This window comes from Diabrotica undecimpunctata, chromosome 3, assembly GCF_040954645.1.
Source record: "Diabrotica undecimpunctata isolate CICGRU chromosome 3, icDiaUnde3, whole genome shotgun sequence".
NCBI classification, from domain to species: Eukaryota; Metazoa; Arthropoda; class Insecta; order Coleoptera; family Chrysomelidae; genus Diabrotica; species Diabrotica undecimpunctata.
Genome location: NC_092805.1, coordinates 124,748,503 through 124,960,107, shown reverse-complemented (window position 1 = coordinate 124,960,107; position 211,605 = coordinate 124,748,503). Strand labels below are relative to the sequence as shown.

General features: G+C 31.8%; 2 protein-coding genes and 1 long non-coding RNA gene across 5 annotated transcripts; 1 reads left to right on the top strand and 2 right to left on the bottom strand.

Moving 5' to 3' along the window:
* Positions 1–7,165: 7,165 nt before the first annotated feature.
* Positions 7,166–89,350, bottom strand: LOC140437363 (nose resistant to fluoxetine protein 6-like). Of its 2 annotated transcripts, XM_072526850.1 has the most exons (14): positions 89,067–89,348; positions 74,714–74,895; positions 64,123–64,337; positions 57,149–57,225; positions 38,163–38,356; positions 30,140–30,306; positions 24,043–24,211; positions 22,736–22,932; positions 18,198–18,327; positions 15,030–15,216; positions 14,831–14,973; positions 12,309–12,429; positions 7,531–7,713; positions 7,166–7,447 (listed from the first exon to the last, which is right to left on the bottom strand). In XM_072526850.1, exons 1-13 carry the CDS (start codon positions 89,263–89,265, stop codon positions 7,532–7,534), a joined length of 2,163 nt encoding a protein of 720 aa, XP_072382951.1. In that variant the 5' UTR covers positions 89,266–89,348; the 3' UTR covers positions 7,166–7,447; position 7,531. The 2 variants fall into 2 exon arrangements, with proteins under 2 accessions (XP_072382951.1, XP_072382952.1); XM_072526851.1 differs by lacking the exon at positions 7,531–7,713 and having other exon boundaries at positions 89,067–89,350.
* LOC140437364 (uncharacterized) lies at positions 59,582–113,452 on the top strand. Its single transcript, XR_011950368.1, has 3 exons — positions 59,582–59,738; positions 62,252–62,411; positions 113,032–113,452. It is a non-coding gene; the product is annotated as an uncharacterized lncRNA (long non-coding RNA).
* Cc2d2a (Coiled-coil and C2 domain containing 2A) lies at positions 106,457–211,308 on the bottom strand. Of its 2 annotated transcripts, XM_072526847.1 has the most exons (16): positions 211,284–211,308; positions 201,616–201,785; positions 191,033–191,360; positions 186,153–186,262; positions 175,025–175,147; positions 172,605–173,343; positions 158,275–159,005; positions 148,306–148,662; positions 143,264–143,584; positions 137,453–137,615; positions 137,152–137,325; positions 132,683–132,961; positions 126,309–126,575; positions 113,864–114,022; positions 110,358–110,549; positions 106,457–106,715 (listed from the first exon to the last, which is right to left on the bottom strand). In XM_072526847.1, exons 1-16 carry the CDS (start codon positions 211,296–211,298, stop codon positions 106,527–106,529), a joined length of 4,317 nt encoding a protein of 1,438 aa, XP_072382948.1. In that variant the 5' UTR covers positions 211,299–211,308; the 3' UTR covers positions 106,457–106,526. The 2 variants fall into 2 exon arrangements, with proteins under 2 accessions (XP_072382948.1, XP_072382950.1); XM_072526849.1 differs by lacking the exon at positions 143,264–143,584.
* Between the last annotated feature and the right edge of the window lie 297 nt (positions 211,309–211,605).

The window sequence follows — 211,605 nt, the reverse complement described above, 5'->3', positions numbered from 1 at the left end:
GACTTAAATGATTCCGGCAGTACAAAGATATTTATCAGTTCCGTGCATATCGGTTTTAAGGTTCCTTGAGAATTTTTAAGAACACAAACATTTACTAAAGCATGTAAAATTAATTTAAAAACTAAAAGGCGCACTTGACGTCTGACAACAAGTTTCAGTTAAAAAAATATACGGAAATAAAATGAAAATTTAAGCAAACGTAAAAGCTATTAAGTAGACAGAATATTGCGGGTAGTACAGGCTGAATTTCTTTTATAATGGAAAATTAACGCTTTCTTTTGTAATGAAATATTTTGCCTACCACTTGGGGTATTGCTATAAGGGGTTAAAAATTGGGACAGAAGTTACTGGGGGTGAAGATAGGGCAAGCAAAATAAACGATACTTATACAAACGGCACTCAGTGTTTATTTGGAGACCTGGTGTCGTGGATAAGTTAAATGGCAAGAGGTTGGATTGGGGCAACTACAAAACTTGAAACAAAGGGGTGCTTACATGAATCTCCTGGAACAAATGAACAAACAAAACAACAAGAAAGACCTCTAGCTATTTAAAGGACGCCGCTTCGAGCTGCCAAATTATAACGAATACAACAACTAGTTGTAACTATTGAAATAATTATTAGAAATACAAAATATATCTTTAAAAAAAAACACAAAAAAGGGGTTACAGAGTTAGTTAAGAGAAATAAATAAAACGGTTTAGGAAAAAATTAAACATTTATTGTTGTCTCATCACAAACAGTTACAAAAATAGACAATAAAAAAATACTACATTCATAGTCACAAAAGTAAATACAAAAATAACAAAGAAAAACACTTACTATTGTTACTGGGCTATAAACTGTGGCAGAAATAGATTATTGCAAATAAAAATTTATCTTTACAAACTCCCATGAAAGCAATTATTTAGAAAAATGTTTATTTTTTATTTTTCCTTTAAAATTTGACTACAAAAGTCACCAGGATTGCACTTAGGTTTTACACAAAAATGCTGGGGGTGGAAACTAGACTTCACTGGAATTTCTGGGGGTAGACTGGGCTAAAACTCTCTGCCACACAAACAAAAACTGCATATCACACTGCGAATTATTAAGGTTGGAAGTTGGGGCACTGAAACACAAACTTTGGAAACTTTTCTCCTTAAAAAGCTAGAACAGGTAGAACTGAACACAATGGCAAAATGTGGTTATCTTTTAAAATCTCACTTAGATTGCAACTACACATTGAACTGCTACTATTAGCTGCCACGACATACTAGATTTCCATAAAAAGGGACGAAGAATGAGAAAACATTACAAATTCGACGTGAAATTTTTTTAACTTTAACTATTAACTTCACAATGCTACACATTATCGTATAAAAAATAGGACGAAGGACGAAGATATTACAAATTTGAAGAAAACTTTTGACCAACACTGTAAGCAACTGCAACCGACAGCCGCCTTAGCGAGAGTGAGTTAATTCTTAAAAATCATTCACTTCTCAACTTAGTATAAACCAAACATATAAACGAGAATATTTCTGTCTATTTGAAACACGCAAAATATCTAAAAAGCGACTTCGATCAAAAGAATAAAAAGGAAATACACATCTGTTTTACATAAACAAACTTTTAAAAACGTGTTTATATTACTTGGCGACGCAAAAGGGATCGAAATATTATCTCGGTTTTTGTTTACACATACTGATAGGAAATGAAATAAATTTAAAATATTCTTTGGTATTCTAATATGTACATATACGAGGGGATTTTAATATACATCAAGGAATTTTAAAATGCTACACTTTTGGATGGAATTCCATGTAAAATATGGTATGCCAAACAAAATTGCAATTGTAAAACTATCTTTGGAGCACATAACACCGATTTAATTCCACAGGTTTTACAAAAAAACTTGATTTTTGTTAGTTATGATTATTTCGGGAACAAACTACACATTTTCTTTGTATTCTTTGTTTGACAATTTGGCTGCTCAAAGCTTTTTATAGATACTTGAGACGATTTTTATTTTGTTATTAGGTATTGGAGTGTCTTTTGTATAAAATCATTTGCGTCTCTTTATCGTCTGGCAATGCATTTTTTATTAGCTGTAATTGTTATTTCGGTGTAAAAGATTCATGCGAGAGCAAATTTATTTTTCTAAAGTATTCATAGGCTAAGAAAAAATTAGTTTCTATAATACCAACCACTGAGTTGTACATTCGGTGTTTCCAATTCTGTGTGTTCCTATGTTAAACGTGACTTTCTTGTGGATATCAATAGGGAACGCCATCAAAATATTCTTCGACTAATTTAATCTTGGATATTTCTTTTATAGACGGAATTTCATTTTTATTATTAACGCGTTTTTTCTTGGCAGGTTCGCCGTTAGTTGTGGTATCACAGCTTTCAATAAAAGTATGGATTTTTTATCCCTCCACTCTACACGAACTAAGTTTACATTATCAACTGTTACGTGGCATAAAAAGTTCCCAACATATTTTCAGGGAATTGTTTACCAGATATTGCTTGGTAGCTATTTTTTATAAAACCCAAAAATACAGACCTCGTTTATGTAGTTCGACTGTCGTTTTCACTGAAGCAAACCAATAATCCCCAACGATTTTATGGCCATTTATTTTTAGCCAATGTTATTTGTTTATCTGCTGTTTATCTACAATTATTGTGTAGGTTGAGCTACCGTTTTGTTTGATGCCATTCAGATCGTCAAATTAAATAACTGTAATATAAAATTTTTCCTTTTGTGTACTGTTTTGTTTTAAATTGTATTTATTCGAGTTTATTGGTTTTGGTTTTATAATTAATTTTTCATTGTTGATGTAAAGTTGATTTTTGTAAGTGTGAGAAAGTGGTTGTTCTTACTGTGTAATATGAGTGGAAAGCGGAAGAAAGTAATTGTATCTTTGGAAACAAAAGTAAGTGAAATTAAAAGGTTGGACAAGGGTGGATTAATAAAGAAGGTTGCTTCGGAATAAAGTGTTATAGAAGTAACTGTTAGAGATTGGAAGCGCAAACGGAATGAAATCGAACAGTGGGTCAACCGAAGTGTGAGTGGTGGGAGTAAATTGACGCGGAAGACCATGTAGAAAAGAGACCATGAACAAACTTCTGAGGCGTTGTTTGTGTGTTTTTTACAAATAAGATGATTGGGTATAATACAAGTGGTATAATACTCCAAGCAAAAGCTATTGAATTACACAAGAAGTTCATGGATGTAGAAGAAAACTTTTGTGCTAGTGAGGAATGGATTGACTCGTGGAAGAATAAATATGGTATCCGACAATTGAATATTTATAGCGAAAAACTTTCTGCTCACTCAACTGAAATTGGAACATTTTATTTAAAATTACAAGACATTATTCTTAAACATAAACTGACTTCAGACCAAATATTTAACTGTGATGAGACAGGCCTTCACTTTACATTGCTTCATTCGAAAACACCAGTTGCTAATAATGAGTTATAATCCACCAGGTTAAAAGAAAATCAAAGAAAGAGTCACAATTATGATCTGCAAAAATGCTTCTGGTTCATTTAAATTAAGACCTCTTTTAATAAAATGATCCAAGGGCATTTAAAAATATCCAAGTGAATTGCTTACTTACAACCTATAAAAATCAACGCAATGCATGGATGGGCTGTAACATTTTTAAGAACTGATTTTTAATGACTTTGTACGAGTCATTGATGCCAATCTAAAAGACAAAAATCTACCTCCAAAAGCTTTGTTGTGATTGGACAACTCACTATCTTACCGAATTGATTAATAGTGACATAACATGTAATCATTTTACCTAATGTGACGTCTCTCATCCAACCCCTAGAGCAAGACGTTATAGAAGCAAGGAAGAGGAAATATCAGCTGAGACCTCTTCAGGTACTGCTACATATTGTGGATGAAAAGCTGGCTGTAATTAACGTATTGAAGAAAATCATGGTTAAAGATGTATGTTATGAAAATGCATCTGCATAGGACAATGTAAAAGTGTCCACTATTCAAAAATCATGAAAACAATTATTTCAGACAGAAAACAAAACACTAAACCTTTAAAAAGAAACTGATGACTCTAAAATTGATACTATAGCCAACCTGGGCAGTGAATCACCAATTGAACAACCAATCGGAAAACTAGGTTGGTTGAAACCAAATAGAACTAGCAAATGACGCAATTGCCCATCTAGTTCTAAACATCCACCATGAAGAAGAAAAAGATACAGATGAGATAACTCAAAAGATTTCTCATTCCGATGGGTTGAAGGCGCTTAAAGCAGCTCTCGCAAACATCGAGCAGCAAGAAGAATCGACGCTAGTAGACGTCCTTCATTTTCAACGTTGGCGCAACATCGGCGCCTCTAAAAGAGGAATGAAGCAAATATTTTTATCTTTAATATACAGTTTTAAGGCATTAAAATAACCACAGTTATCGTTATTTATGTGTTTCTCTATCAGTACAACCAATCTCGGTGTTAACCGAGTTTTTTCCGTATCCGAGGTAGTCACGGTCCAAATTACCTCGGATAATCGCGAGTCTACTGTATTTAATTTTGGTTTATATTTGTTGTTATTATACTGATCTATTCTTTTTCATTCTACTAATTCCAAGTTATATTGTGAGCATGTGGATATTTAGGTCTTTAAAACACGCGTGATTTTTCGAGTACGATGGCGCAGCCGGACTGTTCCAAGTAGAGCAAGTGTTTTTTTTTTATTGGTACACTTTGAAATAATGTATTATTACAACATAAAATTGAAATAAGAGCTAATAATGTAAAATGGTTGAATTTGTGATGTACATCGGTATACCTTTTGGCATTATGGAAATGAGAAGAGAGATAGTTTTGTTTTAAATTTTTCATTTTAATTCTTTGAGCTCGCTTCCTGAACGAGGATGAAGTTAAAGATGGCGCCCATTTAACTTTAATTTTAAAGATAATGCAAACAGCCTCTATATGATTTTTGAAAGATCTGCACCCAAACTCTACAAACACGAGCAGAAGGGCAAAATAAGACACTTTGTACTGAAGAAAGGCCTTCTGGACGTTCTATTATTAATTAAATATTACATTACTTGCTTGTAGTTTAATAGTAGTTTAGTATTTATAGCACCTATGGTTGTGTCAGCCTATATTGCCGAATAATGTGTTTAGCATCTACTACCTTTGCAAACGATGCCGTAAAACAAGAAATAACCAGTGTACTAGAACAAAAAATACATCATCTATAGAACAGAAAGTGAGGTTACATGAACAACACAAATGGCCAAATATGGAAAAGCACTTAGCGTCGATGTGATTAAAGTCTAAGTATATATGATAAAATGGATTTAAAGCACTGTGTGTTTCTTAAACAGAATTTATGACACTGAGATATTTTCAGCTGATTGGTTTAAGTCGACATTTGTCACAATACCAAAGAAACATCGTGCCAAGACATGCAGTGTTTATCGGACAATACGTCTTTTCTTTGCCGATGATCAAAGAATGAGTTTAGCATAAGATCAAGACGGCGTCATCTACGTGATAAAGCAGATAAAAAGAGAATTTGGAAGCTGGGGTTTGTAAACTAATTTTGACAAAACTCAATACATCGTTATCGGAAACACAGCATAAAACCAGGAGATGAAGAACAACTGAATAATAAAAGAATGGAAAACAGAATAAATTTGTAGATTAACACTAATGGACAAAGTAAGAAATAAACGAACTGGAGAACTAATGAATGCGATGGAGACACTAAATGACTAAATAAAAAATTCTGGTATGTGCAACTGCGGTAAATAAATAGTTTACACCTTCATTTTTAAATTGTAATACTGTAAAATTACAGTGTCGTACGGATTTACTATATATCAAAATGCATGTTAAAAATTTCGCATGTATTGAAAAATAAAATAAAAACTATTAAACGCGTACAAAATGTCTAGAATGCATTTGAATGTCGCGAAAAAAATAAGAGCAATTGCCAAACTGTTCTATCAGAGACACTTCCTCTTAGCACTAGCAATCCCATTAGAGTCCCACGTTGCCATATTATAAATTCCTTTTATAACAAAAAACATCATAGTTTTTAAATATTAAAGATGTAATTTAAAGTCAATCTTACTACATTTAAATTGATTTACCGACATATATTTAAAAGCTATTAAACATGTAAATCCACATAGCACTGATGATGGAATAGTTATTCCGAAAACGTTCTGTGATGTAGCCCAATAGGATTTTTTATTAATATACCTTTTATAAAGCAATTTCTTTACATTAAAATTTTTATTTTAAAATATATTGGATATTTTTTGGACCAGACAACTCAAGCGGTAGAATGTCTGACTATCACGCAGAAAGCCAGCGATTGACCCACAGCGATAGTGATAACATCTAGATATTTATAAAATATGTACAGGCCTTGGGTCGACTTAACCTGAATAAAATACACAGAATACCTTTGGTAAAACCAGGGGTAATATTAGGCGGTTGATGCCTAGCACTGTCGCTGTTACTTTTTTTGTATAAAGTAGTGCGAAGAGTAGCAGACTACCCTGCTAAACTACATTAATTTTACATATTCCCAATTGTCAACAGACGCACGTGAAAGCCAAACAGGGTCATACTAAGGTGTATCATATGATTTTTAAAATTATTTACTTTTGAAACTATTAGTGTGAGAATTTTTTGAAATTTAATCATTAAATCACACTTAACTGTAACTATAACATATAACACACAATATATTAACTTAAACACCAACACACTAAAATTTGAATTTAAAGAGACTGGTAAGTTTGGATCTGTAACATGAGAATCCGTCTGGCTTAAGGCAATAAATTATATTTAATAGCATCTTGACGAATGAGAGGGCGAATATCAACACGTGCGTGTGTTTACAGATGGGAATTTGCTAAACGAATGTACTTTATACTCCCAAAGCTGCGGAAGCGGTATAAAGGGAGAAAATATTATTACTAATTTTTTTTGTCGATATAGCGATATTTCGATAGAAGTATTTCAAGCTTGTCTGTAAAAGGTTTTTTTTAGTTCTGTCCACACTACTCCAGCATTAATTTTTTATTTTTAATATAATTCCAACTTCTAATATTTTTTGCAGTTCCTGATAGTGTTTTATTTTAAATTATAAAGATTAAATAAAAGAATAAATTGACGAACAAATATCTATTTAAACTTTAATACTGACAAAATATCACGTTAACTTAACAAATTAGGCACATACATAAATATTAACAATTGCTTAAATAATAACATATTTGTAATTATTTTATTACATTCTTTAGTAAATAAACTATAAACTAATATATGCTGATAAAGGAAAATGTGAAACATCATTTGAGTATTCTATAAAAAGACGATGGTCCTAGCTTCCCTTTGAATTAGGATTTTATAAACTACATATATGTTTTTTCTGTGACATTGGAAGTATAAAATATTGTACCTACAAAAAAAAAGAAATAAGATTAAAAGGTGAAAATAACGAAGTTGTAGCAAAATTTATATTTTTCGGAACAAATAACCTACATTAACTTTGTCCTTGATATAACCGTACTTCTTCTTGGCATGTTACAGGCTTTGTTTCTGAACACATTTTTGGTATAGTTATAATTCTGGAGTCCTCCGTATAATAATTTTCTCTATATAGTGGTAATCCTTTCTTTGTTTTATCGGATACAGCTTGGTTATTCAACTTGTTAGATTTCGAACCTTGGAAATAATTTGGAAGTTTAGTTTCTTATCTTAAGATACTTTTTTTGTAAATTTAAAATATGAGACATGCGGAAGGTGACATATTACAAGGGATTTGCAAATACGAGAAAAGGTAAAACACAAAATATTATTATACTCAAATGGGAATAAAATTATAACACACTACCCCTCTTATTCTGTAATATTTGAAATAGTTGTGATTGGATTCCAAATTTTTTTTAATATATTTAATATTAGTTAAACTATAAGCTACTTAGAATTTAATAGGAAATAGATCTATAATAAAAACACTAAAGCTATATATTTTGTGGAACCAAGTTAGTTATTTTTAGAAATGAAGCAATACATTTTTTAACAAAAACTAGAGAGAAATTAGAAATTCGGGGAGACTTCAGAGATTTGATCGAACAAGCTGAATTTTGCCGATAATATCAATTTTGCGACTAAAAATAACATGCAAAAAAGTTTGAAACTTCTATCCCCGAGCTTTCTCCTAAAATCCCCCTCATAGGTAGGTGCAACGAGGAGCATCAATCGATTTACCGAGAATTTTTACGTCTTTAACAAAAATATTTTAAACAAAAAATGCATCTGAGATAATTTTGAACAAGAATGATTATGAGCGCTTTTTGTGTAGAATGAACCGTTCTCTCATTGAAGTGACCGAATTTGTATATCTTTTCATCAGTGTCCCATCGACAAAAATTTAAATGTATTTTAAAGGTGAGGAGTGAAGATAATATATATGTAGTTTTTATATTTTGCCACAACTGAAGTCAGTTTCTATAAACCTGTTATAATACAAGATCCCACTACAAAATCACTACGTTGCTAACGTAGTTAATTAAATTCACATTTTTCCATGTATTTAAAATTAGGAGACTACATTGATAATAGGTTGCTAATCAAAAAATGAAAAGAAAATTTTTATTTCAATTAGTAATAATTAATTTCTATTTATTTTTACTTTATTTTTTATACGTCGCGTTTTTAACAGCTAGCAACCGTAATTTGCGGCCATTTTTTTCAGGCAACTTTGTATAATTATATTAAGAAAAACCTTTGCTTTAATATGATATAAAAATATATAATAAATGAACGAAATTACATTTTTGTTGAAAAATTAATACACTTCATCTAATTTACAAACCGTTGCACGTCATCCGCGTCATAGTCCGTGAGGTTACATGATACCAACACGAAATATTTAGGCGGTAGGTGTGTTCTTTTTTAGAATCACTTTGATGAGTACACTGGCATTACAGCCACTATACATATTTTATTATATACGCGTAGAAATAATATTTAAAAATTTCTATTAATTTTAACTTAAAGAAATACACAATAATATGTTTCATGTAATTTGTATAAATGCATTATAAAGAGTTTTTATGAAGAACATTTGTTCGAAACACACTCTAACTGTAATCGAACGAAGGTGATGTTTTGGCATAAATTGGTAACACTTATTTGACAGTTGCCTTGTCGACTAGAAATTAATAAGTAATGAAAAAAGTGTTGTTTTTGTTTAAGTATTCCATTTTACATCTTTATACGAAGCATACAAGCTGCTCAAATTGTTTTTAACAGGATTATTTTTTAACTTCTGTTTTGTTTCTATTTATTTATATTAAATATTAATTTGTTTTGTTGCATAATCCACTTTTGCAATAATTGTGACCTATTTGATTAAAAATGGATTCAGGATTTTTTTATACTTTGACAACTATGTCAGCTTCGATATCTGTCAATAATAATGACGTGCAACGGTATTTAAATTAGATGAACTGTATATTGATTGAATTTAAAATTATTTGCGGTTACTGTTTAAATGACAAACTATTATTAATGTATTCTCCTAATTTTAAATTTCTGTAAACATGTGAGTTTGATTACTGTACTCTCCATCTTTAAAACTCATTTTAATGTCGAATTTTTCCCATCGAGCTGATACAAATTTTATTTAAAAAATTGAGTTCACGCGGGTAATTGACATTCAAAATCGCCATTCGCTTTAAGCGGTATTTCTGAGAGAACTGTTTTTTCTATAGAAGTGCTAATAAACATTTTTGTTCAAAATTATCTCAGCTACATTTCTGGTTTGAAACAGTTCTTCATGACGTACTAATTCTTGGTAAATAGATGTTTTCAGTTCCACGTTCCATACAAGGAGGTTTTGAAGGGAAGCCCGGGGATAAACTTTTTTGCGTCTTTATTGTAGTCCCAAAATTGACATTCTCAGCAAAATTAAGCTTGTTCGTATGATTTTTAGTGGTTTAGTGGCATTTTTGTCTCTGACGACTGGAGTACAAAAAAGTTAAAGAATGAAAATTGATATATAAAATTGCGATTATGAAAAATACGATAAGATCATAACAATCCCCTAAGAAGTAGGCTAGAAACATAATAATTATTTCTAATATCTACTACAATATGATATAAAAATTAAAGTCGATGATCCGTTGACAGAGGCAATCTGAATACATAGATGAGTCAGACAAGGGTTCATACTTTCCGCATTGTTATTTAAAATATAAAAATACGAGAAATAATGATGAAATAAAGCAAAGAACATCAGTAGAAACAGACGTACTAACATACATAGAACAAAAAAAACTAAAGTGGTATGGACATGTAAGAAGAAAATTGTGACAGCAGATGGATAAAAAAATAACCGAGTGGAGTCCCATAGGAAGGAGGAAAAGAGGAGGACGACTCCGAAAATCCTGGAGGAACGAAGTGAGTAAGAGAGGTCTAAACGATGGAGATATATATATATATATATATATATATATATATATATATATATATATTAAAATATACATACTTCGAATATATTTTCCCACAAGGGCTAAATATACTGACGGTGCAGTAGTTTTTGCAGACAGTTTTCAGAATTAACAAACAATATTCTAATACACATCAGATATCAGTAAAGAGTATAAATTGAATCTAAATACAAAAAAGAAAAAAATGTTTGGTAATCAGAAAACGCAATATGCTAAATTCACAGTTTTTGTTTAATCATCAGCCAATTTACAGAAATAATAGCCGCATATACTGCGGTACTAATATAGGTAACCAATGGGACCACTTCATCGATATTAATCAACACATGATCAGCATTCATAAAGCTGAAATCTATCTTTAGAAGTCATAATCTACCACTTGGAACCAAAGTTTCCATACTTAGATGTTATGTCTTATCTATCTTATTGTACAAAGTAGGGGCTTCGACACTTCTAAATATTCTTTAAAAATGCTCGAAGCCTTCGCGATGTGATATAACAGGAGGACCATTTTAAAAATTTCATGGGTGGATCGGGCGAATAATGTTGAGGTTGTATGAAGAATGGAAAGGAAATTCCAGATTATTCGAATACTTAGTGTGTATTATGAGAAATGGATTTTACAACTTGTTCCTTAGGACAACTCTATGGAAAAAGCGGACCAACGAAAATAAAAATTTGTTGCCTTCAAAACATGAGAAAATGATTAACACACCCACAACTAAACAAGTACGAATAGCTGCCAGCAAATTAAGAATAGTCATCTTGACTGCCAATATCCGGAAAGAATAAGTAACACAAGAATAAGTAAGTTTATTATCTGTCATATAGATTTGACAATGTTTTGAAACAGAACTTGAGGTTTTTTATTGCACTTGCGTTTTGGTTTGAGTTCATTATTTTATTGATTTGCTAAGCCTGTGCTATATTTGAGCAGTTATCTTCTGTACTTTTGTTGTGATTCTGTTCTTGTCCTGTTCCTACAGTTCTTTATCAAACTTTTCTGTATGTTCTTCTTGTGAATATCAACTCCATGCCAAAATTTTAAATTTTTAATTGAAGGAATGTATTTCTTATTATTTTTATTTTTAATTGTACGAATTAACGAAGGCTATTAGTGGGATAATCACTTTGTGTACTGTGTATGTTGTGTGTGCTTGTATGATAGAACAAATGGTTTGTTATTTAGTAGTTTTCTTTATTGTCCTAATCACTACAAAGACTTGTTATAAAATCTAAATACGGGCAACATCTCGGACGGTACCGATTCGTCAAACGTGAAAATTTTTATTAATAGAATTTTTATAGAATTGACTTGTATGCTCGGTTAGATTTTAAACCACGAGAAACTGAGATTTTACTTTGTAAGATGACCAAACAATTAAAAATTTAGAGTAGACACTTTAGAATCTCTAGAAAATTATAATATCTGACGTTCAAAACCATGCAAATCAAAATTTTATGTTCTATTAAGTAATTAACCAATAACAAAACGTGATTAAATCAAAATTTAATGAAAATATTACAATCTAAATATTTTTTTTATCATTTCAGAAACAAAATCAAAATAATTGATTTAAAATTAAAAATAAAAGTTACAAAACAATGTAATGAACAGAAATATTTGAAACAAAAAATATAACCATTAGAGATGGAGACAAATACTGTTAAGTGAGTACGATAAATGAAAGGATAAACGAGTCATAACAATATTATTTTAAATGATACCTATATAATTCAACAAATGTAATTGTGTATGTTTAGAATGACATGTAGATGTTAGTAAGGTAGAAAGAAACTTACCTATTTTCTTCAGTTTGGAAATTATTATTTTTTCTAAAACAATCATGGGACTTTCAAAAACGAGTACCCATATGATGGATAGTCCAAACATTAACATAAATATTCCCCAAAACCAGTAAGCCTAAAATAAGTTAATATTAATTCATTAATCTGAGTGTCATTTGTTTTATAAAGTATTATTTAGTATTATATAGTTAGAATTATACTATATATTTTTTAATTTCAGAGATTATTTGCTAGAACTCAAACTATAACTATTGTCATCTTAAAATCCAATAAACCACTAAACAAAGCAGACTCTTATCGTCCTGTGCAAGGTGTAATATGCAAGCTTTTAAAAAATTATAAATGAACGTTTATTGTCATGTGTTGAAGAAAATAACCATCTAATTAATGAACAATCTGGATTTCGCCTCTTAAGATCGTCTACCGACGAAGTTTACTTGCTTTTATTAAAATTTTTCTCATAAATAGAAATTCTAAAATAAAAGTAAACGGTCTTCTATCTAATGTGAGATACCCAAAAAACGCACACCAATATACGTACGTCGGTAATCAGCCCGACGGTTTTTCTTATAGCTATTAATAATCAACGAATAAACCCATTCAAGCAAGAATGTACTTGGATGATCTTATGATATTTACAGCATGGTCTAAAAAGAGTGGTGTTCAATTTACTTCATCTGAAACTCAAGATTAGCCCAAGGAGGATTGCCCCAGTCTGTCCCAAGGATTCTGGGGGGACAAAAAGCCGACTACACGAAAACCCAAAAAATCCCATAATTTTTACGTTATTACATACACCGCCAGAAGTCTACTGTCCGAAGAGAGATTAACAGAAATGGAAACTGAAATGAATAAAATTAAATATGATGTCATAGGTATCAGCGAAGTTAGAAACAGAGGTGAAACTTTAAAAACACTGAAATCAGGGCATATATTCTATCAGACTGGCCCTGAAACTACATCAGTTGGAGGCATCGGTTTCTTTGTTCACAAAAATATGCGAACAAGATAATAAATATCCAAAGTATATCATCTAGAGTGACATATCTTATGCCGAATTTGAATAGTAGGTATCAACTCAAAATTATCCAAGTATACGCTCCAACAACAGACCATACAGACGAAGAAATGGAAATACTTTCTGACGATATATCTACTGCATTTAGTGATTGTCGTACTCAATTTACAATTTTATGTGGCGATTTTAACGCAAAAATAGGTGTAGAAACTAGCTAGAAACGTCCTTGGGAAAATTCGGTTCTCCAGAAAGAAATGACCTAGGAGAAACGCTACTAGGATTTCTACTTTAGAATAACTTATTAAACATAAACAGCTTCTTTTAGAAAAAAAAATGCACAGAAGATGAACCCAGGAAAGTGCAAACGGTAGAACATGGAACGAAATCGACTACATCATAAGTAACAACAAACAAATAATTAAAGATGTAACAGTACTCAACAAGTTCACCACAAGCAGTGACCATAGAATGATACAAGCAAAAGTCCAAATCAACACAAAAGGAGAAAGAAACAATGATTAGAAATAAATCTCATGGTATCTGAACATGGTACCCCTATTAGATATCAACCAATATCAGGCATATATCAATAATAAGCTACTACTGAATGAAACCTCCGAGAAGGATCTTAACGACTTGAATAATTGCATCATAGACGCTTTACAAGAAAGTCACCGAGTGCACTGTCCTAAAAGAAAATCAGGTAGTAAAATAAGTTCATATACTGAAACGCTGCTAGATCATGAAAGAAGATCATGAATCAAGGTTCCGAACTAATGCCAGAAATAAAGATAGATGAGATTCGACAAGCGTTAAGAAAAATGAAAAATAACAAAGCCCCAGGAGAGGATGGAATTATAATAGACGCTATCGTAAATGGAGGAGATATGCTATTAAATCAATTATGGAAATTGTTTAATCTATGTTTGCAGCAAAGAGAGGTGCCCAAAGAATATAACAATGCTATAACCATCCTTTTACATAAAAAAGGAGGTAGAGCGGACCTAGAGAATTGTAGATCTATTAGCCTGTTGAACCACATATAAAAGCTCTTCACTAGGTTAGTGACATCAAGATTGGAAAAAATAATTAGATTTCTTCCAAACGAGAGAGCAAGCAGGATTCAGATGAAATTATGGTACCAATGGTCACCTCCATACAGTAAACACGCTCATTAAAAATCTATAGAATACAACAAACCTCTTGTCCTCACTTTCATAGATTTTTATAAAGCGTTCAACATGATCGAAATAGACAGCCTTATAGAAGTAATAACTGATAGCAGGATTGACCATAGGTATAGTAAATTTATTTACATTTACAAAAATACCACTATGACTGTTAAGATACATGATACAACCCGAACAATACAAATAAAACGTGGGATAAGGCAAGGAGATACATTTTCACCGGATTATTCACTACTGATTATAGGTACTACATAAATATTTAAATCAAATTTAATTAAACTGCCAAGAAAAAATTTAAGTTTACTTACCAAATTAAAGATTGTCATATACAGAGGCCTCTTCTGTGAGAACATTATCATATACAGACAGGTAACGTGCAATAAATACATGCTATAGATAAACTTATTTAAAAACTGGAATACTCCATGTGATAATGCTGTATTTATAAATCCTAAAACATATTATAATATATAACATTTATATATATAAATATATTATTTTACAAACCTCCATGGTTAGTAGCGCATGCCCATATTATCCATCCTACTGCTAACGCAAAAGACGGTCGGACTAATGCAATATAAAAAGCATTTTCTAATCTGTGATATTCTGGACCTCTTAAAGTACTATGGCCTCCGAGTACGCAAAGAAGCATCACAGTCAAACTTAAAAACCACATAGGTATTACGATGTGCTAAAACAAATACAAGTTCTAAATAACAATATTTTTTGTTAATTTTATTATTTTAAAATATATTTTAAAGCTAGTACCAACCAAATAACTTATTGTAATACTACTAGATAGATATAGTATGTGCATGTAGGATGTCATCATCATCATCACCCAGCCTTCTGCGTCCAAATTTGAACATAGACCCCCCAGTTTCTTTCAGTTCTGTCGGTCTTGAGTTTCCTGCAGCCAATTTCCAGCGATTCTTTTGACGTTGTCTGACCATCGTGTAGGTGGCCTACCTCTGCTTCTTCTGTCAGCTCATGGTTTATATACTGCAATTTTTTGGGTCCACCGCCCGTCAGTCATTCTGACCACATGGCCCGCCCAGTTCCACTTTAGCAAGCTATACGCTCTATGACATCAGTGATGCCTGCCCTTTTTCTTATTTCTGTATTACTAACTCTGTCTTTGAGAGTCAGTCCAAGTAGCGAGCATTCCATTCGTCTTTAGGCTACTTTGAATTTTGTTCTTAGTTGTCGAACGTCTTCTTTTTCAAATAATTTGGCATGTTGCTCTTAAAGATGTCTGATCGAGTTCCATATACGGCCCATGCTAAAGTAATTCCTCATTTGCAGTTTAATAATTTGGTTGTTTGGATTTTATGACTCAAGTATTTATATCTATGAACTAATCCTATTTCGTTGCAGTTGACTTTCGAATTTTCGCTTGGTTCCAGATTTGTCATATATTCTGTCTTTCCAATATTTATGTTTAAACCAACTTCATTACAGGCGGCATATAACACTGTAAGCATAGTTCCAATCTCTTTTAAGTTATTTGTTATCATTTTATATTCCTTTCTCAACATTTATCTGGTGTGAATCATTTTGGACTGGCAATACATACATTTAATTCGAATTATACGATTGTTCTACACGTGTTTCGAGTTATTCAACTCCTCATCAGGAACACTTGTGGAAGTTCAAACTGAAATGGAGTCTAGTATTTGGCCAGTATAGTAATCAATAACTGTCTAAGTAAGCTAGCAGCGGCATCTATACGCCTAGCTATAACCTAACCATAACGCTAATTTGAAGAAAGACAGCTGGACCAACAGCAAAGGTAAGAGGGAAAGATGCTGAAAGTTGAAACTAGAAAAGTGGTAAGACTGTATGAGTTAGAATGCGTAGGGAAGGGGAAGTGCCCGTCTGGAAGTAATGCCGTACTAGGAGCGTACTGCGGGTCTTCTACATGCTACTTGTAACGCGACGGGGAGCTTCCTTGCTGATGAATGGAGTGTGGATGTGGATGACACTTACAGCGGCTATTCCGCTTTTGGATCGCTGGACGACAGAGGAGGGTCTGGTTAAGCAGGTAGGCGTTCGGCATAGACTCGGCGACGAGAGGGCATTTAAAAGTACCTTGGAAACTATAGCTGGGAGTACGAGGAACGAATCCTGCACTAAGGTCAGTCAGGCGGCGACCTAGACTGAGATGTCTTTTGAAGATTGCAGACCCCCCCCCCTCTCTATAAAAACAAAAAATAACACAACGCTAGGAATAACCTTTTATTCCGACAGACATATACAGGTCATTCTTGTAAATACTATCGATTTTACTCTTTACGTAGAGAAAAGAAAATAAAAGTAAACGATAGCGTTTTATTTCAATTTAAATTTCACCATTTCAACTCGAAGCATATGTAAAATAATGGTAGGATTTAAATTAAAATGAAATGCAGTCTTTTGCTTTCATTTTAATGTCTTTTCTCTACAAAAAGAATAAAACAGATAGTATTTTCAAGGATAAACTGTAGATATCGGTCAAATACTAGATTGCATTTTATTTCAATTTGAACTTCCTTAAATCTTCTTTATAAGAAGTTGATTAACTCGAAACACGAGTAGAACAATGGTGGAATTCGAATTTGGAGGCATTGGTGCCAGCAGAAAAGCGCAACTGCAATGGTCTTTCCTTCTTTATTACACTAAAAAGACGTTCGGATTTCTCTCTCGTGTAAGTTTACTTGTTCCGATTTTTAAACTTTCTTTTTTTTTCTTCAAGTGCCCTCTCCACTACGGAGTTTGGCAATTATCATTGCTATTCGTATCTTTGAAGCTGTTGCTCTAAATAATTGGTTAGATGTGCACTGAAACTAGTCTCTTAAATTGCGTAGTCAAGATATACGTCGTCTCCCCACGCTTCGTTTGCCCTGAATCTTTCCTTGGATAATTAACTGGAGCAATCGGTACTTTTTCTCTCTCATCACATGACCAAGATATTCCAACTTTCTTCTCTTGATGGTGATCAACAGCTCCCGTTCTTTGTTCATTCTTCGAAGAACTACACTATTTGTTACTTTGTCTGTCCAAGGTATTTTCAAAATTCTTCTGTATATCCACATTTCGAAGGCCTCTAGTTTATCGGTATTGCTCTTGTTTAAAGTCCAAGTCTCTACTCCGTACAGCAGTATCGAGGAGATGTAGCATCTTTAAACTTTAAAAACTGGCAATAGCATTTCATGAATTGTTCATTGCAGGCAATACTATATCATCGCGTTTGGTATTAAATAATCTTTATTTTGATATATATTTTGATTAGCAAACAGATCGGTGCAGTCACCTATATGTGCTTAACTGTTTACACTTGCTTGCCCGGTAGCCATGAACGTAAATACGTAGGCCATACCTCATAGATCTATTTTATATGTTTTAATTTTAGTTTCAATAAAATTTGATTGGTAAAAAAATAGGTGAAACTTGCTAAAACAAATTATTAAAATTATTTTAATTAAAGATAGCTATGAACATATTTTGATAGGCAGTACATGCTAAATTTGCTAAAAAATTGTTTCATTCGGTAAATAGATGAGTGAAGGCCAACCTACATTCGGATCTTAGACTTTTGGTATTGATTAATTATGTTATTGAATTATAAATAATAATGAATATATACAGTCAGATAAATATAAAGTTACATAAAACTTAATCAAAAACAATTACCTTAGATATACGACTGTCCCTAAATGTTTTCCTAGTTAACATGTAACCCAAGATGGTCCCAATGAACCATGGTGCAGCCCTTGTTTCAGTCTTTAGATAATATTCATTCATGTAGACATTGAATGGTGTTCTAAAATAGTATTAGTTTCATTAAAAAAAATCATTTTTTTTATAATTTACTTAAAATAAATATCAAGCAAATTTTATATAGTTTAATTACTGGTAAAATAAATAGTTGTTTAAGTTAAAGCTTAATTTAATTCAGTCTAGAAAAAACTAATAATTTGATGAGATCAAGAATATACAAAAGAGATAACGATAATAATAGTCCAATAAAATATAATATAATAAGGACGAAAATTTAAAACCAAACAGGTACCCGAGGGATAAACTAATCGAATGACGAATGACGAGTCGAATTTTTTTTTATAAATTGAGATTAACATTAAAAATAAAAGACGATCAAAGAATAAGAAATAAAGCACAATGGGAAAACACGAAAACCATTATATACCTAGCAACAGGAAAAGAAATTATAAATTAAATAAATTATAAAACCAAAAAACCATGTTGGTATAAAAATTGATGATAAATCAAATAAAAGACAAGAAGAAAACTCGTTGGAGGTGGCTAACTACAGGAGACTAAGAAGGCAGCAGAGAATACAAAATGCAAACTTATTAAACACAAAAACAATTAAAGAGCAGGAAAAACCGATTTTGGCAAAAAAGATGAAAAGGTGCAAATATCTTAATAAGAAATTCAAAAGTGCGGGAAATATAGAAAACGTGTTAGACATGGCTGGCAAATAAAATAATGAAAAACTAAATAAATGCATTGGAAACGATGTTTAAGAGAAGCTGGAGATTACTACTAATAAACAAAGTGGAAAATGAACGATTTAGAGAACTAACGAATGTGAAGAAAACACCAAATTGAGATATGTGAAGAATGGACTAGATAATAATACTACTAAGAACTTGGAAGTGAAAACCAAACAGAATAAAGCAAAGGGAACATCCTAGATTACAGTGACACGAATTCACTGCAGACGATATTATGACAAGAAGAAATATCGATTGGGAATGAATGAATGGCGAAAAAAAATATATTACAGATATTTGAAGTTTCAAAATGAAAGGGGGACATAATTAATAAAAGTACATAGCTGGCTACTGTCAGTAAGCTTCAATTTTTTATGGACAAAAGCCGAAGTTCAAAATTTTTTTTTTTGCCTGTTTTTATTAACTTTGGATCCAAAAATGTATTAAAATTTGTGTTCATATTGTGTGGCATGAAGAAAGGCTTAATTACAATTTTTATAAATTAAAATCAATAAATAATTTATCGGAATAATTACGAAAATCCTCTTTTCGGAGCTATTTTATATATGGTAACTTTTATAATATGGTAAATAAAGAAAACAGGAAAAACAGGGGAAAAATAAGGAGAAATAACAAATACCAAAATATTCTGCAGCAAAACTTTAGTATGGAAATTATAGATAGAGAGCAATGCTGGAAACCTGTACCAAAAAGTTGACTTAATGTACGTAGGCGGTCCGATAAGTACTTAGCCTTACCGCCCGACGTCGCCACAATCTCCAAAGAGATCTACTATCGTGTAACACATCCTGTTAGACGGCAACTGTCAAAATTCCAGCTGAATCGAAATTGTAGTGTTATTTTGACCGCCTGTGAAAGCAGGCGTGTCCGCAGATTTTAGACGAATTTAAAAAGAGCTAAATCGGTCAGTGATTCAATTCTTGTTTTTAGAAGGGAAATTGAGCAGCAAAATCAAATAGCGCTAGAATGCTGTGTACGGTGACTCTTCTTGTTCTATGGCAACCGTCAAAAATTGGTATAACGAGTTTTAACCAGGTTGCATGTTTTTGATGAGTCACGCGAATGTGCCCCCAAAAAGGCTACCACATAGTTGAGATAGTAGGCATCTCAAAAGACTGCATATGCCATATTCTGTATGAAATTTTGGCCATAAGTATTGGTAAATGTATATATATATATATATATATATATATATATATATATATATATAACTATTTACGCGTAATCCGAAAGAGTTTCTACGTCGTTTCGAAAACGTCGACGAAACATGAATCCACTGGTATACACCAGAGACCACGGAACAGGTGAAAAGGTGATGACCACCATTTTCTGTGATTCACAAGGGGTGATCTACATCAACTACCTGGAGAAGAGCAAAACGGTCACAGGGCCCTATTACGCTAAATTATTAGACTGATTTGACGCCGAATTTCAGAAAAAAAGACACCATTTGGCGAAGAAAAAAGTGCTCTTCCACCATGGCAACGCACCGGATTATACCTCCACCATTGGTATGGCGAAATTAGTCGAATTGAGCTAAGAACTGTTGTCAAAGTCACCATATTCTCCAGATTTGATCCCATGCGACTTTTTTTTTGTTTTCAAGAAATTAAAGTCGAATGACGAGGTCATCGTCGCCACGAAAAGCCTACTTTGCAGATCCCCCAGAAAATGTATTTTTCGGACGGGTTAAAAAAGTTGGAGCATCGCTGGGTTAAGTGTATCGAGCAAAAAGGAGACTGTTGAGAAATAAATGTCCACTTTACAAAATTTTAGGTTTTCTTTTGTAGGCTAAGTACTTATCGGACCGCCCTAGTATAAGAAGCAGAATGAACAGATATGCTCAAAATTTGTTATCTTAAAACATGCTTTGATCTAAAGGGTATAAAAATTAGCACTGTTTGTCGACTTTTCATAAGCATGTGACACAATGCACTTAAATCAACAGTTTACTTAGGTAACTGGCAAATTAAGGAATACTTAGCAAGATGGTTAACCTCATTAGAATGAATTAAAAAGCAAAATAAATGAGGATAAAATAAAAATTAGGTAGTATGCACTTAACGATCTAGCAAAAAACATAATACAGTATACTCCCTTTATAACGAACACGGTTATTACGAGGTTTGGCTTATAACGAGGTACATTAGATGTCCCGTGAAATTTCTATTGAACTATAACCCTTTATAGCGAGGTAAATTTGCTTATAACGAGAGAAAATAAGATTGCAAAACGTGTTTTTTACGTTTTGGCCCGGCCGTAGCTATAAATAAATACCCTTTTTAACTGCGGGCCGCCCGCAATAAACTTCTTACAATTTATGATTCTTAGTCGGAAATGTAAAATTTATGATTCACAAGTGTCATTGTATTGGGTTGACCATTCACACCTAATAATATGGGTCCTAATAGACAAGATGTGGAAAGTGTTTTAAAGGTTGTCAGAAACTTTATCCAAGGACAAAACGCAAATGAAGAAGCATAAAACTGTTTCACAACTTTAGAAAATATGATAGATAGAATACTGGACAATTTAAAGCGGTCAAAAATGACAAAATAACTTTATACGCTTTATACATATTTACAGAATACAGATTTTTTGTTTTAACATATATCATTGACAGTAAAAGTAAACAACTCTTTTTTGTTTTAATGCATTTCATTGATAATAAAACTAAACAACTTTGTTTTAAAAACGCCATTCAAACAATATTTATGAGCATCTTATATTGCTCCTAATGGCTTCACTATAGAAAGTTAATGTTTTAGAAAACTACATATTCATATGTATGCACAATATTATTGTTGTTGGATATAACGAGATCCGCTTATAACGAGGTAATTAGTCTGCCATTTCAGTTCTCGTTATAGAGGGAGTCTACTGTACAAGTTAGATAGATACCCATACTCAAAACCGTGGCGGAAATCTCGATTATTGACCATACTGAAAATCTGTACCCAGTCTGGCTTTATTTAAGAATAAAAAGTTTACTGTTTAATAAAGGAAAAGATGGCCAATTATTGCATTATAAAAAGCTTATACAAATAAAAAGAGATAAAAAGAATCTTGGTTTTATAAACCAATTGCGGTCTTCTGGAAAATAATTATTCATTACACAATTTTCGTGAGTTTCTTCAGTGTATTCAAAAATAAACCTTTTTTATATAAACAATAATAAAATATATTTCTTTCAATACTGAGTTGAATAAAAGACAGAATTAGGCAACCCATTCTACGTCTAGAATAAATATATGTTTTCTAACTCGAAGGAGAAAATGTGGTATATATCTATTGATTTTAAAGTGTAGAATCGGTTCAATGTAAGAGCATTCCATTCGCATAAATATGCACCAACATGTTTGGGTCAGTATGAAATGTTTGCTATTTAATATCACCATTAAAAGTAGCAAATTCATAAAAGGTTCTCAGAATACTTGCTCAGAATGTTGCTAAAATTTTGTAAAGCAGAAGAAAAATTGTCAAAAACAATGCGATACAGCTATTCTATATGGTCACTTTTCAATAAGCAATTTATGTTTTATTCGTTTTTAGCAATAGCGTTCCACATTTGTCAATGTTTACCACAGTAGGAGACGAAAAACCATGCGCCATAAGCCCAGAAATCATATATTGTTACTGTAAAAGTTTAAGAAACGATGAGTAAAATTGTTTAAGTTATTATAAGATACGTACTTTGAATAATAGTTTGTTTGCAGTCCAGATAATTCATCCTCGAAGGCCCTAAAGAAACCAATAGCTATGGAAGATAGAGTACCAAAGACTAAGAAAGCTAAACCAGTTTTTGTATATTTTCGGAGCATCCAAAATATTAAAGGTGACAAAATATATAATTGCATGTCTACGTCCAGGTACCATGTATGTCCAGCGCACTAAAATAAAAAATAATATTGTTATTAGTCAAAATTCTCTAATTGTGATCCTAGTTTAACAATAATTTTTGCTGAATAACATCATTTGTAAGCAAAGTTCTCGAACTGGTTATCCGTATTTTTCTAGAATCTCGTATTAAAGTGCTGATTCGGCATTCGTACCATCGATGGAATTCTAGAACGCATTAATGTTCGTGTATAGAAACTGCTCGGCTCTTTTGAATAAACAGTAATTAGATAAGTGTGTTTGTAAGCGATACCCATATTATTGTAAGTGAAAATTCTTAGTGTATTTATAATTGTTAATGAGATGTTTGTTGTTTAGTGAGTTTTTTATAGTAAGTTAAAAAAATTTAGTTAAATAAAGTGTACTTCACTTAATTCCTGCAAAGAAAAACGTAACAATTGGTGCCAGATAAAGTGGGATTAAGTGAAAGAAGTCGAGATTGTCGAGAATTTATATGGTAACAACAAAAAACGAGACCAAGATGAAGAAAATTGGACATATGATTGCTGCAATAAAACAAGGTCGTCTAGAAGAAAAAGTGGTTAACGAAAAACGGCAAAAGGAAAAAGGAAAACGTCAACAAGAAGCTGAAGAAAACTGTCGTCAGGAAAATAGAGTTGCCCATGAATCTTTTATCAAAAAGAGAGGCCTCAAAAGTGAGTAAAGAAGAGATAAAAATAGAAATCGAAGAGATAAAAGAAGACATGATTAAAAAAGTTGAAGTAACAAGAAGTCTAGTAAAGAAGAGACATGACGATATAACGAGACCGTTTAAAAATATTCGCCCAGATATTGAAAAGACCAAGAAATTGACAGTTGAAGGGAAAGCAGAAGTGATTTGTTCCACTGTCAACGGAGTTATTAGGCCTTCTACATTTTGAGACTTCCTGGCCAGAGTAAAGAAGACAATTGTAACCCGCTGCTAAAAAAAAATGGACATATGAACAGAAAGCAACAGCTCTCATATTTGAACTTCGATGTAAGGTTGTCAAAATCCTCCAAAACATCCCTATATTCACACAACTATATTATGATCCAGATTTAATCTTATAGGTACTTTTAATGTAGTTAATTTAATAAAGATTAATCGATATCTTACTTACCATTTGATCAGCATTGACCTCATTTTGAATATACAGAAGAGATGTCCACCAATATTGCGTACAAAATCCTTGAAAAAAGTGAACAAAATTGGGCCACTTAGGTCCTGATCCCATGTACTTTAGAAGAGTGGCTGACACTAGAACTACACCTGCCAATGCAGGAGTTAACCTAAAAATTGTAATTTTATATAGGTTAACTTAGGTTAACATTCTAAATATATTGGATATAATAAAAAACAAAAAAAATGATAAAAAGTGCCACGAAAACAAAAAATCTGACATAGAGATAAAGTTAAAAGAAGCGATTAAGTTAATTTTATGATGTTTGGTTCTTAACTATACGTACAGCTCGTTTTAAATGTAATGGCGAGCAGTTCTAGGAAATATGTTATCGCATAGACAATAAAAACAGCTATACAATGGCGTTGAAATAATAAACAATTTTAGAAGAGTTTCTTATATTTAACACAGTAAAATATTGTATTACTCTCTTAAACAATAAATGAAATTTGCCTTTTCAAAAATTATGTTTTTTATGAAACCCTAAATATACATGCAAAAAACTAATAATTATTATTTTTCATAATTTATAACAACTGGATTTGAAACCAGTTTGTAATTGTAATGTTTTTCAGTTTCATAAATGGATGTGCAAATAGACGTATTCAAAATAATTTTATATCATGGAGACAGTTAAGTGTAGTATGAATAAACATATCAGACTGACAACCGAATACAAAGGGATAGTTTAGAAAGTGTTTAACTATATAAAAATACTCTTTTCGTAAAATAAGCGAAGAAATAATAAACAAGTGTGGATAAAGCTATTGGAGTATCTATACGTGCAGTAGAAAGCAATCTGCTTAACAGAAAACAACTTGAATAGACTTGAACGACTACGACAAACAGTTTATTTGAAACACAATTTACCATTTTCATGAGAGTGAGAGTTATTTCATTAAAGCTTTTGCAGAAAAGGCTTAAAGAGGCGTACGAGTAGACTAGAATTGTTAGTTCTCTCTATAAAAAAGTAATTATATGGACGAAACAAGAACATAATCGACTTTTTTATTTGGACATTAAATACTATAGAAGTAAAGGTAAACCAATTTTGTATGGTGATGAAACATATGAACTACGCCCCACAGCTGGTCAGATTGTAGTGGTAAAGGATTGTCTAAAAGCATTTAAAAAGGAAGTAGCTTCGTAGAAATTTAATCAAGGTAGTTCAAAAACCTTATAAAAACAGCACGAGATAAATAAAGATAGGCCAAGAGATATTCAAAGGGTTTGTGGTAGACAAAGGACTTAAACAAAAATGGTGTCTGTCCCCGACTGTGTTTACAATCTACTTAAAACAAGATCTGAATACGTGGAAAAGGAAATACATATAGTGGCATGGGAATTTCTCTAAATGACACCACATTATAACTCTTTGTGTGTAAACACACTAAATTGGTTTGGCTCAGGACTACAAAGATGTAGCATGTATGACACGCAAACTTTTGAGAAATATCAGAAATGGAGCTATCACAAGTAAATATCACAAAACAGAATACATGTATATAGGAGAAAACAACAAAATCTAATTTTGAAAGAACAACACCTTTCGACTAAATCACTGCAAAACGAATAAATAAATACCTAGGCATCCAAATAACCAATGACGGAAATTTGGATAAAGAAATTAAACACAGAAATAGCCAGGGAAGAGAAGTCATTCAGCAATTAAACAGCATACTGTGGAATGAAATGATTTTGAAAGAAAGTAAACAGAATCTACTCAATAGCATTGTCAAAAGCATTGTTACATTTGGAAGCGAAATATGGCCACTGAAGGAGAAACCATTAAAGAGTTTGGAAGCCATTTTATTATTGCTTCTTTTCGACGGAAAAGATTTGTTTTCACGTTCAGAGCTTCTGTTAGTCGCTCTGATGAGTCCTGTTGGTATGAAATTGGTTTAAGTGAATATACGGAGGCACTATATGTAAAATCAAATCTTAACTGTCTTTCTTTTATTTCGTTATACTCTTTACGTTTTAATTATTGCTTAGATGAGGAAATATGTTGTGGAATGCAGCGTTTAGATTCTCCATATCTCTCTTTACATCTTTTAGCATCGTCTGTTTTACCTTGAAATTCTTAGCTATATATGGCATATTCATTTATTTCAGACCCTATGTGGTCAATGAATTTCTCCATCAGCAAATGTCCATCAAAAATAAACATTTTTTCTCGTTATTTATTTATTTATCGTATGGCAATTACAACACATTTAGAACAAATACACAAACACTAGTAATATAGGTATTTGACAAACTTTAAATAGTTACAAACAAACATCAAGTGTATTTATATAATCAATTAACTCTTGCAAACAGGAAGTCTTCAGGGCTACCATTGTAGGATCTTGAGGGACACTCTTCAATAATGTGGTCGATGGTTTGGTTCTCCCCACAGTCACATTGAGGGGACGGGTTTTTTCCCCATTTATGTAGCATGTATGCACATCTGCCATGTCTAGTTCGGATCCTATTTAAACTGGACCATGTTTTGCGTGGAAGATCAAAACCTGGTGACTTGTGGGTAATGCAGGGCATGTTATTTTGCCATTCGTTCCATTCTTGGGACCATGCATTCGTGATGTATCATTCTTGCCGTTTTCATTGGTAGTTTTCTAGAACGGAGACGGGTATTTCGTGCATCCTCGGTATCTTGGTGGAGTGGCAGGTTTATATTGTTCATGATCTTTTTGTATTCACGTGTAAGTGCGTCGACTCGTCGTAAATGTGGAGGTGAGATGTGACTTAATAATGAAAGCCATTGGGTGGGAGTTGATTTAATTGTGCCAGTTATCATCCTCTTAGTGCTGTGCAGCTGATTGTCGATCTTTTTTACGTGTGGACTGTGTAGCCAGACTGCAGTACAATATTCAGCGGTTGAGAAAACAAGGGCTAACACAGTAGAGCGGAGAGTGGAAACCGATGCTCCCCAGGTGGTACCGCAGAGCTTCTGTATATTGTTATTTCTTGTACTCAACTTTTGGGCAGTTTTTGTTAAATGCTCTTTAAATGATAGCGTTCTGTCTAGTGTTACGCCCAGGTACTTAGGTGTTTTATTGTGGGTAAGTGTGGTATTTTCAAACCGTATGTTGAGTTCATTTCCAGCAAGTTTATTGTTCAGGTGAAAGCAACTAACTTCTGTTTTGGATGCATTTGGTTGAAGTCGCCACTTGCGAAAATATTTGCCCAATATATATAAGTCTGCCGTCAGAACTTCTTCAGACGTTTCTATTATTCTGCATCGTGTAGTGACAGCACAGTCATCGGCGTATCCGAACTTTCTTGGCTGTGTTTCCGGCATATCTGCTAGGTATAAGCTAAATAGTAGTGAAGAGAGCATTGACCCCTGTGGTAGGCCATTCTTAAGTTTCTTTGATGGGCTGATATCTGCGCCCATCACTACTTGAAATATTCGGTCGTTGAGCATGCTATCTATTAGGCGTGATATTGGTTTACAGGGAATTGCACAGAGAATTTTGTATATAAGGCCCTCTCTCCATACTGTATCGTAAGCTGCCGAGAGATCAATAAATGCCGCTGAAGTTTTAAGTCTTCTTTGGAATTTCGCTTTGATGTAGGTGGTGAGTGACATTACCTGGTCTGCACAGCTTCGTTCTGGTCTAAAACCCGCTTGTTCGACTGGGATCACCTGGAACAGTTCTGTACTGATTCTATTATAAATAAGCCTCTCTAATAGTTAGTAGATAGCAGAGAGAAGCGTAATTGGTCTGTAGTTTTTAGGTTGTCGGTGGGTTTGCTTGGCTCTAGTATGGCTATTATCTTAGAGCGCTTTAGTTCTTATGGAATATTTCCAGTTTCCATGATGTCTGTGGAAAATCGAGCCAGCCACACTTTTGCCATACTTTTACCATACTTGCCACAATTTATTAGGATTTCAGGGTGAATATTATCAAATCCTGGTGCTTTTGCTGGCTTAACGTCTTTAAGAGCCTTTGATATGTCTTCGCTGGTGAAGGGGAGGGAATGCTCTGTTTCTGTGGCTACATATTTTAAAGATTTAAGTTCTCTCTTTACGAAGATGGTGTGTGGTTTATCCTTTGGTGCCCTGGATGTTTTTACTATGTGATGCTACGGCATCTGGCTTTACGGCTGCCTCTCGGCGTTTCGTACGGACCCCACTTTCTAATTTTTCGTTTAATAAACGGAAAGAGTTTCATCGAATCAAAAATATTCTGCCTGTCCTGTTCAAAAGTACTGTCTAGTAGACTAGCTGTTTCTGTGTTTGTAAAACTTAGGAATGTCACTTGCTCATCAATCTCACTTCCACTACCTCTAACAATATCACTATCATCAGCGGAATCTATGTAATCTATGTATGTAATCTATCTATGTAATCATTAGAAGAATACCCGTTTTCTAAGTAATAAAGTAATTATGTTTCGGTCAGAGGCTTTCTTGACAATTTCCCCCTTTTAGGCTTAGTCGGACCAGCAACACAGTAATCCATATTCACATTACACGTTACAGCACTGTCGCAAAAAAATCGCGGAACCAACAAAATTATATGGGAAATCAAAATCTTAAGTACGTGACATAATAATCAACAGTTCAACTGCGGAGCCGGCTGAAATAATTTACTTAAAAGATAGTGTTGCCGGTCACGCCTAGTGGCGTGATCGGCAGGTGGTATATGGTTGTCAATCACGCCTAGGGGCGTGATTGGCAATGAAAGTGTACAACATCAAACAAGATCATATTCAATACAAATTTAACAAGTTATTACTACTAAGTGGACATACGCTCACCTTAAAACGATTACCATATCATTAAGTCTTAAACCCTACAGAAATTGTTTGGGCACAAATAAAAAATTTAATCGAAAAACAAAACGGTTAGGCAAAAAACGTTACGTTAGGAGCTGCAAAAGTGTTGATGAAACAGAAATTTGCCAAATGAACTATAGATCTGTAGGAAAGATTGTGAATATGTTATCAAAGGCGAAAATAAGTACTTGGGTAATAAACGTCGCCTAGAAGTCATTACTGTAGAGTTAAAGGTTGGTATAAATGATTCGTGTAGATGAAAGTGAGTCTGATTTTAAAAGCAAATAACATAATATAACATAAATATTATGTTTGTATTAGATTAAGCAACAATCGATAGTAACGAAAATTACATTTTTAACTACTGTTGACGTTTTAATGTTGAGTGGAGAAATCGTTTTTAAAAAAGATTATTAAAAATTGTATGAAAAGTATAACCAACCAGTTAATATGATATAATGTACCTACAAAGATTTTCCTTATAGCTTAACAGACAGATTATTTAATTTAAGCTTTTATAAATATAAATCACTTTATCATTCTTTATTGGTTCTGCATTTTTAGTATGCTTTAGTTACTTTATGACATATTTTTTCGATTCTGCTATTTGTTGTTCTACTGTAACATGTATTATCTTATTACTAGTTAATATTTTCTTTCTGAATCCTAGAGCTTATAAAAATACTCTTTCTGTATTTTTAGTATTTCCTGATAGCTATACCGTTTTCCTTACGGGCTTTTGTTTTTGAAATGAACTATGAAGTTCGTGTTGGCTTTTTTTAGAAAATATCTTAGTCTTCCTCTTGCCTCTCATGTTCCTGTTATATTGTTTACACTGTCAACGTTTTTCTCTTTTTACTACTCTTTTATCTTTAACTGTTATTATAATATCCTTCTTTATTTTTTGAACAACTGATAGATTTTTTTTCGTAGTTGTGTATTTTTGAGGAAAAACTTTATTATATGTTACAGTACAAAAAGTAGCGTTCATTCTTCTTAAAATTTATAATATTGATTAAATAAAGTTTGCAGGATGTGTACCGAGTTTATATAGACGAGAAAATAATAAAGAATAATATTTCTACCCAAAAAGTATATAAATGCTAATAAGGCAAACAAAGTATATATTCTCAGTAATTTATGGAGGATTGCAATAAGGAATAATATGCAAATGTTCTTTATCCGGGTGAAAGAAGCAACGGTAAAGGTCATAGTACAAGAACTTTATGTTTTCTGCGTAAAACGTTTACCTCATGTATCTGTGAAAATAATGTCTCGCTACACTGGAGACGTTTATTTCCCTCGACTTTTCTTTCTTGAAAAATACGTAAGTAACTAAAGTGCCTCCTACAATTAGGAACGTATCACAGGCTAAACTTCCATTTAGGAAAACCATGCTGATGAGCGAATTGGTAAGCTGAAAAAGATAAGAAAATAAAATATACTTTTATATTAACGGTTTAAATAATATTTTGTAATTTGCACAAAAGTTATGTAAAATATTTTTTTATACAAATATTATAATATAATATGGTAGGTATAAACCTTATACTTTAATTTTCGAATGTTTTCTAAATTTCTAAACTGCTTACAACTACTATCCCATGACTTTATAAGGAAGCAGACAATTAAAAAATTGGATTGTAAATAAAAAATATTGGTTCTATCAATCCAAATAAAATCAAAGGATATTAATGTTATCTATTTAGACAATGATATCTGTATATTTTCTCATGAGTCGCTTCGTTGATGCTCTTTTTGACAAAACATTGATAGCTGGTGTAGGTAACGTTTCTATAATATTTCTATAACGTAGTTTGCCAGAAACACGTTTGGCAATAATACCCAAGAACTATTTGTTAAAATTGTTATACAGATTAGTAAAATACATGGTATAAATAGAGTTACTATATTTTCTGTTTTTTAAGATCAGTTATTTCTAATTTTTACCTTTTATTTGATAATTGTACTATAGAGGGTATTTTATTATTATTGCAAATATTTTAACTATAGATTCCTTGACATAAAATATTGAAGTTTCACCCAAATCACTTAAAAAAAATGTGACACCTTACTAAAGTTTTATATAAAAATTTAAAAAATATTTCTACCCTGTACCTACTTTAAAACAATTTAACATATCCTTGTCATACTTGGCAGCAAATGTAGGTACTGTACATTTTACTCAATTATTTTAAATAAACATTTCTAGCTACTAGCAGAGGCGTACAACAGGGGAAAGTGAATGTTTGACCCCTTCCAAATTCTACGCCACTGGCGGAATTATTATTTGAGTACAATTTTTAGATTATTCAATTCAAGTCAATATTTTTCAAGATATCTGAAGTTAATGAAGTTATGTTAGTGTTTTTGTGTCATAGGATTGCTTTTATTACGCAAATGAAATTTTAATCGCTGACAAAAAACATTGTGGATAATAAATAAAAAAATCAAAATCGTAATTTAATTTAAAAAAATATTTTTATTGGTTAGGCTGAACGTGGAGGAGTATTTAACTGGAGAAACAGCCACAGTTGGGATATTGAAAATGTCTATCTATTTCGAGAGTCACATTTTTAAAATGAATTTAAGATTAACACGGCGCGGTATATTTGCAGATAAGTGTTAAGGTCTTTATGAATTACCAGCAAATTTGAATTGTAACTCGTATTTACAGTTTATACAATCTACACTTTTCGACGATTCAGAAGATTTGTCACTTAATCAAAGAAGAGGTATGTGGTTCATGCAGGATGGAGCTCCGCCTCATGGTTATTTAATAGCACGGAACAATTTCGATAAGCAATTTTCTCATCATTGGATTGGCAAAGGTAGTGAAGTTCCATGGCCGCCTAGAACACCCGATGTAATTAATCCCTTACGCCCGGTTCCACCAACGTGATCTAAGTAAAATCTTACCTAAGTTTTGCTTAGTCAAAAAAATTTCTTAGTTGTAGTTTGCGTTCCACCATACAAGTTTTTACTTAACTTAACCAAGAAAAAACTTAAGTTTTCGGAAATACCAACTTTGCAAAATTGTCCGAAATTATTAAATTGTTGACTCTTTATTAATACAGAAACATCAAAAAAAGAAGAAAAAGAAGAACGTTTGTGTCATTTTTGATACTGTCTTTAATTCACTTTGGTGAAATTTATAACAAAAAATATAAAAAATCCTATCAACACAGAACCTACTTTTATATTATAGATCACTATACTAAGATATACTATACTATAGATTAAATAAGAATATAAAAATTAAAAATCAAATTAGACCGAAAAAATGCGAGATAACCTAACATTGACGATCAACAGAAGAAATTTAACCTCACTTATGTGTCAATATATGACAGAAGATGAATTTCAATGCATGCTCCAAGTTAAACGGACTTAAGTGAAAATTATTTCTTAAGATCAAATTTTAACTTAAATCGCGTTGGTGGAACTGGGCTTTAGAATTTTTATTTTTGGGGGTACATGATATATTACTGGTCTACTAAGAAGAATTAAATAATCGTTAACTAATATGACAGCATTAAAGTTAGAAGATCGTTTAACGAAATAATTCAAGTTAAGTTTTTTGCAGTACTTCACGTTGAACATTTGTTATAAAAGGTTTAGGTAAAATATGTTTTTTGATATTTTCATGGTAATAAAATTGTTCTTTCATTTAGAATAAATAAGATAGTTCTTTTTTAACCGTAATTTGTTATTAAATATTAAGTGCACCTATTCATTTCAAGAAATTTCAGTAAATAACATTATGTTTTGTTGTTTAGCGATTTAAATTTTCATTTTCACATTAAATGCAACCGACATAATTAATACATTAATCAAAATAACTGTGCCCTATCAGTTCATTTAACTTCAAATATCTGGAAAAATAATAAATTTATAGTTTTAAAGTACAGGGTACAAATATTTTTTAAATTTTTAAATAACACAACCCGTAACTCTGTAAGGAGCTATATTTTATTTAAGTTAGTTGGATTAAATCTGAATATTTTAAGCTCAGAAATTACTAGTTAAAATATTTCCAATTATTAGTTAAACACCCTGTATAATAAGTATTTTTAATTTTATATTTACATATAATACAATACCTTCTTTTTAATGTTTAATATTATCATTTTTTTAACTAAAAATGATAATAGGCAATAATAAAATAATTCCAGAGCATCAATTTGGTTCCCGTTATAAGCAGGGGATTATAGTTTAAGAGCATAGACTTGCTGCAAGGCAAATACCTAAAGGCTTAAACGTCAAAACTATATTATTCTACTGCTTTCCTTGACATATCTCAGACATTAGATAAGATTTGCCACATAGCACTACAAATAAAACTAAAGAAGCTCCTACTCTATCCTTATTTACAAAGTAAATGCTTCTTTATAAAACAAAGAATCGAGATGTATCCTACATGTTCAGGCGTTCCGCAGGGCAGCGTTCTTGGCCCAATATTATAATCCTTGTACACAGAGGACGTTTCAACAACAAAAATAATCTGTAGCAACGTATGCTATTTTGGCATCTCACATAGATACATCATCAACCTCAAGAAACCTTCAATCAAACCTAAATAGCATTCAGCAATGGTTAAAAATATGACTCAATATATCTAATACAACTTAATTTACGCTACGTGGAAACATTTTCTCTTGTATTTATTGACATTTGTCAATTTCCTCCATCCAAAGATGCTAAATATCTCGGCATGCATTTAGGTGAAGTGCATTTGAGGGTCCTAGTAACAAAGTCGGCAATCTCCATCATTTTGACTTTTGAGTAAAACGCAAAACAATTATACGGCTGTATTTAAGGTGATATCGAAACAAATATAGTCTAATATATAAGACAATGGCAAATGACAGCAAATGGTGAAGAAGTTTTACCTAAATTATTAACAGTTTTTTTTTTAAATTGAAAAAACAGATGGAGAATGCCGGTTTTAATACTAAGAGGTGTATATTGCCGGTTTTGATACTAAAATTCGGCAAGAACATAATAAAAGTAACATAATAAGTATTTATGTTACCTTGGAGAGTTTTACAGGTAATTTTATTTATGATAGCTCATAAAAATAAAACAGCTTTGTTTTCAGAATAATGTAATTTAAGAAACAAAATATTATATAAATATTATACTAAAATAGAAGGAAGTTCTTCAAAGAACTCACAAGTTGCTTCCTCCATTTTTTCAGTATTTGAAACTGTATCAGCACTTCCTTCCTGAACTGCTAGCTGCTCTAGTTGATTATTATTAAAGATAATATCTTCAAAAAATTTGAGTTCTTCCATGGTTCTCCAAGTATTTCCAAAGTGCTTGGTGAGAAGTTTATCAACATCTTTAAGCTTAAGTGAATTTACTTTTTGCAGACCACTTTCTATAATAACGGGGTCAATCATATAGATCGTACAACCTTTCTTTAAAACACTTTTAAATGTTTGCAAATCAGTTCTGTAATTAATTTCTCCTCTAATGGTAATATTTCCAGTTTTGCATTTTCTTAGGAAAAAGCGCTTTGTATTTTTAAAAGAAAAATGCCATGTACCAGTGGGTCTAAAAACACTTGAGATTGTTTCTTTCCAATTAAACACTTTGCAATTTTGCCCTAAGTGAGTAAGTGTAGCTATTTTTGAAAATAATTCCAAATACGTTTTTGGGTGCGATATAACTTCCAGTTTTTTAATATCTTTCTCAATATTACCAAAGACTCTATCAGCTGGCAAGAAAGAATGGCCTACCACCGGAAAAATTACCTCGATGTTTTGTACATGTGTTGGTGCTCTTGATGAAAGCCATTTGCAACACATTCCAATTAGCGTAGTGTTCTTATTTTGGCCACTGCAGCCATCTGCCATTAGTCTAATGGTGGTTACTTCAGAGTGAAAGTCAATTTTGTTCAGCCTGTCAAAAACGGCGGAAGAAATTTCGTTGGAACCTTTTCCAAATTCGTCCTCTGTCCAATAATACGAAAATACATTTTTTTCAGTAAGCTTTGATTGAGAGGTTCCCTGGACTATGGTAAAATTATATAAATACAGTTGCCTAGAGTAGTAGGCACTTTGGTCGGGGACCTTAGGAAGTACAAGGTTTTTTTGACAATCAAAAGATAGTGTTATCAAATCATCTCGTGACTCTTTAAGCAACTCAAAAAATGCATTAGCCCTTAGCTTATGAATTTTTCTTTCAACAATCAATTTTTTCTTGTCTTCTTCATCCATAGATCTTTTAATTTTTTCTGCAAACTCAATGCATAGGGAACACATATCCGTACGGGGAGTAGTAAAGCTAAGGTTGTACTTAGTATTAAAAATAATTCTAAAGTATGATGGTTTTACTCTCTCCTCTGGAGAACACTGATTAATATACATTTGGAACATCTTTTGTATTGACAAATCAGAAGAAAGGTAGCGCATACGTGTGGAAGAACGACAATAATGCGATTCAATACTTTTAAAAGTATTAATAAATTTTTGAACTGATTCTTGTTTTCCTTTAAAATTTGAAGTTTTTCTGTCAACGCCTCTTTTTTCCTTTGGTGCTTCTCCTGTTTTTAAAAATGATTTCATAATGTAGGTGAGGCGATGTTTCGTAATATTTAGTATGTTTAAAAAAGCTTTCTGGCACACTGGAATATTTTGCTTTATTACACTATTCCGTACAAAGCATTTCACAGACGTTGTTTTTGCTTCATGTCTAGAGTTTTTTGGACGGTGACGTTTAGGTAGTTAAACTGTACAAAATTTTAGAATAAAGGAATCTTGACTAAGCTTTTCCTTAACTGCGTAAAACGCATCATGAAAACACTTGATATCTCTCATTGTTAGAGAAGAACATTGATAGGTCTTCGTTTTGTGGCCGCAAGTAGAAAATTGTGGTAACTGTGATGAAGAGTACCTGAAAAGATAACATATTTCAAAAAACTAATTATAATACTGACCTTATAAAATTAACAGTAGCTTGAACAAATCATTTGTTTTTTTTTATTAGTTTTTTATAATATGTAAAATAGTTTTAATAATAAAATAAATCAAAAAATTATATGAATAAAATCTGAATACGGATGACATGTGCTCTTAAACCTAACCTTTCGAGTAAAAACTACAACTAAATTTTAAAGAACGTACCTCATTTTTTTCCGCACATTTTGCTGCCATGTGGACGGATTGCGAATTCGTTTGCGAGCTTTGTTGTTTTCAACAGGAGTTGTAATAGTTTCCATTTTAAAAAAGTAACAAAATAAAAAACAAACAGCTTGGCACCTTGGTTAAAAAGAAACTACGAGAAATTATAACGACAGCGACTCCAGACGACTCCTAGTGGTATATCACATGGTCACTACGAGGATTCCCATTGGTCAAACAGGACATTGCCGACTTTGATTCTAAACCGTTCATGGAGATTGCCGTGTTTGATTCTTAGGCTAAATTTATATGCTATTTTATAGGCGGATAATGCCGTTTTTGATTCTTATTCTCTTTATTTATGTATAGTGTTTTAAAATACGAACAATTTGGTGTAACTAACTCAATTTTGGTAAAAAGTGGAGATTGCTGACTTTGATACTAGGACCCTCATTTAGACTAATAAAATCTAAATTTAAGATTAGTTTTAAGGAGATAACTCATTGGATTAGCTCTCTACATATCAAAATATTCAACAAAACAAATTATTATTGGCATGTGAGCAGATTGCTGTACTCAATCTAATTAAATAAAAAAATATATTTCGGTAAAAACTGGCGCCACCTCCCTACCTACATCGCATCATACATGCCACTCTTTAAAGATTAAAAGTGTGGTTGATAGAAAATAAATCACTTTTTCTTTACAATACATTCTCTCACTTGATAGCCTTCGTAGACTTTTGCAAAGCATTTGATACGCGAATATATACAATAATGCAACCACGACCATAAGACTGCACAAAAGTACAAAATGTATAAAAGTCAAAAGGGGAACCAGACAAAAAGACACGTAACATATCTCCGAAACTCTTTACGGCAGTTCTGGAACATAAGAAATCTGTATTAACAATCTGTGAAAAAAAGAAATAAATGTCAACGGCGAAATGCTCCCCCACCAACGATTTGCGGACGACATTGTTCTCATAACGTATAACTTAAGAGATTTTAACTATGCTTACTAAGTTATATGCCGCCTTTAATGATGTTGGTTGGAACATAACTTTTGGAAAGCCACAATACATTACAAAAAATCTAGTACCAAGCGAAAATCCAAAACTCGTCTTCAACGAAATAGAATGAGTTCATAAATATAAATACCTAGGTTATAAAATTCAAATTGCTTGGGACAACAATACTGCTGAACTGTAAAGAAAAATCTCTTAAGCATGGGCAGCATATGGAGCTCCGAGGTAGACCACCTACACGATAGACAGACGACGTCAAAAGAATAGCTGGGAATTGGCTGCAGGAAGCTCAAGATCAATAGAACTTGAAGATATTACGCAGGCCTATGTTTAACTTTGGATGCAGAGGGCTGGATGATAAAGTCACAAATGCCTGTAAAAGACTTGCAAATAAAATAAGTTTGCTGATATTTCTTTATTCGTATAATGCATATTGTTTTCTATAGGTTATTTTTTTTTAACCTATTTAAAATTTCCACTACTTAACGTGGTACTTGGCACAGAAAAGTTAGAAAACATGCTCAGATATTGAATATTAGCATAAGAACTGTACATTCTCAAATTCGAAATCTTGATTAAAAGAAAGTTGATGCTCAGTGAATCCACCACTGCTGACTGACAAACAGAGCAAGTGGAATTTTCGTTTGGACTCATTATTTTAACATTTGATGAGCTATGGTAAAAATCTTCCAGAGAAGAAAAGTAATCTTAAATATACTTTTGATAATAAAGATAATCGATATTCAGACATCTCATAACACACTTACGCGTCAGCATCAAGAATAACTGTCATAGAATGCTCTTTAGTGGTGTTATATTAATGCAATATCATGTGGCCCATACAGTTCAAGATCTGCTCGATTGAAAAAAGTAGAAAGTGTTAAGCCATCTGCTTTACAGTTCTGATTTATCATTGTGTGATTATGATATATTTTGTATACTAAAAACGTCACTCCAATTGGTCGGATTATTTCGGGCGCCGAGAAAGCCTTTGATATCACGGAACGATTCTTCAAATAACTAAAATAATTTTGTCAGTACAATATTCACAGAATATACTTGTTTACAATAAATATTTAATCAAATGTACCTAATAATTTAATAAATTACGAAACTTACGTTTACAACATCTTTGGAATTAAATACTGGTCCTGTTGTATATACAGAATAAGTATGGAGCATTACGATCCAAATCATACTAATCACTCTAATACCATCTAAGCAACTTAGAGGAGATACACGTTTTGGAACTTGAAAAAGTTTTTTTCCATTTGTGTAGACGGAAAATGCTGTAGAAGCCGATTGTTGATAATCTAAAATAAAAATTAAATATATTGTTCTGAAGCTATTTTCTTGTGGCATTTTAAAGTATTATACTATTTTAATGAGAATAAGCCACAATTGAAGATTAAAATAAGTTTATTGACGTTTCAATTTCCATTTCGGAAATCGTCCTCAAAAGACAAACATTAATAAATTAACATATTCCAAGTTGGCGAAATACATTGGATGAGAGTAACGTTCAAACGTGGCAATTGGAAGGACTTTGGAAAGGTATATGTCAAGGAATATAGTATTTAAGATGCTGGAAAATGATGATGAAGATTATTTTAAAGCCTAACATAAATAAGATTGTATACGTCGCACTATAAGAATATGAGCTTTTATGTAATATTACGCCTATATGTCGTATATTTGCTGACATAAACTAAACTATTAGACAATTTTTCTTTTAATTTGTTTTTGTAAGTGCATAATATGATGAAAACTTGAGAAATATTTAAAGATTACAATTTATGCAAACCCAAAAAACTTGGGTTTGCATAAATATTTATTTTAACATTAGGCGCCCTTGAGAATTACTAAAAATGACTACAGAATGCCATTTAAAGGTTATTGGCTCGATCTACTAGTACACCATTAAAAATATTTCCATTAAAATACTACAGAATCCGGTTCGCTATTCATCAGTTCTTCACTATCGTAAACAACTTCTGATAATTCACTATCTAGGAATTGCAAATCACACACTTACCTAGTTTTAATATGCGAATATGATATTATAAATTTATATGCGTATTAATTTAAAGTCTTTTGTAGAGCAATGAACTGGTCAAGTACGTTTGAGAATTAAATTGACTATAGATTTAAATTTTAAATTTTTTATTTTGTTTGAAAACATTTCTTCTAGTAGGTATCTATTCAGACAAATCTTCGAAAAAAGTTTCTTTCTATAAAAGAATTCTCATCTTTGCAGTAACTTTAATATTATCGAACAATATTTTAGACCAAATTACCTGCGCAGCCAAAATGTCCCCTATACACAATTATCCAAATATAACGAAAAAGCTTTACACAATGTCAAAAGGCAAAATTAAGCAATTAATGAAAGAATTAAAACAGTCTATATACACAAGTAGAAAAAAGTAAGGGCGGGACAGGACAGAGTTCCCATGAATAATTTGCGATATGCCGATGATAAAGCTCTCATAACAGACAACATAGAATAGTTACAAGAAATAGTAAATATTATTAATACAGTGGGAGAGGAATATGATCAGCAGACAATCTTATATGTAAACACAGTTAAAAATAAACTACTAACTTATACATAGACAGAATTAAAAAAATTAAATATTCCGGAGTTATCTTAAACAGTAAAACGAATGCGACGAAGCAGTGAAGATACGAGTAGCAATAACTAGATATATTTTCCACCAAATTCAAAAACTACCTCTGTCAGTGCGAGACTGCTTTAGGTCTCCGTATTCTCATCCTAAAATGCTACATAAGGCCAATAATATTATACGGTTGCGAGACGTGGTCACGTAAGTAAACGCTGAACCTTTTTGAAGCGTTCGAAATCTGATGTCTCAGAAGGTTGAAGATCAGCAAGAACGCCTACACGCTGCATAACGTATGGCATCTGAAGAAGAAGAAGAATATACACAAAGACGTACTACTTTATTTATACAGAATAATAATTTTAAACGATCCCAAATCTTCTTAACTTTTTACCTACGCCTTTACAACTAAATCAGTTATTGCAGCATTCGATATACTTAATGATAAGAAAAAGACTTTCACCACAAACTTGTAGTATATTTGCAAGAAAGCAATAGCACTTAAATTTTGTCAAGAAAACTCCAATCGAGGAAACAATGTTTTCATAATTTCCGACTCCCTTAGCTCCTGAAGTTAGAGTTTAAAACAATTATACTTACGTCATAAAATTAAAAAAGACTAACCATAATATCTAAAAAAGAAAGATATAAAAATAAATATGCTATGGATATAGAACCAGTACAAAGATTCCAGTATTTTGGTTGCTGGATAACAAACGACCTTGACCACGAGGTCGAAATACGTGCAATTTGTAAAAACGTTTATTTATTCCATATTGCTATACGGAGTGGAAACATAGACTCTTGGAATTACAAGTATGAGGCGTATAGAAGCATTTGAGATATGGGTTTTCCGAAGGATGCTGAAGATCTCTTGGACAGAGCACGTAACCAAAAACGAGTTATATGCTAATAAGAATGGGTACTGAGAGAGGATACAGAAAAACATATTTACACAGAAGAAAAATACAACTTCCCAGAGAAAGTGAAAGGAACAAGAGGTCCAGGAAGAAGAAAATGCTCCTGGTTGAAGAATGTAAGGGACTGGATAGGCATAGACATACATTCGGTACTAAGAACAGCTCAAGATAGAGAACAATTTGCTGTAGTTATATCCAACCTTCAGTAATGGAGAAGGCACCTTAAGAAGAAGATGGATATCATCACCTAGAGGAATAGAAGAATATAAAGATGCGAACATATTAGCTTTAAGAGCCTCACCAGATGAGTACATTTCGTATGTGCAACAAAGTACCCAAGAATTGTGACAAAAAAACCAGTATAAATATACTTAATTTGTGGCAAATATACTGGGAATGTTCAAAAAATACCGAAAACAGTCAGAAAAATCCAACCATCGATTTTAACCCAACTTCAGCTACAACATACCAGATATCAAGAAGTCATAATCAACGGCATAGGTATATTCCACAGAATTATAATCCATAGTTACCACATGTTATTAGAATAGCACCCTAGATGTCCCATCTATAACACAATAATAATATGTAAGCACTAAGAGCCTAGTAGGCCCATGGCTTAATGTATTAATCATTTCCATTTCATTTTATCGGTTACTTTTCTTTTCCAGTTAGTTACGTAAACACTTCTCATAATTACCTTCTTTAATTTCTTTGCTCGTTGCAAGTAACGAAGCACTTGAAACTTCGCTCTTCTAAACCCCATGAACCTCCTACATCACCATAACGACCCTTGTCGATTTTGGCCAGTCACTCATAACTAGTGGTAGTTCATGAGTTTTCACTTAATTAAGACTTCCTTTAAATAGTAATAAACTGCCTTCATATATTTACTTGGTCTGCCGTGGGTGCGTATATTTGAATAATGTTGGTTTTTGCTGTAAATAAATCTATTATAAAATGAGAATCATGATTTGTGATTTGTTTATTTCAAATTATTTCTTCGCCATGCTTATGTTGATCTTCTGTATTTCCGGAGTAATATATTTGATGTTTTTTTATTCGACACTTTGCGGACTCAGGCCATCGTAATTTTATTCATGCTCATTATATCGATATTTAGTCTCTCCATTTTCATGATTGGAGTTATGGATTTTGCCTGCTTCGTACATGGTCTTGACATTCCAGGTCACAGATTTTCTGGTCGTGTCTCTTATTTTTACTTAAAGGTTTTACTTAATAACGACCTGGGAAGCCTTATGGTTTTGTTCTGTTATTCCTCCCCTGTCGGATCTTTCATTCTGATGTAGGACCTTGCACTTCGATCTGCATGATTAGATATCCACATGTATCTTTAATGTTTTGGTTTCTCCTTGCCTTCTACATCCTTATGAACCTTTGATTCATTCGCCTTTGGAGTAATTTCTCACCTTCGGGACAAAAGAGTTCCCTGATGTTAACAACAAGAGAGCATTGCTTATACCTTCACTCACTACGCATGGCTTGGTTATCTGACCGACTATAACTATACCAAAACTGGAAAAATTTTCCTAAATAGCTTTAAGATCAAGTGGATATTGAGTATAGTAAATCAACTTCTTCATATTATGGTAGGTTACAAGTATTAGATTAAGAGCAGAATTTGTTTGACCTTTCCGAAATTAGCCCTTAAGTGAAACCATCAACTTAGAAAGCCAGTGATAATAGGTAAAATGGAATTGTGCAAAAGTATGAGGTAAAAGAGTAAGATCACACTTTTGGCAAAGAAAATACAACACAATTAAGCAATAAATATAAAGGAATGACATAATATTTACAACACAGACATAATTATGCAAAAAATTTTAAATAATTTATTAAATTCAGAATAAAATATTATCACTAGAATATTTTGTATTGGCATTTTAAAAGATTATATGGATCAATGAACTATTCAAGTACATTTAAGAATTCTGAATATTCAAATTACTACACGAGTATTATGATAATTTTGTTTTCAGGAAGTAGTAGAAAATTAATCAAATGATATTTGAATAAATATTTAAAATATCATTAGAAAATAACTTATAAAATAAATTTAATCTATTTTTTAACATCGCTAAAAAAGTGGGTAGTAATAAACATTTGCTAAAAATCTAAAAAATTACTAAATATCCCAAAAGATTTTTAAGGCAATATCTGAAGATAAACTAGAGAACGTATAAAGAACGATAAGATTATTTTTATTTTTACGAGAGCTATTATTTATTTATAAATGCTGATATAGTAAACAAAATTTGGCCAGAAAAAGGTATCCTTGGCCAGTTTTTACTGATAAATCTTGTGGCAGTTAATCAAGTTTTAAAATGTTTTGGCTTTGCTAATGGTAAGTATTAGCAGTAGAAATAGACAATCGCGCAACAGTCAGAACTAACTGTCTGGGCCTCTGAGTCATCTGAAGTTGGGTTGGAGTTTTCAATATCATGAAAAAATGTCTGATAATATAAGTTAGAACTTATATTATCTTATATTATCTTATTATTAGTAAACTAAGATACTTAGAGAACGGTACCTTAGTTATTCTTTGTTTTATATATAGTCATTTTTATGCAGCGGTCAAAAATATACTGATGCATTATACTAAAATTTGATATGTATGCCTTAAAAAAGGTTAAAATTTCTAGCTAACCTTTTTTTTGAGATCGCACAGCTCTGCGAAGGAGTTTACTTGTGAGATCACTAGATATAGTATCAGAGTAAGGGGGGTGGGGGTGGGTATTTACACCGAGTGTCCTCTTGGTACCTGACATTTTTTTATGTTTACTAGTGCATAGATTCAAATTTTCAAGGGTACCAGGCTCAAAACACAGAAGATAATTGGTTATTAACAATTTAACTGTTAAACTGATTGTATCTCATAAAATATGAGAAATATTTAATTTTACCTAAAATAAAATTGTATCTTTTGAAAAATAAACGAACTGGCGTTTGACAAACTTTGATCCGATTTTTAGAACCAGAATTATAACAAATTTCGTGAAAAGTAATTACGAAATAGGCATTCGATGGGGGTTTTCCAAGTATAAATCAGCTTTCATACGTGCAATTATATGTCGAGATCCCCTCATTTTTAATTTAATTATTATAGTTTTAAAAAGTAATACCAATAAACATTAAAAATTCCACTAAAAAGTTGCGAATAAATTTGTTTTTATGTAGAGAGATTTAAACAAAATTAAGCTATACACTTTGAAAATATAGTACAGTCACTGAAGGTGGTCACTCCGATTTCGTTGAACCTCCATCGATTTTCATGAAACTTAGTGAGGAGTTAGAGGATACCTTAAGAAACAAAAGTGACATGGTGTCAACTTACGCTTTTACCCTGGAGGTGGATGCCACCTCTGCTCGGGGGTGGAAATTATTTTAATAAAAATAACGTTTAAAAAATAAAGTTATTAAAATAAATTAATACTTTTTGAGTTATTGAAGATCAAAGATTTTTGATCAAAAGCGGTTTTTCATAAATAACTCAAAAACTATAAGTTTTTATAAAAAAGTTACCATTACCAAAATTGAAGCTAATAATAAATTGAATAAATTCCTTACTTAAAAAACCTTTTAATATTAATTTAAAGTGAGTTATAGGTAATTAAATGTGTTTTTTTTTCTCGGCGAGTACTCAAATCTGAATATTCAAGCTTAAATAATAGGAAAACAATGCTTTTATAAAATATAGTTCTTAAACAATTTTCAAAGTACACAGATATACCTATAAAATGAGCTTTAAAAGAAGTTGATAGCATCAAAATTAAGCAAGTTATGATAAAAATAAGAGGACCCTTTCGATTTTTTTTTGGAAAAAGTGAAAAATAGAACATATGCCATTTCCACAAAAATTAAAATTTATAGTAATCCCTATAATAATTTCTTTATTTTAGCATAAGTAATGACCTCAAAAATTTTGACCGGTTTAGAATGCATATTTTGAAAAAAAAAGTGATTTAAAAAATCATAATTTTTCAAATTTTCATAAATTTCATTTTCTTTTGAGAATAACTCCATATACAGTCAATATACTTAAAAAATTATAGGGAACAAAATTTGAGGTTTTTTTAACAAAGGTTTTTCTTTTTTTTATATTGTTGTAGGATAAAAAATAACTGAGATAAAAACGTTTAAAACTTAAAGTTTACTGCGAGAATTTGATTTCTGTTTTGGCAGAAAATTGTAATGTCACTTTATCAATAAATTTGATAATGACAAGTTAAAAAAATTGCACACTCACAATTGCCATACAACTGTGCTTTTATTGTAAATAAAATTTTAATAAATTAACACACATTTCTAAAATATATCTCTTGAATAAATATAAATAACTTTTAATAATTTAAATATTAGAAAACATCACTTTCATTTAACAAACAAACACCTAATACCTTATTCCTATTTCATTTGTTAACATCTCTCCCCTCAAGAAACTTCCCCGCTAATTATCAAACAGTTACAATAAGAACCGAAGATCACCCATCATCAGCAATACAGGATAGTTTAAACTATGTTTCCCGATACATTAACTAATAATTCTTGTATCGGCATGTAAGTAGTATTTAGTTTTTTACTAATTGATTACAAATCAATATATTACCTCTTACCAATTTTTGGGATTTTACTTTGTCTGCTTAATCAATTTTATTCATATGAATAAACACAGATATGTAATATTGGCATAATTACTGTAATTTTTTATCTTTATCTTTATAAGACAGCACCCTAATATGGGCTTTTTATAATTTCAGCATTTAATTTACTTTGTACCGTTTGACCTGAAGATGATTTGCAAAGTGTAGAAAGTGAAACCGGTCGTTTTGGTAGTGAAATTAAATTAATTGTAAGTGTTATTTTATTTCTTTCACCTATTTGAAATGGACTCACACAAGCAAGACATTCATGATTTGAACTTTTGTTTAATTTGACCGGGCCGGTTTTCCATAAGGATACTTGCGGGGTCCTTTGTGGTTTATTATATTATCTGTTAGATATAGAAGCACTTTCTCTTATTAGTTTGATTAGAACAATTCGCGATAAAAACAGCCTAACACTTTTAATTTTAAAATTATCTTGAAATGCTTGAGCTATTAATTTTCTAATCTTATCATTTGTTGTTGTGTAATATTTTTGTGTTATATTAAGATAAGAACTTAAATAATTTGCACTTTGTGTACACTTTTAATTTTTTTAAAATGTGGCGCGATTAATTGCGCCTTCTTAAATTTTATCTTAAGTTTAATGCATTGACCTATAAAAATAAAAAATAAAAAATAACCTTTACACGTAAGTTGCAAGGTCTACTTGCAAAATTTTTAGTAATCTAAATTGCGATGAATTTAAAATAAATTGATTTCGTAATATTTTGATTCCTTACATAACTACTATTTTTTATATACGGCTTTTATTAGTAAATATTTTTCTTATTAGATGCCGCCTATAATGAAGGGTATGATAACTGCTGCAAATTTATCCTTATCCTGTGTTTTTCTTAATAAGGTTTGGAGGTCTAAGCCTATCTAATCGTTAATGTTATGCAGCTAGGTTGTTTGTCGTCTACCAGGACCACACTTTCTTATATTTTTTCTCAGATTATTAGTTATGTCTCTCGTGTCTAAATATATATGTCCAAGACAAGATTTTTTGGTTTTTTAATAATTTCTAAATGTTTAAGATCTTTATTTATACGTCTTAAAATTTTTCCAGGTCGTAACAGCTAATTTTCAGCATCCAAGCTTCCATGCTATGTAGCAGCATTCTGTGTATATAGCATTTTATGATGCGATATAGTAGAGTTAGATCAAGATCTCGCTCGGTGAAAATTTTTTTTCATTTTTAGAAATGCGTTTCTTTTCTTCTGTATTTGACTTCTTGTTTTGAGCATAAGTTGTAAAGTTGAGTAAAAAAAATTGGACACAGGAACTGCCACCACTCTATGTTGGACTAAAGCAGACGATATAGTTCTGGCCATATAATCATTGGAGATTTTTGGTTTACTTCAGTAAAAACGGCAGTTAACCTATATAAACGAGGTTTGTATTTTTTGGGTAATGTAAAAACAGCTGGCAAGCAATATCCATCAAAGACAATGAAGGCACAATGCCCTAAAAATGTCGTGAGCACTGTTTATGCTACCGCAACAATTAATAATGTAAATTTAGTGTAGGATGAAGAAATAAAAAAAATCATAATTTTATTGGGAGCTGTGGTACCACAACTGAAGGCGAACCTGCCAAATAAACGCATTCCTAATAAAGTAAAAAGTACCACGATTAAATTGGTCGAAGAGTATTTTAATGACGCTCTAGCTACTGTCACCCACAACCCTACACAACATCCATAACAGTCAGATTTAGCATTGAAAGAAGTTTGGAACACACATAATTGGAAACACCCAATGTACTCCTTACTGCTTGGGTATTACAGAAACCAATTCTTTTTTAGTCTAGAAATACTTAGTCTCGCATAATTATTTTTCAGAAAGAGTAAATGGCACATCCAAAAGAAAGCGTTAAGTTTTTATTATAAAAGAAGTTCAGTCAGCACTATCCGCAATAATTTGTTTACTAAATAAATTTTATGTTAGTTCAAATGTTTATTTTACTCCCGTATATTTTTTTACTAAAACAATTTGTCGAACGTCCAGTGTACCTTTTTTTTAATAGATTTTACATGATTTTTTAGTTACTTTTTCTTAAAAAACCTCAAAGATTACCTAAAAACGGATATGAACGCAACTGCTAATGTTTTTGCACCGCCGAAATCTTTTAAGTCCTATTGAAAGGACAGATCATATAAAAATCGTTGAGTTCTTCTGACAGAACATAACCCATGAGAGGCTTCTGGCAGAACAAACCACTGGACGTTATATTTATCACTAAATAAAAATAAACCAAAAACAGTCTTAGGTAAATATAAAAACAATATAAATAATCCAAATTTCAGTATTCACAGAACTAATAAATTTTTCATATAAGTTAAGATCAATATTTTGCTGATTTATTTATTTATATGATAAAAATAACTTTATCACATGTTCAAGGATTTCAATTTGTTCTATTCCGCAACAAATATTTAAGTGTTATGTATAAATGCAATAATATACCGGATAGATTCATTCGTTCAGGGTTACATTTCGTAATATTTTTCTTCCTAATTTTGTGATGTTTAATAAAAGTATTATTAACTAAATTCTGAATTTTAATTGAAATTATTTAAAAAATACATTTTTTATTTTATAAAATGTAGCTACACTTTAGTTTTTATATATATTGAAGAATAAAAGTTTGTAAGATTCATTAAGTATTATTTTTCTGATTACTATTCTGAGGAAACAATAAATTCTCTACTTAAATCGTTGTGGTGTTTTAATCCCTATATTAATACGCAGACCTAGTTTGTATAAATGTAATGATTTATATGATATGAATAGTTTTTCGATAATTTTATTGCTATGTGACTATTTTATTTTATTGTTATTTATTTTATTTAATTAATAAACGCATTATTACTTTTCCATTCCACGTTGGGATACTTACATTATAATTTATTGCATTTATAATATGTGTAAAATACTGATTTAATTTTAACACACGTTTGTGTGTTATTAATGCATACATTAGTCCTTGCGGTGCATCTATTGCATTAATGGAGCGTAAAGAACCCCCGGTGCAATATTCAAAAGTTTTTCTTTTTTTTAATAGGTACGTTTACAAATTTTGACGATTCGGTTTTAAAATAGATTTACCCCTCAAAAACAAAATGTTCACATTCGATTTTCAACAAAAATGTGATGTTTCCAGTCTTGAACTTCTCATGTCATGTTTAGTTGTTAATAAAAAATTATTTTTACAAAACAACAATAAAAAATTATGATCTTTATTTTACCGTACGGAGTTTTTAATTCGCATGTATTTACAACATTGTAACAATGACCTATTCTCTCAGCGGTTCTGCCGTGGACATGACCTAGAGTTAAAGCAAAATTTCTGGTACTTACACAATAATTTCGCAATACATTCAAAACAAGAAAGTTTGTATCCCTAAATCTAGGCTACAGTGCAAATTAATTAAGTAATAAATTGGTAAGAAAATAATGTTTATGCAAATTTTTAATTCAGAAAAGGATTTCGGGTGTGAAGGCCAGTTTGTTTGTTGATCAATATTATTTTTATAAACAACTAACTTTCTCGAAGAAATCTATATACCTTTAAATTACACAGTGTGTCCCAAAATTAACGAATAAAATTCATAATTTTATTTTTGATACAGTTTGTAAAAACACAAAGACAGGTCGATTTTTATTTTTAAATAATATCTTTTATGATCAATGGGTTGTATATGTGAGTTCATTTCAACTTAATTAAAAAAAATAAAATAAAAGGAAAGAAATAAAGAATAGACTTACAATCCATTTATTCTATCTTAAATGACAGGTTTCACATACTACAATTTGCTATGCATCGTCAGGTCTCCGGAAAGGTAACTACATAATGTCGATACAAGGAATGTATTTATATATACGTGAGACCATATTAAAAGCTCAGTTAAAGTTGGCTGGTGTCTGTTGCCAACGCTTTAATTTAAAAATATATTTGTTGTTGGTGTACTACAATAAAATTATTATAATAAAGACCAACTAACTTCAAAAAGATATTTGAACCATTTGTTGTCTGAATGAAATATTCTGTTTTTTTTTTAATAATATTTTGGAAGGCAAAATTCCTGTTGCAAAGTTTTGTCTCGCAAAATATTTTTGTTTAAATTTAAGTCAATAACAACAGACACCAGTCAAAGATATTTTCCAAAAATGATTATGCCTTTAAATTAGAGATAAAAAAATATAAATTTGACACAAATTGGACGTCAAATGTTTGTTAGAGCTAGCAGGACGGCCAAGAACGACGAACAACGTTATGAATTATGACATTTTAGTCATAATATTATGCTGAGTAATTTTGAAAATATTTATGCTTTGGTTTGTTTTTTTGTGGAATGATGTGCGGAATTATTTAAAGAAGTATTTTCAAGTTATAATGACTGAGATATTAGCTGATTAATGGTAGATAGTTTTTTAAATATTGTAACATTTTTTTATAGTTAATATATTAAATTATTTCCAATCCCTTTACCTCTATTGCTGATACGCCCAGGGTCGTATTCGCAAATAGGTTGTTAAATTTTATTGGAAACTACCGGAAATATTACAGAAGAATCTACCTACTTATTTAAAGACGCCGATTTGGTTAATCCTTAGTTAATCTCTTTCCGGTTTCGCGTCTGTTCCTTTAGATAGATTTGTTAAATATCGTCGAAAGTACGTCTATAGTTATTTTTCTGTAAAAACCTAATTCCGAAGATTTTATTTTCGTCACGTTCCAAGTTACTAGTACCGTATTTACCTCAAACTTCTCGATAGCCGTTAGAACTTTACCTTCTTGGAAATGAATACTGTCCTATCGTTTTTGAGTGAGAGATATCACACCTTTCTTGGGTAATTTCGTAAATTTTTAGAGAAGGAAGAGGACTTCTAGTTGGGCGATCTTTGAGGAAAGACGCTCGTTACCTTACCGTCTCTGTGCATTTTCTTTCAAAGTGTGTGTACACTTTTGTGTACATATATTTGAGTTCTTTTAATCTAACATCATTTTAGATTAAATATTGGTATAAAGTACCTTTTAATTTAAATAACTTCAGTGATTGATACAAGTATAGTATATAACTTCAGTGCAGTGTAGCAGTCATCGAGAATTACTGTGTTATCATAATCATAGTATCTTTAATTATCTGGGCGAATAATATGGTATGGTTATGGTATCACATTATCTTTAATTATCTGGGCGAATCTCCGTTCATCCATGTCTTCATCTGTAAAAAGTAGTTAAAAGTAACTACTGATTTTTGCATTCAATTTAAAGAACATTCAATATTTTCTTACGAACTTTCCATGAGCTACTAAGGAATTCTAATAAATAATAATTACGAACATTTTATCATTCGTTAATCATTAAACAACAGTGCGAACAGATAATTAACTTAACCAGTGCGGGTTGGTTAAATTTTTATTTCCGTAATCTTGTCGTATTTTTTGAATTTAACTTTAATTAACTTTGTGTTATTTGTTATTCATTTTTTTATTTACTATACCCAGTATCTCGAGATATGCCCATTAAACAGCAAAGAGAAACTTTCTTTAATCAACTTTAGTTGAATATTTTTATATAGCATCAGACTCTCTTCGCTGATAATTTAATTTGTGTATGATTTTATTATATTGTATTTGTAAAGGTATTTATCAATCATAATACTGTTTATTTTTTATATCTATACCACCATTTAATAATTAATGGTGTATTTTTACTACTTGAGTGTACATTCAGCCGCCTACATCATTGTGTTGTTCAATATATTGTTTTTGTTTTATGTACGAATTTTATTTGTCGATTCCTAACAAGTTTCCTGATAACATAATAACTCTGAATATTTGCTTATTATATTAAATTATTATTATTCCTTCGACCAGAAGAAAGATCAGGCTGATTAAGTTTTGTAGGTAAGTAGGTGGACGGAGTCCACCTAATATATTTATTATTTGTTTATATAGTGTGTTGACCAAATTTATTTAATAATTAACTGTTGGTATCTTTCCTTGGATTTGGTCTCAGAACCAACATCCTTTTCCTTATCTTTTTTCTTTTCTAAGGTTTCTTAATTTTCTCCTTAAACCCCAAAAAAATTAAGTGGCGCCCTATTCCTATCTTATCTTATCTTTGGTAATTTTACCCATCTATCTTTTTGTCTATTTCGGTATCTTTTCTAATACGTGCGTCAAGTCTTTTCCTGGCGAGAAGCAGGACTTGTCACAGTCTAAATCTCATCACGAAAGGATTTGACTAATAGGTGGTCCACAGCAAACACGACGTGACCGAATCGCTAATAGAGTGAGTGCGATTTTAGCAAAACTTTAGCATTCTAGTTTGCCTGTATCTGGATGAACCAGTTCACAGAAAAATCTCAAAAACCTCAGAAAATATACCTCTCCCTCCTATCTGGCTAGTTCAACCACCACCCTTGGAGAAAATACAAATAGAAGATCCTTTGGCCTTCATTGCCAAATCTTTAGTCTACGACACTGCTCAGATCGCCAATGCATGGTCAACTCGACCTGGTATTATCTATTAGTTGTATCTATACCTATATTTAAAGTACAACTAAGAAAAGGTTATCCCTTCTTTTATCTATTTCCACTAAATCTACATCTCCAATATACAAAGTAAAGGTGTAATTGTACCGTACCCAGGCCTGCATGGCAGTTGTGTGTCTAATTTAACCAGTCGAATGGGGAAACCAGACCGCACTCCATTTCATTTTAGGCTTTATACCTATACAGGAAGACTGCAGGTATAAACAAATTCGTTCTTCCGTAAAAAGAATAAAGCCAACACATCTGGTAATAAAAATACTGAGTACTTCATATGGACTTCTTTGAATGATACCAAGAGGTTTGGGGTTTCTCGGCCAAAAATATTTGAGGCAGATGGGATAGAAAATGGGAAAACGAGAAATTGTCACTTTTAAGGTCAAATTACCTCATAGACCTCCAAATAAGGCTCTAGGAAATGTTAAAATCCTACATAATATTAAGCAAACTGTGTTGGATATACTCTCAAGGGAAAATTAACAACAAATCTGCTGCCTCTTCTAAAGCGGCACCGCAAAAGATGCTTTTACTGTGATAAAGATAAAGACGGTAGTCATTCCTGAAGAATACCTAGATACACATATTTCTGTCTGAGAATGATGTTGGGGCAATAAAAGATGTACCCAATAAACTTATTAACGGCACTCCACGCTCACCTCATTACAAAGGTTACCGACTCGTGGGTAGGTACTGTGGGTTGATAGGTGCTGACGAAGAGTCCTTAAAGACTACAAAGGACTTTTTGAAGAAAAAGAGGAAGTGGAAGGTAGTTAAGGCTAAAGAACTCCTAAAATTCATGCGCGTGCAGATGTACCTCAGAGGCTGAAATTGAGGATCTGAAGATGCCATTGACATAAATTGGAAAACAAAATCCTGAACTCAGGACCAATTGTTGAGCAATTCTGGGCTTCAAACCAACAGCTGAAGGAGGACTGCATGTGAGTCTCTGAGAAATTTAAGATAATACAGATTAAAGAATGGACACGGTGTTTATCCAAGTACCATGGATAAGTGAAGGTAAGATACAGAGACTAAATTTTAAGAGATAGTAACTAATTTTGGGAGTACCAGACACTAAAAAAAGAAGTTGTATATTTTATAAGTCTGACCTTAACCTGGTACTAGTTATGGAGCTTTGTAGAGGAAACATAACAGCTGTCAGCATTAAACTGAACTGGAATGGATTGGTTATAGAGATAATAGTTAAATCTCTTTACCTTCCTATTAATTCTAAAGTACATTTTCAAAGGATTAACTTAAAGAACCTTCTAGAATATACTAAAAATCAACGCACAGAACTTCAGGATATCAAGAGCAGAATCAGTGATTGACTTAAGCCTACGTTCTATGGGGATTGGAGACAGGATATCTAATGTATACGTTGGATGAGTTATCCTTATCGGATTCTGCATACATATGCTTTGACTGAGATACACTTAGTCAAACTGGAACCAGGGTTGTACAGAGACCCTAAGGTGATCGATTTCAGAATCCGTTACAAGTATTCTTAAAACAATAGCACTGAATTATTTTAAAAGGCCAAAGAATAACGTTAAGGTTGAGCTGACATTAGACTAGTTGCAAGATACAATAGTTGTTCCATTTGAGGAAAACTGCATGTTAAAAGAAACTCGGCCGCCGAGGTAAGGAATCTGGTGGAAAAAGGAGCTGTATGATTGTAGAAGAGCAACAAGACGGCTTTTTAATTGGGCAAAGAAAAAGAAGAAATAGATTTAGGTACCTAAAATGAATATTATAGAGCAATGACGAAATATATGAAGATGTCTAGTAATTTGAATGTGGGGTGGATAAAATAAAAGAAATTATTTTGCAAGACAAATCCGATAGAATGCTTATAAGGTCAGATGTACGGCACTAAATAGAAGACATATAACCAGAAAGAATCAACGAAAGCATGTGACACAAACAATAATGCTTATATTAGTGATCGTCTGTCAATAATGCCCAAATGAGAGAGCCTAGGTTAGAAGTTAGAAATAGTTACAGAAAAGGGGATATTGAAGTGATAACTATTTCATACAAATAATCGTTTACAGTTCTTAGAAGGAACTTCTGAAACGAGTAGGTGAGATATGGTTGGTCAAGATATGTCCGTAAAAGAGAGTACATATTATTTTTCTTCCGCATTATATCAGCAACTATATCGTTATTAACATATGAATTAAGTTAATTTAAAAAAAAATAAGCAGATTTCATCAACTCGATAAACTGATATCCTTTCAAGTGTAAGATCTGCTATCGTATATTTACGTCAACGATTAAATCGAAAAATACTTGGGAGCAACGAACCTTGTAGATTGTATTTTCAAAATCTGACTATCTCTTGCTCTATATAAGTAATTATCCAAAAATTGTTAACTAGGTATTATTGGGCAGGGTCAAGACATAATTTAGATAATAATAATTGAAATTGAGAGCTTATCAAACTATGTCAAGAGTATATTTTTAAAAACAGTTGTACCTATGCCGATATAGCTTGAGAAATATTTCTATGATGTAAAGATTTAGTCTCAATTTTGGTAGATGTTGCGTATTTGAAACGAGGTTAAGGTTTTTTTTTATTTAGATTGTAAGCTTTATCACTCTTTCCAAAATGACTACAAAAAACTGGACCAAAGATGGAAGATACAATTTTGAATGAATATAAGTATACGATTTTAGATAATTAAAATAGAAAGGTTATATTAAAAATGTTTACATTTTTATTTAAAGTTATCTCTTCTACATTTCTTATAAATTAACCTTAAATTCAGTAGTAAAATTTAAGAAATGCATATTGAATATTTTCTTGTTTTCTTGTTTAAAACAAGAAAATTGGAATATCTCGGACATATTACACGTGGAGAGAAATACACTTTGCATCTTGCACCATGCATCCAAGAAAAGAGAAGCATAGGGAGGCGTAGAATGTCATGGCTGCGCAATCTAAGAGAGTGGTACGGATGTACATCAAATGAACTTTTCAGAGCAGCCGTCTCAAAAGTCCGAATAGCTATGACTCTGATTGCCGACCTCCGCCGCGGAGATAGCACTTGAAGAAGAAGATATTGAATATTACACAATTAAAATTTTATTACAAAATATTGATTAAAAATAATTGCATGTGGATTTAATTTAAGCGTTTCTATAATGTTAGGATTTGTGAGATGGCCTTTAGATGGTTCAGATTACCAATGTGATTAGTTTAATAAAATATTACAAAACTAAAGTCCTAAAGAATGATTTAAAAAGGTTTTTAAAACTTCTTTCATAGAAGTTAAGACCTTTCGGCATTTCTTATTCTCTCCATAGCTTTTTTTATATTCACAATCAATAGCTTTTCTATTCGTCATCAGATGTAAGTCTCCGTTAGGTGAGTCGATTCATTTTTGTTCTTTGCTTTTAGCAATCTATTCGTGACCAGCTATTCTCTTGATGTCATCAGTCCATCTGGTTTGAGTTCTGCCTCTACTTTTCTTTTTGCTCTTGGTCGCCATTTAACGGTTTGCTTTATCCAACGTCTGTCTTTCGTTCCCCCTATGTGCCCTACTAGTTCCATTTTACATAGCAATATTTTCGATTATAACTGTTCCTTGTCTTCTCGCCTTCTTCATTGGATTTGCGATCGCTCAGCTTAATTTTAAGCATTCTTGGTTCCATAGCTCTCTGACTCACTTGAAGTTTGTGGACTAAGTTGTTGTTAAAAGCCCATGTTTCAGTTCCACATGTCAGAACCGGTAATAGGTACTAGTCCAAAGTTTTTGGTAAGTTTTTTAATACATTTTATTAAATAACTAGCTGTACGAAGCGCGCGTTGCTACGCCTCCAACTAAAATAAATTTAAAGGAAAGTTATTACAAAAATATTCTATTCATTTAATTGATTTTGTCCATTTCGAAAAATTTCTTCTTCTTCTTCTTCTTCGTGCGACTACGATTACTCCTGTTTGTCTGCCTCTTATTCTGTTTCAGTTGTTGTTGACATTATCTTTCCACCTTTTTGAAGGCCTTCCAACGGGTCTTCTTCTATACGGCTTGTTGATTTTACAGATGATTGCTAATCTCTCTGGTCCCATTCTGTTTACATGTTCGTTCCAGTTTTTTTTTCTTGTTTTTACCCACCTGTTAACATTTTGAATTTTATATTGTTTGCGAATATTTCTGTTGGTTTGTCTATCTCTTAATGATATGCCCGCTATTGATCTTAATACTTCCATTTCGATATTGTTGATTTGTTGTTTCGTCTTTCTTGTATCGGTCCTTGTCTCCGCTGATGAGATAATTTGATCAATTTGGTCTGGCGTAATTTTGTTGACTGAAAAATTTCTGATGAGATAATTTGATCAATTTGGTCTGGGGTAATTTTGTTGACTAACCAAAAACAAAATATGTGCATGTTGCAATCCTCTTTTCTGTCATTCAATAGAATACATCCAGCAGCGTGTCTCTTTAAAAATGTTATTCTTGATAATAAAATCCATCAATCCATTCCTGTCATAAAGCTATCCCATTGAATTTAATTCGATTAAATTATTTATCTAAATTAATTTAACTCACAGTGAACTCCATAAAACTATTAAACTATTCAAAAAACGCTGTTAAATATAACAATACGCACAATTTCGTCTGTTCATTGTGAGTAGGACATGAATTTCACAATTAACATAAATTCTTATGTTACCCACAACTCGAAACGTCGTCATTCGATCGCTGTTTTCGATTCAATTCAAATCAGTGTGAACTGTTACAGCAATACATGAAATTCTTTGGAATGATAGTGGCGCTATCTGTCGAAAATTGGTCGTACCAACTTAGAACCCTTTGTGGGCTCATGCATGACAACTTCACTAAAGATCATCATATGATCAAATGCATAGTTTACGATTTTCCAAAGGAAATACCGACAAACATTCATTTTTATAAACAAAGATTTCGTTATTTATTTACTGATATTGATAATTATCCCTTAATGACTTTTTCATGTCAAAGTAAAACAAGTGTAACATCGCAATTTAAGTTTAAATTTTAAATGAGAATCAATACTGAACCACATAGCGAATGTGAAAAAATAAATGTACCAAGGCGGCATTTTGGGAACTTTTCCAGTTTTTGAACTACAAAATATTAGTTCGCACCGAAAATTTTAGTACATCCTGTACATCATATTGTACAATAAACTCCACAGAATACCATATGTACAGCAGACTCAACAATTTAATATAAATAGTCAATAGGTTACGAAAAGATACAAAAAAGATCTAAGAAATACAAAGAAGAATCTTCGTGTTTTCTCTACTGCACATAAATTTTATTGTACTAGTATTGACGTACTTACCTTTATATATATTTTGACAATATATATCGTAAATTGTGGATATAATAACGATCACGATTAGAACACCCAAAATTGATCTGAAATAAAGATAGATATATAGATAGAGATAGATAGATACATAGTTAGGTATAGGACATCATTAGGAATGAACTTGATATAGTATTTTTCATATAAAAATGCGTGCACGTCATTCAAGATTTACGACGTCAGAACCTCACAGCGTTGCCAAAACATCAGAATAGTTAGTAAGTGAGGAATTTTTAAAATGTCAACTATTTGTCAAACTATAATATTAACAGTAAATACACTTAGTTTTAAGATTACTGCAACACACTAAAATACATAAGAAAACATTTTAATCAAAAATATACATTCTAAATTTTAAAGTTACCACTTTTAGAGCATTAATAGTAAAAATGTCCTGCCATTATTTCTTGTTCAAAATAATCTATCTTATATGAAAGCCTATCAGCTTTTATATTATTAATAATAGCAACCGTTTTTGGTTATTTAATCAATATAATTCTAAAATTCCCAATATAATGATGATTACATTTTTCTTATTATTACACCATGTTGACGCCTATCAAAGATCGAGCAGTTTCGTATGGGTTTCGTATTATTAGCTGTGTTAGGAAAATTTAAACTCTAAGGTTGACGTTCTGGAAATTTTAAATATAAGTGACGTCACTTTATATAAATTGCGACGTGCACGCATTTTTATATGAAAAATACTATAGAGTATTTAGTTATGAGTTTTCTTTCAATATTACCATGTTTTTTAAAAGCAGTATACATTTTTTAAAAGCTTTATTATATTTCATAGGAAAGTGTAGGAACGCATATATAAAAACAAAATTAAATCATTTTAACAACAATAGGAAAGTGTTGTATTCGTCCGGTATTTGATGGAAATTCATTTTTATATCAATAAAACACTGAAAACTTTTGTTTCCAACACCTAAATGAAATTTATTTTAAATTAATAACACTACAACTGTTTCGGCAGAGTGCCTTCCTAAAATCATCGATTTTTGGGATGTGTTTACACTTCATAGTCTTTAACTGAATAGGTTGAGGGGGGAGAACTGTTTGTCTTAAGTTGGCCATTCAAAATTATGTCTGTGTTTTTTAATTTGTTAATTTCTATAGATTGTAATAAAGATAGCTTTATTTTGGATGTGAAAAATTTAAAATTTGTCATTAAAAGAATGATTGTGGTCTAGTGATGTGCGTACGTAGAATCTGCTTCTTTTATTATTGAAAGCCCTTTTATGTTCTTCTATACGTTTGTGAAGAGTCCTATCAGTTTTACCGATGTAAGTTTTTGGGCAGTCGCTACATTTAAGTTTGTATACACCACTATGTAAATGTTTCTTCTTATGACTCTTGTTGCTATTAATATATTTGCCTAAGTTGTTGTTTGTTCTAAAAGCTGGTGTTATTCCTTTCTTTTTTATATGTTTGGCCATTTTTTTTGATAGATTGCATGTTTATGTAATCCAGCAGAAGGTACTGAGTTTTTTCTCTAGTAGTAGAAATACTAATTTCAGGGCTTTCTTGTGTAGTTTTTGATTTAAAATTTTATTGATTATGGTATAAGATGCCAGATAGTGACATAAAATATTAATACATGGAACTGACGCAATTGATACTCTTTTACTTCCTATTGGTCAGTTAAGCGAAGAAGCTTTAGAAGCAAGACATAAGGAGTGCCGTTATTATCGACAACATAACACGCGCAAGATCGGAAGAAAAGAAAATATAGAAGACCTTCTTCATGCGTTATTATTATCTTCAGATATGGTTATTTCACATTTAAGACCATTGCCGAAAAGAAAAGTAAATCATCTATCTGAAGAAGTTTTGTGTTTACTTCGTGCACCAGAAATTAGCACTCAAAGGACTTGTTGAGTTCGGTATGATATCTTTTTTAAGGCAATTTATTAAGAACAAGTAACGGTCACAAATTGTTAAGATAACATCACGAAAATAGTTAATAATAATGTTGTTCAATTATACAGGGTGTTTCATAATTATTGTTATATTTAGCCGGCCGCAATAAGGATAATACATATATTACAATAAAAAGGAACTTTTTTCTTTCTTTATTTTTCTTAGGAACTTGTTTTCAATAATCACTTAAAACAAGTCTCAGAATTCTAACAAAAATAAATAAAATACAATTATTAAAAAACCCAAAGTAATAGCGAATTATAAACAAATTTAAAATAGTTTACTAAGCTTGCATATCTCCAGGGTCCAAAAAAAAAATAATAAAATTATTAATAAAAATTTACATTATTCAAAAACGTCATTGTCACTTTTGAGGCTACTACAGCATGACGTATCCGAATCTTTTTCTTTTACTTTTACTTGAATGCCGTAATAAAAGGGTGTTTCAAAAATTTATTGCGTGGGGTATGACGAAAATTGTCCCAAATTGTTTTGGTCGGTCAAGCTTGTTTAATCTGTTAACTATTTTAATTCTAAAATACCGAAACTAACTAGTGTCGCTACTTGGATTAAACCTTACAAAGAACTGTCTATAAATATGGAAAAAGTTTATTGTTCAGTTTCTGGCAAAATTGTAAGTACTAAATATTTAATACTTTACCATATTTGATACCAATACCTATTTATGTATATTTTATTATACAATAAATATTCTCACTATTGTTAAATCTAAGTGACTGCCATGCAATAATTGTGACTTACTTGAATTGATTTTATTATATTGATGTCTTTACTTTAAAATTATAAAGAAATCTGTTTTATCTGTAGTTATTTATATTAATTTTAAATAGATCAACATGTCATAACTGAGTTACATCTAACCAAAAAAGACAAAACTAAATCTGGAGAAACTTATCAAGCGTAGTCTTTTTGATCAAGCTCGAATGACGGAACCAAGATACTTTTAAACAAAAATGTGGCGTGCATTATTCTCTTATACTGCTTTCAAGATTATCCAATGAAAACTTAAATTATTTTTGAAAAAATTTAATAATAAATTAAATATTATAAGTGAAAGGACTCTAGAGAAACCATGTCAATTCAGTGTACTCGTCAGTAATAGATAATATAAAAACTACTATTAGTGACAATTACTTGAAACCACTGACTCGTCAGGCAGATATAGGTATTCTTATATTCTTATATTCTTCTTAATATTCTCTGCCTTTTATTTGTTAATGACGTATAATTTGGTTTTCGCAAACGTCTTGGAACGCGTGAAGCTCTTTTTTCACTTAATATACTGATACAAACATGCCTGGACATCAATCAAGATATGTACGCATGTTTTATTGACTATAATAAAGCATTCGATAAAGTACGACATAAACAATTAATGAATGTCCTGAAATCAAAGAAGATTAACTACAACGACCATAAGATCATATCAAATTCATACTATAAATAGCAACAGCTGTCAGAAGAAATTGAAATTAGACGACGAGTGAGAAAGGGATGCGTATTGTCGCCCATTCTTTTTAATGCCTACTCCGAACAGATCCTGAAAAACGCTCTTGAGGGTAATACAGATGTAATAAAAGTGAATGGAGTTCCCATTAACAACATTAGATATGCGGACGACACTGTGATCTTAGCCGAAAATATTGAAGATCTTCAGATATTGGTGACCAGAATAGCGGAGTATGGAAGAGAGTACGGTCTAACAATGAACCTCAAGAAGACGAAATTTATGAGAATATCGACAACTCAAAGAAATAACGAGAATCTTCTAATAAACGGTACCAACGTCGAACAAGTGGACAAATACGCATATCTGGGAACAATGATTAACTCCACAAATGATTACATTCAGGAGATCAAAATCAGAATAAAAAAGGCTAGAGCAAATTTCAACAAAATGAGAAGATTGCTATGTACAAGGGATTTAAAATTGTAACTAAGAGTTAGGTTGGCAAGGTGCTATATTTTTTCGACTTTGTTTTATGGAATGGAATCTTGGACCTAAAATGCGACATCAATAAAAAAAACTGGAATCATTCGAGCTGTGGGTGTATAGAAGAATTCTAAAAATATCGTGGACAGAACACGTCACAAACAAAGAGGTTCTGAGAAGGATGAATAAAGAAATAGAAATTTTAAATACAATCAAAAAAGAAATAAATACAAGAAAATTGGAATATCTCGGACATATTACACGTGGAAAGAAATACAAATTGCTCCAACTGAATATGCAGGGAAAGATCCAAGGAAAGAGAAACATAGAGAGGCGTAGAATGTCATGGCTGCGCAACCTGAGAGAGTGGTACCGATGTACATCAAATGAACTTTTCAGAGCAGCCGTCTTAACAGCCCGAATGGTTATGATGATTGCCGACCTCCGCCGCGGAGAAGGCACTTGAAGAAGAAGATTCTCTGCCTTTAATTTAGTGTTTTAGGACATTTCTCACTAAGTTTGTTTTGTTTACATCATGGGTATTACGCCTAAGCGTGAAAAATTATCACGTTAAGTGAACACACATGTCACAAAAAAAAATCGCAAAAACCTGTGGGGTAATCAAGATTATAAAGCGTAAACAAGAAACGGGATCAATGGATGTAAAAAGGTTAGGAAAATGCTGAAGAAAGAGAAAAACAACTCCAGCAGATGAAAGATTTTTACTTCGAAAGCAGAAAGATCTAGCAGCATCAAGTGTAGTGATTTATGACTCAACTGTTTGAAAAATACTTTGGAAGAATGGTAGAAGTGCAATACGTCCCCAGAAAAAACAGCTTCTAACTGAACAAATGAACAAACAAAAGCACACTGGCCATTGTAGGCTAAAAAATATTCTAATTGGACTGTGACGACTGGAGAAAAGTACTCTTTACAGATTAAACTCAGTTTATAGTTTAAATGCAGTGGTCAAAGTCTGACAATGAAAACTTTATACTATCTTATATTGATCAAACCGTAAAACATCCAGTCAAAAAATGTGTAGGGAATGTTTTTCATACATGGAAGTTTGGATCTATGGTACCAATCAAAGGCATGATGAACAGCCAAAAATACAAATCCATGTTAAAACAGCGTTTTGACACAGAACTCCAAAAATTTTAGCTCCTAAAAACTAAAAATTTATGTTTTAGATTGATCCGGTAATTCACCAGACCTGAATGACCAAGCGGTCATTCAGTTTTGGTTTCGAGATTAGATATCTGGGAACTGTCAGAAGCTCATAAAATCAATGCCAAAACGGGTAAAAGTAGTAATTGCAGCCAAACGAGGACATATTTTCTACTAAATAACGTAAGTTTACCTTTATAGTTTTGTCAAAATTTTTTTCTGAATAAACTGCTTTTTCATTAAAACAGCATATGATTGCACTAATCGACACAGTACTGTAAAATTTTAGTTTGCTTCAAAAAACTATTACTCAATTAGAATCATCAAAATTTTTCTTGGTAGAAAGCATAATATGTATTATTAAAAGAAAATAGATCAGCTTGTTAAGATGACACTGAAAAAGATAATTTTCAAAAATTTGAAACAATAATTTAAAAAAACAATGGTATTCAGAAACTTATTAAGGTAGCTGAAAAATAGAGTTAGAACCAAATATATTTGTAAATTTCAAATATGCTCCATATATGTGAAAAGAAGTTTTTTAATTTACATATATATGTACACAGATAGAAGCCATAAGTTTGTATTGGATAATTTTGAAAAACATTTGGTCATCTATTGTTTCCACAATTCTATGGAATGGTATTTTACTTGTTTACTGCTTTTATTACAATTAATTAGTACATTACAATTACTTACCTACCTAATTTTTACATTTATTTATATTGTTTCCTAATAATTAAAATTAACATTTATTAATACACAATTATAAAATATATGTTTCCATTGACAGTATACATATTTTTTAACAAAAATGCATATTTATTGCATATCTTCTAAAAGAAATGCATATTTTTAGATCAATTATAGCATTTTGCATATGCATTTCGTATATGTGCCAATTCTAATAATAATTAATTAGATATTTACATCGACTTCTTAACAATTGTGATGTAATCTTTCATTTTCAAAAAAGATTTTAATAACTTTTGGATCATCCGCAGGCTTATCTATTTCAGTTTTCCTGAGTGTCCAAGCCGCAACTAATGCATAGACGAAAGTTGAAAAAATTTTCTTTTTTTCATTCATATTCCAAGCTTTAGGTCAAGGCTTCTGTAACACAGAAGTTGTTTGATCTTTATAAATGCTGTGTTTGCAATTTTTATTCAGTTTTTTATTTTATGTACGGGATTTAGAGTTTCAGCCAACGAGTCACCAAAACATATATACCTTTTTACTCCTTCTCTCTATCTGCTCATTGCTTATGATAAGATTATCTGGAGCGTTATCTCTCTTTGAAATGACCGTACATTTTACTTTTATAAAATCCGTTTATAATCCACAGGTTGTACATGATCAGTTTAACCTCTCTTTAAGTGTTTTGTGAAAAAAAAAATAACTGTATAAATTAAATAGAAGATGAGAAAAAATAAAGCCCTGCCTGATGCGACTTAAAATTTCTTCTTCCTCGGAGAACTCATCATCTACTTTTACTTTTGCTGTCTGCTTGCAGTAAAGATTCGCTATGATTCTTATATCCCGGCAGCAATGTTCATGCCTGTGATTATCTTTATGAGTTTGTGGTTTTAGACTTTACCGAATGCTTTTTCGAAGACTCTAAATCGTACATATAGGCCTTGATTCATATCCAAATACCCTCGCGTCAATACAATAATACCAAACAACACCTGTCGTCACACCTTCAGTCGTCCACTCTGTATAAAGCAATTATTGGTTTTAATTTTGTTAAATTGTCATTAAAATAAACTTTTTACCATTTAATCCGTTATTAATATGTTATACTTTCTAATTATCTTTAATATCGTTTAATTTTCAACAAGCTTATAAAATTGTTTATTTCAGTAGTTTTTTAAACATCTTTTCAGATACTTACATTCCAATAATTGCAGCTTTGTCCAAAGGCGGATTAACATCTTCAATGGTCTGACATATTACTGAATCTATTCCAGTTCCAAGAGTTTGAGATTTGCTCATTACGTACTTTGCATCTTCATCTGTACAGTTACTGGGCAGACATATCGCCCATGTCGGATAACCTACCATGTGGACTCCGCCTGATATTTTAGTAATTAACCGCTTTACATATGCCTAAAAGATGATAATAAATATTATTGCAGTTATCAAGTAAAAATTATGTTATCGTTGAAGTATCTTAGTTACTGAAGTTACTATATATTTCCTTCTTCCGTAGAAGTTTTTTGCAGATTTGATGTAAAATACGTAAAATTTCAATAGTAATTATCAACTAAGAGAACATACATAAACTAGTCGTTGATAAGAGGGAGGGGGTACTTTGGTTATTGCGATAAAATACATCGAAGGGGGGGGGGATGAGTGCACTTCAGACGTCATTTGGTGTATTTTAATTTGTCGGTATTTGTCGGTATATGGAGGGCAGCTAATTAATTATTGTTATTATGATACATTTGTAAATAAAGTTTTATAGTTCATTTCAAAAGATCCAGAAAGAGCACTAAATTTAAAAAAAATCACTGAAAAAAAGGTCATGCTTTAAGGCGGAGGGAAGGTATTAAAAAATTCAAATTTTTTACGACGTAATTTATGGATATTTTTTAAACAAAACAAAGTCACATATGATTTTTATGTAAATATAAATAATTTAAGCAAGTCACAGTGTGAGATGAGAAGACTGCAAATATCAATTCTGCGTATTAATGAAATACGATGGCCCGGATCTGGCCAATACCATGTGGATGATCATGAAGTGTATTATGCAGGAGAAGACAGTTATTATCATCGTAATGGTGTAGGATTCATAGTCTTAAAGGAGGTTAGCAAATGTGTCAGGGCGATATGCCAGGTATCTGGACGGGTCATAATGATTCAGTTGAACGCGAAACCCAGAAATATAAATTTAATACAAGTGTATGCACCGACAGCGGAAAGTGAACTAGAAGAACTTGAAAAGTTCTACGCCGATGTAAAGACTGTTACTGACCAACTCAAGACTAGAGATCTTACCATTCTGATGGGTGACCTTAATGCTAAGATAGGAAAAGGCAGACAAAGTAACATTATTGGATGTTATGGACTGGGCGATAGAAATGAAAGAGAAGAAATCTCATGGAATACATGGACATCTCCAGCAGACACTAATATCCCCGTAATATCGTCAGAAACCAAATTGACTACATAACTATCAGTGAGCGTTACAGAAATGCAGTAAAGTCTGTAAAAACTTTTCCTGGTGCCGATGTTCCATTTGATCACAATCTGTTGTTAGCCGAAATAAAATTAAAACTTAAACGGACAAAGGAACAACGATCCTATAACAAACTGGATATGGATTTTATTAGAAACAATAGCCAGATGATTGCAAACAATTTAGAGAGCAATTTTGAGAATTATGAACAATAAGAATCCATCGAGGATCATTGGAACCAAATCAAAACGATTATAAGCAACTCAACTCCAAACTTAAAAGAGAGCAGTCAAAAAAAGCAACAGTGGATAAACGATGAGATTTTGAATTTGATGGAAAAAAGACGCAATTTTAAAAACCAAAACGTCGAAATGTAAAATAAAGAGATAAGGACTAAAATAAGATCTGCAAAATAAACATACTTCGAAAACAAATGTTTAGAAATTGAAGAATTACACGGAAATTGATGATTGATGATTCATTTAATATGTATAAAAAAATAAAAGGACTAACCGGTCAGAACAAAGAACACTCAAATATCATCGTTGATAGAGACGGAAAACTGATTATCACTAATTTGCATTAAATGGACAGATGGAAAGAGTATATTGAGGAATTGTTTAGTGATAAAAGGCACGAGCTTGAATTTAATGAAGTAGTCACACGACCTGACATAACTATGGACAAAATTGAACAAGCAATACGATTAGCAAAGACCCAAAAAGCGAGGGGATCAGATGAAATACCGAGTGAAATAATAAAGATCTTCGAAAGTTCAGGTAAAATATCTCTCCTTCATCTGTTTAATAAAATTTATGAAACTGGCTATATACCAACGGATTGGCGCTGTCGACTTTTGTGACGATACCTAAAAAAGCAAATGTAAAAAGATGTAATGACTACCGAACCATCAGCTTGATGAGTCATGTTTTAAAGATATTTCTATGAATTTTGCATTTTAGGATGTACCAAAAAATAGAACAACAACTTGGTGACGCACAGTTTGGATTCTGCAATAACCTTGGAACAAGAGAAGCACTATTTAGTATTCAGGTTATGGTACAGAGATGCAGAGATGTCGGACATCCAGTTTATATGTGTTTTATTGACTTTGAGAAGGCCTTTGATCGAGTACAACATACTGAAATGATAGCCATTCTTCAGCAGGTAGGTATTGATGATAAAGACCTACGCATTATTAAAAATCTTTACTGGCATCAACGTGCAAACATCGGGATTGGCCGGGATAATTTTGTAGAGCGTAAAATACGAAGAGGAGTAAGGCAGGGCTGCATTCTGTCCCCGCTGTTATTTAACATATATTCTGAGTTTGGTTTCAACAAAGCAGTGGATAATGTTCAATGTGGTATAAAAATGAATGGCGTCAATATTAATAATTTAAGATATGCGGATAACACAGTGTTAATTGCAAGCAATTACGATAAACTTCAACATCTAATTTACAGGATTACCACAACGTGTGATGAATATGGCCTTAAGCTATACACCGCAAAGACAAAGGTGATGGTCGTCAGTAAAACGCCAATACAACCGGAAGTGGTAACAGCTTATGGTAAACAACTGGATAGAACTAACAGTATCACTTACCTTGGTTGTAATCTAAATGAGAACTGGGACATGAGCAAAGAAATTAGAATACGGATAGAGAAGGCCAGAGCTGTATTCTTTAAGATGAAGAAACTGTTATGTGGAAACAATATTACTTTAAGTCTGAAAATTAGATTAGTGAGATGTTATGAGTTCTCTACTCTTTTGTATGGTGTCGAAGGTTGGACTTTGACGGATACACTTCTCAAGAAACTGGAAGCCTTTGAAATCTGGGTGTATCGGAGAATCCTACGAATAAGTTGGGTGGATAGAGTACGTAACGAAGTTGTTTTGCATCGGATGGGAAAAGTTACGGAAGTCGTCAAAACAGTTAAAAATCGCAAACTTGAATATTTTGGCCATGTTATGCGCCACCCAGAGATATATAATATACTCCATTTAATAATACAAGGCAAGGTAGACGGAAGAAGTGGGCCAGGTCGAAGAAGAACGTCATGGCTTAGAAACCTGAGAGATTGGTTTAATAGATCCTCTGCATCTCTTTTCCGAGCTGCCGCCAACAAAATTACTATAGCCAATTTGATAGCCAACGCTCGATAATCGAGGTCGGCACATGAAGAAAAAAGAATCAAGTCAATTTATAAAGGAAACTAAAAAATCTTTGTAAACCGTCTCTTACATATTTATAAATTAATATTATATCAGACAGGCAGTCTAGTATTTTTAACAATTTGTAACTGTATCTGGTTGCCTTAAAAATCCTCTAATAAAAATTATAAAAAATAATTTTAGAACTTTGTTTATTATGATGTTTAAAATTGTTTAGTTAGAAATAAAACATACGGACTTATATGAGGATTTACATAAATAAATATATGGTGCTTTATATTAGGTCTAAGAGCGGAAGTGAAGGAGCTAATAGACCCAAAGCATATTGAATAAGATACTTTGGTTGACTATCTAAAAAAATTATATAAGTACAGAGGAAAAACAAATGACGTTGGAACCACAAACAACACTTGCTTAAGTTCACATAAGCAAGTATGAAGTATAAAAAACACTTGAAAAATGAAAGAACACAAAAGTTGCAGGTAAAGATGGAGTATAAAATGAATTGTTGAAACATGTGAGAGCGGCAATGATGGATTAACAGACAACATTAAGTAACAAGATTATAAGATAAAATAAAATACCAAAATAATTGAGAACAAGGGAAGCAGATCACACACAAATCATTAGAATACAATCCACCCGCATTGATATATTTAATCGACTTAAAAAAAGTATTTGACAGAGTAAGATTTATTATAATGTGGCATGTTAATTTCTCTTAAATTTAAAACTTTTGACGAGACTGTATTTTCAATTTACTAGGTATGTCTATAAGATTCTTATGAGCCTATATGATTCTTAAGAGTCTTTTAAAGATTATTATTTTTATCGCTTTAAATACGTCAAGTGTGTGTACATAAAAGTTCCTTTTTCGTTATAAATTAGTGTATTTAAATTTATCATGCACCCTTGCACGGTTCTCTCTTAATTTAGTCCACTTAAGAGCGATTTTGGCCTTTAATTTAATTAAAATGTTATTATTTTCTTGATGTAACAAATATTTTGAACAAAACTACACTTTCGCTCCACAAAAATTAATTAGCTTTGACGAGGTTATAAAAGAAATGCCGGGCCCAATTTCACTCCTCAGTTAGATTTTTATCTTCAAGAAATATGCATTGAGACGATGATATTCTCGTTGTTTAAAGATTTGCTTACCCACCTATTATGTGACTTTACCTAGTAATTTACTTTAATGCCACTACGCATTCACAGATCATCCCTTTTTTACCGGAGACCCTTTTATCACCGACGCTACATCGTCAGGTCCCGCTCTTTTCTACCATCTGGTGGTTTATTGCATTATTTTTAGTAGAAAAGATTGAATTAGTAGAAAAAAAGATCAAGGAAACAATATCCAAATGCATCGAAAAAGAATTTCAAAACAATCAGTAACACGTGTTAGCGTGTTACAGCGGCCATCGGGTCGCGAGCACTCGACAGACAGGCGTAGCATTATATTGTTGAATCGGAAATAATTACCACTTATGAAGAGTATCCGATCAAGTACATACAAAAATCTATATTGGACGACTACAAAAACAGACAACTATCAGCTTACTGTAGATGTACCATTCAAGAGATACCTAAACGTAATTAAGTTATTTGATGAAGAAGTAGGCTGCAGACTGTAGCGTAAAACCTTAAACAGTTTGTTATTTTTGCACCACTATAGAGTACCATTTAACCGTTGTACTACAATGAGACTTATTACTTTAGGAAACGTTTAAATGCCCCAAAGGCAGAGGTCGCTTACCCACTCCATGGATATATCAAGTGCAAAAAGCTAGTGGCAAGACATTTTCTAAGTCCATGAGAGCAGCCAAGGATAGAAGTAGATGAAAATAAGTATAACAAACCAAATGGCTACTATTTAAATGGGAATAAGCCACAATTAAAGGTTAAAATACGTTTATTGACGTTTCAATTTCCACTTCGGAAATTGTTCTCAAAATACAAACATTAGTAAATTTACAATTTACTAATGTTTGTATTTTGAGAACGATTTCCGAAGTGAAAATTGAAACGTCAATAAACTTACTCGTATTTTAACCTTTAATTGTGGCTTATTCCATTTAAATAATAATTAATTTAAAATGCCACAAGAAAATAGCTTCAGAACAAGCCAAATGACTGCAAGGACCGGTATGTAACAAACGGCTTTCAAGAAAATAAAGACGAAAAGAAAAAGAAGAAAATCTTATCATTTAACATACATGCATATTTTTTCCGGTAAGAAAGTGAAGAAGGACCCCTCACATCTAGTTTGAACTGTATATAAACGTTTGTGTGTGTGTGTGTGTGTGTATGTAAAACAAAACTTAAGTTAGTTTTAAAAAATGCAAAAAATGGAAATTGTACACAAAATTTCGCACAATATAAAAATCGCCAATCACTATAGATTAGGAATATAACCAAAAATAACAAATTTAAAATCGTTGCTGTTATTTATTAAATTCATGATACGATTATTTAGATTCTGTGCTCGAAAAACTAAAAGAAACAAATCAGTTATTCATTTTGAAAAAGGTTTATATTGTATTTTTTGAAAATTTTCAGAGGACCTAAAATCTGAATCAGTTCAACTCATTTAAAACGATATAATATTTTTCCCTGCTTTCTAATAATTATGGCTTTTGGTTTTGTCTAATACAATTTTTGATTAACTTTTCAAAAACAGTTATTAACAATAAAGGTTAATAAGCAAACTTTATGTTATTGACATTAGTCTCAAATATAGCATTATTAAACGAAAATTGATTGTGACTACGCTATCAACACGCCTTATAAAGGATTTAACAGCCAAAACACTAACTATAATTTTTTCGATGGTTCTCTATACTCTGTTGCAGTACAAATCGAAATCTATTCCGTGAAATGATGGTCCCTCAAGAAAGTAATGACTACTGACAGCCAATCCTTGATAAAATTACGAAAAATGGGCCACTGTAAAGAGGCATAACAATAGTGAGAAAGACACTACAGAACTGTTTTTTAATTGCTACAAAATGTCACAAAACTAAACTAACAAACGAAACAAAAGAGGTATCCACTTTCCACAAAAGTTTTGAAAAACTAATTAGGTGATCTGAATATTTTAATAAAGACGTCCAAATATAGCTTTTAAGATATTAAGCAATTAAAAATAATTCTGAAGCAATAAAGATAATGTATAATTCCAATCTATCCACTTAAAGATAATTAAGAATACTGTTAGAATTAAATAAATACTAGTTGGCAAAAACCAACAGATATGATAAAAAAATGTAAGAAGCAAAATAAATGTGATTGATTCATGAAAGATTATTGTAGCAGAATAATTAAAAGAAAATAAATAGAAGGAAAATATGTACCCATTTAAAAACTAAAAAAACTATTAAGCTTGATTAAAAATAGCAATCTAAGAAAACAAGATAGTTTCGTCAATTAAAAATTACATTATGCAAACAGGTTCTTATCTAAATTACAAAACGCCAAATACATCACTTATTTTAAATATTTTAATTTATATGGAATTAATTCACACTTAATTGCAATAAAAATTACATTTTACATTTGTTTTGATGTTTTTTGAAGTTTTACAACAGTAAAAATGAATCAATTAAATTTACCATAAAAAAGTAAAACGACAACTTACTACCTTTTCTAGATGTGTTAATCACACAGAAAGATACAGGATTTGCAACCAAAGTCTACAAAAAACCAACATCAACAGATGTTTCAATTATTACTCAAACCACAACATGAATATCATAAAGGGCATAATTAAATCATTATATAAGTAATAGAGCCCAAAACACCTTGCTTAATGAAAATGCATTTAAGAAAGAGAAAACCTACTTACAGGGGTTATTAACAAAAAGTGATTATCCATTGTCATTTATTAACAAGGAATATAATAAGAAAGGAAATACCATAACAGCAAAAGTCATACAGAAATACTTACCACAAGGGATTTGAAGATGACAACATTACCATATGTAAAAAGCTTATGAGAAAAAATTGGACATGACCAATACAGTGAGATCTATTCTTTTCACAACTGAACCAGACAACACACGGGTGAGATCAAAGACCTGCATCTATAAAATACCTCGTAAATGTAACAATTTTTCTGTGGGAGAAACCTCAAGATCACGAACTGTTAGGATAAAAGAGCACGAACCATACGTTAAAAACAGAAATTTTGACAGATTTCAGATTCTAAAACATACCTAGGACAATCTACACAAAGTACAGTAAAAATATACATCAATAGTCATCATAAAGAACAATAAACTGTAAAAAAATTAAAAATCAGCCCTTGTCATAAAGAAAAATGTGCAGCAAAACATCCGCAGAAAGTAGCATATTCTGGTTACCAATATTAAACAAGAAGTCAGCAACAAGAATATACCAATAGTAGCAGATTAATAGAATGTCAGAGATACATCATCTATAATTAACTATATAAACACAACCGCAACTTCAAAATTTCAACTCAAAATATGACAATTTGCCTACACGATTGAGGACAAAAGTCACCTATTAAATTGACTGAAACAAAGCGCCAATTAATCAAGAAGTGCAGTTAGAAATACCTCCTTGTCTTATAATATTTTTTTTGAAAACTATTTCCGGATTTTGGATCTAAACATCAAAACCATAATAACTATAAAATGTACTTTTCATTACAACCAATTGAGGAATAATCCTATATAAATAAAATATCCTATATAATAAAACTTTAACTCAAACATGCCACTAGAAAGGTTAAGTCCGTTTATTGACTTTACGTTACTTTAACCTTTAATTCTGGCTTATTCCCATTTAGATAGTAATTACTCTAACATGCCACAAGAAAATAGCTTCAGAACAATAATAGAAAACAATTTTATAACCTCATCATTTATTTTTATTTCAAAGAAGATATTTATTACGGGAAATATATTCCCTTTTATCTACTAGTTCCTTTCTAATCACAGCTTCAAAGTATAAGTTAACGGAAAAGCTTCCTCAAACTACGTTCATAAAAATAAGGTACCTAAAGGATCAGTTCTAAGTTCAACTTTATTTATAATAAATGTGATTGATATTTGCAAGAATATTCACAACTCAGTAAAGTACAACTTATATGCTGACGACCTGATTTTATATTGCCGCAGTAAAGATACGTTCACAACTACAAACCTAATCTAAAAATCAGTAAATGAACTAACTTCTTGGTTTATAAGCTTTGGTATTAATTTCTCTGCTCAAAAATCAAAAGAACTCCAATTCAGTTGAAGACCATGAAGAATATTATTAACTCAAATTACATTAAACGGTACTCCGCCCATAGTAGCTAATGAACACAAGATACTAGGTTTAATTTTTGATAGTCGATTAACATGGAATCCACAGATGACAAACGTCAAAACTAATTGCTTAACTAGACTAAATCTATTTAAATCTCTAGCAAAATATCACTGGGAACTGATGAAGATAATATCCTAATTAAGGTATAAATAACTCTTATTCGCACTAGACTGGGTTATGGATGCTTTGTTTACACGTCAGCATTAAATACTTATTTAAGGACCCTTAATATTATTCAGAAAACCGAGTTACGAAAATGTCTCGAAACTTTCACATCTAGTGCCGCCGAAAGTCTTAGCTGTGAGACAGGTGAACTTCGATTCGCAGGCAACAACTTCTTTTGAAATACTTTGCTACAGTTTCTTCGAATTAAAACAATCATATATATATATATATATATATATATATATATATATACATAAGCTAATTTACAAACACTATAATTGTGAGCCTACTAATAAATACCAGACATTAGCTCAAATTTTACTTCCACTTTCACGACGTGTTGATTTTTCAATAAGAGATACTTATATACTGTCATCAACTACTCCTTTTAATAACAACATACCAAAAATTAACCTCTTTCTTAATAATTATCACAAAAATGATACCAACAGCCAAATTCTAAGGCAATCTTTCATAGAGCTGGTAAACTCAAACTCATATGACGAGATTCTCTACATAGTATCATTCACTTCAAATCACTTCAAATAGTATCATTTAGTCCAGGACATTCTGCCTGCCACAATCCACCTCTATCCATACAGGAGAGCTATACGCCATCCTACAAGCATTAAAGGGCTTATGTAACCAAACTAAAACCAAGAACTAGCAATATGTTCAGATTCGATGTCTTTCACCGACTCGATTAAAAATATATATTCCAAACATCCATTAGTTTATGCCATCCGTAAAGCAACAAACTGGCCCACTTCTTTTAAAACAAACATAACATTTTTCTTGATTCCTACACACTTCGACATGTTAGGTTATGATACTGCTGCAAAAGAAGCAATTACAACTAAATTAGATATCAAATCTGTTCAAGTAGCATCAGATCTAAAACCACTTTTCAAGTCGCAAATCAAAAAGTCCTGGCCGGTTCAATGGAAAAATTCAATCTCGAAACTACACAAAAAAAACCTACCATCGAAACATTTTAAACAATCTAATCCTTCGCAGGCTAAGAATTTTTCACACACCTCTGACACATGGAATCTGAAGCTCTGATGGCTTCAAAGAAATTACCTGTTTGTAAAAAGTGTAGTGATTCATTAACGGTTTAACATATTCTTACACAGTGTGTAAGCAATAACAAAAAAAAATACTTTATACAAGGCCTTACAAATGTTATCCCAAACCAATTAGAACTTGTTCAGAATGTACTAGATTTCCTTCGACAAACGAACCTGTATTACAACCATTTTGTGTATTCTTTTATATTACTTTTTTTTCACATATTCCCTTTGTTGTAAATTATATCTAATGTAATGTAAAATGTGTAGTAATAAAATTGACCCAGTGTCAATAACCTTGTAGTTGAGACACAATAAACTAAATAAAAAAAAAAGATATATAATATATTATATTAAAAGAAATCTAATATATTATAGGCCATAATAATTATGTATTGCCTCTAACTAAACGGTATTTAAATGTTTCTTTAAACAAGAATAATAATCTCAATAAAAGATACATAGGTTACAAAAAAATTGACTATTCTTAAAAAACCGTGAGATCATTGATTAATATTTCAACATCAATTCTTAACATAATAACTTACGTAATTCCTGGTTATGGCGGAATAATCAATTGCAGTGGTGTTTATAACAACATTCCCTAAACAGTATTTTCCCTTGACGCGGTCTCTTTGGGATACTATCTCGGTACATTGCTTGAAATTTCCCATCTCTCCAAAATTATATGACAATAAACCTACGGGCATTTTGGATGTAGCGTCCAACACTGGAAAAGAGATTTTTTAGTTTAATTTTTAGTTTATTATTTCTTAATTATATTTAAGGATTTTGGTTCAAACTTTTATTGCTTATTAGTATTTGGCTAAGTTTTGAATTGTTAATTAATTTTATTAAATATTTAAAAGTTAAGTTTTAATTTTTACAAAAGTTTAATTTTTATACAATAAACAAAGAAAAAACATAAAAAGGTATAGAGGGCAAAATAAAAACATAACAACCCTAACTATAGATCAAAGAAAAAACAAAGACCTATCTGAGATTAAAACCATTTCCAACTAGTTACGGAAAGGATGTCAAAATCCACGAAAAAATACTTCAGCAGTTTACTAAACGAAGCATTTTACAGAAACTTGTAGAAATAATGAAGACATTTACGTAATTGATACCCCAAAACAATAAACGGAAAAATTACTCAATCTTAAAAAATAAATAAAGACAAAACAATTCAAGAAAATGAAATTCATAGAAAAGTGTAAATAGAGTTTTGAAAGATATGAACAAGTTGGCTTTTAGGTTTGCTGGATAGAGCTAATGAAGTGACACAAGAGCCAGACGAATGGAGAAGCCGTAATTTTGTTACATGTGTGCGAAAAAAGGAGATGTGTAGCAATTCTCAAACTATAGAGACATAAAACTATTTAGAAACTATTTAATTAAAATAAAGGATTTAGTAATTGATAGAAACTCTATTTTGTGGTGGACAATAAATGAAAAAAAAGTTCTCGGTGTGTATATGAAGCCTGTATAAGATAATAATAAAATAAAAACCAACGTTTTGTGGTAAGTAGGATTGCATTTGAGCGTAAGTAGGGGGCCTTAGTCACTAGTTATTCTCAATAATGATATTGTTCCGATGCTATTTTCTTGTGGCATTTTAAAGTAATTACTTTTTAAATGGAAATATGCTACAATAATTAAAGATTAAAGTAAGTTTATTGACGTTTCGAAGTAGAATTTGAAACTTCAATAAAGTTACTTTAACCTTTAATTGTTTAATAATTCTTAATGTGCTGATGATGTGGTGTTAGTAAGAAATATTAAAAGTAATTAAACTAAAATCTTGGATGTTCTGAACAAAGACTTTTATAGATGTATAGGTCAAGCAGATGTATGTATAGGTCATAGCTAAGTATGTAAAATCAAAACCTAGAAAAACAAAGAATAAAAGTAAATCATCATTATCATCTGGGCTACGACTAGATACTAGAACCTCGACATTTTCAAGTATATTTCGCCATTGTTCACATTGATCACAGAAGGTTGTTATGTAATCATACTAGTTTTAAAACTGTACTCATCCTAGTTTTAAAAGCTAAGGTAAAAAATTATAAAAACACTCCAGAATTTCTCACTACCAGAAGCGTCCGATAAGGAGAGGCAATATCACCAAATCTCTTAACTGCAACTCTAGAAAATATATTCAGCAAAATAAACTGGCAGACTAAAGGAAGATCCATTAATGGAGAATACCTCAGCTATCTATGATTTGCAGACGACATCGATCTGATTGCTAATAATCCTGCAAAACTACAAGAACTTATAAGCGACCTAAATGCAGCTAGCAATTAAGTTGGCCTAAAAATGAACTTGATAAAAACAAAAACCATGTACGAGTTAGTGGATGTCCAAGATGTAATAATAAACAACACTACACTTGAGACAGTAGACGAGTATGTACACCTGGGACATTTAATACATAAATCTGTCTCCCTACTTTCAGAAATCAACAGAATCATAAAACTGGCTTGAGCATCTTTTGGTAGAAATGCAGTTATACTCAAATCGAAGATGCCAATCCACCAGAAGAAAAAAGCATTTGATCAGTGTGTACGTATACCAATCATGATATACGGCTGCTAAACTTGGACACTAAAGAAAGAGATAATATCTAAACTCAAAGTCACTTAAAGGTCAATAAAGCGATGTATGCTAAGTATAAAAAAGAGAGATCGAAACAGAATAGAATAGATCGGACAGAAAACCAAGGTTAGTGGTATTTGATAGAATTAAATCTCTAAAATGGCAGTTAGCGGGACATTTAGCGAGAATAACTGACGATAAGTGGTCCACTAGAATAACACCGTGGTATCCAAGAGGTGCCAAGAGACCAAGAAGACCAATTTAAGATGGCACTATGACATAAGAAAACAAGCCGGTACAACATGGTACAGAAGAGAAAATTTTAGAGAATCATGGGCAGAAATGAAGAATGACTATGTAAGGGAGGCCGCACCATAATCGGTTGAATATGCTGAGAATGATGATGATGATGATGATGATATGATGCAATACCGGTGCTAAGGTTTTCGTTACGAACAGACAGAATAAGCAAATTATATGTATTGATACTGTCTTATTTTTAAGAACAGTAATTTTAAAAACAATAAAGTATATTTACTTACACTCTATAATAGACTTTTGTTGACAATTGAGTAGAAGTAAAACGGTACAATACAAATTAATAAGCTGTAGTGTCTGCTACTCCTGATGATATTTGATTATTAAATGCATAAAACCCTTATTTTTATTTTACAGTCAAAACATTCCAAACCCTATCTCCAAAAAATCATAAGTTTTTTGATTATTTTAAATATTAATTATTTATTTAATTTTATATAGAAATACTAAAGTCCGTGTCAGACGGTCAAATATTTGATCAAACTAGTTTTAGCAAACTGACGTAATGACGTCATAATTACAGTTTGTTCAAATTTTAAAAATCTACCTGTCACACGATCATTCAAATTTGATCAAATTGACGTATGTCAAGGAAAGTAATTGTCTTTTTTGCTTATTTTATTAATTAGGTACTTGGGCTTTATTTACGATTCTAATTTTTCTTATACACAAAGAAAATAAATAGGGTGAAAGGATTTTTATAATAATATGGATGTTTGACATTATATAAACAGCTTCTTTCTCGGTATAAATCAATTATGTAGAAACTTGTTCCTGGCTGCAAGATATTTTAAATTTTTATTTTTATTTTATAACAAAATAGGAAGACAAATAAACCACACACTGTCAACCAAAGAAAAAAAGAAAATTAATTTAAATACGTTATGTCTAACAGCTGATTGTCATTTGACTTTAGATATTTTTCGACCAATCAAAATTAAAGTTTGATCAAACTGACCTTGAAAATAGAAGATCCTCTACTTTTAAAGGATTTAAGGTTCGGTCAAACTAGTTTGATCAAATATTTGACCGTCTGACACGGACTTAATACTTTTATTGCAAAATTTTGTCCGTTGGTCAGCCATTTTTTATTACCGAGTGGTAAAGTTTTTTGTAAACAAATATGTTGGGTTATGTTGGTAATATAAATAACAATATAGTGTTATAAATATCAATTAAAGCATTTAAAGACAATAGATATTATTTTATAAATTTTTTAAAGCCTGTATTTCTTTATTAAATAAAAAATATTTATTTAATAAATATTTTTTGTTAAAAAACCAGTGACATATGAAGTATAATATATATTATTAAAATTAGTAGTAGTTTTTGTGGATAGATGGCGCTGGGGTTTTCATTACGGAAAGACAGACAGAATAAGCAAATTAAAATATTGATTTGATTTTTTTTAATGAAAAATTATAATATAAATAAGTAATCGTGTGGGCAAAATAAATATGTTTTATTAATTGCATATCTGTCTTATTTGTAAAATTCTCGAAACGTAATGTTTTGAAAACTATATACAGGGTGAAATTTTTTCTATGAATAAAACTAACAAATTCTTTAAAACTGGACTTAAGTTTTTTAGTTTGAATAAATCAATTGATTATGTGGTGGTAGTAATGTAACGTTTGAATAAAACAGGAGATTCATCGAACTTACGAGTCAAGAGTTATAACGAATAAAAATTTCAGTCTAAATTCAAAACTTGACCCGTATATCATTAAATGTTATATTACGCTGTAGGAGTGTGTGTAGTCCCTGATGGATCATACTGTATATGGATCCTGATATTTAAAACTACTTAAAGAGTTATTAATCACGTAAAATTTACTAATAGACAATTATAAAGATGACACTTAAGGTGACCTTAATTTTAAACAAAATGTTACAAAATGCTTAATTAGGTAAAAATCTTAAATACTCGGTACTTGTATTCTTAAGAAATTACTAGATTACAAAAAATACTTTTTCCACAAAGATAAAAAAATATAAATTTTTCCTTTAAAATATTACTGTTACTGAGAGTAATTTTGATATATTTGAATACACCTCACGTGTGGCATTATAGTGGAGGGTTTCAAACGATAGGAAATTATTGGAGCCACTGAGCAGATATACACAATATTTCTTATTTCTGTTTTCTGTCTCTCGAGTAGTATAAATACCTACACTATAGTCGATAACATGAATTAATTAATAATAATCGAATGGAATATATTTTAAAATTTTTAAATAACGTAAAGTATTACCTTGTTAAAAAAAACACAACTTTACTGGAAACCAATTACTGAATACAAAATCTACTAAATCCTATTCTATATATTTTGTAAAAGGATCAGCTGACAAATTGGTAACTTGTAAGTAAATAAAAGTGAACTAACTTAATATCTATATCAAGGAAAGAAGATATACTAACTGACATAGAAATCCAAACATCAATATCATTATCAGTAGTCATTTTGAGTCCATGCTGAACATAGATTTTCCGTAAAAAGACACGTTGAATCTAGATGCTCTATGCGCTTGATGTCACCAGACCATCTTATTAATTAACGTTCTTGATTACAATAAACATCGTGTCTAGTTCTCTATTCGGAAATTTTCTGGGACCATCTTTCATCTCTGACTTCGGCAACACGGTCTGCTAAGTCTCATTTTAGCTTTGTAATGCTTTTAACATTTTTCTCCTAACTATTTAATTTAAAACTATATATCCAAGTGGTATATTTAACATTAGCCTCCCCATTTGTCTCTGTGCTACTTGTATTTTACTTATTACTTTTCTGGTAAGGGTCAGTGATTCTGCCGCATACGTTAGAACCGGAAGCACACACTGATCAAAGACCTTCCTTTCCAAGCACATGGAAATATATGATGTAAAGACTGCCCTCGTTTTCTCCTTATGCTTTTGTTTACTTTTATTATTTATTTGTTTCTTTTTAATTTAGAGGCACAAATACTTATAGGTATAGAGTTTGTGTGTCACAAATCCAAACCATATGTATAAATTATATTTTATAAATATTTTTTTTACTTCAGGTATTGTAAACAACTTTCAAAAAAACCAAGAACCGCATACTAAACTTAAAAGTTAAAATTTTTAGTGGTTAGCAAATTTAAAAAAATTAATGAGTAAAAAAACGAAAACCTAAACTGATACGGCTGAAACTCTAATAATTTATTGTTTTTGACAAGATCAGCCAGTATATCAAATTTATTAAAATAAAATAATTTAGAATGCGTGTTCAAATTTTAGTTGTATATGTCACTCTGTATAAATGTGAATGTTTCTACAACAGGGTAGGTCAATAATATAAGTTGCATGATATGGGTATTAAACTAAGATGAAAAAGTAACCAAATAGGACGAGCATATACAGGAACTGTAAATGTACAAAAAAAAACAACGGATTTGCTTGAGTATCATTAGAGAAATGCAAAGCAGTTGGATCATATTATTATTTTTGAAGAATAAGAACGAAGTATGTTAAATATAATTACACAAAAAAATGAACGCTAGGTGAATAAAAGAAGCAGGCAAACCCGAAAGGGACGTTCAACAATGCACAGATACTATCACGTAATAAATATTATTAATGTGACAGTTACCAATATTAATAGAGTTATTATTACTTTACGCTTGCCTTGTTGATTACCAAAAGCCATTCAAAAACGATTCAAATCCTAAAAAATAGATCTCGATAAACGGGACATAATTATTATCCGTAATATATATTAGAATCATAATTACTATGACTGCAAATGACGACACCAACTATGCCAGCATAAAACAAGAGATACGTCAGGGATGTCTCCTGTCTCCCGTTATTTTTAACGTCGATGTGGAACATATTTTAAGGGATCTCTGAAGGAACTCACAGAGGTACCAGAATTATTGAAACTGTCAATAATAACCTAGGATACGCAGATAATACTGTAGTAATAGCTGAATTGGAAGAACTTGTACAGATACTAATAAACGTACTGTCGGAATCGAATTGGAACTGAAGATAAATTCCACAAAAATCAAAACTTTATTTTTTGATCGGGAACGTACATAGAAAACAGCTATCGATTATACTAATGTCAATACAATCATCTATAAAGAGAGATAAACACTTAGCTAGACGATTCAAAAGAGATTCAGAGACGGATTAAAATCGCCAGAACCGGTTTTGTTAAAACAACATGAAAAAATGTCTGTGCTAGTCAAAATGGGCTATCCAGCTAAGATTTAGGACACTAAAGTGCTACGTTTGGTTCTCACTGCTGTATGGATATGAAACATCGACGATGAAGAAAAAAGATTTCAAAAAACTGCAAGCATTTGAAAGGTGATTTTAGAGAGATATGCTAAGAATCACCTGGACCAGTAAACTGACCAACAGCTATGTAGTTCGAAAAATTATCTTCAGCCCATTTTACAACATTAAAATGTGAAAACCGGGAATTATCCATGTCTCTATCCATGCGTAAACACAACTACTTCGATATTAGAACAGACAGATTGACAAATGAGGCGTCGAATGAAAGCGCATAATCCAAGATTGGTATTAAAGGTGAGAAATTTAACCTCGGACTTCCGGTTCCAGAGTTGCAACCGCAAGTAGTGTTTTAAAGTCGCCGAATATTACAAGCGATATAGTATTCGACGCGCCTTAGCAAGACGGGAACAAATATATGTACTTCTAGTTCATGCATGTGTGTCCGTCCAACTGTCTGTCTGTAAACACAATTCCCTTGTTATTAGAATAGATAGAATGACAAAAATGAGGTGTCGAATGAAACCAAAAGATGGTATGAAAGATGAGAAATTTGACCCCGGACTAGAAGTATGGTTTTAAAATCGTCAAAATAGTATAAGCAATATATCATTCGACGCGCCTCAGCAAGATAACAATATATATATATATATATATATATATATATATATATATATATATATATATATATATATATATATATATATATATACATATATATATATATATATATATATATATATATATATATATATATATATATATATTAATATATATATACATATATATATATATATATATATATATATATATATATATATATATATATTTCCGGTTTTTATAGCACTACTGGTTAAAAAATATATAACCGAAAGTGCCACATTATTGTCGCAGAAATAGTGCATGTGATATATCAATTAACTATGAGTATTGAAAAGTCTAGTTTGAATATCTAGTTATAGTATTTTTCATATAAATATGCGTGCACGTCACAATTTATATAAAGTGACGTCACTTATATTTAAAATTTCCAAAACGTCAACGTTAGAGTTCAAATTTTCCTAACCCAGCTAATAACACGAAACCCATACGGAACTGCTCGAACTTTCATAGCCGTCAACATGGTATAATAATCAGAAAAATGTAATTATCATTATTTTGGGAATTTTAGAATTATATTGATTAAATAACCAAAAACATTTGTTATTATTAATAACATAAATTTTATGAAATAACTCTTTAAGTATAATATTCCAGAAAATAATAATTTTAATTAAATATATTAGACAACTACTGTACGCAACTGATATGGGAATACTTCAAATTTTTTGACAGTTCAGCGTGTGGTAAAAGTGTTGCCGCTTTTTTAGAGTAAGAATTTTGTTTATGTTTTGATTTCTTACACAATTTGATCATAATATATATATATATATATATATATATATATATATATATATATTAATAAATTGTATTTATAAATACATATTAAATTTAGATTAATAGCGTTAAAAACTAATTATCTGATTATTGTGATTGTGCTATGCCAAAACAACTAAATAGTCTGTAGAAAGCTGATGAGCTTTCATATAAGATAGATTATTTTGAACAAGAAATAATGGCGGAACGTTTTTATTATTATTGCTCTAAAAGTGGTTAGTTTAAAATTTAGAATATATGATTTTGTATTAAAATGTTTTCTTATGTATTTTAGTGTGTTGCAGTAATCTTAAAACTAAGTGTTTATTTTTGTTGTTGTTGTTGTTTACTATTTTACTGTTAATATAGTAGTTTGACAAATAGTTGACATTTTAAAAATTTCTCACTTACTAACTATTCTGATGTTTTGGCAACGCTGTGGGGTTCTGACGTCGTAAATCTTGAATGACGTACACGCATTTTTATATGAAAAATACTATACATGAAGAGTTCAAATATCGACTTCCGGTTTTACTTACGATTACGTTGGGTAAAATCTTAGGACTTATTAAGCCAAATTGCTTGTTAGATGAGAAAAAGGACCAACCTCGGTCATATATCATGCGTCACACTAAATACGAATAAATAGTTAAAACTAATCTTGGAGGGAAATTTAGCTGGATGAAATTGTGATTGAGAAATATAAGAGCTTAGATGAACACCAATAAAAACAATGTAATACACACAGCCCAGGGAAAAACTAAATTTGCCGTAATGGTCGCCAACCTCAACAGAGATGGCACATAGGAGGAGGATTAGAGGTCGGTAAAATAAAAGAAAAATCGAATACTTAGAAATTAGTTTTCTTTAATGAAAATTTAAACTAAAACAACACTGATATGAATTTAACCAATATCCTACCAGATCATAATACTACGACAACAAGATAAAGTCACTTCGGGAACAACTTTAACCGGCACGCGCCTGACGTCAGCACACGACAAAATTGTATGGAGAGTTATGAGAAAGCATAGAGTTTTATACAATATCGTGTTATTAGATAACTGAAATTGTCGTTCGTCTGTTAAAATGTTTATTTTATACTTTGGTGAATTATAATTGTACCAGTAAAATATTACATTATATGTATTGTACTAAAAACCTCATAATTTTTTCACTGCAAAAATTTAAAAGATATCTAGACATGCAGAAAAACAAAGCACTTTAAATAAATCGCGTCAAATAAAAAAATCGTTTAAGAAATAATGAAAAAACTCAAATTTCAAAATATTATTAAAATTAAAAAAAAAAAATTACACATTGATATATATTATTTTATTTTACTTTATTTTCAATAAAGATTTTTGATGCCAACTTTAATAGTGCCCCCATTGATTTGGGGAAAAATGTTTTGTAGTTCATGACAATTTGTATGTAATGTTTCTGAAGTATTGAAACGCCAATAAACTTATTTTAACCTTCAATTGTTCTTAAAAAAATATATAATTCATACAAAGACTAAATCTAACAAAAATATTGTGTATATATATATATATATATATATATATATATATATATATATATATATCTATATATATATATATATATATATATATATATATATATATATATATATATATATATATATATATATATATATATATATATATATATAAAATAAAGTTTTATTTTGAGGTTGCAGTCATTAATAGGGCAGGAAAGTAAAACTCTTTGTTCTTTAATCAAGCTTTCGCAAAATTTATTTGCTTCTTCAGGATATGCTAAAATATGGTAACAGTAAATACAACGAAATTAGAACTAAATAGCATTGTATAAAACTAGTAAAAAAAAAACTTACAACATGAGGTTAATCCATTAAATTTTCAAATTTGCAAAACATTAAAACTTAACTTATTTTAAAAATTATACAGTTATGTAAGTACAATATTCCAATTTAATTTAATTTTGTAAAAATTCATTTTGACATTGATTGTTTGATTTATGTCAGAAAGACACTCGTTTCTGTTTATTATATTTTTTGTTGTTGATAACTAGCTCTTGATTGTTATTATGGTTACGTACAAAGTGGCGCCAAATACGAATATTTAAATTTTTTGAAATTCTAATATTTATAGTCAGAAAATCTAATATTGGAAAATTATAGTATTAATTTTCGTAAGACAGAATGTAATTATAGATATTGCTTAGTTTATCAATATCAGTTTTTTTATTAACGCATTGATATTTATTTATGCATACCATTTCTAAGAATTCTCTTTTATTTAATTGGTTTTTGCGTCTTAATATATTAGTTTCATTGAAATTAAATGAATGATTTTTATTAATTGCATGATCTATTAATGCACACGTATTTTTATTATTTCTAAGGTCACTTTTATGTGATGTTAGTCTGCCTATTAGATTTCTAGATGTGTGTCCGATGTATGACTTATCACAATTTTCGCATGGTATTATATAAACTACATTCGAGCTTTCCATAATGCTAATAGGTGATTTAGTTTTTGTATACAATGATGCTAATGTTTTAACATTTTTAGTTGCAATTTTAATATCAGAATAGTTAGCAAAGACTTTAGTTTGTTTGGGTGTTAATGTTGGTATGTAAGGTAGTGATGTGAAAGTAAATTGAGATTGCACGATTTGTTGATTTGGTTCTCTTGTTTGATTTCTGTCAATATTTATTATTAGGATTATTAAATAAAAATTTGTTAATTATTTTAATTGGGTACGAATTCTCTAATAAAATGTCTTTAAGTTCTAATAACCCTTTGTTGATGTTATTGATGTGTGATAATTTGACTATTCTGTTTTTTAAAGCCAATATCAAATTTATTTTCATATGAGGTGGATGTTGTGAATGATAATTAATAAATCTGTTACTAAATATAGGTTTTCTGTACCATTCAGTGCTTAATACATTTTGTGCATTACGTTTGATTTTTATGTCAAGATATGGGATGCTATTTTCTATCTCTTTTTCACATGTAAATTGTAAATGTTGTACTTACATAACTGTATAATTTTTAAAATAAGTTAAGTTTTAATGTTTTGCAAATTTGAAAATTTAATGGATTAACCTCATGTTGTAAGTTTTTTTTTACTAGTTTTATACAATGCTATTTAGTTCTAATTTCGTTGTATTTACTGTTATCATATTTTAGCATATCCTGAAGAAGCAAATAAATTTTGCGAAAGCTTGATTAAAGAACAAAGAGTTTTACTTTCCTGCCCTATTAATGACTGCAACCTCAAAATAAAACTTTATTTTACATAACGTGTCAGTCAATAATACCTAACTACTTTATATATATATATATATATATATATATATATATATATATATATATATATATATATATATATATATATATATATATATCCTACTCTTCAAAATTAACGCACCACCTAAAATGGATCATGATTTTAAAACTATATTTCTTCCGAACCGTTAATTGGATTTCCATGATTTATTTTTCACATTATAGGTATATTTCTAGTTAATGACTATATTAATGTTTTTTAAGAAATGTCAACGTTTTACTTATATACAGGGTGTAAAAATAAAGTTGTGTTTTTTTCATCTAATTTTGCAACACCCGGTGGAATGTATTAGAAACAAACGCTACATGTTATGAATATTTTAAGATCGCTTCATTCTTTCTTCACATTTTGGTAAAAAAATCATTACGATACGTTTATTATCAAAAACGAAAAGTATGTTCAAAGCATTGCGTGATTTTTTACTCTCCAAAATTAACGCTCGACCTCAACTCTACCATAATTTTTAAGCTATTTTTCTTGTGTATCCTTAATTATATTTCAATAAATTTTTTTGCTTATTGCAGACCTATTTCTAAGTAATTACGGTATTATTGTTTTCTGGGAGGTGTCAACATTTTACCTAGATACGGGGTGTAAAAATAAATTTGATTTTTCATCTTATTTTGCAACACCCTGTGGAATCTTAATCTTAATACTTTAAAAAAGTTTCATTTTTTTTTCAACATTTTCGTAAAAAAATCATCGATATCTTTATTATCAAAAAATAAAAGTACGTTCAAAGTGTAACGTGACTTTATAAAAATTCAACATTCAATTTCAAGAAATCTGAGCCAAGATGAATGTGTTCAGGCAATTACTTTAGTTGATGTAGGCTTAAGTTATCGTGAAATAGGCTTGAGGTTAGGGGTATTTCATATTACAATATCAGGAGTTATTAAACGTTTTCGAGAAACAAACGACCATACGAAACGACGTGGATAAGGAAGAGAAAAACTTACAACACCACAAGATCAATTTATCAGGCTTCGTGCTATAAGAGAACGTTTTCTCACAATGAGACATTCTTAAATACAAGTGACAAATGTTCATAATATTCAAATTAGTAGAAACATTATATAAAGGCATCTCGCTAAACAAGATCTGCAAATAAGGATACCAGTCAGAGCTTTAAACGTAAATCATTGTAGAAGTAGATTACAATTTGCCAGAGAGCACCTTGACTGAAATGTTGATGACTGGAAGTACGTGTTGTTCACTGATGAATCGTGGTATTGCTTATATAGCTCAGTGTGAGAGTTAATCGACGGCCAAGAGAACGCTATGCACAGTGTAATATACGACCTATCACTTTATTCAATGGTGGATCTGTAATGGTTTGGGGAGGAATATCTCTTACAGCGCAAACGGACCTTGTTGCTTTACGAAGAGATTTCTTAACAGGTGAAAGGTATATTAGACATTTTGTCTAACCATGTAGTTCCATTTGCTCCTTACATAGGAAATAATTTTCTTTTAATGAGAATTTGTGTCTACTGTCTCTCTTGACGACATAGAAGTTATTGTGAGAGAAGTTTGGGATGCAATTGATCAAGACCAAATACGCTGCTTGATTTTAAGTATGTCTCGCCGCTGTGAAGAAGTAATTTGATTTAGAGGTGGAAATACTCGTTATTAAGTGTTTTTGGGAAAGGGCAATTGTTAAAGAGTATTTTGGTTATATTTTCTTAGGCTTTATTTGTATTAAATGTCAATAAAGTTTATGTAAGTAATATTTTCTTTGCTTTAAATGTTGATAAAAACTTGTTAAATTTAAAAATATGTATAATCTTTGATAATAGAGATATCGAAATAATTTTTTCACGAAAATCTTATGAAAGAACAAATTTTATCTCAAAATAATAATAAGATGTAGCGTTTATTTCTAATAAATTCCACAGGGTGTTGCAAAAAACGATGAAAAAACACAACTTTATTTTTACACCCCGTATACGGGTCAAATGTTGATATTTTTCAGAAAACATTAATACATTGATTTACTAGGAATAGACCTATAATATGAAAAAACATCATCAAAATCTAATCATTTGTTCAGAAGAAAAATAGCTTCAAACTTTTGGTACATTTAAGGTGGTGCGTTAATTTTGGGCATTAGTGTATATATATATATATATATATATATATATATATATATATATATATATATATACACTATATATATATATATATATATATATATATATATATATATATATATATATATATATATAAATAAATAAAAGTTCATTGACGTTTCAATCCAATGTTATCCAATAAAACATGAGCCATTGTGAGCCAAAAATAGCTTTATTGTTAAATTATGCCTCTAACGATTTCTTGGGATATAAGTCCAAGAAACAAATTTAAAAAAAAAAGGGGTGAACTGCTTGTAATATACGATTCTTGTAAGCAAAATATAGATAAAATTACGATGAACAGATGAGTTAATATGAATGGCCTGATAATTGGAAAATCAAAGTACAAGAAGAAAATAAAACGGCTTAGGGATATTCAAAGCTTTTTAAGGTCTACAATACAAAAATTTAATTCAATAGGTATATTAGTATATTTATATGTATTTATCGTACATTATTTCATATGTAGTATAAAACGGTGATAAAAACTCTTATTAAAAGAGTATTTTAATTTAAATTTTGATTAAAACAGTAGCCTATGTATTCCTTTAATTTTAAACTGCATATATTTACTAAACTAAAAACGTTTTTTATTATATTAAAACTATTGTTGAAATGCTATAGTAAAAAGGTTGTTTTTAAAAGTACTTGTCAAGCATAAATGAAATTGTGGAAATAAATTATGAAATAATTATGAAATGTGCAAATAAAAACTAATAGATTTAGAAGCCTACTATTTACATTACAAAATAAAAATGGCAATAAAAATATTTATTGGTAAATTGTGTGTTATATAATTTTGTCCTGTTTTGTTATACTTACTTTTGAGCGCCCACAAATCCTCTTCACTTCCTATACTATTCAGTCGGTAAGCAAAAAGCTTTAAGCTCTCTAGACATTTTGGACTTATTTCATCGGTGTCTACCAACGCATCTACAATTTTGACTGCATTGGATTTTTGAACAGCAATTGACCCTGTTAACACAGCACAAATCGCGATAAGTATACTACCGATTTTCATGGTTGTAGTTTTGGAAATATGGTGAGTGGATCAGTGATTCTTCATTCAAGGTTCTTAAGTGGGTTTGTGATTTTAAATAAGCGGGAGTGATACTTTATATACTAAAGTTGTTCACTGCACTTGTGAGATAATGTATCAACTTTGGTACGTCATGCATACTCACGGCGTGGTGACCTTTAAGGTAGATTGTTTACTCAAGTTGAAGGTTTTTTCTATGAAAACCTTGATGGGGTTCGTTGAGTTCGGTTATTGACATTTCGATGCAATAGAAGTGCAAATCAGAGTCATTTAAAAAAATAGATAATTTTAATTAAAGTAGTTTCAAGTGTTTGTGCATTGGGTTATTGACTTCATATTTGATACCTAAAATTAACTATTTTAATAAATTTTAAATTCCACAAGGAAAATAAAATTTCTGTAATAAGCTGTATACCATCAAGTACAGAAGTTTATTCAAAATCCTTTATAAAAGGTATATAATTTAACCCTCAACTGGTTTGGTGATTTAATTATCTTTTTAAGGTATGCTGGGTTAATGGTGACCCACGAATAAAAAACTTACACGATTTTAAATACGCTAGATACGTGATTTTTTAAATTAGATTATTTTATTTATTAAACCTTCAGAAAACATATAAAACAAGATATAAATGAAAACAAAATGTGTACCCTAATTGGTGTAACCTAAAATAATTACTATGAATTATTCATAAACATTGTATTTCTTGTATGGATATACGAAAACTAACTAAATAATAATTGAAATATTTAAAAAAACTTAAATATAATTAGGTACTCCTATGTCCAACTTATTTTTTTTTTTTCATCCTGTAAAAAAAGTAATAAACCATTAGGAATTTTTGTCAAAAAGTCTAGGGTATTTTGTATCTTGAAATTACTTGAAAACTTAATCCGCCGCATACTGCAAACATTTCAGGACATCAATGCTATGCTATGGGGATACTAGATGATGAATAGATGAAAAGATACTCCTAGTTTTACCTTGCTTTTTTTAAGCAATAATTTATGGTCACAATTTGATTTTTTGTCTATAAATTTTTTCCCTTATATTTTAAATAAACAATATTTATGTCATTTTTTTATGTCAAGAATATCTTTATTTTCCCGTTTTTTTAATTAAAATTGATAAATAATTTACAGAGATATTTGCAAAAAAGCAGTTTTTTGCACTAATTTATAAATTTCATTAATTTTTGAAAATCTAAACTTTATATTGAAACTTATAGCTATAAAATTTATCTAATTTTTCGAAACAAAGGTACTTTCGAAAGATCGACATAGGAAAGTGGAGAGGATATCTGTTTCAGCTCCGTTTTTTTTTTTCGGCATCGGAACTTCAAATTGCAACACGCTTCCTTTGCAGCTGCAAGTCTCTTTTTTTATTCTGGGGTAGCTCGTCGAAATATGAATAACTACATAGTTTTCACTGGCCGGAAAATATGGGAAAACTCGGAAAAATTGAGTCCATTTGAAATTCACCCTAAATACTTACTTTTTTTTAATTTGCTCGAATAGTCTGTCGCAGTATTAATAATGATGACATAATTTTCACCCCCCATAAATCTCGGAAAATCCCGGAAAATCAACATATGTTTTTTCATTTTATATAAATGATATAATAATACTTATATATTTTATAAATTAAATTTCAGGTAATTTTTTACACATTATATTATTATATTCCTTATATTAATTATAATTGTTTGTATTTTTATAATTAACAATATTGATTTTTATTCTATTTTTCTTACAAATATGATATACAATATTAATCTAGTCTACCTTACCGCTTTGATAAAATCGATTTTTTCATCACTTGCCTTATTAAATTTTGCAATGTTTATTGAACTTTACTTTTTTTATTTTCTTTACATACATTGGTTTAAAAGTTAAAATTTGGTTCATTTATTCGACTTCACTGTCAGGTCTCAACCTTTTTGTTGCAGGTTGTTTGTCTTCACTTATTAAGTCAGTCTTTCCATACATTAACATATTAATGGGCGATCTTAATGCCAAGGTGGGTCAAGGTAAGGTAGAAGAACAAGTAGGAAAATATGGGCTTGAAAACAGAAATGATAGAGGAGATCGATTGATTCAATTTTGCCAAAGTAAAGACTTCGTAATAACAAATACCTTTTTCAAATTACCTCCTCGACGGTTATATACATGGACATCTCCACAACATACACACAAGGAGGTATCATAATGCTGTTAAATGTACTAAGACGTACCCAGAAGCTGATATAGGCTCAGATCATAACCCGGTAGTTACTGTAATAGAGGCGAGACCAAAAAAGATTGGAAGACCACACAGAAAGACACTAAATTTAAATATACTTGGAAACAAAAATATACGATAAGAAACAGGAGAAGAAATAAATGAAAACCTCCGTTCAGTGCAGCAACAAATTAACGATACAAACAACGTTAACCAAAAATTAAAGTACATAAATACAGCTATACAAATTACAGGAAAGAAACATCTTACAAAAATAACAACAAAGAATAAGGGGTGGATGACACAAGATATACTAGACTTGATGGAAATCTTATTGTAGATCTAGAGAATAAAATAAAAAGATGGACAGAATACCTGAATGAATTATTTGAAGACGATAGAAACGACTTAACTCAGATAATCAATGCAACTGGGCCAGACATATTGAAAGAAGAAGTAGAATACGCAATAAGAAACGCTAAAAATGGAAAAGCAAATGGACCTAATGAAATTCCTACATAACTGTTGAAGCTTTTGAATAATAAATCCGTAACCATAATATTAAATTTTGCAGCGAGGAGCTAAAACAGTTTCCCCTCCACTTTCCTATGTCGATCTTTTGAAAGTAACCTGGTTTCGAAAGGTTTTAAGTTTCGAGAAATTGAATGAATTTTATAGCTATAAAGTCAATATAAAGTTTAGATTTTCATTCAAAATTTGTGCAAATTATACTTCTTAATGTTTATAAACAATGGTGATATAATTAACAAAAAAATTATCGTTAACTTCCTTCCTATTATTCATAGAAGGTTTATTTTTTTTGTTAAATGAGAGTTTTTTTACCAGCTATCTAATCGTTGTACGTACAAGTCTGTAGCTTGAAAAATATAGAAGTTATTACAATTGTTTATAAGTAAAAAACATACCCCTTTTTCAAACGTTTATTTTGTAAATAATTTCGATGAAAACTCAATATTCATTTAACTTCTGAGATAGTATAAGTCTTAAAGAATCCTGCGAAATTTGTTAAATGTGTCTAGCATCATTCATAGGGCAAGCTCAATGGTTTAAATAATTAGTCCCAGGGATAAACAAATTGAATAACTTTTAAACTATTTGACCGATCGGGGGGAAATTTCGCACACATTTAAAGGACGGTAATTCCTCAATGTTAAAATGTATTAATACCATTTTATTTTGTTAATAAAAAAATTAATTAAATTTATAAATTAGTGCAAAAAAACTGCTTTTTTGCAAATATCTCCGTAAATTAGTTATCATTTTAATTGAAAAAACGGGAAAATAAATATATTCTTGATATAAAATAATGGTATAAATATTGCTTATTTAAATTATAAGGGAAAAAACTTATAGATAAAACATCAAATTCTGACCATAAATTATTGTTTAAAAAAAACGCAAGGTAAAAATAGGAGTATCTTTTTATCTATTCGTCATCTAGTAACCTCCACCTATGTCTTAAGAGCTTCAGATATCTGCGAAACATTTTGCCGTGAAATCGATGATTTTTGTATAACCAGACTGGGTTAAATACCCTTAGTACATACTGAGCACATTTTTGGATGTTTGTTGTCGTTAAAACAGATGTGACATCGCCGTCTTTTCTTGTCATGGGGATTATCTTGTCTGTTCTGCAGGTAGTCCAATAAAACGCCTTATTACACCTCGAAGGTTAATTGAAATATTTCTTATTTCAGCCCTCATTCTAAGATAGTCCTTGATAAGTTATCTTCCTAAAGAAACAATAAATTGTCGCCTGTCCATTGTCTTACTAGTATCTACAGCACTGTTATAAATAACGTGATTCTACGTCCACTTCTTCCACTTACATTAGAACAGGCGCACTGTTGGTCCAAGCTGTCAAGTCCTCCTTTTGTTGAATTATAAAAATTTATAATTTCGGTAAGTTATTTTTCATTATTTTCGATTGTAACTGTATGGTGTAGTGAAGACAGCTTGACTCTTTTTATGCACATATGATAGGAGTGTTAAATCGTTTGTAAAGTGGGGCGGTGTTTATTAGACAAAAATTCAGGGGGAATTACTTCTTTGTTTTTTCGCAATGTTCCTGTAAACGTTAGTCCAAATTTTTTTTAATTCATTTTCCAATTCAATTGATAAAAAACAGTTATCAGCCGTGATATTTCGATTACTGTTTACAATAGACTGTACAAGTTGTAAATCGTTAAGTGTGGGAATGGATATTTTTTTCTAATTGGGACAATCATCTTTTCCAGCATATATAAACGCATTCAATAAACAATGTATCTTAGCATCACATATACACATTATTTTTATGCCATATTTATTCGGTTTATTCGGCATATACATTTTATATCGAAATATTCCTCTAAACCCCACCAGCATTTCATCAATAGTCATTAACTGACCACAAGCATAATTTGATTGACAGTTGGCAATCATAAGGTTAAATATTTCTGAAATAGCAGCAAGTTCATCGCCATTCTGGATTCGTTTATTTCTTGTGACACTATTATCAAAGCGCAACGCAGCGCATACGAAACCAAAACGTTTTAGTGTCATAGTGGCGCGAAAAATGTCACGACCTGTTAGATCTGTCGCCCATAACGAACTGACATCTTCAATATTTGATTTAAAAGCACCAGACAGTAAAATGAGATCAATGAAGGCTTTCATTTCAGCTTTTTCTACATGGTTTGTAAATTGACAGTTTAGGGCCCTATCAGCGTAAGATATTGTCAAATCAGTAATTCTTTTACGTAAGAGGTCTGTTGCGGTGGTTCATTATGTAAAACAGTCAAACAAAAATAGTGTCACTAAAGGTATACTGGGCCAAATCTGGCCCGAATTCTTGTGTTTTCGGAAAACAGTCGCCCGCACGCAGAATAGTCAGATATTAACTGAGAGTACCGTACAAAATGGGAGAATTCATAATTGGGCAGTGCCGTGCGCCGTTTGCAATATTGGTTAAATTATAAAACTAAATTTGGTCGGGTCAATATTGACCCGTCATACCAGTTGAGGGTTAAGATACCTTTCGTGTTACATCACACAACGTTTTTGGATTAAAAAGCCAATCACTATTTTATTATCTGGAATAAGTATTTCCACTTAATTTAAAGCAAAGGTAAGGGTAAAATTTTCACCTAGGTTGAAAAAGCAATGTGGTTAAATGGTTACTCGGTGCATATGAGATAAGCCACTAAATACCTAGGTAAAACCCTTTAGATGGTACAAAATTTAATATGTCTTACATTTTATTTAACCATATGTTATTATGTTTAAGTATTTCTCATATAAACGACATGACAACGTAAGACTCTCACTAGAGGTTGCTGCTGACCCTCAGACTATGTCTGAATGGATTCTAGATGTTTATTGTTTATGATTGGGGGTTAAACAAAAAAGCATTTTCCACTAAAAAAAGTACAACAAATTGCTGAAAAAACACCTGTGCGATGGTTTAATAATGAATTAAGGTCTTTCGGATCTAATCTTTCTCTTATTAAACACATTGCATATGCCACTAAGGATCCCGATTGGTACAAAGTATATAAACAACAAAAAGTTAAATATAATTGGCAATTAAAAATTGCTAAACAGTTAGCATACTTTTTATTACTAATTCTAATAATAAACCTAGAGACTGCTATAAAATAGTAAATTTCGAAAGAAACTACACACGATCCAGTTCGGTACAAACTGATCTACCTCCAGACGAAATGGATAAAATTGTTAGTACCATTGCAGAGAATATAATTACATCTCTTCCGACTATTAACGTTGATGTCCTCGTCAATTATAGAAATTATCTTTCTGTGAACAAGTCCTTTTTTTTGTCCCGTTCTGGAAGAAGAGGTCTCTGAAATAATAAAGTCTCTAATTCTAATTGTAGGGACTTTCACAAAATTAATAGCAAAATTTTAAAAGAAACTTACCAAACAGTTTTAACGCCTTTCATTCATTTTTTTAATTTAATTCTAGCAACTGGAGTATTTCCAGAAGTACTAAAATACTCAAAACTAGTACCAATCTACAAAAAAGGTGATCCCTCAAAAACTGACAATTGCAGACCCATAAGCATTGCTTCTACTTTTGGCAAAGTGATTTACCACAATATGGATTTACCACAATATGGATTTAGAAGTGCTCGTTCTACTACCAACGCGGTATTTAATGTTATGAACGAGGTGATTGAGGGGCTTGAACGCGGCAATCGCATAGCAATTTCTCTTTGCGACTTGTCGAAGGCTTTTGATTGCGTTTCACACGACATTTTGCTTCACAAATTAAATTACTATGGAATCAGAGGTATCCCTCTTAAGCTTATAACTTCTTATCTATGTGGCAGACACCAGGCGGTAGTATCTAAAGGTCATCTCTCCGATTTTCTATCCGTAAAGCATAGAGTCCCACAAGGTTCGGTCTTAGGACCTCTTTTGTTTATTATTTATGTCAACGATCTGTCTAAATTCGTATCTCCGTACAAAACCATACAATTCGCAGATGATACGATATACTTTATATCAGGAAAAATAATGATGATTTTAAAATGTCTCATGAGGAAGTTTCTACTAAATCTAGCTCATGGTTTGCGGCAAACAAACTAAAACTTAATTCTAATAAAACGCAAAATTTGGTTATATTTGCAAGTTACTTACACAATGATCTAGTTAACAAAGAGACTGTTAAACTATTGGGAATAACCATAGATAATCGACTCAACTGGTTGGCTCATATTTCACAACTTAAGAAATATAGCTATAAGTTCATTATTTGTTATTTGCCAACTAGCAAGGGTTGTCAACTTTGAAACATTAAAAATGACATATTTTTCTTTATTCCTCTATCACCTAAACTATGGTGTAATTATATAGGGCAATTCAACAATTGCACTTCAAATTTTTAGAATGCAAAAGAAAGCTGTCAGGATTTTAGCAGGGGTTAGTTATCTACAACACTGCCGACGTTTCTTTATCAAATTCAAAATTATGCCGCTACCTACTCTGTTGATATTCCATGTTCTAACTGAAATTCACAGAAAACGTGCCCATTTAATAAAGCAGTCTGATGTCCATGTTCACAGTACGCGAAACTGTCACTACCTACGAACAAATCGCTGTAGATTAAGTCTTTCAGAAAAAAAAAATAGTCTTAATTATAACTATTACAATATTTTACCAAAAAGTGTAAAATAGCTAAGCTGTAATAGTTTTGATAAAATATCTTCTAAAACATTGTTTGTACTGCTCAGAAGAATATATATGATGCATTGCAGAACATCCACTGAACTGCTTACCGTAACTTTGCCATAAATGTTTTTCTGTTTAATATCTGTTCTTGTTTGTATATATTATTTAAGTTACGATTTATATTCCTTGTTTAATACTATGTACGTTCTTTTTGACTTGTTACAAACAATATTTGTATATGTTATGTAGTTAAATAAATACTCTACTCTACTCTACTCTACTGTGTATGTGTGGATTTATTAAATGTAGAAACACAATAAAAACTCATTTATAATTTAATGATTTAATTTAGTTCCTTGTGATTATGAAATATGGTTAATTGTAAGTGTGGATAAAACCCAGGTCCTTTATGTTGAAAAATAACATTTGGTGCCTGGAGAAGTTTTTTTTGTGTCGTTTGTGTGTAGCGTTGTTGTTTAGTTGTATGTTAGAGAATAAGTTGTAAACTGGTTTATGTAAGGCTGATTGCATTATGGAAAAATCAACAGAATTAATGTCTGATAAGAGAAATTATTAAGCTAAAGAACGATTTGTATTTAAGTATTGATATGAAAGGTGATAAAATAATTGGAAAACCAAAAGAAAATGATATACCCAGAGCTACAACCACAGACCACATAAGACTGTGTGACAAGTTTTAATTATAAGTATATTGTGATATTGACTAGGTATATGGCAAGTGCTATATAAGGCGAGTTGATAAGAAAAATTTTATGTTACTGTAGCCTTAAAATCTCCGGCTATATTTCTTAATATTGTGGTAGATTGTAGTTGTAATAATTGATTAAATGTAAAATTATTAAATAGTTATACGGTCCTTTATTTTAAAAGTAGACATTAGGTGCCCGGGAAAATATATGTTAATAGATATGTGTGTGGAAAGGGTGTTACTGTAATGTTATTCTAGATGGAATTTTTTTTCTCTCTCTGAGGGTGGATATTTCTAAAAACCGTACCAGGTTAACCCATCTCTAGAGATGGCTGGCATGTTTTTGATTCAGGGTAGAGGAGTACATCTGACCTTATTTTCCCTTAGAAGAAGGATGTCCTGCAAATGGAAATTGATGTTTTAATATGGTTGAACCTTAGACGAAATATTTAACAAACTGGGAGATATGGATTGTAAAATCGAATATAATGAGAATTTTAGTATGAAGTTGTGGTTTATTAGTAAAAGAGGGGGGAGATAATTCTGGTAAATTGACTTACCAAGGGGAAACTTAAAGCAGAAAGGACTAAGTTAGTCTTAATTAAGTCTTAGTTAGTCTCAATACAATATTTAACACTTGTCACAAGACATATTAGTCACTCATTACAATATAATTCTTTTTTACTTTCATTTATCAGGTTTCTTTCTATATCCCACTCAGTATACACACAAGACATTTTACCCATCTGTCCTGGTTAATTTAATAATAACCCAATATCACACATGTATCTTCTATTTATTTTACAGGTACTATATATTAATTTATAACGTAAACTGCCTTACCATTAACTCTTTTATCCTGGACTCATTAGGTACATGTATTGTTGCTTGCACACTTGAGATTTAAACACTTTACAGTTCGTAAAATAGTTTCGAAACACAATTCAGATTTCTGCCTTAATCTGAGCCTTCCAAAAATTGCAAGGCAAAGCAGACGTTGATAAAGATGTTAATAGAGACATGGGGAATCTCAAATTTGCATTCCACGACATGTCTCCTCAACTAAGCAGAAATCATTAGCGAATTGATTTCTTGTACTCATACAGAGTAGATCCGAATAAAATGCAAAAGACAGTCAAGATTTGATTTCACGTACAATTTCCAACGAAATAGAAATGCACAACGTACATATTCAATGGAAATTCGAGCATTTATTGGTTTATTGTTTCTCAAAGGTTCTTTGCGATCATCCAGTTAAAACTTACACAGTTTTTGGGATAATTCAAGGGAAATGATCTGGAATCTTGCTACTTATCTACGAGTGTATCCAGATTTCGCTTCTTGATACGATGCTTACGGTTTATCAGTGCTAATGATAGAAATAAACGAAAAGTCATTGACAAATTGGCACCAATAAGAGATGTGCTGGAATTACTTTTAAACAATTTTTAAGCTTACTTTTTACCAAGTGAGTACCTCACAGTCGACGAACAACTTCTAGCATTGAGAGGTAGATGCAGCTTTAAGCAGTACATACCGAATAAGCCAGCTAAATACGACCTGAAAGTATTTGCTTTAACTGACACTTACACGTTAAATTTGGAAGCCTATGTAGTTATTCAGCCAGAAGGTCCTTACCAAGTAAGCAACTCGGGGGAAGAAATTGTGTTGTGTTAGTTAAACTAGCATTTGGATCTAATCGAAATATTACAGGCGATAACTGGTTTACCGGTATTCCTTTTAGCAAAAGGACTATTTACAGAAAAAAAAAAATTACGTAGAAACGATAAAAAAAATTAACGGGAAATACCAAAGAAATTCCTTTCAATACGAAATAGAGTAGAGCACTCTTCCGTATTCGACTTTTACGAATGCTGCGCTTTGGTGTCCTCTTGTTCGAAAAGAACAAGGCTGTACTAAGTTTATCCACATTTCATTCCACCGTTGATAGAAACAAATTTTTGTAGTAAAAGTTTTTTGGTTTTATCTTGATAAATACACTACTGATTATATTTCCATAGAAAATAAACTAAAAGTAAAAAAAATGGCAAATAAAAGTGTGTGACATTTGTCCCGAACGCCACTAATATGGCATTCTTAGTCACGCCACTAACGGAGGGTTAAAGGAAAAACTTATTTTTTAATTTTTTTTTTCAACTACGGCAATTTTTTAATCAATAAACTTTAAATTTTTAATTTTACCTGGTAAAATATTATGTAAAATTAAAAAACAATATGATGAAATCGTTGCTGGTGTGAGCAGATAACCATGAATGTTAGGGTAATAAGCCTTCTACTCACAATCCTTAATAAGTTTTTATTAAAATTAAAAAAAAAGACTGGGCTCTTTTACCTTGTATAATTTTTTTTGTAGGAGCAATATCTCTCAAGTTATGGGCGAAAATGTGGGCGCAAACAGCAAAGAATTCGATTTTTGGATTTTTTTTTAGATTTTGTTAAAAAAAGGCACAAGGTTTGCGACTGGCACATAGAGTGATTATAGATACAAGCTACATTCTGAGGCGATTCCAATAAAAAAATAGACTTGGAAAACGTTTAATTTAAAAGAGATGGCTGACTCAAATTATGTCTTTTTCTTATTGCCGTTGTTTGCTTTGTCTGGCTCGGGCATTTCTGTATAATTGTTTAAGTGTCGTCTTTTTTCTGTTTGTTTGTTTTCGGTTAAGAGGTCTATTTAATAGAATTACGGAAGTTGAACAAATGTCAGACGAATGGAGAAGCAGTGTATTAGTACCCGTCTACACAAAAACAATGTACAAGCTACAGGGACATAAACTACTTAGTCACACCATGAAAATATTATAGAAGAGAGTAATTGCTTTTTATTACTCTCTTCTATATTACTTCTTATTACTTTACTTTATGCAAGGCAGATCAACAACAGACGCAAATTTCATTATAAGGCAGTTGATGGAAAAATACAGGAATAACGAAACAAACGCTCATATGATATTCATTGATCTTGTAAAAGCATATGATAGAGTTCCTCGGGAGATTCTGTGGTGGGCATTCAATAAGAAAGAAGTCCCTGGTGAATATGTAGAGACATGTACGATGGAGTAACAACTAGTGTTAGGATAGGTGTGGGGGAGACTGATAAATTTCATGTGAAAGTAGGATTGCACCAAGGCCCGGTGCTTAGTCCTTATTTATTCTCATTAGTTCTAGATCAAATAACAGCGAAACTACAGGGTAATATTCCGTGGTGCTTAATATATGCTAATGATGTAGTGTTAGTAGGAAATATTGAAAGCGACTTAGAACAAAAACTGGAACAGTGGAGATGTTCTTGGGGAAAAAGGTTTGAAACTTTGGACAAAACTTGGGGAAAAAGGACAAAAACGGAGTATTTGGAATGTCTATTTAAATATGTGAGTTAGTACAAATAGAATGATATATTTGGAAAGAAAAATGATTGTGAAAAGTAATAGTTTTAAGTACCTAGGATCGGTGTTACAGAGTAATGGTGGAATAGATGGAGATGCATGCAGTAGAATAATTGTTGGATGGATGAAGTGGAAGAAAGCGAGTGATGTGTTGTGTGACAAAGAAATTCCAATGAAGTTAAAGGAACAATTTTATAAAACAACCATAAGACCAGCTATAATGTACGGAACTAAATGTTGGGCAGTTAAGAAGAGGAACAATAAATGCATGTGGCACAAATGAGAATACTTAGATGAATGAGTGAAGTGACAAAAAAGGATAAAATTAGGAATGAGTATATTAGGGGAAGTCTAGTAGTGACACCAATTGTTGCTAAGATGAGAGCATAGGTTAAGATGGTTTGGTCATGTTCAACATAGAGACAGTAATCACCCAATACGAAGAATTTATGATCTGCGGCTTTCTAAAAGTAGTAGGAGAGAAAGACAAAAAAATATCTGAGGGAAGACGCTTAGGCAGGACATGTCAGTAAAGGGTATTAATAGTAATATGACTCAAGATAGACACTTATGGAGAAATGTAATTAGGAAAACCGACCCCGCATATAGATAAATGCAAAAAGAATGATGATGAGTTAACGTTTCGCCTTTGTAGTTTTTTTCTATCGTTTTTAAAATACTTTTTTAATATATTTAATTAATTTTTGCATACGCTGTTTAATATTTTTTATTAATTTTGTATACTGAATATATTATCCTATCCTTTTTTTATTAAATATTCATACATTTAATCTCGTCAAAATGTATACGATTTGATGTCATTGATAACATTATATAAAAAGTTAACGTCTTTTTTTAACTTTTCTTAATAAATGGCTATAAAACATTTCACAATAGGATTAGTCTGCAGTTTTTTCTAAAATTTGAATAAATTGTGAATTTAGGAGATCTAAAGTAGCAAATTTAACTAAATTACCCATAAGTCACTGTTTGTATTGCAAATATGGCGTAAATAAAATTATGTACTATTGACCTACAGAGAACATCTTGGCAAATAAAAAATGTCTATGTATAGAGTCCGTCAACCTTAATGATGTCATTTTTGCATCCTGAGGTTTTATACCAAACATTCACCTTTAGTAATTGATACGACCTCGACCAACGATTTGTTATATAACGTGCAAATGTGCATAATGGTTAAAAATATGTTATATTATATTATCGAGAAATTAGTATTCACGTGCATTTTCTTAGAAATAAATTTATAAGTCTCTAACATATACTGCGCATTTTATATTAACGTTTCTACTGCGTTACTACTATATGTTTGAATGCATTTATTAATCTGCTTCTAATAGTACAGTGAAATGAGTTTTTCTCAGGACATCGTAATAGCCAGGTATTTAATAAGTTTTTCCGTTAATATAACATACCTAATAGTAAGAAGACCTACACGTGTTCTACATACACTTTAGCGTGTTTTTTTCATTATTAACAATTTAGTGCGAGTATTTTTTAAGTTTTCGCTTATGGTTAAGAACTATCTATTTATACTTAAATATAAACATACAAAAATCTATAAAAATATTTAAATTAATTTGTTGCTCAAAATATAGCAAAATGAACAAAATAGTTAATTTTTTATAACTTTAAAAAAATTAATTTTTACTTTTGATAATATAACTTCTAATAACATAAGTAGTGACAGAGCAGCCTTAGGGGCCAGAAAATATTTAATATATGTAGATTTTTAGTTAGGATTTCACAATTATAATTATTTAGTGCATATTTGTATAAACTAATTCATTTACTCATGTATATCGTTTTTTCCTCATAATACAAAAATAATATATTGCACAATTACGCACCGTAGCTCTCTATTATTTGTCAACATGCACTGCACTGGGCCGCATAAAATTATTTAAGCAAGCAAGCAAGCAATTTAAGTAAACCCAGTCTGTGAGACATGTGCACCCCTACGAATTATGTTTACGTGTAACAATTTGTTGGGGCTAGGTGTATTAACTCGAGTTAAAAACGGGAGTCACTCCACCGCGCTCCAATGCTCCAGACCATCTCTTTCACCCCTATAGCACTCTGATGCGCGATAGGGGCATAATTATCGGCCAAATGCTCTTCATGTAGGAGCCCTGGGTAATAGTACTCCAACATGGTTCTCTAACCGATTCCAATTCAGGACAACGTAATGCGCTTTGTTCCTGATTGTAGCTAAGGAAGAGTGAATGAAAGAAAAATGTAAAGAGGTAGAAGATCTGCATATAAAGCATATAAAATAGAGAAATTGAGAGTTCTCTATAAAATAGAGAACTACACAGAAAGGTTAAAGAAGTAGCTGGAATATGGAAACCCAAACACTTATCGATTGTAACAAACAAGAAAAACCAAATGGAATTGGACCCTGAAAAACAGAAAGAAGTATGGGAGCAATATCTTAAAGATTTGTTTGGTGATCAGAGAACAGAAGAGCCCCCACAAATAGATACAGATGAAAAATTAAACATTCTCACCGAAGAAGTTTTGCAGCCAATAAAAGACGCAAAAAACAACAAGGCACTCAGCGAAGACCTAATAACAGCCGAACATTTTAAACACCTAAGTGATAATGCTGTCAGGAAATTAACATCCCTCTACAACATTATATAATGAACATGGCATAATACCGCATGACTGGGTAACATCCTTATATATAGCTCTTTCTAAAAAACAAAAAGCAAGGACCATCGAACTGTATACCTAATGAGTCATGCCGCTAAGATTTTTATGCGAATAATTTATAACCGAATTCAAAATAAGTTTGAAGAATACCCGAGTCCTTCTCAATATGGCTTTAGAAAGGGTACAGGCACTAGAGAAGCAATTATGGGATTGACACTGATGGCAGAAAGGTATCTTGAGGTTCAAAAACGGCTGTATGTGTGGTTTGTCGATTATAGAAAGGCCTTTGACCCCATAAAACACGGAAAATTGATCGAGGTGCTAAAAGAAGTAGGGTTGGACGGACACGACATAGCTGTCTTAAGTAATACATACTGGAACCACCCAGGATGCGTTCGAACAGAGAACGGAAACACCAAGTACATCAACATAGAACGAGGAGTACGTCAAGGGTGCATTTTATCCCCCCTATTATTTAATGTATATACCGAACTCATAATTAGAGCTTCTCTTGAAGATCGCCCTGAAGGTGCCAGAGCCAATGGAATCATCAGTAACAATATAAGATATGTCGATGATACCATAGTATTAGCAGAAACAGAAGACCAACTAAGAATATTGAACATATTATCAGAAGAAAGTCACAGGCTGGGCTTGGACATTAACTTTTCCAAAACCAAAATTCTGGTATTCCATAAAAACCCCCATGAACAAGTTACACCTAACATACAAATAAATGGTATCACCCTTCAGAGTTCCCAAAGCTTCATATACCTGGGCAGAGAACTAAATAGTCAAGTAGACCACTCAAAAGAAATTAGAAGACGCATTGAAATAGCAAGATCTGGTTTCATGAATATGCGTAAAATGCTCTGTAACCCCAAGCTATCAGTCTCAATAACATTGCGAACACTAAAGTGTTATGTGTAGTCGCTATTACTATATGGCTGTGAGACCTGGATATTAAAACAGTATGACGTCAACAAATTAAATTCATTTGAAAGTGGATGTACCGCCGAATGCTAAGAATAAGCTGGACCAGCAGAACTACGAATGAAGAAGTACTGAGAGCAATGAACACACGCCCTCATCTGGTTAATACTATCAAAATTAGAAAAACGTCATATCTAGGACACATAATGCGCCATAGGGAATTTAAGCAGCTTTAGGTAATATTAGAAGGCAAGATTAAAGGTAAAAGGGGCATAGGACGAAAGAAAAAATCTTGGCTACGAAACATCAGAGATTGGACCCACACAAAAGGAAATGAATTAATTCATCAAACCCAGAATAGAGAGAAATTTGCCATATTGATCGCCAACCTCAACAGAGAAGGCACTTAGGAGGAGGAGGAATTTATTTTTTGTTGAACAAGATATTGTAAGTATTGAAGATTTTCTTTTCAATGTGATATCAAATTCTGATTTTGATCAAATTATTTTCAGTTTACATATAGTATATGAAAATTCAAATAAGAAACAAAGAAATATACATTTAAATAAATTTAATATTCTTTTAGAATAAAAGAGTATACACATTTTATATAACCTCAATAGAAATAATGACATATTAGCGACGGTTGTCAATTTACCAAATAGACATTTAAAAGCAACGGAGAGTTTAATACTGTCGAAGGGTCTAAACTTTGCTGTTACTCATCCATCTATTCCAAAATTAGACATAATAAGCTCAGTGGAGAAAATATCTCTATATTTATCAACAAACAAAAAGGAAGAATACAGTATTATGTAATCTTGTGTTAGAATATCCAACATAAAAAGTGGATGTTGTTCTATATGAAGTGACATTGTTGACAGTGCAATGAGTAATGTCATAAATAGGAAATAAACTACTGTCAGTCAAGTTTTGTATTGTTCTGTATGTAAGAAGGAATAAAGTATAATTGTTGATGGCCAGACGTTTATTGGTGCATATTTCCTAAAGTACATATTTCCTTGTCTCTTGATGTCTTCAAACTAGAAGGAGGACTTCACCTAACTTAAATTATAACATCTTGAATTGGAAAAGTCTATTAAAATTGAACAAAATATAAGCAAAGAGGAACTTAAGGCTATAAGAATGATGACTCCATAATCATCCTACCAGCAGACAAGAAAATGCAACTGAGATATTGCACCGTAGGTACAAGTACACACTCGACCTATCGAAGCACAACTATACATTCTGTCATTATTTCTCCGAGATCGGCTGAGTTTTTAAATAGGACGCATCTGCTCCCTGGTGGCTAAAAACTGAACAATACGTCTGACAATGATCTGACGAATGGGGTAACCAAGTTTGGACCCAATGATGACATAAACTCATTTTCGATAAATTTGCAGTTATGTCAATGTCCTACCGGAACAGCGAATAAGTAACTTTTATTTATTAGTAATAATATTTTTGCTTTTCCTAAAATATGTTGTTGGTTGTGTGAAATTTGCTAAAATTCTAAACAACTCGGTACTTATAGCTCGCCAGATAAATTAAAAAACATAGCAGAAATATCAAGTGATTTCTAAATTAAAATTAATCAAGTCTGCCATATTTTATAACTGTGTAATATTGCATTGACAAAAACCAAAAAACTAACTGATAGAAACAAAACAAACTGTTGTTAGGTGCAGTTCTTTTGATTGCAAACACTGATTGGTCTTAGACGCGCTAAACAACTAATGCCGTTCAAATATTTAAGAAAAAACCATTAATAATCTGCTTCAGTAAGCTTAATAAAACATCATATTCTTTAAGATGCAGAGAATACACCAAACATGTATAACATTAAACCGTCGCTATCAGAAAGATCCGGTAAGATAAGAACTTTGGAAACGGGAACTTTTCAAATATAAATCTAGTCCCTACCACAGTCAACTCTCGGGCTTACATTAATTCCTAAAATTTAGCACCATAATAAAGAAGTAAGCAAATAAATAAATATATTTTCAAAATCCTTTATTTTTTTATTAAGATCGTAAAACTAACAATATTATTCTATCATATTTATACCATAATTGTCATTTAAGTTGGAACATTGTTTAGTCAATATTTTTAATATTCATTATAAATATCCAAACCGATAGCAATCTACCGGGATAACAATGAACATACACTGAAAACGCAAATTCTGTGTCATCTTCAGGTTGTATATGGAATCCTAATCTTTTAATTTTTCTAACCAATTCTGCTAAACCTGTAAATGGTATATTCCAGGCTAAACCAGACACCTAAAATAATGGTAAAAACAGTATGTAGTATATAGTATTTTATAAATACATAATATACTATGTACTGCAACTTACTCGAGGCATATTAAAAAACAAAGTCATGTCAATATAAAATGAAGAAGAAGAAGAAGATATATATATATATATATATATATATATATATATATATATATATATATATATATATATATATATATATATATATATATATATATATATATATATATATTATATATATATATATCCGTACCTCAGAGCAAAGCTGTATTGTCAAAAATTTTTTTTTCTACTATTTTGGCTCACTGGACAAAAAGTTTTAATGATATATTTACAAAAATGTCTCCCTTGCCCAAAACTAACCAACTCTTAAAGTTTTTACAGCCTAAAACTTTGGTGTTTTAATTATACAATTTATGATTCAACGGAAAACAGGCGAACTGTCTAATGTGGGATGAATCAATTGCTGGCCGAGGTGGAAACGAAAGGGTCTCATGCTTAGTCCAATACATTCATTCATTACCTCAAAGCACAACTTCGGTTGTTATTTGGACCGATAACTGCCCATACCAAGGAACTTACATATGATTATGTGCTACTTTTATCTACTTTCGAGATATCCACATATAAAAGAAATAACTCACAAATTCCTTTTGCGAGGGCATACGTACATGGAGGTGGGCAGCATACATTCAGTTATAGAACGAGAAGCTAAAAAATGTCCTAATTTTCAAATTATTACCCCATGGGATTATTTACAGTTGGCTAGAATTTCCGGAAAAAACAAAGATTTCAAAGTGTATGAAATGACAACGTCTAATTTTAAAGACTTTAATAAACTGTACAATTCTTGCGATTTCGCCAACTTCTTTTTCTTACCATTTCAAAATAAGAAGAATACTAAGAACAACGAAAAATTTTTAATTTCACAAGCAGTATTGATTCTGTACTTTAAAACAGACTTCGATATGGAATTTTAGAGTGTAGACTTTAACCGAAGAGTTGGTAGAAGAAATCATCAATCTTTAGAAGATTCTCTGGTTTCTTTGAGATATACCTTAAATCCGATAAGTACTAAAAAATTCAATGATCTTCAAAAGCTTTTTTTTGTCCTACTGAGTTTAAAAACTTAAAGTTTTTTAACTTTATACTTTTATATATACTTTTAAAAACTTTAAAAATGTGTCTCCACTCTTACAGATTTTGTTTTAAATCTCTTTTAGTATTTTCTACTACCACTACATCATCATCAACCGTAAAGCACAAGGGAAGAGTATCCTGCAGTTTTCCTGCTATGTGATGAAACCCTAATGTGATTAAATAAGGACTAAGTACAGAGTACTTAATGCAATTTATTATGACAAATAAATTGAAGATATTCAATGTAGACAAAAAACCGACTTTTAAAACCAAAAGTAGAAAGGAAGTAATAGACATTACAATAGTGTCAAATTTCCTAATCAATTTTATATTGTACTTTGATCAAATAAAAGGCATATATCGAGCACAGTTTAATTTAATCTTGCCCAAGTACTTTCGATCCCTAGATCATCTTCAGGGGCATAATATGAAATAAGCCAAGAAACGTTTTTTTAACTAAAGAAATTAATTAACTTCGATAAAAACTCGAAGTTTATGATTGATAAAGGTTTTTATGTGATTAACGTTTATAGACTTACTTCGTCAATTGCGGCCTATCCGACAAGAATAAAATGTCATAAACATATAATTGTACAATACACTACACTACACAAGGACAAACAAACACTTTAAAATTATTGAGAAAAGCTACATTGCGTACAGAAGCCGGAGACAGAATGGCTCCCGATCTAACGGAAATGTTGGGGTGACATGTGACAAATGACAAATGACATATTTGATCAAAGTTCATTTATCCGAGCATTCAACCTTATATTTAATTTTATATTGTGTCTGAGGGGTAGAGCTACTCAGACCATGGACATATTTGATACACCTTAGAGGGGAAAGCAGCAAAAGTCATTTATAGGAACCCACGTTCAACCAACTGGAAGGGTTATAAAGAAGTTCTAGACCAGCATCTGTCGAGGATGAGAAGAACGATAAATGACGACAGGGATCTAGAAATGGCACTGAATGATACAGCTATGAAAGAAGCCAAGAGAGACACGAAGGAAGCACTGTTGCTTCCTTCAGGAAATTGAAAGCTCTAATGCTTGCGCTAAACTTCAAAAGGTGAAAAAGAAGAAAACAAAGCAATTAACTCACTATTGAATGACAATGGTAACTATACCAAAACAGGAAGAGACACGGCTGAGGAGCTCTTCAGGGTGCAATTTCATGGATCACAAATAGTTAAATCGCCAATTGACTGGGAATCTGTAGGCAACAAAACTCTGCAAAGGTCCTTAAAAACTAACTGGCAGACTGTCAACCAGATTAAAAACTAACGTAAAACGTAAACTATGAAAAAGTAGAAGAGGCTAACTCATGCGAGCGTTATAAATCACAAGAAATGGATGGTATATATCCGCTGTTATTACAAAATGGACCGGATCTGTTATACAGCAGAACACCTAATATACTCAAAAGTAGTGTAGCCTTTGGGTACATAACTAAAACATGGACAGAGATTTTCCCTACACCGGGAAAAACAGACAGGAAAAGTCAAAGTCTTTGAGACCAATAAGTCTAATGTCATTCCTACAAAAGACATTAGAGGAACTGCTCGACAGGTATATTAGGGATAAAACACTGGTACACACTCCAGTATGTCAAGGACAATAGGCCTATAAAGCAAGGAATTCACCCGAAACAGCACTCCACAATCTCGTAAAAAAAGTGATGCTGAGAGCCTTTTTGGATATAGAGGAAGCTTTCGACAACACTTTAATAACATCCATAACCAATTGCTTGAGATACAAAAAAGTCGAGGACATATTATGTCTGAACTGGAATGAATCTATGCTCAGGAATAGAGTGGCAAAAACCACTATCCTTGGAGAGACCGTGTTGGCTCAAGTCGACAGAGGATGTACACAGGGAAGAATTCTATCCAGACTGCTGTGGAATCTGGTAATGGACGGACTAATAGGAACTTTAAGGGCAAATAATCAAAAAACAATTAGATATGCGGAAGATTTGGTAATCATTACGCAAGGAAAGTACGATATGCTAGTCACAGATCGCATGAACGAGGCCCTAGAACTAGTGAGACAATGAAATTATAGAGTCCCCACAAATACACCATAGTCGCCTTCACACGCACATGGAAACTAGTGGGGTTAGGTGCTCTAAAGCTGCAGGCTCAAGTAATTCAGCCAAAGTGAAAGGTTTAAGTATCTCAAAGTTATACTAGACTCGAAACTTACCTGGACCGGCAATTAGAAAAAATAACAAGCAGTGTAGTTACAACACTTATGAGGGTCAGTATGTCAGTCAAATGGGGATTAAAACCGGACGTATTAACAAAAAGTTGATCGAAAATACTACTGCATGATTTATCTACTAGATATAATTCACACTGTAAGAATAATCATAAAATTATAAAAACATAAATAAAATCTGAATCAAAAATATTTTGCAAATGTTTCTTATTAAAAAATAAAACCTAAATAAATGAATGAAAATAAGTGTGAGTATTTGTTTTTCATTTTTTATCTTTACCTTATATTGTGATATTTCCTCGTATAACTCGTGTATCGTTTCCCTGTGGTTTTTATTATACATGCAATTTAGTTCAAAAGTTCTTAAAAAGTTTGCCAATACGCTTGATAGTCCACTATTCCATATAGTCCTATCTAGTTGTCTTAACCTGGAAAATTTCCGTTTAAGCTGTTTTTCTAACTGCATTTCAATCTACAACAACAACAGTTATATTGCACAATATCTGTATAGTGATTATTAATATTTTTTATAGCAAAAAGTAACGTAGTCTCTCAACAAACACCGACAAGTAAAATTGAGCAAAAAATACTGTATACTTGTAGTACTTATGTATATATACAGACGTTTATATTTAAAGTAATTATAATTCACTCTTAAGACTGTATGGAAAAATAATAAAAAACAAAATTGAAAAAGAGATGACAGATGTTGAAGAACAGAATGGCTTTCGTGCAGGCAGATCCTGTATGGACAGTATATTATCTCTAAAGCAAGTTATCGAGAAAAGATTAGCCCACAACCTTTCAACTCATATAGTCTTTATAGATCTGACAAAGGCATACGATAGTGTACCACTTTCAATGCTTTGGGTAGCAATGGAAAAACAAGGAATAAGCAAAAAAATATACAAGCAGTACAACAACTCTACAAAAATATGACGGCAAACATTAAAACTGGAAATAGATTAACTAGAGAAATTCCTATTAGTAAGGGCCTAAAGCAAGGCTGCTGCATAGCACCTACACTCTTCAAAATATATCTAAATGAGGCACTCTCAGTGTGGAGAAGAAAGTGCTGCAATATGGGCATCCCAATCGGAGATGATAGATTGTACACGATACACTTCGCTGACGACCAAGCCATTCTAGCTGAAGACGAGAGTGATGTAGGTTACATGCTTAGAAAACTGGAAGATGAGTATACCAAATGGGGCCTCACAATTAATATACAGAAAACTGAGTACTTAGTTGTAGGAGAAAAACCAGAAAGCCTACAAATCGAAATGGGAACTATAAAACCAACAGACAATTTCAAATACTTGGGAGTCCAAATAACATCAAAAGCAGGAAGTAGCGAAGAAATACACTCCAGGATTGGCCAAGCAAGATCAGCTACCAGACAGCTACACGGACTATTATGGAATTAAAAAATAACAAAAGAAAATAAAAGAAGAATCTATAAAACAATAATAGAAAGTATTGGGCTGTACGGCGCCGAACTCTGGGAAATAAACCAAAGAAACAAATCAAAAATTAAGGCCATGGAAATGAACTACTGGAGACGATGTTGCCAGCTCACTAGACTTGATAGGGTAAGAAAAGAAGATATTCGGAGAGAAATGGAAATCGATCTAGACATAATAGACACAATCGAAGCCAAAAGACTTGTATGGACACCTTCAGAGAGTGCCTGAAAATAGATGGCCAAAAAAAATAGAAGAATGGACTCCGCCAATTAGAAGAAAACGAGGTAGACCAAGACGATCCTGGAGAGACGATGTCGACGATGCAATGACCGCCAGAGATTTAACAACTAAAGATTGCTTCGACAGAAAACGCTGGAAATTAGGATGCGAAAAGCGGCGCCAGCTGTAGAAGACTCGCTTGTTATATATAGTAATTATAAAAATGAGCCTTTTTTCTATATTTGTTAAAATAAAGTTTTAACCATTTAAGCTGGCAATTCACGTTCCGACTTGCGGTCCCACTTAGTAGGACTACTAGTTGGATATACGTCTCCACTCACGCTCCGACTTGCTATCCAACTAGCGGTCCAACTTCAGTTCTAGTTTGTTTTCACGACGGTGTACATTGCCAAAGTACCTTGTGTAAAGTATATTGCGTTAACCAAAAAATGTATCGAGTAAACACTACGCAAAATATAATTAGGAGGAGAACAATGGCAGCATTGTGCTTGTTATCCTTATAACTTGAAAAAAAGAAGAAAAAATGTTGGATGAAGAAATTATTTGTTAATCGTGTGAACTATTGTGGCACGAAATTGCTCAATGTCATTGATGAGGATGATTACAAAAACTACCTCAGAATGGACAATTTGACTTTTTCGCTGTTGCTGGAAAAAGTTGGTCTACTTATTTCTAAAAAAGATACCGTCATCCGTGAATGTCCAGGGAGGAACTATCAGTTAAAAAGTGATCTTGTAGTAAATTTACTATTTTAATTGGGAATAAGCCACAATATGAGTTAGAAATTCAATGTATTTGACGTTTGGATTTCCACTTCGGAAATCGTTATCAAAATATTCCGAAGTTGAAGTCGAAACGTCAAATACATTTAATTTCTAACTAAGGTTTATTTTCAATTAAAATAGTAAATTTTCATAAGATGCCCCAAGAAAATAACATAAAATTTTTATGATCACACTTGTTACATAATTCTAAGCGTGTGTTTCTTTGACATAGGTACAGTACATCTTCATTATTATTTACTTTTAGAAATTTGATTTATTCCATCAAATCGTGTACCTGTATATACATATCTTTTGCAGTAGACCAGTATTCATCCGCAGAAGGAAAATGATGATATATACTTATCAAAAGTAACTCAAAAAATTGGTGAAATTATTCCTCAGAAACAGTAAAGTTGTGAATAATTTTATCCATCCCTCTGCGTCGAGAGTTTGGTATTGTGACGAATAAATTAAACTGTTTTAGGTGTGAAAAATAATGAAAAAACTTCGAACTTAGATTTGCCCGACTGTTCATCGCCTACTCTTGTGGAAGCTTGAGATTGAATCTTCCCACCCCTTTTTCCATTTACGTTAAACCGATATTGTTTCTTCTTTATTCTCGCCGGAGGATTCATAAGCATGAATTTCTACTGCACTTGGTACTTTGTCTGGTGCATCAGGAATATCTAACACCTAATCGTCAATAATATCCAGGAGAAGGAATAACAATATCCATTGGTTTGGCATATGTTGAAGATTCCACGTCACGAGTGCAGTTATCAGAAATATTCGCCTTTGTATATGTAGATGATCTAAGTTAATAAATATATATAAAATTATAATGTTACTATCGCTAAATTACAAATCCAGAAATTCACAATTATTTCTACTTGTACTGCCTAATAAACGGAGGTTCATTAGATTTTATTCCATTTTATTATCTAGTTGATACACTTGTTTTATATTTCCCCATATAGGATATACAGAAGTAGTGCACGTACATGTTGATCAACATATTGTTTTTATTTTTATCAATAATACAATTTTTGTTATACTATTTGTTTTAACTGATTTAGAATTATACTATTCAATACAAGTTCTAAAGTAAAGGCTTACATTTTGTAATGTGAAATAAATTAAACCTAAGCAGTTATAGCTTGTTTCCATTGACGTTAAGCTTATGTTACTAATGTAACCATTTCTTAAATATTAAACTTTTAATGAAAAAAGTTTGGGTATGTTAATATAATAATTTAAAAATAGAACTGGTAAATGGAATTTAGGAATATGCTATAAGAAATAATATTATTACTTACCATTTCGGTGTCTTCTTTTATTTTATATGTAATATTATTTGTTATAAAATTGTTTGGAGCACTGACTGTATTATCAAATAATGGTAACCAATCAGAACTTCTTTGAAATTCAAATCTTGTTAGAGCTACATTGTCAGTTTTCTGAATATTTGCCCAGCACTAAAATCGTAAAAATTTAATAATTGTTTAGATTTTTCCTAATTTGAAATGAACATGTTAGATTTAATCAAAATGCAAAGACATTGTACTATTTTTTTAAGCAGACAACGAAAGGATTTTAATTTATTAAGGTTTTTTTATATTTAAAGAATTTTTCCGTAACAACTTTCGGAAGCCGTCTTTTATGGATCAGCCATACTGCAATAAATGCTCTACTTATATTTTTTTAAATTTATATATATATTTTAAATTTATAATATATATATATATATATTTTAAATTATATATATATTTTAAATTTAAAATTGTGGAATCCTGTACTATAGTGTATTGATACAATACATTTTTGAAATCATTTGATAGTCTCCAAAAAAAAGTTTAATCTGCTAACCATCCATAACTATCATGCTAGATATGATGAAATGTTTCAGATCTTCTGCTATACAGTGTTTAGCTTTATGAAGTAGTGCTTTTAGAAAAGAAAAGACAGGTTCGACTAAATCTAATAAATTCGATAGCGGGATGGTGTGAGTAAGAACAGTTTGTCTTGGGAGGACTATGATGGCAGCCGTGGCAGTAGGAAACTATGATAGGAGTATTTGATTTTCATTTACTAGTGTGGAGGAGGTATGAACTTATTCGCAGGAAGGATAATTTTCAAAAAAGCAACCGGTATACTACCTTCTTTACAAGGTGTTGCAAGTTAAAAGGTTTTGGTGTTGGAGTTTTTTTGGAATGTAAGAAAGTGGAAGTGGATTATATTTTGAGCTTGAATAGAAAGTTTATTAACCTGTTGTATATCTAGAGCATTTAAAGTTTCAGATTATGAGATAACTTGAATCGGTATAAGAGTTGAAGGAGGTATTTTTGCCAATTCCACTGGCATACCGGAAGGAGGCGGTACTGAAATTAAATTTGCAGTAGCTAATGGAGGCAAATTGACAGTTGCCAGAATTGGAGCAAAGACTTAAACATTTTTTGTTGACAGAGCTTGACTTAAAACCAAAGTACTAGATTCTTGCAATATTTATGAAGGAGAAATATTAAAAAATACGGGTGATGCAGATTTTAAAGTTTTAGTAATCTCATTTTGTTCTGGAGTAGTTTGAAAGGCGACTGTTTGTGCTAGTAGCACATTTTTTAAAAGCGTCTACCCTGTTACATCTTGAGTATTAATTTTATTGGAAGTGACTGCATAATTCGGCTTTTAAAGCTCTTGCGTCTGAGCTTAAACGATTTCAAAACTAAACAAAGTACTTATAGTTGGACCGCATTATGTAATAGCGGATTAAGCGCCAAAATGTAGTTTTGAGATAAATGGGTTTGAAGATTTTAATTTTGTTTTTGGTGCTATTTCTAAAATATAGTAATGACATATTTCATATTTTATAGATTAATGCAAATATAAATAGACTTTCACATGTTTTTTACATTTTTTAAAAGTTATTCGATCAAATGTCGCTTAATTCGTTAATGATTTTTTAAGATATGCATGAGTTAAGATGAAAAACCTGTTTCCAATTTTGCTTATAGTTTCCTCACTTTCATTATTTAATTATCTATAAAAAAGTTCTATAAAACTTATATATCATGTTTATTGCTTCGATTCAGGAAACTCTTCTGCGTCAAATTTTTAAATTTTAAGTCCATAAACTTCGCGAAATACATAATTAAGTATTTTAAATATTTTCTTTAAGAATCCTCACCTTCCTTTGACGTCTGACTAGCTCTCTAACTAAACGCCTCAGTGACCTATTATAAAACATCGCATAAAGGTCCACAATTGGACTTATTACAATGTGGCTTCAAAAGGTAGCGTCTGCATTGTTTGCTATGACAATGGATATTCTGAAAGAGATGCGCCGCGTCGTCTTTGCCCCGTTCGCAGCGAAGTTTTTCAAGAGTGAAATTGAAAAATATGCACAAGGATGCGTAAGGATATGCTTGTGAAACACAAAAAAATACTTTATTAGCAAGCCAATTTTACAACTTTAATTTTAATCAATTTTTTGAATGTTTTAACGTTAACTTTTTGAAAACACCGATGTTTATATGTAGGTAATTAGAATTATGTAGTAGTTGCAAAACATATGTAATTATACTAATAATTAAATACAACAGAAAATAATCTAGATAACACACATGCAAATAAAGGTAGGTTTTGAATTATTTGTAGAGAACAGAACTAAGTTTGTAGACTATTAATAAGTTTTTATAATAATAATAATAGTCTCCCGTTTTATACCGCTTTGCGGCTTTGGGAATATAGCAGGGTAGTCTGCTATATCTAGGGCCTACGGTATACAAGGAAGGTAACATGGCCAGTGCTACGCTTCAACCGCCTATTATTACCCCTGGTTTTACCCAAGGTACTCATTTTATTCAGGCTGAGTCGACCTGGGGCCTATACACATTTTAAAAATGTCTAGTTGTTCTTGCCGGCGGTAGGATTCGAACTCCGGACCACCGGCGTGCGAGGCAAACATCCTACTACATATACAAAATACGTAAATCCTAAATAGACGTGTTCACTAAAGAGTATTTACTATTATATAGAGTCCAGGATATGACGTTTTTGCTCAGAATTATTTTTACACCTATGTGCTTTTCCTCTGAGTGATTACCACCCCAACTCGGAAGTGGAAAACGTCGTTTATCAAAAAAAAAAAACAACTATGGTAGCTAGTAGCTAGAATTGCGAATTTTAAGAAAAAAATGTTCTCTAGAGTTTTTTAAAAAAGTCAATATTTTTACACCTATTTTGTGATATGAAGATTTGAAATTTCATTTTTGTAAAGTTGCCGAATTTACTATTTTTCTGATATCGTTAGTCACTTGGGTTTTTGAACCCTTTCTCTATCCTGTGCATTGCATGTGATACACAGGGATTATTTTTAAAACGTCTGTGCATCGTATGTGATGCTCAATCAATAGTTTATTTATAGTGAAATATTTCTTCAAAGCGCATGAAATATATTCATTCGGCTCTGCTAATCGTATCATTTAAAAGTATGTTTACGACATCCCTTATGATATTGGCTGTACAGGTTATGTATAAGAGAGGAAACTCGATATCCATATTACCTTCTGAATATAAATGTATTTATAATGTGTGCTGTTATTTTAGACTACTATTAAAAAGAAAATCAACAATGATTTCTAGATTATTTAATAGTTAAAAAAATGTATATAAATTCCAAATTTTTTATTACAAAAAAAACTTTTAAAATATATTTTTATGACTAAAAAATAAAAAGCAAAAATTCAAATTATTTTCGCGAGTTCCATTGAAACATGGTAGGCAAAATGGTTTCTCGCAAATCATACATTCCATAGATACTTGCTTTTTTCAGAGCTCTTTTACGATTGTGTTCTAGACTTATTTTTTTATAACAACCATTACACCGTCTGCGTTGAATTTTACCATTTTCTTTGCGTGCAATGTTTATTAGTTCATGAACTTTTCGAATGGGCTTTTCTATTTTCTGCTTGGTATCGATTTCAAGTAAAGATTCCGCCAAACATTTGGTAAATGAAGCTAGTGGCATTGTTTTATTACTATAAAAATTTTTGATATAAGACCCAACTATTAACAACTGCAATACTAATACATTCAAAAATGACTTTCCTATACCATTTGACACTTCTACGAGCAGGACTGTAGTAAGAAATCATTTGATCTGAAAAGTCTATACCACCTTTAATTCTATTATATTCCAAAACAAGTAGGTTTTCCAATTATTTCACCTTTGCGATTTCTTCTCTCAGTTTCCTTCTCAGATCCATGGAACGTTGAAACCATGTAAATTATTTTCTTATCTTGATACTTGAATAGTCGAATTCCGTTAGAATTGATTCCACCTATAATTTGTCCTTTGTCTAGTTTCTCTGTTTTGACTTTATTTGGGATACCACTTCGATTAACCCTCATTGTTCCACAGTATTCTGTGTTTCTATTTTTCAAAAAAGTGGCTAATGAAATACTGCTGTACCAGTTGTCTGCTACAAGAGTGCGACCTTTGTCAAGTAATGGCTCAGATAAAGAAACAACAACAGATCCGGGGTGGTCTAATCCAGGTAATATTGTAGACGTACCCTGGTCGCAGTATATGGAGAAATTCCATATATATCCTGACATCTCGCATAGCTTAAATATTTATTTCATATTTATGAGACTTGCCGGGATTATATTGTCGAAATAGTAGTCTTCCTCGGTGAGAAATCATAGTTTCATCGACACTTATTTCTTCCCCGGGGGTATAGATCTTTTGAATTTTTAAAATAAACAACTTGATGAAAGCATCTATTTTGTATAATCTATTGTTAGGTTGAGCTTTTAAATTATCACAAACGTGCCAGTTTTTCAGTATCAAAGAGAATTTGTTGTAGCTCATTCCAATTTGGTGAAACATTGGATGGTAAAATAAACTGTCTCGTCGCCAATAATCTTCTATGTTCGGGTATTGGATAAGTCCAGTTATAAGCAGAATACCTAAAAATTTTCTCATCTCGCATAATGTTACACCGACCCATTTCTTTATTCTAGAGGACCTTCTTAGTGTAGTGAATCACATATGATACTCATATCGTATGAGAAAGAAACAATTATAAAATTGCTTTACGTATCACATGTAATGCACGTGGTTTTTGTGCTTAGTAGTTATCGTCTATTACACATAATACTGCCACATTTGGAAATTTCAACCGCCAGAGCCTGCATATTCCCACCGTGTTGAAGACGTACGAGCACGCGCACCGAAAATCGGTTAGACTGGCAATGGGTTAAGTCTCGAAAACTGGAAATTGAGATTTTTGGTTTTCCTGAAACACTAGAAACTCACCTCCCGGACAAAGCTTGTACCCCACATATGGTTATATAGCTATAGAATATCATAATAATACCATTAATAATAATAATAATAATAATAATAATAAAGGTCTCCTGTGGGAGTTTTTTGTCAGTTCTTCTATCAGGCGCGGCCCCCTGCGAATGGGGGATACTCTCTGGGTATTCTTAGAACCGATACCCAGAGGGTAGCAGGCATACCTGCCGTGGAACAAAAACTGACACCTGGCAGTAGGTATAAAATGCACACCCATGAAAATGGAGTTTAATAATTTATGTTTAGGGTCGCTGCCTGGGGATCGCCAGGGCACGTCTGGAGCCGGCGCTGGACGTGACAGCATGCGGGACGTCGGTGGCAGGGTGTTGAGGAGGCGGGCCCCTGTCATACAATCAGCTACAGCCCAACAACAAGAAGAACCACAAATGAGCCAAACAACAACACGAGCTCCACCCGCTGAAGGTGCTGCGCTGGAACATCAGCCGGCGCTCACTCAAGCGGGACGACCGAGGCAGCGCATGAAATGGACTGTGTCTATTAACGAAAACATTTTGCGTTTCTATTACAAGGTGACGAACCTCGGTCGAGAAACGATCGGCTATCGACAACAACTGTATGCCGAATTTTGCAGGGAGTACCCAGAGATTCAAGTATCTGAACAGCGAATAGCAGATCAATACCGGGTAATTATAAGAAATAATCTTATCCCAGAGGCTAGACGCGATACTATCAGAAGCAAAGTCGAACGGGAGATTCATAACCAAGAGCTAGTTGTGGATCAAGTCCATAATCAAATCCCAAATGAGCAGATTCCTGAGCCCATCATACAAGAAACTCAACCTGTTAACACGCAGCAGGACAACAACGAGTTGCACGATAGCCTGGTAAGAGAAATGGCACGTGCCGTACAAGAGTTTAATGGTACAAACCCACTTAGCAGACCACCGCTACCAAAAATAAACTCTTGTAAGAAACTAGGTGCGCTGTTACAAATTATGAACACTGAAGTCCTACCCAATTATATCGTGGAAGCCCATACATTAGAATATTTGCATATGCTGATTTATTGTGCAGCCACAGCAATTGCTAATGTTATGGGCATTAAGATCAGAACACGGCGGGGAACTAATACCGGAAGGACTGAAAACAGAATTGCACCCTGGGAAAAAAGACTGCTGAGTAAAATTGAATTATTGCGCAGGGATATTGGACAAATTACAGAATACATCCGAGGAGTAAGAAGTCGAAAAGTAATTAAAAGAACTGAAGAAATAATTCTGAACACTCCAAGACACTCACAACATGATCCAGAGAACAACACAGCTCAACACTGCCTGGACACATTAAAACAAAAACTCTCTGTTTATTCAGGTCGCCTAAGGAGATACAAAGTTAGTAACAACCGTAAATGCGACAATATACTTTTTGAGAATGCAGAGAAGGCTTTCTATAGAAAACTTAATTCCACCGTAGAAAATGTAAATAAATCCTACCCAAGCCAAGAAGAAATTCATGAGTTTTGGGGAAACCAACTTTCGACGCCAGCTACTCATAACAACAATGCTGGATGGATTGAACAAACGACGAACAACTGTCAACACTACAGTAATATTCCTTATGAACCATTCACCACTGAAGAAGTCTCGAACATTATCAAAGAGCTTCATAACTGGAAATCTCCTGGACCAGACGGAGTTCAAAACTTCTGGCTAAAGAAGTTTTGGAGTGTTCATGAGCTTTTAACAGTATTTATTAATAATATTATTTCTAATTCACAGGAAATACCATCATTTCTTACTCAGGGAACCACTTATCTAATACCGAAGGATCAAAGTAACACCCAAGATCCAGCAAAGTACCGCCCAATTACTTGTCTTCCAACTTTGTACAAATTGGTCACATCCTGTGTGGCCCGGCGTATCTACCAACATTGTGCTCTGAACTATATCATAGAGCCTCAACAGAAAGGATGCGCTAAGGGGTCCATGGGCTGCAAGGAACAACTTATTATCGACTCAGTCATTTCTAACCAGGCATACAACAAAAAAAGAAACCTTTTTACTGCCTTCATTGACTACAAGAAGGCTTTTGATTCAGTGCCGCATGAATGGCTTATAGATATATTGAAAATATATAAAGTCGATGATAATCTCGTGACCTTTTTGAAGCATATAATGGCAGAGTGGAAGACTAAAATTCACCTTCAAATACCGGGTGAAATTAATATCGAAACTGAAGATATCCCTATTAACCGGGGGCTTTTCCAGGGGGACTCGTTGAGTCCACTTTGGTTTTGCCTAGCAATGAACCCACTATCTCAGCTGCTGAACTCTACTGACTCAGGTTTTAGCATCAAAAATAACAACACTATTGTAGCGAAGCTTAATCATCTGTTGTATATGGATGATTTAAAATTAATGGCTTCCACTCGAAACCACCTAGACGAGATGCTAAAAACTGTAGAAAATTTCTCAAATGATATCAGTATGAATTTTGGACTAGACAAGTGCCGTATACTAAACATAGTCAGAGGAAAGGTTCAGCCCGGAGGTTTCGATATGCAAGATGGCCAAAACATCGAGGCAATGGGTGAAAATGATATGTACAAATATCTCGGAGTAAAACAAGCGCGGAAAATTGACCATAAACAAATGAAAACCGAACTAACTTCGGAGTTCGTGCGAAGAGTAAGACAACTAAATCGGTCATATCTTAACAGTAAAAATTTGTTTAAGGCATTAAATACGTACGCCTGTTCCGCGCTGAGCTACTCATTTGGTATTATAAAGTGGTCAAAAACGGATATAGAGGGTCTTCAGCGGAAAGTAAGAACACTTCTCACAAAGGCGCAAAAACACCATCCACGTAGTGCAGTAGAGAGAACAACATTAGCGCGGTATCAAGGGGGAAGAGGACTTATGGATATAGGTGAGCAATTGGATAAACAAATTGCTAATTTAAGAACTTATTTTCAGGTACAGGCTGAGACGTCTACTTTACATCGAGCAATTTGCGCAGTAGATGATACGACGCCGCTTAAACTGAGGGAACAAGAAATGCGCATAAACCACCTGACTAAGCAAGACAAAATGCGCACCTGGATGAGTAAACCTCTGCATGGGCGACATCTTAATGAGATCAGCCAAGAATATGTCGACAATACAGCGTCGAACTATTGGTTGACATCAGGAAAGATGTTTCCCGAGACTGAGGGTTTCCTACTTGCCATTCAGGATCAGGTTATTCCAACTAAGAATTACCTGAAATATATTGTTAAAGATCCTCAAGTCCAAAATGACAAATGCCGATATGGATGCCAAGCCCAAGAAACCATCCAACATCTTACCGGTGGCTGCCAGGCATTTGTCGGTACTGATTATAAAGAACGCCATGACTCAGTAGGAAAGATTATCCACCAAGAACTAGCTGACAAACTGGGACTTCTCCAAACCGACCATCTTCCTTATTATCAATACGTCCCTGATAGAATGCTTGAAAATGACAACTACAAGCTATACTGGGACCGCACTGTGCTTACAGACCAACTAGTGGCCCATAATAGACCCGATCTCATACTAGTTAATAAAATTACTAGGCAAACAACACTTATTGATGTGGCGATACCCAACACCAATAATATACGTGTTAAATACAACGAAAAGATCGCCAAGTACAGAGATCTAGAAATACAAATCAGGAGACAATGGAGAATGGAAAGTACCCAGACGATACCCATTATTCTTTCTACCACTGGAGTCATCCCGAAGAGCCTCCTAGAAAACATAAAAAAGCTGGGTCTAAACGAACATCTATATAAGATTATGCAGAAAGCTGTGTTACTTTCGACGTCCAGATGCGTACGAAAATTTTTGGGAGATACACCGACATACCAAGTCACCTAGGACTCGATAACATGGAAAGAGTCCCACCAGAGCTCAATCCTTTTGATACCGTAGGTATCTGGGATGAGTGAATTTTCCCCTTAGAGGGAGTGTGAGCCGTATGGCTAAATCTGGATAAAGGTCTTTATTTTTCCTTCAAATTCATACAATACACAAAATATATAATTTATATATGCATAAAATACAATAAGAAAGAAAAAATGCCGAAGATCAGTTGGTGCTGATTTCAAGAAATCAGTACCTCTGCTTTTCATCTTAAGCAAGAGAAAAAAAAAATATAATATATTTTTTTGCATGTTATGTAACAATCAATTAAAAACTCTAAACAAAAGAAACATTTATAATTTAAATATTGTCCAAAAACTATCACACAGTTTATACATACTTCATAACTGGTTATCAAATAGTTGCACATGTGTTACTCACTTAGCAATTTAGATTTAAAAGATTTCTTAAAAGATATAATCGATTTTAATTTTAATTCTTTAGCTATTCCATTATATACTTTTGATATTTGATATGTAAATGAATTTTTGAATTGTTCTGTACGATGTGGCGGAGCTGTAATTGTATTTTTATATCTTGTATTAACATTATGTATGTCAGTTCTGTATATAATTTTTTTAAAAAGATATGCTGGTAGAGAGTCTTTGATAATTTTGTGGAAAAGACAAGCAGCATGTAGAAATCTTCTCTTTTCCATGTTCAACCATTTTACATGTTTTAATTTGTGAGAAATAGGCTGGTGTCTTCTTACACCACAGATCAGACGAAGACACGAATTTTGAACCACCTGAATTCTTCTCCTGTCATCTGAACTAATACAAGGCCCATACACAACATCTTCATAGTTAAATTTTGATAGTACCAGACTTTCGCACAATATTCTTTTTACGTTGTATGACAGATAGCGGCAATTATGGTAAATTGTTCTTAGACTGAGAATTGCTTTACTCACACAGGTGTTAATATGTTTTGTAAATTTGAGGTGATTATCTAAAGTTAAACCTAGATTTTTGCACTAGTTACAGGTTTAATGATTTCATTATTAACAACTATTTCAATGATGTTACTCATTTCCAAACACACCCTGTTTGGACTAAAAACCACCAGATTAGTTTTTTTAGAGTTTATATTTAATGCATGATTTCTTGCCCAAGCAATCAATGATTTAATATCTTGATTAACAATCTCAATAGCACTTGCTCTGTCAACCGGGTAAAATGAGTGGTAAATTTGTGTATCATCTGCATAGAGATGAAATTTACAGGTATTCAAGGAGGTACCAATATTGGTGGTGTATAAAGTAAATAAGATTGGACCTAAGATTGAGCCCTGAGGTACACCTGACAAAATGTTTAGAAAATCAGAGCTTCTTTCGTCTACTTTGACGCTCTGTTTCCTGTGATGCAAATATGACTTAACCATATTCAATGCATCTATGGAAAAGCCGATTGACTTCAAAATTGCACAGAGCAGTGATCGATTGAGAGTGTCGAATGCCTTAGAGAAATCGATCAAAACTAAAATGGTAACCTTACCCATATCTCTTTCTCTCAAAATGTCATCAGTTATTTTAAGGAGTGCTGTTTCACAGTTGTGAAATGGCCTAAACCCAGACTGAAAATCAGTTAAGATATTATTGTTAGAAATATAATCACCAAGCTGCATTTGCATAATGCGTTCTAACACTTTTGATAAAGTAGGCAGAATACTAATAGGTCTAAGATCCTTATATTCGATTGGATTGTTACATATAGGTATGGGTCTAATTATTGCTTTTTTCCATTCATCTGGAAAATAGTAACTCGAGAGGCAACAATTCATTATATGCGTTATATAAGGAATGATTAATGGGCAACATTGAAGCAACATTTTTAAGTTTAAACCGTCTGAACCTAGAGCATTAGATTTAATAGTATATAACAATTTTTGCACTAGATCACAAGATACTGGAGTAAAGGTAAATTGTTCGCGATTAGGTACAGTATTTAAATAATTGTCAATTGTATTTTGATTGATTGTTAGATGTGGGATGCATGATGTGTAGTACTGATTAATCTCATAGGGTTCTTTTAATGTTTCTGGAATTGTGTGTTCTGTCTTACCAATATTAATGAGTTGTAAATTTTTCTAAGTATTTTTTATATTTATATTTTATTTTAACATAAAGTTTGTGTTGAAAGAAAGCTTTTTTTTCATTCTCACATGCTAATGTATAATTTCTAATCATTTTGTAGTAGGTAAGGTGAGCTACCTCCTTAGTTTTCTGCTACTTTTTTTTAGCCTGATCTCTTAGTGACATAAGAAGTTTCACATTATCTGTTAGACAAGGATTATAATTTTTAGTAAATTTAATCTTTTTAAAAGAAGCATGTTTGTCGAAGAGAGCCACAATGGAGCTGCTTAAGAATTTTACTTTTTCATTGATGTTTTGAATGTGATAGATGTTGGCAAACAAAGTACAGTTTAAATCAAGTAAAAAAAGATTTACATCAAAGTGTTTGAAATTTCTAACAGTCTTAAAATAAGCTCATGATGTGTTATATGGTCAAGAGAATACACACCAAAGGAGTTTATTCTATTTTTGTTTGAGACAATTATATAATCAGAGTCTGCGATGTAGGGGTTATATGAGTTGGCCCATCAATAATCTGTACCAAATTAAAACTGTCAAGTAAGTCATTAATTTTATGAGCGCATACATTATTATGTACATTTGGCGCATTCACAATTTCATTCCAACATTTGGCATTCCACATTTTTAAGAAATTGAGTATGCAGGCATCTGTTTAAAATTAATGTTAAAAATAAGCATTTAGTGTACTTCAGTGAAAGTGGGTTTTAAATAAATAAAAGTGATTCTACGAACGTTCAGTTACCGATGGATTCGAAAGGACAAAATCGGTATAATCGGGACACTTGTTTATAACTTTTTATTCAAAATATTTAAAACAAATTATATTATATTACTTATATAAAGGTCATTGTGGAGAGGCAGTGAATATATTTGGCCACCAAAGGTGAATAAAATACTCTTTGATGTTGCTGTCGAGCTTTCTAATTTGTTTAATTCTATTTTAACTAGAATTTTATCTAATTTATTGGCTAAAATAGTTTTTGGTTACTCTTGTCAAAATAAAAATACCGTTCTGAAGCTATTTTCTTGTGGCATTTTAAATTAATTACTATTTAAATGGGAATAAGCCACAATTAAAGGTTAAAATACGTTTATTGACGTTTCAATTTCCATTTCGGAATTCTTAAAACCGGTTGTGTACTTTTTTTATGAAAGCAGAGGTTGTCAAAATGTTTCATATATTTATTGATTTCTACTCATTAATACGTTAGCTAAGTGTTTTTAATAAATTAATATTAAAACCAAAATTTTAAATAATTTTAATACCAACCATAATCTACCCAAAGGTAATTTAAAAAACTGTTTTTAAAGTAAACTGCCATAATAATAATACCAGACAAAATTTAACACCGTTTAAAATTAACAAAATACATGAAACTATTTAAAGATTTATTACTTACATTCGTTCCATTTAAAACACAAAATATTTTCTGTAAAGGACAATGTTCATCCAACACGTTATACTTTTCATTATAAAATACATCTAGAACATAGTGCAGTGGTAACGGTGATTCTGAGGAATGTTCTTGAACTAAAACGTACGCAGTATAACCATGAGGTATACCGTATCCTAAAAGCAGCCATGCTTCCACTTTTAATGCTAACAAGTAGCAAGTTAGGGCTATACAATGGTCGGTTATCGAGCCTAACATGAAATTAATTAATTGCTAAAAAGTAAATTATTAGTTTCTTAAGATGAAAGGTATATATCATAGATTTGAAAATATAAAATAAATATGACTATCTTGTACAGACAGATCCAACTTTTAATATATGATTTACTCACTTGTAAACTAATTATTATTCACGTTTTATATCATAACTTTTTGTACGAGTGTTTTATCTTTTGTAAGATGATAAAGTTGAATATTTAGGTCTAACCGATCTATTATTATTTGCATTTCTGGCAACATTAAAGCCAACGTTTAACAAGGTATCCCCGAAAATAGTGCGTTCCTTCAAGGTATGGATATAATACACAATTTGGAGCAAAAAAGTCCTCTAACATTTTTTTCTAAACTTAACCGACACATCGCCATCGCAGTGAAAGCGCTTAAATGCAGGTAATATCTGCACAATAATTATTCCTAGCTTTAATAATGTGGCGTTAATAATTATTGTTTAATTCATAAAAAGTAATTAATGCAGCGAAGCATAGTTTTAACCCTAGTACCACAACATGGGGTCGCTCGTGACCCAGCAGTTTCATTTTTCTTAAGCACGCTTGCGCGCAGTTAAGACACTGGGCTGAAATTCCACGTAGTTTCAGCCATGGTACAATGAATACACAAGGTATGATACATAATGTTCCAGAATCGGTTCGCTTCCACGCATGACGTAGTCAAGATCGCTTATTCCCGCAACATTTGAATGTAGTTGTATAGGAAAGACTTTTAATTTTAAGTTTTTTTTATATAATTTGGCTAATTTAATTATAGTAATTATAAAGATATGATAAAATTATGTTATTATAATATGTATCCTTTATAAAACATATATATCCTTTATAAAACAAGTTTTAATTATCTTTTATTACACGTAGGTACAGGTTAATTAACTTATACTCCAGAGTTCGATATTTCAGATGTTTAAAAAGATACAGAAAAGTGGTAATGGAGGTACACAAAATTTGTACGTGTATATACCTACTGCACTAAACACAAAAACAAAATAAATAATGACAAAGTCAACTTTATTTATATCGAATGAGCTAGCTGGCCATCGAATATGAGTGTAGTGAGGGCACACAATATTGCACAACATTTAAAATGACATTTTTGTAATATTCACACATAAAATTATCTTGGTTTTGTTTATAATAATGATAACATTGTATATTTTAATAATGATAACATGATTTAACAAAGAAAAATATGTTATTTTGGAAGATGCTAAATCGATTTCCTCCGAAACAGTTCTTATTGCAAATTGCATAGCAGGCTGAGGCTAGTTTCTTACTTAACAAATCAATATGAAAAAACCATTTAAGGTTTCATGACTAATAATTAATAAAAATAAAGATTTAGATTTTAGATGTTGATTTAGGCAAATAAAGACTAGGTATTGCCTCAGGTTTGAGTTTTAGACCCTTTTTAGAAACGTAATTTAAAAGTTCCTGTTGTAGATTTCTTTGGTAATCTTCAGTTTTAAAATGTGTATAACAAATTCTTGCAGTATTACAATTAAAATTATCCTATCTACAACAAGATATAATCCACAGTTTTCTGGTCACGCTATCTTTAGGAATTGTATGAAAGCTAAAGATTTTATCTTCATTGTCACTATTGCAACAAGCAATTGCACAGCGTACTTTGAAAAAGGTACAAAACCAGATATACAATGGCAAATAAAAACTTTCAGTTTTACAAAAAAATACTATACAGTATAAATAAATAGTAACTAAACACCATTTGTATAAAGACACATATATAAGCATATATCTAAATTATTTTTCTATTATAAAATAGATGACTCAGTCAGTATTAAGATACTTTAAAATATATTTATTATCTCATAACTTGCAATTTGCAATAGTCACCATTGATAACCGATATTATTGTTGAACTTTTGTTTTTATACAAGCTTTCTGTCTTGCCGGTGTAAAGTCGTCTGAAGTCGATATTTATTGTGTTTTGCGTTTGAACTAATTTGTGTCTTATTTTCATATTATTATATTGTTTGATAAGTAAATTTTACATATAATAATCGGTAGGTTATAGTAATGTGTATATTTTTTATTTTACTAAATTTCATTATAACTCATCTAAAATACCATATTGTACTCTATTTTGTTTTTATTTCAGTAAAACTGCTTGGAAGCGAGTGACAGTGAATCAGAATAAGCAAATCTACTACTATTTACCTATTCACAGTATTTCCTCTGCAGAAAATTTTTAAATTTCAAGGGATTTGCATACAAAAAGAGTACTTATATTATTAGTATGTGTATGAAAACAAAAATAAATATTTCGCCTGAATCTCTAGGAGAAGTAAAGGTTTTACGCTACTGAAAATATATTTTTTATTCAATTATAACCAAAACAAAACATTTAAAAAAAAATTAGATCACTTTTTAACCATAATTTCAAAATTAATGTGTACGTTAAGCTGTAATAATGGGTTCGAGGTGGTTCAGGCGATCTTAACTACGTCACACTCCTGGGCCAGCTGTCAAATGTCATGCGCAATATCATACCTTGTGTATTCATTGTACCATGGTTTCAGTAGAGAATAACCGAACACACGTGTGTTCGGTTATTCTCTGGTTTCAGTTCCCGTTTGTAGGTTCCGGTGTGTGTACATATTTTTTGACCTGACTTTCGTTTTCGCGGATAAGGATTTGCATTGGTTTTGAACCCACGTTGTGGTTTACGTTATAATATTGTGAGGTAAGCTAAATTCATTATTTTTTGTTTTGGGTTGTTTAAATAATGATTTATTGTAGGAAAATAGCTGATAAAAATTTAAAACGAGTTGCATTCCAACTGCAGTATGAACGACGGCGTCATCTTACTGAAACAGAGCTTTGGAACGAGTTATACAAAGACGAGAATGACGATCTGGCATAGGAGGAGTCGTTAGATGAAAACGATAGCGAAGACGAGGATGTCTTAATAAACGATTCTGATGAATGAATTATTAGAGAATTACAGGAGGGAACAGAAAATAATGAGAAAGCTATGGAAACATATGTCCGTCATGAATTTTTTGCTCGTAATGGTTTTAAGTGGTATTCGCAGCCATTAATTTCGAAGAGAACGAGGACCTCGGCAAAAAATTTAGTTGTACATTTACCTGGCCCAAAACAAAAATGTAAAAACACTACTACTACTACTAAGGATTTCCACAGTTTTCACTGTCTTCCTTCACTCAACCGTTTTCTCCAATTTTCCCTGTCATTCCAGTCTCCATCTCGCAGGGTTCTTTTCTCCATAGCCTCGTCGATTTCATCTCTGAATGACCTTCGGGGTCTTCCTCTCTTTCTTCTTCCAATCGGGCTCCATTCTGTGATTTTGTTTATCCAGCGTCCTCTGTTCGCTCTTCTGACGTGGCCGTACCAGGATAGTCTCTTCTCCTCTATATAGTCGATTATGTCTGATTGCACTCCCATTCTCCGCTTAATCTCTGCGTTTTCAATTCTGTCTCTTTTTGTAAGTCTACAGCTTCTCCTCAGGAACTCCATTTCTACTGCTCTTATTCTACCTCTATTTCTCTTGTTTATTGTCCAGTTTTCGGACCCATATGTCAGGTACTTCTTGTCAGGGTGTTATATATTCTCTTTTTTGTCTTTATCGTAATGTTCTTATCCCACAACACTGAGTTTAGTTGTCTTATACAGTTTCTTGTTTGTCTCAGTCTGTTGTTTATATCTTCTTCTGTTGTTCCCTGGTTCGATATTATGGTTCCTAAATACTTGAATTTATCTGTTCCATTTATTTGTCTTCCCTCGTCTATCTCTAGGTTTCTCATATCCTTGTTTTCTGTTGTTAGGTATTCGGTTTTCTCTAAGTTTATTTCCATTCCGTTGTTTTTATATTCATCTTCTAGTTTTCTGAGCATAAAGCTGAGATCTTCTTCATCTTGTGCGATGACTACTTGATCGTCGGCAAAACTTAAGGTGTATAGGTATTCGTCTCTTACTGGTATGCCCATTCCTTCGCACTTTCTCCTCCATGGTTTGAGTGTCTAGTGTAAAAACACTAAAAGACCGAAAGAAATATGCCAGCTATTTTTTACCGATTAAATTTTAGAAATAATTGTCAACAGCGCAAATAGAGAAATAGAAATTTAAAAATCAAAGTTTACTTCGGAACAACGATACATACAAGAAACACGTAAAGCAGAACTTATGGCTTTGTTTGGGCTTTTATACTTTGCAGGACTTCTACAGAAGCACATATTTCCCTCGAAGACATCTGGTCAGAAAAATTTGGCTTAGCAATATTTCGCAATACACTGACAAAAAACCGGTTTAAATTTCTTTTAAACTGCTTGCTTTTTGATGACAAAACAACTCGAGCAGAAAGAAAAACTTTCGATAAATTAGCAACAATAAGAGAAATATGGGATCTATTGATAGAAAACTGCGAAAGCTTCTATAGTCCTTATCAATATGTAACTATAGATGAGCAGCTATAAAACTTTAGAGGTCGCTGCCCATTTAAAATGTACTTACCTAGCAAACCAAACAAATAGGTTATTAAAATTATTATGATGTGCGACGCCAAAACTAATTATAATATGTGTTCTGCAATTTCTTATACAGAAAAATATCCAAACAGAAGGCCTTAAGATGGTTCTATTCCAACGCAATATGTTATGAAACTATCGAAAACAATAGCAGGAACAAATCGTAACATAACAATGGACAACTGGTTTTCATCGATCGAGTTGGCAAAAAAACTTCTTGAGAATAAACTTAACATGGTAGGAACTCTTCGCAAAAATAAAATAGAAATACCGGTACAATTTCTAGATGTAAAACGCAGTGAAGTCCGCTCGTTAGCGTCTGCTTTTTCAAAAGATGTAACTTTAGTATCCCATGTTTCAGAAAAGAAAAAATGTGTTCTACTTATAAGTTCTATGCATTTTGGAGACAAAATAAATGCAGAAACAAAAAAGCCTAAAAACACTAAAGGTATGATCGATACGTTTGATCAACTCTATCATTCGAAGACAGTTGTCCGAAAGACGGTGGCCTTTAAGGATTCTGTATGGAATGTTAGATGCTGCTGGAATCAATTCTTTTGTGTTACATCAATTTCAAACATTGCCGAATTGTAACGTCCGTTCTATTTTTCGCAAAACTTTGCTGATTCTTTGGTGGAAGATTATATAAAGCAAAGAGTAGAAAATAATCGACTGCCAAGAAAGTTAAGATAATCTCTCAGACAATACCTTGGATATCATGACGAACTACCACTCCAAGAGCCACAAAAGTGTTCACGTCGTTGTGATTTTTGTCCAAGAAATGTGTGACCGTAAAGGACGCCATTTTGTATTCATTGTGGAAAAAATATATCTGCAGAACATCAATTTAGCATTTGTGAAATATGTAAATCTTAATCTTGATTTAAATATTTTGTATTGGTCAAATTTGTTTATCATGTTATTTTTACTACTAAAAAAGGGTTATTTTATTTTGTTGTTTATTTGTTAATCATACTCTTATTTCGGTATTTACTGTAGAAACATTAAACTGTCATATAACAAACTATTTAAAAATGAAATAGTACCAAATACATTTTTTTATTTATCATATTTGGGCCAAGTCGCTTCACTACTACTAGTGAGTATAGTAGTGTCTGGGGGCTCGGGAGACTGAGACCTCGGAAGCCCTGAAGAAGACATCAGAGAAGATGTTGAAAGCTCGGCCCAATGGATATGACGCGGTTCAACCCAGAAGACAGGTGAGTTTATTATTAATTTTTATAATAGTATTAATCTTAGCTCTAAACTAAATTCATTCTCTAGTTACCGATGAAATAAACAGAAGTCACCGCGTGATATTCCAGTCTATATTCCAACTATTCCCAACATTAAACTGGTCTTAAATTTTCCACTAAAAAAAGTTTATGAAAATACAACCACCTATTATACATAAAATTTTTTGTTTATGATTTTGTTAAAGATCTACACTTCTAGTTTTTGTAGTAAATCTATACAGAAATAATACGGTTTTGTTCCAATTTTAAAGTTAATATATTAATCTGTGGATCTAGCTTACGTACCAAATAGTATATTATATTCTTGTAGATTAACTTATTATACTTACATCTGCAGCTAACCAGATATTGCTATAAAAATGATTTTTTTCCGTAAACGGTATAAGCGAAATGTACCTCAAACATTGCTCAACTGTAACGTCAAATTCCCTATTATTAATTTGGGGAGGCTCAAGAGCTTTGATATAACGTGTTATACATGTGGTTTTACCATTTGCGTCTAAAACTAGAGCATTAAATTTTCGATGAGTGTAGCTATTGTTGAATATTTTATTCCATTTCAAAACATGTTCCTGAATATACGGAACTTCTCCGGATTTAAGTTCTTCCTAAAATTGTATTAGAAAAATGTACATAATACATATGAACCTATAATCAGGGTGTAACAAAAAGGAAGGTCATTAATTAAAACGAATATTTCTTAACCTAACCTACCTTAGTACAAATATGCACACAAAAAAATTATAGCCCTTCGAAATTACAAAATTAAAATCGATTTTTTCGAATATATCGAGAACTGTTAGAGATTTTATATTAAAAATGGACACGTGGCTTTCTTATGGCAAGAATATCTTAAGAAAACTTAACAATGAAATTTGTACACCCCATAAAAATTTTATGGAGGTTTTTTTCCTTTAAACCCCTCAAATGTTTGTATACGTTTCAGTTAAATTAATATTTTGGTACCATTAGATATACACAATGTTTTTAAAACGTCTTTGCCTCCAAGTATTTTTTCGATAAGCTAGTTTTTATCGAGATAGGGCTACTTTTTTATGTTTTAAAAATTCTCTAGTCGGGTGTATAACACTTGTTGCTATGGTCACGATGCATTAAATAGTAGCATCAACATTACATATTGTCAGTAATAAATATTCCAATTAATATGCATTTAAAATTATTAAGAAAAACTAAATTTTCTATCCCAATGATGTACACGTTTTCAGAAATGGCAGATATCAATTTAATCCTGAGTAAGTTTGAGCAGGCTAAATAATTAGGATTTTAAATAATTATTGGTAATTTGGTAATTATAGTTGGATGCCAAGGGAATAGTGCCAGAAGCTGTCAGGCGTTATGCAGAAAAATATCCTTATCGAAATACACCAGGCAGGCGATTATTTCTCTCTATATAAACTTTTTCTATAGAAACGAGTACCTGATTTTGAAAGCAATTGAAGAAGCAGTACAAGAGTAGTAGCGGCTCAATTAGATGTTTCCCGCATGATGGTTCAGTGAATCTTCAAGGAACAGCAGATTTATCCTTATCACTTAACAAGCGTTCAAGAATTACTGGATGACGATTATCCTAAAAGAATGGGATTTTGCGATTAGTTTGAACTGAAAACACACATAATGTCAATTTTAATAATCATGTTTTGTTTACCTATAAAGAAATACCTTTAACAGAAATGGCATCGAACCATCATAACACGCACATCTAGTCTAAAGCAAACCTCGACGCAAAAACAGTCTCTCACCACCAAAGACATTTTAAAGTCAATGTTTGGGCAGGAATTGTGGGTAATAACCTAATAAGGTGAGTTTTTCTTCCAAGCAATTTAAACGGTAAAAATTATTTGCACTTTTTACAAAACGTATTATCAGAGTACTTAGAGGAGGTCAATCTCACAGTCAGGAAAAATATATAGTTTTTACAGGATGGCGCTCCAGTGCATTACCATAATAAAATAAGAGATTATCTTTTCGATCAGAATCCTGGACGTTGGATTGAAAGGAGCCCTGATGCGCACATTTATCGTGGCCACCTAGAGGTACAGATCTTAACCCAAATGACGTTTGCTTCTAAGTTTTATAAAAGGGTACGTCCATTCCTTACTAATTATGAACGAACAACATCTAAGGAATGGAATCATGGAAGCTACAAATCGATTTCGTCAGAAGCCGATTATGGTAAATAATGTGGTTATTAAATTACATGACCATTTATTTGGAACACAACTGTACACTCTTTTATAACATTACTTATCCTAATTGTATTTAGTACTTAGTTGAAGTTACTATGAGACTACTTCATAGTTACTAACACGTGATACGTTCGTGATTACTAACTTGCCATCTTGACGTTAATTTTGTTCTGATCTCTGAGATAATAATCGTTGTCTCCTTAATAATAGTCCTTGCTATATCAGCAGTCATTCATTAGTGGGTCAAGTTTGTTTTATCAACCTACGACAACAATACGGTCGCGATTCACAATTCTGCTGACTTACACTTCTGCTTATTCTTTTATGAATGTCCTCGATTCTAATTATTAAACATATTTTATATAAACAAATGCGAAGTGTGTTACACGTTCCTTTTGACTAATTCTTTGTATGAATTGTAATATTTTAGGGATAATACCAGACCATCCTCCTTACGGAAAAAGTTCTCTCTTGCAACTGTCTCATTCCTCTCTCCCTTTTCCTTCGGAAAAAGAGAAATTTTCAATCTCAAATAAGTACTGTTTACCTATGCTACCATATAGATATACATTATCTTAATTCTAAAACATATGTGGTAAAAATAGTTTATTCGTTTGCCCTATTGGATTATTTGTTTACGTCGCGATTGTTCATTTGCTCTGTCACTTTTCCCGCGATATCACTAATATTGTCTCCTAAAATCACCGCGTTCACGTATGTCTACTGTTTGTAAACGTATAATCTGTTTTTATGCACCTCCCTAATCTTTCCGGTATCTAGCCTAATTTTACAGTTAAGATTATTTACTTCTGTTATGACAAAAGGACCTACATAAAGACTATCAAACTTATTATTTTCTTCTCTTTTGAGGAGGACTAGATCTCCTATTTTAAAATATTGAGGTGCTGCGGTTAGCTTGCTTGCGTCTTGTCTTCCCTTTTTGTGCTTTATTAAGAGTGTTTTAGCTCTGTCGTGTGCAATTTGTAGTTTATATCGGAGCTCATTATAATAGGCATCTATGTTATAGCATGGTTGAATTTCCTTTGTGAAATCTTCTGGTAAATTTACCTTTCGACCATACAACAATTCAAAAGGTATGTAGCCGTGATATGCATTAGGGTTAGTGTTGTATCAGTATGTGAACATTCTGCAACACTCCTCCCAATTTTCCCTGTTTTCGTCTATGAATGATCTTACGTATTCATTTAGTGTCCTATGTAGTTTCTCACAACTTCCTATTGACTGAGAGTGATATGCCGGTGAAAAATTGTGTGTGATCTTTAGCATTTTAGTAAATTCATTAATTATTTCAAATTTGTATTCCCTGCCTTGATCCATTCTAATCTGTTTCATGAATCCGTATGTGGGTATGAAATTATCAAAAATTCCACGAGCTATCGTTTTGGGTTCTATATTAGCTACTGGGATACTTACTGCGTATTTCGTCAGTTCGCAAAGCATCGTGATACAGCATCGATTGCCTTCATTACTTTTAGGGAATGGACCTATCGTGTCAATATACACTATGTCCCATGGTTTTGACGAAGTGTCCGATATCACAAATTCTTCGATATCTGTAATCTTGATAATAAATGTATTCTTTTTGGTTTATTAATTTGGCATTTATGGCAATGTTTAATATATTTACGTATGTCCTTTTCCATATTCTTCCATCTGAATCTCGCTTCTATTTTCTTTACAAGTCTATTATTTCCCACGTGACCTCCAAACATCGGGTGATTGTGGTATTCTTTTATTAGTCTCAGTTTTTCTTGGTCGTCCTCTATGATTTCTGGTACTTCGCATTATGTATATTACTACATTTTTCAATATCTTATTTCCTTCGTTTATAAATTTATCAATTGTGCACATTTACATATATTTTTGCTTTACTTATTGCATTCTCTACCGCTAGTTTATCAAGCTGTACCAACAATTGACCTAAATCAAAGTAGCAGACCTGTGCTCTGCACTTGATTATTATTAAACATATTTTATATAAACAAATGCGAAGTGTGTTACACGTTCCTTTTGACTTATTCTTTTTATGAATTGTAATATTTTAGGGATAATACCACACCATGAATTTACAAAATATTCGATTTTTCTTCTTAGAACGGTAAAAATATTGATTTAAGAAAATGTAGGTTATTTTTAACATTTGTAAAATCCACCACATATTTTTAAATGGATCAGTAAGATTATAGAGATCTGGTAATATAAAAATTTATTTATATTTTACATTTTATTAGGTACTCAGAAATTTTGAAACATTTCGATAAAAATTGGCTTATCTAAAAAGTACTAGGAGCCAAAAAGTTTTTAAAATATTGTGTTTAACTAATGGTACCACAATAATAATTTAATTGAAACGTATACAAACATTTAGGGGGGTTTAAAGGAACAAAACCCCCATACAATTTTTATTGAATGTACAAATTTTACTGATATTTTTTTTTAATATATTAAAAAAAACTGATTTTCATTTTATAACTTCAAAGAACCCTAACTTTTTTTATGTGCCCATTTGTATTTTTTGTGTATACAAAAATTACAAAGAGATTTTGTAAGTCTGTTGCAATTATCCTTACCATGTTTGGAGCCAGTTTAGGTACATTTGGTTCTAAAAATATATCCAAATACAAATAACTTCTATTAATAGAAGAACCAATGAGTTTGGGTGATTTATTCTGTGATGTTGTTTCTGCTTCATCTTCATAATCGAACAATAGATATGGAACTTTTATTTGGAAATATCCCGACATCTGTAAATGCATGTAAAAATAAAGCTTTTATAGTTGTTTTGTTTTTTCGGGGCACTAAACTCAAAGGACATGATTATATAGAAAAAAAGTGATATAAATATTGCGTGTGTTGATATTCTATACTTACACTGTCCAAGCAGCATACAGCTGAAAGCAAAATATCTACGCCTCCAAGCCAATTAACACAGTTTTTGTTAAGTTTTTTAATCTCAATGTTGCTTTCGTCATATACATTTACACTTATTACTCCTTCTAATGAATTCGGATTTAGATAATCGGAATGAGAAGAACTAAAAATCAAATTATTATTATGTACACATGTATTGGATTATTAATAATAAGCATAATATTAAAGTAAAATTAAACTTCTACAGGGTGAGTCATGAGGAACTTTACATACTTCTACCATATGTAGAGTTCCTCAGGGAGCATATCATGTGGCCACTAAAAAATGTCAACTCCTCTTCTTTATTAATTAACAGGGTGATTTGTGTAATTGACCATTTATTTCATTTAACTGTAGTGTTTATACGGCTCATTTGATTTTTTTAATTTTTGCATGATACAGTACACTACTATCAAGCATTCGACTGGTATTAGCTAAACTAAAAAATTCCAGGACTGGCTTTGAAAAAATTAATTTAGGGATTCGTATTAAATATTATACCCTGTATATATTTTTTTTTAAAATACAATAAGTGATTTTCAAACTACATAAATAGCCAATGAAAACGACAAATGCGACAATGTTGTCGCACTTTTATTAAATTTTTAGTGAACGATCAAATCTTACCAAAAATAGAACAACCATAATGAAGTATCAAATTATGAGGTAATTAATTTAAACAAATGTTATAAATTTCAAACATTTGAATTGAAATGATAAACTGAGTCACTGCACAACAAAAAACAGTAACTACTAACAATAACGAACAACAATTTAAAAAAAAAACTAAAAATATGTCCATAGTTATGATAAACCCATAAATTAGAACTGGAAAAGATACAATAATGGTAACAAAATAAAAATAATTCAAAATAGATTATCGAAATGGAACCCTGCAGCCTGTACACATTTTTGTTGCCGAATTGTTAATTGACGTATTGAATTACGGATACTCTGGGGATCGTTTCTAATAGTGTTACAACAATGTATAATTCTATTAATTAATTGTTGTTGGTTATTAATATTCACTGCGTAAACTAGTTGCTTCAATCGTCCCCAAATATGGTAAACAACGGGATTGAAATCAGGGGATCTTGAAGGCCACGAAATAGGACCTGCACCTGTTGCCATAAATATTATTGAGATGTTGTCTCACTGCCAGTAAAAAGTGTGGGGGTGCCCCATTATGCTGAAAATACATCCCTTGGATAGTAACGTTCGCGTTGGCAAGCAAATTCGTCAAAATATTTTGTAGAAAGTTCAAATAGACCTGCCCTGTTAAAGGTCCATCAAAAAAGTGAGGACCTACTAATTGGTTATTTATGACACCAATTCACACGTTAACCGAAAACCTTAACTGAGAACGACGTTCTCAAATAGCATGGGGATTTTCTTCTGCCCACACATTCTTCTGTCCTGTATAGCGTTGGTCGATTATTGTTAATCCATCTACAAAATTCCAACCTATCGATCTTATCTCCAGCATGTAGTCGCTGAACCATTTGAATGTGATATGGGTATAGATTATTTTTTTGTAAGACTCTACTTACTTTTGATTGAGTAACAATAAATTCTCGACTTACTTGTCTAGTGCTTATTGCAGGGTTCATAGTAACGGCGTCCATAATGTCATCTTCCTGCGCTTCATCTACATGTCGCTCTGTTGTTCCACTAGGAAAAGTGCCATTTTCTCGCAAATAATTAAAAACTGACCCAAATGTTGGATGACTGGGAGTTCGACGATTAGGAAATCTCCTGCGATATTCTCTACTAGCAGCCCTACCATTCCCATTACAGAATCCATAAACAAATATTATGTCTGCATATTCTGTGGTCGAAAACTGATGTGGCATTTTGAACGAAAGTAACAAAAGCTCTACCAAAACTAACACAATGTACTTAACGTAGATATGACAGAAGAAATATGTATTCTTGTACACATAAATAACAATTGATAATGACAATAATGACAATGGGTATAAAATATCAAGAAACGTCAAACGGTCAACGCCAACCTTCATTTTAAACTTTTTTAGATTTATTTTTATTTAGTACAGTTGATGCAATGTATTATTATTTGACATAAAATTTTAATCATTTACAATCAAAAAAAAATGAATACATACAAAAGGTTTGACTTTTTAATCAATTTAATTTATTATTTATCACAAAAAAATAACGCCCCATAATACGATCTATGAGTAAAAATTTAAAATTGAAAAACAATTGATTCTATCGTAGAGATAATACAAAGTGACAGTAAAGATGTTAATTTTCTACGTATTAGATTATGTTGTAGGAACTCATTTTAGTTAAAATGTTTGAAATTTATAACATTTGTTTAAATTAATACCTTATAATTTGATACTTCATTATGGTTGTTCTATTTTTGGTAAGATTTGATCGTTCACTAAAAATTTAATAAAAGTGCGACAACATTGTCGCATTTGTCGTTTTCATTGGCTATTTATGTAGTTTAAAAATCACTTATTGCATTTAAAAAAAAAATTATACAGGGTGTAATATTTAATACGAATCCCTAAATTAATTTTTCCAAAGCCAGTCCTGGAATTTTTTAGTTTAGCTAATACCAGTCGAATGCTTGATAGTAGTGTACCGTATCATGCAAAAATTAAAAAAATCAAATGAGCCGTATAAACACTACAGTAAAATGAAATAAATGGTCAATTACACAAATCACCCTGTTAATTAATAAAGAAGAGGAGTTGACATTTTTTAGTGGCCACATGATAATGCTCCCTGAGGGACTCTACATATGGTAGAAGTATGTAAAGTTCCTCATGACTCACCCTATATATTATATTCCTTTAACCCTTAACTACCGAGATCCGGTATTTCTTACCGGTGGACGGTCCCAAAACGCGGATTTCGTTGTATCCACACCACTTACAATTTCATGTGTCTCAGTAACTCTATATGGGTAAAATGTGAACTGTTTATAATAATTTTAGTGTTTTTAGGAAAAAGTAAAATAATGAACTCTGAAAGTCATCCAGGACCTTCAAAGATGGTTAAATTTGGTGGTAAAAATTTTGAGGAAATTTTGCAAAAATGGTATGAGGAACTTGATTCTGGCGCAAGTGATGTGGACTTAGATGCAGGGTATTTGCCAACGGACCATTATACTGAATCACTAAAGAAAGAAAAAGCACTCATATTTGCATAATGTGCAAGACTCCGATATGTTTGCAATGCACGGCCAGAGTTTGCAAGGAATATGACACTTAATTTTTTTGACAATGCACTCTTGATAATGACTTTTTACCTCTTGCAGATTTTTTCTCATGGATGTATAGATTTATTTGTATGATATTAGATTGCTTAAAATTTTTTCCTACAATCAGACAGCTTGTGTTAAGGTGGACCAAGAGGTTTCAGCTAAAGTTTCTATTAAGCGTGGTGTCAGACAGGGATGTGTTATGTCACCGATGTTGTTTAATGCCTACACTGAACCAGTTTTTGAAATAGCGTTAAATAATCGCCGCGAAGGTGTTAAGATCGGTGGTGAAATTATTAACAACTTCAGATACGCCGATGATACCGCAATAATGGCAGTAAACAACGAATGCACTGAAAAAGGCTTAACAATCAACGCAAAAAATACAAAATGGATGGTGGTCGGAAAAATAAATATCGAAGTCTCAGTACTAAGATTAGATAATAAAATCCTGGAAAGGGTGGAACACTTTAGATATCTGGGTAGCTGGATTGACTGCAGGGTTGAAAGTGACGAGGAAATTTCGATCAGAATAGAACTCGCACGAAAAAACTTTATTAACTGGCGTTCTGTATTATGCAGTAAAAGTCTGTCGTTGACCACACGTCTAAGAGTATTTAAGTGCTACGTCTGGTCTACTTTGTTCTATGGATGTGAAACCTGGACAACACAAATAAAAAATCTTAACAAATTAGAAACGTTTGAGTTATGGTGTTACCGTCGCATGCTTAGAATCCCGTGGACAGCACACATATCTAACGAACGCGTGCTAGAGACCGTGCACAAAGAACGAGCATTGATCAACATCATCAAAATGAGAAAGGTCCAATACTTCGGTCATATAATGAGAGGACCTAAATATCGCTTACTCCGGTTAATCATTCAGGACAAAATCGAAGGAAAACGTTGGGTCGGAAGAAAACAACTGTCCTGGCTGCGTAAAATTAGACAATGGACAGGTCGAACGGTCGAGGAACTGTTTCATCTAGCTGCCGACCGAGAATCATTTCATCAGCTTGTCAATATGACGATCGCCAACGCTTGAATACAAGCACGGCACACAAAGAAGAAGAAGATATATAGATTATGCTAAATGCTATTTTATGTTTCTTTTATGATTCTTTATTAGGTTTCTTTATTTAAAAAAAAATCTAAATTTTTGTTCGTAGCATTTATGTCTGTTTGTTTCAATAGACCAAAAATGTTACCAAAATTATCCTTTAATATATTATTCTTTAAAAATCTTGTGTTTTATTATTAAAATCACTCATTTCACCTGTTTTCCCATATCTACACACTACAAAAAAATACATAATGTATTCTTTTATTAACTTTATATTTGACTATATTTTATAATGACCGGTAAAAAATATCGGGTCTCTGTTGTTACGTGGTAATAATGGAATGTCTATAGTTGTTAAGGGTTAATATTGCCAATGTGACTGTGAAAATTACAGAATGATGCAATATATATTTACTTATATTTACTTCTCTGTAAGTGCCTAAACTTTTCATCATTCTTTCTGTTTTGAAAGTCTGTCAAGTTTATTAAGTGTATGTATTTGATTTTGTTATTTTTTAATTTCGGTAATACCAGTATTTTTATGTCTGATTGTAATGAAAAACGTCGATTTTTATCATAGTTATTTATTTTTGTGGCCGGAATACTAAAAACTTGGTTAACTACATAAATGGCCTTTTAATTTGCTAAAATTGGTCGTGATCTGAGCAGGTCTGTCTCATATTTGTGCATGTTACTACTATGCCGGTAAATGACCGTTTTGGGGCAAAAATTTGGATTTAGGTTCCTCTTACCCTCTACTTTACTTTAACTTTACGACTTTACTATACTTTACGACCTGAGCCCAAGGTTTATTTTACTTAGGGGGTGCAAACCACCCCTTCTTGGGAGTGAAATAAACATTTAACCCCAAAATAAATTTCGGATAATAAAGTCCGGAAATGAATAAACTTACTAATTCTAAATAACTTTTGTTATAAAGACTTTTTTTACTCAGGTTTTTTCACAGAGGTGGTGAAAACTCTAACCCGCGCCACCGTCGCAGGTATCGACATTCTGGTATTTCTATCTTCTTAGATTACTAACAAATGAGCAGCTAGTTCTTAGTCTGTTAAGCGCTCTCCATACCGGGTCAGATAATTTGTGTCCAGCCGCCGCAAAAAGTGTTGTGGTAGCTGACGCTTGCCATAGATTTATGCTGCGCGTTTCAAGTACTTTGGAGACAGATCTTGACTTTTTCTGAATGCTTTTTCGAGATATTAGTCAGCTTGGCTGATTTTGTGACCCTATAAGGTGTGTCTTCGATCCGACTCTTCTTTCTTTCGATAAGTTAGTAAACTAAACTGATGTTTCAGGTTTATGCTTAAGTTGGAGTTTATATAACTATATTTACATATTATGCATAATACATAATATTGCTAATTAAATAGTATTGATTGCCAATTGCCAACTAAAATTATAATTCAAAATGACTAGCAACATTTTTTGGTAGAAACTCATAATCAATACTTACTCTAATGGTATTGCTAAAATTTCATTCCAACTTGCATTACTACCTGTGCTAGTATTGGTTCTTGCTAATATATTATTGTAACTAACCTCAACATATGGGCATAATTCAATATAATCTATTTCATCTTTATTAAAGGTACCTTTTTTTCTTCTTGGCAAGTTTTTGGCACTTATGACGTTAACTATCACATTAAGCTTGCCTTTTGGAATTTCCTGTAGTTCATCTGAACTATTTTTTTGTAAAATAGGTAGCGGCTTGCTTATCTTTGGTCGCCATCTAAACCAATTAAAAAAGTTGCGTAGTATAGTTGTTACCATATAACTGTAAAATAATTGGTATTAAGTACTGAAATAAGCAATTTTTTTGCAGAATAGTGGTTTTAATCTAAATCAAGAACGTTATTCCAAAGTCCAAAAAATCAAAAATTGAGATTTTAACTGCATCGTATAACCAAGAGACTGTTTTTTTAGGGGGACGACAGAAAAAGAAAATAAAGTAAATTTGAAGAAGAAAATAATTAAGTCTACGTTGTGCAATAGTGGAGTTACTATTTCTCAGTCAGTTACTCGGATCTAAAATTTTAGAATTAAATCCATTGCTGCTTATATTTTTAATGTAGGTTTTTTCAGACCATAAAGAAGACCATTCTACAGTCATATTTAAAGGGAATGAAACAACTTTGTCAATAATAGATCATATAAAATGTTTATAATGCAAAGATAGTCATTATGGTGTTCGAAACAAAACAAAAGTGTTATTTACCACCTGAATTGTCAGTGAAAAAATTATATATGTGGTGTCACATACAATAAACAGTATACAGTAAAAATACAATGAAATATCCAATAACTTCGTACTCTAAGATATTTGCCAAAAAATTTAACTTGGATTTTGGTCATCCACGGACAGACGTATGTTCTTATTGTGAATTGAACAAAGAGAACTAATAGCTGCGACAAACATGGATATCAGGAACAAGATCTCAACCAACTTAAATTGCATGGGGTATTATTATAAGGGGTAGAAAATTCGGGACAGAAATTATTGGGGCGGAGCAAAATAATCGATACTTATGCGAACGGCACTTAGGGTTTGTTTGGAGAGCTGGGGTCGTGGATAAGTAAATGGCAAGGGGTTTGGATTATGGCAACTACAAAAATATGAAACAAAAGGTCATGCATCTCTTGGGACAAATAAAACAAAACACAGAATGGAAACAGGAAACACCTCTAGTAATTTAAAAAGGACGCCACTTCGAGGTACCTAATTATAACTATTACAACAGCTAGTTGTAAATATCGAAATAATTATTAAAAATGAAAAACATATCTTTTTCAAATGAAACACCAAAAAATAAACAAAAGAAAAAAAAATTAATTTATTGTGTCTTACCACAAACAGTTATAAAAATAATGACATAAATTTCATGGGTTTATACCAAAATAAAATATAAAAAAGATATAAATAGACAGCTAAAGTTAAACCATAAAATTTACAACTTTAAATATTACAATTTTTATCCTGTATGAAAGCAATTATTGTTATTTAAAAAAATGTCTACTTTACTTTACAATTTATACCAAAAAGATACCTGGATTTCACTTTATAACTTTAAGTTCCTGAGGTTGAAAACTGGAGTTGAACTCTCACACTGCGAATTGGACCGACCATTTGAGGCCGAAGCCGGCAATGAACACAAAACTTTGGACTCTGCCTCTTAAAAAACAGGAACAGGTAGAATTAGACTGCATACACATTAGATTCTACTATTAACTGCTACTAAAATTATTTTCCATAACGTAAGACGAAGATTTCCATGAATAGGGACAAAAACAGAAAACTTTACAAATTCGATGAATAAATTTGGATCCAGACCTAAGCCGACTGACTTTTACAGCGACTCAAGTAAGAATGACGAAATTATCTTTAAAATTTATTCGCACAATCTTGGCATAAACAAAACATATAAACTGGAATATGTATTTGACACGCAGACTATCCTAAAAGCGGTATCGATCAAAGAAAATAATACCCAAGAAATATAAACAACTCTAAAAATATATTGGCATTTGTCATTTTGAACTTTAAGATCTTTAACAATTTATTTCAGGTAATTTTAAGTTGAAACAACCTGATCCTGAATCGCAAGTAGAAAGCCCTCAGTTTTGGGAAACATCTTTCCTGATGTCAACCAAGGTCAATCCAAAGATTTTATTATTATTATTATCCAGACTTATCCATACGGCTCACACTTCCTCTAAGGGGAAAACTTACTCATCCCAGATACCTACGGTATTAAAATGATTGAGCTCTGGTAGGACTCGTTCGATGTTATCGACTCCTAGGTGACTTGGTACGTTGGTGTATCTCCCAAAAATTTTCGCATGCTACTGGACGTCGAAAGTAGCACAGCTTTCTGTATGATTTTATATAGATGTTCATTTAGACGCAGCTTTTTTATGTTTTCTAGGAGGTTCTTTGAAATGACTTGTTATTATTATTATTCTTATTATTATGCCAATGAGAACCACAAACTGTGACAAAAGTTAGTGCTTTGTGGTTCTTATACGGTCCACCCTGTAGTTTTCTTAGTAACAAATAAAATCAAATTTTAGTGAATTTTTTGCACAGCCAAAGTCATAAATACACTAAAAATCCTTTTTATAGAAATTTAGTAGTCACAAAATGTCCCCTAAAAGTTTAAATTAGATATACTCGTAATTTAGTATAGATAAAGTAAGTGCAGTTTAGGGGTATAGCATAGTAGTCTGCTATTTCTCGGATCTACGGCATAGAGAAAGGTAACAGGGCTAGTGCTATACTTCAACCTTCTACTATTGTCCCTGGTTTTACCCAAAGTACTCATTTGTTTCCAACTGAATTCACCTTGAATAGTAATTTGTAGTAAGCATATTGGATAATTGCCTTGTTACTGAGCCAAGTCGACTTTATTGTCTTTACGAAGAATCGCTTGTTGTATCCAAATGATAATATCCAAATGTTATATCCAAATCGCTTGTTATATCCGAATGATTATCAGGTTAATATCAATCCAACAAAAAAAAAATGGAGATGGGCAGGGCATGTTGCAAGAATGAAAGACGACAGTTGGACATAAAAATTGCTTGAGTGGAGACCACGGGCTGACAAGCCAAGCCGAGGAAGACCCCCAATGCGATGTACCGACGACCTCAAAAGAATCGTGACCAATTGGATAGCAGAGGCGCAGAACAGAAGCAGATGGAAAAGTCTAGAGGAGGCCTATGTTTAACAATGGACAACTCAGGGCTGATTAATGATGATGATGAGGATCAATTCAATAAGAAAGATATTTTATATAAATAAAAACTCTCATCCCAGTTGGATTTGAACTCGATCCGCCAGATTTTATGTTCAATAACTTGACGCTCTTATGACTGTCCCAAGACGTTGTTCTGTTTAAGTATCCTTAATTTAAATTACAATACTTTTAATAATTTAATTTTTGATAATTATTAAACAAACATATTTTACTGTATTATTTTTTACACACTTATATGTGATGTGATAAATATTTATTAAATTACTTTGTTTTATAAAACTAGGTTCTGACTAGAATAATTAAACAATTCTCATCAGCAAATGCATAATACTTGCCATTAATACCAAAAACGGAACAAGTTTTGACGCAATTACAGGACATACTATAAAATGACGGTCCGACAAATATATAGTTCTGCTTACATAGCGTATTAATGATGTTTTTATTACCTATGTGAAAAGAAATTGAAATGACACTTTTGCGACGATAACCACGAAGTTACGTAAAATTACTACAAACGTTACAAGTATGTAGATTGGATTAATATGTACAATTATAAATTACTCTTCGATCTTCGTATGTTCTTCTTCTTCTTCTTCTTCTTCTTCTTCTGCTCTTTCTTCTTCTTTTCATATAGACATAACCTTGTTTTTTAATGTGCCTTCAGTAAGTTATCGTCCCATTGTTTTCGTGTTTTCCTACCAATCATCTTATCATTGGCGAATCGTGTCTTCACGTCTTTACTACTCTATTAGTTGTCATTTGGCTTATGACCATTTCACTCTACTCTTCTATTTCTTACCCAGTCCTTGATGTTCTCCATCTTGCATGTACTTTTTACATCTTAACGTCTAGCTCTGTCCCATAGTATTTTTCTCTCTGCTGTTTCTAACATTCTTTTTGTCCTCTCTGTACTAGGTCTTGTTTCTGCCGCGTATCTCATTATTGGTTTGATGAGTGGTGTGTAAATTCTGCCTTTCATTTCTTTCCCGATATTTTTATTTCTCCATATTGTTTCATTCAGGCAACTCTGTTTGCTCTATTCACTTGATCTTTCATTTCTGTTTCAAACTTTCCGTAGCTCGATAATGTGATGTCTAGATATTTAAACTCTATCACGGTTCTATTATCTGACCTTCCAGCTCCAATTTACATCTTAGTCAATTTGCTGTTATAACCATACATTTTGTCTTTTTTTTTTGGGAAGAAACATACGTTGTAAATAATCTTCACTTTGATAGAGTAGTATTGCGTCTTCCGATTCGCAGATTATTTCAAGTTGTTTTTCTCACATTTAGTATCCTTTTTTAGTTCTTACTTGTTTTATTATTTTATTCATAATCAGGTTGAATAATAGAGAACTTAGGAATCTCTCTTTCTTATTCCATTTCCAGCTCTAATAGGGTCAGTTTGTTATATTGATTATATGGAATATGATATTCGTCATTAAAAGAATGATTATAGTGTAAAAGGTGAAGTACGTAGAGTCAAAATTTTGAATGACCAGCTTAAGACAAACAGTTCTTTCCTCCTCACCTTATTCAGTAAAAGACATACAGTTTAAACACACACCAAAAATAAATCACTTGAGAAAGGCACTCTGGCCGAAATAGCTGTAGTGATATTTTAGTAACATTAGTAACAGTAGTAACGGTAGTAACATTTGTTAAATTAAAACATTTTGTCAGTATTATAATCAGCTATAATTACTTATAGTCAACTGATAAACAACTATACTTACTGAAAATATATGAAGTAGTTCTCGTTGACAACACTTTCATAATCCAAATTATTTTCAGTGTTTTTACACAAATGAAACAGTCTAAGATATACCTGCTTCAAGCGCTTTTTGCCAAAATTGTATTGTGCTTTGTACTCAGTGTCATCATCGTCGGAAATATATCCTTTTTCTTCTGAAGCTTTTCGTCTCATATATGGATTAAGAATTGTAAACGGAATTTCCCGGACTCTGTTTGGTACCACCATTCCATCGAATTCGATTTCTTTTTGGTCTCGCAACTGTAAGATCTTTAGCCTAAGGTTTTCTTCTATTACTGAGGTTTTACAAAATGTAAATAAATTGTCGTCACTTTTTATCCTAAAATAAAAAAAAAATAATACAACAGATTACTCGTTTAGTTGTTTCGAATTAAGTTATTGTATTTTTCATATAGTGTACATGAAATTCTGTACAACTGTGTACATATGTAATAAACATTCAATCAATACCACCCTTCCGAAGTAGGTAACTCAAATTTCATAAAATTTCAAGCGCCTAGAAAATTCAAGAATTTATTTTTAGTAAACGGGACTAAATTAAAGTTACTTGGTATAAAATCAGGATTCTAAATAGTGGATAACTTATTAACTACCTATTTTTAATTCATAAAAGTCTCTTTTTTAATGGTTCTACACAAAAGTTACTGGCACTTTGGTAAGAAATATAATCATCTAAATCATGCAAGAGATGAGATGAGAGCAAGGTGTGGCTGGTGGAAAGATTGGATGAGCATGGGAGAAAAATTTGGAATTGAGGTAAGGTGTGAATGGGAATGGAGAGATAGTTGGCCTAGTATGATTGAGAATATGATAAAAACAGAAGGAGGAAATACAGCGTCAGGCTGAGAATAGGGCACTCTAATTAAATTTTTGTGGCACTACAAAGAACTGCAGAAATAAGGAGCAAACATGCATGATCTACTAAAAATGGAAAATTTTGGGACATTTCATGGCTGTTTAAATTAGGATGTGGAGTTCTATATTTGAATTATCGACCTGGTAGAAATGATGAAAGAAGGCTTTGCTCAATGTGTAACACGAAGGAAAGGGAAGATATGATACATTTTTTGGGAAAATGTTCGGTGTTGAGACAGATTAGGTTAAAGTGGTTTTGTAGAAATGAACTTAATAGAGTGGAAGTAGTTACTATGGTAAGACAGGGACATGCTGAGTTAGCAGGTTATTGTACTCATTCTCGCTCTACTACTTTTTTACTAAATATTCTGCGAAGTATCTTTTTTCCCATGCTTTTAATCTGTTCTGTATAGTTTTGTTCATAGTCCATGGCTCGGCAGCGTATAGCATTTTGGGTCTAATTATAGTTTTGTATACTCTCATTTTTGTATTACGAGATATATTTTTTGCCTTAATTATTTTGCTCATAACTCCAGCACACTTGTTGCTCTTGGTCAGTCTCAGGCTGATTTCAATATCTTCCTTACTTGTCTAATTAATAAAAGTACCTATGTATATAAATATTTATCCACCTTCTCGAATTCCACAACTGATTTATTCTCCACCTTCAATTTAAAGGATCCCCTGGTATTTATTCCTTTTTTGCTTAAGATTTCCATGTACTTCAATTTATTAAAGATTAAAACTGTTATTTATAACTTTCAGTCCCATTTTAGAGCTTGTCCGAATCAGTCTTTTTGCTATAATTGCCAATTCTTTTCTATTTCTTGCAATGAGAACCACAACATCAGCGTATGCTAAGCATTGGTGCTCCTTGTATAAAATAGTACCGGACCTATTTATCCCACTAACCCTTACAATTTTTTTTAGAACTATATTGAATAGCAATGTAGACAACGGGTCTCCTTAACGAATACCTTTTTTCACTTCAAAATCATCTGAGACTGTACCGTTGCATTTTACAGCACAAATTGTTTGTCTAAATGTCATTTTTACCAATCTTTCACTTTATTCTTGCACTTGGATTTCTTTTAGCGTTTCTATTAATTTATTTCTGTCTATTGTATCGTAGGCGGCTTTATAATCAATGAAAAGTACTTGTGCTGAAATGTTGTATTCATAGCAATTGAACAGGATTTGTTTTAGCATAAAAATTTGATCGGTTGTTGATCTTTCTTTCCGAAATCCTACCTGATATTTTCTTAGATTCTTCTCTACATATATTTCTAATCGTTTTTTAATAAGTATAGCGAGCACTTTATGTATTACCTCTAATAAGGATATTCCTCTATAGTTTGCGCTTTCAGTGCTATCTGGCATTTCTTCGGCAACCCACACTTCTAGTATTAGCTCACTAAGTTGGTTTATTAAGGCCTCTCCTCCATACTTTAAGTTATCTGCCACAATGCCGCTCTCCATGGGGATTTTTTAATTGTTCATATATTTTATTATTTCTTTAATTTTTTCTCTTGTGGGCTTTGGTATTTCTTCTATTACTATTTAAGGTTTAGGAACATTATAATTTTCTTCGGTAGTCACTCCGTCATTTAGCACCTCTTCGGAATATTCTTTCCACCTGTCACATATTTGGACTTCGTCCACATCAGGTTTCCTTGCTTATCTTTTACATTCATCGTTCTTCCCTGATACCTAGTTTTAATGTATTTTACTTCTACGTAAAAAAATTTTATTTCGTTGTTCTTGTACTTGTCTTCAAAATGCTTTACTTTATCATCCATATACTTCGCTCCTTTAGGATTTTCTTTACTGTTTTTCGTTGTTTTGTACCTTTCTATATCATCTTGTTTTTGCTATCGTAAACTTTTTAATCTCAAATCTGATCTTTTTTTTAACTCTGTTCTACAGTCGTCATCGAACCAGTGTTTTTTTATAATCTTTTTTGTTTTTGGTATATTCTTCGACGTTGCTTCCTTTATAAGGTTTGTCATTTTCAAGTACTTTTGTTGTATGTTACTCACAGTAGTACTATCTTGTTTGGTGTAGGTTTCTTGAATATCCTTTTGATAATCCAGCGCTACCTTAAATTTTCGCAGTTTTTCAATAAATTTACGTTGCACTTTTTTACTTTCAAATTAAAAAAAGATTTCCGTTTTTATTTTTAATTATTATTTCTCTCATAATAATTCTAACTGCACGTTTTAAATTGGTGAATTTCTCTTGTAATAAGATGTGGTCTATTTGATTAGTTGCATTGGATCCCGGAATTTATATTTGTTTCTCCTGAAATGCGTTCTCATTAATTTCATCCTATTTTCATTTGCGAATGTAATTATTAATCTTTGGCCATTATCATTTGTATTTATATGTTTACTCTCACCCCCTGTTATGTTTATATATATATATATATATATATATATATATATATATATATATATATATATATATATATATATATATATATATCTTTTTTTCCGACCTCTGCATTGTCGTTGGACAGTTTACATTCTGTTATGTCTCATAAAGCTTTCGAAAAGCTTTTTTATTAAAAAAAAGCGATGAGAGCACACATCTCTGTTAAAATCCTCTTATAATAGAAACTTCTTCGGACGTTTGACTTTTAATTGTAATGTCAGCTATTTGCTTTCAGTACAAACCCACTATTATCCGAATGTTCTGTCTATCCGGGCCTATTTTATTCAAAATTGCAATGAACCCCTCGTTTCAGCGTCAAATACTTTCTCCTAGTCCACAGAGCAGACATATGCATAACAATTTACATCTTTACCTCTCGATATGAGTACCGAAATTACTCTTGAAGGCAAACTGAGATTTACCAGTTTGTTCTTTACATTTGGTATATATTCTGAAGTAAATGATTTTCAGAAACAACTTTAGTTATTTATAATATTTTTAGTTATTATTTATTTCGTTAATTCTAATATAGATAATTTCGTTGCTAGATACCCTGTAGCTGTATGCATACAGGGTGCGGCATTAGTGTGAGTAAGTCCAATTACTTATTTGGCGTAAGAGATACGAATTAAAATTTTAAAATAAAAGTTGGGTAGAAAAAGCAGAAGAAAAAAATAAAAACGCTGTTTTAAAAGTATAAAAAGGCCTTCATTTTTGTTTTTTGAAAACTTTTGTAGGTGCTTTTGAATAGATTCTACAGTGATTTTAATTCGCAACATTTTTACACTCCAAGATCACAATTATTATTTCGCTCATTTAATTTTTAAAATTTCGCAAAAAAGACAAGATTACCCTGATTGCGGGTGGCGGGATTAAATTTTTCTTTAGTTTTAAGTACTAAAGAAGAACAAAAAATGGTCCTAAATGGTCAAATGGTACTAAAGAAAAAGAAAAAAAATAGTGCGTCCTGAAATTTTAAAATCAATGTTATTGGCATCAAAAAAGTAGATATTTTATAGAATTCGACATTATGGGTTAAATATATCCTAAAACTTTTTCAAAATATTTTAGTTGTCTTATAGAAATGTAATATTAACCTTATTAACTGATTTGGTTTTTGTTAATCATAGTTTTATGTTTAGATTTGCAATTTTTTACGTTATGAATATAACATAAAATTCTAAGTTTTTCGAATTATTATTTTTTTTTTAATTTGAAATAACGGTTGTCAAAGTGTTAATACGCATTTTAAATTTCTCCGCAAATTTGCAAATTTTGTGCCGTAATTATTATAAGTTTAATTATAAATGGTTAAAAATGACAATTATATGAAACACCATGATAGACTAGCCGTCGAGTTCACATCGTAAGCGTTCAGCATCGAATATATCGTTTAAAAACTAATGTAGTGTACCCGATGTGGTTTTTCTACGGTAGGGACAATTAATACCTCTTTATCAGAAAGTGATTTAAAACTTTATTGTATAAAAACAGTTAATACAAATAATTTGGCGTCCCTATAAGCCAGTAATTGAGTTCACCAAAAATTAAATTGTCGGTTAATAATATTAACAATAATTGACGTGCAGCTTATGTGTACATAAGCAGTACAGAAAATACCATCAAACCAACTGTTCCTTCCACAACGTCACAAGAAGATTCAACAATCCGCAACAAAGAAGATACACCAACAACAACACTTTTTCAATGTCATATGTAACAGCAGCAAAAGCAACACCGAAACTAACCTACTCAAAGAAAGAACAAGCAATCATACTCCATGCCCAAGACAGCCTCAAATTATTTGATTATGTAAAAGCAATTGGTGATATTATCAAACCCAGGAACATCTGGTTCGCCTCCTGGATCTCCAACAATAGGGTGTGTATATATTCAACTAATAAAAACATAGTAGATGAATCCATAAAATCTCATCCTACCATACAAATTGGCTCCCTAACTTTAAACATACGTAAACTCGTTTCTCTTACAAAGAGAATCTTAATATCCAATATCTCCCCGTGTATCCCACATAAAACTATTGAAACCGCTGTTAAAAGCCTAGGTCTAAAAATTGCTTCCCCAATATCATTTCTTAAAGCAGGCATTCCGAGGGAGGAATTCTCACATATTCTTAGCTTTAGAAGACAAGTTTATGTGTTTCCGCCTTCCGAAACTTTTGAGCTTCAAGCCTAGTTTGTGCTCTCTTTCGAAGATAATGAAAACTGTATCTTCCTTTCTACTGACAAAATGAAATGTTTCGTCTGTAAAAGATCAGGGTATGTCGCTTCAAATTGCACAAATATACCAGAAAGTACCTCTTCTGACCAGACAATTGTTTCATCTCCTTTTAGGGCCGAATTTACGTCTACTGAAAAAAGCCCAGAAATCAACTCTGCACCTTTCACACCAACAGAGATATCTCTTCCAGTCAATAATATACGACTAACATCCTTAAATAAGACCTAATCATTAGAACAACCAAGTCAACATGTGACAGATACACAAACACACTATAAATGCACACACTCAGAACTTTCTTCTCCTGGCGACAGAACTAGCATAACCAAAGAATCTGCTCATAGTGAACAAACTAATATCCATTCCGGGTTTTCGAAACCACAAAGCAAGAAAAAACTTAAACGGTCAAATTGTGACTCAACCCTATCCGAAATGGGAAAAACAATCATACACGAACTTTATAAAGGAACTCCACAAATATTCATAATCTCAGCAGATAACATAATTACCCTTCTTGAAAACTCTTACGGTAGTAGCGATCCATACGCAGAAGCATTAAAATTCACACCAGACATCAAATTACTTATTTCTACGTTATACCAAATCTATCCCAACCTTAATGAGAAATCAACCAAAAATAAACTAACTCGTCTTATAAAAAAATTTAAGGGCAAAACCGAATTCTTAATGGAAGATTCTACAAAATTACCCAATCTTGACTTCTCACACGAAACAACTGAAAATGAGTACATCTCTGACACATCTCAAAACTCACAGGCATCTCAAAAATCCTCTTATTAACAAATTCATAATTATTCAATAGAACTGCGATGGATTCTATCCTCGCCTGGCACGCATACAACAACTTATTTCCCAAACCAATCCTGATTTTATTTGTTTACAAGAAACAAACTTTACAGAAATACACAACCACAGTTATCACCATATCAGAACTACATACCGATAGTCCGGTGGAAAGCATTTATGTAGAATGTTTTGAACCTTCGCTTCATCTAAGACGACAACAACTTCTACTGCTCTATTTCGCTAGAGTTTCAACAAAACCCACAAATCCCACAAGAAACTTCATCGGTAATAGACAATTACCAGTTACTAATAATCCTAGAATGGTACCGTCCACTATACAGATGTTAATTGCTTATTTAGGTATCAATCTGTTGTCGACCAGCCCTTTCACGGTCCCTCAAACTGCTCCATGGATATGTAAACTTCCAAATTTCAATATCAAGTTATCCAAATATAATAAGAATGAAATATCACCTTCCATTATGAAACAAAGATTCTATGAAATACTACAGCAATGCAACTTTAACAAGATTCTTTATTCAGACGCATTTAAGATTGAAGAAGGTATTGGCTGCGCTGTTACAACCACTACAACCACGGTCAACTTGTTTCGACTCTCCAGAAATTACAGTATTTATACTGCTTAACTATATGGAATACTACAAGCAGTGAAAACTCTACTTAACGATGATAAAACTATAGCAATCTGTACGGACTCTCTATCCTCCATGCAGTCCATAAGAAACGTACATTCTATCCACCCAATAGTTTATGAAATTCAGAGTATATGTAATCGTCTTCCAATGGAATTACAGTAACAATAATGTGAGTCCCATCACACGTTGGCACTCCAGGTAACGAAAAAGAAAGCCGATCAAGCAGCAAAACAAGCATGTTCTTTTAACGTAACAACAAACACTCAAACATCACCAGATCTAAAAAAATACTCAAACATAAAATAATGGACCTGTGGAATGATCATTGGAAAAGGATCAATACCAAGTAAAGCGGTCTACAACCAAACATTTTCTACCACCAACTTCCACCAATAAAAAGAAAGGACAAATCTATCATTAGAAGATTGAGAATAGGGCACACACGCCTTACACGTGGACACCTGATGAATTCCAGTAATCAGATTTTGTGCCAGTACTGCAACATCACGACTTCCGTAACACATGTACTTCTTGACTATCAACAATTCCTAGATCTTTGGAAGGAGTAGGCAGAAGAATGCAAAAACATGGTATGACGAGGAATGTCGAAAACAGCTAAAAAAAAGACAAACAGTAAGGAAGACTGGGATACAACTGCAAACAGACCAAAGTAAAAAGGAATATGACGACTACCGAAAAGAAACAAGAAAAATAATACGCACAAACAAAAGAAACCATGAACAACAAAAATATGAAGCTATGGAGAGAGACCGACCAAAACCAGACTTCAGAGAATTTTATAAAGCAATTTCCTCTGAGAAAAGAGGACATAGAACCAATTCCATCCATACACTGAGAGACAATTAAGACCGTATGATAATCGACGGTAAAGAAGTAGCTGAAAAATGGAAAGAGTATTTTAGGGACCTTCTAAACACCATACAGGAAGAACAGCACAAAGAAGAGATCTATATCACAGCGGACATGCCCGTCAAAAATTCCTCCTTTAAAGAAACCCAAAAGACCTTAAATAAGCTGAAAAATCACAAGGCGCGGGGTATGGACGAGATACCAGCAGAAGTTCTGAAATATGGGGGAGACGCACTACATCGCCAAATCCACCAGCTAATAACGTACATATGGTTAGAAGAAAGGATACCAGCACGATGGAAGGAAAAGATAATAGTGCCCATCCACAAAGAGGGGATAAAACAAAATGCGCGAATTATAGAGGAATTTCACTCCTAAACACACGGCATATAAAATCCTCTTAAACATCAATCTTAGTAGACTAATCCCTTATGCTGAAAATGTCCTAGGCGAATATCAAGCCGGTTTTAGGGCAAACAGATCAACAATAGATCAACTATTCACTCTGAGACAATTTCTAGAAAAGGGATGGGAGTATAACAGACCCATACACAATCTTTTCATAGATGTTCGACAGGCATATGATAGAGTAGAAAGAAGCCAAGTATGGAATGCCATGGCGGAGTTCTCAATACCAAAGAAACTCATTCGGATGACCAAAGTCTGTATGGAGGGTGGAATATCTAAAGTACGTTTAAATAATAAACTGTCTGGCAGCTTTTAAATCAACAGTGGACTCAAACAGGGTGATGCGTTATCTCCACTACTTTTTAACCTGGTATTAGAGAAAGCCATAAGGTCGGCCGAAATAAAAACAGAATTGCTATCGGTTCAAGGTCCCAAGCTATTACTCGCATATGCAGATGACATAGATCTCATTGGAGACTCCATCCTACCCACGAACGACATCGTCAACAAGGTGGAAGGAGCAACAAGTAAAGTAGGACTGAAGATTAATGAAGAGAAGACGAAATATATGTGTATAAATAGAACGACACGAAGAGACAGAATAGGACAAAATGTGACGGTCAACACCTTTAATTTCGAAAGAGTACAACGTTTTAAGTATCTGGGAGCCGTAATCACAGCTGACAATGATGTTACTGAAGAAATAAAAGACAGAATCCAATCTGTAGACCCCTGTCTATTCGCACTGGATAAGCTCATAAAATCAAAAAATCTTACAAGAAGTTCAAAGATAAAAATCTATAAATCCATCGTCAGACCTGTAATAACATACGGATGCGAAACGTGGACCATGACCAGAGCAAACGAAGAAAAGCTCAGACGCTTTGAACGAAAAATACTTGAAAAAATTTTTGGACCTCACCATGACATCACCACAAATCAGTATAAGATCAGAACCAATATCGAATTAAAAGCACTCTACAATGACGCCGATATTGTACAAGAAATTAAATCACAGCGACTAAGATGGGCAGGTCATGTGCACAGACTGCATAACGAGAGACTTGTAAAACTGGTATGGGAGGAAATTCCCACAGGCAAATGACCACTCGGACGTCCCAGAATGCGATGGAGAGATAACATCCAAGCAGATCTCCGAAAAATGAACATTCCATTTGGCCCTAGGTTGATAGAAGACCGAACAAATTGGAAAAAAGTTGTATAGTCAGCCAAGACCCACCCAGGGTTGTAGCGCTACGTGATGATGATGAAAACTTCCTACCGACCAGAAGAAAATACAATCTTGGTAACAACCTAAAAGACATACTTATCTCAAAGAGCAGCAACTATAAAAAAGTAATAAACTTTTTAAAAAACACAAAGTTATACAATTTAATTTAAAACAAAATGTATTAAAAAAATGTATTGTAACTAACTTGTACCCAATGTAAAGTATTAACCATGTAAACATGAACTTAAATTATACCTGTGTCAATGACCATTAGCTGTCGAGACATATTTTTGAAATAAAAAAAAATTTTAGTTTATATTTTATATTTAAATTAGTTTTGAATTAGCACTGTATCACAATCAATATTGTAGAATTTTAAGTCAAAGGAAACATTTTTTAAATTAAATATGATCAAAAAATGCTGCCTTACCTATTAGTGCGTCGATCTCGTCGGTTTCTTTTAGTATTGTGGTCACCAGAATCTTCATCTATATCTAAATTATTTTCATCCATTTTATTATCTAAACCAAACTGCTCATGGTTTGCTTCATTCGTAATTTTAAATTGCTCATTTATGCTAATATCTTCCTGTAATTTTTTAGCTTTTTCCCATTCTAATGAATATTCCAAGATACCCGAAGTATTCAATTCGAAATTTTCAATATACTGTAAATTTAAATCTAGATGTTCAATAACCTTTTTTAATTCGATTCCGCTGCCCACACCTTCATGTTTGTAATGAACAATTTCGACTTTCTCGAAGACATTTTTGGCATTCCTTCTGACACTTTTTTTATTAGGAATATTTATATTCATTTCGCAAACTTTTTTCTTCAACAAAGATTTTGGTTGGGCGTATATTTCTATAGTTAAAAATTTTGGTATATCCGTTAATTGTAATGAAAAAGTTTCATCGATGTTTAGTAGAAAATCGTCTGTCATGTTGAGAAATTTAGTTTTACATGCTTCTATACCGTTACATAATATTCGTAAGTAAAACTTTGTCGATAAAACGGCGGCTCTTCTAGCAGCTTCTCTATTGTTTTCACAATCTTCGCTTATTTGATTAGAAAAGGCCAAAGAAAACTTTATATTTGGATCTTCTGGTGATTTAAAACAGGTTTGAAATGTTTTTGTAAGTTGGCTTATGATTTCTTCTTCCTAAAACACAACTTTTATTTGTATTATTTGTTTGAATAAAATTTTATGTATGAAGAAGTTTTAATTAATATTACATTCTTTTATGTTGAGATCTTTTATAATATATAAAACAACTATCATGTAAATATGTTTCAAACCAAAAAAGGAGAATACGGAAATATTAAATGTGTCTTGCTGTAGCTATAACTTTAGTAGTTAATTATACGAGTGCAGCTAGTAACGTTGTTTTCGTTTTTCTATCTTTGGAGCTATAGAAGCATTGTATTTAAAAAAAAAATACAATTTTACAATTTTGTTAGCGGTGTCTACCGTCTTCAATTTAAATGTTATGCAGAATTTTGTGATTTGGCGCAAAATGTTAAATACTATGGGGTTTTAACGGTATCTGCTACATTTACCGCAAATATACCTTAGCATATTGTACTTACTGCGAATATACTTCCAAAAATGCCGCGCCTAGATATAGAAACCGACAAATCGCCCCAGTATTACAAATTAAATACGACCTAAACTTACGTAGTGTTATTTGTGTTAGTTGAAAGAGTTGTTGGCAGTGTCATTTTTAGACTTATGCAAATATGCAAATAAAAAACTATGAAATATGCGCATAAATATGCAGTATTTTATTCAAAAATATGCAGTATTTTATGCAAAATATGCATATTTATCTAGAAAATATGCATGTAATAAAAAATATTTACAATATTCTTTTTATTTACAAAAATACTTACAATATTATAAGTACATAACATATACAATTGTTTTAACATTTAAATATTATTTTGAATTGTGGTAACAATAGATTATTAAATGATATTCAAAATTTTTTAATAAAAACTTATGGCTTCTACCTGAATACATATATTTACAAATAGAAAAACTGCTTTTGACATCAACTGATGTTACTGGGGCATTTTTCAAATTTACTATAATAGATGGTTCTAAATTAAGTGATTCGGAAAATGTCCCAGCTAGTACCTGAACCACTTCAGAAAGAACCTGGTAACCACTATTTTTTTCCATGGTTACTTTAAATTTTTGAAAAATTTCCGTTCCAATAGTACCTTTAACGTTTTGACACGATGACTCAAATTCTTTTATTAAAACTGTACTCTCTAACAATGATAATTTGGAGGATTCTAACTGAGTTATAGTTTTCTGGATAAAACTATAATTTGATTTTATGAATGACACTTGCTGTTAGAGGATGTTATTTTGGAAGGCTTCCTTAGCTTCCAATAAAGATTGGCAACTATCATCCGTTAAAAGGTTAATTATTTTTTTTAAATCAACAAGATGATCAGCATAGAAATTAGCTGCTTCCAACCATGTTCCCCAACGTGTTAAAATGGGTTGCGGTGGCAGTGGAACAGCAGTAAGCATATCTATGTAACACTGTATTCTTACAGGTGATTTCAGGGATAACTTTTTGACGCTCGCTATTAAACTGTTAACTAGTGGAAATTTTTTTCTTACTTCCTCCACAACTATGTTTATTCCATGCGCTAAACAAGTGACATGTATTAAGTTTGGATAAAATATTTTTAAATTTTGACCTGCTTTTACCATATAGCGGCATCAGATAAAATAAGCAATAATTTATCATTAGACACAGTAGCAGGAAAAAAAAGTTTGCTAATGCTTCTTATAGAAACCGTGATATTGTTAGAGAGTTGGTTTTTTCCACTTGCTTACAGGAAATTAAATACGATTTTGGAAAAGTTTCATCACTAAGTACACCAATCAATAAGTGCACAATGTATCTTTCTGACGAATCGGTGGTCTCGTCCACACATATTTAAAAGTAATTATTACCTATTTCGGATTTTATGTTGTGGATAACTGAGGAGTATAACAAATTGGCATTAATTACCATTAGAGTTCACTGGGAATGTTTTGTTTGCAATATTTTTTTAAAAAAGAACTAAAGTTTTCATTAGCTAATTTTGAAAGCGGTATATTAGAAGATACTAATGCACGACACAAGTCTTCATTAAAAGTTTCTTGTTTGGTTTGTTTTTTGGAACTTGACTGAAACACTTGGACATTGAAGGTTAATATTTTTCACCGGATATGATTTTTATTTTTTAGCTAAATGTTTCGCGGTTCTGACATGCTGATTTATTTGAATTTTTTTTTTAGATGAAATTTAAAAAAGAATATAAATATTCAATAGTTGTACTAATTTTTGAAATTTAAGATTTTAGAAATAAACTAATAATGAACCATTTTTGCATAACAATTAAAATATTTAAATTAAATCAAATAAAAATCGATGTAGTAATCTGGAAAATGTCAAGAAATGGCTGTGAAAGAAGGAAGAACCTCCAAATATTTACAAAAAGCTCTTGGTCTTTTCTGTTTACATTTAAAGAAAAAACACTGTAAGCATAAAATAAAAGCACTTAATTAATTAAGTCCAATATATGTTTTTGTTTTTAACAAAATTAAAGCAAACTATGCTATTGTTAGAAAAAAATGTAAGCGACCTTTCAGTAGACTATTGAATGATTTGAATTTTAAATAGGTATCCTATTTTTTATCGAAGGGAGTTTAAAAAATGCTTGAAAAAAGAAAAAAATACACCGATTTATTGCGAACTAGCCTTGTGTCGGTACTTTTCTTAAACATAATCTCCAAAATTTTTGTTTGTACCACCGTGTAAATTTTTAAAATAAAATAAAAAATAATACGTATGTACTTACGGTTTTGCCACAACATGAGCAATAAACTTTAAGCATATCCATAGATAGTTTTCTTTGTAAGGTTTTATCGAAGTTGAAACATTGCTTATTTTTCCCATTTTCAAAGCACAATAATTATTCACAAAAAGTGAAACCTAGTGAAACTGACCGTCAAAATAAAAATTTTTACCTAGAGACATAAACTGCAAACACAAACCCTTAATTCCAGGACAAAACTTGACAAAACTATAAGCCGCTGTGTTTTATTAGTTACTATACCAAGAATTTGAATACCAAGTGATTATAAAACAAAATTAAATATTGGCATTTTCATTCAATATCTAAGTTTGGATTTAAAAATTTATAGTTAACACCAAATTTTCAAATGATATGCACTTTATGCTCACTTGTATAAAAATATGCAAAATTTGACATTTTTGCATTTTTTATACATTTTATGCAAAATATGCAATTTGCATTTGCCTAAGTCTAGTCATTTTTATGTGTTTTGACGGGTTAAAGGTGATTTTTTTTTCAATAGAATATATTAATTAATCGTTTATTACGTTTGTGCATTCCTAGCAATGTCGAGTAGATCGGAAAACTTTTAAAACGGGCTTTATTGCTCGGTGAATCTCAGGAATTTTCCACAAGTGTGTGTGCTGTTGGTTTCCTTTGATTGTGGACTAATCCATTAGCCTAGTTAATCCATAAGAATAGTGAAAATACCGTAAAAAATTATATTTTACAAAATAATTTATTAGCTAATGAATTTAAACAGTGTAAATTTCAACAAAGGCCTAAAATGGTACAAACCAACTACGATCCTTAGAACCCGAGTTAACAGTGTTTTTTTTTATTTCTCGATTTTACTATTTTAAAAACTGATTTCTTTAATTCAAAATAAGAGTCGCAAAATCTGGGGTCCTAATAAACGAAAATTAATCTTTTTTTTTTAATTTGAGGTATCTCGTTGCATGTATAATAAAAATTCAATTAGTTAATTTGTACATTGTTTATTTAACTGTTAAATAATTTAAAATAAATATTAATTTTGCAAAATTTTATTTTTTCTTATTTCTTCCAATTATTAGTAGTAGAAGAGATTATAAAAAGAAAAGTAACATTAATGTTTATGTATTATAGTTATAAATAATATCCTTTAAAAATAAATTTTACGAGAAAATAAAGTTTTTATTTGAAAATCAAATCTATAAGTATTGAAATGTTGTTAATTTTTCTTGAATTATTCTTATTATTTTTAGAATTACTTTTTTCGACTGAAAAATATCACATATATATTTTAAATAAATTTTGTTATAAACTGTGTATAATTATATTATAAATAAATATAGTTAAATTAAGAATATAAATAAATGTTAAATAATATAATATACAAATTAATTCGATAAGTTTAATTTATAACTATACAACGTTAATAACAGTTAATTTGTGTAAAATATATGTGTAATGTTTTTGAGAAAAACTAATTGTGAAAAGAATAAGCAGAATTCAAGAAAAATTAACACGTATATAGTTTTTTTACGATAAGAATAAAATTATGACATTCTAGTAACTTTTAAATGTCCAACCATACAGCAAACTCCCTATGCCCCTCTCCCTATAGATTCTAATAAATCTAGTGACTTTTAGTGAATTATCAGTTGGCAAAATATTGCATTATTGCCAGTGCATTTCTCACGGCTTTTTGTTATTGTGTTTGTGAACTTTGGAGGCACAGAATAGAAAATAATTGTGATTTGTTCTGTAGTGGAGGTTAGGTCACAGAATAGAAAAAATATTCTGTGGTTAGGGCGTGTTGGTTATTTATTTTTTTCGTTTTAATTTTTGCTGTAAATTAAACTAAAAAAGTTCTTTTCAAAACTAATAAACCTTTATAAATTTTCAAAAATGCCTAAAGCTTTAGGAAGTTGTGCCCAGAAAATGGTCATTTCTTTAATTTCATACTTTGAGACAGAACGTGATCATCAACCTATATTACTTCCTTTTGAAGCAGTTAGGGATGTAAGTAATTATTTAATCTATTTCTTTTTAAATAGGGATATAAAATGTTGTGAGCAATATTTAATTTTACATTTTTAAACAATCCTATTTCATTTTAATTAAAAAGTGAGGTTATATGAAAATTTTTATTTTTAGAGAGTAGCAGCTGTGTTAAATATAAGCCTGTACCTTGTAAATAAAACGACAGTAAAAGTCAATAGGGGTAAACCATTATAAAGCCCAAAGCAAAAAAGAAAACGTACAAAACCAGTTGTTTATATAGAGGAATTCAATCAAATAACTATTAAAAACGTTATTTATGACATGTACAAAAAGAGTAAGTTTTTGGCCAAATTTGCATATTAATAATTTTTAAAACAAATAATTATTTTAGAGAAACAAGTTAAATTACAAATACTACGAAGCGAAATTAGTAGAAAGGGATATTTTTACTGGTAGTCTTATTTCTCTATGGAAAATTATACGCAATATTGGTTTTCGTTATAAAAAAGATGATCCACGACGTGGTTTAATGGAGTTACCCAATATTGTTTTTAAAAGACATGTTTCTGTTCAAAACTACACATTTGTTTTCTTGGACGAGACATGGAATTTTTAAGATGGTACTATTAGTCGTTCTTTTGAATGCTACAAACAAGAACATTGTTTGTAGCATTTACCATTACCTTCAATAATAGCCAAGACAACTAATTGTATATTATTTAATATACTTGTAATATTTATATAATATTTGGTAATTTAAATTATATTTTAGATATATATTTTATTTAGTAATTTAAACTATTTTTTAGATACATTGTTCTCCATTTAGAAAATTGTAAGGGATTTATTCAGGGAGCTGAATTGGTTTTTTCATCCAAAATATAGAACTGCGACCACCATGGAGAAATGAATCGTCATAACTTTTTGCAATGGTTTGAACATCAGCTGTTGAATAATTTAGAGGGACTATCAATTATTATAATGGATAATGCTCCATATCATAGCACAATAATTAATAAAGCTCCTACATCTGTTTGAAAAAAAAAATCTGAAATGAAAGAGTGGTTGGAAAATAACAATATTGCACACGAACAAAGAATGTTAAAATCTCAACTGCTTGAACTGGTCCAGAGGTATGTTTTTAATTAAATTTGTGCAACTGGATATACTTTTAATATTTCATTGCTTATAGGAATAAACCAGAACCAATATATCAAGTAGATAGAATGGCTGAACAATATGGGCATAGAGATCTTCGACTTTCTCTATACCATTGTATTTTTAATGCAATTGAGCATATATGGGGAATAAGTAAACGGTATTACTCTGATCATGTTGGCACAAATGGCAGTTCTACTGCAAAGTCTTTAGCAATGTGAAAGGAATCTCTGGCCCAAATTACACCAGAAGTATGGTCAAAAACAGTAAAAAATACAGAATCTGAGATACAGCGCTAGTGAGATAGAGAAATTGTTTTTGATTGTGAAGACATTAGCCCTGTAGTTATTGATTTATCAGAAGATGATGATCATGATGATGATGACGATTTTTGTATTGATAGTAGTGATGAAGTCTTTTAATTTTATTGAACAAAGAATTATAAGGGATTGCAATTTTGTTCTAATAAAAGTACATTTCTGTAATATATATTTATTAAAAAGTTATTTTTGTATTTGATTCAGATAATAAGGTGAGTTAGAAAATCTATATAATTTTGTATACTGATATAGAATAGCTATAACTAACAGAATTCTTACATTATTAAGGATTTTTAAATAATGAAACTTCTATATTAATTAAACAAGTATACATTATACTTTGGTGTGGTGTGCATAATACTGTAGTTTTCTATGAAGTAAATTAATATGAATAGCTTCCAATGATATTCAAATATCTAAACATAATGTTTCTTCGTCTACAAATAATTTCCAATTAATTTTTTAATGCTGCGGTAGTACTGTATTAACATGAAATCAAGACCCAATGCAGTGACAAAACTGATTATAAACTTCTGTTTGTTATACAGTGTTTGCTCCACGAACAAAGTTCTTTTTCTAGTTTAAATTCTTGATATTTAAGGTGCTGCTAATTAATTTCTACTTTATAAATGGAATTTGTTTAAAGAGATTACAATCACTGCAGAAAAATATAACTGGTCATTGTTTTAATAATCTTAATGGTGTTATTTTGTTGTAACTTGAACTGGTAACAACAGTTACAAAGAATAATCTGTTTCTATGCTTGAATCTTCTTGCAAGTTCCACAATTTGTATCCATACTTATTGATGGCCCATTTATCAATTCCAAAAATCTTTGTTTTCTTATGATAACGTCCTAATCATTTTTGTGTTAAAAATAATTGGAACCATAAATTTGTGCCATATAAAACTTCATTTATAGGAAGATGTACAACATTAGTTATAAAAGATGGGTATAAATTATTTATAGTTAAAAATTTACAACTTAACTTAACAATTTAACACAAGTGTTAAAAGAAAACAACGAAAAGTTAGGTTATTTACAATCTGTAAATCAAAAGTGACCAACTTGTTTTTAAAAGAAGAAAATGAAAAGTTAGCTTATATGTGTTTAAGAAGAATATAAGAAATGGAAAAATAGTTTGGCAACGATGCACCTGATCATTGTGTGACGTCATTTCATTCTTATCTTAAAAAACTGTAGATTTGATTTTCTAATAAAAAATAAATTTTTGTAAAATCTATTATCAAAAAATATTATTTATAACGATAATACATAAATATTTAAGTTGCTTATTATTCTCAACCTTTTCTGTAAGATTTTCTGCAGATGGTAAATCTGCCTGATTTTCTCATTACTAATCGATAGTTGTAATTAATTGGTGAATATAACTACGCTTTTTGTTGTCTTATACTTAGTGCCACCAAACTACAACAGTTTTTGGCTTTTCCATAAGCGTACGAAAAATATTAGACATAACTCGTGTAAGAAGTATGTATTATAGGCAAAGTAAATTGGTCCAACGAGAACGTCAATGCAAGTTCCTTTTTTTTATCTTTTTTCTACGTTACTTTGTACACTTGTTGTATAATTAACTCTTACAGTTAGAGTGACGGTTAATGAAAAACACATTTAATATTTCAATTATAACAAATGATCAATGGACAAAAATGTACAGTGTATTATTCAGAATTTAAAATAACAAATTATTAATAATCACGTATATTCGTTTAGAAATATTTTAACGCTTATCAAATTAATTGACCCATTTTAAATTAGCAATTTAAAATTATTATTTGATGTTCAAAAGCAAATATAATAATTTAGTTTTATCTAATCTGTTTAAGTTTAAATACAACCAAAATGTATTAAAATTAATTAATAATTAACTAAACAATATTAAATTGCACCTTAATGATATTAAAATCTATCCAATTGTAAATGGTATAGAAATTTATATATTTTGCATAATTCGTATATATTTCAATGGAGTCGATGCCATTACCAACTTTTCTATATATATATATATATATATATATATATATATATATATATATATATATATATATATATATATATATATATATATATATATATATATATATATATATATATATATATATACAAATTCAGTAAACAGAGTTTAGATTGTAATATTAGATAGATATTAAGTAGAAATTATGTATGAATAGCATAGGGTTGCGTTTTAAAGATTCAAATAAAATAGTTAGGGTTTTTACAAATGTTTCGAATATTCAAAGCCAACTACACAATATATACCCAATAGTAGCGTAAGTGGAATAGGACGGGTGGGGAGAGTGATTTGCATGGGCCCATCCGTTCGTAATGGCGGAGGCGCTACTAGTCACGTTAGGTGGGGGTATGACATAGCAAAAGACTTATGACGTTAATGTAAGTGATGGTTGCCATGGTTTCACTAGTTTGGATATTTACCCAAATAATGATTATACTATACAATGTTTTCCAAAAAACAAAAAATAATAATGTAGCAAATTCTACTAAAATCGCCACTTAAATTTACAATAACTTATTTCTAAAGAAATATGACTATCCACCAAAAAAAAAAATCTGTTAGTGGCAACATTGTAATCCACGCCTTTGCAAGTTGCAAATGGCGTTATAAAAAATCGTATCAAAAATTAAAAAAAAGGCGATAAAAACAGTATACATCAATTTTTATATATCTAATAAACACTGATAAAAGAGAAGAAGGTACATTACCAAAATGGTATAGTATTCCTAATCAAAAGAATATTTTTTGTTGATGGGTGAAAGTTAAAGATGGACAAATGGCTATTAAACTTTCTGAGGATTAGGAGTTTATTTTTACAAGCACCAAGTAAGAACAGCACCTAGTTATACCAAACTTTTGTTAGTAAATAAAAACTCGATACTATTTTGTACATTTTGTTTTTGTAGTTAAATTACCTTTAAATCTTAACCCACATTAGTGTTATATTTATATACTATATATATTTTAAAATCATTACAACTCTCAACTCTTTATAATTGCATTCCTAAAATTGGCCTTATTTTATAAAAAAAAGTCGTACATTTTTAATTTTAATAATATTTCATTATTTTAGATTTTCATAGATCTTCTACTTCTGAGTAATAGTTACATAGAGTTACATGCTGATTTGTGATGATCCTGAAGAGCAAGATCGCAGAAGTGCTGGAGTTTACACTTTATTATCTACAGATGGTACTTTAAGGCAGAGTATTTTAGAAGGTATGGAACATACAACAAACCATTACTAATGAATATAGAGGTATCTATATTTGTATATCAAAGGGAAGATCTTCAATACGATGGGAAGATTGAATGAAGATTTGTGGAAAAATCCCTTCATGAAGTTGTCCATCTGGTAGAGAATTACAACCAATGGAGACAGCAAGCTAACAATATTTAGAGTGTCTCAACCCACACCTTAACAAGGGCTCAAGGAATGAGGATGAGGACATTTGTTGCCAATATTTTACCAAAGAAAATTCTGCAAATAAACCAGTGTCAGGATGTCTGTGTTTTATTTTGTTGTTTTTGGGACTTTGGTTTGTTAATGTAATAAAAAACAGATATAATCATAAAATATTAAATAAAACATTTCCTGTACCATAATATATACTCTCTGTGTATCAAATATTATGTTATACATTTATATATAAAAATGTGTAAGTGTATACTATATTTTTGGACAGAGAGAATATATTTTTTGCCATAAAATAAGTTTTTATTTCTTATTTATGACTAGATTGACTTTCATTCAAAGCATACTTTTTGAATTTTGGCGCCTAAAATTCAGAGCATATTTTTTGAATTTGCCGCCAAATGAAATTAGTTTCGACCCGTCCGTATTTGGCGCTAGAAACTCTCTCTTCCAAAACTTTTTATGGGAGTTACCTTACTAGGGGGGTATATAATCTGGCCAACTACGACCCTTGTCTTCGAACCCGGTGGACAGAGAAGAGAATGCTAAGATATGATTGGTTTAAAAAAATAGTAGAAAGGTAAGTATTATGTTTGGTGTGTTTTTAAAAATAGAGTAGACGGTGATCTGTTTCTGGCCGTCGGAAATATAACATCGAAAGTAGAAAGAAAGATAGAAAAAGAAAGTTGTTTTTAACGGTGAAAAAGATTAACTTGTGCTAAAAAAGAAAGTAAGTTTGTTTTTTGAAAGTATTTGTTTTTAAAGAAAGTAGAAGCAGAGGTGGCTTTTCTGTATGCTGATAAAGAGGAGTCAAGCATTTAAAGACAATAGCATTTGAAAGCACAACAAAATTTATCATTACATCCGGAGAATCTAGAATTCAACGGAAACAGAACTTTTGGGTAGGACGAGATATCGAGATTCGATTTTTGGAAGCAGATACAAGAAAGAAGGTTAACGAGGGAATCGACAAGAAGGTTTAGGTCATTTTTAGAACACCATTAGAGAAAGAGAAGTTTTTGAAGCGAAACTGTAAATAAGTAAATTTATAAAGTTTGTTTTGTTTGGATAAGTTCAGATAAATAATAAAGGTCATTTAGTAAAGCGGATTGAGTTTGGGTTCTATATTTTCTCAATTGTCTGAATAGGGACAAAGCGATATCTACATTTGGTTTTGGTTTTAATATGTGCTATAATCAGCTTGAAATGTATTTCATCCATATATTAGATTTTTTTTAATAACTTTTATTTTTTTTATATCCTTCTGCTCCTGTTGTATGTCTGTACACTAATATAGGGCAAAGGAATTTCAGTTCTCAAAGAGGAACCCTGAGATAGAATATAAACATTTTATTTAAAGTTCTGCTGAAGTCTGAAATTAAGATCTTTTCCTAAACGCGCCGTCTCTTTTCGAAAGTTGGCAATCCAAATGGCAATTGTAGTTTTGAAAACTGCTGCGCGAAAGATTTCTGCGGATGAGCGGTCGAACCATCTCCTCAGGACTTTCAACCACGAGTTCTGGTGTCTTCTTACTAATCTTTTGCCCTGTTTTTCCTTCTAGTATAACTAGTAATTCGTATCTTTCGCCTCTCAACATATGACCCAAGTATTGCATTTTCCTCTCTTTGATTATTCTTAGTAATTCTGTTTGTTTACACATGCGACGAAGTACCTCAACATTAATAACTCTTTGTACCCAAGGAATTCTCAACATTCGTCTGTATATATAAATCTCAAAGCCATCTATTTTTTTTTCTATTTCAAAGTCCATTGTCCAACTTTCACAGCCATGAAGTGAGACAGAAAAAACGTAACATCTGATCATTCGGATTCTAAGCTGCAGACTAAGGTCTGATCTTGTAAAAAACGTTTTCAAGCTCATGAATGCTTTTCTTTCTTGTTCGATTCTTGATAGGATTTCTTTTTTTGCATTACACTGACTATTGATATTTTCTCCCAAATATTTTATGGAATTTACCTGTTCTATAATTTGACCCTTGGCACACAGTACGTTTATTGTTGTCTTTGGAAATACTAAAGTTTTAGTTTTGGAAACGTTTAGATATAAACCCAACATTTCGTTGTGGTGAACTACCGCATTTATTATATTTTGTAGTTTTTGTGCGTTGCTTGCTATTAAAACGGTATTATCGGCATATCTGATGTTGTCTATGCTGATTCTGTTGATCTTAATTCCGCCTTGGACCTCGTCTAATGCTTCTCTGAATATAGACTTCGAATATAAATTAAACAGTAGCGGTGATTAAGACCCAACCCTGTCTCACTACTCGTCGGATTTGTATATCTTCGGATGTTGTGTGCTTTATTTCAGTTTTTACCGTTTGGTGCCAGTATAGTTCTGAGATAATTCGCAAGTCTTGTTCGTCAACTCCAGTTGTTCTCAGAATTTCTATCATCTTTTGATGGTTAACGCAGTCAAATGCTTTTCGATAGTCAATAAAACATGCATATACATCTACATTCATATCTCTGCATCGTTGCGTTAACACATTTAAAGCAAAAAGTTCCCAATTGTGATTTTTTTGGTAATGCTACGAATGTTAATTTTAGCCAGTCTGTTGGTATTTTACCTGTGTCATAATATATCTTATTAACTAGTGCTGTTATTAAGTCTAGGCTTTTACTTTCGTTATCTGCAATTAGTTTTAGTATTTCGACATTGATATCCAACAGTCAAAAAAAGTTCTTTTGGTACTGGATGGACACACAACTAACTCCAAAAATCTTAAAGCAATTTTCCATGCTAGAGAGCACAGTTCAATAATTCTATAATTGCCTAGGCATACGCCCCATCGCGTGCAGTCTTTGGATAGATCAACCACGGATTATGTGGATCCCCCCGTTATGTTTCGCGATTATGTGTTACATAACTTCACGTAGCTGGCTTGATTACTGAAGCTGAGGAGACTTGAAGTGCTCCAAAAATAAAACTGTAAGGTAAAACTGGTCTTAAAAGGAACAAAGAAGCTGTCAAGAAAAACTTGAAATGTGAAAATCCTACAATGTCTGTTCTTTTAAATGCCATATCAAGCTTGAATCAACCTGACGTTGTTTTAGAGATATGTGTTAATAAGTGGTTTTGTATAATTTGTGAGGAAAAAAGAATTGAAGACCTGATCCAACTTGGAACCCAAATTTTTTCTTGCCTAAAATGTAAATAAAAATATTGTGTACGTTCAAACTGAATAATTTTTTATTATGGAAAATAGGTTCCATTTTACATTTGCAATTTTAATAAGACAAAGAACTCAAATAATGAATGGTGTGCACTGTAAGAGCAAAAAAGATGGGAAATAGTCACTATTGCCGAAATCTAGTAATTGACCAATAAGTGATTTACTAGATAATTGGTATAATTTTCATTTTCATAATTAACCACTCGATTTTTTCCGAAAAAAACTTGAAAATATATTAAAATACTATCAAAAACCTTTTATGATCTATATCTAATTTTGATTAGAATCCATTTAACGCCGTTGTTTGTATATGTCTTTTCGATGATTACAGATCTAAATAGAACTGTTCACTTACCATGCTTATTATAAGTCACACACTATAACTGAAAATTGATAAGTCAATTAGTTACGCCCTCTCGACGCGCTCTATATAAATAACGTAGTAGTATTACGGCACCATCTACTAGCCGAAAAAACAACACAGGAAACCTATTATATAGACGTTAAGATTTACAGGTATCTTATTTTTAGCTTTAGAGTTATCTTTGGTCAATTACTGGTTGCTGGTCAATTACTGGTTAACTCACCCTATACTATTCAAATTAAAATTCGAAATATGTTAAGTGGTACAATATTGGCAACTCTCCCCTAGATATAATAAGACGTCACCGTAGATGACTCTTAGAGTTTTAGTAAAAATTAGGTCAAAGACAAATTGTTTTTATTGATCTGTTGACAATACTACAATACTTAATTGCACCAAAAGAAATTTAACGTTCTTACCTTAGACATTTCTTTTGAACTGCCCCTAGTTTTTTCTTCAGATATTTCATCAACTCTGCTCTCATTTTTTTCGTCTTGATTTTCTGTAGTGCTGTTCTTTTCCTCAATATCACTAGCATATTCATTTATTTGTTGATGTTGAAGTTCTTGCAAAGTAGCATCAAACATATTTTGATAATGTTCTCGCTGTTCCTCCGTATTACTTGCCTCTTTTTTGATTAAAAGTTTAATGGGTGTATTCGAATATCCTTGTAATTGTCTTATCTTTTTTATGGTTTTCCAAGCCTCAAGTATTATAAAAATAGTATCTTTATACTTTTTGTTTTCTTCAAAATATTTTGTTCTTATTTTTTTAATAACTTTATTGATTTTATTAATAGCCATAAGATCATCCAGTTTATTTCGTTTTTCTCGTAGCTCATTTAACTGTTGCTTCAATTTGTTTATGGTGTTTTTCTCTTCCATAAGTAAAAAATCTTTATAATAATCTGAAAGTATCTGAGCGAATATATGTTCGATGCTAAATAATGGATGCTGAACAAATTGTATGTGTGATAAATATAAATCCAAAATACTCTCTTTGATGATCAGCACTTCCTCGAGATCTTCGTGTGGTAGTCTCGGTCGTGAATAAGTAACCATAGCTGTATTATTTGTTTTAAAATGAGGTAGTTCTACAGCAAACTCAATTAAGGGGAATTCTAAAACTAGTAGTTGGTTTCCAGTGTCAATGCATATCCTATAAAAATATATGAGAAAAATATTTTTGACTAAATATAATATATTGTATATATATATATATATATATATATATATATATATATATATATATATATATATATATATATATATATTTATATATATATTTATCGCTAGTGAGGACCAAAAGGTTTGGGTGATTTTTTAAAAAAGATACTGTTTCCCTATATACACTATCAATGATCGATATGGAATGCTTAGGACGTTTGGTATAATTCAATAAAATGTTATTGGAATAAGACCTAAGGGATAAAAGGTCTGAGTCATCTGCATATGACAAAATATTCTCAACATCAGCAAGAATCCTATTAACGAAATAATCCTTGAAAGATGGTTGAAGGCCAAATTTTGGTCCCAAAGATAAAAGTTTAAGAATGTCTTGAGGAACATCAACATTGGAAAGATTTTTAATCCATTTAGGATTAAAAGGAATTTTGTGAAACTCCGGGGTATCTAAATTATCTAACTTCTTTTGAAGGCGTAAGATTGATTTCTGGTAATAGAAATTGAATTTTCTGTGTAAAGAAGTCTCAAAAGTGTCAAGTAAAGGGACAGGAAGAACCTGGTCTAAGAACTCAGTGATATTTTAAATTTGATTAGTAATGAATTTAATGTCTGAATGAACCTTCGAAATATGAAAATTAAGCAATCGTGCCCTCGCCTGCCTGTTAAGTGATTGACTCAGGTGTTGAATAGTGGGACTAATGGTCCCCGTGGTAGAAGAAAGAATTGTAGAAGTACAATCAATGATAAATCTGGGAATCTTCCGTGTTCTCCTACATTCTAATAAGAAAGTTCTTCTTGCTTCCGCTGTAGCTAACTTTTCAACTAAATTTGTCCATCTCTTGAGTTTCTTCACTGTAGTTTCTCCATAGATGCGCTTAGTCTTAGCATAGAATCCCTCTGTACATGAAGACATCTTTAAGGAATATGACCGTTTAATTTAATATAAAAAATGTGCACTCGTAAGTGAATGGGAATTTTTCGGTCAATTTGGAGATTAAAAAAGAAAAGAGTTGTGCTACTTTATCTTTTTATTGAATACGTTTCGCCCACTGTTCAATGGGCATCATCAGTTCATCTAACGTCCTAAGCATTCCATATCGATCATTGATAGTGTATATAGGGAAACAGTATATTTAGATATATATATATATATATATATATATATATATATAATATATATATATATATAAATATATATATATATATATGTATATATATATATATATATATATATATATATAAAAGAAGTACTTGTGACTCGTTTGGAAAAAATATATAAATGTTTTGGATGGGTTGGAGTCAATAAAAGGGGCTATTGGTTAACTATTTATTATCTCGAGCTTTCAATTGTGTTTACAATTATTATCAAGAGCTGCTAAAAATGAGAAAATATCTTACAAAGTTGAACTAGAAAGAAAAAAAATTTTGTTAACTCTTCAAATAAAATTAGTTTGGTAAATAAAATTGCTGCTAATACATCTCAAAAAGAATTATTACAAAAATTCCCTAATCTAATAAAGGTTATAAAAAAAGAATTAATATCGTATATCGTAACAAGCAGAACTGAAGATATGGATTGATTAGCTACTATTGGTCCTAACTTTCAGTAAAAAAAAAGGTAATATATGAAGAGAGAATAATTATGTAACACTTACTCATTGTCAATTGCAGTTTCTTGTTCCTGGTCTTCATTTTGTTCAGTGTTTGCAACCTCTAAACACGTTTCAGCTGGTTCTTTAATGGAATCATTTTTTCTTTTTTGGCTGCATAACTGAAATCTAAAAATTTTAAATGCTCTATTATTTTCTTTAAATCGTAAAAGGCGTTAAAATTGGTGGCCTTGCATTATTTATTTAGCGTATGGCTCAATACATGGAGTAAATACAGTAGTAATTGTAAAAAACGTAAGATAATACAAACAGATAAGGTTATATCTTTAAGTCAAGTTGAGCTATCCATTCAAGGCTTGCAGGCGTAGTTTTGAAAAAGTCTTTTGGGTCCCCTCGATATGCCCTTAATTCCCATGTCTCCACTATGTGTTAGATGGTTTGATCTGGAGCTCCACAGTCGCAGCTAGAGGTAGGCTGTTTCTCCATTTATATAGGTTGTGTGCAGTTGTGTGCTGGCATCGATAGTGTCCACATCGATAGTGTCCACATCAATTAAGTGCTAATTAGTTTTCAATTTCTAAGCAGTTAAAGTTTAGTTTTTTAAACAGTAAGGAATAATAAAACAAGGTAGGATTGTTCTTTATATTTAAAAATGGATGATTCTTCGGGTGGCGAAAAGCCACCCCCTGATAAAGGTGAAAATATGGAGGCAGTAAGTGCCCGTTTTGATTTAAATAATAGGTATAAATCCTCTGATAAAGGCCCGTTTTTTGTTTTTGTCGAGTCCATAGACCCAAATATTAAACGTTTATCACCAGTCCGAGTAGGTCATTATTTATTCATTAATAACTTTTTTAAGAAAGATGTTGTCGATATTAAACTCGTCGGTAGAAATAAAGTGAAAGTAATTTTTAATTCTTACACTTGTGCAAATAGTTTAGTCAATCACGACATAATTATTTCTAACAAATTTATTGCTTACATTCCGAATTTTTTTAATCACAAAAAAGGAATAATTAGACAAGTTGATACTTTTTTGGACGAAAATTATATGATGAATAATATTATTTCCGACCAAAAAATAACCGAGGTAAGACGTATGAAAAGAAAACTTATTGATTCAGATAATGAAACTATTTTTGTTCCTAGGCAAATGGTAATTTTAACATTTGAAGGAAATAATATTCCTCAATATATTACGTTAGATTTGGTAAGGTTTCAAGTTGAACAATACATATACCCTGTGGTACAGTGTTTAAATTGTTTTAAATTTGGTCATACTCTCAGACAGTGTAAGTCCACTTTCAGCTTATGCAAAAATTGTGGCAAAGAACACGAAGACAACTCCCGTTGTAGTAACTCACAATATTGTCTTCACTGTAAAACAAACGATCATACGACTCTAACGAAACAATGCCCAGCTTATCAACATCAATATAATATTAAAAAAATAATGGCGATTGAGAATACTACATTTAAAGAAGCTGAGTTTTTAGCAAAAAATCCATCCTATGCCAAAATCACGACACATAATAAATTTGAATTGCTTAGTAACTTAAATAACTTTCCCCAACTCCCGACTGCGGCAAATGACCGTACAGTAAACAATTCATTCGTTCCTAAACCTAAACAAACTTCTAATCCTCTTAAACGAAAAGCCATATCCCCGACTCAATGTAAAACTGCCTTACAATTTCCTTCAACTTCTAAAACAAAATCAGTGTCACATCCTATAATTCCTAACCCATATCGTAATGAGTTTATAGCATATAAAGAAAAAATACAATTACAAATTCTACAAGAAATTCCATTTGCTTTAGAAAGAATAATTAAACAAGTTGACCCCAAACTAGTCTCAGTTAAATTCCAAAAAGTCACTCAAAATGAAATCAGAAATATACTTTCTTGTTTATCAGACAACGATAGTGATGGGGAATCATAGAACACTTAATATTCTTCAGTGGAACTGCCAATCTATTATAAAACAAAAGACTAATTTGCTTAATTTTCTAGAAAGTCATACAATTGATGTTATTCTTCTGAACGAAACTTGGTTGTCACAAAATAAAAATTTATATATTAAAGGTTTTAATAATGTTAGAGTTGATCGACGTGATGGCTATGGAGGCGTTGCTATTTTAGTTGCAAACAACATTTCCTTTTCAGATATAAAATTCAAAACAAATTATAATCCAAATATAGAGGTTTGCGGTGTTTTTCTAGAACAAGTTAAATTATCAATAGTATGTGTTTACAAACCTCCTAAAATATATGTCACATCCAAAGATTGGGAAAATTTATTTGGACAAATTAAAGGCAGAGTTTTAATTGGGGGCGACTTTAATAGTCATCACTGTAGGTGGGGTTCCATACAGGATAGTGCACAAGGTAATATTTTAGCTGACGCTTTAGACAATACTAATCTAATTTTACTCAATGTCGGAAGACCAACCAAAATATCCAGACCAAACGAACGTCCTTCAATGATAGACTTAACATTAGTATCTCCTCATTTAACAGGCTTTACTACCTGGAATCCTCTAAATGACTCACTAGGTACAATCCACATCCCTATCCAAATCACCCTAGATTTGAAATATTCCCCAAGAACAATCCATACCTCCACAAAATGGAAAGAGTCTTCAGCGAACTGGTCTATATTTGAAAATTACTTAGAAAAATGTCTTCTAGACACTCATTCTATAAATGTTACATCTTTGGAAATGTTTAATAACTTAATAAAAACAATTAGCGAAGCTGCAGACTCTGCTATGATTACTCAAAAATCATTTCAACCAAAATCCGGTCTTCCCGTATGGTGGGACGACGAATGTAAAAATTTAATATCGTGTCGAAAAAAAGCTTTTCGAGAGTATAATATTGTCTCAAATCTTGAAAATTATCTAAAATTTAAACACATCCAAGCCAAATGCAAAGTTGCTTTTATGAAAAAACAAAAAACATCTTGGATCAACTTTGTAAATACTATCAATAAAAATACACCGCTCAACAAAATATGGAAATTTGTTAATAAAATGGCTAACAAAAATTATCATTCAAAGACACAACCAATCTCAACAGAGCTAATAGAAGAGTTACTTGACAAGTTCGCTCCACCATACGTTCAAGACCAATTAAAACACGTATCAATATGCAATTCCAGTAAATTTAAATTACTAGAAAATCCAATAAACATCCAAGAACTGGATGCAGCTATTAAAATATCAAAATCTACTGCGCCCGGGAAAGATTATATTACTTATTCCATAATTAACCACCTTCCTGATAAGGCAAAAAATCATTTATTAAAAATATTTAATGATTGGCTTTTGAAAGGAAATTACATTGACAAAATGAAAGAAACAATTATATGTCTTTTTATAAAACCCAACAAAGACAAAACTCTCTCATCGTCTTATCGACCCATTTCTCTATTGTCTTGTATAACAAAAACTTTCGAAAGAATTATCAAAAATCGTCTTAACTGGACAGTCGAACACTATAATCTTTTGCCAAGCACTCAATACGGATTTCGATCTGGTCTGGGAACACTAGATGCAATAAGTCACTTAACAACAGATATCCAACTAAATTTTTCAAAAAATAAATATTTAGCATGTTTCTTTCTAGACCTTAAAGGCGCTTACGATTGTGTTAATCTAACAGCAATGCATTCAAAGTTATGCAAACTGGGGTTGTCTACAAATTTATCCGCTAATATAGTTAATCTTTTTAGCAACCGAACTTTATATATCAGAGACCTAAGTAATCAGTTATATGGTCCACGAATAACTCATACAGGATTACCACAGGGGTCTGTATTAAGCCCAATTCTCTTCAACATATTTTCGGCAAGTATACACGACATTTTTGTTGATTCCATAAAATGTATACAGTACGCCGATGATATATGTATTTACTCCGTCCGTGATTCATATGACGATTGTGTGAAGGTCCTGGAACACATCATGAAACTAGTAGATAATTGGACTAAAGACCACGAACTTACTATATCCCTAGAAAAATCTGCCATTATGATATTTACAAGACATAGGTTACGTACGCCTGATAGTCTACACCTGTCAGGATATGATATACCCGTTGTCACTGAGTATAAATATCTTGGTATAATCCTAGACCCCAAATTACTATGGTCTAAACATGTCCAATATGTAAAAAAAAGATGTGAGAAAGGCATTAATCTTCTTAAATGTGTCACTTGCAGGAAATGGGGTGCTGATCCCAAAGTTGCATTGATGTTTTACAGGACCTACGTGCGATCAATTTTGGATTACGGATGTGTGTTATACGGATCAGCAAGCAAAACACATTTACTAAAAATAGATCGTATTCAGTTTAAAAGTTTGAGATTAACTTTGGGTGCTATGAAATCAACACCATGCCCCCTGTTACTTGCTGAAAGTAATGAAATGCCATTAGAATATCGTAGAAATTTATTAGCAACAAAATATGTATTAAAATTAAGGGCTAGAACAAGTGGCCTACTAAGTATGCTGTATGAATTATCCATTCAAAATCTAGTAAACAATTATTGGAGAATAAAAAATTCACCACCATTAGCAGATGCCTTTCTGGAAACCAATGATTTACCGGTTACACTTTCAACAAATTATATTAAACCATCTTATAAATTAGAATTTAATACAATCTTCAAAAAATTAAATATTATATTTCCGAAATATTCAGATTCACATCAAATAAATAACAAGCTGTTGAACTCCATATTGAGTAAATATACTAATAAAACTATAATTTACACAGATGGCTCTAAACTGAACGATGGGAAAGTAGGGTCTGCAGTGTATATTCCTTCCAAAAACAAATCACTTAAAATAAAGCTTCCTCCACATTGCTCTATTTACACTGCAGAAGCGGTAGCTATTAGGAATGCTCTGGATTGGCTAGAGCACGCAAATTTGCAAGATGCTGTGATCATCTCAGACTCTAAGTCAATTCTTAGTGGACTTAATAATACTGAGTTAAACCATAAAACATGTGAGCTGATATGTGACATTAAACAAAAAATGAGAAACAAAGATATAACATTTATTTGGGCAAAAAGTCACTCCGGGATAAAAGGTAATGAAATAGTAGACGAGCTCGCTAAGGATTCTACTCATTCAGGTATACAAGAACATATTTACACAGTATCAGACCTAATCAATTTTTATACTAAAAAAATAAATTTTAACTGGCAAGACAGATGGAAAATATTGGCGAATACTTCAAATAATCATTATTACAAGATCCATCCTACGTTACCATCCTTAACAGAATTACCACACATATTCCATTATAATATATCTAAACGATCAGCAGCAACTATCACAAGATTAAAAACTAGTCACGGTGCTGTTCCTGCTCACCTGGCTAGATTAAACATTATAGAATCAGGAAAGTGTTTATGCGATAATATTTCCCAGTGTGATGTTAATCACATCCTGTTTGGATGTATTAAAAATAAAGCACTCTCATCTACGTTTTATGAAAACCTAGTTAAAAGTAATGTGCAACTTCCAGTAAACATAACCCACCTACTGTCATTGAACCAGAAATCTATATACGAACTCATATGTAATCACTTATATGCATCCGGATATATAATATAAATTTAGTACAATCAAGTTTTTAATTGATAAACATAACATAAATCATTTAAAAATCTGTGGCAAAAGGACTAGTTTCCATGCCAAACACACTATCATCATCATCATCATAGGTTGTGTGCGCATAATGCATGTCCCGTTCTAATTCGGTTTAGGCTCTTCCATATGTTTTGTGGCTGGTCGAAGCCATCAGGCTTTTGGACTACGTCAATAAGGTTGGATACTTCAGGTGGCGCTTCCTCAGTCTACAGCGTGCGCCATCTGGAGGTAACATTGAAATCATCTGCTGTTAGCTGTTGGGCTGTTCTTATGGGTAGTTTTCTGGATAGGAGTCGGTTTGCTGCTGAACTCGGGATGTCTTCATCGATTGATAGTTGCAAGTTGCTATTTACTTTCGAATACTCCGTTATCAAGGCCTTTTGTCTTCGTAGGATAGGCGGAGGAATATGGCTAAAGATCGGAAGCCAATATAGTGGAGTAGTCTTGATGCAGCCGCTAATCATTCTCATAGCTATATTAAGCTACGTATCAACTATTTTCACATGACGACTATTTAGCCAGACCGGTGCACAGTACTCTGTCACAGAATAAAACAAACTTAGCACAGATGTTCGTAGTGTGTCCGCAGATGCACCCCAGTTGGTACTACAAAGATTCTGGATAAGGTTACTTCTACTACTTATTTTTTGTGCAGTTATTTGTAGATGTTTTTTAAACGAGAGAATCCTTTCCAAGGTAACCCCCATATATTTTGGGTAGGGTTGGTAGGGTAGTGCTACATTTCTCATTTTGACCTCTAATTTTTGGTTTGCCTGTTTGTTATTGAGGTGAAGCTTATTCATATAGTTTGTTGAGGTCGTTTGTTAGCATGTTTTGAGTAACTTCAATCGGAGCATCGAAGCAAGGACTGATCCTTGGGGTAGTCCAGTATTTAATTTCCTCTATTTGCTTATGTCATTACCGTGGATTACCTGGAAGTATCGATCAGAGAGCATGTTGTTTATTAGTTGCAATATTCTTTGGCATGAGATTAGTTTGATTAGTTTATAGAGGAGTCTCTCCTTCCAAAATATGTCGTAGGCAGCTGTCAAATCCACAAAGACTACAGTCGTCTTTTGTTGCTTTTGGAAGCCTGCTTCTATATGCGTAGTTAGACTTAGGACCTGATCTGCGCAGCTTCGATTAGGTATGAAACCTGCTTTTTCGAGTGGGATATTTTCAAGAATTTGTGGGCCTATTCGGTTTAGGATAAGTCGTTTCAGCAGTTTATAGCAGCAGCTGAGAAGTGCTATTGGACGGTAGCTTTCAACTTTATCGTAGGGTTTATTGGGTTTTAAAACAGCAATTATTTTGCTCTTTTTAAAAGCTTTTGGTATGTTTCCAGTTCTAAGCATTAGTGAATAGAACGCAGCCAACCATTTTCTCGTCCTTTGACCACATTGTAGTAGAAACTCAGGATGTATCCTATCAAAACCAGGCGCCAGTTTTCATGTCTCGGAGGGCTGATGTTATTTCTTTGTTGGTGAATTCGTGGGAGAACCTTGGGTTATGTCCAGCTGTTTGACGCAAGTTATTGAGTTCCTTTTTTATATATTTTGTATGTTCTTTGTCACATGGAGCCCTTGATAGGGTCACTATTCTGCTAGATATTTGATCGGAAGATAAAAAGTGGAGTTTTCTAACGGGCGGGGCACTTCCCCTAGCTTTCTAAGTAGGTTCTAAGATTGTCTGCTCAATCTTTTAAAGTCCATTTTCTCCGTTGTTTTTATCGATTTATCTCTCCGGGCTTCATTTAATGTTTGCAATAGGTCATTAGCTACATCTGGGTCACCATTCTCTATATAGTCATTGTAGAGTTCTTCACATTCATTATTCCAGCCTGGGATATACTCTTTGCGGTAACCTCTTGGTATATACTTTTTTGCAGTTTGTATCACTTAACCTACAAATCTATCGTAGCTTTCCGTTCCGGTGTGGCTGGAATCCATCTTATAACTTTATCAAGTTCAATGGAGAATTTTTGCCAGTCTGCCTTCTGGAAATTCCATCTTGTTCTAGGAGTGGATCGGACTATCGGGACCTGGATACCTACTTCATATATTATTGGGCAATGTTGGCTGTGTGAAATATTCTTCAAGACTTTTCTTGTTATATTGACAGGTTAATTTTGAGAGTTTTGGGTTGAGAAACAGAGATCTGGGTTGTATTCCTTTCTTCACGCTGCGGATCTAAATGTTCCCGTGTCTTTTGCATTAAATATTAGACTAAGGTTGTTTTCTTCTGCCCACTCTACAAGTGCTTCGCCGTTCTGGTCATTGCTGTGATATTTCCACATCGTATGGTGGCTATTTAAATCTCCCATATAAACTGCCGGATGACAAAGATGAGGGAATACTTCTGGAGGCCACTGGGTTTCTGGGGACTTGTATATATTAGCAATTGTAAGTTCCTCGATTATTACTGTAATGATTTGAATGTTTCCATTGGTACTGGTGTCCACTAGATAGGCATTTTCTATGTTGCTGCGGATGTATGTTATACAGCCGTATATATGGTGATATGTTACACCAAGAATTTCATATCCTGGTACTTTGTCCCTACATTTTATATCAGTTTCATCACCTACATGACTTTCTTGAATGGTAGCTACGTCAATGTTATTTTCTAGCAGGATTTTAGATAGTACCTCACACATTGATCTACTAAGTGCCTCTATATTTAGTTGGCATATTCGGAGAATTGGTCCAATGCTTCTTGTCATATAGTTCTGAGAAGTACTAGTTTTTGTAACTGTTTCCATGTATATCGATGACAAGGAGATCTTTAAGAGATAGACTAGTCGCTAACTGTCGCGCTAGCTCATTTAGCATTAGCCAGGGTGCACGTATAAAATTCTTTTACGGACGCGAGCCAGATTACACCCCGGTGGCCTTGCAACTTAGTTGTTATAAAGGTTGTCTAATTTAAAGACATAAATTTAATTTATCAGGGAGGATGAAACATTCAAATCTTAGACTTTATTTTTTTTATTAACTTGGGATAACGACAAACTTGTCTAAGTTATTAAAACGTGTAATATTTTAAAAAATGGTGACAACTTAAAGGTAGAATCAATTCTCCTTTTTCACGTGCTAATAGCAATCTCAGCGAACTATGAGCGGTTTTGTGTCGTTTTTGGGTGTCTGTGTGAATTAAGTCGTATCCAATTATCGATGTCTTGTAATAAACAGGCTATGTTCTATGTGCCTATGTTCTAGGTCCGGTGTGGTTTTGTCTTGAATAATGTTAACAAATCTCTGTATTTTTTTCATTCTTTTCAAAACTTTATCATTAGTAACATGATTTATTTAAGATGTCCTAAGCATACGTCAGTATATCCATATTTCGATGGCCTCAAGGTCTTTTCCAGCCAGTTTTCAAAGCATCTACACCATATACAAAGACAGAGTAAGTATATGTAGCATTTGACAAAATTTAACGTTGTGCAAATTCTGTAAGGGCAGTCATTTAGCAAAGTATTTATCTTAAGCAAAGTTGCGCTTGCCATTTTTATTCTTGTTCTCATTAGGTTGTCTCTTATCCAGCAGTCCAAGTATTATGTGTAGTTTTAAAGCTTTTCTTAATTTCTTCGTTAACTTGTTTTCATTCCTCCTTACAATATGTCCAAAATATTCCAATCATTTTATTTCCATTTTGGTATTAGACTTTCTTGTTTAGTTATTCTTTTAATTTCTTTAATTTTGTTTCTATACAACATTGTTTTCACTACAATCTTCCTTGGAGATATTCACGTTAATTTACTTTACTTTTTTTGGTAGTATTAATTATTTTCTAGCATTGTTTTATTAGTTACCATTTTCATTTACCATTTCTATTAGCTTTAAATAGTTTTATTTATTACATAATATTAATTATTGTTTAATTTATTTTTTTTTTGAGGTATGTCTAAATCGATTTTTCCGTTATCTAGAATTAGACACTCTAGGTACTCAAAAGTTATTACTTTAAGCGGGTGGCATCTAACGTCCTTGAAAAAATGAATGCCTGTATATTCTCTAAAAAAATAATGTTCTTTATTCACAGTAAAACATGTTTTGGTCTATATTAGGCTTCATGGCCGAAGATAGACTTTGAGAGAGAAGGGAAGGATTCTCAATCAAATTTTAAACTTGACTAGCAGAGTGGGCACGCTACTTAGTGCCATCTATCATGGATAGCAAAAAATACCATTGTGTGTATCGGTTTGTTGATACTGTGATATTTTAAATCAAAAAGTTTATTTAGCTAAAGTAAAACCTAACTTTCACCAAAAATTTCAGCGTGCCATTTTGTCATCTATAGAATAACGTATTATTACTGTCATTTTGGGTTCTTTATATATCAATTATATTTTAAAATCAATTCTCGTAACTTCCAAAGTCCTCTAGAATCTTCTTATGATTTCTAAATTCTGTGGTTTTATCCCTTTTAACGATCCAATTACCTGTGTTACCGCGATACAAAATATTCGACACTTACCATAAATTGTTACGATTTAGGTTAGTTCGAGTATAGTCGTTACAATATGATATTCCAAATATTAAGATTACCTCTTTTACCATTTTAATCTCCCTTCTATTATGTTTCTCAGAATATATATGTACAGTCTGTCCCAAACCCGTCTTTCAGTGCGTCACTAATTTTGACATAATATAGGATTTTAAGAATGTCGAGAATTATTGCATGTCATTTTAGTTAAATTTGACAGTTGCAGGATCGTAATTCCTGTTTTTCTAATTAAAAATAATTTAATAATTTTAATATTAGTCTTTGTTCTTTTTCGATATATCTCGGCATATTTAAAATATTTTTATGACAATAAATACAAAATTAAATTTTCACTGTAAAATGTCTGATAATACTAACCTGGAATGACAATTATTTTATCAGTTGACGTTGTGAAAGTACTGTCAAGATCGAGACCTTGTGTGTCAAATTATATTTATGCGCATCATTGATTGGATATCTATTTAGCGTATTCTAAACTCCAACCAATTATACAAACGTAAGTAGAATTAGCTTTACGATAAATAATTTTCTAAGTTCTATGTATAATAATCACAGACTCACGTTTTTTTCCTGTCACTTCTAGCTTAATGTGTTAGAGAGAATTCGATCAACTATGACGCATTGAAAGAAGGGTTTGGGACGAACTATATGTGTTCGTTTTTTATTTTTTTATTTTTTTTGTACTTAATTTTTTTTAGTTTTGCGTAGTCTATTTATTACGACAACTTGTGTACTATGTTTAAGAGGTGACAGGTGCATAGAAAAAATAGCATATGATAAGCTTGTATGAAACAGTACCAAATAACAACGAATATATATTAAATTGACAGTGGCATCACAGCCTCAGGTTATATGTATTTACTATGTTTAGCATTTGGTTAGCCTACTATCTAGTTTTATATCCAGATTAAATAATATTTAATCCATTTATTAAGAAGTTACCAAATTTTGAGTCGAATTTAGACCAAAATTAATTTAAATGAAACAAAAATACTTACGTGTTAGTCGTTATAAAGCATTCCTTTTCTGACAAGTACAGAGTGAAATCCAATTTTTCTGGAAGAGCGTAATATACCTGTTGATCTTGCTTATGTGCACATTCTCCGTTCTTAAAAAAAAGCGAAAATTTGATGTAAGATCTAGTTCTTTAGAAACAGTTTATAAATAAAATTGTGCACGATACCTATTTCCGAGTAAAAATGCAAGCATAACAATCTTTCTTGTTTATTATTTATCCTAAAACTATTCTTCATTGTTTATGAAATCATTATAAAAGCATTAGTCGGTTTAAAATATAGCTATAGCAAAATTGTTATTACAAAATTTTGCCTTCTGCTGACTGGGAATTCATCTCTTTATTTATTTTTTATGTTGTAGACCAGTTGTTTTCCAAACTTTCTTAGATCGGGAACCCCTTTTTGACAACAATTAGTTTGCAAATCCCTTGTTTTACCATACCCAGTTCATTCGCCATTTAATGACATTAATCATTTTACTTCCACCATCTGACACAGTTACAAAATTTTCTTCTTCTTACGGTTTCCTTTTGCATTTAACCAACAGAAGACGCTGCTGTAGTACCTACCTAGATTTTTTTAGAATTGTAAATTCGACTTTATGTAAAAGGGAAAATATGATTAAACAACAAACGTTGTGTTGTCCTGCTGTAGTAAAATTATGCATAAGTTATTTTATGTTATAGTTGTAGTTATTACGTTTGTTTTTTATTTTAACAAAAACAGCAATAACAAAAAAATCTTCTTCTTTTTCCTCGTCCTTTTGTTTAAAGCCTGTTTCTCCTTTAATATTAGGCTCCTAAATTGTTTAAATTATCGCACAATATTTTTCTTGGTCTACCAATACTTCTTCGTCAATTTTGTGATTTATCTCGTGCTATTCGTACTATCCTATCCGCTGTCATTCTACTAATGTGTTCGTTCCACTCCTGTTTCCGTTTTGTCACCCATCCATTTATGTCTGACAGACTTTTTCCTGATATTCGTCCTTATTCCTGATATTTCCTGTATGTTAATACAGGTCTAATTGCTGCTTTACAGGTTATTGTTTTTGTGTCTTGTCTTAGGTGTTTGTTCTTCCAGATTATGTCATTAAGAGGTCCTGCCACTTTACTTGCTTTTAAGCTTTGTTGTACTTCTTCTTCAACATTTCTGTAACTAGTAATATCTATTCCCAGATATGTAAACCTTGCTTCCTGCTTTATTATTTTCTCATCAATTTTGATTTTACATCGGTAGTGGGTATTTGGATGTTGTCATACATTTGGGTTTTTCTGCTAATATTATTATATTGTATTTCTTGGTTGTCTTGTATTGAAGATATGTGTTAATCTTTGGAGTTGGTCTTCTGTCTCGACGATTAATGCGTCTTCATCTGCATAGCATAATATTTGGATTTCTTTGTTTTTCATTCTGTAACCTTAACCTTTACGTCCTGCTTATATTATTTTGTCCATTATTATATTAAAGAGAAGTGGGCTTAACGAGTCACTCTGTCTGACTCCGCTTTGTACTGGTATACACTGTGTTAGTTTTTCATTTATCTTTGCCCGTACACGATTATGTAAATATTCGAAGTTTTCAATGATTTGTATAATATTAGTTGATATGTTTCTTTTATACTGTAGGTGTAAGACGTCTTCGACTTGGATACGATCTAAAGTCTTTGCTAGGTCTATACAACATAGAAATGTTGGTTTATTGTACTCGATGGCCTTTTCTGTGATTTGTCTTAGTACAAATATGGCGTCTAGGGATCTGAATCCTTGTTGTTCATCTGATAAAGTCTGATAAAATCGAAAGAACGATTTCCGAAGTGGAAATTGAAACGTCAATAAACGTAATTTAATCTTTAATTGGGGCTTATTCTCATTTAAATAAAAATTAACATCTAAATCTATTTATAAGCTTAAAACTTATATAGAATTTTAATGGAAATATAGATGTAGCTATTATTTCAAAGATGCTCTTACGAAACACATGCATCCATGTTCATTATAAGATTTTAGGGATTATTAAAAGAAATTGAGTTTCAATTATTTTATAACTTTAAAGGCTGTAGCTTTCTTTATTTGCACTTTTATACAAACGTAAGTTAGATTTATTTGAGCTATTTTTACTCTAGAATGTGGTCTAATTGGACGGCGTTATGCATTACTAGACCAAACGCCATTTTTTCAAATTGTGGATTATGGCGCTTTCTGGTGGGAAATAGCATAAATTATCTACAGAATAAATCCCATTAGTCTGTTAGTAATAGTTAACCAGATATATTTAAAAAGACCAAGTGCCCTTCTTAATCTGGATTTTGAATTTTGCAAGCGGCTAATTTTGTGTATTAGTTTTGCATCACTAGACCAAGCGCCTCTTGCGAGCGTTTTAATAATTGTAAATCGAATATTTGGCAACATACGTACATAAACGTTGTTGACAATAACTTGTTAAGGCGTTTAGGTTAAGAAGTAGTGTCAGTTATTGCTTAAATTTTTCCATAAAATAACCTGAAACAAACCAAACCCCTGACGCTACGCCTATGGAACTTTCAACTTCCAAAGGAGAAACAAGAAGTAACATAAGCAGCAAACAGTAAAGTGATAAGAAACTATTTGCCTATGGGAAGAAAAAAAAAAAAGGAATAATACGTATCACACAGAGAAATTTTCGTAAATAATTAAAACAATTCCGTATGTATCTTTGTAATTGCAGGTATTTGATTGCAAAAAAGAATTTGATAAGTTTTACAATGTTGAATCTCATGATGCTCAGAGAGCTATAATTTGTTCAAATATTTCCGAAGTCCCAATAAAGCGTAAAAGAATAAAAACCAGTAACAAAAGAAATACTACAAGGATATACACAATATCCGCTGAGACAGTGTGTAAACCTTTCATTTTACAGACCTTAAGAATATCAAGTTGCAAAGTCAATGCAGCATTAGAAGCTATGAAACGTCCAATGGGTGTTCGAGATTGTCGTGTTTAAAGTGGAGGTTATATTAAAATTAACGATAATCGTAAACAAAAAGTAATTGAGCACATAACGAAATTCCCTAAGTAAAAGTCACATTACAGAAGAGCTAACACAGAAAGAGAATACCGAACAGAAGAAACAACATTAAGTAAAATGTATAAATTATATATTGAAGAAGCAGTCAATGATCCTGTTAAATTACCGTTTTAAAAAAATATTTTTAACACGATTTAATCTTTAAAGAAAATTGTTTCTAATTAGAAATTAAAAATTGCGCAGATAACGAAAAATTAAGCAAGTTAAAGGAAGAAAAAAATGTGCACTTAGAGGAGCTGAAAATACAAATATAGAAGAAAGCTAGACATGAAGATGAGCAACGATCAACTACAAGTGGAAACCTTTTGTTTTGATTTAGAAAAAACTCTTCCCCTTCCGAGAATTACAACAAATATCGAATATTATAAGCGTCAATTAGGAATTTTTAACCTTGGTATCCATAGCGGCAAGGTTAACAAAGGTCATTGTTATATTTGGATAGAAGGTGAAGCTTGTCGGAGAGCCCAGAAAGTAGGAAGTTGTCTTAAGAAATACATTGAAGAAAATGTAACTTCTGCAAAACATGTAATTTTGTGGTGGTCAAAACCGCAACATCAAAATAGTTTTGATTCTGTAAACGATTTTGGAAACTTAGGTATTCTATCATTGAAAAAATTAAATTCGCTATCCCTTTCCTGGTTATAGTTTTTTACCCAATGATAGTGATTTTAGAGTTATTAAAAATGCCCTAAAATTTCAACAACGTTTATATAGCGCTGATGAATACCTAAGGTGATGAAGAAATCCCGTAAAAAGAACGCACTAGTAGTTCACAGAATAGAAAAAGAAGAATTCGTTGGAACAAGGAAGTTGGAAACTATGATTACAAACCATAAATCAGACATAGAAAACAATAAGGTAAGATGGCTTAAAACAAGAGAAACTAAAATAAGAGAGGATAAACCACTGAGTATTTTTATGAAAACTGATTTTAACACTAATGAAGTTGAAGTGGATCTTCACAAGAAACTTTAAAAAGGACGGCCTGTTGCAATGCAATCCCTAAGTAACCATTTAATTCCTCTTTGGCCCACAGGCAAGCCACTTTCTGTGCCTAAGCTTAACGACTTAAGATCTTTAATGCACCTTATACCAAATGATGCAAAACCTCTGTAGCGCTCCCTATTCAGTAAAAATATAGTAGAAGATGACATTGACGGATTTGATGGAGACTTTGACATATGAGATGAGTAATGTTCATTTACTATTTTCATAATATTCAGACAATTGTACCTACTGGTAATATTGAGTTCAAGTTTTTTTTTTAATTTTTGATTAATTTCTTAAGTAATATAAAATATTCAAAACAACGACTTTTATTGTAATACCCAAAAAGAAAAAATAGCTTGTCGGCTACTAATCATTCACTAAAAGTGATATTTTAGTTACACATCACTAGACCAAACGATCCCCATGTCGCTTGATCTATTGATGTATAACACAATTAAACAATGTGGCGAAAATCTTAAGTCGACCAAAAGCCTTTTTATTTTTTTTTTTCGTTTTTCTTTAACATTAGTAAGTTACTATTTTGCAGTTAGAGTAAACATAAAAAACTGTCTTTGAAAACAAAAAATTACGACTATTCTAACATATACTGAATTTTAATAAAGTGAAAACTTTGTCCAATATCTCAAAATCAATTTTTGGCGCTTGGTCTAGTGATGCATAACGTTGTCCAATTTATAATCTACTTTTTATGCTCTGTTTACCAAATATTTATGAAAATGATTGATGTAATATTTAAATACACTCCAACACAAGAATATACATTACAAAAAGTGAATAAAATGTACCTGTTCTACCAAATCTTCATTATATGCAAAAAACAAATCTTTTTCTCGATTTTTTGCTCGGTTTCTTCCAAATTTATTTTTGACTTGTTCAATTAGGGCATCGATATCCTGGCTCTCTTTTCTTACTCTGTCGATTGGTATTCTGTCTCTGCTTAAATCACTAGATGCAGTAGCTGTCCTTTCCTTAATTTGTCGAATATGCTCAATAATTTTTTCTTTATATCTCTTTCTAAAGCCAGGTTTTGAGCTGCTAGGTCTCGCGTCCGGTTTCGCCAAGAAGACATCATCTGATATTTCTGATATTGTCCTTCTATCAGAACTACTAGGCCTAAAAGAGGATAAATATGTACAATATGTCAGGTAGTGTTTTATTTAAACAATTAAAAGTATTTAAAAGAATTTGTTATATTAAAAGCATCCACTTGCTAGTTCAGTCGTCAGAGGTTTGACTCCTAAAAATCAGACGAATAAGCTGAATTTTGCTGAGAATGTCAATTTTGATACCATAAAAAAGATTTAAAACAGTTTTTAACTCATATCTGCGGGCTTTAACAAAAATGTTTATGTAAAAAATGTTTATTAGAAGTTTTTATGTAGAATGAACCGTTTTCTCAGAAACAACGCTTGAAGCGACCGGCGATTTTGAATGTCAGTTACGCGAGCGACATTAATTTTTTTAAATAAAATTTGTATTAAATCAATGGTAAAGATTGATCAATTGATGAGTCACTAAGACAGTTTCATTGTTAGAGAATAATCATTAAAACTTTATACCATCAGATTTTGATTTTGAGTTTTGACAACAAATGTGTGGGGTTTAAAATATGCCTACAAAACGTCGACAAAGACAACATAACCTCGAATTTTTAGCAGATAGAATAGTTTTAAATAACGTATTTCTGCAATTAAAAAAAAAGAAATTTTAAACGTTTTAGATCGTTTGGAATATGAAAGTTTAAATTCAGCGTTTTTAGGTATATTTCAAATGCTTTATATTTGTTGCCAAAACTTAAAAAACAAAAGGTATTAGGCTCCAATAATGGAAAGGTATAGGTACAGAAGACAAACTGGAGACATGGAAAGAATATATTTAGATACATTTTGACGATGCCAGACCTTGTTCTTCACCATCCACGGATGATCGAATAAATCAAAAACGTCCAAAAATAACAAAAGAAGAAGATGTTTATGCATTAAAAGCTCAGAATAATAGAAAAGCCACCGGTCCAGGCAATAATAATGTCGAAATACTTAAATTAATTGCAGACAATGAAAGTAAAAGCCTCTACTTGCTAACAGCACTATTCAATAAGATATATGACATGGATAAAATACCATTAGAGTGGCTTAAATCTACATTCGTAACATTACCAAAAAAATTCAATGCCTCACACTGCGATGAATATCAAATATTAAGCATGATGCATGTCCTTAAAACTTTTCTCAGAATCATTCATACACGAATTTACAAGAAGTGTGAGTTGCACCAGAAGGCAACAATTAAAATAAAGCATACAACATCCGAAGATATACGAATCCAACGAGGAGTACGACAAGGTCTTCTTACCATCGCTATTATTTAATCGGTATTCCAAATCTAGATTCAAAAAAGCATTAGACGAGGTTCAAGGTGGGATCATAGACAACATCAGGTACGCTTATGATACCGTCCTAATAGCAAGCAACGCACAACAACTACAAAATATAATATATGCGGTAGTTCTTCATAGCGAAATGTTCGGTTTACATCTAAATGTTGCCACAACTAAAATTCTAGTATATTCGAAGATACCAACAAACGTACATTTGTATGCCAAGGGACAAATAATAGAACAGGTAACTTCCATAACATATTTGGGAGCAAATTTAGCCCAAAAAAAGAAATCCTATTAGGGTTCGAACAAGCGAGGAAAACACTTATGAACATGAAAACATTTTTTACAAAATCAGACCTAGTCTAGAGCTTAGAATTAGAATGATCAGATGTTACATTTGCTCTGTTTTGCTGTATGGCTGTGAAAGTTAAAAAATGGACTCAGAAAAAAAGTAGGTGCCTTTGAAATGTTTATATACAGACGGATGCTGAAAATTCCATGGATACAAAAAGTCACCAAGGTTGAGGTACTTTGGCGCATTGGTAAGCAAAAAGAATGACAGTATAACATTCACCATCATCATCACGTAGCGCTACAACCCTGGGTGGGACTCGGCTAACTGTACAACTTTTTTCCAATTTGTTCGGTCTTCCATCAACCTAGGGTCAAATGGAATGTTTATTTTCCGGAGATCTGCTTGGATGTTATCTCTCCATCGCGTTCTGGGACGTCCGAGTGGTCTTTTGCCTGTGGGTCTCCTCCTATGCCATTTTTACAAGTCTCTCGTTATTCAATCTGTGCACGTGGCTGACAATATCGGCGTCATTGTAGAGTGCTTTAATTTCGATATTGGTTCTGATCTTATACTGGTTTGTGGTGATGCCATGGTGAGGTCCGAAAATTTTTCTAAGTATTTTTCGTTCAAAGCATCTGAGCTTTGCTTCGTTTGCTTTGATCATGGTCCACGTTTCGCATCTGTGTGTTATTACAGGTCTGACGATGGATTTATAGGTTTTTATCTTTGAACTTCTTAATCAAATCCATAATCAAAGAGAGAAAACTACAATACTTGGGTCATGTGTTGAAAGGTAAAAGATATCAATTACCTACTCTTAAATCATATCGTAAAGTGCAGGGCAAAAGATTAGTTGAAAGAGTCCAGAACTCTTGGCTAAAAGATCTTAGGAGATCGTCCGGAGAAATGTTTTTCCAAAGTTAAAATTGCCATTAGATATGCCGACGACACCAGGGTGATAGCAGATAGTTTAGAGGGACTTCAGAAGCTAATGGACAGAATAAATGAGTACAGTCAACAGTACGGACTCAACATTAATACCCACAAAACGAAACAAATGATTATCAGCAAGGAGAATATAAATGGGGCATCTATACATTAATGGGGCGCAGATAGAGCGAGTAAAACAGTAATGCTACCTGGGAACTATTATAAACGAATAGTGGAGCAATGTAGAGGAAATAAAGTGCCGCATAGGAAAGGCAAGAACGGTCTTTAAAAAAATGACCGCCATCTTCAAAAGTCACAACATATCCCTAGATACAAAAATGAGACATTTTAGATGCTATGTTTTCTCTGTGTTGTTGTACGAAGCGGAGGCATGGACGCTTACAGACACCACTATTAAAAAACTTAAAGCATTTGAGATGTGGCTTTATAGAAGAATGCTGGGAATATCATGGACAGTAAGGATCATGAACAAGGAAGTTCTAGAAAAAATTAAGAAGGAACCAGAGATTGTGTTTACAATCAAACGCATAAAATTGCAATATCTGGGACACGTTATGAGAAATCAGCACCGTTACTCCCTGCTGCAGTCTATATTGCAAGGTAAAGTCAAAGGTAAGCGAGGACCCGGTAGAAGGAGAATATCACGGCTGCGGAATTTAAGAACATGGTTTAAGAAAACCTCAACGGAGCTGTTTCGGGCCGCAGCGAGCAAGGTCATGATTGCCAATATGATTTCCAACACCCGAAACGGATAGGAACCAGAAGAAGAAGAAAATTGCCCTTTGGATCATCGGCAAGCTTTAAAAGGAGACGGCGTAATAAGAAAAATGGAAATTTAATAATCATTAGTCAATGAAAGTAATAAATTTTAATGATCTCATGAGAATAATTAAAGTGGCAAAAATCGCGCAACGTGTAATTATTTAACAGCTTTATAGAAGCTGATCTAATTTGCAGCTAATTGTAAAAATTGCGTACAGAACATGCACTCTTCGCCTTTAAAGCGTTTTTTAATTTTTGACGATAGGACACTCTGATCAAAAGATATCGAATTTTTACTGTCGAATTGATACAAATTTCACTTAAAAATTGATCTCCCGCGTGTAACCAACGGAGAGAACGGTATATTCTACAGAAAAAATGTGGATTCTTAATGAATCGATATTTTCCATTTTCTTATCTAAGAGGGTGTTTTAGGTAAAAGCCCGACGATAAAAGTGGCAAACTTTTGATATATTTTGTTGGTGTCCCAAAATTGACATTTTCGACCAAATTCAGCTTGTTTTTATGATTTTTAGATGCGCAGTGAAATTTTCGTCTTTAATGATTGAAGAATGCATGCACTCCTTTAACTGAAAGCGCAACCTTTCGAAAACTTTGTTCCAGAATTGTATGTATCATTGTAAGGTGATGTTTCAAGATAAGTTCGAATAAATTTTAGAGCAAAGATATGTGATGAAATAACCGCATTCAGTGAAGTCAGATAATGTAATGGGTCAAATTACGTCTTCAAAATTTAAAATTTAATATTCATTTTTGCTAAAAGAGAAATTTGTTTCTTTATGTTAGTCGAAACGTAGTTTTTAAGACTAGATAATGCCATTCATCACAACTTCACTACATCAAAAGGGATTCCAAAGACCACTTAAAACTTCAGCAAATCAATCCCATAGAGTATTACGATAGAGTATGGGAGAGGGTCTTACATAAAAAGTCTCCATATGATTCCCTGTAAATTAATTGCCTATCTAATAAATTGCATGTTCAACGAACGAGGACTTTAATTAGTGATAATTACCATTACCTTGCCAGAGAAACTTAAAAGTAGCATACTAAAATAATCAGTTTTCTCCACTAATATTTAACTTATACTTAGCAGATATGTCAGAAACATAATCAATCAAAAATTCGACACTCAACTGCACACTACGATGAGGATGATACCTGGAGTAATTAAACCCAATGACTTCCAATGTTAATTTAAATTCAGCCTTCACATCTACCACGAGTTGATGAACTTGCACGAGTCTAAAAAGATCATAAACAATGGAAATCTACCAATGCACTGAGAATGTCAAACAGATCTGACTCTATTCTAGCAAACCACCGTTAAAAACGTCGAGAAAGAATGATTTACGAGGCTTTTATTATAACGTACACATGGTGCTAATGACACAACAAAAATTTGCTTTGCATTAACCAAAGCTACCAGGATTTGATCTTTCACGGAAAATTTGGTCAACTCTAAATAGAATCCGAACCAGATATGAAAGATGTATATACATGTTACATAAATGGGAAAAGTAGCGGGTTGTGATCAATATGACTGTAAGGTAAACGAACCATCGAAACTATTAAGAGTATTACATAAGATCTAAGAATGGTACCCCCAAAAATTTCGATATCATACCCATCTTCTATATCAGACAAGTCAGATTCTTCTTCATTATACAATCTTAAAACAGTACTTTTAAAATTATTGTCTAATGATTTAACTTTTTTTGATTTACCAGGAACCAAATACATAACCGGTTTTACACAAAAAGCTTTCATTTTATAACAATTACAAAACTGAGGTGGAGTCACTGAGACTCTGATTTCTAATTTGAACGTGTTCACAGTACCCTAGCTGAATACCCGCTGAATACCAATAACTACCAATAGTGACTTGAAGCGTCTTGAAGGTATAATAAACGCGCAAAAGACTCAAGGTCACAAGAAAAAAGTTACAACTTTTAAAGTACTAGCAGTCTGCGTGATTCTAGCTCACCGGTTACGGGTTAATGTTTGTTTATAACTAATTAAAGTTTAACATGTTTTATGACTGTATTAATAATTTTAGAAATCTGTGTCTAAATTTGTTGACATAGGATAAATAAATAAATTGCTTACTATAACTATTGTTAACATGTTAAATTACCCTATACATTCAGTTCGTTCCCTAATCCCATTTTATTGCTTTTATTCTAAAACAGATGTTAAATTAGGTCCTTTCTGCGGTCAACGACAAGAGACTTAATATATTTCCTTAGAGATTTGTCCCTCCTTATTCTGGGAAGGTCTAGCCGTTAATGATTTAAATAATTTCTTAGAGTTAAAGGTCCTCTGAAGCAGTGACCATATATGAGCAAACTTTGCCAAAACTTTAAAGCCCTTTATGTTTACTACGTTTTAAACAAACATTGTGTTTTAATTGTTTATACGATTATTAAGAAATGTAGGATAATTTTAAAGAACCCTTTTTATTATTTAAAGTAAATAAAATACACGTAAGTATTAATTTTAATCATTTACAGAACAGAACTAATCAAAACGCTGCTGTAATAATTTTTAAAATATGTATATTTGAGGATAAATATTTACCGGATTTTGACAATATTATACATACAATGCTACCAATGGCGGCTGGTAATAATTTTGTTCAAATAGGCTCTGATTCAAAAATACAAAAATATAAATACGTACTTATCAAAGACCAACTTCTTAAAATTAAACTTAATTCTTCTGTTGGTATCGGAGATGAACTGATGAACCTTTCCATTCCTTTTCGTTGAGGTCGAGAATTTCTCAAACTAAAGTTTTTTTGGTCGACAACATTTTCTTCTGACATTACATTCCTTAGAAGCATCTTGATCAATTTGAAAGAAATATATTTTAGTTTTTGCAACTGTCATTGACTTTTTATTAAAAAAATCAAAACTTTACTTATTTTATAATAATGTTGAATCGAAATTATATGACAATATTAAATTTACAGTAAATAATCAACTTACTACATTTTAGCTTACGTATTATTTTTGGTGGCGAGTACAATATGGTTAATTTTTATTTTAGGACATATTTTTCAGCCCTTTGAAGTACATTGCAGAAAATATTAATGTCTTAAGAATAATTAATTTCTATATTGTTCATAATTTTCTCTTTAAAACAACTCTGTACCAGATAGATGATCTTTAAATGCAAAACGATCCTCATTTCGTACCCATCTCTTCGGTTCCCTCGATTCTTCCATATTTTTCGTTACAGAGAAGATGTTTCAGATGTTGGCAACTATTTTTTTAAAAGTGTTAATAGCAAATTAGAATCTTACAGTGCGTTTTATTTTTTTGAGTTTAATTAAATAATTTTTAATTAAACGTGGACCAGCTCAAAGACTGCTTCTGGCTTAAAAATATATAAGATTGGACAGGCTTGTGCTCGAATTATTTGCTGAGACAGATTGAAAACAGAGAATAATTAGTTAAAATTGTTGATAATCTTCGATAGAAGAAGACACTTTAAAAAAAAAAGAAGGGTAAATAATGTGTCAACATGTGACACTATTTTGCAAAAGAAATTCAACCAGTACTGGAATGTAGGATTATTAAACCATTTAACGAAACCTGCGGATTGTACTGTGGTCTCCGTGTCAGATATTTTAAGATTTCCGGGCTTAATATTTTCAAAACATGTAAGGATAGTGTTTTTTTTTTGTGTGTATTTTCAAATATGATTTTCCCTTCGGCACTAGTGGCCACTGAATACTACTATAAGAAAATCCATATAGTATAATCTATAAGTACCCTAACGTAATCAATATAGTACAGTAATGATCACTTTAATATATACCACAGTTTATAGACAGAGGGTGTGTAAAAAATGTTTCTATTGTTTTTTTTTAATTTCTTGAAAAAAAAAAGACAATTCTTGATATCCTCCATTTACACTACGAACCCTAACAATTATATTATGGGATAAATTAAAATATCGACACCTCTTACGTAAAGTATCGTAACCCACAAATTTCGGTTTTTTACCAGGTCTCCAAAATTAGAATGTAAAATGTCGTATGTTTGCTTTTGCCCAAATATACAATCGTACGTTCTACTACCGATATTATACGGGGGGTGAAGATTTGATTGAAGAAAGTGAAAGAAATGAAGGTATATATTACTATCTATTGATATTTTGTAGTAAAATGAGTATGTTTTTATGAACGTAATAATTTTTATCTTTACCGACGAAAAATATCGTAAGTTATATTTACTATATTTTTTCTACTCTCTTACTAGTAAATTGTATATTACCTACTATTTGGATGCTAAGTTAATATAGTATTTTTCATATAAAAATGCGTGTAAATGCCATATTTAAAGTTACCAGATCCCAAAATGTTCACAGGTCACTGTTTAAGATGAACTTCTGCCACTATTTTGGTAGATGCCGGTGGTGATTTAATGGCTCTTAAACGACATGGCGGAGGGAAATTTTCAACAACGGCCGAAGGATATGTCGATTAGTCAATAAATAATAAGACGTCAACAGCCAATAGAATTATAAATTCATTTGAAAGTAATTTACAGACCTTTACATACACTGAAAATACCAATTTTCAAAAAAAAACACACCGTACAGTTTACATCATCTCACCATTTACCACGTATTATTGAACAACCGCCAGAGTCGGATGAGGATATAGTTATAAATAATTGCCAAAATTTTACAATTAATTATTATAAATAAATTTTTAATTTGAATTGTCTCCGAATTTTTTTAAATAAATAAAAGTTACTTGTTATACTTTTTATTTTTATAAATGAAAATGATCGTAAAAAAAATATAGTATACAACTTGAGTTGTAAGCTTATTACATGCTTGTAAAATTACTGCGCTCGCCGCTACGCGGCTCGCGTGCAACTTTTTTAGTCGCATGTAATAAGCTTCTTACAACTCTTGTTATGTAATATACTATTACGTTGTTTTCGCTATCAAAACAGATATCGTGTGTGTTAAATAAGATATTTTACACCGTAAAATAAATAAAAATTATGTCGTATGTATATGATACGATGTTTTATGTTGGCGTTTCATATTGTTTTTTTATCGTATCTACTACTTGCCATAGATTAATTCATTTAGTTATTTAAGTTAGATTTTTTTTGAACCTATTCTCTATCCTTCCATTGTTGGATGTAGATCTTCCCCAGTTCTCTCCATCTTTCCCTATCTTGAGCTGTTTTTTGCCACGTAAGACCTCCTTATTTCCTAATTTCATCTTTCCACCTTATCTGTGGTCTGCCTCTTGATCTCTTTGCATTGTATGGACGCCACTTTTAGATGGCATTGTTCCATCTTCCGTCTTGGAGACGTTCATTGTGTCCAACCCATTTTCATTTCAGTTTTGCTGCTTGTTCTATCGCGTCTACTGTCTTTGTTCTGGTTCTCATCCACTGGTTACGTTTTCTATCTTAAAGTGATATACCCAACATTTGTCTCCCCATCGCTCTTTGTGCCTTCCTTATCCTATCCAAATTGGCCTGTTTAAATGTCCATGTCTGTGCTCCGTAGGTGATCACCGGTATTATACAGAAGTTATATACCTTGCTTTGTAAGTATAGAGGGATTGTTAAATTTTTTAGAACGTAAGAAAGTTTGCCGAACTCTGCCCATCCCATTCTTACTCGTCTCGATATTTCGGCTGTTTGATTTTCTCTGTTAGCTCTGATTGCTTGTCCTAGATAGATATACTCATTTACCTGTTGTATTTTTTCTGTTTGTATTTTCATTGCCTCTTGGTCTACCGTGTTTGTCATTACTTTTGTTTTGTTAAAGTTAATTTTTAGGCCTTTTGCAGTTATTTTTTATGAAGTTCATTCAGCATTAATTCTAGTTCTTGTCGTTCCGAGGAGATCAGGAGTATATCATCCGCATATCTAAGGTGATTTAGGTACTTTCCGTTAATACATATTCCTCTGTTTTCCCAATCTGTTGATTTTATTATATCTTCGAGGGTTAAGGTAAACGGTTTAGGTGAAATTATATCGCCTTGTCGGACCCCCCGTTTAACTTTTATATTATCTGTTATTAATTTGTCGTCCAGAATTACGGTCATGGTTGCGTTTTGGTAAATATCATGTATTAATTGTCGGTATCTTGAATCTATGCTACTATTGACCAGAGCTTCTTCCACCGCCCAGTGTTCAATGCTGTCGAAAGCATTTTCATAATCTATGAAAGTACAGCGGAAGGTTGTATTCATTGGTTTTCTCAATTAAGATTTTAAGCGCATGTAGATGGTCGATTGTGCTGTATCCTTTCCTGAATCCGGACTGTTCCACTGGTTGGTAGTTATCAATTTTATAGGTTAGACGGTTGTTTATTATTCTTGTGAAGGTTTTATATAGTTGTGACAAAAGGGAAATAGGACGGTGGTTGTTTAGGTCTGTTCGGTCTCCTTTCTTATGTATTAAGATTGTGTTGGCATTTCTCCATTGTTTAGGTATTTTACCTTCAAACAGACATTGTTGAACAGTATTTCAACAACAAACAACTGGTTTGGAAACCACAATATGTTTCCTTATTGTATATTATCAATATATATCCATTAAGATGTCCTTTCTTGGCCTTATAACAATCCTGATCTAAATGTAATTGAAACAGTATAGCATAAAATGAAACAGACAATAACGAATAACACATACCGGACACTACACGAACTTAAAGCCAAAATAGAGTAGATTTGCAATGAATTTACCTCTGAACCATAGTCGAGTAAATGCCTAACCGAATTCGAGCGCCATAAAGTTTAAGGGCGATGCTACTCCGTTTTAAAAACAAATATTCGTTCTATCTCTTTTAAGAAGTATCTTTTAATTAAGCACGATTTTATTATAAAATAAAATAATACAAGTAATTAACCTTACTTGTTTATTATGTAATATTATCCTTACAAATAAAATAAAAAAGTATTGTTATAATTTTACCTCTTGGAGTAAGTTCTTGGTGTTACAGAAAATAAATTTACTATATTAGCATCTTCACTTTCAGTTAATGTATTAACAGAGGAAACCGATGGTGAAAGATCCACTCGATTCGACCTTCTAGATTTTTCTTTGGATATTGGTTTAAAATCGACCAATTCTATAAGCTCCTCCTAAAAAAGCAGAAATAAAGTTATTAGTTAAGTATTATTTTTTAATACTTCAGTCGTCAGATGCGAAAATGTCACTGAAATTAAGGATGTCTATTTTGGGATCCCAAAGAAGTTGCAAAAGTGTGCCACTCCTACCCCCGAGCTTTCTTTAAAAACCCTCTCCTCTTATGGGAGAAAACACGAAAATCATCAATTTACCAGGAATCTGTACGCTGCAGAAAAAAAGATGATACAGTACGCGGTACAGTAGACTAACGCGAAGTTTTGTATTATGTTTTCTGCTTTTTTTTTAATTTAAATATGATTTTTAAAATTAAATAAAATAACTTTATTATATGTTTTATTATTCATATTTAAAACAAATTATAATAAATTAAAATATTTCAATAAAATAATATGTTTGCTCCTAATGCCAGTACTAACGTAATAAAAAGCATACGTTTTTTACTTTTGACAGGCCTGTCAAATTCTGATAAGATGTTAAATTATTATTAAAATATAAATAAATATCATCCACTTATATTTTTACATATATTTAAAATTAGGAAAATGTAGTAATAGTAATTAATTTTTGACAAAAATTTCATTTTAAATTAAATCTTTTTTTAATAGGATGATATAAGTTTGCCTGAGGGAAAATAGTCGAAAATTAGGGTTGCCAGCTGTTAAAAACGAGAGGTATCAAAGATAAAATAAAAGAAGATAACTAGTGCGCAACGCTACATATTCACTTGTCAAACCAGTGTAGTTGGGCCCAGACTCTATTTTACTTTTTATTTGAGTTTTTAACAGCTAGTAACCCTAATTTTCGACAATTTTTTCTCGGTGAACCTTATATCATCATATTAAAAAGCACTTATCTTTATTTTAATATAAAAAATATGCATATACGTCATGAGCAGCATATTTTATTTAAAAAAATAAATTAACGAAATAAAATATTTGTAAAAAACTAATTACTATTAACTGAATTAAAAATGTTTGCTTTCACTTTTTGATGGGCAACCTATTATGAATGTATTCTCCTAATTTTAAATGTATGTAAAAATGTAAGTTTGCTGAACTACATTATGAACGTAGTGATCCTGCAGTAGGATCTTTTATGTCTTTTAAATTTTGACAATCCTAACGAATCGAATCATTCATTAATAGACATTCTTATAATTTTTTACTTCTCATTTAATGCATGATTAGTTAAATTTTCCATGCAGTTTTTAATTTAAACCTACTGAAATAAATATATGATGACTATAAATGAATTAATGACAAGTCAATATGAAGAATCGCTATTTTGTGACGCTACTCGTGACGACTTCTCCCCGTGGCGCTAGTTCCGTAACGCTTGTCTCATTATTTTACTATACAGAAAAAATTAATAGAGGACCATTATAGAAGTGTTACGTAAAAATATGAGTCATAGTTTTAACCTGTAAACATGTTTTTATTCACATGTTTATGTTTTAGATTTTACGAGAGGCTTCTATTTACCTGAAGGGACCTTCCAGAAAAACGGTCGAACCGATGTGAAAAAACCCGTTTGCCTTACCGTTATAATTTCGCCGCTAGTCGAGAAGGCTGCCGATGGTTCTAGCTAACGGCACTGGCATATATTAAAAGGACATTTTATTTGGAAGGGACAGTTAATTTTGAAGACTCGCGCCCGCGATTTATTTGTCACGTTCGCCTTTAAATAAATTATGTATTATTAAGTAGTTAAATAAATTAATATAAGTTATCGTGCTTTTTAATAAATTAAAATAAGAACCTTTGAATAAAGACAAAAGACAGCAGTTAAATAAATATCATTTCAGAAGCTTCGCTTAAAAAAATGTACGCCTTAAAACGTTAAAAATGTCAGTTACGCGTGCAAAATAATTTTTTTAAATAATATTTGTATCAACTCGATGGTAAAAATTCAAAATCTTTTGGTTGTTCTATGAACAAAAATAAAAATGGATTTTAAAGGTGAACAGAACAGCTTCAATACGAATGGCTTTCGTTTGCAACTTTGTTGCAAATGGAGACAGTTTCTACGAAGCTAATAAATAAATAAACGTGCGCGATTTTTGTCATTTTCTACGATTCTCTTGAGATCAATAAAGTTTATCACTTCTGTAGACCGGTTGCTATGTAATTTTTATTGTTAGAGCTTAATCTTTAATACCTACAGCATGAAATTTCGATTTTGATCTTTGGCAACAATTATGAGGCATTTGAATTAGGTATGCTTAAAACCGCTGAATTTAAACTTTGATATTAACCTTCGAGTGGCAATGTACGGTCCCTAACACCGACGTAGTAGATTATTCACGCTAAAACTCAAATGTGCGTATTGTTTTGTCCGCGCGGCCAGGTAGCTTTCGAATCCACATCACGCTATTCAGTCTTGAAAAATCTGTGGCCCAGTACGGATAGTTCATATGTTATTCGACCTGACGGTGTGGGCGACCGAGATTACCATTTATGTTATACTCAACGGTAAGTTTTTGTCGTTGTTGGTCCATAGTCAGTCTAATTAGCGAGATTAGCCCAGATCCAGATTAGCGAACATCTGTAAAAACAACAAGCCGTATAGCAGAAGACCCGTTGGAAGGCCGCCAAAAAGGTGGAAAGATAATGTACAGTCAACAACGACTAAAACAGAATAAGAGGCAGACAAACAGGAGTAATCCTAGTCGCGCGAAGAAGAAGAAGAAGTCAGTTTAAATAATAGATATTCATTTTAGGAGTTGTATGTGAAAATGGCTTACGAAAGAGAGCACATCAGGTTGCAACAACTTTTTGACGAAATTGTTACTAATTCCGAACCGGAACCAGAAGATGACGACCCAAGTTTGCAAGATGATTATTTAGAGCTTCTAGAATGTGATACCAATTTAGAAGAGGATTTTTGTGATGAAGAACATGTCGAAAATCATGTACCAGTAGAAGTAATACCGCGTCTACCACGTTTGTTTGGGAAAGATGGAACAAGGTGGAGGAAAAATCATGAATTTAATCGTAACGTTCGAACTCCAAAATCTTCTACCCAATCTGGCAGGACCAAAAGGTAATATTAGGCAAAAATTGGTGATAAAAGAGATTTGGGAATGTTTTTTCACTACAGATATTCTAGAAAAAATAGTAGAATGCACCAATAAGTTTATAGCATTAAAACGCTATGACACAGTCAATAACAGAACGGCTAGGCCAATTGATCTTATAGAATTAAAAGCTCTGTTTAGGCTATTGTACATATCTGGCGCTAACAAAAGCAATCATTAGAATGCTGATGAATTATTTAGAACAGATGGAAGGTCAATGGAGAATTATTGCCTTACGATATCGCTAAAGAGGTTCCAGTTCATTTTAAGACACGTTCGATGACGTTTGATGACAGAAGTACTATAATACAAAGGCAAGAATTCGACAAGTTGGCCGCGATACGTGAGATTTTGAAAGCTTCGCGGCAAATGTTCATTCAGGGTTTACATACCGAATAAACCAAATCGTTACGGTATAAAAATATATGCTTTAGCAGACGCTGAAATGTATTACACGTCCAAGATGGAACTATATGTTGCTAGACAGCCAGCAGGAAAATAGTTTGACGTAAAATATGTCACTTGTACCTCGTCTGTGTAAACCAATTTTTGGAACGGGAAGGAACGTTACCATAGATAATTTTTTTACAAGCGTTCAACTCGCGCCATTACTTCAACGTGAACATCGTCTAACTGCTATAGGAACGATAAGTAAGAATAAACCTCAAATTTCTCTAATGCTAACACAACAAAGGCCAGAAAAAACCAGTATGTTCGTATTTTCAGATAAGTGTACGCTTGTACCGTATGTACCCCTTCTTCTTAGAGTGTCATATCCCTACGGAACGTCGGTGCCTACCATGCTTATAATATTTTTATACTGATCTCGGTCTTGCGCTACGTGTAGCAATTGATCCGCTGTCAAACCTGTCCACTGCCGCAAATTCCTCAACCAAGAGAGTTTCTTCCGACCTATCCATTTCTTTCCTTCGATTTTACCGTTGAGAATTAGCCGAAGGAACTCATATCTTGGTCCTCTGATTATATGTCCAAGATATTCTAGTTTACGCCTCTTAATAATATTTAATAGAGTTCGTTGATGTCCCATTCTTCGAAGAACTTCTTCGTTTCTGGTTCTGCTAGTTCATGAAATTTTTAGTATCCTTCGATACAACCACATCTCAAACGCCTCGATTTTATTCATGATATCGGCGTTTAAAGTCCAAGTTTCACATCCATACAAAAGTACAAACCACACGTAACATCTTGTAAACTTTTCACGGATTTCCAAATTTAAATAGTTATTGGATAATAGAGGCTTGAATTTTTGAAATAAGTTTCTTGCCTGTTCAATTCTACATCGAATTTCGAAGGATGGATCTAGATTTTGGGTAATCCAACATCCAAGGTATTTGAATCTCTGAACTCTCTGCAGCGGTTGTTGGTTTAATATCAGTTGGGTTGCGCCGATATCCACTTTACTGGTCACCATGTATTTAGTTTTATCAATATTTATCAACAGTCCCCAATTTGTGCATTCCATGTCAACTCTATTGATTAGCTCCTGCAGATCGTCGATGTTTTCAGCTAGAATCACAGTATCGTCGGCGTACCGTATATTGGTAATTATTTCTCCTCCTATGATAATTCCTTTTTGATCTTTTAAAGCTTCCCTAAATAGATTCTCAGAATACACGTTAAAGAGGGGAGATAGTATACAGCCTTGTCTTACGCCTCGTTCAATACTGATTGGCTTTGATTGGTATGTACCCCGAAAAGGTAAAAATGTTTTAGTGTTATTTACTATGCATTACGACGACAACATTGTTAATGCAACAGGTAAACCAAAAATAATCATAGATTATAATAAGACGAAAGGAGGCGTGGATGTCGAGGACAAACTCTGTGCGGCATACAATTGTGCTAGAGCAACCCGTCGCTGGCCAATGGTCATTTTTTACAGTTGTGTAAATGTCGCTGGGATTAATTTCTACCCATCCATCCATCCAATGGTACTACAGCCCAAATCGGGCCTTGGCCTCCTTTAACAGGCTTCTCCAATCATCTCGATTTACCGTAGAATTAATTAAACAGTGGATGATACATTTTGTCAAACATACTAATCCTAGAAAGGAATCTCCCATTTTACTAATCATGGACAACCATGAGAGCCATGTTTCTTTAGCATCTATTAAATTTGCAAAAGAAAATAATATAATCTTATTGACTTTGCCGCCACATGCTAGTCATCGCCTTCAGCCACTAGATAATGCTGTATTTGGTCCCCTGAAGAAATATTACTCACATGGTTGTCAAAATTGGTTATTGAAAAATCCTGGAAAAAGCATAACAATTTACGACATAGCAGAGATTTTGAGCGACGCTTATCCACTTGCTTTCTTTCCAAAAAATGTGGTATCTGCTTTTAAAACAACTGGGGTATTTCAATTTAATGAAAACTTTTTTAATGACGATGATTTTATGGCTTCAACCGTAACAGACATGCCAAACATACGTCAAGAAGAACAACAACCAAATAATTCAAATGTTAGCGATATAACACAAATGGACATTCAGTTCCCTTCAAAATCAACTTGTCCAGATAAAATACCAGAAACAAATCAGAAAAATCCATCAGAAATAACACCTGAAAAGAAAATTGTTTCTTATGAAGCTATGGCAACTTCCAAGGACATACCCGAAAATCGATTTATTTCCCCTGTATTACTGCAACCATACCCTAAAGTTATCTTATTGCCATTAAAAAAACAAAGGAAGACTACAGAAATTTTAACTGATACACCAATTTATAAAAGAATAGAAGCGAAAACATTAGAAAGAATATTAAGACAAAGTAGAGTGGAGAGAGCTAAGACAAAAGTAAAAAAAAAATTGATAGTTCAAACAAGTCGAATAGAAATAATGCAAAGAAAAATAAAAGCATACCCTGTGATGACAGTAACAGTAACATTGAATTGTCTGATATTGTGGATTCCGACGATGTTAGTCTATTTTCAGAAGTAGATGAAATTTCTGACGAAGACATATTCTCACGAATGGTATAAGTGAATTCATTTGTTCTCGTGTGGTTCAAACAAAGAAAACTTCAAAATTTTATATTGCACACGTTACAGAAGTTTTTTCTTGTGGTCAAGAATACAATGTAAATTTCTAAGGCGTCACGGAATACAGTTTTCATTTCCTACACTTCACAAGATTCTAGCACAATTACAAAAGAGGATGTTGAACTCATTTTAACCCAACCAAAAAGTGCTGGAGTAACACAAGAAACAGCAAATTTGTTTACTTTTAAAGCGGATTTATCATCTTATAATATTTATTAAAGATTAATATTACTTTTCTTTTTTTATGAATATTATAAATAAAAATATAAGCATTGCAAGTAATGGCCAATGTACCTTACTTTTGTGGCCACTGTACCATCTAGTTTGGTATAGTGGCCCCATTTTTTGAAAAAACAAAATTAGTTACTCCTGCATAATCTGTATTTTTTTGGGATTACAGCGTACATTTTTAATTTACCAAGTGGTTTGACGTTGTTTGAGTTGATACTCAATAATATATGATGATTTATATTAAAGTTATCTTAAATTTACTCGAAAGGTGGCCACTGTACCAGCCTCTCCCCTACATTGTGGGGAGCGCAACTTTTGTCTTGGTCACCAATTTTCACACCAAAATATGCAAAATACACCTTTCTACAAAGTCAGTCATGTTTCTCTGATGTTTTTTAATAACAAAATCGCCACATATGTAACACAGTTATTTGGACCGTTTTTACAACCGCGAGTAGTCATATTAAGAAGCGTATGAGTCAAACACATACATACATCAAACACATGTTGTACAATTCATTAATAGTGCTACCAACTAAGTAGCATTAGATTTCTCTGTTCGGTAAACAAAATGAAATGTAATAAAATCATGAATGTGTTGCTTGTGTGAGTCCATTTCAAAAGGTAAAAGAAATAATAAATTAGACTTACTCACAATCAATTTGATTTAACTAATCAGACGACCGGTTTCGCTTTCTACAATATGCAAAGCATCTTCAGGTCACGATACAAAGCTAAATAAATGCTGAAAATAATAAACCCATATTAGGGTGTTGTCTAATAAAGATAAAATAAAGATAGATGATATGAATTATATAAATTACAGTAATTATGCCAATATTACATGTCTGTGGTTTTTCAAAATGAATAAGATGTTTAAGCAGACAAGGTAAGACCCACAAATTGGTAAAATAGTCTATTAAACTGTAATGAATTAATAAATAAACAAATAAATAAAACATTACTTACATGCCGGTACTCTATTAATTGATGGTTGAAAGAACATGATTCAAACTATCTTGTATTGTTGATTGGAGAACTCAAGTCAACTATTGTAATTGTTTAACAGTAAACAGGGAAGTTCTTGAGGAGACAGATTTTATCCAATGAAGTAGAGATAGTAATTGTTTGTTTGATGAAAGTAATGTTCTATACCATTAAGTTCTTTAAAAGTTATTTATATTTATTCTGGAGATATATTTATGAAATGTGTGTTATTTATTGAAATTTTCATTTTTGTTTTGGAAGGTGACAGTTGTAAGACAATGAATAAGAATAGATGTACAAATTGTCTGGGTGTGCAATTAGATTAGCTTGTAATTATCAAATTTCTTTGATAGAGTTATCTTGTAATATGTGGCAAATGGATGTAAAGTTCACTATATAAAGTTAAAAATTAAAATTGAGACACTTTAAGACACACAGAAAACACACAAAAAACACTTAAAAACACTTAAAAAACGGGGCGACGAAACAGACATTAAATTTAAAAAGGGGGAGGATTTGGAAGAACTATATCTCTTACTTGGAGACAATGAGTTTTTTATCTTATATATATATATCAGATTTTAGAGGTAAACTTGACAAATGTAGGTTAAAGTGTGAGTTTACCTCTAAACTCTGATATATATATATATATATATATATATATATATATATATATATATATATATATAACATAAAAAACTAATTGTCTCCAAGTGAGAGATATAGTTCTTCCAAATCCTCCCCCCTTTTAAATTTAATGTCTGTTTCGTCCCCCCGTTTTTTAAGTGTTTTTAAGTGTTTCGTGTGTCTTAAAGTGTCTTAATTTTAATTTTTAACTTTTTATAGTGAACTTTACATCCATTTGCCACATATTACAAGATAACTCTATCAAAGAAATTTGATAATTACAAGCTAATCTAATTGCACACCCACACAATTTGTACATCTATTCATATTCATTGTCTTACAACTGTCACCTTCCAAAACAAAAATAAAAATTTCAATAAATAACACACATTTCATAAATATATCTCCAGAATAAATATAAATAACTTTTAAAGAACTTAATGGTATAGAACATTACTTTCATCAAACAAACAATTACATTTCACCTATCTCTACTTTATTGGATAAAATCTGTCTCCTCAAGAACTTCCCTGTTTACTGTTAAACAATTACAATAGTTGACTTGAGTTCTCCAATCAACAATACAAGATAGTTTGAACCATGTTCTTTCAACCATCAATTATTAGAGTACCGGCATGTAAGTAATGTTTTATTTATTTGTTTATTTATTAATTCATTACAGTTTAATAGACTATTTTACCAATTTGTGGATCTTACCTTGTCTGCTTAAACATCTTATTCATTTTGAAAAACCACAGACATGTAATATTGGCATAATTACTGTAATTTATATAATTTATATCATCTATCTTTATTTTATCTGTATTAGACAACACCCTAATATGGGTTTATTATTTTCAGCATTTATTTAGCTTTGTATCGTGACCTGAAGATGCTTCGCATATTGTAGAAAGCGAAACCGGTCGTCTGATTAGTTAAATTAAATTGATTGTGAGTAAGTCTAATTTATTATTTCTTTTACCTTTTGAAATGTAATAATTATCCAATTTTAAATGTTAAATTGTAAAAGAATGGTGGGTGATACAGCATTTTTAATATGATATTTGGACTCAGCACATTAAAATACATAAGATAGAGCTAATTTTATTAAAAAAGTTTATTCATCGTTGGGCTGTGTTATCTAGATTTTACAGCTTTTAAGTCTGAAAGCTTTTTTGTTGTGATCATGTGTGTGTTTGTATTGATATACACGTGTTAAATAATCTCTGTTTATTTTAAAAATTACGATTAAATTAAGGATTGTACAGTTTTTACAACAAAATATATACTTTAATATATAAGTAGGTATTCTTAATTTGAAATATTTTTGTACGATATATAACTAACCACAATAATAACCTTTACCATAAACATAATTTATCCAAGTGAAAATATATTTTCATCTACTCACGTTAACACCACCAATAATAATTTTTGAACGTCACACACTGATACACTTTTTCACAAATTCCGAATAAAATGTAATAAAAATCTTTGATACATACCTTTGACGTATTCATGATTGTCTTAATTGCGTTTGTGTACATACAATTTGTTACCGTCACCCCAGCAACCATTCATTGAACAGGCGGGTTACTACGCGACCGCGGAATAATAGTTATCCTAACTGATATGTTTTTGTGCAGTCATTGGAACTAAAACTTAATTTCTTTTTAAACGTTTTGAAGTAAATTTAGTATTTTAGACTTGGGTATAGGAATAAAACACAATGTTAACACAGTTTAGTTAAAGTTTAGTAGATAATAGTTTATTGTTTGAATAGTTACTTCCGGAAAAAATCTTGCTTTATACTTATAACGATTCTAA

Coding starts and splice junctions, on each gene's coding strand:
- LOC140437363 (XM_072526850.1), bottom strand. CDS start 89,265: ATGAAAATCGGTAGTATACTTATCGCGATTTGTGCTGTGTTAACAGGG. Junction 64,338..74,713: donor CCGCCATAACCAGGAATTAC/GTAAGTTATTAT, acceptor ATCATCTTTTAG/GCATATGTAAAGCGGTTAAT. Junction 15,217..18,197: donor GGGACAGTCGTATATCTAAG/GTAATTGTTTTT, acceptor TATTTGTTTTAG/CACATCGTAATACCTATGTG.
- Cc2d2a (XM_072526847.1), bottom strand. Junction 186,263..191,032: donor ATGAAGATTTGGTAGAACAG/GTACATTTTATT, acceptor CTTTTTTTTAAG/AACGGAGAATGTGCACATAA. Junction 148,663..158,274: donor CGAGATCGACGCACTAATAG/GTAAGGCAGCAT, acceptor TTTTTATTTTAG/GATAAAAAGTGACGACAATT.